At 40.8% G+C, this 286146-nt stretch overlaps 6 protein-coding genes and 4 long non-coding RNA genes across 11 annotated transcripts; 5 read left to right on the forward strand and 5 right to left on the reverse strand.

The window, feature by feature from the left end:
- Window positions 1-33953: 33953 nt before the first annotated feature.
- On the reverse strand, window positions 33954-46910 carry LOC134220764 (cationic amino acid transporter 2-like). Of its 2 annotated transcripts, none has more exons than XM_062699868.1 (4): window positions 46763-46910; window positions 35868-36228; window positions 34782-35807; window positions 33954-34609 (listed from the first exon to the last, which is right to left on the reverse strand). In XM_062699868.1, exons 2-4 carry the CDS (start codon window positions 36220-36222, stop codon window positions 34215-34217), a joined length of 1776 nt encoding a protein of 591 aa, XP_062555852.1. In that variant the 5' UTR covers window positions 36223-36228; window positions 46763-46910; the 3' UTR covers window positions 33954-34214. The 2 variants fall into 2 exon arrangements, with proteins under 2 accessions (XP_062555852.1, XP_062555853.1); XM_062699869.1 differs by having other exon boundaries at window positions 46740-46910.
- A 13498-nt stretch (window positions 46911-60408) lies between these two features.
- On the reverse strand, window positions 60409-201659 carry LOC134225275 (cationic amino acid transporter 3-like). Its single transcript, XM_062705216.1, has 5 exons — window positions 200931-201659; window positions 80027-80433; window positions 62327-62587; window positions 61503-62261; window positions 60409-61437 (listed from the first exon to the last, which is right to left on the reverse strand). The coding sequence occupies exons 2-5, from the start codon at window positions 80397-80399 to the stop codon at window positions 60950-60952; spliced, it is 1881 nt and encodes a 626-aa protein (XP_062561200.1). The 5' UTR covers window positions 80400-80433; window positions 200931-201659; the 3' UTR covers window positions 60409-60949.
- Window positions 136319-139450, forward strand: LOC134222645 (uncharacterized). Its single transcript, XM_062701804.1, has 3 exons — window positions 136319-136594; window positions 136684-139170; window positions 139334-139450. Exons 1-3 carry the CDS (start codon window positions 136319-136321, stop codon window positions 139448-139450), a joined length of 2880 nt encoding a protein of 959 aa, XP_062557788.1.
- On the forward strand, window positions 139818-141629 carry LOC134222646 (uncharacterized). The gene has a single exon (XM_062701805.1). It carries the CDS (start codon window positions 139818-139820, stop codon window positions 141627-141629), a length of 1812 nt encoding a protein of 603 aa, XP_062557789.1.
- Window positions 201660-256680: 55021 nt separating the features above from the next.
- LOC134220769 (general transcription factor IIH subunit 2) lies at window positions 256681-258476 on the reverse strand. Its single transcript, XM_062699875.1, has 3 exons — window positions 258264-258476; window positions 257479-258206; window positions 256681-257171 (listed from the first exon to the last, which is right to left on the reverse strand). Exons 1-3 carry the CDS (start codon window positions 258320-258322, stop codon window positions 256723-256725), a joined length of 1236 nt encoding a protein of 411 aa, XP_062555859.1. The 5' UTR covers window positions 258323-258476; the 3' UTR covers window positions 256681-256722.
- Window positions 258477-259758: 1282 nt separating this feature from the next.
- Window positions 259759-260639, forward strand: LOC134220770 (uncharacterized). The gene is made up of 3 exons (XR_009982048.1): window positions 259759-259999; window positions 260059-260256; window positions 260315-260639. It is a non-coding gene; the product is annotated as an uncharacterized LOC134220770 (long non-coding RNA).
- Window positions 260640-263339: 2700 nt separating this feature from the next.
- Window positions 263340-264144, reverse strand: LOC134220772 (uncharacterized). The gene is made up of 3 exons (XR_009982050.1): window positions 264049-264144; window positions 263807-263901; window positions 263340-263731 (listed from the first exon to the last, which is right to left on the reverse strand). It is a non-coding gene; the product is annotated as an uncharacterized LOC134220772 (long non-coding RNA).
- A 1087-nt stretch (window positions 264145-265231) lies between these two features.
- On the reverse strand, window positions 265232-266077 carry LOC134220773 (uncharacterized). Its single transcript, XR_009982051.1, has 3 exons — window positions 265893-266077; window positions 265509-265831; window positions 265232-265449 (listed from the first exon to the last, which is right to left on the reverse strand). It is a non-coding gene; the product is annotated as an uncharacterized LOC134220773 (long non-coding RNA).
- Window positions 266078-271862: 5785 nt separating this feature from the next.
- On the forward strand, window positions 271863-272438 carry LOC134222647 (uncharacterized). The gene has a single exon (XM_062701806.1). It carries the CDS (start codon window positions 271863-271865, stop codon window positions 272436-272438), a length of 576 nt encoding a protein of 191 aa, XP_062557790.1.
- Window positions 272439-276880: 4442 nt separating this feature from the next.
- Window positions 276881-283208, forward strand: LOC134220774 (uncharacterized). The gene is made up of 3 exons (XR_009982052.1): window positions 276881-277027; window positions 277121-277402; window positions 282586-283208. It is a non-coding gene; the product is annotated as an uncharacterized LOC134220774 (long non-coding RNA).
- Window positions 283209-286146: the final 2938 nt, after the last annotated feature.

The following is a 286146-nucleotide window of genomic DNA, read 5'->3' on the forward strand; positions in this document are numbered from 1 at the left end:
AGGCACACCGTGAAGATACGTTGTGAAGGGTGTAATCAGGAAACGGTAAGGAAAACAAATGAAAGATACAGAGAGCCAGTGGCGTAGCTACGGGGTGGTTTTGGACATACCCCCCCCCCCCCCAAAGACAACATTTTAATTTTTTTACAGAACCCCTCCCCCAGACCAATTTTCTGGCTACGCCACTGCAGGGAGCAAATACGAAAAAAAATATAACAGAAATTTCCTCGGTAGGCTCCCTGACGGAAGGGCAGAGGAGTAGGCCAGGTGACAAAAAAAGGCAAAAAGAAAGCAGCAAAAAAAAATTGGGAATGATAAAAGCTGGCGTCTCCGGTAGGCTCCCTGATGGAAGCGCAGAGGAGTATGCCGGGTGACAAAAAAATGCAAAAAAGATGGTATCCAAAACAAAACAAAAAATGCAATGACGAAATCTGGCGTCTCCTGTAGGCTCCCTGACGGAAGGGCAGTGGGCCGGGTGGCAAACAAAATGCAAAAGAGATGGCACAATAATAATATTAATAATAATAATAAAAGAACGAACAATTGGCAAAGGCCAGCGTCGCCGGTAGGCTCTCCGATGGAAGGGCAGAGGAGTTGGCCGGGCGACAAAACAAAGTGCAAAAAAAACAGAAGACGAGTTGAATTGTTTGTTTGATACAAATGTAAAAATTTAAAACGTAATTTCAAGATTGAATGAAAGGATTCGTTTTGGAATCAGGTTTCAAATATCATGTTTGCAAAGCTCTTATTTTAAAAAAGTTCCTACATTTGAATTACATTTGGATTCAACTAGTATTTGATTTGGATTGGATTTGTATTGGATTTAGACTTGACTTGAATTATATTTGGATTCGATTTGGACTGGATTTGGATTGGATTTTAATTGGATTTTGATAAGATTTAGATAGGATTTGGATTGCATTTGGATTACATTTGGATTGAATTTAGATCAGATTTGAACTTGACTGGGATTGTATTTGAATTGGATTTTGATTCCATTTGGGTTCGGATTCGGATTGAATTTGAATTAATTCGGAATGTTTTTGGACTTGACTTGGATTTGATTTGGATTGCATTTAGATTTGATTTGGATTGGATTTGCAATGGATTTGAATCTGATTTGGATTGAATTTGGATTGGATTAGATAAAGATTGGATTTGCAATGGATTTGGATTGGATTGGATTTATATTGTACTTAGACTTTACTTGAATTAGATTTGGACTGGATTTTAATTGAATTTGGATAAGATTGAGATAGTTTTGGATTGAATTTGCATTATATTTGGATTGGACTTCGATTAAATTTTTATTTGGATTGGATTTGGATATGATTTGGATTAGATTTAGATTAAATTTGAATTTAGATTGGATTGGATTTGGATTGAATTTGGATTAGATTTGGATTGAATTTAGATCAAATTTGACTTGGATTTGATTTGGATTGCATTTAAATTGGACTTATATCGCATTTGGATTGGATTTGGACTGAATTTAGACTGGATCTGGTATCTGACTGGATTTGAACTGATTTATATTGGACTGACTTGTGCCGCACTCAGACCTTACCTTGAACTAGATCTGGACCGACTTTGACTGGATTTGAACAAGACTCAGATAGGACTCTAAACCAAACCTGCATTAGGACTGACTTCGACAAAACCTTTATTAGACTGGATCTGGACTGAACTTTACTCAGACTGCACCTGGACTGACCTTGACTGACTGGACTGGACTGGACTGGACTGACTTGACTGGATCTGACCTGACTCTGATCTGACCTGGATCTGACTGATTGATCTGGACTGACCTGGACTGACTGACTGGATCTGACTGACCTGACTGGATCTTGACTGACTCTGACTGATCTTGACTGACCTGACCGACCTGGACTGGATCTGGACTGACCTGACTGATCTGGACTGACCTGACCGACCTGGACTGACCTGACTGACCTGGACTGGATCTGGACTGGATCTGACCGACCTGGACTGGATCTGACTGGATCTGGACTGGATCTGGACTGACCTGGATCTGGACTGACCTGGACTGACTTGGACTGACCTGGACTGACCTGGACTGACCTGACTGGATCTGGACTGGATCTGGACTGGATCTGACTGGATCTGGACTGACCTGGACTGGACTGACCTGACTGGATCTGGACTGACCTGGACTGGATCTGGATCTGACCTGACCTGGACTGGACTGACTGACTGGATCTGGACTGGATCTGGACTGGATCTGACTGGATCTGGACTGACCTGGACTGGATCTGGACTGACCTGGACTGACCTGGACTGACCTGGACTGACCTGACTGGATCTGGACTGGATCTGGACTGATCTGGACTGGACCTGGACTGGATCTGACTGACTTGGATCTGGACCGATCTGGACTGGATCTGGACTGACTTGACTGATTTGACTGATCTGGACTGGATCTTGGACTGGATCTGGACTGGATCTGGACTGACCTGACTGGACCTGACTGACCTGGACTGATCTGGACCGATCTGGACTGGATCTGGACTGGATCTGGACTGACTTGACTGGACTGGACCTGACTGACCTGACTGACTGGACTGATCTGGACTGGATCTTGACTGACCTGGACTGACTGGACTGACTGGACTGACCTGGACTGACTGGACTGATCTGGACTGACCGATCTGGATCTGGATCGATCTGGACTGGACTGGACTGGACTGACCTGACCGATCTGGACTGACCTGACTGACCTGGACTGACCTGGACTGGATCTGGACTGACCTGACTGACTGACCTGGATCTGACTGACTTGGACTGACCTGGACCGATCTGACCGACTGACCGACCTGGATCTGACCGATCTGGACTGGATCTGACCTGACTGGATCTGGACTGACCTGACTGACCTGGACCGGATCTGGACTGACCTGGACTGACCTGACTGACTGACTGGATCTGGACTGACCTGGACTGGATCTGGACCGACCTGGACTGACCTTGACTGATCTGGACTGGATCTGACTGACCTGACTGGATCTGGACTGGATCTGGACTGACCTGACTGACCTGGACTGACTGACCTGGACTGACCTGACTGACCGGACTGGATCTGGACTGACCTGGACTGACTGATCTGGACTGGATCTGACTGACTCTGGACTGGATCTGGACTGACCTGGACTGGATCTGGACTGGATCTGGACTGACCTGACTGACCTGGACTGACCTGGACTGACCTGGACTGACCTGGACCGGATCTGGACCGACTGATCTGGACTGGATCTGGACTGACCTGGACTGGATCTGACTGGATCTGGACTGGATCTGGACTGACCTGGACTGACCTGGACTGACCTGACTGACCTGACTGGATCTGACTGGATCTTGGACCGGACCTGGACCGATCTGGACTGACCTGACCTGACCTGGACTGACTGACTCTGACCTGGACCTGGACTGACCTGGACTGACCTGGACTGACCTGACTGGATCTGGACTGACCTGGACCGACCTGGACTGACCTGGACTGGATCTGGACTGGATCTGGACTGACCTGGACTGACCTGACTGACCTGGACTGACCTGGACTGACCTGGACTGATCTGGACTGGATCTGGACCGACCTGGACCGGATCTGGACTGGATCTGGACCGACTGACCTGACTGGATCTGGACTGACCTGGACTGGACCTGACTGGATCTGGACTGATCTGGACTGACCTGGACTGGATCTGGACCGATCTGGACTGACCTGACCGATCTGACTGGATCTGGACTGACCTGGACTGACTGGACTGACCTGGACTGGATCTTGACTGGATCTGACTGGATCTGGACTGGATCTGGACTGGACCTGGACTGGACCTGGACTGACCTGGACTGATCTGGACTGGACCTGACTGACTCTGACTGGATCTGGACTGACCTGGACTGGATCTGACTGACTGACCTGACTGACCTGACTGGATCTGGACTGACCTGACTGACTGGACTGATCTGGACTGATCTGGACTGATCTGACTGATCTGGACTGGATCTGGACTGGATCTGGACTGACCTGGACTGACCTGACTGGATCTGGACTGGATCTGGACTGATCGATCTGACCGACTGGACTGACCTGGACTGGATCTGACTGACTGACCTGACTGATCTGACTGGATCTGGACCGACCGACCTGGACTGACTGGACTGATCTGACTGATCTGACTGGATCTGGACTGACCTGGACTGACTGGATCTGGACCGACCTGGACCGACCTGGACTGACCTGGATCTGACCTTGACTGGGACCTGACCTGGATCTGGACCGATCTGGACTGATCTGGACCGGATCTGGACTGGACCTGACTGACCTGACCTGACTGACCTGGACTGACTTGACTGGATCTGGACTGACTGGACTGATCTGACTGACTGGACTGACTGGATCTGGACTGACCTGGACTGACTTGACTGACTGGACTGACCTGGACTGACCTGACCGATCTGGACTGACTGGACTGGATCTGGACTGATCTGACTGGATCTGACCTGGACTGATCTGGACTGACTCTGGACTGGATCTGGACTGGATCTGGACTGACCTGACTGGATCTGACCGGATCTGACTGACCTGGACTGGATCTGACCGATCTGACTGACTTGGACTGGACTTGACTGATCTGGACTGATCTGACTGATCTGGACTGGATCTTGGACTGGATCTGGACTTGACCTGACTGACCGATCGTGGACTGACCTGACTGATCTGGACTGGACGGACTGGATTTGACTGGACTGACTGGACTGACTGGACTGACCTGGACTGACTGACTTTGATCTGGATCGACCTTGATTGACTGACTGGACTGGACCGACCTTTGACTGACTGACTGGACTGATCTGACCGACTGACCTGGATCGGACTCTGACTGACCTGGACTGACCTGACTGGATCTTGGACTGACCTGACTGACCTGGACTGGATCTGGACTGACCTGACTGATCTGGACTGGATTTGACTGACTGGACTGGACCTGACCGACCTGGACTGGATCTGGACTGGATCTGACTGACCTGGACCGATCTGGACTGGATCTGGACTGATCTGACTGATCTGGATCGACCTGACCGACTGGACTCGACTGACCTGATCTGACCTGACTGACCTGGACTGACCTGACTGGATCTTGACCTGGACTGACCTGACTGATCTGACTGGATCTGGACTGGATCTGACTGACCTGACTGATCTGGACTGACTGGACTGGATCTGACTGATCTGGACTGGATCTGGACTGACCTGACTGGATCTGACTGACCTGGATCGACTGACCGACTGGACTGACCTGGACTGGATCTGACCGGATCTGGACTGACTTGACCTGACTGGACCGATCTGACTGACTTGACTGGATCGACTGGACCTGGACTGATCGACTGACCTGGACTCGACCTGACTGACCTGACTGACCTGGACTGACCTGACTGACTGACCTGACTGACTGGACTGGACCTGACCGGACCTGGACTGACCTGGACTGGACCTGACCGATCCTGACCGGACCTGGACTGGATCTGGACTGACCTGACCGGACTGACCGACCTGGACTGACCTGGACTGGATCTGGACTGACCTGGACTGACCTGGACTGATCTGACTGGATCTGGACTTGACTGGACTGACCTGACTGGATCTGGACTGGATCTGGACTGACCTGACTGACCTGACTGACCTGGACTGGATCTGACTGGATCTGGACTGGATCTGGACTGACCTGACTGGATCTGGACTGGATCTGGACTGGACTGACCTGACTGACCGGACTGGACTGGATCTGGACTGACTGACCTGACTGGATCTTGACTGACCTGGACTGGATCGGACTGACCTGGACTGATCTGACCGGATCTGACTGGATCTGGACTGATCTGACTCGATCTGGACTGGATCTGACCGACCTGACTGACTGGATCTGGACTGACCTGGACTGGATCTGGACTGACCTGACTGGATCTGGACTGGATCTGACTGACTGACCTGACTGACCTGGACTGATCTGACTGGATCTGGACTGGATCTGGACTGGATCTGGACTGACCTGACTGGACTGACCGATCTGGACTGATCTGGACTGACCTGGACTGGATCTGGACTGACCTGACTGGATCTGACTGGATCTGGACTGGATCTGGACTGACCTGACTGACCTGGACTGGATCTGACTGGATCTGGACTGACTGGACTGACCTGGACCGACCTGACCTGACCTGGACTGGACTGACCTGGACCGATCTGGACTGACCTGACTGGATCTGGACTGACTGGACTGACCTGGACTGACCTGACTGGACTGACCGGACTGGATCTGACCTGATCTGGATCGACCTGACTTGACTGGACTGGATTGACTGACTGACCTGGACTGACCTGGACTGACCTGGACTGGATCTGACTGACCTGACTGACCTGGACTGGATCTGGACCTGACCTGACCTGATCTGACTGGATCTGGACTGGATCTGACTGACCTGGACTGACCTGGATCTGATCTGGACTGGACCTGACTGGATCTGGACTGACCTTGGACTGGACTGGACCGATCTGGACTGGATCTGGACCGGATCTGACTGACCTGGACTGGACCTGGACTGATCTGGACTGGATCTGGACCGATCTGGACTGATTTGACTGACCTGACTGATTGGACTGGATCTGACTGACCTGATCTGACTGGATCTGGACTGGACCTGGACCGATCTGGACTGACCTGACTGATCGACTGGATCTGACTGGACTGGACCGATCTGACCGACTGGACTGACCTGGACTGGATCTGACTGGACCTGACCGACTGGACTGGACCTGACTGGACTTGGACTGGATCTGGACTGACCTGGACTGGATCTGACCTGACTGACTTGGACTGGATCTGGACTGATCTGACTGACCTGACTGGACTGGATCTGACTGACTGGACTGACCTGGACTGGATCTGGACTGACCTGACTGACCTGACCGACCTGGACTGACCTGACTGACTCTGGACTGACCTGGACTGGACCTGGATCTGGACTGGATCTGGACTGACCTGGACTGGATCTGGACTGGATCTGACTGGATCTGGACTGGATCTGGACTGACCTGACCGATTTGGACTGACCTGGACTGACCTGACTGGATCTGACTGGACCTGACTGGACTGGACTGGACCTGGACTGACCTGGACTGACCTGGACTGACCTGACCGATCTGGACTGACCTGGACTGGATCTGGACTGATCTGACTGACCTGGACTGACCTGACTGGATCTGGACTGACCTGGACTGATCTGGACTGGACTGGATCTGACTGACCTGGACTGACTGACTGACCTGGACTGGATCTGGATTGACTGGACTGACCTGACTGGATCTGACTGGATTTGGACTGACCTGACTGACTGGATCGACCTGACCGACCTTGACTGGACTTGACTGACCTGGACTGGATCTGGACTGACTGGACTGATCTGACTGACCTGGACTGGATCTGGACCGATCTGGACTTGACCTGGACTGGATCTGACCGATCTGGACCGACCTGGACTGATCTGACTGGATCTGGACTGGACTTGGACTGGATCTGGACTGACTTGGACTGACCTGACCGACCTGACTGGACTGGATCTGACCGACTGACTGACCTGGACTCGACTGACTGGATCTGACTGACCTGACTGGATCTGGACTGACTGACTGACTGACTGACCTGGACTGGACTTGACTGGATCTGGACTGACCTGACTGACTGATCTGGACCGACTGACTGGACGACTGGACCTGGACCGACCTGACTGATCTGGACTGACCTGACTGACCTGGACTGATCTGACTGATCGACTGGACTGATCTGGACTGGATCTGGACTGGATCTGGACTGACCTGACTGACCTGGACTGATCTGGACTGGATCTGGACTGACCTGGACTGACCTGGACTGGACTGACTGATCTGGACTGGATCTGGACTGGACTTGACCGATCTGACTGGATCTGGACTGACCTGGACTGATCTGGACCGATCTTGGACTGGACTCGGACTGACCTGACTGACTTGACTGACCTGGACTGACTTGACTGGGATCTGGACTGATCTGGACTGACCTGGACTGACCTGGACTGACCTGGACTGACTGACCTGGACCGACTGACTGGACTGACTGGATCGGACTGACTTGACTGACCTGGACTGACCTGACTGACTTGGACTGATCTGACCTGGACTGGACCTGACTGACTTGACCTGGACTGACCTGACTGGACTGGACTGGATCTGACTGATCTGGACTGACCTGGACTGACCTGGACTGGATCTGGACTCCGACCTGGACTGACTGGATCTGGACTGGATCTGGATCGACCTGGACTGGATCTGACTGATCTGACTGGATCTGGACTGACCTGGACTGGATCTGGACCGATCTGGACTGGATCTGACTGGACTGACTGGATCTGGACTGATCGACTGGATCTGGACTGGACCTGGACTGACCTGGACTTGACTAGACTGGACTGACCTGATCCTGACTGGATCGGACTGGATCTGGACTGACCTGGACTGGACCTGACTGGATCTGGACTGACCTGACTGATCTGACTGGACTGGACTGGATCTTGGACTGACCTGACTGGATCTGGACTGATCTGGACTGATCTGGACTGACTCTGACTGATCTGGACTGATCTGACTGACCTGGACTGACTGGATCTGGATCGACCTGGACTGACCTTGGACTGACCTGACTGGATCTGGACTGGATCTGACTGACTGGATCTGGACTGGATCTGGACTGACCTGGACTGACTGGACTGGATCTGGACTGACCTGGACTGATCTGGACTGGATCTGACTGGATCGACCTGGACTGATCTGGACTGACTTGACTGGATCTTGACTGATCTGGACTGACCGATCTGGACTGGATCTGGACTGACCTGACTGACCTGACTGGATCTGGACTGGATCTTGACTGGATCTGGATCGACTTGGACTGGATCTGGACTGACCTGGACTGGATTTGACTGGATCTGGACTGATTTGACTGACCTGGATCTGACTTGGACTGATCTGGATTGATCTGGACTGGATCTGGACTGGATTGGACTGATCTGGACTGACCTGACTGATTTGGACTGGATCTGGACTGATTTGGACTGATCTGGACTGACTGATTGATGGACTGGATTTGACTGACTTGGATTGACTCTGGATCGATTTGGACTGGATCTGGACTGGACCTGACTGGATCTGGACTGACCTGATTTGGATTGGATTTGACTGGACTGACTGGATTTGGATTGATTTGGATTGGATTTGATTGATTTGGATTGATTTGGATTGATTTGGATTGATTTGTATTGATTTGGATTGGATTTGGATTGATTTGGATTGGATTTGATTGGATTTGGATTGATTTGGATTGGATTTGGATTGATTGGATTGATTGATTTGATTGATTTGATTGATTGGATTGGATTTGACTTGGATTTGATTGACGGATTGATTTGATTGGATTTGGATTGGATTTGGATTGGATTTGGATTGGATTTGGATTTGGATTGGATTTGATTGGATTTGGATTGGATTTGGATTGGATTGGATTTGGATTGGATTTGGATTGGATTTGGATTGGAGCCTAGTAACCTCGTCTTGGTCACGACAGGGAGAACAGTCCAAAATGCTTTTTCGATGTCTTCACCAATAAAAACAAAAATACCGAACCATTTCATCGTGCAGATTTTATAGAAATTGAAGAAATTTACAAAACCAGCTACATTTCACAACGATCTCTAACAAGGTTTTTGTGACTTACTAACGAAATTATTATTTTTTTCTTCATCTTAGGGGTAAACAAATCTATCTAGGCATTTCACATAAATACTTAGGGGTCTGGTTCAACTCGAAAGGCACCTGGGGAATGCACATTAGACATCTGTATCAGAAATGCCAACAAAGAATCAACTGCATGCGGACAGTTACCGGTACGAGGTGGGGAGCCCAATCGGAAGATCTGATATAGCTATATTGTTCAACGATTTTGTCGGTTATCGAATACGGTAGTTTTTGTCTCCAAGCCGCAGCGAAAAATCATATATTGAAGCTCGAACGCATTCAATATCGTTGTCTCCGCATTGCATTAGGCCGTATGAACTCGACTCATACAATGAGTTTGGAGGTACTCGCAGGCATAGGCGTAACTAGAGTCTCGGTCTAGGGAGGGCCATGGCACCAGCTGGTGGGATGTAATTTGCAAAGGCAATTTAAAGCACTGTGCGCATGGATTGCAATAGAATTTGTTTGACTAAGTTTATCGCTCATTCGTCCTAGACCCAACATTAAAAAATCGCGAATAATACAATTGATTTCCGTGATTGCTTCAAAACGCTGTGTCTGTGTCAACTTGTCCTCTCCATGTTACTAAATTTGGATAAGTGTGTAATCTAAGATTCAAGAATCTTCTTTGAATTATCTATAAATGAAATTCTATATGAGTATATTTCTGAAAGTTTTCAAGCATTTCCATGATTACTTAATGTATAAAGATCTCGATTTTTTTTGAAACTTGAAATTTTTGAAACTCTTTAGATGTGGAATAAATTCCACGAAATTTTGTCATAATCAATATAAGTATTCATGCAATTCCAAAATGTATGCTATGTGCTGAAATAGTTATGTGCCGATGAATACAAATTTGGAATCCTAAAGTGTTCTTTATGAGTCATAAATTCCATGAGTCATAAATTAAATTCCAAAATAGGGTTTTTGAAGTTACTGACGTTAAGAAGAGGCTTTATCATGGTTTTCTGAATAGGTTAGAGATTTCTCTGCAAAAATCAAAAAGACTTGAGAAGCAACCAAATTGATCTGAATTGTGCTGCAAAAGAAATGTTTTCTGATACGAACTGGTTTCTAAATCTATTTTTTTATCCTGAAAAACAAATTCTAAGTAAAGCAGGCACAAAAGAGTTTTCCGATGATTTTTATGAAACCGCCAAAAAATTAAATGGAACAAGATCTTTTGAGGATTATAAAAATATTTCTTTAATGCAATCTCTGTTGTGAGTGCGAAGGTTGCCTAAGTTTTGTCCTAATACTTTCAATGGAATGCGTTGTTGATTTTTCTGTCATTGTAACAAAGATTCTTAAGTTTTATAATTTTATATCTTTCTGTGCCAGAATTATATAGCGAGAGCAACAGCTCCATAAGAATTTGATCAACTGTTTTGCGGCATACCTTGCGGTTAACTCGAAGATTTTCGAAAGAATGGTCGTTCGAAATTTCATTGACCGGATTTGTGTACATGCGCTCATTTTGATGTAGTTGCTTCAGTCTTTTTTGAAGCGGATGATAGTTTAATAGAACAGAAATATTTATATCTTAATACAATTATGTTTTTATGTTTCTGCGACCAGGATACTAGTCAAACAAATGCAGAACAAATTTATTATTTTAAGCTAGCAACTGAATTAGAAGCGGCATTGATTTTAGCTTAAAAATCGAAAAAATGTTCCCGGGGGTCCAACTTGAATATTTCGATGCTATGCTGAACAAATGGTAATAGATGTGATAACGCAACAAAAAATATTTTTTTTAGAATTCATAATCAAAATTAAGAAATATGTAGGAAATATGTAAATGAAATAAAAACTGACTAAGTTGGAATTACTTCTCAAAATTTTCTGGGGGGCTACAAGTAGGTCTGGAGGGGGCCAGGCCCCTCCCGGCCCTCCTTATTTACGTCAATGCTCGCAGGAGTACTTCCTTTATCTGATTGCATCGCGGAATTCCTAATTCGGTGTGAGGTTTGAAATCCAATGGTTGGTAATTGAGAATTTTGAGAAGCTAATCGAACGAAACTTCCAATCAAAATGTATGACACTGTACTACTGGTAGATTAGCTTGGAGATTGCCCCTTCTTAGAATGATCCTAATCGTGATTGCTTCTTAGACTCCTCCAGTTCTACTGTAGTTTTTGATCTGACCATGAGAGAAAAGATCCAAGGAATTCCAGACCCTCTCCAAATGAAGTGTGTACCACCAATTTTCACAAGTAATTACAGCCATGTCAGTCGCGTCAAAAAGTTTTTCACCGACGGGTCAAAAATAAATGAATCCACTAATTTTGAAAATCATGTTGATTTTTTATATGCATTCGATAGAACACCTTTTCCTGAGCCACAACATATTTTTTTCACACTCAAAGACCCTAAATTTGATGTTAAAAATCAATTTTATAAGTTTTTGAAAATTTGACTGCATGGCAGTTATCTCACAGCAGCCCATAGTAAAATCAAGTTAGGGGTGTTCAATATGCGAAATTATTAGGTTTTTCGAAATTGATTTAAAATAGTTCTCGTGCACCAAAATTCATGAAATTTTGGATTTAGGCTCAGTTTTTATAATAGATTCAAGATATGTAATAATATAATACAACAATACCACTAAAAATTCCAATTGCATAGCGTCGCTTGTAAACTTCAAAATCCTTGTTCCGTATATGTTGCAGAATTAGCAGCTATACACTACGCATTAGAGCGAATTGCCTCTCTTCCCACTGATCAATTCTTCATTTTTACGGATAGTCTCAGCTAAATAGAGGCTATACGTTCAATGAGGCCGGTACAGCACTCGCCGTATTTTCTGAGCGAAATACGATCCATATTGAGTACTCTATCGAATCACTTTCGCCCTATCACTTTGGTATGGGTCCCTTCACATTGCTCGATCCCGGGTAATGAGAGAGCGGACTCACTTTCCAAGGTGAACGCTATGGAAGGTGATATATACGAGCGTCAAATCACCTTTAATGTTTTTTTTCAATTTCTTGTCAGCAGTTCTTGCTCAGTTGGCAACGAAAATGGGATGAATGAGATTTCGGTAGGTGGTTACATTCCATTCTCCCGCAGGTATCGAAAAGACCCTGGTTCAAGGGGTTGGATCTTAGCCGAGGCTTTATTAAGAGACTCGCAGACAGCAATCGATGCGGATGTAAGGCAGGCTTTCAGGATATCAATCACGTTGTCTGGAACTGTCCCGATCACGATATTGCCAGGTCCGATTTATATGCATCCCTCGGGCCCCGAGAGAAACCAGACAATGAGGACGTTTTAGATGTGTTGGGAGCTTGATCTTGACATCATAGCCCTCGTTCACAATTTTTTGAAACGCATCAAAGTCATTGTTTGATTTCCTCTCCCCCATTCGTAGGGCCATGTCCACCTTGTTTTCTCCCATTCCGCTCGGTAGAAACGTTTTGCTTGTATCATTACACCAATCATCATGAAAAGACTTTCCCATCGCTACGGACAACAATCTAATCCCAACCCAAGGCCATATCCCATCCATTTTTTTTTGTATGTTCTTCTTAACCTCGACCAATCCGCGAGATTTTCGGCTTCTAAACACTAACATACGAAAATAAGAAGCAAAAGATGAAATTGTAATAAAATTTCAATTAACTATCAGCTCCGTTATGCCTTCGTGCGGTTGAGCCTTCAAATAAACGCCGATTGAAAAAAAAAAATATTTTCCAAAAAGTGAACGAAAAATGACTCAATTGCATGTGAAATGATGTTGAACGCATGGTTGCTTGTTTTGTCTTAAAGGAATGAAGAAAATCTTGGGGGGTGAGGTAAAAGAATTGCAAATCATAAAATTTAAATAGAAATGAATGGATTTTGTCAGTTATTCCATTTCAGCTCGATAATGAATAACTAATATTGAATTGTAATGGTACCCTGATCCCACATATATGGGTCACTTTGTAACAATAATTAGTCACCCCATTTTGCATATTTAATTTTTTATTTTTTTTACAAGGGAGAATGCATTTACACACTAACCCAGCATGTTGATCAAATGGAAATGACCCATATTAGTGTGTGACCCATGATTGTGGGGTCAGTATAACATTTGTTCAGAAAAGTCCTACAGAAAATTAAATGAGTGAATTTATGATTTAGGCCATGGGTGCACTTTGCACTGTTCTTCCCTATCATTATTTGGGTTATTTATGTCATCGCCTTTACAACATTTTCCCATCACACTTTTGACGGAAAAGGAGGTAAAAAAAAATGAAGGAATGTGGTTGGGAGGAAAAAGTAAGTTTTGGAAAGGGGCCTATGAAAAAGGCATATAGGTAACGCAAAAGAGTATAACGGCCAATAACTTGTTACCGAATCGAGATATGAACAGGTGTGTTCAGGTTTCTGAAAAGAATGTCGCATAATAAGTGTTTACTGTTTACCAAATGATCAGAAACGCAGTTGTACAAAAGACATATCAAATAATAAGAAGTTCCATGCTCGAACTCACAACTATCATAGACAGATGCTTCAACGGGTTGAATATTTGCCATTTGAGCTGAGTCGACAGTGACCGTCAAATGTTTGATTAAGACACTGCAGTTTTCTAACCTATTAATTAAAAGCATTCATCAATCGTGTATTATTTCGAAATATTAGAGACTTGCAGCTAATGGTTGTGCGATAAGTACTGATTTGCATTGTCAATATGTGCGTGGCTAGTACCTATTGTTGAAATATTAATTTATATGGATCGTATGATCGTTATATTACAGAATATTGTTCAAATCCCTAATGCATGCGGCTCTTTGTAGAATCTCACACAGAATGCATTATTGATAACTAGTGACCAACTGACATTGACACCAAAGAGCTGCGATAGGAACTATTCACCCATGCCGTTAATCAGAATCTGTAGCCAACAACTTTTTTCCGCACTGATTAGAACGGTACCACCATCAGCGCATCGGGTGCAGAAGATTAGTGCCGCGCTTGCTCAACCATCTCGGTGGCAGAGCGCTGATGCATTATCAGCATGGGGTTTTGTTTATATTCAACGCTGAGAATTTCTGAGAAAGTATGTTAAGTTCACGTGACACTATAATCGCTGCATCGCCACCAACTGAAAGGTACCTTCGATTGGACGATTGGAATGTTCGCGGATTTTTTAGAACAAGAAGCCAGATCAACCAAACTTATTTATAATTATTCTAGAGCTGTAATTCGCCGCACATTACTGCGATACATGTAAATAGAAGTAATTGTACAGTCGTATTTACATTGTAAAGGTGGAGTTAAATGGAATACTATACTAACCTCTACTAACCTAACCTTTACTAACTAATTAATTGCATATTATTTGGTAACTCTGTGGATATACAACAGTAAAGCACATGTGAAGATTGGACAAATCAAGCATCCGAAATATATTTAATTTGCAAAAAAGAACTAACCGCGGTGGATGTTGGTACTCGGATTCTGATTGCTTTTCCGCAAACATGACCTCTAAGTGGTCTTGTTGTCTAGGGTTATCACGCCTATCTAGAAAGTATAGGAGGTTGAGGGTTCGAGTCCCTCCAAGACACGTGGATTCTTTTTCGGAAATTTCATATCAATTTGTCCATTTCGAAACATGTGCTGTGCATATGCACAGCTATGATATTTAACAAAAAAAAACTTTACTAACTAGTTGTATGGCAAGTGAGATCGTCTTTGTTGCGAAACGATCTGTTTTCAAAAACCGAATTCAGCAGTAAAATGAAAGTATAAAAATTTGCTGTTCACAGAGATGCCGAAAACTGCCATATATTGCCAAAGTAGTACTTCCAACAGCCACGTTCAAGTCTGTTTTGGCCAAGGATGTTATCGATCATTTAGTAATCTGCCTTCGATCATTTAGTAGTTTGTCAATAACTCATTCCAGAGGCTAAATTTCAAAATGTGTTGTATGGTGGACTTCTAGTGCAAAGGTTTATCTACAACTCTGCTTAACAGTTCGTTGTTTGAATTTCACTAATAACGGAGCTATAGCGCTAGTAGCATTAACTTGTACTAAATGATTGCACATTTTGTTATCATTTAAAATAAGTATAGCAACTAGCACCGTAACTCCTTTAATAGTGGAATTCAAACATCGACCTGTTAAGGAGAGTTGTAGAAAAACCTTCGCACTAAAAGTCTACCATACAATACATTTTAAAATAAGGCCTCTGAAATGAGTTATTGACAAACTACTAAATGATCGAACGCAGATTACTATATGATCGATAACATCCTTGGTTTTGGCCAAAGTCTGTTCTGGAGCGAACCAATGCACAGTGTTTTCTAACCCAGGAATTCGTGATCGAAAATGTTTTGGCCATGAAAAGTTGATTTTAGAGGCTCAGTGACTTCGGAGAAAAGTTTCAGTATGTTAAGCTCCATATTTTGTAAAAAAAAAAATTCTTGACTGATCCCCCTAAAAGTGAGATGGAAATTCTCTTTCCTCCAATTATGAAGATACATGATTGGTGTCTTCGAGAAAGTTGTAGAAAAAGTTTCTACGAGAAATTTTGCTATATAAACTTTATTTCTATCTGCTATTGAAGTCGAGATATCGTTATTTATGAACGACCACCAAAAATCAGGTTTTTCACGATATTTTCGTTAATATATTTTAGATTTTTCAAATGTTCTACAAAGATCTCCATCGCAATTAAAAACATGAACCTTCCGAAGACAGTTTCTTTTTATTTTCAATATTGACGAAGTTATTTTTTGTTCAAAAATGAGCATTTTGACGTTAACTGCATACATTTAGGGGCAAAATGGGGCAGAATTTTAATTATGAGATTGAAAGTATAATTCAAGCACTAACGGTTGCATTGCAACATATATGTGACTTAACTTGCCGTATGTACCGTATGGATATGTTTTCTTCTTCTTCTTGTTATATATAAAAAATAAATTGGTCTGTATTCCGCATAACTAAGAAACGGCTGGGTTGAAATTTCTTCATCACAATTTCCGATGGGCTTACATAATATTTTCTTATGTAAAAGTCACGACTTAAACTGAAAAAATATGAAAAATTCAAATTAGAATGTGTATGGGTATTTTGTATAGGCATATCACAACACGCATTCTCACCTACTGTGCAAGACAACGTCTGCCGGGTCATCTAGTTCATGATAATAACACTTACGCCAGACCTATGTCTTGTTTTAATGTCTAAATTTTGAAAATGATTATCGAATCGACGGATATTTTACAGAGAAATACCAATATATCAGAATATTGGTATTTCCAGAGAATTCTAAATGAAAAGAAATAAACTAAAACTTTTGGAACACTTTTCTTTTCACTTTTCTGTTTGCAATATTGTGATGTTTTAGACGTAGCAAACCGGCTTTTTATTATTCCGGAATATTCCGAGAAGTAAATAGGTAAAACAATTATATTTAAACTTATGATGTTTGAGGCGTCGCTGACCATAGTTTTCATTCAAAAAAGATTATTGATTTACCCGATACTGCATTTCCTCTCATCAGCATTCCTGGCTGTATTGTGATTTCTAAAATAATACAATTTGCCCAAATACACTGGGGTCGCTTTTTACGTGACTTTTTGATGATTTTTTTTAATTACGCGTTGTTTCTTCCCGCGGAATTTGAAATTCATGTCAGTTCTGTAAAACATCCATCCATAATCATTTAGAAAATTTTGTATTTGGCTAAATCATAGGTCTGGCGTAAGTGTAAAGACTAAAGATGACCCTGCAGACGTTGTCCTGCACAGTAGGCGAGAACGCGATCTACCTTTTTAAAATTTCCATACAAATTTTATTTACAATTTTTCATATTTTTTCCAATTTTGGTCGAGATTCTTACATGAGAAAATATTCAGTAAATCCGTCGGACATGTTGATGAACAAATTTGCTGAAGAAATGAAGAAAATATATCCAGTCGTTTCTTAGTTATGCACAATACAGACCAATTTATTTTTATATATATAACAAGAAGAAGAAGAAAAAGATTTTCATACGGCACTTATGTCAAGCTATGTCACATATATGTTGCAATGCTACCATTAGAGCATGAGTTATACTTTCAATTACCTAAATAAAATTCTGCCCCATTTTGCCCCTACATGTATGCAGTTAATGTCAAAATGCTCATTTTTGAACCGAAAATCGTCAATAACTTCGTCAATATTGAAAATAAGAAGAAACTGTCTTCGAAAGGTTCATATTTTTTATCGCGACGGACATCTTTGTAGAACATTTGAAAAAACAAAAAAAAATATTGACGAAAGTATCGTGAAAAACCTGTTTTTTGGTGGTCGTTCATAAAAAACGACCCATATCTCGACTTCTATAGCAGATAAAAATAAAGTTTATATAGCAAAATTTTTCGTAGAAACTTTTTCTACAACTTTCTCGAAGATACCAATGATGTATCTTCATAATTGAAGGAAAGAGAATTTCTATCTCACTTTTATAGCCTATTCAGATTGGGCTATTTATGACTTTGTTAAGTGAGAGGGTATCCAATTATTACGAGGTGTTCAGACTGCAGCAAGATAATATATCTTGACGTTTCCATGTTTCCTCATTTGCACGCTAATACAGGGTTGAATTCAAGGAGAGTTTTAAAATTTAATTTGCGAAATCAAGCATTTGTGTGGTGACTATCGAACTTTTTTTTTTGAACAAAGTTTCCACGAAAAAAAAATATAAAAAAAATATGAAAAGGGATTTTCGAAGAATATTTGAAGCTCTCATTAAGGATAATGAGCGAAGCTACATTCATTAGTTGGGTGCGCCGTTCTTCGGGGAATCAGACTATTCCTCAATTTATTTTTAAGTTTAAAAAGTATTTTGATTCTGTACTATGATCGAACGGAGATTTGATAGAAAAATTTAGATACTTTTGGGAATTCTCACAAATAAATAAAAAAGGACGATTGGACCAATTTTCAAGAAATATTATCGAACTAAAATGTATTTCCACCAGTATCTCCATGTATGAAGGGCAACTCAGCAATTTTTTTTTTTCAAAAATGGAAACTGAACCATTGCGTTCTACTCGACAATCAATGATACAGCTTCTAACAAAATCGAATCGTGTGAATGTGATATAATTTAAACAGGATTTTTTTATGAATTAATGCATTACCAATCCATGTTTTATTTAAGGTTATTCTACTTTATATATACATCCCATTCAAATCGTACAGTTGTCCCACGTGAAAAATGTTTAAATCCAAAGTATATTAAGCCATTCAAGGAGCAGAATTGAAACATTTTATGAAATCATGTTTATTCATCAAATATATTCGTTTTACAACCATTCCTACGTTTTGAATTGTCTTCCGCATTGGCCCTTGAACTTTAAAAAAATATTCGACTTGTTCTATTAAATCTAGGTTTAAGTTAAATACTTCATGTTAATTCTAGAGAGCATCTGTTTTTTAAACAATTCATGTTGAATAAGTGGAGAATAAATAATTATCATCATTATTTTTCATCATATAAAATGCTTTCCACAAAACCATCACAATCCGAGTTATTCTTCAGCGCTCAGAAGATTTCCATCTAACATGCGTTCGACCCTGCTGCGACAGAAAGAGCATGACTGTCAACTACGAAACGAAATGAAAACAGAGAGAATTTTCTCTCTGGCAAAGAGAGCGTGACGCTCGTTAGTTTTGTTTTGTTGAATTTCACCCTGCATCCCAGTTAGAACGAAAGCTCTCTCGTAATAATTGTTCGTAATAAATTCTTTATGACTCTTTTTAGCGGGTATCTTTTGACAGCGCAAAATGTATGGAATATTACGTAAATAATGACATCATAAAGCGTATTTACCCTGAAACGCCAATTATTATGTCATTAATGGCGTAATCTGAATAGGCTATTAGGGGGATTAGTCAAAAAAATGTTTTTCCAGAATATGGAGCTTAACATACTGAAACTTTTCTCCGAAGTCACTGAGACTCTAAAATCAACTTTTCATGGCCAAAACATTTTCGATCACGGATTCCTGGGTTAGAAAACACTGTGCGCTGGTTCGAGCACTTCGAACAACTTTTTCAAGTGCCAGCCAGGCCATCACCACCTCGGCATGATCTGCCTAGGATCCGACGTATATCACGCGTCAATACCGAAGCTCTATCACTGCTAGAGATTCAAACAGCCATCCAAAGCATGAAATCGAATAAAGCTTCAGGAGTCGACCGCATATCAGCCGAGATGCTCAAAGCTGACCCCATGACATCCGCTCAACTACTACATCGTTTATTTCGTAATATCTGGGACACCGCAGCTTTCCCGGTAGACTGGATGCAAGGTATCTTGGTGAAGGTGCCCAAAAAGGGTGACCTGACTGTGTGCGATAACTGGCGAGCCATTATGTTGCTGTGTACCGTTCTCAAAGTTCTGGGCAAAATTATCCTAGCCCGGATTCAGGAGAAGATCGATGCGACTCTCCGGCGGCAGCATGCCGGATTCCTTGCCGGAAGATCATGTCTGGACCGTATTGTCACGCTCCGCATCATTCTGAACGATTCAACGAATTCCAAGAGTCCCTTTACTTGGTATTCATTGATTACGAAAAAGCTTTCGACCGTCTCAATCACGAGAATATCACGAGAATCATCGGCCTCATCGGCCCTTTGCACCACCGGAGGTGTACAGGATCCCTTCTGATGACTAAACCTGCCGAGGAGGGGCGCTCGGCAAGGTCGTTGAGCTTACTCTGCATATCAGAGCGCCGTTGCGCGAGGAGTGCAACGTCATCAGCCAATTCGAAGTCGTTTAGGTGCTCCATGGTTATAGGCTGCCATAACAGCCCGCGGTTTGGTTCACGGTCAATCGCACTTACCAGAATCTCGTCGATTACGATGAGGAACAGTAACGGTGATAGAATACATCCTTGCCTCACACCAGCTACGACCCGGATAGGGTCGGACAAGACCCCATTGTGCAGCACTCTACACGAAAAGGCCTCGTACTGTGCTTCGATGAGGCCGATGATTTTCTCAGGAACTCCCTTGCGTCTCAGGGCGCCCCACATATTCTCGTGATTGAGACGGTCGAAAGTTTTTCGTAGTCAATGAATACCAAGTAAAGGGACTCTTGAATTCGTTGACCTGCTCCAGAATGATGCGGAGCGTGACAATATGGTCCACAGGATCTTCCGGCACGGAATCCGGCTTGCTGCCGCCGGAGAGTCGCATCGATCTTCTCCTGAATCCGGGCTAGGATAATTTTGCACAGAACTTTGAGAACGGTACACAGCAACATAATGCCTCGCCAGTTATCGCATACAGTCAGGTCACCCTTTTTGGGCACCTTTACTAAGATACCTTGCATCCAGCAGTCGACCGGGAAAGTTGCGGTGTCCCAGATATTATGAAATAAACGATGCAGTAGTTGAGCGGATGTCATGGGGTCAGCTTTGAGCATCTCGGCTGATATGCGGTCGACCCCTGGGGCTTTATTCGATTTCATGCTTTGATGGCTGTTTGAATCTCTAGCAGTGATGGAGCTTCGGTATTGACGCGTGTTATACGTCGTATCCTAGGCATATCATGCCAAGGTGTTGATGGCCGGGCTGGCACTGAAAAGTTGTTCGAAGTGCTCGAACCAGCGTTTCAGCTGGTCAGTTGGGTCGGTCAATAACTGACCATTCGCGTCTTTCACAGGCATCGTTGCATTCATCTTCGCCCCGCTTAAGCGTCGTGAGATATCGTAGAGGAGGCGAATGTCTCCGGTTGCTGCGGCTCTCTCTCCTTCATCGGCAAGAGAGTCCGCCCACGCTCGCTTGTCCCGTCGACATGAGCGTTTTACTTCCTTTTCAAGAGCCGAGTATCGTTGACGGGCTAAAATTTTGGCTCCTTTGGTTTTTGTTTTGGTTTGGTTTCTCTTCGCTCCTCTATCTTCTTCCAGGTCTCATCAGTGATCCATTGTTTCGCCCAGATTGTTCTCGCTGGTGGCGATGAAGGCATTCTTGATGGCGGTCCATTGGTCTTCCACGCTGCCACCTTCCGGAATATCTGCAGCACGCGTCTCCAGTTCTTCAACGAAGGACCGTTTCACCGTGGCATCTTCCAGTCGGCGTGTGTTGAATCGTCGTCCAACTCTTTCCTCCTGCCGACGAATCCGCGCAATGCGCAGGCGTATTTCGCCGATGAGGAGGTGATGATCAGACGCGATATCGGCACTACGTTTATTCCGTACATCAAGAAGGCTCCGTTTCCATTTTCGGCTGATGCAGATGTGGTCGATTTGATTTTCTGTAAAGCCGTCACGGGAGACCCACGTGACCTTGTGAACCGGTCGATGAGGGAAGAGCGATCCCCGATCACCATGTCGTTATTACCACAAAATTCTGCGAACAGCTCTCCGTTTTCGCTCATTTCTCCGAGACCATGGCGTCCCATAATGCGCTCATGGTTCGAGTTGTCGGATCCGATCTTCGCATTGAAGTCGCCCAAACAGATCTTGATATCACCCTTCGGAATTCTATCTACGACGGCATTGAGTTGACTGTAAAGTTCTCTTTGTCTTGCAGATCGGCAGCATCGGTTGGCGCATAACATTGGATTATAGTAAGGTTTCGGACCCGTGTTCTAAATCTGGCAACGATTATCCTTTCACTTATAGGTTCCCACTTCATAAGCGCAGAGTGTGCCTGAGCGCTTAGTAGGAAGCCAACTCCGCGATGCCGGGGAGCGTGTTCACCTCGTAAACCAGAGTATAGCAGAACTTGTCCCAACGGCGTTCTGTGTTCTCCAAAGTTTGGCCAACGGACTTCACTCAGTCCCAGGATCTCAAGCTTCATGCGGCGTGCCTCATTGGCAAGTTGTGCCAATTTACCCTGCTGGGCTAGGGTTAAAACGTTCCATGTTCCTATTCGTGTCCGTTGTTTCGCGCTAAGAGTCGTCGCCGTAAAATCAGTCTGTATTCTTTCATTATCGGATTCTCGAACAAATTGATGTTTCGGGAACAGTAGGTTGTTGGCCCAAGGTTCCCTATCCACCGGGATGGGGCTGCCATCTTAGGTATAGCTTCCGGAGAATAGCATTTCATACTCAGCCGCTGGATGCCAGAACAGACGCTGTTGGAGCCGCACCTCCTTGGTGGACAGACGCTCGATCAGTCGGGTCAAAGTTGTTTAAAGTCCTACCCAACACCAGGACACCGCTTTGAGCGGCACACGCTCGCTTTGATAAGGCCTGCTAGCGGACACATGCAGCTTTTTATAGAAGTTCAACAGAGCCCACTGTCGAACCCCACCACATCCTAGGCAGACCCCACAGGACGCACCCTCTCACTCTAGCTGATGTCAGAAGGACAACAGTGCCCAGGCTGCACTACCAGCTAAGTACGCAACCCTTAGCTGGCGGTCAATTGTCATCGGAAGACCCGTGGAAGCGTGAGTATTGGAACTTGTGAGGACCAGAGCTATGTTAGGCGCCCCTTCCCGGATGTCAACTCACCATTTCGCAGCCCATTAGTCATCAACGTCAACAAAACCAAATCGTTGGATGTAAACACGGTGACTCCTTCCAGTTTCACAGTAGCCGGGCAACCCGTGGAGAGTGATGAAAGCTTCCAATATCTTGGTAGCCAAATGGCGTCAGACGGCGGTACTAAGATCGACATAGGCGCACGGATCAAGAAAGCAAGGGCTGCCTTTGTGAGTTTAAGAAATATCTGGAAAAACAGGCAGATAAGTGATCGCACCAAAATACGAATTTTCAACTCTAACGTGAAATCTGTGCTGTTATACGCTAGCGAAACATGGTGTGTATCAGTGGAGAACACTCAACGGCTGCAGGTGTTCATTAACAGATGCCTGCGATATATAATTCGGGCCTGGTGGCCTCACAACTGGATCTCAAACAACGAGCTCCATCGTCGTTGTCACCAGAGACCGATAGCAACAGAAATTCGGGATCGGAAGTGGGGCTGGGTCGGCCACACTTATTATCCGCTGGGACTCCCTTTGAGCTCCGCTACCAGCTGAGGCCTCTCAACACTAACTTCAGGGTCGGCTCGGAACACTGATCGGAAATACAAACACGGTCTATGCTTTTTACCAACTTTTATTGTGTACTTACAATGGTAGTGTGAGTGTGTAGTGTAAGGGTGGCGGCCGGCCGGCTTGGGGATCACTGCTGATGAGGAAGGGGACCTTGCGCTGGTGTATGTTACCATGCGGCGATCGGCTGATGAAGACGACGATAGAACGTTGGTGGCAGCTGTGGGGTCACCGATTATGGGGGGGACCATGCGCTGGTGTACGTTTCCACGCGAATGATCGGCTGATGCAACGACGATAAAACCTCGCCTCTCTTGAGTTCCCCAGCGGTTCTTGGACGGAGGAATCGAGGGCTACGGACGAAAGCTGGTCCTCATTGGTTCTCTCTCGGAGCACAAATTCAGTTTGCTGAGCCGATGTGGATGGGAAGGGGATGCGTCGCTATTACGGACTTCTCCGACGGTTCGTCCACACCTATGCAAACGATTCGTAGGTGTTCAGCTCTTCTGGTCGAATCTTCCGAAACCCTCGGATGCTCGGGGCTGACCACGAGGGCTTAGGTAATAAATACCTATGGGTCCTAATTAGGGGAATTGGGAAAGAGGATAATGTTCGAGCTAACCGGTCCACTCACATATTCTTATACCTGATTCTTGCTTGGTCTCTATGCAAGCAGACTTTCACCACTAGCCTATTTGGAGCACTATAACACGGCTTCACTCAAATTATTGTTTTAGGTTAATAAGAGATGATGCAACTATCTAGCTTGCTGGTTGGCTTGGGAAAGAAATCGCCTTTGTCTAGGACCGGTAGCTGACCCTCAATTTCCCTCCCTTTTCCAAACGTTCCTTGTATATACTCCGTCGTCTAAATTTCCTTTTAAATCCCAGATCCCAAATAATGCTTGTTTTTGTTTAGTGTATGTCAGATGTAACTTAATTTTAATATGACCGTTTCATCGGAGTGCTGTTTTATAACTTGTTTGATGTCCTAAGCTAATTGTTTATAGTTTAATCCTTGTATAGTTTTAAGACTTTAATATAAGATATTCATTATTCTCCTCTAGGCTTAATTAGTATTTAATAGTTATAGTTTAATTAGCAAACAATTAAAAATGACATATTTCAAAAGATAACTCATTCTCTTTATGACGAACAGTAGTATGCTGTTCGTCTCTGGCTCTTTTTTGTTGCTTCTCTCGCTCTGCTTCAACTTCTTCCCTAGGGTGGAGATACCTAAACGGTAACACTACCTTACCACCCCCCCAAAATAAATCGTTCGCGATTTATTTTTGTCTTAACATTATCCAATTTATTCCTACCAGGTTTGAGAAGCTTTCTTTGTCAAGCAGACTCGACTTTCCCAAAAGAATCCATCTAGTTCTTCAATAACCAAATTTTATAATTGCAGTTTAAATTGAAACTTATTGAACGATTTTAGACCCGAATCGATTACTTGATCTTATCCTCTCCCAATCATCTGAGTACACTTCCAGTACTCAGAGGAAGAAATTTGATCTCTTTTGCTTTGTGAGATACAACAAATGAAGCTGGCATTCAAACGTACATCGTCGTTGCTGGAAGATTGACGTGATTCCTGTTTTGGCTACCTACTTTTATTCGTAAAACTTATTGGGATTTTTGCGGCAATTGATATAGTGAATTTTGATTATTCCGGAGCTATGGCATGAGGACTTTGTGCTTCTTCGAGACGTAACGCAGAATGAACCGGTTCGAGAAAGTTCTGCTGTGCATCTAATTGAAAGTGGGCATTTATCAGTTTTACTCATTTGTCTGTGTTATTACAACGACGCGAATTACTCTCTACAAAACAAACGAAAACCTCTTATTGTACTATTTTTGTGAAAGTGACGGTACTATTGAAAACTACTACATGATCGTCGCACCAACTAGACGAGCTGTTCGTGCTTCATTTGCTCACATTACTGAAGGCTGTGACATTGACTCTGACCTCGACTGAATGTTGGACTAATTCTAAGACTACCTAATTGATCCTATTGAATATAAATTTGATTGAGTGAATTGACCTCTATTTTAGTGTATTGGAGTCCCTGGCTTTAAGTCAGCTGCTGAAAAGACTCCTAAATTTTTCCCAGACTCATCTTCGATCTCATATGAGCTTGTACCGCGCCTAGAAACTATCCTACAAGGAATGTAAGCGGGACCCAGCTTAGCATTAAAATTTTCACCAGCTACCGACTGGGTAAAACTTCTTCGGTAGACCTTTTGACCTACTGCATAGATTGGTGCCGGCGTATGGTACCGCAATTTGTAGTTATGTGCACTCTTGTCATGAGCTTTCTTCAAATTGTTCATAACCGAATCGTAAACTTTCTTGTTTACGTTCAGCCGATTTTCGTGTCTGTCGCTCTCTGTAATGTCTCTAGTGGTAGCATCTAGCCTGTGCTCATCGCCTCTGGCAACAATTTCGTGACCAAATAATATACGATAAGGCGAGAACCCTGTCGATGAATGTATAGTATTATTGAGAATATGTTCTACTTCTGATATTTTCGTATCCCATGTTTTCTGATCCCACTTTACATAAGTGCGGATACATGAATTGATTGTCCTATTTAATCGTTCTACAGGGTTGGCCTGGCTATGATGACGAGCATTAGCCCAGTGCACAACCCCATAGCGATCAAGAAATACCTTAAAGTCCTTGCTAATAAAGCAACTAGCATTATCGCTAATTATATTTTCTGGTACCGAGTATCTACGAAACCAATTCTCTTCAATCAGTTTTGTCACAATACTAGTACTGATCTTTTTCACGGGGAAAAGCAAAACCCATTTCGAAAACAAATCCATTAGCACTAGTAGGTGGCTATTGCCGGATTTGCTGCGCGGAAGGGATTGAATAAAATCGATGGCGAGGATTTGAAAGGGCTTTGTGCAAATTCTCTGTCTTCCCATCTCGGAATGTTGAGAAACGCACGCAGGCTTACACTCTTTGCATGTGTTGCATCTTTCGACGTACTTTCGGATAGTCGATGCCATCCGAGGCCAAAAGTATCGTCGACGGACTTTATCCAGCAATTTCTCATAACCAATATGAAATGCTTCGTCGTGTTCGGCAGCGAGAACTCTCTCACGAGATCCTTCCGGCACACAAAGCTTCCATTGAAAAACGTAGTCTAGTGCTTCAGTTTTTGATGGGACAAATTTGTATAGCTTATCATTTTCTAATTTATAATCTAGATTTCCATCAGGACTATCACGGACTTGTTCAAACAGACGGGAATACCATTCGTCTGTTACTTCTATTGCTTCCACCGCGCGTGACAAGGCATCGGGGATAATATTATCTCGACCGCGACGATGACGTATCTCCATATCATAGCTCTGGAGCTCAATGCTCCAGCGGCTCAGTCTTGAGGAAGTTCTCCATTTACCTTTCATGATATGTGTCAGGGCAGAGGCATCGGTCACGACCGTGAAGTGGGTTCCTTCAATATACGGTCGAAACTTTTCTATGGCGGATAGGACTGCAAGGCCCTCTTTTTCCGATGCAGCATATGATTGCTGAGCAGGAGAAAGCTTTTGCGAAAAGTACGCGATGATCGTTTCGCCACCTGCGTGCTCTTGTGTCAATATAGCCGCGATTGCGCAATCGCTTGCATCGGATTGGACAACAAACGGCAAGTCAAAGTTGGGATTACACAGTACTGGCGCCGTAATTAAACATTCCTTTATTTTGATGAAGCTTTGTTCAGCCACTTCGTTCCATCGAACGGTTTTCGGCTTGTTTCGAAGTAGATTGGTTAACGGGACTGTATACTCACTAAAAAGTGGTATGAAACGCCTGTAATAATTGGCCATACCCAAAAACCTACGCAGCGATCGAATTGAATTTGGCCTTTCATAATTAATGATTGCCTCTATCCTTTCGGGGTTCGGTCGGAGCCCTTCCGATGAGAGGATGTATCCTAAATATGGAAGTTCTTTTAAACAGAACTTCGATTTATCCATATTGACCGAAAGATTCGCTTTTACTTAAGCGTTTGGCCACCTCCGTAAACTTTGAATATGTGCTTGAATGTTTCGCTAGCAACGACAATGTCGTCGAGGTAGACAAAAACACCTGGCTCTAATTCCCCATAGCCGAGAACATCGTCCATCAGCCGTGACAAAGTAGCAGGGCTATTGGCAAGTCCAAAAGGTAAGCGGGTAAATTGAAATAGTCCCCTTCCCAACACCGAGAATGCAGTATACTTTCGCGAGTTCGGATCTAGTGGTATTTGTAGGAAAGCCTTAGTTAGATCAATCGTGGACAAATATTTACACGATCCCAACCTGCTGAGTATTCTGTCCTGGTGTGGGAGGATATGTCTCGTTTCGTCCGTTCGTTCAAACGCCTAGCATCCAAACACAGTCGGACCTCCCTGTTGGTTTAAGAACCGGCACGGTACTTAGGGCCCAATCGCTTTTAGCTTTTTCAATGACTCTGAGAAATCATTTTATCAATCTCCTTATTGATTTTAGTTTGCATTTCTGGCGATGTGGGGTACGGGTTAATACGAATCGGAGGTGCTTGCAAAAACTCTTCTTTTAATTCTATTTTGTGCGATCTCAACGAGGTGATATCAAGCATTCCCCCCTCTACCGATTCCTTGAATAACCCCTTCACCTCGCCTAGTCTCTGCATCTGTATTTCACTCAATTCGTCTTGTTCCCCTCGCTCTTCTTGGCACTCACTCTCGGTCGTGTCAAGTGCAAAAATCTCTGACGATTTGAGCACATTTAGTTGGAATCTGAAAGCTTTCCAAAAATCTTCGTAGCCCAGAATCAGCCTACGATTTAATTTGGGAGCAATCAAAGTGGGGATTATATGACACTCTTGATTGAACGATATAGGTAGGTTGACGTACCCTTCTATATCGATTCCAGTACCTGAAGCGGTCTTGATAGATACCTCTGAAGGATAAATTTTTAAACCGAGCTCCCTAACCAATTTTTTTGAACCTATGCCCAGTACAGTCCGTTGTGCTCCGGTATCTAGGAGACCCAGAATCTCTTTTCCGAGTACATTTATTTTGATAAACGGTCTCTCATCTCCTTCGACTCTAACGAAAATCTCTTCAACATTTCTGTCATTTTCGTATTGATCGGCAGCAACTTGCTCAAAGCCGCTTTGTCGCAACAGTGTATGGGTATCGTCGAGACTAGGAGGGTTTAATTGGATGGCTTCGGCTTCCTCCTCTAAGCCGAGCGCTGCTCGTTTTTTGGCAGCAGGGACATGTTTTGGTGAGAACATTGGGAAAGCCACATATACGACAAAATTTTCGTCGTTCTTGGGAACATTCCCCATAGTGGTGGCCTTGTTGTCGGCAATTATAACAAATGCCTATAGCTGGACGTTTATATTGCTCGACTGAGTCTGGCAAGTGGCTTTTAGAAGACCCTTCTTTCGGATCCCATTCAACCTCTTGTTTGCTGGGTCCTTTGACCACCACTTTGTGTTCTGTGTTGGGTTTAAATGCACTTTGTTCGCCTTTGTCTTTGCCTGGTTTAGGCTGAGATTGGGTGCTTTTGGTGAATTGCTTCGAACCGGTGATTTCATTCACCTGATTAGTTCGAGATCGTGGGAAATTGTCGACTGGTCTTTGGAAACTAGCCCAATTATTGTCGTCGACAATTCTACCGAAACGTTTAAGTTTTGATAGAGATTTAATGTGAGCACCTGTCATAGCATTCTTATAGTCGAAACGCATGTTTCGCCACACTATCTCGAATTTGCGTCTTTCATGAATAGGGCGCGTCATCGATTGGAAAATCTTGAGAATATCGTGGAAGTAATCCACGAACTTCTCTCCTCTAGCCTGTTTTCGATTTGTGGCTTGAATCTCCAATTGAAAATCTAGATCTGGAGGGAGAAACTCTCGCTTCAGGTCCGATTTCAATTGGGCCCACGTTCTGAAGTCTCTATTTTCCAGTCCTTCTATTAACCAATCTTTTGCTCTTCCTGAAAATAAATGAATGGCTCCTCTGAACAGTTCCCGATCCGAGATTTCTTCGGCTTTACTTCTCATTTTAACTTCTTTTAAAAATTCTCCTAACCTACGGCCATTATCCTTCCCATCGTACTTTAATCTCCAATCTGAGATTGGAACCCTTTTCAAAGGCTTTTTTGACCCTTTTCTATGCTTCTTTTTTCTACTGTCGCGCGAGCTTGAGCTTTCTGTCGAACTAGAGCTTTCCGAAACTGACGCTGATGTATTCTGCGCGGACGAGTCGTCTACCGAATCAGTAGAGAAACTGATTCTTCTTCCTTTTTTCTTATGAGAACTTGCGGACGGATTAACTCTCTTAGTGCTAGCATGTTTTTTTGGCTTGCTCTTCAGAGGTTTGCTTAGCTTCCCTTCTTTAATACTTTCAACTGAGCTTTCTGTACTACTTTCGATGTTAGAAAGTTTTGAATCAGAGTGTTGTTGAGCTTCATTTCCTTCCGGGTTTGAAAAATTGATAAAATTTTGCAAGTCCTGTTCGTCAGAATTTCTCACGTCTTCTTCTTGTTTTGGAAACTCCAGCTTAACCATTGCAGGTTCTGTTTTAATTTTTTCATTCAACGTTAGCAGAAGTTTTTCAAGTCGACGTTTTCTTTCGACATTCTGTGCTGTTTCTTCGATTCTTAATTTCTCTTGTTCAATTTTTTTTCTCTGCTACTTTTTTTTTGTTCCGTGGTTTGGATAACAAAACTTTTGAAGTGCTGAATCAAATCAGCAGCTTTTTTGCTGTCGCCTTTCTGATAATCTTATCAAAATAGCTTCCGATTTCTTCATAGATTTTTCTAGTTCTGATTCTTTAATACGCTTTCATTTAAATACTCCTCCACTTGCTTCGATTTCCTCTTTTCGGGTCAAGTTCCATAGCGCTCGTGGATTCATTCAAAACATCAATTTCATTCCTAATTTCTTTCAAAGCCATAGTCACGTCCTTTTCTAATTTCTCTGACTCTTCGCATAACTCTTCTCCTCTACCATTCGGTTTAGGGAAGTAATTCTCAAGTAAGTATGCAGAGCACTGACTCAATTCCAAAATTTCATTTCGGTATTTCTTAGATTGAGAAGCTCTTGAAAGTAGAAAGGATCTCACTCTATAATGTACGAAATGTGTTTTGAGTTTCTCTCGTTAGCGCGTGTCGGTTTTAGGGTTCTCTAACAAACCACCTATTACTTTCAATTTTGATTTAATAATAGAAATTTCTTCTACTATATTCCTCCACGTAGGAGAGTGGGACACTGCCACATTACCCATGTCCCTCTCAACTTTCATCCGATCTTTCAGTTTACGTCTCTTTATGCTCTCATGCTCATCTAACCCGAAAAATATATTACGGATTAGCAGCTCATGCTCTACTTCGTCTATCGAGAGATGCGAAACATCCATGTGTTTATACATCGGTTGCAAATCCATTGTTGCCAGTGCCAATCGTCGAACACTACCGATGAAAATTTGAAAAAGCTTCTAATACTGAGAATCTAATGCTGAGTAGAATCAAGACCCATTAATCGAAAAAAATACTAATACAAATTCGCGATTTTCGAAACAAAATTCCGTAATTTGGTAATTGATTATTCTAGGTGTATACTTTTGCGAGTGTTCGCGCACTAGTAAGTAGAAACGAATTGAATATTAGAGCCTAAAAAGAATTCCCGGTGAGTGATCACCCGCTTTCAGCACTCCACTTTCAGAAAAAACAGTCTTCGCAGATTGAGTTATCCTAGCTTGGACCCTACTTCACTCCAGATCACTCGTATTGTATTCCAGATCAGTTTAATCAGTTAGTTGGGCGCCATTTATTATCTGCTGGGACTCCCTTTGAGCTCCGCTACCAGCTGAGGCCTCTCAACACTAACTTCAGGGTCGGCTCGGAACACTGATCGGAAATACAAACACGGTCTATGCTTTTTACCAACTTTTATTGTGTACTTACAATGGTAGTGTGAGTGTGTAGTGTAAGGGTGGCGGCCGGCCGGCTTGGGGATCACTGCTGATGAGGAAGGGGACCATGCGCTGGTGTACGTTACCATGCGGCGATCGGCTGATGAAGACGACGATAGAACGTTGGTGGCAGCGGTGGGGTCACCGATTATGGGGGGGACCATGCGCTGGTGTACGTTTCCACGCGGATGATCGGCTGATGCAACGACGATAAAACCTCGCCTCTCTTGAGTTCCCCAGCGGTTCTTGGACGGAGGAATCGAGGGCTGCGGACGAAAGCTGGTCCTCATTGGTTCTCTCTCGGAGCACAAATTCAGTTTGCTGAGCCGATGTGGATGGGAAGGGAATGCGTCGCTATTACGGACTTCTCCGACGGTTCGTCCACACCTATGCAAACGATTCGTAGGTGTTCAGCTCTTCTGGTCGAATCTTCCGAAACCCTCGGATGCTCGGGGCTGACCACGAGGGCTTAGGTAATAAATACCTATGGGTCCTAATTAGGGGAATTGGGAAAGAGGATAATGTTCGAGCTAACCGGTCCACTCACATATTCTTATACCTGATTCTTGCTTGGTCTCTATGCAAGCAGACTTTCACCACTAGCCTATTTGGAGCACTATAACACGGCTTCACTCAAATTATTGTTTTAGGTTAATAAACTTCCAATGGTGCAACTATCTAGCTTGCTGGTTGGCTTGGGAAAGAAATCGCCTTTTGTCTAGGACCGGTAGCTGACCCTCAATTTCCCTCCCTTTTCCAAACGTTCCTTGTATATACTCCGTCGTCTAAACTTCCTTTTAAATCCCTGATCCCAAATAATGCTTGTATTTGTTTAGTGTATGTCAGATGTAACTTAATTTTAATATGACCGTTTCATCGGAGTGCTGTTTTATAACTTGTTTGATGTCCTAAGCTAATTGTTTATAGTTTAATCCTTGTATAGTTTTAAGACTTTAATATAAGATATTCATTATTCTCCTCTAGGCTTAATTAGTATTTAATAGTTATAGTTTAATTAGCAAACAATTAAAAATGACATATTTCAAAAGATAACTCATTCTCTTTATGACGAACAGTAGTATGCTGTTCGTCTCTGGCTCTTTTTTGTTGCTTCTCTCGCTCTGCTTCAACTTCTTCCCTAGGGTGGAGATACCTAAACGGTAACACACTCTACGTAGGGCGGAAACGAAATTTGTAAACAAGCATTAGACTGGAACCCAGCGGGACATCGCAGCAGAGGCAGACCCAAAGGTTCATGGCGACGAAGCCTCAATAAAGAAATAAAAGAAGTCGACCGAAATCTAACCTGGCGACAGGTTAAAGCAATAGCCGGGCAATGCTCGGGATGGAGATCTTTCAAGTCGGCCACCGGAGGTGTACAGGATCCCTAAGTAAGTAAGTTAATCGTCCGTCTCCCGCACAGTAGGAGTGTTCGTTCCACTACTGTTGCTAACTGTGAGTTTAAGTTTGAATGGTATCAGTAAGAACGTTTGTGATAACTTGTTGTAATTAGCTAATTACATTAATTACGTCGCCGCGAGCCCAGAGGTAGATTTTTGTTCAATTGTAGCCGAAGGAAAACTATATTGTAAATTGGTTTGTATAGTTTGTAAATAATTGTAATATTGTGAATATATTTCAGTTGAGTATCGTTTGGAGCAACATACTTTAAAATCGTTTTCATTCACTCCCGGAGGGCGTTAACAACCCTGTTTTCACCTTCCAATGTTTGTTGTGTATGAAAATAACCTAAATTAAAAATATCCTCGCATCCCCATGGCTTATTGCTTAGATTCTCGATATTTCAGTCACTGAAGGACATGTACTGCTGTAAGTTAATTGCTTTCGTGAACTTATCCAACTTTACTAGTTTTTGTTCCCAAAACTGAGGCATGCGATTATATTTACAAGTTAATTACAGTTGCACTTTCATTCGAGAGCACAATTACCGAAACATGCTTGAACCGGATTGTGCACATCGTATTGATGTTTATAAGCACGTTTATTTTTAATCAGCCCATTTCTATCTGCATGTTTATTTTGTAATGGATGCAGCGTTTTCTTCTGGCTATGCGTTGCGTTAGTAGTTCTTTGTTACCAGGGAATAGAAGGAATGGAATCAAAAACAAAGATGATCAATGTTTTCATTATTAATTATTTTGTTTATTCTCATGAGACCGAGATATGTCAAACGACTGATTTATTCGTATCAAGTGTTCTTGATGTAAAGATGCTAATGTGCATAATTTATTTTAATTTATCTCTTAATTTTGATGTCTACAATTACTGATCACAAACCGTTATTCACATTTTCTTGCAACTTTTACTAGCCTAAGCACGGAATGAAACTCATTGACTAACAAACCTTATTTGAAATAATCATTATACTATTTCTTACATAACTACACTTTTTCGAGCCCGATCATGGCAAATGGGTTCTCCAGCTGACTTTCAGACAGTGTCTGACTGCCTGGACCCAGAGCCGAATGTCGAATACCGTAGGTGAAATAAATCAGAAAGCCAACCATCAACCAAATGGAGAAACTGATCCACGTGTTGATGTCCAACTGGAACATGAGATAAATGTTGACCAGGACACTCAGCATCGGTACAAATGGGATCAGCGGGACTTTGAAGGTGAGCTTTGACTCCTCGGCGGGTTGGCACGCAATGACCAGAAAGAGAACTAAAATGGCCATGGCGAGAATGGTTAAGATCATCAGATTCAGCGGATACTGCGCGGTAAGGTAGTCTTGTCCATGGACAAGAAAGGCACTGATGATGCAGGTGACAAGCGCTAGAAAGAGTTTTTTCATTAGATCCCGATCTCAGGTGTCATACACAAATTACATAGCGCCGTACTCGTTTCGTGTTTCGTGTGAAAAATGTCGTTCAAATCGTTTGAGCGTAAATATCTTCAACAGCGCCAGGTAGTTTGTGTACGATGACTAAATATATATAATTCTTACCATAAAGTAATAAACTAATTTTGACGATCTTTGAAGAGAGCGAGTTTGGAGTCTTGGCAATGTTCAAATTGAAAAGCTGCTTCACAATCACCGACTTGTCTTGGATGGGAACACTGGTCCGGAAATTCGTATTCTCGTCATACCTCAAAACCAACACGCTTAAGGCGACGATCGTGTAAGCCAAAAGCGTGCCAATGGACATCATGTCGATCAGCTGGTGCAGGTCGAACAACAAAGCCATAGTTCCTGACAATATTCCAGATATCACCGTTGCCAGAATTGGCGTTCTTGTCACCGGGTTCACCGTCCGTAGCTTTTTGAACATAATTCCATCTGATGACATGGCGTACAGGACACGCGGTAGAGGGAACATAGCTCCCAAAGAGTTTGTGCACAGTGAAAAGATCGCCCCAATTGATACGATCCACTTGATCTCCTGCCATCCCAACCAGTCGAACAAATTCGGAAACGGAGCGATTGGATCTTGATTGTAATACGGTAGTGCCATTGTCAGAACAGTAGCCACTCCAAAGTAAGACAGAAAAATGATCAACAGCGAAAATATAATCGCCAATGGGATGTTCCTGGAAGGATTCTGGGCCTCTTCCCCGGTGGTTGCGATGCAATCGAATCCAACGTATCCGTAGAAGCACTTGGCCGCTCCTGCCATCACTCCAGCAACTCCGTATGGCATAAATCCTCCCACACCTCCTTTCACCCCTTCGGGAATATCTTCCGGTTTGATGTTCCAATTGTCTGGATTCACCTTTGTTCCAACGGAAACCAGCACAACAACGATCACTATCAGATTTACTCCAGTGAAGATGTTGTTCAAGACCGTCGATTCTTTAACGCCGTACGCCAAGAGAGCGGTAATCGATAGTACCACGCAGAATGAAAATAGGTCCGGGTATTTCCCTAGAAAACTAACTCTGAATTCCACGATGCTTTGCAGCGTATTCGCCATCCGGTAGTCGATGAGCGCATCAATATATCCGCTCAATCCGCGAGCCACACTGGCAGTTCCTACAAGAATCATAAACAATTCATCTGTCTGAAGTATGCATTCTGCCAAACTATACTCACCAATGATGTACTCCAACATCAGATTCCACCCGATGGTGAACGCAGCAAACTCTCCAATCGTGATGTACGTGTAGATGTAGGCCGATCCGGCCTTCGGGACCCGAGCCGCAAATTCTGCGTAGCAAAGTCCGGCAATGGCCGCCGCCAGCGCAGCTATCACAAACGATACCACCACACCGGGCCCGGCCTGTTCGTAGGCGACCGAGCCGGCCAGAACGTACGCGCCCAAACCCAGCGTGCTGCCAACGCCAAGCCCCGTCAGGTCCAGCAGGGTGAGGACCCGAGCCAGCTTCGAATGGCTACCGTCATCGTCGTTCGGTTTTTTGCGACTGATCGCTTTGAAGAATTTTTCCATTGGAAACTGCAAATAATAAAGTTGAATTTTTGTTTTTATTTTTCATTTTAACAAATTGAACAAAGTTCGACATTTCCTGTAAATTATTTAAATATGTTTTACTAATTAATAAAACTAAACTTATAAAATGCCGTAGTTGACGAAACAGCCTTTTACCCGTAGCACATACTTGCGTTAATTAACTGTCTCCCAACCACACGTTGGCGAATGTTGTCCCTATGAGCTATGACCTATGAAGCCAATTCCAAGCCCATTAGTAATGATACAGCTTTGGTAAGAAGTTGCCGTTCGATACCCGCTTTTCCACATTTTCGTCCCATCTTATTTTCGTTGACGTTAACTCATTTCCAGTTCCGTCTGTTTATCTGTGATGCAAGGATTTTAAAGAATAAATGTATAATAGCGGCAGGAATAAAGAGTTTGGCACCGTCCTCTTCTAATAACGCCAGCGCGTAGAAGCGTATTTTAATAGTCTCGAATGATTCTGTAGTATAATAATCAACGGTATGTTGCTAATAACATCGTTGAATAGGAATAACATAATCAGATAACAACTCTTTCAATACTACTTTCCTTTCATCTAATTTACGACATCCGCAATTAAGAGGTACAAGAGACCATGCATCTTCCGAAAACAACTCGTTGAGTCACTGCTCTACTATCTCTAATGCGATCCTTCTAATGAGCAAATCTTGACACCGAAACCTCGATTGCTATACTGATCAGTCAGCCAACCCTTGTTTACAGTGCAATAACCTCGCAGGGTCGAGAATGATCGCACGTTTCCGTGTCACGCCTCATTGCGCACGAGCTATGCACAATTTCATTCTTGACTATGTATTTTTAAAATGCATTGCAGCTATAAACATCGATGTAAAACGTCACCGAATTCCATCTCGTCCTTTATACTATATATAGTGGCCCTGCAAGGCGATAGAGAGATATAAAAAGGGTGGATCAAAAATTAACTATGTTAACTATGGCACCTACGGGCCTCGTACGATGTTTCGGATTTTGATGGCTTTTTCGCAAACGTGACCTTTAAGTGGTCTTGTTGTATAGGGGTTATCACGCCTATCTAAAGAGTAGGAGGTTGAGATTTCGAGTCCCTCCAAGACACGTGGATTCTTTTTCGAAAATTTCATATCATTTCGAAACATGTGCTGTGCATATGCACAGCCAAAATATTTAACAAAAAAAAAAACTCGTGCGATGTGTTTCTCGATCGTCTGCGGCGAGTGGTCAAACTAAAGGACGAACAAGTTGAACTTGGCATGTGAAATTTGAAAAGTGATTTATTTCCAAGTTAAATTGAAATAATTTGAAATAAAATGTTTTTGTTTTGATCTATTTAATTGTATGTATGTCCCAATGTAGCACTTCAATTGCCGGACCCTGTAGTTCCTACTGAATTTGCATCAAGAATCATAGAAATAATTATCCGCAATCGATCTCAAATCTTAGCGATCATAGAATAAATTGGCTTTTAGAAGTAAATGGGGCAAAACAGCCATTTTTAGTGACAGTCCAGGCTGGACTAGGGATCCTATATTAAGAGATGTGCGAATACTTTTCCAGACGATTTAGCAACGCTGTTACTTTCGTAAACAAACGCTGCCAGCACTTGCCATGGCGCAAAATGTTGGAGCTCGAACATGACTTTGCGTATAATGGCATTTTCTGATTTCGTTATCTAACATCCAACAGTGCATTATCACTAAAATAAAAGTGCAATACAAATGAACAAAGTACTATGCATAAACTAGACTACTTCAACTTGCCAATGTAAAACAAATTGTTTATTCGACAAAACTTTTCGTAAAATCTTTTTCATTACAATCGCAATACCTTTCAATCCGCAACAATAACAATGTTCTTTTGGCTCAGATTCTGACAGCTCTCAATGCTCGATTGGCTCAAGATGGCTGCTTTCGCATATCTCTGAATGTAGGATCCCTAGGCTGGACTATACACAATTTATACTATTCGTATTTTCTACTAATTAAGCATCAGAAAACACAGAAATCGTTAGCCGAAATCTATTTTAAATTGTAGCTGTCATAGAAAAACTACGATTTTCGTGGGTAAATGGGGCAAAATGGCCACTTCCAGTCATGATCCAAGGCCAGAATTTATAACATTGGTATTTTCTACTAAATTAGCATAAGAAAACATGGAAATAGTTAGCTGCAATCGATTTTATATTGTAACTGTCATAAAAATACAATTTTAAGGGGTCAATGGAGTAAAACGGTCAGTTCCAATAATTCCCGGTGAATGCAAAAAGCACCATTCGATTTGTCGTGGATTTTGCTTTTAGGAAAGGTATTTTCCGGTGTAGCAAGTAGCCGCAATAGATTGGGTCGGATTTACCCCATTGGTTGTCCGATGAGGAAGAAGCCTAGTCAGGGCCTGCTGTAGGCTGATCAAATGTCATGAAATCGTTCGTTTTGCAACCCTCACAGTAAATAATGGAACATACTTTGATACTTACCGCTCCTTGTAAACGGTTTCAGAAACTTTGGATCTTTATTCGATGAAAATAACAATAACATTGAGTGCGAGAAGATTGAGCAGCTATACTGTTCTCAAGAAACACGCAAGTTCTATCAGAAGCAGGACGCATTCCGCAAAACCTTAGTGTCGGGAGCCAAGATGCGCATGAACAACGCTTGAAGTCCGTAACGTTCGGATTCGTGATCGGAAAATTCCATTATCTCATGATAGGTGTTAAATGTTCAATCTGTACGACCTCTGGTCGAATACGATTTCCATGACTTTTTTTTAAATGATATCCCGGATTTATATCGACTCCGTTTATTACTTTATCGAGATTCCATTGCCACGGCATCCTTGGTTTGCCTCTGCTGCCAGTGGTACCAGATTCCAGCAGATTTCGTCTCCGCTCTTTCGTAAAGTGTCTGGCCGGCCACAGATCACGCATTGAAGTTGAGTATTTGAGGTTTGGTGCATTGACTGGACCGATTGGATCTTCGTGTTTCGTAGGCTCGCGAGAGCCTGGCCTTCTTGATCCGTGTTTCTATGATGATCTTGATTCCGCCGTCCGACGCTGGTTGGCTTCGAGGATGTTAAAAGTTTCCGACCTTCTCCACTGGTTGCCCGGCTACCATGGGGTTGAAGGATTGCTAGTGTTTACTTACATTCAATGATTTGAACTTGTTGACGTTTAAGACACTTTTTGATAGGGGGCTGTTGCGGTAGCAGACCAACTCGAGGTCGTTCGGCTGCTCCATGGTGATGTGCCGCCAAAGCGGGCCATAATTTCGTTGGTTACGATGGAGAACGCTAGCGGAAATAGATTTAACCATCCGTGCATCACTCCAGCGCTATCCGGATAAGGGTTGGACAGGGCTCTGTTGTGCAGGACGTTTGTACCCCGTTTGGCATAAAGTCATTTGGCATAATGGCCGTTTGGCATAACGGCCGTTTGGCATAATGGTCGTTTGGCATAAGGTCATTTGGCATAATTGTTATTTGAGCTGTGTAATGGATAAGTAAGATTTGTTGAGCCATTCAGTTACGTGATTTCCTTCATATGGGCAATAATTTGGAACGGAGTTGTACGGCGTGACAAATTGAGAATAAAGAAGCTTCCTGTCAAAACAGGACCATATGAAATGACGCACCTACCGGCAAGATAGATCAGCATTGAATTAAATTGACATTGGATTTTTTTCTGTAAGGGAAAGCCAGAGTACATGAGCAAACGGATTCTAAGAAAGGATCGTATCTCCCCTTGCATTGAACCGAGCGTACAAAATTCTTGAATTGAAAGAAGGAGTCATATTCTGTTTGGCTTCTGCTGAACAAATGCCTCCTTTGAAAGAAGGGATAATTATTTCCTTTTCCTTAAGCCGAGCAAATACCTCAATTGAAGGAAGAAATCATATCGTCTCTTGCCGTCTGCCGGGCAAATGCACCTTTTGAAAGAAGGGAAATATCTTCCCATGTCTTAAAACAAGCAAGTTCCTGAGTTGAAAGAAGGAACCATTTCGACTTTATGACATTACATATATCCATTACCCATAATGCCATTACCCCAAAGGCCACTACCACGAACGCCATTACCCGAATGAATGTCATCACCCATCACCCCGAGTGGGAAACTATCTCGAATGACCCAGTACTCCCCGTAGTCCTGATTTCAAGTTTAAAGTTTATTTCAGTGAAACAAATTTTAATCAATGAAAATTTATTTATAATTCATGTGATTGATTATTACTTGTTTTACGTCTTATTCAATAGCTTGTTGAGTAAATTACACAATTTTTACGAGAATTTTTATCGTGGATCCTTACTTATTTTTCAATCCTTTTACAAGTTTCACCGTTTTGGATTCACGATTTTTCATCAAACTCGAACTGTTTGAAAACAGTATAAAACGATTAGTTCTTGGTCCAAAAACTCCAATTACATATCATAAGCTACCTGTGAAGATTGTTTGAGCTAAGGTGAGATTTTCGAGAAAATTTCAGCTCACATCGACTGGGCTTGAAACGGCTCGCGAACATGTATTTAAACATAATAAAGAGGTAGGAAAAGTTGCTTTTGAAATTTGCCGGGGATAATTCTTACTGTGACAAGAAGGGCATGACGACAAGACTCTAGAATGAGAAAGTCTCTTCTGTTCTTCGAATATGCTTGTTCCTCTAACGGCATGGAAACCGAGCAGGTGCCTAATTTGGAATGCGATCCTGAAAGAAGCGATCATATCTTCCCCCGCATTAAACCGAGCAAATGCCTGATTTGGAAGAAGGAAGCATTACGTATTTCGTTAACTGCCGGGCAAATGTATCCTTTGAAAAATTGAGCCATATCTTCTCTGATGTAACTGTCGGGAAGATCCATCCTTTGAAAGAAGGCATCATATCCCTCTTTGCCTTTAACCGAGCAAATGCCTTAATTGAACAAATGAATCAAATCTCCTTTTGCCTTCGCCAAGAAAATGCATCATTTGAAAGAAGGAGCTATAGCTTCCCTTTTCTAAAACTGAATATTGCATACATTGAGAATAGGAACCATGCATATTCTCCCTTGTGATATGCCTAAAAAATGCATTACTTGAAAAAAAGAAGCATATACTTTTTAGACTTATGAACGACAAAGTATGCTTTTAAAGAAATGAATATTTGTCATGCAGAAATAACTTCATTTTCTTTCCATTGCACTTACAATTTTGCTGTTTGAATTTCCGTATATTGTAGTTTGTTTTAGTCAACGACGATCTTGCTGCTGACGCAGAGGTAAAAAGTTTTTAAGTGAAATAGGCAGATAATAAAAAGTCTAATTAAAGAACCTTCAAGCAGTGATTTGATAGAATCTGAACTTTAATTCGAAAAAATCTATTTAGAACATCTCTTTTATAATGTTAAAGTGACAATCATTATAAATAATTGAACATATTATGCATAAGTGTCGAAATTGATGATTACACAACTATTATGCCAAATGACCATCATGCCAAACGGCCATTATGCCAAACGGTCGTTATGCCAAATGACATTATGCCAAACGACCTTTATGCCAAACGGCCTTATGCCAAACGGCGTTATGCCAAACGAATTTATGCCAAATGACCTACCACCGTGCAGGACACTGTTGTGCAGAATGCTGCACTTCGAAAATTCGTCCTGCACTTCGGTGAGACCCACCGTTTTGTCCACAAATCCCTTGCGTCTAGGGGCGTCACACAGACGATCGAGGGCTTTTTCGAAGGATTTTCCTCATATGATATTCCGCGGTGGAATCCTCCATGCTATCGTAGGACAATCTTGTCTATCTTTCCAGTTACAGGGACTTGAAGAACTTGGAACGGGAAGTAGATGTTACATAATGTGACAGCGTAGAAGAACAATTAACCGCATTCAAGAATACCGTTATCGAAACCAGCTAGAACAATCTGGGTTGAGCTGCGCACTTAGCGAAAATAGTGAATTACTGATGCAACCCGACGGAAGGTTGAGGACCGTAGAACATCAAAGACTGTGATAGAACGAGAAGACGCAGGACATACGACTTCCGGCTCCGAATCTCCAGGAAATGCAGCAGAAGATCGGCCGGCAAAAAGGCAACAAAGCCCCTGGAGTTGACCAACTACCAGAAGAGCTGTTTAAAAACGGTAGAGAGGCACTAGCTAGAGCGCTGCACTGGGTAATTACCAAGGTTTGGGAGGATGATGTTTTGCCGCAGGAGTGGATGGAAGGTGTCGTGTCAAAAAGAGCTATAAGCTGGATTGTGGCAACTTCCGCGCAATCACAATACTAACGCCGCCAAAAGGTACTCTCCTGAATTTTATGCCGCCGACTAACACCAATTGCAAGAGAGTTCGTGGGGCAGTGCCTGGCGGGATTTATGGGTGAACATCGCATCGCAGGGATTGACACGATTTATTTTTTATTACCAGACTAATGCTAGAGTGGCCTGTGCAGTATACAAAAGTCTTCTCCATTCAGCTCGGTCCATGGCTGCACGTCGCCAACCACGCAGTCTGCGGAGGGTCCGCAAATCTTCCTCTACCTGATCGATTCACCTTGCCCGCTGTGCACCTCGTCTCCTTGTTCCCGTCGGATCGTTGTCGAGAACCGTTTTCACCGGATAACTGTTGGACAGTCTGGCTACGTGCCCGGCCCACCGTAGTCTGCCGGTTTTTGCGGTGTGAACGATGGATGCAACTCGTGGTTCATTCGCCTCCTCCACGTACCGTCCGTCATATGCACCCCACCATAGATGGTATACAGCACTTTCCGAAAACTCCCAGTGCGCGTTGGTCCTCCATTAGCATCGGCTAGATCTCGTGTCCGTAGAGAACTACCGGTCTTATAAGCGTTTTGTAGATATGTAGTCAGTTTGGTACGGCGGCGAACTCTTTTCTATCGGAGCGTCTCGTGGAGTCCAAAGTACGTACGATTTCCTGCCATGATGCGTCTTCGAATTTCTCTGCTGGTATCGTTATCGGAGGTCACCAGTGAGCCCAAGTACACGAGTTCTTCAACCACCTCGATTTCGTCACCACCAATACAAACTCGTGGTGGGTGGCTTACGTTGTCCTCTCTTGAGCGTTGTCCTCTTCCTATCATGTACTTCTTCTTCGACGTGTTGATAACTAGTCCAATTCGCTCAGCTCAAATTTGACTCTTGACAAAGCAAAAGTGCTGATCCCGGTAGACGAAGGATCATATCTGCAAGTTAGCGATAAAAAGGTCTACAGTGCCAGCTGAAATTATTTGCCCATCCTGCAATAAAAGAAATTTGCTTCAATCCAACACAATCCACTGCGTTCATTATTTTACGTGTTAGATAAAAGCTGAGAAAACGCAAAGAATCTGTATCTTTGAATTGGAGCGACGTGGGACAATAAGTCGGGCAGAATCAAAGTTGAATAAAATTCATAGCCAGTATCGAAAATGAAACATTGAAATTGCTTCATCAAACACAATTCAGAAAACCAACACCTAGCAATCAATAGAACTGGAAATGGGCTTTCATACCGTTTCCATCTTCTATCCCTATACCTACAACTTGATTAGTTCTAGCAGGTAACTGTTAGAATTCGAAATGAGCGAAAAAGCTCGTTTCGGCATCCAATTAGAATACATATACCACCCTTTCATTCCTATCACACTTGGCACCACGTTAACCAAGATAAACCTCTGCCATAGAACCTACACCCAACCAGAGATTGCAACATTTTATTGCAATCTCGCATTAGTTTCGCGTCCAGTTTGCCATAATTTGCGATAAATGCACAGGCACGTCAGGCCCTTGCATTAGGTTTCCGGTCACGAGAAAATAAGAACTGCTTATGTGTTAGTGTCTACACATTGAATCTAATCCCCATCGAGGAGTGAAATGCGATATACTTCGACAACCTCAGCAACCTTACAAAAAATTCCGTCGAAGACGGGTATTGAACCCGGACCCTCTACACTTAGCACATCTAGACTGACGCGCTAACCATCCAAGCTATTTACCAGATGAGGAACGATGCGACCAAAGGCAATCATAATCCACGTTTCATACTATGCGGATGTTACAAGTGGAAGGGTAATAGGGATACCAATGAGTGATACGAGTGGAATAAGTACCATGCATATTTGTTTCCTTTTCCCTCATCAAGCTAAATGGAATCGGGAAGATTGTGTGGGTAAAAGTTATATTGCTGTACACGATTCATATACTTGTTTTATGATGAGCCAACGAGATTCGTTTGGATGTATTGATCGAAACCAAATAAACTGACTTAATGCAATGAGCTGTATTAACAAGTATGGCATTCTCTGATCGGTTTGAATGCGAGATTTGATACAAAATGCTTAATACAAAGAATGTCACACATAATTGAACCGTTTGTTTGAGAAACTGCATATGTAACATTTTTGGCCAAAATGAGATTTTTATATATTCTGAATCCTCGTCCAAAAATACGTATTCTGGCAAAAAATACGAAAAAAAAAATTTTGTTCAGGAATATATGAAAAAAATTTCGTTTGTTTGAGAAACTACATATGTCCACGTACTTTGAAGAGCAATTGTGTAGTACTGCTTAGATTTTTTGCACTGAAAATGCCCCAGGGTGTTGAGTTTTGCCAAAAACTATTGATCTGTATCGAAGAAATCGAAAGATTCGGTGCAAATTTGTTCAAAACCAGTTTTTTGTTGTTTTCTCGAAATAGTGTAAAATGGACTTATGCAGTTTCTCAAACAAATGATTCAATTGTTTTGGGTGTATAACCCCCAGATTCCAATAAAATTCTTTAGGAACTCGTGGCGAGTGCAGAGGTGTACTCGGCTTGCAGTGGGCGAGTGATTGCATCATCAATTCCTTCCCATCCCCGATAGACCGTGAGGACGTGACCAGTGCCGTTATAGACCATTCAGAATATTGGAGTCCTCGAACTGTGCACAATTAGGTTGGAGATCAAATCCCATGCTTCAATCCATTGATTCTCTGTGCAGTTGTGATTGCTCTGGTAAATCACGGAGTAGCAGCTACGAAATGCACGGTCATTATGCTCATGCTCATGCTTATGTATTTTTAATACGTACAGACCCGAAAATCACTCGGTCATAAGAATAGGTGTTGCTACCCAGCAATACCAGAAAAACAACAATCAAAAATGATTCGATATCTGTCAAAAGTAATCTTGCTCTGCGAGCAGGGTTATTCGATAATTATTGAATCGTCACTTCTAAGTATAATTATCCAGAATTTTCCAAATAAGACAGACCCTAAATAGGGGGGATGACGGCTTTGGCAGATTTTGTTCTATTATTGTCAGGGGTTTTTTATGACTGATTATGCTCAAATTTGGCCTAAACATTATTTGCATATAAAAGAATATTGTGGCCAAATTTCATAGAATTCGGTCGACAAAAACCCCCCTGACAATAATAGAACAAAACCTGCCAAAGCCATCTGTTTCCCTAATTCTTTTATATAAATTTTTAATTTTCACAAATTTTGCCGTTGTATAAAATAGTAATATAGTTTGATTAAAAGGGTATTGAATAATGATGACTCGTACACACTTGAACCACTACTGTGAGAAATTATAGATCATCAGGTATGGAGCACCCATGCACCGTTGCAAAACTACCGGCGGTGGTAGCGTGGCGCACACCTGTAGGGGAAGAGGCCCCAAAACGCCCCCCCGATGCAAAACGCCTTTTGTGGTTTCCCTCATATTTACCGTCATTAAGATGTCCGTAACAAAACTAGATCTAAAATTATGTAGGATAGGCGAAGAAAGTTTCAAAATAGTGCATGGGAAGGTCGGAAAAACCGAAAATTTCCACATTTTGAAGAATCATCTAACATTTTGGCGAGGCAAAACGCCCTAGTGGCAATAACCTACAAAGTACTTGCGTCTCCACGGACTATCCATACTAGAATGCTGATTCGCCGACGCATGGTACTTTGTTCCCTAGGAGCTGCTAGCTAAAAGGCGTTTTGCCTCATGAGTTTTCCGGCAACAGAATATCACCACTTTTTTGAAATGTGAATATTATCAATATGATTGAGATTTTTGACAATTTTTGAATGGCATCAACTAGCTATCTTGTTTAACTGATGCATAATGTAAAAATACCCATGAATAGCGTTACAAATAAGACAATAGAGCAGTGTTTGCTTAGCTAGGGCATATTGCCCCCCTTCCCCTATTGTAATTGTCTTTCTATTCAACAACGGTAAATGGTGAAGTATTTGCGAATCACCCTAATTTATCTCTCGCTTTGCAGAATACTGTCACACTGTCACCATAAAGATGAACAGCCCTTTCAAGATGGTACGTCACGAGTCCAACTTTGAATCGCGTGATTTATTTTTGGCACATCGTCATAACAGCAGTACGAAACATCACCAATTCACAAAAATCTCGAATTTCCCGAAAAGTATCAAACAGATTGAACCCTTCACAACTATCGTTTGCCAGAATTTATGTAATCGTCTTTTTTCGCTACAAGCGCTTCAAGCCAACATTGTTTCGTACTCTCACCACCGTGACCGATCGTAACACACCTCTAATTATTGTACGCACCGTCGTCGTAACGCACCGAATACGTATCGGAAAACCGCGGGATACGCGTGAATATTATTCGACCGTGAATCACGTGCACACCTCCCGGCAGAAGCGTTCAGAACCTTTGAAACAACGACCGATCTTACAGCTGTGCAAAATTGGACTGACCGTGCACTATTTTTAAATCCAGTTGTCGCCAAATAGTAGTAAGTTGAAAGGTACCAATGTGATGGGTTAATGAAAACGAGCCATATACCTCGACCGCGTGTCGTCATTACGCTGCGAGTTCGCGCGCAACGGTAAGGCGGCCGACGCCGTCGGCGTCGTGTGCGATTGGTGGTTCGATTGAGCTTGTTGTATTTTAAGCCTCGTGTAATGTGGAATGCTTAATTTTAGGCGCTCTTCAACCCACGCGTGTGGTGAGTAATGTATTGTATTGCACAGCGGCAAATTTTCGATAAATTCGGAAAAATTTCTATGAAAATTTCGAAGAAATTTTTGAGATTTATTCATGGACGTTTCAGAATAGCTCGGTATTTTTGCGAGAAATTCTTTGAAATTTCCACGAAAAGTTCTTCTTAATTTCCACGGGATCTTCAGAATATGAGTTAGGAATGATACGGACAATCATACGCCGGGGAGGACCACAAAACAAAAAAATAATTAAAACTGAATCAAATTTAATCCTCTGTCCACAGCTACTGAAACCAAATCTCGAAGGCAATTAATTGAATTTCCATTGAATTCGATTTCTCTTAGGGGCCATCTAGAAACCACGAGGTTATATATGGGGGAAGGGATGTGGGTTGGAAAATGACCACGATACGCCACATGGGGGGAGGGAGGTTAGCTCACGAACCAAGTGTTTTTTATACACGAAAAGCTTTTGGTGAATAATAATAGCGGTGTAAAAAATACAAATCAATCAATCAATGAACGCAATGCACATCTTAGGGTAGATGCCCACGTAACTCAGCGTTAAAAAGACGCAGGTGTGCATCGAGAAAAAGCGGTAACGCAGCCTCGCCGTGCCGATGCATACTTGCGTCATTTGACCGCTGCGTGCACGTTGCGTTGAAAAGACGATACGTCGGCATCGGTCCTTAGATCCTATTTATACAGTTTTAATTTTCACAACAAATTTTGGAATGAAAATGGAAAAATATTTAAAAAAAAATTCGCCGCGCCACGCCACCGCACATTGGGGAAATCCGATTTCAAATGTGGAAAAAATTGATAACGTTCTTCAGAAGAGATCAAGTGCTTATTCGAAAGGGAATTTTGCAAAGAATCCAGTGAGTGCTGTTTCATGAACGTGGAACGCTTCTATATGTAGTTATTAAGCTCGTTTTGCTCTAATGCCCCATATATCGCGAGTTTCCAAACTATTTGTAATTTTATCTTTGAGACATTGTTCTGAAATGGTGTTTATCTCTTCACTGTGGATCCACAGAAGGGCACTAAATATATTTTGTTGGTAAAAGTTGGAAATTTAAGGGATTTCTGGGTCAAATAAGCATCAAAGTGCATTTTATGTGCAATTTTCATGTATTGTGTAAAAAATAGTAATATTTACAGATAAGTGTTGATATTATCGTCTCAAAGTGTTGAACAGATATTGACAAATGTTGCCGACCAAAAATTAATTAAATAAATCCTTTCACTAATGTTTTATTTGGTTATTTATTAAGTAAAAAACGATTTTTAAAAACTTTTGAATAGCACCGATGCCAAACATTTCCAAACCATACCCAATAGCACAACTAGACAAGAATAGTCATATGTTATGAGTCTTGATGTGATCATAGATAGGAGGTGATGGGAGCTCTTTTTCCTTACCTTTTTGCCCATATTCCCCTATAAAATAATATACATATAAATAATGTTAATTTAATTGATATTTGGGGCAGCAGGGACTATGTCCAAGGGCTTGACGATCCCTCCCCAGGCCATCTGCGAGTTGTGGCGCCTGCCTAGGATGTGGTGGGGTTTGACAGTGGGCCCTGTTAAACCTCTATAAAAAGCTGCATGAATCCGCAAGTAGGCTCCGCCAAAGCGACCGTGTGCCGCTCAAAGCGCACAAGCCCAAGTCCTGGTGTTAGGTGGGACGCTAAACAGCCCTGACACGACGGCCCTCCGACGAGACAGGAGGTTTGCGCAGGCCCAATAAGCCGCCTTTAAAACAACTATTACGAACGACATAGAAGATAATACGACTCGATACAATCGGCAACGACCTAGGCGACGAATAAAGGATCAAGATTGGAAGCTTGGAACATGGAACTGCAAGTCGCTAGGCTTCGCAGGTTGCGACAGGATAATCTACGATGAACTACATCCCCGCAACTTCGATGTCGTAGCGCTGCAGGAAATCTGCTGGACAGGACAGAAAGTGTGGAAAAGCGGGCATCGAGCGGCTACCTTCTACCAAAGCTGTGGCACCACCAACGAGCTGGGAACCGGTTTCATAGTGCTGGGAAAGATGCGCCAACGCGTGATTGGGTGGCAGCCAATCAACGCAAGGATGTGCAAGCTGAGGATAAAAGGCCGTTTCTTCAACTATAGCATCATCAACGTGCACTGCCCACACGAAGGGAGATCCGACGACGAGAAAGAAGCGTTCTATGCGCAGCTGGAGCAGACATACAATGGATGCCCACTGCGGGACGTCAAAATCGTCATCGGTGACATGAACGCTCAGGTAGGAAGGGAGGAAATGTATAGACGCGGAATGGTAGTCCGAAGCACTTTCTTCCCCCGCAAGAATATCCACAAGGCCACATGGAAATCACCTAATCAAGTAACGGAAAACCAAAGCGACCACGTTCTAATCGACGGTAAATTCTTCTCCGACATCACGAACGTACGCACATACCGCAGTGCGAATATTGAATCCGACCACTACCTCGTTGCAGTATGCCTGCGCTCAAAACTCTCGACGGTGATCTACACGCGTCGGAGTCGTCCGCCGCGGCTAAACATTGGCCGGCTACAAGACGGTAGACTAGCCCAAGACTACGCGCAGCAGCTGGAAGTGGCACTCCCGCAGCTAGGCGCAGCATCTCTTGAAGATGGTTGGAGAGATATTCGATCCGCCATTTGAAGCACCGCAACCGCTGCACTAGGCACGGTAGCTCCGGATCAGAGAAATGACTGGTATGACGCCGAATGTGAGCAGTTAGTTGAGGAGAAGAATGCAGCATGCGCGAGATTGCTGCAACACCGCACGAGGGCGAACGAGGCACGATACAAACGGGCGCGAAACAGACAAAACTCGATTTTCCGGAGGAAAAAGCGCCAGCAGGAAGATCGAGACCGTGAAGAGACGGAGGAACTGTACCGCGCTAATAACGCACGAAAGTTCTATGAGAAGTTGAACCGTTCACGTAAGGGTCACGTGCCACACCCCTATATGTGTAAGGACATAAACGGGAACCTTCTTACAAACGAGTGTGAGGTGATCCAAAGGTGGCGGCAGCACTACGAAGAGCACCTGAATGGCGAGATGGCAGACAACGGTGACGGTATGGTAATGAACCTAGGAGCACGCGCGCAGGACATGCGACTTCCGGCTCCGAATCTCCAGGAAATCCAGGAGGAGATCGGCCGGCTGAAAAACAACAAAGCCCCTGGAGTTGACCAACTACCAGGAGAGCTGTTTAAACACGGTGGTGAAGCACTGGCTAGAGCGCTGCACTGGGTGATTACCAAGATGAGAGGATGAGGTTCTGCCGCAGGAGTGGATGGAAGGTGTCGTATGTCCCATCTACAAAAAGGGCGATAAGCTGGATTGTAGCAACTACCGCGCAATCACATTGCTGAACGCCGCCTACAAGGTACTCTCCCAAATTTTATGCCGCCGACTAACACCAATTGCAAGAGAAATCGTGGGGCAGTACCAGGCGGGATTTATGGGTGAACGCTCTACCACAGATCAGGTGTTCGCCATACGTCAGGTATTGCAGAAATGCCGCGAATACAACGTGCCCACACATCATCTATTTATCGACTTCAAAGCCGCATATGATACAATCGATCGGGACCAGCTATGGCAGCTAATGCACGAAAACGGATTTCCGGATAAACTGATACGGTTGATCAAGGCGACGATGGATCGAGTGATGTGCGTAGTTCGAGTTTCAGGGGCATTCTCGAGTCCCTTTGAAACGCGTAGAGGGTTACGGCAAGGTGATGGTCTTTCGTGTCTGCTATTCAACACCGCTTTGGAGGGAGTAATACGAAGGGCAGGGATTGACACGAGTGGTACGATTTTCACGAAGTCCGTCCAGTTATTTGGTTTCGCCGACGACATTGATATCATGGCACGTAACTTTGAGAGGATGGAGGAAGCCTACATCAGACTGAAAAGCGAAGCTAAACGGATTGGACTAGTCATCAACACGTCGAAGACGAAGTACATGATAGGAAGAGGCTCAAGAGAGGTCAATGTGAGCCACCCACCACGAGTTTCTATCGGTGGTGACGAAATCGAGGTGGTAGAAGAATTCATGCACTTGGGCTCACTGGTGACCGCCGATAACAATACCAGCAGAGAAATTCGGAGACGCATAGTGGCTGGAAATCGTACGTACTTTGGACTCCGCAAGACGCTCCGATCGAATAGAGTTCGCCGCCGTACCAAACTGACTATCTACAAAACGCTTATAAGACCGGTAGTTCTCTACGGACACGAGACCTGGACGATGCTCGTGGAGGACCAACGCGCACTGAGAGTTTTTGAAAGGAAAGTGTTGCGTACCATCTATGGTGGGTGCAGATGGCGGACGGTACGTGGAGGAGGCGAATGAACCACGAGTTGCATCAGCTGTTGGGAGAACCATCACACCGCGAAATTCGGAAGACTGCGGTGGGCCGGGCACGTAGCCAGAATGTCGGACAGAAATCCGGTGAAAATGATTCTCGACAACGATCCGACGGGAACACGAAGGCGAGGTGCACAGGGGCAAGGTGGATCGATTAGGTGGAGGACGATTTGAGGACCTTCCGCAGACTACGTGGTTGGCGAAGTGCAGCCATGGACCGAGCCGAACGGAGAAGACTTTTATGTGCAGCACAGGCCACTCCGGCCTTAGTCTGATAAATGAATAAATAAATTAATTGATATTTTCCTATGATATAATGAAAATAACAAATAATCATATAATTCATTAAAAATATTTAATTATAGGGGGTTTAGGGGTCATACAGCTCATTTAATGTAACTTATTATACAAAATAGGATAATTTTTTTCACGAGCGACTCCTAGATAAGGTTAAGGGCTTATTCGAAAGCGAATTTTCCAAGAAATTCAGTGAGTGATGTTTTATAGACATAAGACACTTCTGTATGTAGTTATTGAGCTGGTTTTGCCCCAATTTCCCATACATAAAAAAATTTCATATTTTGGTACTTCTATCTTTCAAAAATTACATTAAAATTCTGTTTTCTTCTTCATTGTAGATCCATAGATAGCACTATACATATTTCGTTGGAAAAAGTTGGATATTTAAGGGATTTTGGGGTCAAATGATCATCATCGTGAATTTTTCATGTAAAAAATAATAATACCCAAGAAACCATCATTTACGGTTAATATAAGGTGACTAGTCGACCCGGCAGACGTTGTCCTGCATAGTAGGCGAAAATGTGCGTTGTAAACTGTTCTGCACAATTTCCATACGAATCTAACTTTTAGTTTTGCTCGATTTACTCATCTTAATTCGTAATTTTTGCATTAGGAAATATCATATAAACCCGTCGGAAACTATAACGAATGTTTCTGCTGAAGAAATGAAAAAATCTATCCAGCCGTTTTCGAGTTATGCGGATACGAACACAGACCATTTCATTTTTATTATATAGATTTAAAAACTTTTATGCATTGATGTAGCTCTACATATAATTAATTTTGGCGAAATCTACAGCCTATTGATTATTCAGATAATTACAGATAATAGTTGATATTATTGTCATAATTTTTTTAAACAGAAATTGATACCATAAAAAAATAAATATCCATATATCACATTAAAATGGATTTTTAAGGCATTTTGGGACAAATAAGTGAAAAAAATCATTAAATATGTATTTAAAGAAAAAAAGGTTCTGAGCCCTGAATCCTCGGATTTTTTTTTCTATGCAATCTGCGAATATTTGTTATTTTTGTAGTATCATTGACAAATTATAATTGAATCAATGTTACTCCATCATTTCTTAGGGGGTGAAACGTCGTGAGAAAAGAATATTCCCTATCTATTCCAATTTATTACCACATCGACTAATATATTAACTCTTGTTGTGCAAACGAGTATGGTTTGGGAATGACTGGCATCGGCACATTTCAGAAGCATTTAAAAAATCGGGTTTTACCCAATAAATAACAAAAAAAAACACTTGCGAAATGATTTACTTCATTAGTAATTGTTTCGCAAACATTTATCAATGTCTGTAGAACATTTTGGGAGAATAATAATATTTTTATTAATTTTTACAGAATACATGAAAAATTCACGTAAAGTGCAATTTAATACTTATTTGACCCCAAAATCCCTTAAATTTCCAACTTTTACCAACAAAGCATGTATAGTGCTTTTCTATGGATCTATAATGAAGAGGAGAACACATCTTCAGTACAATACTTGGAAGATAAAAGCACCAAAATATGATAAACTGTAATGTATGAGACAATGGGGCAAAACGAGCTTAATAATTACTTACAGAAGTGTCTCACGTCAATAAAACATCTCTCACTGATTTTCTTGGAAAACTCCCTTTCGAATAAGCCCGTCAACGTTTGGGCGGTGCTAAACTCGTTGGAAATTTATATAGAAATATTTATGCAGAAACATCCAAAAACAGTGATTTGCAGTTGGAAGGCACAATTTACGATCAAGAACCATGATACTCATTCAGTTCTGATCTTGTAGAATTAAAATATAGAATGTTATGCTAAAAACCACGAGAAGATTAGAGTTTATTACGCAAGTTATTAGCATTTTACTGGAGTGTTGTAGGGGTGAATTTATTTCTTTTCAAAGGTAAATTTGCTCAAACCCCACTTCAGAGAAATGCTAATAACTTAGCCGGGCAAACTCTAATCTTCTCGCAGTTTTCAGCATAACATTCTGTATTTAATTCTACAAGATCTGAATGAGTACCATAGTTCTTCATCGTAAGTTGTGTAGTCCAAATGCAATTTACTGTTTTTGGATGTTTCTGCATACATGTTTGCATATAAACTTCCAACGAGTTTAGCACCGCCCAAACGTTGGCTGATTTGAATAAAATTTTGTCCAGAGCATCAGGGCATCAAAAAGAACCGAATAAGAGGGCCCATCAAAAAAATTGAAAAAAGTTTTTCCCATACTAATTTGAGCCACCCTACCTCCTATCTATGATCACATCAAGACTCATAACATATGACTATTCTTGTCTAGTTGTGCTATCGGGTATGGTTTGGAAATGTTTGGCATCGGTGCTATTCAAAAGTTTTTAAAAATCGTTTTTTACTCAATAAATAATTAAATAAAACATTTGTGAAACGATTTATTTCATTAATTTTTGTTCGGCAAACATTTGTCAATATCTGTGCAACACTTTGAGACAATAATATCAACACTTATCTGTAAATATTACTATTTTTTACACAATACATGAAAATTGCACATAAAATGCACTTTGATGCTCATTTGACCCCAAAATCCCTTAAATTTCCAACTTTTACCAACAAAATATATTTATTGCCCTTCTGTGGATCCACAGTGAAGAGATAAACACAATTTTAGATAAAATGACAAATAGTTTGGAAACTCGCGATATATGGGGCATTAGGGCAAAACGAGCTCAATAACTACATACAGAAGCGTTCCACGTCCATGAAACAGCACTCACTGAATTCTTTGCAAAATTCCCTTTCGAATAAGCTCTTGATCTCTTCTGTAAGTTGTTCGTGCAGAAAGTTATCAATTTTTTCCACCTTTGAAATCGGATTTCCGCATTGTGCACCGCCGCAGATGGTTTTCGGCATCACGCCGCCGACACTTTTCCATCAGCGCACTGCTGCTGCCATTTTGAAAAAGAAATCATGTTTTTACAATAATCCAAGAAAAAATCTTTAGAAAAAAAATTCTAAAGAATTCCTTTATGGTATTCAGGTATTCAGGAATCCCGTAATGAAATTTTCTGCAAAAACTTTGACATTACTGTCGTTCGGGGTGACATTGGGCCTAAGGAGTAAGATTAGGCCAAAAACAAAAATGTTTCAACTTCTAATATCTCAGAAACTGTAACGAATTTTAATGAAAACTTCAAAAGGATCGAAATTGTATTAAAATTCACGTCTAGGAAATAACAAAACAAATTCCAATGATTAATTGTGCTCGTACCATAATGCTTGGGATTTGAATGTAAAACTATTGATCGAATGAACCCGTATTAAAATAGTGTCAGTAATGCCCCACAAATCTATTACATAACTAAATTTTAGATCGATGGATACCTGGTGATCATGTTTGTTGTTTTATCGAATTTTATGAATATTTATTTAGCGGTCTTGTTTTTTCGTAGCAACGAGCAATGCATGCTAAAAAGGGGTGAGATTGGGCCAAGCCTTTGGTTGATTTGCCATACATAGTTGGTAAAAGCCGTAATGTAGGCAATTATTTTGAATGAACGATTGAATCGTTGCATCGTCACCGGTGAACTTTATTGTATGTGGCCCAATGTCACCCCCTGTGAGGGGTGAGAATGGGCCAATTTTTAAAACCATATAACTTTGAAGAATATCTCTCATTTATTATTTTTTTCCCACACAGTGGTAAGTTTATTTTTCAAGCTTGGACCTCACTAAGTACAACTTGATTCCAATATTAACTACTAGAGCTTTGTAAAATTTGCTTGGAGCATACCACGTTTTGGTCCAATCACACCCCCGTAGACGGTACTTCATATAATCCTGATAAAGTGCTGAAATTCCGAATGATTTTAAAACTATTCTCGCGAAAATAATACAGAATCTCTGAAAAAAAATTGCTTGGAAATTTTACTACCAATTATTGTTCCGTGCGGAATGCAAATAATTTTCGGTGGAACATATTGTTCACATTTACTTATTTTTATTTGACATTCTAATAAATTTCATCAACAAATTCTTCTGAATCTTCATGAGAAATTCTTGATAACCAAGAAAAAATTACCAAAAATTTCAAGGAGAACACTTCTAAATTTTCAGCCTCCAGTTTTCTTATTTTTATTTGACACTAGCAGACCCGACGAACTTCGTTTCGCATATAGATTCTAATGAATTTCTTCGCCAAGTTCTTCTGAATCTTCATTTTCAGCCTCCAGTACCCTTGCGAGCATAGACGTAGGATTACCAATCCGAAGATGACGAGTTCGATTCTTGTTCCTGTCTAGGATGTTTTCGGGTGGGATACATTTTCGACACCCTAGGTATAGTGTATCCACTGTTCTGGCCACACAAGATACATAGTACATACTCATCCAATGCACAGTGGGGAAAATCCGACCCAAAAAGGTACCTATTTATTGCGGTTACTTGCTGCGCCGGAAAAATACCTTTCCTAAAGGGAAAATCCACGACAAATCGAATGGTGCTATTTTCATGCGCCGGAAATTATGGGAACTGGCCGTTTTGCCCCATTTACTTCTAAAAATCATATTTTTTCTATGACAGCTCCGATTTAAAATCAATTGCGGCTGTCTATTTCTATGTTTTCTGATGCTTAGTCAGTAGAAAATACGAATGGTATGAATTCCGGCCTTGAAAAATTACTGGAAGTAGCTATTTTGCCCCATTTACCCACGAAAATCGTAGTTTTTCTATGACAACTACAATTTAAAATCAATTTCGGCTAACAATTTCTATGTATTCTGATGCTTAGTCAGTAGAAAATACGAAGGGTATCTATTCCGACCTTATACCATGACTGGAAGTGGTCGTTTTGCCCCATTCACCCCATTCACGAAGTCGAGTCAAGTACGAGACACTGAAGACGGCCTTACTGTTGAGGTCGAAATACGTATTTGTCAAGATACAATTAAGTGGTGGAATTCAATGGGATTGTATAAACTCGTCTTATGACAGGTGAACACCTTCCACTAAAAAGCTCAAAATAATTTTCTTATAAATACTAGTCCTGAAAAATAAAACTTGGTCTGGGAAATAAGTCAAATGCTGCTGCCTGCGGTCATGAGAAGCGGGCGCAGAAGGACTCCCCGGCCGCCGATGGTAGGAAACCCGCAACAACCGGCGATATTCATTTCCTCTTCGATATTTCACGACGCCTGAATGGAGCAAGGACAAATCCGTGGATGATAGATAAAGACGCGACTTGTCGGTCGCTCATCGATCCAGCTGATCAGCTGAAACGTTGGCTCGACAACTTACAACAACTTCTTTAAGTTTTGACAACCTCTCCTAATTCAGATATAGAGAAAGGTTGACAATACTCCGACGGCAGCAGACAGGCTTCCGCCTCGGACGATCATCATACTGGAGCAGGTCATTCAATTTCAAGAGAGTGAGTACAAGTACAAGTACAAGAGTGAGATAAGGATGCATGTATTATACCTCTGTTGCTATTTCCCATCGTAGTCGATCAAATCATGGACCTCTCTAGCAGTCTACCTCCATAAAGCAATCGAACGAGATGATGATACTGCTCTACTAACTCCACAGCGCTCTACCAAGTAGAGTAAACTGAATGACCTGGTTGTATGCTCCCACTCAACAAACTCCAACTCCACGGTAGCCGGGCAAACAGTGGAGAAGGTCGAAACCAAAGCCAGCCAACGTCGGACGGTGGACCAAGATCAACATAGAACATGGAAATCCAATCTATCCAGGCAATGCACCAAACCTCGAATACTCAACTCTAACATGAAATCTGTGATGTTATACACCAATATCAACGGAAATTCCACAGTGTGAATGGGCGTAGGCCGGCCACAGTCAACGTAAGAGCAGAGACGAAATCTGCAAGCAAGCGCAGGAATCCGGCAGGACATCGCAGCAGAGGCAGACCCAGGATCGCCTGGTGGCAAAACCCTAACAGAGAAATAAACAAAGTCGATGGGAATCAGACTTGGGCTTAAGCCAACGATGGAGATCCTTTACGTTGTCCCCATGTACCCTGAAAGGTGCTCAGAACACAAGAGTAGGTGGGTGCAAATGGGATCCAATAAAGAAACCAATCCTAGTGCAGTATAGCCTATGAATTGTGTAACTTTGATTAGCTCAGTAATAGAGATTTATTTTAAAACTTGTTTGGAAGAATGTTTTATTTTTCATTAAACAAGTGGAGCTGTAACTCTCAAAAAGAGCAAGGTTGTTTTCAGTGTATCGTACCTTGGAGTAAGATAAACCAAAATCTGAAACCAGACACCTGATAAGACATCTCAGATCTTGTAAGGATTGGGAAGCGCCCAGGCAGCAATCGCCGTGCATGAACCGAAAAGGCCTCCTTACGACTATACAGAAACCCCCGCAGCTGATCCACGCATATCTCTTGCATGAGTAAGTTCAACGTTCATTGCATTCTATATACGAGTTTATCCGAGGCCATATCTATGCCGCTAACAAGTAGGATGGCATTTCAATAATTTTACGAACGTTAGCATGATATGACGTGCTTCACCGATTCTACTTCAAACTTCACCTGTCTATTCTGTATAGTCCGGGAAGTCTGCAATTCCGAACCTCCATAAAACATCCATGTTCAGACAACACGATTGATTTCAAAAGTAGACCTGACCATTGCCCCAGTACAACCAATTTGAGCTTCATACTTAACTTAAACCAAAGCTTATGATTCTAGCCGTACTTTAAAAATGTTGGTGTTATGGATTAAAACAGTTTAGAGTCCATCAGCAAAAACTTTCCCAAAAAGAAAAACTAAAATTTCTAAAATTATAAAGTTTGTGCTAAGTTCATTACTGCATAATGTGCATTACTGCATAATGAACGTGCCAAATGAAATCCAACAATCCACATGTATTCTACGAAGCCTATTCTACAAAATTCAAACTATATTCTATTCAGAGAAACCAAAATTTTTTGAAAATACGTACTTTTGTGAATTAAATTCCGTTTTTCACAACAAATGAACGTGCCAAATGAAATCCAACAACCCAAATACATTCTACAAGGCCCATTTTACAAAATTCAAACTTTATTCTAAAAGTGAGGAGCCGAAATTCAGCTTTGCAGAGGAGAGAAACCAAATTTCTATGAAAAGACGTACTTTTGGGAATTAAATTCCGTTTTTCACAACAAATGTACGTGTCAAATAACATCCAATAACCCACATACTTTCTACAAGGCCCATTGTACAAAATTCAAACTTTATTCTACAAGTGAGGAGTCGAAATTCAGCTTTGCAGAGAAGAGAAACCAAATTTCTATGGAAATACGTTCTTTCGTGAATTAAAATGCATTTATTTCAAAAACTGGACGTGTTACAGAAAATCTCAATACGTACCTGAATTCAGCGTAAAAAAATCTATTGAGCACATTGAAAATAGATGAAAGGAGCGAAAAAAAGTTCAATTTTGTTGGATAGTGATTTGTTTCCTTTTTAATTTCAAATAAAAATATTTTCAATTCTTTGCGTTGAAACTGCCATAGCATCATTCCATGAACGAATATGTACAAGATACAGTTATGACTCGATTTTCAGCATGTTCAAATTTTATCTTCCCCTTATTTCGGCTACACCCGATATTATGACAGCTTTGATATGATTTCTTCGCGATCCAGTTTTGCCACATTTTTGGAAGTCTTTATGGCAGTCAGAAACCATTAATTGCTTTATATTTGTTCTATTTGATCTCCCTAAAAATTGTCTAATGAGCGAGAAAGGCATCATCACCGTTAGGTGGATTAATCTGGGTTTTTTAATTAGAAGATCTCCATGTGACCTTGAGGATGTTATTCATATATGTAATTAAAATGCTCAAGCGATGAGCATGCCGCAGCCAAGTTATTATTGTACCTAATTGGATAACTTTATCAAACCATTTCATTATGTGATTAGGAGGAATCGGACGGCATGGTAAAATCCGCACTGGCAGTGATAAAAATGAAATTACTGTCCTGAAATACCATTTCTAATCGATGTTCAGTTCATTTCCTAGTACAACTGATACTAAGTGCAACTGACACTGATCCGGAATTGCGTTTCATTAAGATGCCTTACGTATAGAATAAAGTCCACATCCAATAAACTTGTCGACGAACATGATTGATATAACGAATCGTCAGTGTGAATTCATAAAAAAAAAGATTGGGAAAATCATTTTTTCCTTTTCAATTACCAGTCAATCATGGATAATTACAAACCTCTCCGAAAGTACGTCCGACTGATAAGCTCTATCCATGACCATCAGAGGTTTACCTTATCTAATCCGCAAGCGAGAATTCGAACCGCACTTACGAATCGGTATTGCTGCTCATAAAAGCGATAAACCATCACGGGGCAGCTGAAGTAATCGACGTCAAGTCTCAAATGTGGATTCATACAATTTTCTTTCGTGTGCATACCCCACGTCAATGAAAGGCGAATATCTTTCTAATCGTGCGCAAAGCTGTACCGAGGAGGGCGATAAGCGAAAACAATCACACAGTTACGTTAATCTTGATTTATTAGGTTTTGCTCAATTACAACTTAGGACACAATCTGGTTTTGAGGTGTCTAATGTACATTGGTTTTAAAATTAGGCATTACTTCTCTGCTGTCTTAAAATATTGTCGTGATTTATCGTTTAAATTGATAAAAAGTAAAAATCGTACCCTTAAATTCATTTATCACAAGCATTGTTTCTGTGTCGCCTCATAACTACTGCATAGGTACGTGCATCCCATTCGCGACACCAGACGGGAGCAGGAAAATACTTTTTTAAGACCACATTTAGTATCACTAAGCGTCTGGTTCTTATCTACTCTGGTAAAATTTCAACTATGCAAAAATACCACGACTTCTAATGTCTATAATACACTTGAAACATCCTGCTGGCCACTCGGCAACGGCAAGTGCCCTTTCATCAAAGTAAAATCGATTCGAGAGAGCTAATATATCCTAATATACTCTCTTGATTATTTGTACTTATCCACTAAACATCCTCAAGTGTACGGAAATGCCTCTTGCTGGAATGTCCTGCCACTTAGCTATTCGTTGTTGAGTGAGTAGGAGTTTTTCGAACTTCTTCGAGGGTTCTCGGCCGGCACGGTCGATACAAATTTGTCGTGACTTCCATCAAAAGCGTTGTTATCGATTCCATTCTTCAGCACAGTGACGCCATTTCCGTTCACTGGAATTTCTTTGGCCATCGCGCCTTCCACGGAATGTTTGATTCCATACGTGAAGTAGATGATGTAACCGATAATGACCCATATGGCAAATCGGACCCACGTCCCGGCATCCAGCTGGAACATCAGGTACAGGTTGAAGAATACACTCAACATGGGCAGTAGGGGAACCAGAGGAACTTTGAACGTTAGTTTGGTGCTTTCGGTTGGCTGGAGGGCAGTGATGATGATCAACAGAATCATGAAGGCACCCAGTACGCAAACGGCTGCTACTGTTCCCGGATATGCTTCGGCAAGCTCATCGGTTGCCACAATGAAGATCGTACACACGGCACACACGAGGATGGCTGCAATAGACAAAGTTTCGTTAATGTAAATACTAGTTGAATATGATATCAAATTTTAGGCCTACCGAAAACGCAAATGCCGAATTTCACTATGCTCGACGACAGCGTGGTTGGGTTCTGCAGCTTGTCCACGTTGAATAGTTGTCGGAACACGTTCGGTATCGTAACGTTTGTACTCTGTACAAGCGTTCGATCCTCATATCTCAACACAAGAACGCTTACTGCGACGATCGTGTAGGCCATCAATGTACCGATCGACATCATATCAATCAGCTGCTGCAGGTTAAACAACATAGCCATTGTAGCGGCCAGAAGTCCCGCCAAAATAGTGGAGAATACGGGAGTTTGCGTTTTCGGATGAACCGTGCGCAATTTCTTGTAGATGATTCCATCGGAAGACATGGCGTACAGAACACGAGGTAGGGGGAACATAGCGCCAAGCAAACTGGTGCACAAAGCGAAGATTGCACCGATCGACACGATCCACTTGATTGCGTGCCATTCGAGCTGATTGAACAGATGCGGAAATGGAGCATCCGGATTTTGTAGATAGTATGGCAATGCCATAGTTAACACAGTAGAAATACCGAAATAGGCCAGGAAAATGATGATCAAGGAGATCACGATAGCCAATGGAATGTTACGGCTGGGGTTCTTAGCTTCCTCTCCTGTAGTAGCAATACAATCGAATCCTACGAAGCCGTAGAAACACTTTGCCGCTCCAGCCATGATTCCTGCAAAGCCATATGGAGCAAATCCTCCCACGCCACCGTCGATGCCTTCGGGGATGTCCTCCGGCTTGATATTCCAGTTGGCCGGATCACCTAAAAAGAAACATCACATCAGTTAGATATGCTCCATAGTCTCCTTAATGGAAAAAACCACTCACAGTTCATGCCACCAGCGACCAGCACGACCCCAATAACACACAAGTTCACTCCGGTGAAGATGTTGTTCAACAGTGTGGATTCCTTGACGCCGTACGCGAGCAGTGCGGCCAGGATCAGCACCACTACGAAGGAGAAAAAGTCCGGATAATCTGAAAGGAAGCTCACGTTCATGCCCATGGTTTCCTTCAAGGCTGTGCTGATTTTGTTGCCGGACAGCTCATCGATGTAACCGCTCATGCCACGGGCCACGCTGGATGTGCCTGCAAAAAAAGGATGGGAATCAATATTCTGCATATTTTGTTGAAGAATATACATCGTGTAGGTCCTACAACATATTTTCATACGCTTTCCCGAGCAGGAGCGACGACCTCGATAACAGAAATTGGTATGAACTAGCCTTGCATATGAGGTAAAATACCAAAAAGTTAGGGTTTCTTACCCCATTCCCGGCCTAACATGCGTATGACTGCATTATTTAATTCATATTTATGACTAGGGGTTACTTTTACTGCATTTTGTGGGCCGTGTAGTATTGCGATGGGGTTCACCTCTGCTTAAAAAATAGTTATTCTTGCTAAAAACCGCTCGAAAAAGCTTTTATTTGATTTAAATTAACATGGTGCAGCACTCATTACAGTCATAGGCGATTACTTATCCGGCATACCCCAAGTCTCTTCGGCATACGCAATATTTTACTCTATCTCTCAACATCTTACAGGGTGTCTACTTATCTGCAAAAACAAAATTCCCTGATTTTTCCAGGTTTTTTTCCAGGTGTTTTACATTAATTTCCAGAAAAAACAAACTTGCCATATATATATATATATATATATATATATATATATATATATATATATATATATATATATATATAGATTTCAGCAGCAAAATAATCGATTCAAACAAGTAAATATCGCCGAAAATTTTTAGTCGCCTAACAAAAACAATGTTGTAAATTGCTTTAGAAATTCTTCCAGGAATTCCTTCGCAAGTTCGCCCAGAAATTACTTCAGCCATTCAATCAAAAATTCCTACAAGAATCGCAAAGGAAATTCCTCCAGGATTTCTTTGAAAATTTCTCCATAGATTTCATCAGAAAATCCTTCGGAAATGATTACAGAAATTCCTTCAAAGAGGGAACTTTAAGAATTGCTTCAGAATTTCCCCTAGAACTTCCTCCAGGGTTCCATTTAAAAATTTCTTTGCCAGAACTTTAGAAAACATCTCAAGGAATTGTTCCGGAAACTTCTTTAGAAATGCATTTGGCGATTCCTTTGCGATTTTTTAAAAATTCCTTCCTTGGAAATTTGGTTAAAAATTCTTTCGGAAATTTCTTTTATTTCAACTATTTTTTTAAATGAAACTTAAGAAATCCTCTTAACGAATTGTTCCGGAAATATTTTTGGGAATTTCTTCGGGAATTCCTTCAGAACTTCTGGCGAAAACTCCTTCAGGAAATGTTTTGATGCAAAAATATTAGATTGCTGGGTCCATGACTTTAGGCATAACGACTTAAGGCGTAATACTACCTTTTTTATGTCGTGGGCTTTTTTTGGGCATTTTATGCTTAACATCCTTTATGCCTAACGTACTCATGCCTAACAGCCTTATATCTGACACAGGGTATACCCGAGATTACTATTGTTGCTCTTGTTCGCGTGACCAACATTTAGTTTGTTTAGACATAGCAGCCAAGGTACCGGTACTATAAGTCATAAGTGTCAAGCGGTCAATTTATAGCCTATTCAGATAACGCCATTTATGATCAAAAATATCATGATATACAACAACCTGATGCCATCCTCATACATTCAATTCTCTTTTTCCACTTTAAGACGATATTTATAAGGATAAATAATCTAATCGTAATCTGAGTAGGTAAGTAGTAAGCTTATTGAAGCATATTTTGGCAGAATAATTTTAATGGTTACATTACTTATGGCTTTACTGCAAAAACCTTCGGAAAATGCTTCGGCTATTCTTTTGAATTTTTTTGGGAACTCATGCAGAAGTATCTTGAGCAAAACTTTAGGAAACATCTGGAGGAGTTTTCCGTATATTTTGCTTTTGAGAATTCTTTGGAAATTCGTCTAGAATACCAGCAGAAACTCCTTTGAAAAATCCTTTCGGGATTTCTTCGGCTTTTCTTTGAAGAATTCTTTGGCAAAAGTTCTTTACAAATCACTTACACTTTTTTTTCAAAAATCCCTTCAAGTGATTTCTTTGAAAAATCCTCCAGATATTCCTTGGAAAACTGATCCCGAAAATCCTTCGGAAGCTCCTCCAGGAATTGATTTGAGAAATCAGTACTAATTTAGTATTTTTTAATATACACCCAGGTTTTTTTACGCGGTTGGAATTCTTTAATTTCTCGGTTAACCCTAACTTTCACAGCTTTTTAAATACCACCTGAATTTTCTTTGATTATCTGTGATTTTTTTCGTGGGGTTAACTCCATGTTTCATTGACGCTAAAGGTCTTAAACGACGAAAACCAAACCGAGTAAAGAAAACCTGGGTGTATTCCTAAATAATTTCCGAGGGAATACTCAAAAGAATTTACAATGCAATCCCTAACTTATTTCCCGAATAAATTCCTAGATTTCACCAAGAATAGCTTCGGAAATTCGCAAGGATTTCTTTTGAAGATGGCAAAACGTTTTTTGCGGAACAACGATCTATTGATACTAAATTAATGATTTTGTGTGTGTTACTTCTACGAGAAGTTAAACGATTCACAATTATTTGGAAATGCTAATATCATCTTCCAAACTTAGACGTACATGTTCATGATAGAATTAGAGGCTAAAGTATAGAATTGATAGTTCCGTTAGGATACGGCAAGCATGAAGAATGTTTTTATAGAAGTCGATTTGAAAGCGAGCGGAGAGCAATATTTGTGATGGTCGGTGTGATATGTGCCATTTAGAGAATTATTCTATACTTTAGCCTCTAATTCTATCATGAACATGTACGTCTATGTTTGGAAGATGATATTAGCATTTCCATATCATTGATCTATTGATGTTCAATACATTTTTAATAGATTTGATTATTATATGAATTCAAATATTTGAAAGGATTTTTTTCATCTTTTGAGAGAATTGATCACCGGGTATTGAAATTTCCCTGATTATGTCAGGAATTCCCTGATGATTCCAGGTTTTTTCAAGGTGGGGAGAAATTCCCTAATAATTCCAGGTTTTCCAGGTAGTAGACACCCTGTCTTACTCTCATTCTCTCTCTCGGGACGGTAGAAAATGCGACGTACACAAAAATATGCACGTTCCACGATAACGTGATGCCAGATGGTATTATTCATAATAATTTTTATTTGGTTGAGAAGATATATGCACTCATCCAAATTCCTTCCAAATACATGAAAAAATATTATTTTTAGTCTTTGAAATTGAGATAATTATAAATAACATAAAAGCGTCAACGTTTTAGACAGTTTCCTTATTAACGATGAAGGATTATCTTCATACTAAAATAAGACTCATGGCCTTTTGGCAGCACTGTACAGCTAGAAGTTCTTGGGCCGAGGTGATTTTTTATTCGGTTTGTGGATACATTTTTAAACGTATTCTAATATATTTATATAAGATCTAGTGATAGGAACAATTAGAAAAGATTGAAGTGCGTGATTTTAGCATTATTGTGTGGTGATAAACAGCCCGAAGCAATGGTTGTATCGAGCACTGTGACGATTTTCAGGTAGGTGTTTATTTGATGATACCGTTTTGTAAAAGTGGAAGGAATCACTCCGGCTCAGTGGTGTTGCAACGAAGAGCTAAAGTTTGAAATCTACATTTTTATTTTCTATAATTGGATCGATTAGGAGTGAAATAAATGGTTGAAAAATATTGAGTATTGTGCGCGATAAATAGGAGACTTTTTTAAAACTATCAATCATAAACCTACGGCTACAAAACAGTATAAATCATTAGTTTTCTGTGCAGTGAGCCGGGAATGGGGTCCATAGGCCCAAGTAGTGATTCACCCTATATCAAAAACTTATATGCAGAATACTTCTAGAGTGCTTTGAAAATAGGTCGTATGTGCAAAAGAGAGTCTCTCTTTGGATCTATTCTCTTTCGATTATTACGAAACTATATAAAAATTTACTTCGATTTTTTTGGCATATATCCGTAGACAATATCTTTGTCTATCATGCTGAAGTGGAAATGTAGCAAAATATGCAAAACTTTCCGATATATTAGCGAAAGAGAGCGTGATCAAACAGAATCTATCGTTTGCACATACGACCTATTCTCAAAGCAATCTAGTCTTGAGGCATAACATGCTTAGTAGGGTGGCTCAAATTAGTATGGGAAAAACTTTTGTTTAATCTTTTTTTTTGATGGGCCGCCCTCTTATTCAGTTCTATTTGATGCCCCGATGCTCTGGACAAAATTTCAGCCAAATCGGTCAACGTTTGGGCGGTGCTAAACTCGTTAAAAGTTTATATGGAAAAATGTATGCAGAAACATCCAAAAACAGTGATTTGCAGTTGGGCGGCACAATTTACGATCAAGAACCATGATACTCATTCAGATCTTAAAGAATTTAATACAGAATGTTATGCAGAAAACCGCGAGAAGATTAGAGTTTGCCCGGCTACGTTATTAGCATTTCTCTGAAGTGGGGTTTGAGCAAATTTCGTTTCTTTTGCCTTTGAAAAGAGATAAATTCACCCCTACAACACTCCAGTGAAATGCTAATATCTTTGTCTAACAAACTCCAATCTTCTCGCGGTTTTCAGCATAACATTCTGTATTAAATTCTACAAGAACTGAATGAGTATCAAGGTTTTTGATCGTAAATTGTGCCGCCCAACGGCAAGTCACTATTTTTGGATGTTTCTGCATACATTTTTCCATATAAACTTTCAACGAGATTGGCACCGCCCAAACGTTGACCGATTTGGCTGAAATTTTGTCCAGAGCATCAGGGCATCAAATAGAACACAATAAGAGGCCCATCAAAAAATTTGAAAAAGTGTTTTTTGAGCCACCCTAATGCTTAGGTATTTCAATACCAAACGAATAATACTTGGTTATGCATTTGGTATTGAAGCTTCTTTTATAAAATTCTCAAACATTTTACCACCTCATTAAGTTATTTTAAGCCCTAAGCACACTGTTTGTCATGATGACAAATATTTTCCAAGTCAGCCATAAATCCATGTCGATTTCTAATTAGTTTGATAGATGTCCGGATAAACTTGATAAATATTTGCCATTATGACAAACGGCGGGTTTTACTGGTAATATGATCAATCCGGTCCAACCACCTAAGGCAATTGCGGATCAATCATACTCATCCATATTCTATTTTCTCAAGCAAGTGCTTTCTGTTATAGCCCACCGTATCGAAGTGTGTTTGTTATCCTGCCAATGATTGCTACGACTCAAATTGATAGCGTATGGCTATTGCGTCTATGTGTAATGCGCTCGGCATTGTCCCGCATTAAAAGGACAATATGTGATGGATCGCCATCAGCTCCCTCCGAGGCAGTGAATATTGTTGCATATTTCATAATAATCCTATCTATCTCAAATGAAAAACCCAGATTAATCCACCTAGCAGTGATGATGCCTTTCTCGTGCATTATAAAATATATTGAAAAAATCACTTTAAAAAGGTCAAAAAAGCTCTTTGGGTGAATAGATCACATTTTTTCGATCATTTTTAATATTTTTGAATTGCCACCATTCAAAAACAATTGTTTTTTGATTTTTTTCCAAGGGGGACCTGTGGGAAAAAACAATGATTTTTCAATAATTCCGAAAAGCAATGATCGGGCCCATTTTCAATAGCAAACAATTCCCTGTCGAATGCAACTTGTTGCGAGTATATCGGATAATTCTCGGGTACTTATTCAAAAGGACGTATGTGATTTTGTAAACAAAGATTCAAACGTCTATTTGTCCAATCTGATGGCACTCCCACGCAAACCAACACCACCAACAGCTAGCCGAAGGCTTAACCTACCTGTCTGTGGTGATGGTTTCCGTGGGAGTGCTATCGGATTGGACAAATCGACATTTGAATCTTTGTTTACAAAATCACATACGTCCTTTTGAATAAGTACCCGAGAATTCTAAGTTCTAAAACGTGTGTCTACAAAATTTGTACACATACACATACATACACAAAAAAAAACAGACGTCACCTCAATTTGTCGAGCTGAGTAGATCGGTATATAACACTATGGGTCTCCGGGCCTTCTATCAAAAGTTTTTTTGGAGCAATCATATAGCCTTTCGGTACAACTTTGTTGTACGAGAAAGGAAAAAATGCATATGTTACAAATATGCGATCGTGGGTAAATAGTACAATAATTAGCGCAGCGGCACGTTTTAAAAAATACATTATAAAATACAATATGGATTAACTGTCCAGACAGCGCGTCTACAATTGTTTTAGGGCCGATTCCCACGTAGTGTTTTTTCACCAATGTAATATTAAAGTTCAATAAAACTAGTTGTATGTCTTACATTGATTTTGCATGCCTTTGTGTAATAATTGTACAAGTACATTTGTGAAAATTAACAACACAATTCACATAAATATCAATGGAAAAAAGCCGCATAATATGGAAATAATGAGGTGTATGAAAACGAACGTTATGTTCAAATCACCCAAATGCCCAAACTACACCATCATTCCACCCAAACCACCCAACCCAATAAGCAGTTAGCCTTAATGACACGCCTCTTCTTTCCTTCCAAAGCAGGAAAAAATGGCAGCAAACGTAACGAGCGCACGAGAAAGCATGTACGAATGCGATTTTTATTTCCAACGATGAAATTTTTACAACTGTGTTGATGCGAGCGGATAAAGTCATCGGCTTCGGTCTCTATAGCGCGTGTGTTAGTTTTCGTGTTCCACATTTGAAGCTTTGGAAAGCTTTGCTTGAGAGGTTAGCATCATCAATAAAGCACGAAAGAAGCAACACAAACTTTAATGCTGTCAGTATACACGGTGCGAAATTTATTCATTGAATGTGGAAATGCTACACACTTAATTTGTTTTACTCAATATTGTGCGGTTACTTGCTGAGTTTTTTTACTTTATTAAACTGTTTTTTTAATCTACAGATTATATTCAACACCATACTTGCTAAATGGACACGGTCGGTTAAAGTGGCTGGTCCTTATTGCCTGATTTTCTCAAAATTGCACGCGGCGAACCTTTCATGAAAGGTACCGCCGCGCTTTCTGCACCCCGTTTACTTGATTCTTATGGATGAATAGCATTACGGCAAATATACTCTATTACCAATATAGTCCACTCTGGCTGATTTGAAGAGACAATGCAGTAGCGCCGCGGTATCACAAAAGGCAAGCAATGTAGTGCAGAGACATTCCGAGGGGTGCTTAAACGTATAATTCAATATGCAACATAACATTTCAAAATGATATGCTAGAAATCATCCCATGACCCCATTTTGATATCTGAGTTTAAAAATAAAATTTAAAAAAATGTAATTCAAATTTTCAAAAATTGTAAAATTAGTGTAATTTTCGCAATTATCGCACCCCTTGGCTATCGTTTTTAGGCGTTAGTTGCCTTTTGTGACGCAAGATGGTGTTAATGTGCTGTCTCTTGCCTAATATATGGGGATTTACGAAGTGGACTATATTGTTAATATACTATATTTGATTACGGTGTATCGTTTGTCGCGGCCGTACCTTTCGACAGTCATTCGCCGCGTGAAGTTTTGTGCAAGTACCCATTTGGGAACATTACAAACGCCGCGCAGTGTATCATATCCAGAAAATCTGACAATAAAGTGTTCGTGAAAGTAGTCGTTAGATTATTCGCTGTTGGTTTGAGCCAATCAACCAGCAACTTGCGGTGTTTGGTTCGAAATGAACGTTTGTCAGCAATGGAATAATCCATCTAGATTTTCTACTAGATGGCTTTTTGCTGTACTATAAATCTCGCATAACTTTTCAAAAGGGCCTAAGTAACATTTTTTTAATGAATTAATTTGAGTACTGCAATCAACAGAACAACATGAAAACTATTGATTGCAGTATTCAAATTAATTCATGAAAAAAATGTTACTTAGGTGCTTTTGAAAAGTTAAGCGAGAATTCATGAAAAAATGTTACTTAGGTCCTTTTGAAAAGTTATGCGAGAAATGTAATAGAAATGCATGAAGCCAAATAGGGAACTAGGGAACAATTTGGGAACTTGCAAGTGTTCTTATTGTTAAGTTGACTTTTTGTCAATTTATTGGTCAATACTTAAAAGGTGCTGTAAAAAGAAAAGTGCATACTTAGGTTTTCCAAATCTGATGCAGACTATCTTTTGAAAAGGGTCAAACTTGTTTTTACTGATTTTTTCAAATGGATATAATCGATAAACGACGCTTCCTACAAAAAAGTGTTGTATGGGTGACTGTCACAAAATCATTCAAACTTTCTAATAAAACTTTTTGAAAAACTCTAAATAGAACCCTACACTAAAAAAATCAATTTAAAAAAATATAAGTCAATTTTTAAAAAAAAAACGCTCTTTTTGATTTGGAAGAAATTTTGTCTCAAGATAGGTGATTATATTCCCTACCAACCGTCCATACATCGCAAGCCGGGCACTTTTAAGGGAAAAAGTTTTTCTAACAAAAACTTTTCTTGACGGAATTGATTTTTCAGTGTCTTTAAGGGTGGATTTAACATATGTATACATATATACTCATATTAATTATTCCTGTACAGTCAGACAGAGTACAATGTTTTGGTCGTAACTGGTCGCAACTAAAGAAGCTAATAATGGAATATAATATTTTTTTGAAGATATAAACCCCTTTTTAGTATTACTCTTAATTTAAAAACAAACTATATTTAGTGACTAAATTAGACAATGTATCATAAAAATAGATTTGCTTGGGGTTCTATAACGATGGCTTTCATTGGTTTAGTTTCAGATGAAAATACACTGAAAATAATTCCGACAAGAAAAAGTTTTGGTTAGAAAAACTCGTTTTCCTTAAAAGTGCCCAGCTTGCAATGTATGGACGGTTGGTAGGGAACATAATCACCTATCTTGAGACAAAACTTCATTTAAATAAAAAAGAACATTTTTCCGCAAATCGACTTTAAAATTTTTAAACTAATTTTTTTCAGTGTAGAACTCAATTTGGATTGTTTCCGATATTTTCACTAGAAATTTTGACTGATTTTGCGATGGTCACCCATACAACACTTTTTTGTGGGATGCGTCGTTTTTCTATTATATCCATTTGAAAATATTAGCAAAAAATATTTCAGCTCTTTTCAAAGGATAGTCTAGATTAAATTTGGAAAAACATTTTTGTTTTCATTTCGGATCATCTGGTGATTTTTCATTTCATTTTTCATTTCTTACTTCTTACTTTTCACTCCTCACTTCGCACTTCTCACGTCTCACTTTTCACTTTTCACTGCTCACATCGGCCCATAGGGAAAGAAATGGCAGAAATGACGCTTAACTTTTAAAAGAACATATGTCACCTTTTTCATGAATTAATTTATGTACCGCAATCAAAAGCTATCATATTGGTCTGTTGATCGCAATATTAAAATTCATTCATGAAAATATGTTTCTTAGGTCATTTTGAAAAAATAAACTAGAATTTTCAGTGTATACATGAAATCTTAAAATAGGTACTTTTTAACTCATTAATGGGTTTCTATATTTCTTTGTAAAGTTTTTTTTCTTCCGTGTAAGCTGTGTATTCTTTGCTGTCAATGTGCCGGTTTCGAATAAATTGTGTCTTGGGAGAACATAACCTAGAAAATCGATAGCTTATTTGTTACGAAATAATGATGTCTCATAACTCTTTGAATATTTACTATTTTTTGAAACGTGCCATCATTATGAAATTCAATAGCGAACAAGAAGAAAACATTCCCCATCGAATGCAACTTGTTGTAGCAAAATCGATTCAGGTTTAGTACTAGAAAAATTGTCTAATGTTTCAATGTGCACACACATACGCACACACACACACGGACACACACACGGACAGACAGACATTTGCTCAGTTTGTCGAGCTGAATCGAATGGTATATAATACTATGGGTCTACAAGCGCTCTATAAAAAGTACGTTTTGGGAGTGAAATGAAAGCCTTTCAGGTACAACTTTGTTGTACGAGAAAGGCAAAAAATAATGCAACATTACTCCAAAGATTTCGACGGTAACCCTCCAAGGATATCGAAGGGATTCTGAAGGCAATCCACCAGGGGTTCCAATAGGAATGTTCCAGAGAGTCCGACGGGAATATTCCAGGAATTGGATTGGAAATTTTTGCAGGGAAATCGACGGAACTATTTGAGGGATTCCAATGAGAATGTTCTAGAGATTCCGAATGGAATGAATGTCGAATGATGCCGAAGCAATTCGTCGAGAGATTCCGAAGCAAATCATTGAGGGATTGCGAGGTAAATCGTCGAGAGACTCCAAATTAAATCTTCCAAATCAAATGTATTCCGAAGCAAATCTTTGAATGATTTCGAAACAAATCTTCGAACGACTCCGGAGGAATTCCAAAGCAAATCAACGAGAGATTCTGGAGCAAATCTTCCATGGTTTCCCCCACAAATTCCCTTAACAATATCGAAAGGAATCCAGTGTGAATTCTTCTGGATTTCGGTTGGAATACTTTGATGATTCTGAGAAAAAAATTTTTAGAGATTCAAATGAGAATTCTGATAAAAGATTTCTTGAAGAGTACAGTATTGAAAATTATAATAAATATAATATAAATAATTTGCTTTTAGTAAATCCCTGTTTTCAATTAGATTTGAGGCTTATAAAATTAAATTCTTCTCCAAACCATTATCATATTAGCACAATCTTAATTTGAAAAGACAGAACATATTGGCTCTGGCAGGTTTAACTTTTCATTAACAGCTTATGCAAATCAACAATTTTGAAACCAGATTGTGCTGCGTAAAATGTTCAGACTATATTTGAATAAAGTGGTCTCAGAAAAAGCTCAAGCAATAATAAAAGAGAATCAGATCTAGTCTTTTTCACATATCCAGAAACAGTAGTTCTGCTCAGTAGATCTAGTGTGACTGAGTGGTATAGTGGACCTACAATAGATAAAGACGGACTCTCGACAGATTTCATTCACAAATTATCAAATTTACATATTTTTCAAAAGAAAGTTTGTTCAAAAACCATTTTGATTAGGTTTAGATGGATACAGATTTTTAATACAGATTTTTTGACTTGAGATATGAAGATACAGATATGAAGATTTTCTGAAGACAAATACAGATTTAAATGTGGCAACCCTGATAGTAAGCGCACTCAGTGACAGTCGAATGAATGAGTTGGTGAAGTAATCGTCTGACTATGTCATTCTATCAATGTTTTGAATATATTCATGCGATGTTTGTCAAAATTCGGACCGAAGTTGCTTCATGAAAATGTATATTTTAATGTATATATATTATATGTATAATTGATACAATCAATGAAAATTCCTTTGCCTGAAGAGTTTGATTGATTAATTGGAGAGAAATGATTGAATAATTGGTCCATATAATATTGACTTTCAATAAAAACATTTTCAGCTTAAACTGGCTACGCAGTCTTTAAAGATTGAAACAAAATTTTTATTTGTCCAATGTTTCGTCACGGTGTTGGACACATAAAAATCTTATTTCAATCTTTAAAGACGGCGTAGCCAGTTTAAGTTGAACTAACAATAAACAGTCGATCCTTCAATAGTATTTACATAAAAACACTGAATTAAATTTGTTTGAGGATATATTGGATACGGTGTAGGCTATAGTGACGATTTTTCAATCCCTTACGAATCGGGCTATAATTTCAGATGTGATCCCACACAACTAGAATGCATGTATGTATAAATGAATTATTTCCATTGTGCGAAGCCAATTTCATCGCTAATCAGACTCGTAAATAAGAAATTTCTATCCGATGTTGCACGGAAGTGTATGTGATGTTTACGATTTCGATTTTAAAACGAGTTGTTTTGCAATTCATTGCGATGCCATGTGTGATAATAAACTCTGTTTGACAGATAATACGATTTCATTCAAGTTTATATGCAGTGATAGCATGGTGATAGGCGATTTGAACAAATGTGGCTGTAATCAACTCACAAAATAGCCTACTATACGTGGGAAAATGTATAAACAAACTGATTAGCTTCGCACCACACTACGATTTTGATGAAAATTTTATCGATAAACGTGCATTCCTATGTGATGTGTTGGAGCCTGTGAAGTATCACTGTGTGCTCATGTATCAACAAAGTAAGTTATCTTTGAGAAAACTTTTGTTCTAGATTGTGCATACAAAAGACCTGAGAGGCCATTCACAAATAACATAACGCTTCGAGGGGTAGAAAAGTACTTGTGGTACAGCGGTACAGCCAAGGGTACATTCCATACAAATTCTTCAACCTTTCCTTACAATAAAAACCCAGATTAATCCACCTAGCGTTGGTGGTGCCTTTCTCGCATTTAGTTAAGACACCAACCTTATATAGGGTTTATATGGTTCGATGTACCATTTTCTTTATAACTTTAAAACGCAATGACCGATCGTTATAAAATTCAATAGTGATCAACAAGGCTTTGTCCCCTGTCGAATGAAACTTGTTGCGAGAAAATCGGTTAAGGATTTCTATACGAAAAGTTGTCTAATGTTTTTTATAGCTTTTGTGCACACACATACACACACACACATACACACGGACAGACAGACATGTGCTCAGCTCGTCGAGCTGAGTCGATTGGTATATAATACTATGGGTCTCAGAGGCTTCTATAAAAAGTTCGTTTTCGGAGTGAAATGATAGCCTTTCGGTACAACTTAGTTGTACGAGAAAGGCAAAACGTTACGAGGTGTGTTTGGGGGTCTATAAAACCAGTCAACACAAGATCGTATATAATGCCACATAAGATGCAAAAGTGGAGGCGATATACGAACTTCCTCTTACAATATGTGCATATATCACCTATACTTTGGCATCTTATGTTGCATCATAGGGGGAGACTTGATCACCACCTGTTTTATCGAGAACTAAAGTAGTTTTGTTCTAGCGAATTTTTTATTATAGATCCTATAGACAAATGACCTCTATGTGCTGAGTTATTTTATGGATTGACAACCTTGTTTATTCTGCAGTGCGGTTTGTATGTTTCGACCTTCCTAAAGATTTTTTTTATTGGCCACGCAAAATTTGAACAACTTTTCATAACAATGACCAAATGCTTTCGTTTTTTCACAGCACAAAGCCATAAATATGCTTAATGATCTGTACTGATAAAAATCTCATTCCATCAGAGTTTTAGGATATTTGGATTTAAAGTTATTGCCTCAATATGGGGACACTTGATCTCCCATTAGTCACCCATACAAAAATTGGGCGAAAAAATTTAAAAAATATAAATCTGTTTTTAGGCTTCTAATTTTTAGTAGATTTAACAGATTTGATTAAAGGCTGGCGAGAAAAATTATTTGTTGCGTAGATATCATAGAAAGAGAATCAAGTCTCCCCAAATTTTAAAGTAGCATGTGCTGTCAAATTCATTAACAAAAATCGTTCATGTATACGCATAGCATTTCAAAAATACCGCGTATTTCGAAGGAAAAATATTAAAAAATTCTGAGGCCACCTCTCTTATTCTATCAAAGCAAGTTCTAGGAGAAGGATCAATGTCCCCCGAATATTTTGAAAATCGATTTTTGACAGCACTCCAAAAAATCGATTGTGTATCAATAACAACAATTATTTAAGGACTGTCATATATCAGTAAAGCTAAATCCTATATTTCTTAGAGAGTCTGTGTGGAAATCACGTATGTTTATTTATTTTTAGCTGTGATACATCGGAAATCAGAAAAGGGGATCAAGTCTCCCCAGTCTATTTTGTCTTGACTGGGAAGGCCAATTTCGGTATTATGTTATGGAAGAACCCTAACCTATATTTTTATATTTCCCCTCAACATAGCGAAAGAGAATTTCATTGCTCTTATTCCCCACCGAGATGGCTAATAGACCAATTATTTCGGATGGTATTGATGGTGAGGTTTGTGCATGTTAATAAGCCTGTCCAATACCACACAATAGCTACGGGTTTCCCGGAGGCTAAACATAAGTTGGCAGCCCCATCCCGGTGGATAGGGAACCTTGGGCCAACAACCTACTGATCCCGAACGATCATTGGTACAACTTTCCTATGAGGCACGCCGCATGAAACATGAGATCCTGAGAGTGAAGTTCGTTGGCTAAACTTTGGAGAACACAGAATGCCGTCAAGCGTATTCTACTATACTCTGGTTTACGAGGTGAGCACTCTCCCCGGCACACTCTGCGCTTATGAAGTGGGAACCGATAAGTCAGAGGATAATCGTTGCCAGATGTAGAATATGGAACCTTACTATAATTGAACCTTACCTTACTAACCTGAAACCTTACTATAATTCAATGTTATGCGCCAACCGATGCTGCGATCTGCAAAACAGCTTACAGTGTCCGCGGGATTCTGTTCCGGGTTTTGTCAGGAAAAAATTTCCGCCGATAAGTCTCCATTGTCAAAAACATTTTCCGCGATTGGGTTTACACTTCAGGATTTTGCTTCGGGTTCTGAGAATCTGCGTATCCGCGCCCGTGCCTTTGTTTACACTTCTGGGTTTCGATTCGGATTTTTTTTTATACAAACACATACGAGCGACAAGAGGGAAAGAAAGCGAGAAGAGGGAGATATAGCGAGAGAAAGGGAGAGAGTGAGTGGGAGAGTGAGAAATAGAAAATGAGTGAGCGTGTGAGTGAGAGTGAGTAAGTGAGTGAGAGTGTATGCCTAAGTGAGTGAACAAGAGATTGAGTGAAAGTAAGCGAGTGGGTGAGAATTGGTGAGAGAGTGAGAATGAGTGTGTATGTGTGAGATTGAGTGAGTAAGTGAGAATGAGTGGGTGTGAGATTGAGTGAGTGAGCGAGAGTGTGTGAGTGAGAGTGAGTGAGTGAGAATGAGTGGGTGTGAGATTGAGTGAGTGAGAATGAGTGGGTGTGAGATTGAGTGAGTGAGCGAGAGTGTTTGAATGAGAGAGAGTGAGTAAGTAAGAGTGAGTGATTGAGTGGGAGTGAGTGAGTGAGAGTAAGTAAGAGTGAGTGAGTGAATGAGAATGAGTGAGTTAGATAGAGTAAGAGTGAGTTATTGAGTGGGAGTGAGTGAGTAAGAATTAGTGAGTTAATGAGAATGAGTATGTGTGAGATTGAGTAAGTGAGTGAAAATGAGTGGGTGTGAGATTGATGGAGTGAGTAAGAGTGCGTGAGTGAAAGAGAGTGAGAAAGAGTGACTGATTGAATGGGAGTAAATGATAGTGAGTGAGTGAGTGACTAGGAATGAGTGATTGAGAGAAAGTGAGTAAGAGTTAGTGATTGAGTGGCAGGGAGTGATTGAGTGAGTGAAAGTGAGTGAGTGAGTAAGTGAGTGAACGAGTGAATGAGAACGAGTGTGCGTGTGCGATTGAGTGATTGAGAGTTAGTGAATGAGCGAAAGTGAGTAAGGTGAGTGAGTGAGTGATAGTAAGTGAATGAGTGAGTAAGAGAGAGTGGGTAAGTGAGTGTGGGTGATAGCGGATTAGTGAGAGAAAGTGAGTGAGTGAGAGAGAGGTGGCCATCTCACTACTGACTATTTCTCACTTCTCGTTCAAACTTCTCAATTTTCACTGCTCACTTTTCACTTCTCACTTCTTCACTTCTCATTTCTCACTTTACTCTTCTTACTTCTCATTATGGATTCCCATTTCTCACTATTATTTTCTTCACTTCTCGCAACTCATTTCTTACTTCACATTTTTCACTTCTCATTAGTCACTTTTCACTTTTCTTTTCTCACTCCTCGTAACTCCCTTCACACTTTTCACTTCTCGCATTCTCACTACACTACTCATTTATCATTTTTCTCTTCTAATTTTACATTTCTTATTTCTTATTCTCACTACTCACTTCTCGCTACTCATTGCTCACTGCTCACTTCTCATTACTCAGTTTCCTCTTCACACTTCTTACATTTCTCATTTTTCACTGCTCACTTCACTAGGTTTTCTTTTAATAAATAATTTTCGTCCACGGACCAACGGACCGCCATCAAGAATTCCTCCATCGCCACCAGCGAGAATAATCTGCGTGAACTGCGCACCAAGAGAAAACAATGGATCACCGATAAGACCTAGAGGAAGATAGAGGAACGAAGAGAATCCAACGCCAAAGGCAATAGAGCGAACAAAAACCAGAGGAACCAAAGTCTTAGCCCGTCAACGATACTCGGCTCTGGAGAAGGAAGTGGAACGTTCATGTAGACGGGACAAGCAAGCGTGGGCGGACTTGGGAAAATCATTGAAAGTCCCACTGGTTTATCGGAATTTCTTCGGAAATTTCCGTGGATTTCTACAAATTTGAATTAGCGACTTGGCCGGTGGCGAGGTGCACCGACGGTACAGTTGGTCTGGGATTTGTCATGCCCGGTGATTTGGCAGATATTGGTTGGCTACAGACCGCTGTCCTCCAGAGCTTCCTTCAAGTCGCTACTTTGAGAGACTGCCAGGAACATCGTACGTGTAGTACTGGGACCACTTTGAGTGAGGCACTCCAGCACCTTGTGCCACGGGTACTCCGGCCTGGAACGTAGCCGAACATCACAAGCTAGAACGCACTAATAAACTCAAGCCAAAAACGCCGCCGTCCAATTAACGTGTACTGCAGCGATCCGTAATTGTTGATTGATTGAAGCCCACTCGTACCGTTTACAACTAAAGCGAGATGCAGTCTGCGTAATAGCGGCCATGATGCCTAACAACATAAGGGAGCCTTGGACCGGAGGACCTCCACGGCTTCATATATGTATATCCACAGATTTACCACACTTATATGAAAAAAATCATTTTTTGATACATATACCACCTGCTCCCAGAAGCTACTGTAAAACAACAAGCTTGAAGTTTGTATGGAAAAAAATGACTAAGTATATTTTCCTGCATACTTTCTACTGTATTACTTCTAGGTGGCGTTGTTGATATGTAATCCCACTCATAAGTGAAATTTACAATCTTTACATTATTACAAAAAGGCTCCCGAAAACCGCGAGTGATATCGATAAAAAAAAAACAAAAAGAAAGGGCTGAATACCATTGTTTTCATTTATCTGTGTGTCTATATCTACGTTTTATCCATGCTATGTTATAATGTTCTTTATCCCGATAAATATTATGAATAGGATATGTTCAGCGCATTTTTGAAGCCCATGAGACACAAAAATGAAATCACTTACTTACAAAGTTTTCAATTCTGCTTCTCAACTATTTTTATTGAATTGTTCTCATTGAACTTTTTTTGTGTGCTGAGGCGAACCAGTAAACAAACATGCCCTCCAGTGTGCCATAACTGAATATCTCACCCCCTCGCGCGGTCATCGCAATCAAAATAAAAACAGTTCCGATACAAACGAAAGACTTCAACGGCAAAAGCCGTGGCGAAACTTGTTTTCATTGTCAATGTCCACGGTGAACAACCGCGCGGCGCACAGTCGCACAGCTGTCCGTTTCCTCAATCATCATCGCCAATCGTCGCATCGAACATTTAGCACGTGTGTCACGCTCCGGCAAAATGCATATCTATTTTTATCTTTACATCTAGAAATGGCTTTCAGTGGTCAACTCACCTATGACATATTCCAAAATAAGGTTCCATCCGATCGTAAAGGCCGCAAATTCGCCGATACTGACGTAACTGTAGATGTAAGCGGATCCGGCCTTCGGTACCCGGGCGGCAAATTCTGCGTAGCAGAGGGCAGCAATGGCAGAGGCCACGGCCGCCACCAGGAACGAAATAACAACGGCGGGGCCAGCTTGCTCGTATGCCACCGATCCGGCCAGAACGTACACCCCCAAACCAAGGGTACTGCCCACCCCCAGACCGGTTAGATCCAGTAGCGAGAGGACACGGGCCAGCTGCGAGTCGCTTCCGTCATCTTCGTTGCGTTTCTTGCGCGTCAGTGCAATCCAGAATCGGTCCAGCCGACCACCTTGGCGCATGTTTTAGCGGTGAGTTACGTTGGACGGCTTCACGCTGTGAATTGAGGACGGCAGAGAGAAAAAAAAGATAATTGAATTTAATGTTAAGCGTAATAAAGAAAGAGAAAATTGAATTCGCAAATATTGACGGATGTGAGCGCTGGCTGGGTTTTAGTGAGGCGTAGTTGATGGCTGTGCTTTACCGTTTTAAAAACATGACTTTTGTATAGCTCTTCATTGTTCGTGAATAAATTCGTCGGAGATTAAACCAAACGTGAAACGATTATGAGCGCAATAAAGTGAATTATTCAGCGAGATTTTTAGCTGACGATTAAATAGTGTGTATGAATGTAAAAAATTAATTTGTCATCGTGTTTAAACTTGTTTCCGACGCCAAGCTTCTGAAAGACTCTTCCTAATAAATAATAATCTGAAGCAGTGGTTCCCAACTTTTTCAGGATCACAACCCCTTTTAAAATTATCCCTGGATATGTCATGCTGAAATTAAGAACAAACCTACAGTCACTCTCAAAATTGAGCGTACAGTATGGATTAGTTGACTACATTCGAAAATTTCAAAGGAAAATAAATGGTTGGCTCGGTTGTTTTTAATGCATTTCAATATTCATCCCTTCCTTCAATGTATGCGTACATAAAATTGTTGAAATTTTTTCTCTAAAGTTTATTTATTTGGAAATAATCTCAAAATACGCCTATTAGATGTGACAAAATTGAGCGATTTTTTTCTATTAAATTTCTTATTATAAACACGATCAATGTATTTTAATATTGTTTTTTCATGATTATATTTATAATAATAAACATCCGCTACGTAAACATTCAATTTTTTTCAAATTAAACCATGTTTTGGTCAAAATGGCGAACAAGTGAGAGGTAAAAACATTGCTATTTAACAATTCAATGCTGCTGGGCAAAATAGATACTTTAATTTGTATGTTTCACCGGCATCGTATCTTATATATGATAGATAATCGAAATCAAGCGAGACATACGATTAGTTTGGGAAAATTCAGTCGGTAAATGATGAAAACAGATGTAAACATACAGAGAAAACAACAAATGTTATGAATGACATAATTCAAATTTAGTATGTCTTTACCTTAAATTTGTTTTAAAGCTCGATTATTGTCTCAGGTCTATCATTAAGAGTTATATTATTGAATCCAATCATTCACAGTCAAATTCTAAAAGTACAAGGTGCATGTAAAGGTACCGAATATAAAAACAGCTTTTCAACCCCGTAGAGCACTTTCGATTGAATATTGAAAAGATAGCCTAAAATCGTAATTTCATAATTTAATTTGGATTAAACTCCACGATCTGTTACCATAAGGGATACAATTGGATGATTTTCATGTGGCGAGTAAAAATACACTTTTTTAAGAGTTCGGCAGCTTATTTAATGATATCTAGGTGAATTTAAATGATTCAACCAAATTTGTTCCTACGACTGAGTCTTCAAATATAAAATGACATCTTATAATGTATCCGTGTGCTGCTCTTTTATTAATATTATTAATTATGAGTGTCCTGAGCTTATAAGCTACCTATACATCGACTTTTTAATAAATTTACACTTAATTTGAAATATGCCATTCCCAACATTTGTCGTTTTCTATGTATGTTTACATCTGTTTTCATCATTTACCGACTGAATTTTCCCAAATTTATCGTATGTCTCGCTCGATTTCGATTATCTATCATCTATAAGCAGGGTGTCGACTACCTGGAAAAACCTGGAAAGTCAGGGAAAGTCAGGGAATTTCATTTTGGACCTGAAAAGTCAGGGAAAGTCAGGGAATTTTGATTGAGGTCAGGGAAAAAATCACAAACCCCAATATTGAAAATTTATAGTGATTTTTTTTTAAATTCGAGCAACATACTAAACCAAGGACACTTACGACAATGAAACTCTGAACCAATTCTAATCCATTTAAAAACGACCAATAGCGGTATTGAAATCTTGGATCAGAATTGATATAGCGTTCCATCTGGTCATCAGACTGCATAGCCGATAAACAATACTCCGAGGCAGCTACAGTCGACCACCACCTCCACTATCACTATTTTTTGTGTGGCCGTTGGCAGTCTAGACTAAAACTGTTCGCTGTTCTCGAAGAAATAACTGGGGTTCCAAAACCGCGTTGCTCAAATGGTCGCGATTGAGACCTGATCCAAATAGTTTTTTTTAAGTCCCCTTTAATATTTCAGATTATTTAGTTTGAGTGGTTTTGTGTCGGATTCGTTTTGAATTATTTGCAGTTTCCTTAGTAGTGTTTGAGTCATGCTCCCATCAAACAAAAGAAGTTCTGAAAGTTTGTTCAAATACTTAATCATCAATCGCGAGAGTCATTTCTTATACAATTATGTTGATGTACTTATGATATTGGAAAATTTTATTTAATGTGATCTATCTTGATAAATTTAAATTGCTACTAGTAACCAGCAATATATGTAGGTAATATTTAAACCCTTTTCCGCCTACGACTTTTTTGATGATTTCAATAGGAATAAGGAATCATCTTTGAAAAAAAAATGCTAGAACAAAAGTTATTTGGCATAGCTTAAATTAGTGGAAAACGAAAAAAAAAGTTTTTGATTGTAAATCAATAGTGAACTGATTGTTTTCAATAGTTCAACTATTTGTACTCAAAATTGATTATATTTGCAGTCTAATGAAACCATAAAGGTGTGCCAAATATTACTTTTTGTTGTTGAAACAATTAGTTGAAGGTTAGAAGGTGCAAAGTTTGATTGTGCTCCACAGACACTATGGACGGGAGAGGGTTAAAACATTTGATGATGGGCTTATAAAGTCGATCCTCACGTCCAGGTGGTCATGTAGAGAGAATGATAGTGGATAAAAGCATCATATGGTCTACCTCATGTACGTAGGTGGCAATGGTCTCAATTAAACGTTACTCGAGACTCCATAATCATGCTCGGGCGCAAGAGGAGGATAATGTTGTTGTCAATGGTAATGTGTCAGTATTATATTCGCTGCTTTAGATGCTTATAAAAGAATTTCATCAGGGAATATTCAGGTTGATCTTTGAGAATTTTGTCCATAAATTACAGAATTCTCACTGAAACATACAAAAATCCCAAAGGATTTAAAAAGCTGTCTCGATAGATTTTATCGTGGAGATCCTCGATGGATATTCATTAGACCTATTTTTTGGATATTTTTCCATGGGACCATTGCTTTTTATTTATTTAATGCCAAATTATTTAAAGTATTGCAGTGGTTAGAATGTTTAGCTGGGCTTACTGTAAGTGCTGCATAGATTCTTGATTATCTGGAAGATAGCAAGCAGTCCGTAACTATTTTAGAAGTCCATAAACACCACAGAAAAAAATAAGAATTTTTGCTCCATAAGTATACTTGAGAGCCGTGGAGGTTTCTCGATGTTCACGAAAATACCTTATCCGTAAGATTTTTTAACAGCATTAGAAGGATTTCTAGAAGCTTCCATAATTGTTTGGAAACAGTTCAAGAGTTGTGTCAAAAGATACAAGATTTCACACAAATTTCCAGAAAGATAATGAAAACTTCAACGATTTCAAGAAGTCCGTCTTTACTCTTGGTGTTCTATTGCGACTCCAGATAGTCCGTGAGAAATCCCAATGGTGGATGAAGGCACCAGAAAACTTATTACATTAATTGGAGCCAATTTTGGAACGATGTGAATTTTAAAAATCTTTCAGGAGTTCTGCGCATTTACTTGAATCTTTGCGAATTACCAGAATTACCTACGATATTCTACAAATCCTTAATGTTCTATTTCTAGAAGTTACAAGACTTCCAGTAGCTCAGGTACTCATATGGACTTCAAGGATTCACACATGCAGAGATTTTCATACGCTTTTAGAAAATAACAAAAACATTGTTCATACCTGGAATTTTTCGAGGAATGGTCTGGAAAGTCATGGAAAGTCAGGGAATTTTATTCTCTAATTTGAGTCGACATCCTGATAAGACACGATGCCGGTTAAATCCATATCTTAAAGCATCTATTGTGCCCAGCAGCATTGAATAGTTAAATAGCATTGTTTATACATCTTACTTGTTCGCCATTTTGAGTAAAACATGGTTTAATTTCAAAACATTGAATGTTTAAGTAGCGAATGTTTATTATTATAAATATAATCATGAAAAAACAATATTAAAATACATTAATCGTATACTATATTTAATAGCCCTGTTTGTCTGTCCGGTGACTAGCCAACTAGACGCAGCACGCGGGGAAATTCTCACAAAAAAATAAAATATTTGCTACTTCAATTTTTTTTTTACTATCAGATGCAGAAATCAAAACCAACAACCTTAGACAACCAGACACAGCATATGATGAAAAAAATCACAGACAACAGACGTTGTAATTTTTGATTTTTTTTAAATGTAGTTAATGAACCGTTTATATTAAAAAAAAAACACTTGCCCCAGGCACTACTGCGTCCACAAATAAACTAGTTTATAATAAGGAATTAAAAAAAAAAAATCGCTATACGCTCAATTTTGTCACATCTAATAGGCGTATTTTGAGATTATTTTTAAATAAATGAACTTTAGACGCATACATTGAAGGAAAGGATGAATATTGAAATGCATTAAAAACAACCGAGCCAACAATTATATTTCCTTTGGAATTTTCGAATATATTCATCTAATCCATGCTGTACGCTCAATTTTGAGAGTGACTGTATATGTATTTTCAAGTCATTTTATTTCGATATCTTTTATAATTCTAATTTGACATTCTTCAGCAGAAATTCATAAAGCGTGATTTTTGTACTTGAATTCGTGCTACCAGCTGCGGCTGCGGTGGGCCGGACACGTAGCCAGAATGTCGGACAGTAATCCGGTGAAAATGGTTCTCGACAACGATCCGACGGGAACAAGAAGACGAGGTGCACAGAAGGCAAGGTGGATCGTTCAGGTGGAGGACGATTTGCGGACCCTCCGCAGACTGCGTTGTTGGCGACGTGCAGCCATGGACCGAGCTGAATGGAGAAGACTTTTGTGTACTGCACAGGCCACTCCGGCCTTAGTGTGGTAATAAATAAATAAAGCTTCGGCAAACTAGTTTGCGTGTCTGATAAAGCCGATCTCAAATCGTAACCAATGTTCTGTTTCTCTGTTTCTGTTTCTCGCTTTTATCTTTATCTGAAGATCCACTCTAGCATAGGTAAGTACCAACAAACGGTATTAGAATCTCTAAAGCTTGGAACGCTGATAAGGAATATGTTTCGTTTATTGCACATCAAAACTAGCTCAAGCATTCTCCCAAATAACATATTAACTTTTACATGATAAAACTTGTTCAATAAGCTGAAAATGAGAGTGGCTCATATTGCCCCTACTGCCCCTATTCATTCTCGATTTCATCGGGAAGGCCATCCAAGTCCAATGTAAACAAAAACGGACAGTAGGGTGGCTCAAAAAACACTTTTTCAAATTTTTTGATGGGCCGCACTCTTGTTCGGTTCTATTTGATGCCCTGATGCTCTGGACAAAATTTCAGCCAAATCGGTCAACGTTTGGGCGGTGCTAAACTCGTTGAAAGTTTATATGGAAAAATGTATGCAGAAACATCGAAAAACAGTGATTTGCAGTTGGACGGCACAACTTACGATGAAGAACCATGATACTCATTCAGTTCTTGTAGAATTAAATACAGAATGTTATGCTGAAAACCGCGAGAAGATTAGAGTTTATTAGGCAAAGATATTAGCATTTTACTGGAGTGTTGTAGGGGTGAATTTATTTCTTTTCAAAGGTAAAAGAAACGAAATTTGCTCGAACCCCACTACAGAGAAATGCTAATAACTTAGCCGGGCAAACTTTAATCTTCTCGCGGTTTTCTGCATAACATTCTGTATTAAATTCTTCAAGATCTGAATGAGTATCATAGTCCTTTATCGTAAGTTGTGCCGTCCAACTGCAATTCACTGTTTTTGGATGTTTCTGCATACATTTTTGCATATAAACTTCCAACGAGTTTAGCACCGCCCAAACGTTGACCGATTTGGCTGAAATTTTGTCCAGAGCATCAAGGCATCAAATAGAACCGAATAAGAGGGCGGCCCATCAAAAAAAATTGTAAAAAGTTTTTCCCATACTAATTTGAGCCACCCTAACGGACAGTGAACTAAAGAAGTATCGTCTTAAGCCAGCTCAGTAAAATATCGATCAAACTGTTGCTCCAGTGAGTTAAGAAAAGCCATGATTTCCAATTTGAGATCAGCATCCAATTTAGTTGATCCTTTCTCAATAAAAACGCACAATTTATCAAACATTGTAATATTTCAGACATTTACTTTTTGTTGGTTTTTAATCTTGGTTCGCGAATTCCCTCTAAACTCCCCCGTAACGCTGGGTAGACATCCTTGCGTGGTGTGTTATGGTGTGAGATCTACCATGGTTACATTGTCAGCTAGAAGCAAATCCTGACCCAACGAATACCTTCCCCAATATGCAACTCCGTTGTACTTATGAGGGTGTCGCTGAGTCGGGGGCCTCTAATTAAGTAAGTGCTACATCAACACTTTCTTCCCTTCCCTAGTTACGGTGAAGATGGGCGTGGCCAGGAGTAGTAGTCCTCATTCTTTTATGATTTTTATCCTACATTGAAATCAAGGACCACACCCACCTTGATTTTTGATAGCAATCTAAATAAGAATTTCAAAAGAAAAACATGAGTATCACGAGTGTCCAATCTACGAAGTACACCGTAACTATGCTATGCTAAATAATCCGTGTAAAAAATAATCGGGTGTATTACAGTGCCTCAAAACTACAGACAGACATCTGGACCATCAAACAATCCATTTCAAAGTTGGATTGCTTCATATGAAATTTGTTTAAAATTTGTCGCGATTTTCAAATCCCTCTTACCTGTAATGTACTTTCTAGTATGCCACTTCTTTCAATTGAGTCAAGGATGCTATGAACAGAATGAGCTGAAATGATTTTTAAAAAAAGGACTTTCAGCAATTTTATTGATCTTTCAGCCCATTCTGGTTGCATTTTTATAGATTTCATACGAATATCCAGAAATGTCTACGACTCAGCAAAGCTTCATACATATTTTACCATATTTTGCAAATACTGAAAACAAGTAAAAAAATAATTTTCTTTTTAGGTGGAAAACCGCTTGCTATTTGAAGCATCTTTATTCAACTAAACTGTTTAACCTTACTTTTAGATGAAATTTAGAATATTTGGATGTAGAATATTGCACATATTTTTCCTTAGTGAAAAAAGAACGCCCAAAAAAGACTTCACCAAAGGCGCCGGGAATTCACGCTTCGACTCTGACCCTTTGTTGTCAACAAATATTGATACTGACAAACGCACTTCGCAACAAGACTTTATCAGAACCCGAAAACAATATGACAAGTTAGGTTTTCAAATATTCCCATTGGCAGAGCAGAAACTAGGATACGATAGCATAAAACCAAAGTTTGCTGATAAAATAAAACTCCGTTCGTTGCCCAACGAGGAAAGAGGCAAAATCATGGCCTGCTATTCACTATGAAATGTCGGCAACTGAACAGTTATACGGATGATACTTGCATATCTGTTGTCAATGCACGCTGGCAGTGGATTGCCCATTTTGTAATATATCTCACCCTCACATTCCCCTTCTTCTCTCGCCAAAAAAGAGAAAAAAAAACATTGACTTGGGATTTTCATGAACTACTATTTACATAGCATTTTTTTAAATTACAACCGAGTCTAATGTTACAATCCAGTATTCAATATCCGTACTCAATTCACATATATTAAAAATCATTCTAATTCAAATATTTCAATCCTACGTTTAATACGATTTTCCAACCCGATACTCAAATCCAATGTATGAACCCGAAAAGCAAATCCAATATTCCTGTTTTATGAACAAAGTTTTCAACCCGAACCACCATTAGAATGGGTTCAATCAAATGTAATTGCCTATTTCCGGGGATTAAACCACCCGACTTGGACGTTAATTTACAATGTTATGAAAACTCATATGTGAATATGTACGTTATGTGGAAGATATTGATTTGGAAAATGTATTGGAGGTAACCACTTTCCCTTCGATGGGACTCGAACCCAAGACCCTACAGTACGCTAGACTGGTGCTTTAACCAACTAAGCTACGAAGGACCTCCGTCGGCCTTCGCACCCTAGCGGCTACTGAACGAGCTCGAGATTCCCAAATTGGACGCATAGTCAAATCACTCGCAATCCATTTCTCAAGCCAATACTTCCACATGTGTATTGTACACGTCCACATTAGAGGAGCGTGAGTATTTAGAATGTCTGGCGGCTATACACATTCTTCATCAGCAACGGTACTGATCAAGTGAGGTTGTGTAAGCTATTTGCCAGTCGGTCGTCAAGCTCAGACCCGACCGCATTGCGTAGGCAAGAGCACGCAACTCACGTTCACGTAGAAGTAACACACACGAAATCATTAATTTAGTGTACTACCCTTGGTGGGGGCATCCATCAACTCAGCTGTTATTGGTCGACGGTACAGCAGCAGTGCCTTTCTCTGCTTTGTTCTCTCCGAGGCAGCCAAGTTGGTTGCGACGAGACGGACGCAATGAGAAAATAGAACTGTGCAATAAAAATCCTATTCGACTAAATGCTGATGTCATATTAGAAATTTGGAGACAGTACTCGTCGATAGCAAATCCTTCCGCACGCGATGGCATATGAGCAAGTCAAACCACCTTCCTTTTGCCAGTGGAGATATATCAGTTTCCACACTGATATTCTTCCCTCCCCCTTCATACGGGAGCTTGGCAGAAGGAAGGTCGTGTGATATATGCCATCATAAATATTGCCCTCCGCTCGCTTTCAAATCGACTTCTATAAAAACATTCTTCATGCCTGCCGTATCCTAACGGGAACTATCAATTCTATACCTTCGCCTCTAATGCTATCATGAACATGTACGTCCAAGTTTGGAAGATGATATTAGCATTTCCATATCAAGTATAAATCTGTTCTTAGGCTTCTATTTTTTGTAAGCACCGTTGTAAGCACGCTCAAAGTAGGCGATTCATTCCAAGAATTTTGATGATTCTTCTAAAAGAGTTTGTAGCCACTTTAGGCCCCACGGAAACCTGTTCCAAGATGACCGTTCCGGTTGTCATCCATCCTATGGTCTCAACTACTTGGAAATTATGCTTCCAAAACAATTCCAAGAATTTTGATACCCATATTGCCAGGGTTTTTTCTAAATGAATTTGTGGCCACTATAGGGCCCACAAGATCCTATTCCAGGATGTCCGTTCCGAGACCAAATGATCACGTGGTTCTAATTCGTTGTGAAGTCACAATTCTCGAATTTTCTCAGTAACTCAGGAAAAAGAAATCATCATTTGATTTCTATAGCATCAACTTTTCATTTTAGAGACATGGTCTAGCAAATCCGGAATTCCGGTAAACAGCTAATCCGAAACGGTTATATAGGGCATGGATCTATATGGATAAAGGATGAATTTCTGAATCCATAGCAAATGAAACCGTTCAAATCGATTGAAAACTGACGAAGTTATGGTCATACCAAAAACGTGGGTACCCGGGTACCCTGTCGATATGGTATGGGGTAAAAATATTCAGAAGCTCCTCCCCAAGCCCCCCTTACTTAGGGTGACCATATGAAAATTTTACAAAGGAGGACAATTCTTTCAAATCGTGCCAAAAAGGAGGACATTTGTTTGAAAAAGGAGGACATGTGGAAGAAATTACCAAACCGAAAATTTCCTTTATTTGATAGGGGGAAAGACGGCTTTGGCAGGTTTTGTTCTATTATTGGCAGGGGGGTTTTTGTCGACCAAATTATATGAAATTTGGCCACAATATTCTTTGATATGCAAAGAATGTTTATGCCAAATTTCAGCATAGTCAGTCATAAAAAAACCCCCTGCCAATAATAGAACAAAACCTGCCAAAGCCGTCATTCCCCCTATTAAATTTACTGATTTTTCGGGGCGTCAAGTGAAATACGACATACAAATTTATTAAAAAAAAAAGAACGAACTCACCATCTTTATAGTGAGATTCTATCAAACAAGTTTCAACCTATCTGAATAATGGTACACAAATGTTTGGTGTATCAATATTTATGCTGAGCATTTATTTTAGGCAGCAATGCACAGAATTATAATAGGAAAATCTGAAATATTATTATTTTTCGAATGACTTAACCATCGCATACATCGCAACGTTGAGCAATAAACAACTGATTGTATATTATTTAAGGCACCCAAATAACCAGCGGAGATTATTCCTTGAATACCAACAAGTTCATGACATGCGAATGCACCTAAGCACGGCGTACACCATGACCACGATGCTTTCAATAGTTGTTCGTAGAAATTCAAAAATGTTTTTAAGCTGGATACAACTACGAAGATTTTCATGACGATTTTGAAGATTTGCGGGGTATTGGAACTTTATGTTTGATTAGAGAACATCGTTGACTTGCATCCATCTTTGCAATGGGGTCATAAGTTTGAGTCCCATGTTTCCTCCAACACATTTTATCAAGCTCTTTTAGTGGAATGTATTTACCTGTTATGGGACCGTTGCGGTGGAATTAAATGGAATAGTATTCAACTCGACTTATGACAGGTGACCATTTTAAGATTTCTTTAGACTTATTTTGAGGACACGTACCATGTGTTTCGATCGAAATAAGATTTAATCATTCAATGTATGCTTTCTCGCACCACACCTTGAGAAGCATTTGAATCAATTTATTCATAGCCCATTATTCACAATTTCATGAAATTATCAAACTATTATTTCAAAACATTTCAAAACATCTTCAAATACACTTATCTAATGTTTGGTTTATTAACATTGATTTGGAAAGGGTTGCAAGTAGGAAAGGAATCAAACGCAAGTGTATATTTACAACCGTATGATTTACTTACGAATGGATCCTTGTTGTAATATTTTCTTCAGCGATAACTAGAAGAAAAAAAACTCTCCAGAAATTAATGTCTAGCACTGTTGATTGTTTCCTCAAAATGTACAAAAAGGAGGACATTTCAGCCCAAAAGGAGGACATCCGATTTTTATCGCAAAAGGAGGACATGTCCTCCTTTAGGATACCATATGGTCACCCTACCCTTACTGGGTTTTTCATATTGATACCACCCAAACCTAAATGTTATAAACAGTTATAAACTGCGAGGTTTCTATGCCAAGACAATTTCCAACCGGAAAATTGTCTAGACCGGCACCGGGATTCGAACCCAGCCACCCAGGTCTTGCTTTGAAGACACGCATTTTGCCGCACGACTAAGAAGATCCGCTTAGATTCTTGATAATACTTGTATTATTTTCCTATTCTTATAATTGATCTGACATTCAAATATTAAAAATTATTTAAAAGATGATAATAGTTTAGCCAGCAATCGCTACATAACTGATGCCATTATTGAACAATATTCCATTCCTACCCAACGATGGTAAAAAACGTTTTTTTTTTTCAAAAATTCTTTGTTCTGTTGAAAAGTTATGACATGCGCAGGGTTTGCAGAAATCGCTCTCAATAGATAAAGAACAACGATAAAAGAGAGGCAAAAACTGTTCCGAAACATAACAAGCCATGATAGGGGAGAACGGTCCAAAATGCACCCCTTAAGCTTTTTCGATGTTTTCGCCCATATAAACAAAAATACCCAACCATTTCAACGTATAGGTGCAAAATTTACAAACCCAGCTACATTTCACAATGATCTCCTATTCAAAACAATAAGGTTTTCATGACTTTCTAACGCATTTAAAAAATGTTTTAAATATAGGCCTGGGGCAAAACACCCGAATGGTGGTCTAAAATGAGTCAATTGCATGTAAAATGATGGTGAACGCATGGTTGTTTGTTTTTTCTTATTGGATTGAACTACAATCTTACGGATGTGGTGGAAGAATAGCAAATCGTTCAATTTGAGTGTATATGAAGGGATTTTGCTAATTTTTTCCAATGGAGCTCAATGATGGATAACTAATTATGAATTGTAATGGTAATATTAGTTCATAAATGTACTACAACAGATTATATGAGTGATTTTATGAGTGAGGCCATTTTGCCCCAGGGGTGCATTTTGGACCGTTCTCCCCTAGTAAAGTTTATCAAACTTGTATACAAGTGCGAAAAAACAAAATCGGATAGGCAGCCCCCACAGAAAAAGGGTGATTCTCGCTTTGTTTTCGCCCATTTCCTGTTGGTTACTGCACAGCTGTGTAGAACAAGTGAAAATACATCATCAGAGCCAGTGCTCTCCGCATTTAGAGCTTTCTAAAAGAAATTTATCATGGGGTATAGCCTCCTGAATCAGTTCTCTATCATGACAACTTGCGAAAATGCTGTATATCGTATATGTATACAGAGATGATAAGTGAGAAACTTGTTCATTCTCTTTAGGATTCAATGCGACAACTTGCTTACTTTTCATATCTAAAAAATGTTCTAATGAAAGTACAAATCATTTTCACCTGAAAATGATACTGCACAACACTATCTCTACCTAGCGTAAAAAGCTGAATAAAACAATTTAATCAGTTTGACAAAAAGTCGTTCCAAACGAGAATATTTTACGACGCCTATTAATTATCCTTACGTTGATACAAATCCAGAGAAAACGTGTACTGTCCCAGGTCTGGACGTGGGTTTCGTTAGTGTTGTTTGATCAACATTTTCACGGATTCTCTTACTAGATAATGATTTTTATGTTATTAGTTAAAATCCTGCATAATAATTATTTCCACCCATCGTTCCAATTCAGCTCTGCATAATGCAACATTTGTGTAACGCTTCACCAGTAAAATGCAACTCGCTAATCAACTAGCCAAATATTTACCTGCTAATAGATGTTGGCTTATCTACAGTGATATTTTGATTTATTATTGCGGAGTGGACAGTGTCAACATGTGCTCATAGACCATAAAAGTGAATGATGATACATTTGAACTACCAACCAGACGCCAGGTGTTAATATCACACTTTTAATCAAGCTAAATATTTGGTTTGTGAATCTTGTGACAAACTGTAAACTGGAGCCAAATTGTTCGGTGGCAAAAATACTTCTTATCTGTAAATCTTAATACTTGTATGCTGGGTGGTGCGGATAGAATCGATTTGGTTGTCAAACTGAAGCCAAAATTTTCTATTGTGCCGGAGCCAAACATTGAAGATTGTGGTTATGTTCGTTTCTGATCTAATATTGAGAAGTATTGTTATTATTTTGGGAAAAAATAAAAATAAACTTTGTTTGAGTTTTGTATTCTTTGTAACAAATATTCTCATATTATATTTCGAGTGGAAAATTAGTGGGAATGCAACTAAAAAGCACTCGTTACGAAATTTCACGAGATTCAGCAGCTGATTGGAGCATGAATGTATGTAAACAATCGTAAAGTCATGTAGAGTCTAGCGCATTTGTGCGCCCTCATGCAGCGTGGAAAGAGAAATTCGAAGAGCGGGAAATGTTTGACAGCCAAGTAACTGCAAAATAATTTTGTTTATGTGAGTGATTTCAAAATATCCCTCTGCTCGCTTGATCGCAGAAAAGCGGCTCTATCCGCAGCACCCAGCTTGTATGTATTCTTTATTTGATCATTTAGAAATGTGAAATTGAAAAATAGTACATATATTCATCATGCAAACCGGAAGAGATCTTAGAGGTACTGTTTTTATTTAGTAGTTAAGTAGTTTTGTAATATTTTGCATTTGCATTTACTGTGATCAATTTGCCCCCAAATTACGGTGCTCCATTTTTATCTACGTCGTTTTGGTTCTCATTCTCCGTATTTCGCAACAGACTGGCATGTGTTGAATTGATAATGACGTAATGCAATTTTCTTCTAATTTAATTTATTTAAAAAAATGCATACCTGATCTACTTATAATGTCCAAAATTTATGTTCGCATATAAAATCGCTGTAGTTATAATTCGATCAAGATACGTTCGCATTCGATCCACGTTTACCACCGACCTTGGCATTGCTTCATCACTCACCCCCATTAGATATTTAATCAACTGAACCTACATTTCAAACGCTATTCACACGAGCACAGAGCACAATGAACTTGGTTGCCCCTTCTCACTGTGAATGCAAAATACGATTCAATCACTCGAATCATCTTCAGTAAAATGATAAAAAGTGATGATAACCAATGATGCGGTTCAACCAAATGGGATTAAAGGCTACCTTACACCTCGGGAAAATTTTCCGCCGGATTTTGGTCCCCGTGCATTTTAAATGGGGCCGGGATTTTGATTTTCCGTGCCCAAATCCCGAAAACATCGCATATGCAAAAATACATGGGGAAAAAATCCGCGGATCAAATTCCCGAGGTGTGAGGCTACCTTAACAAAGAGAAAAATAGCAAAAGCGTGGCACAGCTGACTTAATTTGATTATGCATTCAGAAATGATCAGAGCAACAACAATACATTGCATGGTTGATCGTATTTTTAAGAAATAATCCGTAATATATAAATTTGAATACATATGCACTTAATAATTGCAATGCAATTTAGACTGACTCTGACATTTTTAAGCTAGTAACGTAGAACACTTTGAATTGCTACTATCACGAAAAAGGTCATTAAAATAAATTAAATCTGAATTGTCACATATTTTCTGGCTTCGAAATGTATTACATATCATTTATCATTTCAGACTATTTACGGAAAAACTGCCATTTGTACCCTTTTTGAGTACTCGGTGCACCGTCTCGCGGTAAGTGCAATGTTTCGCTGTCTACCATTGATAACTATCAATGGCACCAAACCAAAGCGATTCGCACCGGCTTGACCGTCGCGTCGCGTCGTCGTCGTCATGATGAGCGCACAATGCAGTGTCGTCACATTTCCGCGTCTTCCGCTTTTGTCGCGTGGTTTCATCATCTGTTTCGTCTGTGGTCGTCTGGACAATGAACTAACCGCCAACGCCGCGCCGCGACCGTGAATCGAATACCGCAAATATTTATGTTATTTTTCACTTTCAAAGCGGCTCTAAACCGGTTCAGGATAGTGGAAGTGACTACGGTAAACGTATTTACCGTGGACAATAGAATGAAAGCGCGGTAGTGCGCGGATAAAAAGTGGATTTCAAGGTTATCAGGCTAAAGCATCCTGGTGGAGCTGTCGCTAGTCGATGGTCGAAGGGAAAAAACCGCAACAGACTTCCTTGCATGGGTGATGGGCTGATGACCACGATCGTTGATTAGGGCTGTTAGCCCTAAGCGCTGTAGCCATATGTGATGATTTGTGTATCAGCTAGTAATACAAAAAATATTTTCTTCATTGTGGATATCGTTTAGTAAATGGCCACATCATTGCCGTTAAAGGCTAATTTAAACCTCGAGAAAATTTCCCGCCGCATTTTGAATGGGGCCGGGATTTTGATTTTCCGTGCCCAAATCCCGAAAACATCGCATATGCAAAAATGCATGGGCATAAATTCCGCGGACCAAATTCCCGACATGTGAGGCTACCTTAAGGTAGCCTCACACCTCGGGAATTTGGTTCGCGGATTTTTTCCCCATGCATTTTTGCATATGCGATGTTATCGGAATTTGGACACGGAAAATCAAAATCCCGGCCCCATTTAAAATACACGGGGCTCAAAATCCGCTGGAAAATTTTCCGCCGGAATTTGGTCCCCGTGTATTTTAAAGGGGGCTGGGATTTTGATTTTCCGTGTTCAAATCCCGAAAACATCGCATATGCAAAAATGCATGGGGAAAAAATCCGCGGATCAAATTCCCGAGGTGTACGGCTACCTTAAGGCAGTCTTTGATACACATTTAAAATTGAATGATAGTTGGACATTCGGGCATTCACAAACATCATTCATATAAAGTTTTTTTTGTTCGGGATGAACTACTCCATTTCATTGAACTTTTGTAGTATACCCGTGTCATTTGTTTAGTGCATGTCTTTCTGCTCCATTTCTTTTGAGAAGAAATGAAGTAGTCATTTTTTATTCATATATTTCTCAAGCTTAATGTAAGGCCTCTTTAGATTAAGGTACCGCTATTTATACCCTTCGACTGGCTTATACCAACTCTCAAAGGCGCGCCCCTCAATCAGTTTCGGCTCAACAATAAGTGGGACAATACTGATTTTGGCCATGCATCGGTACTGAAGTTCAAACATATTTTTGGTTCTTCTTATGAGTTCCGAATTCGTTTTTGTATAGAGATCTTATTTCATTGCGTTTGGCATTTCCGAATCTCACCTTTACACAGAGCTCTAATCTCGGAGACGAGCCAGCCTAGGGCTGAAAGTCTCCTTAATAAAGACAAAAAAAAAAAGCTCTAATCAATCAGAGGGTTCAGCAGATCCACCAAATTCGTATCCGCTTCTTTCCTAATTAATCAGCGCTTTAGAGCTTGGATATTCATGTCATCAGCTTCGAGAACCAGCCTAAGATTGAGTTACGTTTTTAGAATTTACTCCATTGCACAGTGGCTAAAACCGTGTTTTAAGCGCGTTTAATTAATATCACCTTTATAATGCAAGTTAGCTTAATGGTCTCTTCGAGACATTTGATCAGTAAGTAAATGCGCTTCTTTGAAGGTATTTAGCTTACTGATCAATCCCCCTAAAAGTGAGATAAAAATTTTCTTTTTTCTGCTTTACAATGGACAAGGTTAATGTCTTCACAAAAGTTGTAGTAAAAGTTCTCCTGAAAAACTTTGTCGAAGACACCGAGTTCGTAATTTCATTACTTTTGAAGATTTGTTACGTTTTATTCCGACAACCTCCTTAAAGTGGTTTTTCCATCATAGCTTTTTTATTTTCAATTCTACATTTTTTGCATGTTCTAGAAGGTTATAGATAATAACAAAATACGTCGTTTGGTGGTAATTGCACCTTAAAAATAAAAAATTTATAACAGTTTTAATGGATTTTTTAGTCATATTTGATGTAGTTGTAACTAAGTATGGGGCAAATTGTGGCAAACAATATCATACGCATATCAAAGTACAAGTAATGGACTTTAATTTGATACCTAAACTCTCGAGTTGTAAGCGAATGTAAAACATGTTTGAACAAATAACTTTTATTGCTATATTAGAAGTGTATTAATTGTATTATACTACACAAAATAATTTTAAAGCATTAAATTCGCTAATCGCTGTAGCTATTTTCACTGTCACTATTGTCTTTGTTTATGCTGCTATATGAAAAGTTCTCCTTTTCAGAAGAGTTTTTGCGTCCTCTGAAAACGAATATATCGCTTTTTATGGGCCATCCACGAGTTCTATTTATAAACGGTTCAGATGAAACGAGTAGCATATCCAAAACATCACGGTCCATTGCTTGTCTTGAAATTTTTCCGGTGCTGAGTTCTCGATATCTGCTTGGTGCCGATTGGTCAACTGTCTGTGCAGGAAGCCAGAAACAAAGATTGGAAAAGGTAATTTTCTTACTATTTCTTCGATATGAGCATATTATTTACATAGTTTATCCGGTAAGCAGATATCGAGAACTCAACAAGCAATAGACAAGCAACAAACCATCATGTTTTGAATATGCTACTCGTTTCATCTGATCCGTTAATAAGTAGTATTCGCGGATGGCCCAAAAAAGCGAAATATTCGTTTTCGGAGGACGCAAAAACTCTTCTTAAGAACTTTTCAAATAGCAGCATAAACACAGACAATAGTGGCAGTGGAAATAGCGACAGCAATTAGCGAATTGAATGCTTTAAAATGATTTTGTGCAGTATCTTAAATAAGCAAAGCAACTTCTTGAATGCATTTTCATTAATACACTTCTAATATTGCAATAAAAATTATTTGTTCAAACATGTCTTACATTCGCTTACAACTCGACAATTTAAGTATTAAATTAAAGTCCATTACTTGTACTTTGATATGCGTATGAGATTGTTTGCCACAATTTGCCCTATACTTAGTTACAACTACATCAAATATGACTAAAAAATCCATTAAAACTGTTATAACTTTTTTATTTTTCAAGTTTTTAAGGTGCAATTACCACCAAACGACGTATTTTGTTATTATCTTTAACTTTCTAGAACATGCAAAAAATGTAGAATTGAAAATAAAAAAGCTATGATGGAAAAACCATTTTTAGGGGGTTGTCGGAATAAAACGTAACAAATCTTCAAAAGTAATGAAATTACGAACTCGGTGTCTTCGACAAAGTTTTTCAGGAGAACTTTTACTACAACTTTTGTGAAAACATTAACCTTGTCCATTGTAAAGCAGAAAAAACAAAATTTTTATCTCACTTATAGGGGGATTGATCAGTAAGCTAAATACCTTCAAAGAAGCGCATTTACTTACTGATCAAATGTCTCGAAGAGACCGTTACGCTAAATTGCATAATAAAGGTGATATTAATTAAACGCGCTTAAAACACGGTTTTAGCCACTGTGCATTGACTCCATCCAAATGGGTCATCTAAAAGCAAATTATAGTCGTTCCATACTCTTCCGACCATCACTCATAATTATTAACAAGAATAGTAAGAACTAGAGAACAGTGTGGTAGATCTTACTCCGTAATGCAACACGAAAAGTGTCTACCCAGCATTACATGCTCCGTTAACTGCCTGGCTAATTGTTTCACCCACCAGGACATTCATCCCCTCAGCACGGGTCGCCTGACACCTTGGGATTCGGGGTTAGGAACGTCATATTGTCAGCTTCAGTGTTATACCAAGCCTGGCGATATGACCGGATTTACACCGTTACGCACTACTTCAGAGTATCCATATCCCAGCGTAACGGGACATTCATATAAAGTTACTGATTACACTGCTTTTAAGCTTTACTCATGATAACATTTAAGTAATTTTCAGTCTTGGACCAAATCATTATTGTTTAATGAAATGTTCATTTGTATAGTTTCAGTCTGCAGAAGCTATTAAACAGTTTTTCGCCGATGAAACGACGTCCCGATCCAGTTGAAGTTCATATGAGTAATCCACCCCACTCTTCCATCTCCTTGGCGTTTCCAGATGAACATCCGAAGAGCTTTCTCAAGTGTTCTAACCCAGGAATTTGTGATCGAAAATGTTTTGGCCTTGAAAAGTTGATTTTAGAGGCTCAGTGACTTCGGAGAAAAGTTTCAGTATGTTAAGCTCCATATTCAGGAAAAAAAAATTTTTTCTTATTGATCCCCCTGAAAGTCAGATGGTAATTCTTATTCCTCCAATTTTGAAGATACATCATTGGTGTCTTCGAGAAAATTGTAGAAAAAGTTTATTTAAAAATTATTGCTATATAAATTTTATTTCTATCTGCTATAGAAGTCGAGATATGGGTCGTTATTTATGAACGACCACCAAAAATCAGGATTTTCGATACTTTCGTCAATATATTTTTAAGAATTTTCAAATGTTCTACAAAGATCTCCGTCACGATAAAAAAACATGAACCTTTCGAAAACAGTTTCTTCTTTATTGACGAAGTTATTTACGATTTTTTGTTTAAAAAATGAACATTTTGACATTAACTGCATACATTATTGGTAGAATGGGGCAGAGTTTCAATTAGGTGAATGAAAGTATAACTCTAGCACTAAAGGTTGCATTGCAACATATATGTGACGTAGATTGCCGTATGTACCGTATGGATATTTTTTTCGTCTTCTTCTTGTTATATATAAAAATTAATTAGTCTGTATCCCGCATAACTAAGAAACGGTTGAATAGATTTTCTTCATTCCTTCAACAGATAAACAACAAATGCCCGACGGATTTACAGATTTTTTTCTCATGTAAAAATCTCGACTAAACTTGGAAAAAAATATAACTATTGAACCGAAAATCGTCAATACCTTCGTCTGTATTCACTGAAAATATTATACACGCTCATACTACTGGTTCCACACGTGAATCTTCACTAGTTGAGTTTCATACTAAATTAACGTGTAATTCCAGTTGCAAATGTCAAAATCCAAAACGATTGATTCATTTGAACTACTAGAAGAATAAACATGAAAAACACGTTAAATCATTATGGATTGCTTTTGGGGGGGAGACGTCAAAAATGGGTACCGTGCCTTTTTCATCCACTTCTAAATGCAAACTATCTACAAACATTAATTAAACGCCTTTTAGAATTTACTTTATAAAATAATTTATTATTGCATCGAGAACTAAATATCCGACTAGTGTGCACAAAGTAATCCAATGGTGGCATTTATAGGCATTTATATGGAATGTCGTCTACATCCTGCTGCCAAAAACCTGTTCCATGCGGCTGGAACATACGAACAGCTGGTCGCTTGTAGCTATAAATTTAATTATTAAGTATTAAGTATTAAGAAAAGACTAGGCCTTGAACTTACCTTTTGTGAAATTCATCTCCGTTGCCGTTCTAACCGTTTGAACCACGCTGAACTGTGTTGTAAATATGACAGCACAAAGTTTTTCTCACCATGCTTGACAAGGGGTTCAGTATAATGAACCTAAAGAAATCGATGTTTAAAACACGTTAAAATGAACAGGATTGGCAAGTGGTATCGATTCTGAACTATTTCCGATGAATTTAACGTGGATTGTTAGTCAAAATGAAAAATAATGAAACACGTTAGACGCACATGGGAAGAAGCATTCAAACTAACGTGGTTTACTAGTGAAACTAGTAGGTAATAAAACACGTTAGATCTACGTGTAAAAGAACATTGGATGAGCGTGTTGATTATTTTCAGTGTAGAAATAAAAAGAAACTGTCCTGGAAAGTGTAGAGAATATGATGTTCAATAATTGATATGTAAATGTTTTATGATAAATAATCTTAAAAAACATGCTAAGTAAACAATCATGATTTTAGTTTTTAAAAAATCAGAGTATGCTGTGAATTACTGAAAAACACAAAATGTTTGGAACAACGATCATTCTTCAGACTAATTTTGCGACAGATAGTCGTGTTTACTTCGTTGTCAAGAAATACTCAATACTTCTAATTCAGCACAGAAAGGTTCATGTTTTTTATCGCGACGGACATCTTTGTACACACTAAGTTTTTCTTTTTCGAGCTCGGCAAAATCGGGCACCGCTGTAGCTCATTTCAGAACTGAACTTCAGCAGAAAATTTTGTTTATTACAGATTCTCAGCAAAATATTTACTGTATCTTACCAACCGAAACGTCACTTTTACTGAGGTCTCGGCAAAAATCATGTTTACTGAAACTCAGCGGTGCCCACCTCGGGTAAACAAACAAAAAATGCTGAGATCTTGGAGAATAAAATTAAGTGTGTAGAACATTTGAAAAATCTAAAAAATATATTGACGAAAGTATCGTGAAAAACCTGATTTTTGGTGGTCGTTCATAAATAACGACCCATATCTCGACTTCTATAGCAGATAGAAATAAAGTTTATATAGCAATATTTTTCGTAGAAACTTTTTCTACAACTTCCTCGAGGACACCAATGATGTATCTTTATAATTGGAGGAAAGAGAATTTCCATCTCACTTTTAGGGGGGATTAACCAAAAAAAAAACTAAAATATGGAGCTTAGCATACTGAAACTTTTCTCCGAAGTCATTTAGCCTTTAAAATCAGCTTTTCAAGGTCAAAACATTTTCGATCACGAATTCCTGGGTAAGAAAACACTGTCGATCGGTTGAAAGCCGAGGTCAGTCCAGAGATTCTGGACGGGGTAAAGCGAAGGTACGACGATCCGACAACGGTACTTCAATGCGTCGTGATCTACGTAGTCCGCAACGATGGATCAGGCCTACACGGATAGAAAGAAGTTCGGAAGTTCCTCCAGGAATTCCTCTGGAAGTTTCTCCAGGAGTTCCTCAGGAAGTTTCTCTAGGAATTCCTGCGGAAGTTCCCCCAGAAATTCCTGTAGACGTTCCTCCAGGAATTCCTGTGGAAGTTCCTCCAGGAATTCTTGCAGAAGTTTCTCCTGGAATTCTAGCGGAAGTTCCTCCAGGAATTCCTGCGGAAGTTCCTCCATGAATTCCTGCGGAAGTTCCTCCAGAAATTCCTACTAAAGTTCCTCCAGGAATTCCTGCGGTAGTTCCTCCAGGAATTCCTGTAGAAGTTCATCCAGGAATTCCTGCGGAAGTTCCTCTAGAAATTCCTGCGGAAGTTCCTGCAGAAAGTCCTCCGGAAGTTCCTCCAGGAATTCCTCCGGAACTTCCTCCAGGAATTCCTGCGGAATTTCATCCAGGAATACCTGCGGAAGATCCTCCATTAATTTCTGCGGAAGTTCATTCAGGAATTCCTCCTGAAGTTCCTCCAAGAATTTCTCCGGAAGTTTTTCCAGCAATTCCTTCGGTAGTTCCTTTAGGAATTCCTCCGGAAGTTTCTCCAGGAATTCCTCCGGAAGTTTCTCCAGGAATTCCTCCGCAAGTTGCTCCAGGAATTCCTGCGGAAGTTTCTCCACGAATTCCTGCGAAAGTTCCTCCAAGAATTCCTGCGGAAGTTCCTCCAAGAATTCTTGCCGAAATTCCTCCGGAAGTTCCTCCAGGGATTCCTCCGGAAGTTCCTCCAGGAATTCCTGCAGAAGTTCCTCTAGGAATTCCTGCGGAAAATCCTCTAGGTATTCCTGCGAAAGTTTCTCCTGGAATTCCTGTGGATGTTCCTTCAGAAATTCCTACGGAAGTTCCCCCAGGAATTCCTGCGGAAGTTCCCACAGGAATTCCTGCGGAAGTTCCCACAGGAATTCCTCCGAAAGTTCCCACAGGAATTCCTGCGGAAGGTCCCCCAGGAATTCCTGCGGAAGGTCCTCCAGGAATTTCTCCGGAAGCTCCTACAGGAATTCTTCCGGAAGTTCCTCCAAGAATTCCTCCAGAAGTTTCTCCAAGATTTTCTACAGAAGTTCTTGCAAAAATTCCTTCATGATTTCTTCGGAAAGTTTCTTCAAGAATTCTTTCAAAAGTACTAGCAAATTCTTCAAAAAATTGTCCAAGAATGCGGAGGTTTCTCCAGGGATTAGTATGGAAGTTCCTCCAAACTATTCCTCAGCCTGTCTTGGTACAGTCTTGGTACAGCCTGTCTTGGTACAGTGATCACCACGTCACTATCCAAGCCGTTCCAGGGTGGACGTTAGGCAGAATAACAGCGATTTCAACAATGTTTGTTCTCTCATATGGCCCTCTGCTAATCTTCAGTTTCTATTCATTTCACACTTGCCGCTCGCTTGCGGTGTCAATCGAATCTGTATCTTCATTACTTTCATCTACTCCCTTTCGCTTTGAGTAGTATAATTATCACCAAAAAAAAAGCCAATAAATTAATTTTCGATTTAGAAGTTCTTGCAAATATTTTTCGGAAGTTTCCCAGGAATTCATCCGTAGGTTCCACCAGGAGTTAGTTGGGAAGCTTCTCCAGGAATTCCACGGAAAATTTCTCCAAGAATTATTCCCGGAATTCCTACAAAAGTTCCATCAGGATTCTTTAGGATATTTTTTAGGAATTTCTTCAGAAGTTCCTCAGGAAGTTCTTCCAGAAGTCCCTCAAGTAATTCAGGTAATTTCGTGCAGACAATGTCATTGACTGCGGGACGTCGAAGTTCATTAGGAAATACAGGTTCATTCAAATCCAGTTCCCTCCATGCTATTTCGAGAAAACTTCTGGTGAAGAATGGAACCGCATGTAAAAAAATATGGTTGAATGAGATTTCATCCCCTGCGTTCATCGATATTTCAGCTAATTAGCTGATACAGCTTTTTTACATTTCCATTGGTTATGTTTTCACAGTTTTCTGTGAATTAATAAAAAATCACCAAATTCAGATTCCAAGTAACTTGCAAAAAATTACTGAAGCATCCGTAATTTTTCAGAGCACAGATCTTTTCAGTAAAATTAATAACCGAATTTTGAGTCTCTATTTGAGTATGTAAAGTTGAAATACTCCCGGAAGTACTCCCCCAATTTTTTTCCAGGAACTGCAACCAAATTTTGCCCCTGGAAATTCTTCTACTCCTAAAGTTTCTCCAGGAGTTTCTGCGTTTTACTTCAAGAACTCTTCTATAAGGATTATTCTTCTTCTTCTTATTGACATTGCATCCCCACACTGGAACAGAGCCGCCTCACAGCTTAGTGTTCATTAAGCACTTCCACAGTTATTAACTGCGAGGTTTCTAAGCCAAGTTACCATTTTTGCATTCGTATATCATGAGGCTAACACGATGATACTTTTATGCCCAGGGAAGTCGAGACAATTTCCAATCCGAAAATTGCCTAGACCGGCACCGGGAATCGAACCCAGCCACCCTCAGCATGGTCTTGCTTTGTAGCTGCGCGTCTTACCGCACGGCTAAGGAGGGCCCATAAGGTTTATAGATTCACCAAAAAAAAATTTTTGGGAATTGCTTTGAAAGTTTATTTTGAATTATTTGAATTATTATTTTGAAATTTTTACATAAGTTAATAGATTTATTGACAGATAGAGCAATTCAATTCGAGTGCCCACTGAGATCGGTTTTTGAATATGGTAGCTGTATCGGAATTGTGCCCTGCTTAGTGTTAGGCTATTTGATCGAATGCCGCTTTTCTTAATATGTACTTCAAATATGTTTAAAATTGCAATTATCGGGTGAATGAACTCTTTATTTCGCTTTCCTTTTTTCTTTTTTACATATTTTTTTTTACATATCTTCCACTTTACAATCAATTTTTTTGTTTCTTCTATCTTCCATGTTTCTATTTTTAAATTCTTCCTTCTCTGTTCTTTCTACTCCGTTCGCCTTTTTCTTTTATCTTCATTCTTCTTTTTTATTTCTTCCTCTTTCCTTTTTCTTCCCGCTTCTCTTGTTTTCTCTGTCATTTTCCTTCCACAAAATGCTTTCTTCACCAACTTTCTACTATATTCTTTTACTTCTTTTTTTGCCTTCAACATTCTTCCTTTTTGCTTTCTTTTTTCATTCTTTCTTAATATTCACTTTATTTTAGGATTACCGGCTTTTCAGTGTTACAAAAAAAAACATGTTTACTATTTATTATCTTTCTTTCTTTTTGTTTTTTCCCTCGATAGTCTGCTCCTTTTATTTATTTTGTCTTTTATCTATCTTCTGTCTATAGCCTTCTTCCTTTATTTCTTTTCTTTCTTAAAATGTTTACTTAATTAATCTAGGGTAGGTGTACTGGTTTTGGCTATAGTTAGACCCCAGTCAAAACAAAATCGTATATGTTGTAACATAATAAGCTAAAGTTTAGGCGATAAACATACATGTTGCCTCGCATGTTGCATAGGAAAGTACCTATTTATCCTCCACTTTCGCATCTTATGTGACATTATATACGATCTTGTGTTGATTGGGCCATCATAAAACGATAAAATCGATTTCCCCGAAAATTTTCTCAATAAACTGCTGATGTTGGATGGTATCTTGAGTAATCGAAAAACAAATAAAACTCTTTTTTTAATAAAAACACCCCTGTCTTTTCTTAATGATACTTCCACTCCAGGTAATCGTCTACATGGTTTGATATTTTTTTTTTCAAATTTGGTTGAAATCGGTCGAGAAGATTAGAAGTTACATTGAATAGCTTATTTTCTAAACAATACCACTCCCCCCAATGTTGTCTCACACTCAGAGCAAAAAAAATCTGCTCTTTGATTTTACTCCATCTAAACGATTTTATAATCTTACCTAAGGATATTTGCAGGGTTTGCAGAAATCGCTCTCAATAGATAACGAACAACGATAAAAGAAAGGTAAAAACTGTTCCGAATCATAACAAGCCATGATAACAAATTTATCAAACTTGTATACAAGTGCGGAAAAACAGAATCGGATAGGCAGCCCCCACAGAAAAATGGTGATTCTCGCTTTGTTTTCACTCCTTTCGTGTTGGTTACTGCACAGCTGTGCAGAACAAGTTGAAATGCATCATCAGAGCCAGTACTCCCCGCATTTTGAGCTTTCTAAAAGAAATTTATCATGGGGTATGGTATCCCGAATCAGTTCTCTATCATAACAGCTTGAAGAAAAAGTTTCTCGCGGTATGCTACATATCGTATATGAATACAGAGATGATAAGTGAGAGACTTGTTTTTTCTCTTTGGGATTCAATCCCTGGATATTTGTATTTTCAAAATGTCATGTCAAACTGTCAAAAATTTGCACGCCAGAGCCACAGGAGTGTGCGCGCTGAAAATACACTCCAGTGGCGGCAGATGGTAAAAGACGATATGGTTCCCTGGTTCCTTCTTCTAATTCAGGAATTTGCTTGGTATAAGGCGAGTAAATATATGGCGAAGAGTCAACCCACGATCGCTTGTACCATCTGCAGCAGCGTTTAACTTCCTTTTCTAGAACCGAATACAACCCGGATAAAAATTTACAGTACCTTTTATGGTTAAAACCATTAGAATACTATAGATTGTATGTCAAACAAAACACTCTACTGTACATTTATTGTAGTTTGCTAACGGTGGAAATACACATATATTGTACTTACCTTAAAACCACAATGAACCCTAATGTCAACAATGCATTCTATAATATTTTTATTGTTCGCAATTGTTGATGAAAAATCTGATCAAAATTAAAAATTATTCTATTTCGTTGATCAGAAAATCATTTTTGATGATAAAAATAATATGGTTTTTAAAATACTAGTATACTATATTGAAGCATCCAAAGGGTTGGAATCTTCTTGTGGCGACACCCACTTTTGCACCACATCGTCACTGAATCACTTCTGATTTTACGACGACGGAAACGGAAAATTTGACAGTAGGCCCATATAATATATAAGAATAGATTCCAATCTATCTGGTAGTAACGTTGGTTAAACGAAATGTGCTGAATTGAGAGAATATTAACCGTTTCAAATTTCAAGGTCAAATACAGTTACGGCTATGTGAAAAAAAGTTCGTAGATATTTTCTGTTAAATTTGCCGTTTCCGTCGCCGTTCCGTTGTATTGCGTTTGGGGCTTTAAGAGCAAGATTAAAGTAAAATCAGAAGTGATTCAGTGACGATGTGATGCAAAAGTGGGTGTCGCCACAAGAAGATTCCAACCCTTTGGATGCTTCAATATAGTATACTAGTATTTTAAAAACCATATTATTTTTATCATCAAAAATGATTTTCTGATCAACGAAATAGAATAATTTTTAATTTTGATCAGATTTTTCATCAACAATTGCGAACAATAAAAATATTAGTCAAATAATAAAGTCAAATCAGAAGTGATTCCGGATTCCGTTTCATTGCTAATTTTCGAAAACTATTCTAGCTTGAATCTGCGGCAAAATAGAACAAGGTCGCTGGTTTTCCCAGAAGTCTCGCTTAACTTTTCAAAAGGACCTAAGTAACATTTTTTTCATGAGTTAATTTGAGTACTGCAATCAAAAGCTTTTATAATTTTCTGTTGATTGCGCTATTTAATTCATGAAAAAAATGTTACTTAGGTCCTTTTGAAAAGTTAAGCGAGAAGTGTTGTTTTCATATTTGAAAGATTTTCAATAAAATGAAATCATTATGTTGCTGCAAAGGGAGGCACCGTAGTTGCAAAGTGGATTGATCCGCAGATAAAATATCGCATTCATACACCAAAACAATTGGAGAAAATAGAACTGATTTCTCTCTTAAATAAATATATTTCATTCAGAGAAATTAAAATCATTCTAGCAACACTGTCGTTTTTTTATCTCGTTTATGTTTATTAGATATTATTGCCAATCAGAGTGTCGTGATCGTCGTAATTGATCCTTTGGTACGATCATGTCCGGCGACTAGGCAGCTTGTGTATCCCGAGGTAGTTTGATGGCAGATCTGCAGCGGCTCAATCCAAAATGCTGGAATCGATCCCTTCGAACACCAAAACCGGAGCTAAGGTTACTGTCACGTCGGTTTTTTGTGTTGGTCGTCAACAAGAGCGGATCCTTTCTGAAGAAGCTCCCACTCGGAAAGGTAAGATTATTTACTTGTTCGTTGCGAAAGAAATCAGTGACAAGTGTAAACAATCATCAATTAATATTTGAAACATATTTCAGTTAATTGAAAGATTTATTATAGGTTTCTGTCGTCGACACTACTGATGGCGAATTTCTGACCGAAAGAATCGCGAAGGTGCAGTGCGTGGCAAGACCGATCTCGAGAAGGCCAAAGTACTGTCGTTCCTGTCCCTAGCCGACAATGAGCAGCTACCGGCAGTGTCCTCCTGGGTATTTTCCATCATACGGACCGGAGGAGCTGGGCAGCAGTATGAAAAGAAAGAGCAGGAGCCAAAGCCGACTTTTGCCAAAAAGGGGAATGAATTTAAGTCGGTTGAAGAGTTAGATGTCGCCAAGGTGGTTCTCGCTGAGAAACTCAACTAAAAGCAGCTGTTCGATGTCCTACCAAAGGGAACATACAACCAGGTACAACTTTGACGACTTCAAGTATTGCTACTCGAACGAAGATGAGCCAAGTCTATTCGTTACTTCTGGCAGAAGTTGAACTAGGAAAATACTCCAGCTGGTACGGTGCTAACAACAACAACAACAGCACAATTTCTGGCGTTTGGTTCTCGCGCGAGAGGGAACTGTAGATTACAAAGTGTATACAAGTGGAAGAAACTGGATGCCAGCTCAGACGAAACCAAAGAAGTGGTGAAACAATACTTCAGCTGGTCCGGTGATGATAAGGGAAGCCGCAAGATTAAGAGGAAATATTGAAATATGCTTGCTGGCACTCGACCATAACAGCGGGCACAGTTTTTTTGTCTTTATTAAAGAGGGTTTCAGCCCGAGGCTGGCTCATCTCTTAAACTTAATCAGGTTAATTTCTCGAGCGATCGGGTGGAAGTCAAACGTGTGACACCGTATCATTGCTGCCATATCTTTAGGCTTGCTGGTAATGAATAAGAAGATGAGTAACTTGTATTCTCGCCTCTTATCTTTCTTTTTATGCTGAATCAAACAGAAAAGCGCGAAAATCAAATAAGAATATTAAATAAGATCCGAAAAACTTAGTTAATAAAATAATACAAACACTCAGTATATCAACACATTGAAGTTAATTTTTGATTGACTAAAATTGAATCAGAATAATTTTTAATTAAACTTAAATGAAATTTACAATATGATTTTTTGTTTTACAATTAACTTTATTAACACGGAAAAATCGACATTTCTTGTGAGACGCATAAAATGATTTACAGCATTACAAAATAACATTACACTTTGCAATATTAATTCAATATTACAAAGTGCAATAATGGTTTGTAAAGATGTGAATCATTTTTTGAACTTCACCAGAAATGTGGATTTTTTTCTCTGTTAGTAAAATAAATTGTAAACCATTAAATTGTATTGTATTTTTATTGCAATACTGGAATAAATTAATTCTAAAATTTATTGTACTTCTATAGCAAAACAATAAAAAAAAGTAAGGAAAAACATTAAAATCACATCGTTTTCTATTGTTTCGTCCAAAGAAATCATCCAATTGAAGAACCGTAAAGTCAATTGTTTTGCTCTGAATTTTGTATGGAAATTTTTCGAAATTTTTATTGTAAAGATACATAACAACCCCTATTTTTTATTGTAAAAGTCCCATTTACCATTCATTTTATCGTGAAAAACCATAAATTCTAATGCAATTTTACTGTAACATTTCCATTACATTTAATGGTAATTATTATGTAATAAATGGTGATGTAACAGTAAAACGTATGGTTTTTCAATTATATTTTTTATCCGGGAACTGACCAGATTCGGTCTGGTTCTTTCTCGCTCAATCACGGCTCTTCTCAATGCTCCTCATTCTTCTGCCAGTAATTCACTACTTTCACTGAGTGCGCAGCTCACCCAGTCACTTGTTTCGATTGAGACATTCTTGATGGGTGTACCGTTGTACAAAAGAAGGAATGCCATTTTGAAATCAAAACTCTGAAAGGTAAATGATCTTATATCGAAATAAAATCAAAATAGAAAACAAAAATGTAATAACATTCCCATAAAAATTGTCATAAACTATTCATCAAGAAATACTTCTCACATATACTAAGCTGGAAACCATTCAGGGTTTAATGACCACCGTTCAGCATCACTATCTTACATCACACTGTTTAGGCACTGTGAACGGATGAATCAAAACAAAACTGATGAATGGGAGCATACTGTAATCCATTCGTTATTTTTTATTTCGCCGTTTGTTTTCTCCGCGCTTCTCCCGATGCACCGTTGCACAAACAGCCAATTCATATTGAAACATTGCCTCTGAATGATGTGAAAATAAGCCGGTTTGAAGTCGCGAAAATTTTGCTCATCGAATGTCGATAACCGTCCTTGAATGAAGCAAAGCTGGCCGAAGAGTGTTTACCACGCACTTTTTGATCATATTGCGTTGGGTAACGGACAAACAGTCGAACAGTGACTTATTGTAGTAGAAAATAAGTCAAGATCTTGCAGAAAGAAGCGATCAAGCTTATCGCATTTGGCAAAACATTTCGTTCGAATCAGGTCGATTTGAATTTTTTTAAAGAATGTTGAGTTCGCATTTGAACACAGCATGTCTAAGGTCAAATCCGCCACCTCTGGCTTGCAATCCCTTTACCATTGGGGCCAATAAGTAAAGCATTCCATTATAAGGCTATTTTAAGGAACAACAGAGAATCTTAATTTGTTAAGAAGCTAGTCAACCTTGGCACAACTGTATTATTATTATTCAGAGCGAGTTGAAATAGCAGACCACTATACAGACAGGATTGATTCAATTAACTTTTTCTTAACGTCCACCAACAATGTCTTTCACCTCAGCGGCACCGACAAGCCTGTACTTATTATTATTCACTAATCTGCTGTTTCGGAAAAAAGTATGGCGTTCAGTGGATGTCTTAGTCAGTGGAACGAAATGTGAATATTTGATTGAAACGAACGACTTTGCACCCACTTTTACCTGCCTCCCCCCGAGTGATAATGAACCATTAGCAGTGGACGGACGCAGCACGGTATTGAATCAAATAACTTCCACTTTATAGCTATCCGTAAGCGAAATTCTACGCCTTCTTGGCATACCTCTAGCCCTAAAAGGGCCCATAGCATAGCTTACATCAACCGAGACTACGAAGCTAATCCCCGATGGAAGTTTTGACCATGGCCACCACAATAGCAGTATCAGAGCGTTATGACCATTACTGGATTTCAACATGTGCCCTCAACATAAACAGGTACCCATAAGAGCTCAATTAGCTGTGACTGATTGCACGTATTGAGTGCGTTGATGTCTCCGCGCCGGGTGGATGTTTACTGCCTTTTATGAAGGTTCAAATTGGACATACTTTATTTTTGAGTGTGTTCGATATGTAACCGAACATGCTATGCGTGCTATGCATAAAATAAATGCCATTTCCAAAATTGGCATTTAGAGGTGCGGAAACCAATTCACATATTTCTTGAAGGTCGCCAGTTCATAATAAGCTCTTTGTTTGTTGTTTGCTGAGTGTTTTAAGACTAAATTGCAAAAGTGCGGTGATTGATATAATTCAACATTACAAGTTGCTCTAATTGAACGAAAGTTGAGTAAAGTATCTATTGTTTAATGTCAAAGACTTTAATCAAAGATAGTCTTACACCTAGGGAAAACTTCTGAGCTGATCTCGATCCCAAGGTATTTGAAATGGTGCGTGAGTTTTTTATTCCCCAAGCTGATAACTTGTGAAAATACGCGCAAAAGATTCCCGGTGTGTAAGGCTCCCATAAGTTTTAGTTTTGGGCCTCAATCTCGTATCATGTTGACCATATCATTACTTTAAATACCACCAGAAAAATTTAATCGTTTAAAATTCATATTTTACCAAAAATTATTATTAATGTTCACATTTTGAAAACTTTTCTTACTCTAAATTTTAGGAACTAACGAGTAACCTAGTCAACATAAATTTGTATACACCTCCGGAAATAATTGTAACACATTCGTTGATTTTCATACAAAATGGCCATGTTTGAGGATCAAAATAGCGATTTCTAGCTATTATTTAGATTGGGGACATTTTTTGCATATCACACAATAGGAAAAAAGGAGGTATTTTTGGCCAAAATTATGAATCCTGCAATAAATGGTAGTATTCATCATAAAAACATAGATAGAAAAGAAAAATATTTTTTCTGAGCCTTCAATGGGGTATGGGACCAATTTTCGGCATAGTATCGATTTTTGTCATATTCTACAAAACCAACGGAATCTTGTCATTTTTTTTTTAGCTTGCAATAAGCCCGTTTGATGCTGGATAAAATACTAATGGTCATATAAAGGGTTTAACTGTATATTCGTGTCACAGATAAATGAACGCAAAACAGTTTTCCTAAAATGATCAAAAAAGCACTATTAGGTTCTTGGGTTGAAAATTCACTAGATAGAACTTATTAAACCAGCAAAGGAGGATAGAACATCAACGAAATGGAATTTCATTTATTTGATATTTCATAAGGATTTCTTTCACAAATATAAAAACGTATTGTGACAAGGAGTTATTTAACACACTACTCATCCACCACGTTATGACACGTCATGGTTAAATCTATAATTCGCTTCTATAATGTAGTAATTTCAAAATTGTAAATTTTGAACCTCTTCTCTTCTCACTGCGTGACGCTTTTTATATGATAGTTGATTTTTTCTTGAATTAGGCGCAACGTTAAGACATAACTTTCCCCCTTAAAATGTTATGTAAATTGTATTCGTCACCAATTTCAATTAAAGTGGCATTATTGAGTAACTCAGATGAAAATTGAAAAATAAGAAGTTTACCAAAACACCTAATTAATCCCCCTAGCGGTAATGTAAATCGCTTAAGAGTAAAGGCCTAAAAAATAGTTGAGAAAATTTTTGCTCACACACATACATTCACACACACGTACACACAGACATCACCTCAATTCGTCGAACTGAGTCGATCGGTATACAACACTGTGAGTGTTTGGGCTTTCTTTTAAATGCATTTGGAGCGATAATATAGCTTCTACGTATACTTAGTACATGGGAAAGGCAAAAATAGGCATTTTTTTTAAATTCATGTATCTTACAAAATGGTGAATTTGGGCAGAATTTTATTAATGGTCCTTGAAGCTTGAGAGTGCAACAGTGTAGTGCATGATGTTATACTGCGGGGTATTGCGGGGTACCAAACTGTTTTGTTCGTTAAATACTACGTAAAATAAGTAAGTTCACAGTGTATTTTTTCGTGAACAACAGCCACGGATTCGGGAACACAGTCACGTTTTCTGGAACGTTCTGGAAAACGTGACTGGTATTCCCGAATCCATGAATTAAATCACGGTGTATTTTTGCCTGTTCACGAATTTGGGAACGCTTTTTTTGCGTAATACTTGCAAGGAATATAGAATTCTTATGTTGTAAACTTTATACAAAATTTGAATTTTGCTCAAAATTTTGATGTTTCGCTTTACTTAAGAAAGTTTAATCAATTAAATAAAATCAAATAAATTGTAGTATTTACTGCTTTAGTCATACCATCTACCGAGCAAGTTCCACAACAGTAGTATGTTCGAAAATTGTAGTAAAGTAAACGTGCTTTTATTTCATACCATTTCGCTACATAAGTAGGCAAAACTACATTTTTGTTTTGTAAAATTATTTACGGATTTTCGATTTCATGTAATTACTATAAAATCGTAACTGCTGCATTTCTCAGCCGACACCTTAAAACAATTACTCAAATTTCTAGTTTCTGGATATAGAATAAATTTTTTTATTGGCCACTTGTCTACGGCGATATACTAGGATATGCTTTGGCACTTGTCGGGGGACAGTTATTTAGCACTTCTGTAAGTGTTGTTAGGCTTCATGATATTACAAAACAAGTTCAATTGAGAGTATTTAGACCAGTTGTTGGAAAAGTTGGACATGTCCGGGAATATTCCTCAATGATGGTTCTCCGGATACAATAGCAATTTTTATTAGTCATAATCCCATTTGGACATGTCAAACTTCTAACTTTTGTCGTGATATGAAATACTTTGGCTCGTTAACACTGACGTACCGACGAACACTTCCATTTTGTGTTCACAAATCACTCACTAGAATGCTCGTGAATTAATGCAAAGTTTAGTTTGCATGAGCAGCACAACCTGGCACGCAAACGATAATACGCATCAACAGTTCAATGAAAAGTACGAGAGTTATTAACAGTCGAAGGTGAAATTTCCGTTGATGAGTGTCCAAAAAAACATGTTCATCTTCTCCACCATGTTCAACTTATCAAAAAACCTCCCAAAATTTGCTACATTGATCTTGTTTCACAAATTCTTGGGCACTGATTGCAAGTTCTCCTGCAAAACTGAACAAAAATGTCTACAGGCTGAAAAATTCAAAAATTGTTGTTGTGCCGTCGTCGATCGTAGGCTCGGCCAAACACCTATCGATTAAATTCTTGCACACGCCAAATAGCAAACGATCCATTCGCCTTGTACCCTTATCCAAGTTTTAAGTGTTGAGCTGAAAACAAATATATTTTAGTTATAAGGATGATCAAAATTATTTCATGAACGTCCAAAAGCCATAGGAAAATAAATAATAAATAAACAGCCAGGTTGATAACCTTGGCAGCAGAAGAAAATTAGTATAATTGCTAAAGCGTTGCTTCGGTTCACTGGGTACCGAAATCTTAGTACATGGAACCATAAAATGAGTACTAATTTGCTCTGACCCCAACATCTTGATTATTATATCTATGGTAGGACATTATATAAATTAAATATTTGTAACGTCCTTATAAAAGAAAAATTTTCCATAAAGAAATCAAAATGTTCCACGGAAAAAAATACAAAATTTCCATAAATAAATCAATTCTAGCCATTAACAATTACAAAATGTTCGAAAAATCAAAAAAGAACAATGAAAAATATGAAAATTTCCATAAAGAAATATAAAAAGCAATAAAACTGAACATTTTTCTAAGATGACATTTTCTTTAAAAGCTATTAAAGTTCATGGGAAATTTTATCAATTTTATTGCAATTTTCTTGCATTTTTTATGGAAATTTTTTTTATTTTTTATTGCTCTTCATTGGTTATTTTGTGGAAACATTTATATTTTTTATGAAAAATAATATTTATTTTGTGGAAAATTTTGTAATTGTTTATTGCTAAAATTTATTTATTTATGGACATTTTTTCCATTTTGATATCTTCATGAAAATTCTTCTTTTATTTTTGCTTTTAAAAGTGCTAATTTATTTTTGTTTTGTGGAAAATTCTCAATTGTTTATGAAAATTTTGCATTATTTGTGGAAGTTTTATATTTATTTATTGCTCATACCCTGATTTCTTTATTGCCAACTTCATATTTTTATGGAAATTTTTTATTTTTTATGGAACTTTTATTTTTCTGCCTATAAAAGTGGTGGCTTTATAATTATTTACAACTGATAGGTGCCTTTTCAATAAACATGCATACAAATAACAATCATTAAATGAAAATTGTGGTCAATTTAGACTAAGGTGCAAAAAATGTCCTCAATCAAATAGCTAGAAATCGCGATTTTGTTTCTCAAGCAGAAACATTTTGGATAAAATTTTACATCAAAAAGATTGTTCAGCCACTGGGAGTCATTTTATCCTGTTAAAGGTACAGCAACAGTTCGCTAACTGGGCGCTTTTAAACTGGACTGTTTTTTTAAATTAGTTTTCCATCAAAAAAGAACAACAAAGACTCGGCGACGAGTCCAGTTAAAAAGCGGCGTTCGTTGACCGGGCTGGTGTTTTAGCCAAGTTAGCGAATGGTTGCTGTAGTCTCAAAGCTTTCTTCTACCGGATTTGTGTCTGTGCGTTTAGCCGTGGAAAGCTCCATTAGGGTAAAAGTTCCGATAGTCGTGGCTGTTCCTATATAGGGTATCTGTTCCATTAAGGACTGTATCGAAAATAAGTTATCCACATTACTTTATTCGAATAAAATCGGATGAATTTAAAAAAATTATTAAAAATTGTCTAGCAATATATGTTAATTCTGTTTGTTAAGTTTTATGAAAAAATATAATACTGAATAAATATTGCCATATTCCAACATTTATTCAAGCATTTTTCTTCCTGGTCACAAATCGGCATAAAATTGCCTCGTTTTAAAACATGATTACTTTCTGGTCCAAATTCCGGTCACTTGATTTTGATTTTCTTCCTCTTTCCGACATGTTAGCGAACGTGTAGTTCCCCAAGCTTGTTGACCATGAATTTTTACCTTTGGGGGTGGATAGCGAAACGCTTGGTCAAATTATCCATCTCGATACCCTTCCTTATGTGTCCAAAACTCAAATTTACATATCACTTTCAATTTGAGATACATCGGAAACAACAAGTTTTCAACAAAAAAACAAATTCTGATTTGAAACTTAACATATGAATACGTCGAATGCAGGGTAAAACAAAACAATGCCTTCATGAGTTTCTGAGAAGCAACACTTTGAAAGTGGATAACTTATTCTCGATACAGTCCTTATTAATAACATGCTCCTATATCAATAACATTCGCAAAACAGGCAATTTAGGCTTAATTTGTGTCGTGTTTTGTTGTTTTCCGACGTGCTCACTGCTGAAAAAAATCTCAAAAGTTAGAAACAAAACAATTAGCGCACTAATTCTTTGTTTTCGAATGGTATTGATTTGGGTACATGGTATGAATTCAAGGAGCAGTTGCCCTAGTTGCGGCAGTACGGTTTGCAGGGAATTAACAAATTAAACGCAGTAACCCACATCACCGGTCAATTAGTTGACCTGTCATAACATGATAGAAACAAAAATAACATTGGAATTTCATTCAAACTGGTAAAGTATCTTTAAAATACCTTTCCCTTGCACCAATAGTTGCGGTAGTGTTCCAATAGTATAAAACCTATGGGATTCGCAGATACCGTCTACAAAAGATCGGAGCAATCCAAACCTCAAATTGCCGCTTCTGTGACGAGGAGAGAGAAACATCAGAACACATCCTCTGCTATTGCAGTGCACTCACCCAACGTAGGTTCAAAGTTCTCAGCAAGCCCTTTTTAGGGCCTGCTGACATATGGATCTTATCCCCCAAGGACGTGGTTGGCTTCATAAAGCTAGTCTCGCCAGAATGGGGGAGTCACATACTGTAACTCAGGATCTCTATTCATCAATAATAGATGGTCTTGAGTTCAGTCGATACCAAGGTATCTCAGTGACAAACATGTTACTGAGATAACTTGCGTATTTCACAGCAAAAGGGTATATCACAATAGTCCTAAAATCTGGACGCAGTGATCTTCACCCGACAAAAAAAAAAAATGGGATTCGCAACTATAGGAACACGAATAATGAAATACCGCGACTATTGGATCACTGTACCAATAATTGGATGAATGATTTCAGGTAACAATCAAGGATTTTGATGTGATTATGGCTAGGGTGACCATATGCAATTTTTCTAAAGGAGGACAATTCACCCAAATCGTAGTGAAAAAGGAGGACATTTGATCGAAAAGGAGGACATAAAAAATATCGATCGATTTTTAGTTTTTCATATGATTAAGATTATTATACTTATTTGTTAGAATTTTGCACACTAAAGTGTATTGGAAGAAGTTTTTGTAAGTCGAGGCAAATTCGGCATCTTTTTCTACTTCATTAATATTACATCACATTTCCGACTCTCATTATAGTCAACATAAAGCACTTTTCAATTAAAAGCTACAAGAACCATCTTTATAATGGGAAGATTTTTGCTTCAACTAATTTTAAAATCAACAGTAAACATATGTTGAATAGTATTATGCTGACATTTTCGGTGATATTCTACAGAATTTGGATAAGAAAAGCTCATCGTATACAATTCTGTACATTTTGCAATAGATATCTGAACGAACATTAGGTTATATTAGAATCGAACACAAGATGCTTAGTAGACCAGTAGACCATTGAAAATCACAATTTAAGGCATGTGAATGAGAATGATATGGCAAGTCTACAAAGTTCTCAACCGAAGAAATAAAAAAGGACTAAAAAACTGATTTGATTAGTTCAGATTTCTATTCCATTGTATTCATTGCATAGCGGCTGCTCTTTGCCACACATATCCAGCGAAACATACCGGACGATGCTTTCAAAAAGCAATTCGATGGGTGTTTACTCGTAGAAAATCTTGAGAAGTATTTGTATGTTTTCCCAATCAATTTCTCACAATTCCGATTCATTTTGATATCTTCGATAACTTAGAGGAAAATATTTCTGTTTAGAAAGCAAAAGAAAAACACAAACGTGTGCAACGTTTTATTTGCGATTGAATCTCTTTTGTAGTATTGTTTATGAATTAAACAAAATTAAAAATTAAATAATAATATGAAATTAGAATTTTTCCAGAAAAGGTTATTCATGCAACTGTTTTCTCAAAATATCTTAAAAGGAGGACATTTTAGCGCAAAAGGAGGACATCTGATTTTTAATGAAAAAGGAGGACATGTCCTCCTTTAGGATACCATATGGTCACCCTAATTATGGCACGCTTCGAATAAAATAGAGATTATAGACCAATGCAAGATCTTGACTTAACCTCACTTATTTGACAGTTCACAGAGCTTTAGGGGCAGCAGGGACTATGTCCAAGGGCTTGACGATCCCTCCCAATGGCCACTGCGAGTTAGGGGGCCTGCCTAGGATGTGGTGGGGTTTGACAGTGGGCTCTGTTAAACCTCTACAAAAAGCTGCATGTGTTCATAAGCAGACCCTATCAAACCCAGTTAACACATGAACGTATATGGTGTCGTGTAGGATGCTGAAGTGCAGGCGATAGAGGTACTTTTCCACACAACATGTATGTATATCGTCTCCAATTTAGCATCTTGTATTGCACCATGTGCGATTTTATGTAGACTGGGAAGCGACCGTGTGCCGCTCAAAGCGCACAAGCCCAACACGAGTGCCAACCGGCACATCAGGATTAATACCAGTGAGATCCTGATTACGGTATACTGGTCAAGGCAAGTGACACACACACGCGCGCGAAAGTAATGCAAAATAAACGACATGTAAAATGAACGTAAATTTACATTCTTACTTAACGTCAAATAGAGATAAAATAAGGGTTGCTGAATAACATTAGCTTTCCGATTACTATCAATTATTTTCAATTTTAATCCCGTTTCTTTTTTTTTCTTACGTTAATGAAATGATAAAGTGGGCGCCTAATCCGAAATTCAAATGAACAATCGCTCACTGTGAGCGATTGATTGTTTATTCTCGCGAAGAATGAACAATTGAACAAATTAAGGAAATGCTAATACTGCTGTGAAGAAGTTTCATAGGTCACATCACTTTCCATGGTGAATCCCGATCTATGTTACTGATAACCCCACCCAACTAACACTACTTCCTTCCCGTGGTAAATGTGGAGATGCAGAGGTATTCTCGGTCTCTAGTAGCAACAATTACCACACACTCACATTCCCTCCCTTTCCCAACTGACTGTAAGGACTTGGCCGGCGCCGTTATTGATCAACATTTGCGAGCTGCTGAAACGTGCACTTCGAGAATAGTTGGTAAATCCCAACCACTATTCAATTGGATCGTAGTGCAATTTGCACCAGTTCTGATCAATCACGGAGTAGCAGCCATTGATATGTACAGTCAGTCTAAGCTAAGCTAAGCTAAGCTTATTTGACAGTTCACAGAGCTTGTTTACAGGGTGTTAGAATTAAAATCGATCAGCCGGAAATAAAAATCCGTAATTTTCGCTCAAAATCATTTTGATCCGAATATTCTAGTGATATTCTTTAATTCCTACCATAAATCAATCACGAAAGACATCAATATTCTTAATTAATCGCAAAGCAGTTTTTCCGGAAGCTGCTCCAGAGACTAAGTCCCGGTAAACAAGCTCTGTGAACTGTCAACCTACGTCATCTTGCACTGGTCTATAAGCTTTCGGATGCACTCTCAAGGTGCGGGTTGTCCGATGAGGAAGAGGGTTAGTCATGGCCTGCTGTTGGCTGATCAAATGTCATGTAATCGTTCGTTATACGGGAGATGTTTGCATCTGTCAACTGAACACACACAGCAGTTGAACTGTGTTATCTTACAATTAGAATAGAGCAAAAATCTATGAATCACTATTGAAAATTTGTAGATTCCGTCCGTTGAGAAATTATTGAGTTATTTGCTTCCAAAACCATAAATTTTTTGTGACAGTTTCGTTTTCCAAAATTTTGAAATGAACGCAATCCTACGGCAATAATATTTGTTTTCAACTATAATTCTGAAACACAAATATTATAATATTATAGCCTTTCGGTACAACTTTGCTGTACGAAAAAGGCAAAAATACTTCCTGTAGCAACTATGAAGATGCATTAGTGATCATCAATGACGGCCGTATTAAAAACGGAGAAGCATTTTGAAGTCAGTGAATTTTTTTACTGAAATTCATGATTAGATGATATTTTCTGCGCAAAAAACACATGTTTGGTAATTGATTTGGATACAAAATATATTTGGGAGGGAAATCAATTTATGATATTGCTGTTATAATCATTTTAAATTTATTGGCCAGAACTATACAATTTTGCGGGCTGTTTAAAACGGATTTCAATATACTCTTATAGTGGTAATCAAGAGAGGCCATTTAGCCATATCTTATTCTTAAAGTGGTCATAAGAATATTGTCCTGTAGTAGTGGGTTTTATTATAGTTCTTGTAATCCGATCTTGAAAACCATTCCTAGAGCGGAATAAAACTTGACATTTTACTCGAAGTCGCAAACCATCGCAATTGGGTCCTAAAGCTCTACCTCGTTTATGGTTGCAAACGATAGTGCATCGGTCAATAATACATGAACCGTTGTTATAAAAATTCTGGTAAAATTCTAAATCAGTAAAAATAATATTTTTGCGTTTAAGACATTTTAAGGCAAAGTTTGGGCTGTGCATCATTGCAGAACGAATGAACCATCATCCCAAAACGTCAGCCCAATATATTAACTGTCAAAGGTTGAGTCAAGTGCCCTTTGGTGTTTTGCTTGTGCGTTTGAATCCGTACGTCAAACAAGACCGAAAATGTCGAGGAAGCATTTTTCATCTATTTTTCAATTTCAAATTAAACAATGTTCTTTTCGATTTTTGAGCCGAAAGAAAAACTGGCACGTTCAGGATGATTATCTTCATCGTTCTCTGAAAGAAAATCGAATATCGATTCTTCATTTTAGGACCCAATTCAACGAACTTTCACATAGCTGGATCGTCGTCGACATCACAAGCCGAAACCAGGTAAAAACAAAGCATCAATCCGGCGCTCTTCCGGAGCGCCTTCGACATTCAAGTCAAAACCGATGAAAACCAAAAACAATCTATCAATTGACTAGAATATAATTTCTTCTGTCTGTATTGTAGACGAATACCATCGCTTAGGACATATCCATATATTTCGGAAAGTCTCAAATATCTTGTACACGTGACACTGAATGTTTTCAAATTGATCAACTCTATGTGTCCTGGTTACGAATGAAAAACGCTAAAATAATTCCCCAAGCTCTCATTGTACCACCTGTCTGTCATGTACGATGATGACCTGCATAAATTTCCGCATCCAACCAACTCTTTTGTTCAAATTGAATTTATCCTAAAAATAACTAAATTGTCGTCAATTTAGTTTAAAACGCAGTTTTTAAGATTCGCCACACTTATCAAAGTTCCAACATCAGCTGCGAATTGACGATAATGGTTTAATCGCCTACGCCGCAACGACGTCAGCTCTGTTCTACGTTAGATCATCTGATATTCTAACGCAGCTGTCAGCTGTTTCATTCCGGTTTTGACCTACGGTATCCTTCCAAAGATGAGACTACGACCAACGGACGTTTTACATACGAAACATACGAGATAATAGGTTTGAGCTGATATGTTTAAGCTTGTTCTGGTGCTCGTTCTCGCCGGTTGTGCTAATTTTAAGAGCTGTGTCACGCGTGTCAAAAAAGCGACAGCAAAAAAATGCAAACTGTTTTGTACCAAACGAACGAAAAACAAGTTCTATTCAATTGGTCCACGTTTGGATTTTTTTTGTGTTCGTGGTGCGGAAGATAATCACTCGGACACGATCCGCTAGTTGTTTGGCGTTTTCCTAGCATGATGGTGATTGAACAGTAAAGCAATAAAGTGGGCTCCAATAGACATAAATGCACAACTGTAAAGTAGCATACCTAAATCTGGGGAAAATTGATCAGCTAGCGGAGGAAAATTGCAACCTCCGACAATACTTGTTTTTAATAATTTTGATACTATAGACATTCAAAGGTATCGTATTCGTAATTTGAATACCAATCTGTACACTACCAAAGTTATAGATAAAAGTAAGTTAAATTCTCAATTGTCTCGTAAGGCAATCAAACCCAAACAATGTACTTGAACCATTCTACATTAGAATTTTATGAAGAACTTGCTTACTTGAGCTTTGAATACGTCTTTCGCATAAGTGACTAATAAGGCCCTCCTTAACCTAACGGTAAGATGCGCGGCTACAAAGCAAGACCACGCTGAGGGTGGCTGGGTTTGATTCCCGGTGCCTGTCTATGCAATTTTCGATTTGGAAATTGTATCGACTTCCCTGGGCATAAAAGTATCATCGTGTTAGACTCATGATATACGAATGTAGAAATGATAACTTGGCTTCGAAACCTCGCGGTTTAAAACTGTAGAAGTGCTGAAGCAGCGAGGCAGCAATGTCCTAATGGGGGATGGAATGCCAATAAGAAGAACAAGAAGATATGTGACTAATAACTAGCAGCTTTCATTGATTGACTTCCATATCCAGTATGTAACCGGTTCCCATAATTTTCGATCAGCTCAAGAGGTCAAGTAGATTGGCTTTTGATAATGGGTTTCCCAGCCAGCGTTTATCAATTCTCCAATATTTGGGGAGAACTTATCTAACGACAATTAGTGCGATTTAAACGTCCCGCCACTAGGAGAACAGCATGATAAACTGAATATTGTGCCACGATAGCTTATCGTATAAACTGAGGTGCAAATTAATCAACGGAAATCAGTTCCTGAAAACTGACACCTTATGATTGCCTTTATCTTTTCAATTGTATTTACCTATGATTCACTCATGTAAAATATTGCATAACCTTTTTTTATCGCCGAATCGAATCAATACCTATCCTTCATTTAATCAATATTTAACTCATTATATCTTGTAGATCTCAATATCCGAAACGTTTCAAATCAAATTTGGTTTGTTTCATAAACTCTGTGAAGCCCTTGAATCAAGTTACAACAGAGAAAAAAAATCCAGCCGTTCAGCACGGACTTGCTCAGAGAGGTAACCTTCTCCGACCGAACGACGGCGATGATGATAATGATCATTAGACGCAGTTCATCGTCAATTATTTCTGAATAGCTGTGGCTTTTATTACCCACCATGTGTAAACCACTTAACGTTCAGCTTGATTTTCATGAAACCCCTCTTAGTAGCGTGTCAATGCTTAGTATTGGTGAGGAAAATCGTATTGATCGTAAGTCCGGAATTGAACTAAGCTGCCAAAACTTTAGCATGTTTCACTTAATTTTGCCAAACTGCAGAGAGTCAACAGATAAGTCCAATCGAGACAGTTCAAGTGCGTTAAGCAATTCAGATAACTTCAACGCAAATTAAACAACTTGTTAAAACCACAAATCAAATATCTGGATTTTCCATAAAGAACTTCATAGTCAATTTGTCAATTTGATTGAAAACTTTAGAAATTTTTATACTAAGAACACTAAGGCCAAGTTTTAGTTAGAATGTAGAGTTATTAAAGAAGCTGAAGAAGCCTTCATAGTCAACCTCCAACAAGTCAATTGGATTCACAGTTGACAAATCACACTTGTCCAAGAATTTGATATAATAGACAACGTGATCGATCGACTGTTTCACCTTTCTTATTATTCGTCTTTGGCATCACATCCCCCATTGGACCATTGCCGCCTCGCCACTTTTCGTATATTAATTATTTCCTCAGTTAACAAATGCTTGGTTTCTAAGACTATTTATAATGTTTACGTTCCTGTAGTCGAAAAAAATAGTTCTGGACCGAACCAGAAATCTTACCGCTACATAAGCTAAGAGAGGCTCCGACTGTCTCACCTAAACGTTACTTATATATAATATAAAATATATTCCCAGAATATTATCCTTCAGTGTAGACATTTCGAAACTACAGTTTTAGGACAGTTTAAAGTATGGGAAGGAAATAAAACTCAGTAATGCGTTTAACAACCGATGCAACCGATTTATCGTTGTGTCAATTCGTGTTTAATGTGTGTACAGCAAACTTAGTCTTCAATGAGGGTGGTCTATAAAACGTTATCTGACGGTATTTTGACCGTATTTTGATGGGCTGTAATCTACATTCTGAATATAGAGCTTATCTGGGTTCGACTGACAGAGGTAGAGCGATAAAGCTTGTATGCATCTAAATATTTTCTTTGCGTTCGTTGAATTGCGTGAAAAACCAGAGCAACTTTGATAAATCTGTTTGGTAAACATGAACAACCCAAATGCGAATATCTAACCTAGAAAGACGGAATTGTATTACGAATATGCCATTTTAAAAATTTAGCAAATATTACTTTATAGAGTTTTGGCACTTCCTAAGCAAAAGTGCTGTGAATTTTCACCTACCCCGGGCAATCTAAATGCCAGAGTCGCAGTGTGCTGTGAATCAAAATAGACGTCAAAAATTTTCACTGCAAGTGTTAGAAAAATGAATTTAGTTTGCCAATTAACTTATCAAGCACATCAATTTTGGAAAATAGATGCACTTAGGATATCGATGTTTTTCTTACGATGGATAAAAAGACCACAATAGGACAGCAGCTGATGATCAAGAAGCCAATAAATCAGGCGAAGGGACGATAACGATACGATTAGTTAAGGCAGTATTACGGTTTGTTCCAAACTTTTGATTATATATCAAACGTTACGGTTCATAAAAATAATTTCAATCCATGCAAAAGTGTTACTAGGTAAGAGGTCTAAAATAACCCAAATTTATGTTTAGACGCTTCGTTTATTTAATATACCTTGTATGTTTTACATCATCATCTTCTTCTTTTTATTCTTCTTCTTATTGGCATTGCATCCCCCACTGGGACATTGCCGCCTCGCTGCTTAGTGTTCATTCAGCACTTCCACAGTTTTTAACCGCGAGATTTCTAAGCCAAGTTACCATTTTTACATTCGTTTTACATGAGGCTAACACGATGATACTTTTATGCCCAAGAAAGTCGAGCCAATTTCCAAACCGAAAATTCCCTAAACCAGAACCGGGAATCGAACCCAGCCATCCTCAGCGTGGTCTTGCTTTATAGCCGCGCATCTTACCTCTAGGTTACTAGATCATCCAAACTGTCCTTGAGTCCAGAACTTGCGATCTACAAGTTACCATGCGACCTTTTTGGTCAATCCAAGCTTGGATATGGATTCAGTCATATCCATATTATATTCCTAAAGATTAAGAGACTTGATCAGATGGGTTTGGGATTAAGCATATGCGGTATTTCGAAAAATTTCGTTTCAGGTGGTTCAAAACGAAATTCCGCGGAATTTCGCGGAATTTTAGCATGGCGAAATCGCATTTCTTGATTTCGTTTCGTTTCGTAAAATTACAAAAATTTCGCTAGAAAAAACTAGCTTCTAACGAAATTTAACGGAATTCCGCGGAATTTCGAAACAAATTTAAACTTAAACCATTCTTTATATTATCAAAAAATTTGGCTGCGCCGCTGAACAAAATCGTTAAGTTGTTTTCAAAACTATAGGTTATACATTTTTTTTCCATTAACGCTTTCTACATAACCCCATTCTTAGTAGACAAATACATATTCTATAAAACGTCTTCGGTGCTTCCAAGTTTCAAATTTATATTTTGTGATATTTTTTACTATTTGTACAATATTAATGCGGAATCGATCGTATTGCTGCTGGTCATGGGACGGCAGCTAGTCCGGGAGAACGCGAAGTGAAAAAAATCTACCTCGCGTAGCAGAAATTTGTTTAACCAGTGTACAATCGATCTTGTAGATGCTGATCACGCCAGCTAGTGTGGGAGAACGCGAAGTGATAAAACTAATGTCTGAAGAGCACAGAATTATTTAGTGCGGAATCGATCGTATTGTAGAAGCTTATTAAACGAAGCACATTGAATTCTGTTGGATTGATTTGAAACACAGTTTTCGTCTTCTTGTTTTCAAAATAACTTTGTTTACAATAAATAATCAGTCGCTTACCCAGGGGCTTCACATAAATTACCTTCTCTACTAACCAACGATTCCTTTCCCGTAGCGCTCACGGAGATGCAGAGCATTCCTCGGTCTTTTATAACAGCGGTTCTCAACCTGGGGTACATGTAACCCTGGGAGTACTTTCGCCGGGCCCAGGGGGTACCTCGGACGAAATGCTTAATGGCGGATGAATAACAATTTTAATCCAAACTTATTGATAAATTTTTGCACTCAGTGGTCCAAAATATGAGCCGTCGAACTGGTGGTCCAAAATGCCTCCCTTATCCTATGCATGGCGATCAGTAAATCATGGCCTATTGAATCCTGTCCTCCACAACCAGTACAATGGATGACACACAGTACAATGGATATCCCGGGTCATCAAAAGGGCAAAACCTCGAATGAACAAATTTAAAAAATCTTCTATGCAATATACCGGGACAAAACAGATTGTTGAATAATATGTTAAGAATATAATTCTACAGATTCGAAAGCCTCTATTTGAAAGACATGAAGACTTTTTTCCGAAAAGCTCAGTTGCTTCGTTCCAAGAGAATTGAAAGCATCCTTCTACGCTTCTCGGAAGCCTCCTTCCAAGCAGCTCGCAAGCCACCTTGCTAGTGACCCGGAAACATCATTTTAAGATGTTCAAAAACATTCTTCTAAGAAGCCCGGAAGCCAAGCTGTTTTTCTAGAAATTTCCTTTTATTTCTGCTTCTTTTAAAAGCCTCGGATCTTTTCAAGGGACTCGGAAGGAATTTTTAAACAGGCTCGACAGCCTCATTTTAAAAGGCTCGGAAGCCTACTCTCAAGAGGGTTGGAAGCCTCCTTTCTACAGGCCCGGAAATCTTCTTTCAAGCTTTCTTTTTTGAACTTTCTTTTTTTTTCTTTTCTCCTTCTTTTGAAAGACTCGGAAAGCTCTTTTCAAAAGGCTCAGAAGGCCTCTTTCAAGAGGGTCGAAGCCCTCCCTTAAAGAGGATCGGAGTTCTTCTTTCAAGATGCTTGGAACCGTAGTCTCAAAAGCCTCGGAAGAACCCTTTCAAGAGGCTCGGAAGCCTCCTTTCAAGAGGCTCGGAAGCCTCCTTTCAAGAGGCTCGGAAGCCTCCTTTCAAGAGTGTTGGTAGCCTGCTTTCAAAAGGGTTGGAAGCCTCCTTTCAAGAGGCTCGGAAGCCTTCAATAGTCAAAACATTTCCTACAGCCAGTCTCTTGATGTAAGAACTTAATTTTAATTGGGAAGTTCAAAAGAATGAAAGTTTCAGAAAAGTTTATGGAGAGCCATATATTCCGTTAGATTTCAGGTCCATTTTTTATATACTTTAAGAGCTACGATTATTTTCATTGACAGCAAAAAAATCATAGGGGGTATTAATTAATTAATGCAAAAGTTCGTAGGGTACCTCTCAAGAAAAAGGTTGAGAACCGCTGTTTTATAACAATGAGTGTTAAACTAATTTTTCTCTCCTAATCCTAAATTGACTGTAAGGATGTGACCAGCATCGTTATTGGTCATTATTTGGAAACTCGAAGCAAGTATACAATAGCAAGTATAAATCCAGAACGGGTTGAAAGATCATTAAAATTGCTGAAAGTTCTTTACTTATGATTGCTTTTAGCTCATATTGACCATAACAGCTGTTCTCGTATGCCAAGGACACACAGACAATAACTCAGTTCGTCGAGCTGATTGTATATAAGACTATGAGTCTGTGAAATTCAATCTGAAGTACATATCTTTGTGCATTTTAGAAAGGTGCACAGGATTCTTCTAGTAAGCAAATGTATGCTATGTATATGTAGACGAATAATAAGAAGGAATAAGTTTTGGCTGTTGCGCCCTTTTCAAATATCAATTCTCTGTCTGTGTATGCGCCTGGCAGATGTGGATACATAATTGAGTATCCCACTAAATAAAAAATAAATTTAAGCATTAATTTTCTAATTTTGAATTACCTCAATACTATAAAACTACGCTGACAAAACAATATGAAGTATGCTTCAGCATAATTACATTATTCTTAAGTGAACTAAGGTTTCAAACGAAATTTGAATCCGTATATGAAAAATCCCACAATTTCTATATTTTTTGATACTTGCTGAAATGAAAGCAACATAAATGCTGGGTTATTGCCTTATCGCCAATGGTATATGCGGCGAGAATGCAGTGATTTATAACAGACTGCTTCTTCTGTTATTATAACTCTATTGGTCGTAAAACAGTTATTTGACTTCGAAAAAGTGAAATCCGAATTGCGTACATAATGTAAAACCAATTTAATCAAAATTCCGCGAAAAAAAATGAAATTTCGTTTCGTTTCGAAAAATTTCGAATCGAAAGAACCTTGATTTCGTTTCGTTTCGAAGTTTCGAAAGTAAATCCATATTCCGTTTCGTTTCGTTCTGAATCAACATAGACATTTTACATTTCGTTCCGTTTCGTTTCGTTAGGAAAAAGTGTGTTATCGCATACCCTTATTTGGGATATCCTGAGTCATCCAAACTGTCCTTGACTCCAGAATTACGATCTACAATCATGACTCTAGCTTTTTTCATTATTCCAAGCTAGAAAATGTATTCAAATATGTTTATAACATATTAGTGCAGACCGAGAGACATGGTAAGATGACTTTAAGATATCCTGGGTTATCCAAGCTGTCTTTCAGTTCAGAACTTGCAATCTACAACCACCACTCTAACTTTTTTCGTCGCTCCAACCTTGGATATGTATTCAACCATATCCATAACATATTCATAAAGATCAGGAGACATAGTAAGATAGTTTTGGGATATCCTTGGTCATTTAAACTGTCCTTGAGTTCAGAACATGCGATCTACAGCCACGAAACAACCTTTTTTCGGCAATAGAAACTTGGATATGTATTAAAGCATGTCCATAACATATTTCAGAAGACCAGGTGACATGATAAGTTGGTTTTGGGACATCCTGGTTCATCCAAACCATCCTTGAGCTCAGATCTTGTGATCTACAGGCACCACTCTAGCTTTTCCCGTCACTTCAATCTTAGACAAGCCAACCAATTCAGGCCTGTTACAGGTGCCTTGGCTACGATCATAAATTCTACGACTGCAAGGGGCCTTACCTCAGAATGCTATGTCGTAGGCGTGGTGCTGAAAATCACCAAGCTCGCACTATCCCCAGGGCACAGACTACAGGCATTTTACTGGTGCTCAGGCCTGTCCGGCCCAGGTATTGAAAAAAATCAGATCATGAGTAAAAATCGGCTAAATTTTTGCAAACTTGATGCTCTACTGCGGCCTAATCGCTGATGCTTTCTAGATCGTTGAAATTTGGCGTTTGTTGATTCAATTTTTAAAATCTTCATCGCTCACCAATGGGAGACAACTGAGCGAGGCAAATCACTTGGTAACCTAACAATGAGTGTTGTTACCACACGCTGTTAGAAAAATCTTTTCAGATATTAGGAAAATTAAGTCCGCTATGAGTATGAAACTCTGATACACTGCATGGGAGGCTTTAATACTTTCTCTCCTCCATCCCAGCAACTTGAAAGCAGAGTAAATAAAGCAGAACCCCAGATGTGTTTTGGTTTTATTCTAGTAGAGCAAGCGTAACAAAAATGCTCCAGTCGTAGCTTTCCTTGATACTATTCCAAGTTTGGCTTGGCGAACTCTGTTGCTCGTTGTTTACGCAACAACGATCGCTCATAATCGTTGTTTGGTATCCATCTCAGCAAGGCTGTTCACTCACTGGCATAGGTTGCTATGATTGAATTAGATCAATCCTCGTCCGCTTCACTCACGCTTTCAACGCCTGATCAGGCCTCTAGAAGAGTCCAGACATGCAAGTAACGCAGCTAAACTTAAACCACTGCAAGGCAGCTCAACTGCTACTACAGTCGGTTATTGAGTGCAAAGCTGATGTTGCCTTGCTGTCCGACCCATACCGCATCACTGCTGAAATCAGTAGCTGGATAGTGGACAAGTCCGATGTGGTGGGAATCTGAACTTGTGGGCGATACCCCATCCAGGAGATATCATCTCCTGACGATGAGGGTTTGGTCATCGCAAAGGTAAACGGACTTTACTTTTGTAGCTGCTACTGTCCTCCTAGATGGAGTATAGAGCAATACCCAAGGGTAGTCGATATTCTTGCCAGTAGTTATAGCAGGTTTTTTCAATGCGTGGGCAGTGGACTGGGGTTCCCGGTTCCCTAACGCAAGAAATCATATCCTTCTAGAGCTAAGGTCTCTAGCAGTATTAAACGTAGTCCTGTTGAGCGAAGGCCAAGTGACAACGTTCAGAGGACTGAACGGTGATTCATGTTTCGATGTGACCTTCTGCAGCACGGAATGCTCGGTGGAGCCATACTGGAAGGTTCATGAGGGGCATACTTCCAGTGACCATCAGGAAGTACGTTTTATGGTTGGTTATACTCACAAAGGAACCACAAGCTTGGTCGGTGCAACTGATCCAGGATGGCGTACCTCACAGTTAAACCCAGAACCACAAAGAAACAGACGTCTCACTCAACACATGTTCCATCGTTCACCTTTTTAACGGTTGATTTATGTTTTTGTAGGTGGTCAATCGACCACTGAAGGCGCTTCCATCGATTTTGCTTGAGTTAGACATATGCGCACTACTGCCATCTGGTTGCCGCTTGGCCACACACAGTGAATTTAGCATTGGGCGACAATGTTTTCGTGACGATGATTTTGATCGCATGTTGTTCTAAGTGAGACGTCCGTTTCTCTGTGCCAGAACTGTAAGAGGAGGCACTACAGGACTACAGGACTAAACGGCGAAGAATTAACCGAAGTATTAACACGTGTCTGCGACATATCGATGCCAAGAATGACCAAACCTCCCGGTAATTGACAACCAGTGTACTGGTGGTCGAATACGATCGCAGATCTCCGTAAAACCTGTCTTGGAACTAAAAGAAGGTTGCGACGCGCTGAAAGGGTCGATAGACGCAGGGTATTCCAGTCAGCGAGCAGAGCTCTGAACTACGAGATAAAATGTAGCAAGAGAGCCTGCTTTGAGCAGCTATGCAGGGGTGTCAATGACACTCCATGGGGGATGCATATAGGATAGTGATGACTAGGATCAACATCACGCCTCCTGAGAAGTCCCCAGAGATATTACCCAGAATAGTAGAAGGGTTATTTCCGAAACATGAATCATTGAACTGGCACGCTACACTGTACGAGTCAGTCGATGTGGTACCGCTGCGCGACTAACGAGGAGCTTATCGTAGCTGCAAGAAAACTTAAGCTCAATAAGGCACCAGGCCCGGATGGTATTCCAAACCTGGTCCTCAAACACGCCATTCTCGCTGCCTCCAACGATGCCTCGATGAAGGAAACTTCTCAGACCGTTGAAAACGGCAGAAATTTATGCTATTGCCGAAGCCCGGCAATCCTTCGGGAGATCCTTCGGCATACAGACCAATTTGCCTACTTGACACAGCTGGGAAGTTGCTAGACGGGATGATCTTGGATAGATTGTCGGACTACACGGAGTGTGCTGGTGGCTTATCTAGCAACCAGTATGGTTTCCGTAAAGGCCGTTCTATGTAGCTAACTCTCTGCATCGCTTGAGGGTTCCAAATAATCTGTGCAACAAATTGAAAAGTTATTGTCAGAATAGGGTGTTGATATATGACACCGACGTTGGTCAGCAGTCGATAGAAGTGTCATCCGGTGTTCCACAGGGATCGACCATCGGACCAGTTCTGTGGAATATCATGTACGACGGAGTATTACGGTGTACAAATAAAAGGCTTCGCGGAGTCGAACTGAAGGCTTCGTATGCGATTGGCAGAATCGAGGAATGGCTCAACTCGAGGAGGATATCCCTTGCACATCACAAGACCGAGGTCGTTGTAGTGCATAGCCGCCATGGGTTGCAGCAAGCGAGGATAAGAGTAGGGACCTGCACAGTTAACTCCGGGAGGTCATTAAAGCATCTGGGTGTGATGATCGACGATAAGATCAAATTCACGAGCCACGTCAATTATGCATGTCAAAGGCATCATGTAGCATTAGGCATTAGCATTAGCATTGCATTAAAAAAAAAGCTTGGAATGCGTGGGTGGGCTAAAATTAGTCCATCAGCGACGTGAGAAGCTCTTGTTTTCATAAGCAGTTTCGCATCAGATGTGATGAACAAGTTTGACTATATTTCGAGACATTGGAACACAAGAAACGCTGCTAAAAGGCAGTTTGAATGACCTAGAATATCCAAAACTGTGTCTGTTAACCATCCAGGAAATATTATACTCATGGTTGAATAAATATAGAAAATATATGTAACGAAAAGGTCCCGAACTCAATGACAGTTATGGTGACCTACAGTATATTCAATCGATCAGTCGATATATATATACAAGGATAATAACTTCGAAGAGATGTAATGAAAATAGTTTAACAGTAACACGTATCGAAACTATGAGTAGCGGAAATCGCTACAATCACAACTGTCGATTGTAAGTCCCGAACTCAAGAAAAGTTTAGACAATTCCGAATATTTAAAAACTGTCTTACAATGTCCTTTGGTCTTACTGGAGTAACTCACATAGTTGGATACTATGGAGTAATAAATAAGATTGAATGCATATTGAGGCTTTGAATACTGAAAAGAGCTTCTAAGAAGCGGTACATTAAGTCCCTAACTCAAGAACAGTTAGGATTGCCCAGGATATCTTAAATCTATCCTACAATATCAATTTACCTCCCGGGAGGTGTAATGGATATAACTGAATGCATATTGAAGCTTTGAGTACTGAAAAACGATGTTCTCGCAGCTGTAGATCTCAAATCCCGAACTCAAGAACAGTTTGGATTGCGCAGAATATCTCATAACTATCTTTCCATATTCGTTGACCTCCTGGTAGGTGTAATGGGTATAATTGAACAGATATTGAAGCTTTCAGTACCGAAAAGAGCTTCTTAGCAGCTGTAGATCTCAAATTCCAAACTCAAGGACAGTTTGGGTTGCCTTCAATATCTTAAAACTATCTTACGATATCCTTTGTCCTTCTGGGAGGTATAATGGATATAATTGAATGCATATTGAAGCATTGAGTATTGAAAAACGGTTTTCTTGCAGCTATAGATCTCAAGTTCCGAACTCAAGGACAATTTGGATGACGCAGAATATCCCAAAACGATCTTACGATATCTGTTGATCTCTCAGGAAATGTAATGGATATAATTGAATGCATATCGAAGCTTTGAGTACCGAAAAGAGCTTCAAAGCAGCTGTTCATCTCAAGTCCCGAACTCAAGAATAGTTTGGATAACTCAGAATATTCCAGAACCTTGCAGTGCTTTTAACACCTTCTATAAAATGTAATGAACACGGTTGAATAGTCAAATAAACTTTGAGTTACGAAATAAAAAGCTTTTTGCAGCTGTAAATTTTAGGTCCTGAACTCAATGATAGTTTGGATGGCCTAGGACGTCCAAGGAAGTTAAAAAAATTGTACATCACAGTAACTCTACGGATGTGTTTGAATAAAAATTTTATTTTGAAACAGTACAATCCGCTGCCAATATACCTAATATTTTCTCTTTCCTAACTTCACCGTGTTCATGACGTTCTAGGTTGTCGCAGGAACTTGATCGCCCATGCCTGCTTTTTTTTCTGATAGGGGAGGTTATTTCAAGCAATGTTGCTGAATATAGTGTTCAGTTTTATTCATCGTACGATTTTGTATATCAATTTTTCTGTTAGTGTTTAAAATGGCGCTGTTCGCAACAAACTAGGTCTACCCGCCCAGACTACATCCTTGGTTCAACCTCTGATATCTGCAGTGATTATATCATCACCATCGCCAAACAACAATCGATCTGCAGCCTCACGAATGTTCTACGAATCGCCATCCGTAGAACATCATCACCATCCACGCATGTATTGCATAGGCACCAGCAACTGGATAGGTAACCGATAGAGGCGATAGAGAGTGAGTCCCTCACTCTCCGGTCAGCATTTATCGGCTCTTTACAACCGAACCTTGACCTCGACTGAAGGATGCTCGATCGACAGTTGGATTTGGTTCCCCGAAAAGAACACTGGGCAACGAGCCCATACGCAGTTTTTTTTAATTCGTTAGTTTTTTAAGTCCAAATACAGAGTAGTAAAGTGCACGTTGTTTGTGTCTCCTCTATAAAGTGTATTTTAATAAATGTGTTAAGCTATTCCAACGATGAGATGTGCTTACTTTATTTTGGAATAACCGTGCATGTGATCCTGGTGGATGCTCCCGGATTAGAGGATTTATACCCAAGAGCTTCGGAGTTGAACTAGACTGATGCCTCAGTCTCCTCTGGATCCCCACTTCCCTCTCCATCCAACGGTCGATGTCGAACCATACTAAAGGGCTCATTCCACTCAATCGAAGATAAGGTAATCAGAAAGGTTCGCACATTGTGGTCCTTCGAACCGGATGGCACCAGGGAAGATCAACGGAAGCTCGAATAGGACGCTGTCGGTGCAGGTGTGCAGATACGGAAAAACGGCGCAAATCGGTGCCATCTTAGCCGCCAAGTGTTGAACAAAGGGGTTGTTCTTGTGCAATCGACACGATAAAGGATTAACGCGACAAAGGATCAGTTTTTCAATGGAAGAAAGGATATCCACCATTACGCTTTGAGGACATCACGGATTTGCTTGGACATCCATTGCGCGACTTTTGGTCAGGTTAGTGAAGACTGCTTACTATATGTCCAGCCGATCCTAGGGAACTACAAAATTCTAACACCTGCAATCTTCCATAAAACGCATGCACACACTCGTCGAGATTTGGATTTCGGATTTTTGGAGGCTTGATTTCATCGTAAATGAACTGATTTCGTCGCTAGTTGGACTGCATGGTGCTGGAACTGGAGGCACCCAGAAAGACATTCGCTGGACTAGTGCTGAAACTTGTCTCACAGGTAAATGTTAAAGAACAAGTATATGTCCAGTCGAAGCATACCATACATAATACTAACATTCGATTTTCGAAAACTTTCTGGATTTGAACAACCAATGGAGCCACGCCGGATATAACCATCTGGTATACCGATTACCGGAATTAAGGACGTTTTTCCATCTGAAGGCGCTACGTGTCGTCGCCCCGAGTTTTCTTCAACAACTGAACATTGCCGGTCGACGACATCTACGGTACGTGGGCAAACACAATCGTCATCTTGTGGAAGATATCACGTTCGAATGCGAAGAGGCAGCGCCGATAATCATTTGTCCAGGTAAATACATTTTTTGGTATATGTCGCCGAGGCAAGGCGCACAGTAAATACACCTGTTGATTTAAAATTCTATCCTCTTCGACACATTCGTAACGCTTTGAGCATTGTGGACCAAGTTGGGTCTGTTGGTTGAATCTGATCACTGGGATTTGAATTGTTTGAACATTGCGAAATTAGTGCCTGTCGATCGCTGGATTGGTGCAGCTGTTGGTTGCCTAGGTAAGCCACCACAGTATATGTCCAGCCGTGGCATTTATTTTGATTACTACATCGCCTATTCCTCCTCTTCACTCCCTACTGCTTACAAACTGCTGAGACGACTGGCTGACGTGCGAGATATTTGGATTATTAGTGCTCTGTGATTGAAACGTTTTGTTAGGCACAACAGCCTGTTTCGCCAGGTTAGTGAACACGATAGTATATGCCAGCCGAGCTAGGCGTATACGCGGAATATTACACCTCCATCTCTCTCGTTCTGTTACCGGTGCACTGTGACGTCAGCCATGCCGCCAGCCGGATCGTCCGCCAAGAAACCGTCGTTGAAGCAGCTTATAGCTAGGCTTATGGAGTCACAGTCTTTGCTGCAGGACATTTGGGAATTCATCGAGAACTTCAAGGAGGATACGAAGCTTTCTCAGGTGGAAGTCCGACTTGAGAAGTTGGAGAACATTTGGGATAAATTTTCGGAAACGTTAGTCGAGATCAAGTCCCATGACGACTACAAGGAAGACGAGACTTATGACAAGGAAAGGCGGGAGTTCAACAACCGGTTTTATGAGGCTAAGTCTTTCTCGTTGATCAAGCGAAGGAAAGAAAGGAACCTTTGCTGCTAGACCAGAGTGTGCGGACACATGACACTTCTGTGCAGGGTGCGCTGGACAACGTTCGCTTGCCCCAAATCAAGCTACAAAGTTTCAACATCGACGAATGGTTGAGTTTCCGAGACCTCTTCACCTCGCTCATCCATTGGAAGCCGGACCTGCCAGAAGTGGAAAAGTTCCATTACTTAAAAGGATGCCTTCAAGGGGAACCACGGAGCCTGATCGATCCGCTACAGGTAACCAAGGCAAACTATCAAGTAGCATGGGATATGCTACTGAAACGTTACAACAACAGCAAGCAGTTGAAGAAACGGCAGATTCAATCGCTGCTATCATTGCCATCGCTTTCCAAGGAATCCATTGGGGAACTACATTCGCTGTTGGAAGGTTTTGAGCGAATTGTTCGAACTCTCGACCAGGTTGTCCAGCCAGCGGAGTACAAGGACTTACTGCTGGTGAATATTCTTACGTCACGCTTGGATCCAGTGACACGGAGGGGATGGGAAGAGTTTTCATCGTCCAAAGAAACCGATTCTCTAGATGAACTGAGAGAGTTTCTCAACCGGCGAGTACACGTTCTGGAGTCAATGACAGCCAAATCGCTGGACACTAAGGGTGTTCAGCAACCACCAGCGAAACAGAAGCCATCCGTTTCACGAACAAGTTTTACTTCGGCTCAAGCGTCCGGGGGGCGCTGCGTAGCTTGTTCGGGAAATCATCCGCTGTTCCAGTGCAATTCTTTCCAACGGTTATCGGTCTCAGACAGGGACGGCCTGCTGAGAACTTACTCCCTCTGCCGAAACTGCTTCAGGCCGGGGCATTTGGCGCGGGAATGCCAATCCAAGTACTTGTGCAGGAACTGCAAGGGTCGTCATCACACCTTGGTTTGCTTTAAGCCAGAAAGGGGTGGTGAAGGCAAGGTCACAGCGGTTGCAAAGGGCAACATTCCATCTTCCAACAAGGAAGGGCAAGGGGCTCCAAATCTAAATTCGTCTCAAATGGCTAATACGGCAGCCACGAATACAACGGTTTCAAATGCGGCACAGCAATACTCCTCTCAAGTCTTGCTGGCTACAGCAATCATCGTTATGGTGGACAACAATGGTAACCAGCACCTGGCACGTGCTCTTCTGGATTCCGGCTCCGAGAGCAATTTTTTAACAGAACGGTTGTGCCAGCGTATGAAAGTGACTCGAAATAAGGTGGATATTTCGGTCCTTGGCATCGGACAAGCTTCAACAAGGGTTAAGCAACGGGTTCGAGCTATGGTGCGCTCGCGAGTCTCCCCATTCTCGCGAGAGCTGGACTTCCTTATCTTACCAAAGGTAACAGTAAACCTTCCGACGATTTCGGTCAAAATTGATGGCTGGTCAATTCCAAGTGGGATCGAATTGGCGGATCCTGCCTTTTTTGAGTCTAAGGAAGTGGACATCGTGCTCGGGATTGAGTCGTTCTTCGACTTCTTTGAGACAGGCAGACGGATTTCATTAGGGGAACAGCTACCAACACTCAACGACTCGGTATTTGGATGGGTCGTTTGTGGAGGCACGTCAATTGCTTCAAATTCTCTACAACTAAGCTGCAATATTTCAACCTCCGAAGGTCTGGACTTGCTTTTGGAGCGTTTTTGGCAATGTGAAGAACTTGGTTCGGAAAAGGCATATTCTATGGAGGAGCGATACTGTGAGGAGCAATACCAGCACACAGTTCATCGTGAGCAGGACGGTCGGTACACCGTTACACTGCCAAAGAACGAAGATATTCATCCGAGCTTGGGCGAATCGTGGGCCATCGCCAACCGACGGCTTCAGGGAACAGAGCGCAGATTGGCACGAGATTCCAATTTACGAGAACAATACATCGCATTCATGAATGAATATCTCGCCATGGGTCATATGAGGAAAATTGACCAGGCTACTCAGGCAACGGTCCAACGATGCTATTTGCCGCATCATTCGGTGGTTAAAGAGGCATCAACCACCACCAAGGTACGAGTAGTGTTTGACGCTTCCTGCAAGACGGCGTCGGGAGTCTCACTGAATGATGTTTTGCTGGTGGGGCCAGTGATTCAAGAGGACTTGAGGTCCATAATTTTGCGAAGCCGTACTCGACAAATTATGTTGGTGTCTGATGTGGAAAAAATGTTCCGTCAAATCAATATTTGCGAAGCAGATAGACCACTCCAATGTATTCTGTGGAGATCTTCACCGATTGAGGAAGTTGGGGCATATGAGCTCAACACCGTGACGTATGGAACTAAGCCAGCTCCTTTTCTAGCCACACGTACGGTCAAGCAACTGGCCCAAGATGAGAAAACCCGGTTCCCATTAGCAGCACGGGCTGCTGAAGAAGATGTGTACATGGACGATATCATCACGGGAGCGGACGACGTTGCTACGGCTGCTATTCTCCAAAGGCAACTTAACGAAATGATGGCTAGTGGCGGATTCCGGCTTAGAAAATGGGCTTCTAACAATACTAAGATACTGGAAGGTGTTGCTCCTGAGGATCTGGCAATCCCACTGTCTGTTGAGGTCAATCTTGGTTTCGATTCCTCAGTGAAAACCCTAGGGCTGACCTGGGTTCCAGAGACAGATGTCTTAAGATTCCAATTTAAAATCCCCCCAGAGGACGAATATAAAGAATATACAAAACGCCAAGTTTTGTCAATAATCGCTACACTGTTCGATCCATTAGGGCTACTGGGAGCCGCGATTACAACTGCAAAAGATATTTATGCAGTATCTGTGGTCAGTTCAGGACAAAATGATCAAAACTCGACTGGGATCAACCACTCCCTTCCACGGTGGGTGAGGCTTGGAAGAAGCTTCACCGGCAATTGCCGACGTTCAATCTGATCACAATAGATCGCTGCGTCATCATTCCTGGAGCGAAATCTGTCGAAATACATTGCTTCTCGGACGCGTCAGAGAAAGCTTTCGGAGCATGTGTTTATGTAAGGAGTGAGAATGTCGATGGAGCGGTATTAGTCCGGCTTCTAACCTCAAAGTCACGTGTAGCACCCTTGAAATGTCAATCGATTCCGCGGCTAGAACTGTGTGGAGCACTACTAGCAGCTCAGCTCTACGAGAAGGTTCAATCTTCCCTAAAATCTACGATGACCATCTACTTTTGGACCGATTCGACTTGCGTACTACGTTGGATTGGAGCTACTCCCACGATGTGGACTACATACGTGGCAAACCGAGTGGCGAAGATACAAACTATCACCGAAAAGGGTCACTGGAGGCACGTACCAGGTGTGGACAATCCGGCTGATCTCATATCCAGGGGAATTCCGCCAGCAGAAATCGTGGAAAACCGATTCTGGTGGCAGGGTCCAACGTGGTTGGAACTACGATCAGAATTTTGGCCAAAAGCACCTACAAGTTTTGGAGAGGAAGGAGAGGAAGAAAAACGTCGGATGGTAGTTGCAAGCTCAGCGTCACCATATTCGGAGTTCAATGACCAATATATTGCAAGGTTTGCATCATACACCGACATGATCCGTCGGACTGCATATTGGCTGCGTTTGATGAAATTACTTCGCAAACCAAGGGAAGAGAGGAAGGATGGGTCGTTCTTGTCCACCGCAGAACTGCGACAAGCGGAAAACGTATTGGTTAGAAGAGTTCAAAATGAGGTCTTCGGTAGAGAATGGAAGGCGATCATCAATAAAACCGTTTTACCATCTAATTCACCTCTACGGTGGTATAATCCGCTTCTTTCAAAGGATGGAATCATGAGAGTCGGTGGTCGTTTGAATAAATCCCAAGAAGCTGAAGAGAGCAAACATCCCATTCCATTACCAGCTCGACACTCTTTTACTCGTTTGATGTTAAAGCATTACCACGAAAGGCTTCTACATGCTGGTTCACAGCTTATGCTGGCTGTAGTCAGACTACGATTCTTGCCGCTAGGAGGGAGAAGTGTTACCAGGCAAATTGTTCACGAATGCTTGAAATGCTACCGTTCAAAACCAACTGCCATTCAGCAGTTCATGGGCGATCTACCAGCGTCTCGAGTGACGGTTGCAAGGCCATTTTCCCGGACAGGCGTGGATTTTTTTGGACCCGTCTACATCCGTCCAGCCCTACGACGACCCACAGTAAAAGCCTACGTCGCCCTCTTCATTTGCAAGGAGGTGCACCTGGAGTTGGTCACAGATTTGTCCACTGGACGTTTCCTCCAAGCTCTACGTCGGTTTGTGTCAAGGAGAGGAGAATGCAGCGATATTTATTCCGACAACGGCATCAACTTTGTAGGAGCCAGAAATAAGTTGCAGGAGTTTTTTAAACTGTTGAAGGATCCAACTCACAGGGAAATCCTATCCAAAGAGTGTTCGGAGCAAGGGATACAGTGGCACTTTAATCCGCCCAGTGCACCACACTTCGGAGGCCTCTGGGAGGCCGCAGTTCGTTCAGCGAAGAAGCATCTCTTGAAGGTTGTCGGCGAAAATCCCGTTTCAGCTGAAGATTTTACAACACTTCTTGTACAGGTGGAAGGGTGTTTAAATTCACGGCCACTCACCCCTATGTCGGAGGATCCCGAAGACTTGGAACCGTTGACTCCCTCGCATTTCCTTGTTGGAACGTCACTTCAAGCAATACCCGAGCCCAATCTTGAAGACATTCCTCTCAATCGGCTTGATAAATATCAGCTTATGCAACGAAAGCTCCAAGACTTCTGGCGCAGATGGCGCCGGGAATATTTATGCCAACTCCAAGCTAGAACCAAGCGTTGGAAACCACCAGTTCCGGTGGAAGTAGGAAAATTGGTCGTAATTCAAAATGATAATGTTCCCCCGATGCGGTGGAGAATGGGACGAATACAATCTCTTCATCCTGGCAACGACAATGTGGTTCGAGTAGTGACCGTGAAGACGTCGTCCGGCATGTTGACTCGTCCAGTAGAAAAACTATGCTTCTTGCCATTACCGGATTGCAACGAAGAACCAAAAACTCAAATCGCCTCGTCCAACATTGAAACGTAATCATCGTTCCATTCCCCTACCCTGTCGAAGAGGATATTCCTGTGTTTTTTTCTTTTCAGAAATTTATCATTTCTGGGTGGGTGAGGATGTTCGCAACAAACTAGGTCTACCCGCCCAGACTACATCCCTGGTTCAACCTCTGATATCTGCAGTGATTATATCATCACCATCGCCAAACAACAATCGATCTGCAGCCTCACGAATGTTCTACGAATCGCCATCCGTAGAACATCATCACCATCCACGCATGTATTGCATAGGCACCAGCAACTGGATAGGTAACCGATAGAGGCGATAGAGAGTGAGTCCCTCACTCTCCGGTCAGCATTTATCGGCTCTTTACAACCGAACCTTGACCTCGACTGAAGGATGCTCGATCGACAGTTGGATTTGGTTCTGAAAAGAACACTGGGCAACGAGCCCATACGCAGTTTTTTTAATTCGTTAGTTTTTTAAGTCCAAATACAGAGTAGTAAAGTGCACGTTGTTTGTGTCTCCTCTATAAAGTGTATTTTAATAAATGTGTTAAGCTATTCCAACGATGAGATGTGCTTACTTTATTTTGGAATAACCGTGCATGTGATCCTGGTGGATGCTCCCGGATTAGAGGATTTATACCCAAGAGCTTCGGAGTTGAACTAGACTGATGCCTCAGTCTCCTCTGGATCCCCACTTCCCTCTCCATCCAACGGTCGATGTCGAACCATACTAAAGGGCTCATTCCACTCAATCGAAGATAAGGTAATCAGAAAGGTTCGCACAGGCGCCAAACATCGATTCCCGACTTCTACTCAATACTCATCAAGCCCATGGGTTTCCGGTCGTTTGATCGAATCGGAATCTGAAATGGCGCCAAACGTCGACTTTAGGCTTCTACTCATCGAGCCCATTCCGGCAATACCCATATTGCATGAGTTTCCTATTATCAAATATCTTGAATTCCAAAATGGCGCCAAACATCGATTTCCAGTTTCTACTAATCGAGCCTATTCCGGTAATACCCATATTGTATGCCATTTTAGCAAACGGAAGTCGGCCAACTTGAATTCCTTAGTGGTGCCAAACATCGATTCTGGCTATAGTACCTTGTGGTACCTTCAGCAATGTGATTGGGATTATAGATTATAGAACATTCATGCGTTATTGCTCTGTCTTTTCACGATCTTCCTGCTGGCTTTTTGACTAACTTGTGATATTTTGTTCGTAAAAGGAAAACGGAAATCATTTCATAGCAATTCATACGTACACTTGTTGGAGGATATCTTCAGCTAAGGAGTTGAGGGATATCCGATTCGATTGAATCTGTTGAACGAAATCTTGGGCAGAAAAATGGGAAATTATTTGCTGGCGCTTGGTGCGATTTAGCAGAACTCCGGCCAATTGGTATTTGTTGATTTTTAATGACATCAATAAAATTTTTGTTAGCAAATTCATTAGTTTATCTATTGGATATCCCACAATTATCAGTTTTTAAAAAATATTTTCTTTTGTAGATCTACTAATACCTCCACTATTGGTACCCCTACTCTATATACAAATGACCGATCGAATATTTCTGCAGCCATCTTCAAGAGAAGCTGTGGCGCCTAGTTGCTCTTTTCTTAGAAGTGCCACTTCCAGCTACACCCAGGTTTTTTTATACGGTTGGAGTTCATTAATTTCTAACCTGAACTTTGATTTTTTGTGATTTTTTTTCGTAGGGTTAACTAATTGCTTCATCGACGCTAAAGGTCTTAAACGACAAAAACCAAACCGTGTAAAAAACCTGGGTGTACTGCGCGTAGTCTTGGGCTAATCTACCGTTTTGTAGCCGCAAAATGTTTAGCAGCGACGAAAGAAAGTTCTTATACAGTTCTGTACAAAGTTCTTATACAGAACTGTACAAAAATTGCATTCGGTGGTTTGCTGTTGTTGGCTTAGAAACTTCTTAGTTAATAACTGTGGAAGATCTCAATGAACACTAAGCTGCGAGGCAGCAATGTGCCAGTAGAGAAATCCCAAGAAATAAAAAGAAGCGGGTTAATCTAGCCATTAACGCAACTTCTAGGCACATTGCATGATAGGAAGAGGCGCGATTGACGAAAGCGTGAGCTAACCAACAACTGGGAGGGAGAAACAGATACGAAAAATGTGTGTGTCAAGCCGAGCGGAAATCTAGCTGTCAGATCAACAAGACTATTGACGAAATCAAGGTGATCAATAAAATCATGAACTGAAACTTATTGGTGGCCCCAGAAAACATTGATATTAGCTTAAAAACTACAAGCCGCATCGTGGTAGGAAATCCGCACTTATTTTGGAGTCCTTAAGACACTTTGGCAACGATTTTACCATGATAAGTCCTAAAATACCATTTGTGGTAGCGGACAGAAATGATGCATCTCTCCAACGATGGTCTAACAGGCTTGTACCACCTGCGGAATTGTTGCGAATCGCTCAATAATGCTAATATTTGTTAAGCCATGATTGAATAACAGTTGCGAAGCATGTAGCCCATTGATTCTCGTATCCAATTAAACAAACTGAAACATTTTAACTGGATCGGATCAAGCAATTCGGCGAATCTCCGCTCCGGCTGCTGTCGATAGGAGTCAGTCAGTCGGTTAATCGAACATTAAATCGTTGTGAAAGTTTTGCGTCATACGCCATTTCTGCAAGGCCGGCGAAAAAAGCACCAATTCAATGGGACAAAACAACAACACAAACACACCTTGTGTGCCTGGCGCCGATCCGACTATTCACCTGCCGCTGGCTGGCCAGCCAGATCAACCAGTTCCACAAAAAATAGTTCCGACTGCACCCTACCGCCAATACAGTCCTAGTCCGGCGTATTTTAGTTGATGGTTCACTTGTGAATTTCTATTTCGTTTTCCATCCAACTCGTAATAAGCCACATTTTATTTTCCTAATATATATGTTACATTAGGCAACCATCACGACGACGTAGATGGGAAGCCATCAGCGCGCAATCGATGACGGTTTATAAAAATCGCGGGTTTTTTGCAGCTACGGTGGTTTTTAAGTATAGGGGAAGAAGCAAACCAGCACAGTTTATGGACGAGTATGCAACCAGAGAGGGTAATTTAAAATCTAACACCACCCATTACACTTACCTCATCGTGTCTTAGTGTAGCGGTTTGAGACCACCCAACCTTTCTTTTGTTTTGGAAATTTATTATGATCATCCATCGATGACGGGCGACTTGTAACCGATAACACATGGGCCCGTGGTACAAGACTCTCATTTTCGGTACCAGAGGACCCACATTTGATGCGTGGTGAAACATTCAAAAGTAGAGGAACGTAACACGTTCATACTTCAGATTTTATAGAAAGAAAATTTCGCTTACAGAGCTTTACTTCCCTTTTCTGTTAAGTAAAAACACACTAGTGTACACTTGTACCCGGAACTCACGGGGGCGTGGTCACGACACGCGCAACTTCAAGAGCCGAAGACTTCTTTACCAAATGGAACAGATCCCCTATTTCATCTCAAAATAAAATCAATCAAAAATTGCCCATCTGTTTTGGTGCTACCCACCTACCAAACCAATTGGATAGAGTCTAGCGAGTCAACATTCCTTATACCTACATAGAATGAAACCTACTCCACTCGTATTTGCCCTTCAATAGAACTAGTTACGCGCGACCGACACTGTGGGACCGAGTGTTAGGTAAAAGAAATAGATACGTACGCAAAGCAATAAGTCGGTCATACGAAGTTGATTGGCAGAAAAACTTGACCCTCTGGTGAATATGTTGAAAACTTGTTTTGAGAATAAAATTATAAGCAAAAAATCGCCATTTCCTTAACTGCCCATGATCGCATATTTGTAACATTTGCATTTTGGTTGATTTTATAAATCGTTTGTCAATCCTCCCCACAAGCTCAATCTATTAAAAAACTATTTCATGTTATCACAATTACTTATTGTGAGTTAGGTATCTTAATATTGACTACATTTGCTGCTGAATGATATAACCTTTGGATGAATTTGCATTTATTTTTCGCCAAAATATGAACAATAGAATCAACAATAATTTTTGAACCCACAGCAAACTGCCAAAAAAGCACTCAAAACAAGTCTACGTTAGTCTACTAAGGGGGACGCGGGGGGTTTTCCAAAAGTCCACGTAGACTTTTTTTTTAGATAACAATTTATGCAGCAGCTTTGTGGGAAGTTCACTTATTTGATTTTTAAGGATTTTTGGCTGAACTACGGCTTTAAACTATCATGGATTTCACTTGGAAATTCTTCTATGTTGAGCAGGAAAATTCTCCGAAGTGTTCAATAAAAACTTTCGATTTTTCTTTTAATTTCCACTCGGATTTTATTACAAATTGTACTAGATTATCTTTTGATTTTCGACAGGAACTTATATGGAAACGACAGATGATTCTTGAGAATTTACACGGGAAATTATTTCGTACTTCAACGGAAAATTCTTTGGAATTTACAAAGGAAGCATTTTGGAATATCAAAGAAAAGGTCATTTGAATTTCCAAAAGACATTCTTTAAAACTTGTAAAGGAAATTTTCCGAAATTTTCGCGGGAAACCCTTCAGAATTTGAACTGGAGATTTTCTAGGAAGTCTCTGGAAAACTTTTCTTAGTTTCGGTAATTCGGTAATTCTTCGGAACTTTCGCCAGGAATTCTTTAGATATATAAGCGAAACTTTTCAGAATGTCCATGGGAAATTATAATAAAACTGACGGCCATTTATTCGGGAGTTCAAATGCAAATTCTTTGGAATTATTGATGGAAAATCTTTGGCATTGCTATAGGGGGAATGACTGCTTTGGCAGGTTTTGTTCTATTATTGTCAGGGGGGTTTTTATTACTGATTATGCTCAAATTTGGCCTAAACATTCTATGCATATTAAGGCTGTGAACCATTCCACGGATTCGTTTAACTTTTAGTTAAAATTTGACAGTTCGATGGTTATTTCGCTGTGGTTAATAATAACCCTGCTCCGGAGCATGGTTAGATTTGACAGTTCGATAGTTAAACTTTGTTCGCGAGAAAATTGGCGCCAAATCCATTTCGTTCCAAATAACTATCAATCTGTCAAAACTCAAATGGGTCGGCTTCGGAGTACAATTTTAACCACGATGAGAAAATAACCATCGGAATGTCAAATTTTAAATAAAAGTTAAACGAATCGGTGGAATGGTTCACAGCCTAAAGAATATTATGGCCAAATTTCAGAAAATTTGGTCGACAAAAACCCCTCTGACAATAATAGAACAAAACCTGCCAAAGCCGTCTTTTCCCCTAGAAATTGTTAAAAAAAATCCACGAGAAATTATAATTTCCCACTCTTTGAGTTTCCGCAAATAAAATATTTGCAATTTTTGTAAGAAAACCTTTTTTTACGAAAATTTATTCGAAATTTTTACGAGAAATTCACCAAAATTTTAACTGAAAATTCTTCATAATTTCCATCGAAAATTATTCGGAAAATTCTTTGGAATGTGGAAATTGCTCCAAATTTGATTACAGAAATTTAAAAATATCGTAGGAAGCCATTCTAAAATTCCACGGGAAATATTTCGAAATGTTCGTTTAAACTTAAAATTACCTCGGGAATAAAGTTTAAATTTTCACTGAAAATTACTAATTACGGAAAAACTTTTGGATTTTAGAAGGAAATTCCTAGAATTTTTAAGAAATGCATCGATTTTTTGACGGAAAGTTCTTTGAAGTTTATCGGGAAACTTGAAAGGTTATCAATCAGGAATTTCTACAAAATTTCAAAGAAAAACTTATTGGAATGTTGACTCGGCATTCTCGAAATTTTTCGAAGTTCTGAAAATTGTTCTACAAATTTGAACTTGCGTGGAGAATTATAGTTCAGATGCGTTACAGATTAGAGGCAATGGCGCGTTTGCAAAAGTGATGGCGGCGGTGGCGCACACCTCTATGAGGAATCGAGTTCAACAAAAATTAAATTGGCTTTGAGATTCGGTTTCAGGAGCTATGTACAAAAAATTAAATTTTATTACGTTTTAAATTGATTTTTGTTTTGTTGGGTTTTGTTCAGTTTAACTTTGTTATGTTAGAAATTCGAATTTTTTTGTAATGTTTACATACTACAATGGATTTTAATAGGTGAATTGCTTAAAACATGGTTGAACTCCATATTTTTAAAATCGCACATGATATTTTGTAAAATTTAGAAAAGTCTACGTAGACTTCAAATGGGGGAGGGGTTTCGGAAAAGTCTACGAAAGTCTACTAGGGGAGACGGGGGGTTTGAAAATGTGAAATTTCGGTCTACGTGGTTTGTGGACAGCCCCAAAGTTACCCCAAATTGGAAAATCAAAAAACTCGACAAAAAGCATTTTAAAACAAGTTTAAAACAACATTTTTAAAACAAACAACAAAATACTAAATGATTGAACGCAAATTACTGAATCTATAACATATAACTATATGTAGCAGTACTCGTTTTAAAAATATGAAAAAAGTTTTGATTTCACTTACGGGGGAAATATTTACAAAACAATTAAAAAAATGATCAATGTTACCCCGGATTACGGTAATCTAAGCGAAAATTTATTTTCAGTCCTCTCTATTAGTTGGTTTGAGTATATTTGAGCCTTTGTGCTGAAAACAAGTGATTGTATTCGATTTCAAGAAGAGTTAATCAATCATTTCATGGCAAATGGCAACTAAAAAGATCTCCAGAAGGTATCCAAAAACACAAACCGCCCTATAAAACTGTCAATCCAAAAAATAAGTTATTCCATAATGATAATTTATCTATAGGATCCATACCAGAAAATACGCTTGAACGAAACTACACTCAACCCTCTTTTTACGGCAGTTTTTTTTTTACGTCACTTCGTTTTAGGGCCTCCTTTTTACGGCACGTGAAGTAAAAAGAATTTCATTGACATCCAAAAGTAAGCCTATAAGAAGGCACTCTTAGAAACCCAAAGAACAAAGTAGATGCTTTGTATATTCATCATTGGCCTTCAACTATTGTTCCATTCCAGGTCATTCAAGAAATTTCTGGAGTCTACACGCGTAACCAGTCTTGCAAAATGTCGTGACCATCACCAGATGATCAGATATGAAAACAAAAACCACCACGCTTTTAAACGATGTTCTTTACTGACAATCACTGCAAGCGCATCGTGACATGTAGAAGCTGACACGTGAGTACCTTCGGTAAACGTGACACCCAGATTGACAACCACAAGCTGAGAGCCATAAAGAGCATCAGGTCGGTCAGCTGTCAAAAGTGCAGGTGTTCGAGAGTACGCCTGCCTTATCCGTGTAAACCCATCTTACGCACTAATATACTCCAGCCGATGAAGAGGGCAACCTTCTACACAGCGACTGTGGTATATATAAAGATAAGGATAAGGACACAGAAAAACGACAACAAAAACAACAATCTAAAATCTAAAACATTGAACACGCGGTTGAATTATAAAATATTATTTACTTAAAATCAGCTAAAATTATGTAAGTACATATTATGAAACCTTCCTTAATTGAAATGATTAAATTATACTATGTGAACTAACTTTAATAATTGAAATTATACAGACGAGAACAAAGTAAACAGACAGTTGCGGACAGTAGACAGACAGACTAAAATTAGGACTATTAACGTGAGTAGTAAATTATGTACCCTAGTGCTAAAATAACGAAAAATTAAAATCCGCAGCTTAAAGCATTCTCCCATAAAAACGGGTTTGCTACAGAGGCGTCCGAAATCCTTCTGTCGTATCCGTCGCAACAAACTTTAAGGTTAATACCTCGAAGTGAGTGCTACTAGCAGTCGGAATGTCGGACTCGAATAGAGTGCCAGACAAGCGTCGCGGTGTCATCCGACAGCTGACGGACGAAGAAAGCTACGTCGCCGGCCGTTGCCCCTCCTGCGACCGCCCAGATGTAGCTGATAGATGGATGGTCCAATGTGATCTATGCCAACGGTGGTTTCACTTCTCATGCGCGAGAGTCGATGAGAGTGTTAGAGACCGTAGTTTTGCGTGTGGCACTTGTGCACTGCAACATGGTTTAGAATCAACCCGATCAACCACGTCCAGCACCAATTCAGCGAGAAGACGGCTCGAGCTTTTAAGATTAGAAGAAGAAAAGGAAGTACAGGAGAAATTGCTGGCGGAACAAGTTGAAGAGGAGGCCGTGCTACAGAAGAAGTTAGCGGAAGAGGAAAAGGAGCGTCGGAAGAGGATCATGCAGGAGAAGTTGGACATTGCCAAGCGGTATATTACCAAGAAGTACGAAGTGCTACAGGAGGAAGAATTATCGAATAAAGGTGGGAGCCGGAAAAGTCATGCCAGCACTAGAAGCAAACTGAGCGATGTTGAAAGGTGGATAAATAATCAAAATTTGGCCATGGCCACTGGATCCGGGACAAACCAAGTCCCCATCGGTGCCACGGCGAATGCCGAAATTAACCCCAAATCAACCGCTGGTAGATCATGTGTGGGTACTATTCCGAAGAAGTGGGTTGATAAACAAGCTTTGGCCATGGCCACTGGATCCGGGACAAGCCAAGTCCCTATCGGTGCCACGCCGAATGCCGTAATTAACCCCAAAGCAACCGCTGGTAGTTCGGGTGGTGGTACACTTCCGACCGTTTCGACACAGGCTGATGTCCCCTATACGTCTATAGCAGCTGCTGGTTCGTACGACTTCAACAACATTGCGTCGTGGGGAATACTCGTACCTCGTTCTGTTCAAGGCCCAGTGAATTCAGCTTCGATTCTTCATTCATCGCAACCAACAACGTCCAGTGCTCCAGTGGAAAAAGGGCAGATTTCTCACACCGCCAATCATGAAGCAGCTAACAGTTATCCCTCAGTGGGAACGAAGCCAGTTGGCCCACCTGTGTTCGTCATGGACATATCTCCACCTCACGTCGGTGAAATGTCTAGAGCGGATCTAGAACGAGAGCTGCTGGAACTGCAGCAACAGTTAGCCAACCTCAAGCGAAGTTCATCCGATCAATGCCCAGCCCCCGGCAACACTAACAACGTTTCATTTCCGGTAACTAGCCAAAGTGATACGATAGGAACAGGTACGTCAAACTTGCATGTTCCCATTCGAGTGGCCCAAGAAGTAGGTAGACACACGCAGTTTCCGCGCAGTAACTCAATAGGGACTCAGGCAAATGTTAGTTTTGCTACACAATGTACCACACAAGACACTGTTTCGAACGCTAGTTTTCTTCCTCGCTGGAACTCGATAGTATCGTCAAGCAATTTGGCATCGGACCGGTCAGGGGTTCCCAATCCGAACAATTATAAAAATCCCATCGTTCCTGCTGGAAACTTGTCCCAACAGTACCGATCAAACCTGTCAAATCTCATCAATCGACCCGTTTTTTCGGTTGAAGCACATCCTTATCCTTGCGTCACGAGTGAAAGAAATGTTTCGAATCCAATTAACCCGCAAATCGCCTTTCCTGTTGATGTTTCCTCCCGTCCGTTCGTCGCGAGTGTACCGAGTGTTCCAAATCCAATTGTTACGCCGGTAGTGTCACAAAGAGCGATTCCTGATCCATCGGCCAGTTATTGCGGACCGAATTCGCAGCAAATCGCCGCAAGGCACGTGGTACCCAAAGAGCTTCCGGAGTTCACCGGTGATCCCATAGACTGGCCTTTGTTTGTGAGCAGCTACAACAATTCGATATGTATGCGTGGATGTACTGACGTCGAAATCCTTATGCGGCTGCGAAGAAAGCAGTTCGGGGCATCTTTATCACCCATCAAACGTACTGTAGATTATGGCCAACTTGGAACACTCTATGGGCGTCAGAAGCTAATAGTGAAGTGCTTGATGAACAAAGTGTATTCTACTCCGGCACCGAAAGCAGACAGATTGGAAAGCCTCATCAGCTTCGGACTCGTCGTGCAGAACCTTTGCAGCCAGCTACAGTCGATGGGTATGGAAACCCATTTGTCCAACCCCTCTCTACTCCAGGAACTCGTAGACAAGTTGCCGGCTAACATCAAGCTGGACTGGGCTATGTATCAGCGACAAGTTCAAGTGGTAGATTTGCGTGCTTTCGGCACTTACATGACAACAATCGTGTCTGCAGCAAGCAATGTCACACTTTACGTAGAACCAATGAGGAAGCCAGATAAGCCTAAGGGGAAGGAAAAGGGTTTTGTCAACGCTCATTCAACGGAAGCCCACAGGAAAACTGAACGCAACGCTAAAAAGGAGGAAGTCAACGTAAGTGTAGATCACCAACCAAAACCGTGTCTGCTGTGTAAGAGGGATGGACATAAAGTGAAAGACTGCAACGGTTTCAAGCAGTTGATGTTGGAAAATCGTTGGAAAATCGCTCAGCAGTTGAGCCTTTGTCGTCGCTGCCTGATCCCGCACGGAAAGTGGCCATGCAAGGCCACGGTTTGTGGTGTTGGAGGCTGCGAAGGACGTCATCATAAGCTGTTACATCCTGGAGATCCCCAATCGTCAGCTGCAGGCGCAGTAAACCCAATAAGAAGTCAACCTACACCATCAGCCACCTTAAATATCTATCGACAGCTTCCGTGTCCGGCACTTTTCCGGATACTTCCTGTAACACTCTACGGAAAAGATTCGTCAGTCAACACATTAGCATTTCTTGATGATGGATATTCGCACACGAGATCGCACACTGATCGAGAAGGACTGGGCATTTACGGCAAAGTGGAACCCTTGTGCCTTCAATGGACCGGAAACATCCGACGAACAGAGAAAGATTCTCAGAACGTTCAGCTCGAAGTATCAGCGATTGGTAAACATCGGAAGCACTCGTTGGATTATGTGCGTACGATCGACAACTTGGATCTACCTCCGCATTCGTTGCATTACGCCGAAATGACGCGTAGATTCGACTATCTCAAGGGACTTCCTGTGGACAGTTATCCTAGCGCAGCACCTCGTATCTTGATCGGCGCCGACAATGCTAAACTGTTGTTGACACTGAAGAAGCGAGAAGGGAAGTATTGCGAACCAGTCGCGGCGAAAACGAGGTTGGGTTGGACCATCTACGGCAAAGCAGAAGGTCTTACTGGCTTACCGGAACATCGTCTCCTCCATATTTGTACCCGGTCATCCGATCAACAACTGCACGATGCTGTGAAGAATTTCTTTTCAACTGAAAGCATGGGCGTAGCTTTGGTTCCGCAAGTTGAAGCCGAAGAAGATCGCAGGGCACGCGCAATTCTGGAAAAAAACAACCGTTCGTCTGGCGACTGGGAGATTTCAAACTGGCCTGTTGTGGAAGTATGACTGTGTTGAATTTCCTAAAAACCGATTCATGGCGGAGAGACGATTGAAGTGTTTGGAATGTAGCTTGTCAAAGAAACCGGAGTTGTACGCGAACGTTCGTCAGCAGATGCTTGACTATCAAGCGAAAGGTTACGCGCACAAGCTAACCGATGAAGAAGCTGTCAGCAGTGATCAAAGGAAATTGTGGTATTTGCCGTTAGGAATCGTGCAGAATCCCAATAAACCCGGAAAAGTTCGGGTCGTATGGGACGCTGCTGCAAAAACTGGTGGTGTTTCCTTGAATTCGATGCTCTTGGCGGGCCCGGACCTTCTCACATCGCTATCGTCGGTGTTGTTTCGTTTTCGTCAACGAGAAGTTGCTATTACAGGCGACATTAAGGAAATGTTCCACCAGATCGTTATTCGGCCAGAAGACCGGCAAGCTCAGCGCTTCGTGTGGCGGAACCATCCAGAAGAACCAGTGCAGGAATACGTTATGGACGTAGCAACGTTTGGGTCAACATGTTCACCATGCTCTGCCCAATACGTAAAGAATAAAAACGCTGAGGAATGGAAACACATATATCCCGAAGCATCAGCAGCCATAATGGAGAACACCTACGTAGATGATTACGCGAACAGTTCGGATACGATTGAAGAAGCAGCTCGTGTAGCACTCGAAGTGAAGGAGATTCATGCAAGCGCGGGATTCGAAATTCGGAACTGGCTCTCGAATTCCGTACAAGTTCTTCAACGGGTCGGGGAGCAAAGTTTGGATACTGCGAAAAGCTTCTCTGTGGGAAAGTCCGCCGATGCGGAACGAGTCCTGGGTATAACGTGGCTTCCAGAAAGCGACAACCTCACATTTGCCGTCAAGTTTCGACCTGACATTCAACAGCTGCTGAGAGGAGAAATAATCCAACAAAACGTCAAGTCCTCAGAGTCGTGATGAGTATTTTTGACCCCCTTGGACTTGTGGCGGCATTTGTTATTCATGGCAAGTGCTTGATCCTGGACATTTGGAGAGCAGGAGTGGACTGGGATGAACAGATTCCAGCGGAGTTGGTTAATCGATGGCGGCGCTGGGTGGAAGTACTCCATAATCTCAACCACGTAAGGATTCCGCGCTGTTACTTCCCTGGATATGAACTCCAAAGTCTTCACAACAGGGACTTCATGTGTTCATCGACGCGAGTGAGCGTACGCCTGCGTTGCTTATTTCCGGATTGTCGACCGCGGCCAAGTCCGCTGTGCACTTGTTCCTGCCAATACAAAAGTCGCCCATCTAAAATCAATGTCGGTAGCCTGACTAGAATTGCAGGCTGCAGTTATCGGAGTACGGTTAATGATATCGGTACAGGAAAATCACACTTTGCCAATCACTGTGATCTGAGATGATTATAGGCCAGTGCAGTCCTGGATTCATTCAGACCCACGGAAATACCGACAGTTTGTGGCATTTAGAGTTGACGAAATAAGTCCGCATTGATGGCGATGGGTTCCGACGTGGCTCAACGTTGCAGATAAGGCTACGAAATGGGGCAAAGGACCTTGCTTCCAAACTAACAATCGGTGGTTTATAGGGCCTGAATTTCTTTACAAGGACGAATCTGAATGGCCATTTCAAGAGTCATCACCACCGAATACTCCGGAAGAAATGCAAACGACTCAAGCTCACCATTGAGTTGCTGCGGAATCTCTAATTCAATATAGCCGATTCTCCAAATATCAACGGCTGTTGCGGACTGTGGGTTATGTTTTACGCTTTATCGATCGTTGCCGGAGAAGAGCTGATTCGAACGTTGTGATGACAGAATACTATCGAGAGAAGAACTTTTCAATGCAGAAAATGCAATGTGGCGGTTGGTTCAAGCCGAAGAGTACTCAAATGAGCTGTCAACAGTGCGAAAAATCAACAGTTGCTACCAGAGCAAGCGAATCGGCTGGAGAAGAGCAGCCCACTGCGCAAGCTGTCCGTGTTCCTGGATGAAAAAGGGTCCTGCGTATTGAAGGGCGAATTGGTGCTGCTAAATTTGTTCCATACGGACCCAAGTTTCCCGTAATTCTTCCGAAAAAACACCGCTTTACCGACTTAGTCATTGAATTCTTCCATCAACGTTACGCACACGGGTATGGGGAAACAGTAACGAATGAGCTTCGACAGATTTATTATATTCCCAGTTTAAGGACTCTTGTACGAAAAATAGCCAGGAAATGTGCTTGGTGCGCAGTGTATCGTGCTGTTCCCAAAATCCCACGGATGGCACCGCTTCCAGCTGCTAGAGTAACCCCGTACGTTCGACCGTTCAGCTTCATCGGTATTGATTACTGCGGACCCTTTTTAATTCGTGTTGGAAGGAGCAATGTTAAACGATGGATTGTCGTAATAACTTGTTTGACTGTGCGAGCCGTGCATCTAGAGGTGGCCTATAGTTTGTCCAGCGAGTCTTGCAAGATGGCTATCCGGAGATTCATAGCTAGAAGAGGAGCCCCGCAGGAAATATACAGCGATCAGGGCACCAACTTCGTCGGTGCGAGCCGGGAATTACGTGCCGAAGTTTCGGCAGTAAATCGTGAATTAGCTGGAACCTTCACCAATCATGATACCCAGTGGCGTTTTAATCCTCCAGCGGCACCACACATGGGTGGAGCATGGGAACGCTTGGTACGAACGGTGAAGTCTACGTTGGAAACAATATCCGTCAGCAGGACACCTAATGAAGAAACCTTTCAGACACTTCTGACCGAAGTTGAAGGAATCATTAACTCCAGGCCCTTAACCTTTGTACCGTTAGAAACGGAAGATGACGAAGCGCTCACACCCAACCATTTCCTTATGTTGAGCTCTAGCGGTATAGTTCAGCCAACGCAGTTGATGTTGGATTACAGCGGACGTAAACTCAGGACCAACTGGGACCAAATACGGAGTCAACTGGATGAATTTTGGACAAAGTGGATCAAAGGTTATCTGCCGATGATCTGCCGTCGTACGAAATGGTTCGACGATGTCAAACCGGTCAGCGTTGGAGACTTGGTTGTCGTTGTCGATGAAGGTGTGCGGAACAGCTGGACTCGTGGGAAGATTATCAAGGCGTTTCCTGGCAAAGACGGTCGGGTACGTAAAGTAGAGGTACAGACTTCAAATGGAGTGTTCCAGCGACCGGTTGCCAAAGTGGCAGTTCTTGATGTGGCTACTAGTGGTATGGCTGAGGATGACTAGCAGCAATACGGGTCGGGGAATGTTCGAGAGTACGCCTGCCTTATCCGTGTAAACCCATCTTACGCACTAATATACTCCAGCCGATGAAGAGGGCAACCTTCTACACAGCGACTGTGGTATATATAAAGATAAGGATAAGGACACAGAAAACGACAACAAAACAACAATCAAAAATCTAAAACATTGAACACGCGGTTGAATTGTAAAATATTATTTACTTAAAATCAGCTAAAATTATGTAAGTACATATTATGAAACCTTCCTTAATTGAAATGATTAAATTATACTATGTGAACTAACTTTAATAATTGAAATTATACAGACGAGAACAAAGTAAACAGACAGTTGCGGACAGTAGACAGACAGACTAAAATTAGGACTATTAACGTGAGTAGTAAATTATGTACCCTAGTGCTAAAATAACGAAAAATTAAAATCCGCAGCTTAAAGCATTCTCCCATAAAAACGGGTTTGCTACAAAGGCGTCCGAAATCCTTCTGTCGTATCCGTCGCAACAGCAGGTGAGCACCGTTATTGATTGATTTTGTTGTCGTTTGATTGGACTGACGTCGATTTTAATTGATAAATTGGATAAATCAATAGTTAAATTAAGGGTTCATTCACAAATTACATAACGCTAATATGGACCTGGGGGCTGAAAGCCCCCACCCACCCTCTCGTAACGTATTTTGTATGGGAGGGTTCTGAAATTTGTATGGGCCGTATTTGTGAATGGCTCTAACTAAGTTTTTACCAATTTGATCCAAACTATCTTTTGAAAAAGGCCAAATTTTTTTATTGATTTTTCAAATGGATACAATCAAAAACGACGCATCCTACAAAAAATGTTATATGGGTGACTATCGCAAAATCAGTCAAAGTTTCTAATAAAGATATCGGAAACAATTCAAATTGAGCCCTACACTGAAAAAAATCAGTTTCAACAGTTTCAAAAATTATAACTCGATTTGCGAAAAAACGCTTTTTGATTTGTATGAAATTGTGTCTCAAGATAGGTGATTATGTTCCTACCAACCGTCCATACATCGCAAGCTGGGCACTTTGAAGGAAAAAAGTTTTCTAACAAAAACTTTTCTTGTCGAAATTATTTTCAGTGTATTTTTATCCGTTGCGATTAGTTACGACCTAAATATTGTACTCTGCTTGACTGTACAGGAATATTTAAATATATGTATGTATATGTTAAATCCACTGGCACTCCTTGACACTGAAAAAAGTCAATTCGGACAAGAAAAAGTTTTTGTTAGAATAACTTTTTTCCTTAAAAGTACCCAGTTTGCAATGTATGGACGGTTGGTTGGAAGCATACTAATCTATATTGAGACAAAATTTCGTCCAAATCAAAAAAGCGTTTTTTTGCAAATCGACTTTTAATTTTTTTAAATCGATTTTTTTTAGTGTAGGGCTCAATTTGAATTGTTTCCGATATCTTTATTAGAAACTTTGACTGATTTTGCGATAGTCACCCATACAACATTTTTCGTAGGATGCGTCGTTTTTTAATTGTATCCATTTGAAAAAATCAATAAAAAAAATTTGGCCTTTTTCAAAAGATAGTCTGGATCAAATTTGGAAAAACTATGTATGTATGTACTTTTCTTTTAATAGCACCTCTTAAAATATTGCACAAAAAGTCAATATAAACAATAAGAACACTTAAATGTTCCCAAAAATTCTATTTTGGCTTCATGCATTTTTATCACAGCAAAAATCCATTAATTCCGCTAAGTGGATTATTCCATTGCTGTCGAGCGTTGATTTCGAACCAAACACCGCATAGGTCAAGTGATCATCACGATAGTCAAGATGACATGGATATGACAACCACAACATCAGGAAAGTTTCCTATCATTCATGCTGGTGATCACAGGCAGAAGAAGTGAAGACATGGTGAGTGACCAAGCGCTAGTTGCTAAAATGTCACTTTCATGGTGATCGTTACACCAAGCATGTGAGATCCACATTGAGCATCACAATTGAGTACTTGACACATGACCTGGATTTTGTTATTGTCACGCTTTGCGTGACTTGTACGGTGACACTTTGCAGCACTGCGCGTAACCAAGGACCTAAGGTCTACAAGCGGAACGAAAGAGCTGTTATCTCTTTTTAAAAACGGTTCATGCCCTACTTGATATATTAAACCAAATACTGTTCCAGGTCATCCGAGAATTCCCTGGAGTATCAAATCCAGGCATATGAGTTGTTCTAAGATCTCCAAATTGCCCTTGAGTTTGAATCAAATGGTCTGCCGAATCAACCAAGGCTTCCATGATGTACCCAGCCGCGGTAACAACCCAATTATGTCCTTCGAGTATTTGTCGTTCACTCGCGTCTCAAATGTAGACATGTGAGTTGTTCTAAGACCTCCAAATTATCCTGGGGTTTGTATCAAATGGTCTGCCGAATCAACCAAAGCTTTCATGATGTCCCCAGCCGCGGTATCAACCCAATTATGTCCTCCGAGTATTTTACTCCCACTTGCGTCTCAAATCCTGACATATGAAATGAAGTAAGATCTCCAAATCGTCCTGGAATTTGAATCAAATGGTCTGCCGAATCAAACAAGGCTTCCATGATGCACCCAGCCGTGGTAGCAACCCAATTATGTCCTTCGAGTATTTGTCGTTCACTCGCGTCTCAAATGTAGACATGTGAGTTGTTCTAAGATCTCCAAATTATCATGGAGTTTGTATCAAATGGTCTGCCGAAGCAACCAAGGCTTCCATGATGTCCCCAGCCGCGGTACCAACCCAATTATGCCCTCCGAGTATTTTTCTTTCACTTGCGTCTCAAATCCAGACATATGAGATGTAGTAAGATCTCCAAATCGTCCTGGAGTTTGTATCAAATGGTCTGCCGAATCAACCAAGGCTTCCATGATGTCCCCAGCCGCGGTAACAACCCAATTATGTCCTCCGAGTATTTGTCGTTCACTCGCGTCTCAAATGTAGGCATATGAGTTGTTCTAAGATCTCCAAATTATCCTGGAGTTTGTATCAAATGGTCTGCCGAATCAACCAAGGCTTCCATGATGTCCCCAGCTGCGGTACCAACCTAATTATGTCCTCCGAGTAATTTTCTTTCACTTGCGTCTCAAATCCAGACATATGAGATAAGATCTCCAAATCGTCCTGGAGTTGGAGTCAAATGGTCTTCCGAATCAACCAAGGCTTCCATGATGTCCCCAGCCGCGGTAACAACCCAATTATGTCCTCCGAGTATTTGTTATTCACTCGCGCCTCAAATGTAGGCATATGAGTTGTTCTAAGATCTCCAAATCGTCCTGGAGTTGGAGTCAAATGGTCTTCCGAATCAACCAAGGCTTCCATGATGTCCCCAGCCGCGGTAACAACCCAATTATGTCCTCCGAGTATTTGTCATTCACTCGCGCATCAAATGTAGGCATATGAATTGTTCTAAGACCTCCAAATTATCCTGGAGTTTGTATAAAATGGTCTGCCGAATCAACCAAGGCTTCCATGATGTCCCTAGCCGCGGTAACAACCCAAATATGTTTTCCGAGTATTTGTCGTTCACTCGCGTCTCAAATCCAGACATATGAGATGCAGTAATATCACCGACAAACCGACGGGCCTCTCTGATTCCAAAATTGGCAAAAAAATTACAATCGTTTTACTCCGAGTGTAGTAACTCGTTCTGTCATTACTGACAATAACGTTCATTTGATAGAAAAAGTCAAGAAAAAGAAAAAGCAAAATGCGCGCAATCCACCAGCTGGTTGACGTAAACATTATTTGCACGTTTCAAACAATCTACACAGCGATGAAGAAAAAAATTACTTGGTAATTTATTTTTACTTGGAAAATCTTTTTCGATGCTTAAATCAACAATTAAGTCCTTAGCATCATTACACACATTTTTGAAAGTCGAATGTTTTTCATTTGGCTAACAAATCCTATCATAAAACTCTTGATATTTAGATTATCGAAAATTGATTATTATGTGGAAGCTGATGAAATAAATTAAAGAGTGCATGACCAAGTTTGCCCGCACATTTGTGAGAGCTGTTGTGTAAACCATCGCACAGATGGAGCTAGGTAATGAAAGGAGAGTAATTGCCAAGAAATTTGAAGAACTTTATATGGAAAGGCACGTCGGTTTGTCGGTGGTAATATCTCCAAATCGTCCTGAAATTTGAATCAAATGGTCTACCGAATCAACCAAGGCTTCCATGATGTCATCAGCCGCGGCAACAACCCAATTATGTCTTCCGAGTATTTGTCGTTCACTCGCGTCTCAAATGTAGGCATGTGAGTTGTTCTAAGACCTCCAAATTATCCTGGAGTTTGAATCAAATGGTCTGCCGAATCAACCAAGTCTCTCATGATATCTCTAGCCACGGTATCAACCCAATTATGTCCTCCGAGTGTTTTTCTTTCACTTGCGTCTCAAATCCTGACATATGAAATGTAGTAAGATCTCCAAATCGTCCTGGAGTTTGAATCAAATGATCTACCGAATCAACCAAGGCTTCCATGATGTCCCCAGCCGCGGTATCAATTATGTCCTCCGAGTATTTGTTGTTCACTCGCGTCTCAAATGTAGAATATGAGTTGTTGTAAGATCTCCAAAATTATCCTGGAGTTTGTATCAAATAGTCTACCGGATCAACCAAGGTTTCCATGATGTCCCCAGCCGCGGTATCAATCCATTTATGTCCTTCGAGTATTTTTCTTTCACTTGCGTCTCAAATCCAGGCATATACAAAACATGTGCATGGGCTCTGAGGACGCGGACTAGAGGACTGAGGACTATTTGTCCACACTCCAGGTCAATTTGGAAGGCCTAGAATATCGCATCTCATGTACAAAAAATGTGCTTGGAGGACGCGATTGGTTGCATAACTGTGCTGGGGACATAGGGCAGTTTGGAGAACCTGAATCATGTCGCTTATAAAGATGAAAAAAATAGGAACAAATCTTCATTGGGGACATATTTCCAGGCGAGGTTGATTTGGTAGACTATTTGATTCCTACTCTAGGGCAATTTGGAGGATCGCAAGTAAACTATAAATACTAGGAGAACACAATTGGGGGTTGCTAAAAGGACATCATGCAGATCGTTGTTCATTTGGTAAGAAATCTAAATACACTTAGTGGACATAATGGCGTTGATATCGTGGCTGGGGGCATGATGCAAGCCTTGTTTGATTCAGTAGACCATTTGATTCAATCTCTAGAACAATTTGGAGATCTTACAACATCTTACATGGCAGAATTTGAGACGCAATTCGCAAGCTATCCAAATTCCAGGGCAACTTTGAGATCTTACAACAGCTCATATGCCTTGATTTGAGACAAGTGAAAGACAAATACTCGGGGATTATAATTGAGTTGATACCGCGACTGAAGATATCATGGAAGCCTTGGATGATTTAGTAGACCACTAGATTCAAACTCCAGGATAATTTGGAGATCTTAAAGCATCTCATATGCCTGTATTTGAGACGTTAGTGCGAGACTAATACTCAGAAGAGAAAATTAGGTTGACATCGCAGCTGGGGACATCAGGGAAGCCTTGGTTGATTCGGTAGACCATTCGGTTCAAACTCCAGGACAATATGGAGACCTTAAAACATCTCATATACTTGGACTTGGGACTCGAGTGAAAGACAAATACTCGGAGGGCATGATTTTGATGATACGGTGCTGAGGACATCATGGAAGCCTTGGTTGATTCATTAGACAATTTGATTCAAACTCCAGGAAAATTTGGAAGTCTTATAACACCTCATATGTCTTGTTTTGAAACGCAAGTGAAAGACAAATACTCGGAGAACATAATTGAGTTGATACCGCGACTGAAGACATCATGGAAGCCTTGGTTGATTCATTAGATCATTTGATTCAAACTCCAGGACAATTTGGAGATCTTACAACACCTCATATGTCTTGTTTTGAGGCGCAAATGAAAGGCAAATTTTCAGAGAACATATTGAGTTGATTCCACGCCTTATGACATCATGAGGGCTTTGGTTGATTCGATAGACCATTTGATTTCAACTCCAGGACCGCGGCTGGGGACATCGTGGAAGCCTTGGTTGATTCGGTAGAGCATTTGATTCGAACTCTAGGACAATTTGGAGATCGTATAACATCTCATATGCCTGAATTTGGAGAGATCTTACAATACCTCATGTCCATGTGAGACACAAGTGAATGTATTTAAAAGTATCCAACAATCAATAAATTAAGTGTAATACTAGAAACAAAAAGCAAAAACTATTTTTACGTCACATTCGGTTTACGTCCCCCCAATAAGTGGCGTAAAAACAGGGTTGAGTGTATAGTATTTTGGTTCTCGATAAAACGGGGGAATTAACTTTCCCCATCTACCCTACAGTTATCTTGCCAGATATTTTCTTGAAGGAAATTATGAAAATTATTTTCAAACCACCCTGAATTCGGGGGTTACGCAAAACAAATTAAAAAAAAACTAATAAAAAATATGTCACCTTATGGTTGGGTGTTTATCTAATGTTCACAATAGAATATATTACGAGTGGTTCTGATGGGGTAGAGGAAGCTAAAATAAGCGTTACCCTTTTTGTGAAGCGGTCCTTCAATCATTATGTGAATAATGTGGGGCCCTCCTTAGCCATGCGGTAAGACGCACGGCTACAAAGCAAGACTGGGTGGCTGGTGGCTGGTGGCTTGGTTCCATTCCAATGTGCCGGTCTAGGCAATTTTCGGATTGGAAATTGTCTCGATCTTTCTGGGCATAAAAGTATCATCGTGTTAGCCTCATGATATACGAATGCAAAAATGGTAACCTGGCTTAGAAACGCAGTTAATAACTGTGGAAGTGCTGAAATCCAATCGCCTAGGTTAGGCATGATGATGTGATGTGTGAATTGTGATTATCAATAAAATACAGCTCACATTGCATCACGTAGGTTGTCTTTCTCTATCAATTAACAAACGTCATCGAAAGCCTTATTACATTTCTTAGATTAAAAACAGTCATAAAACACATTTCATGCGTTGTTGGTGAGTACTCGAAATGAGCATTGTCGGACGTTTACTGTTTTCTTCAACTTGACTCTAGTCGCGGTTCGACTCACGTGTTGCGGATATTTTTGCGCATCCACTTCGGCGAGACCCATTAAGTAGGTATCCACGACTAGGTACGTCGTCGTTGTCTAATCGTCGATGACGAGGAGGGGAGAAAGTCAATTCGTTCGGTCCCACTGTTGGTGACTACCGGTGAGTGGGTGTGACGGAGCTACTTGCGGTGAACGTCCATTGTTATTGTAAACAATGTAGAATGTAGTAAAACTCGTGTTTCGATTGACTTTATCTAGGTGTTTGCCAGGGTGTAAAGTGGTTATTTATGGAAAAGATAGAATGAGGTCTTATCATAGTTGGAACAGGGATTAGTTCCAAGAAATACTGAATGAGTGATAATTCGACCTCATAGATAAAGTTCACAAATCAGTAAAGTGTGTACAAGAGGAAAGCTCGAGTATGGAAAAATAGCTTCAAAATACTTGTCTGGAGCAAACAATACCTAGTACTGTTTATCATATATTAAATAGTCCTATAATAGTGATTATACAAACAGTTGCAAAAAGATGATGTTTTCATCACGAGTTGCACTACGAGTGCTGAGCAAATCGTGTTTTGCAACGAATTACACACACTATTTTTATTTATTTTTTTTTTCAATTACGTAATGTGGACTTAATATGAAAAACCGGGACCAAACTGGTCCAGTCTGATTCATTTCACAGGATTTTTTTGCGTTGCAGCAACTCCGGAAAAAACAAATTTCAATTTTTATTTTCCAAGGGAGGGCTTTTGGCAGAAAACTGTATGGCATTGGACAGTCCTATTAAGGTCACTCCTGACGGAATCCAATTTTCAAAGTACTCGTGTTTTCAAGACCACACCATTCGATACGGAAGCAACGCACAACTGTCATTTTTATTTTTTCAGCTTTGCTTGGATTTGAAAATTGGATTTCGTCAGGAGTGACCTTAACATGAACAAGTTTAACATAACTCTGTTCCTCTGTGACGTGACAGATCATAGCAGCCAGTCAATCCAAGCCTTGGATTCCAAGGTTCCTCGCGAGGTTGAGTTGCGACTGCAAGCAATGCTAACATGATGAGTGATTGATATGCGTGATGTTGAATTGCACATTTAGCGATCCTGCCAGGAGTGTGTTCCAACGTTTCTCGTAAACTCATCATGTTGTGTAACTTCTGGTCGAGCAACGGAAGTCGTCTGGGGTGGGCTACACCCGCCTCTTTTCCCAGGGTCGTCTAAGATAAAGTGTGTGCTGAGGTTGATCAAAGAACAAACGTATCACTCTCGGTCTTTTATAATTTTTATTACTCACTCTACTGACACTGAGTGTGTCATGTGTGTGTGTGATGTGTTGCGTTGGCCGACCGGCATGCGAGGTTAGAAACCTCTGGATCGAGATACAACGGTTAGGATATCGCGTCTAGGGCTCACTGATGGCATTCGCGTGCTCGTTGGTGGGCTTTACAAAGCGGGAGGACTAGTAGGACTGCTGCATCGATAGGGCTGTCTTCCGACAGGGCCGATAGACGACCGTTTGCTCGACGCTCTAAGGCGGAGACTGAAACTCAATGGGTCGTAATCGAGGAAAATAAGGCAAACTGAGCAATCTCATGTAAAAAGAGGAGCACACTATATTTCACCTGATTCCCAAGGTAAACAACTTATCTTATTATAAACTTTTTCACTTTTTAAACTTTTGAATAAATTTTCCATCGAATATTAATTTTTGGATAACTTCCGTGCTTCTGACTTGTAATGAAGTCTGCGTGGAAAAGAATTGCTATTTCATGCCTAACTATTAGATAGCCTCAATTTTCTCTTATAGTGCCATGCCCTTACCCGAGCAGGAGAAACTGGCTAAATAATACCTAATTTTGTTATTGATACCATTATCTGTTATTAACTAGCCTTGCATAAGAGATAAAATACCAAAGTTATACCAAAAATTAATATGCACAATACTTGAGCCATAACATAGCCTTAAATTCTATTTCAATACCAAATGCATAACCAATTATTATTCGTTTGGTATTGAAATACCTAAGCATGTTATGCCTCAAGTATTCTGCATATAAGTTTTTGGTATTATTTTTTGGTATTTTACCTCTTATGCAAGGCTAGTTCATACCAATTTCTGTTATCGAGGTCGTCGCTCCTGCTCGGGTATCGTCATTCCCGATTAATCGATTTCATTCGATCCAGCTGGTAATATTTCTATATGTAGAGTGTGCCTAGTATTTAACGAACTGTGTTTTGTGTAATTCAACATGACCGACAACATGAGTTTATTTTAAATACATGCCTAGTTTCTAATTATTAAATCTAGACTAACATTTGAAAAGGGCGTAACAGCCAAAATTTATTCCTTCTGATTCCTCGTCTACGTATATAGCTATAAATGTAGACGAGGAATCAGAAGAAATAAATTTTGGCTGTTACGCCCTTTTCAAATGTTGGTCTAGAAATTAAGTTGAGATAAATTCGAATGTCCAAGCAACGTATTCGGTCATACCGAATGATAAATTTGCCTCAAATCCGGCGAGTTGAAAGGCCTTGTCTTTTTGTTCAAAAATCCTGGATAAAGAATCCACAAAAACTAATACAGTCCCTTCCCGATTTTGGCAACACGACCGGATATTAATGTTGCCAAAATGGGGATGTTGCCAAAAACGGGAAAAAAATTTCATACAAAAATTCAATTTTTTTTTTATTTGCTTGATTGAAGCTAAATACTTAGAAATATGTACTACAAAGTATGTGGAGTGTGTTTAAGTGATGCACGTGCATAATATTTGACATTTTTGCGGTATTATTCATAACTCGGAGAATGTAGTTAAACAGATTTGAAAAAAAAAACTTCAAGAATGGTAATCAAACGATAATGTGAATAATTAGCCAATTTCATATTACAAATTTAATAATAATTAATATTAGACATTAACAATAGCGCCGGCCACGTCCTTACTAAAATTTTTGGCGATAAAAAACGTAGTTGTAGAGAAAATTCTTTTGAGCTTTTTAGTGGAATGTCTTCACTTGTTATAAGACGAGTTTGTACAATCCCATTGAATTCCACCACTTAATTATATCTTGACAGATACGTATTTCGACCTCAATAGTAAGGCCGTCTTCAAGCATAATCAGTGAGAATGCCAAAAAATACGACATTCTACGATGGGCTGGTTAGATAAGGGTAACGTGAATAAAAAGAGCAGACAAGTTTCAATAGAAATTGTTTGCAATGAGCGGTGATACGAGTGTGATTCATTATTTCATTGAAAGTGCCCACTATTCGTACATAGCCCATAATATGCATATAAACCTTATTGACATTCACTTTTGGTTTTGTTTATCCTATTACATATTAATAAGAAGGTTTTAGCTCTAAAAAGTAAAAAAAACCATGTTTTCGAGGTTGTTGCCAAAATCGGGAAGAAAATGTTGCCAAAAACGGGTGTTGCCAAAATCGGGGGTAGACAAAAACGGGTGTTGCCAAAATCGGGATGGGACTGTAGTCCTTATTGCCTATAAGCTGACACCCAGTAATGCCAGAAAAAAACATTTGTTATAACTTACTGAGCTGTAAAACCCACAGCACTACTGAGTACTGAGTGAGTCAATTATTATCTATTTTTGCTTTGTAGAAGGAAACTGCCACAATCTGTACGGATAATTTGCAGACACCCTATATAATGAGGACATGTTGTTTCAAAATTATCTTACAAGTTTGAGTTTCATTTTCAAAACTTTGTGTTCTAATTTCTTGCGTTGTCGTTTCCAAGTGTTTCTTCCTCTGCGTTGGTGGGACGCCCGTGTTATTGTAGATCGAAATATTCACAATTTTGCGTGGTGGGACGCCCGCATTCAATTGGGTCCTAAAGCCCTACATCGTTGATGGTTGCAAACGATAATGCATCGGTCAAGAATACATGAACCGATGTTATATAAATTCTGATAATAGTCTAAATCTCTAAAAATTATATTTTTGTGTTTGAAACTTCTTAAGACATGTTTTGGGCTGAGCAATGTCTGTTGCTGAAAAGGCAACATATCAGAATGAATGAACCATCAGCCCAAAACGTCAGACCCATATATTAATTGTCAAAGGTTGAGTAAAGTGCCTTACGGTGTTTTGCTAGTGCATTCAAATCATATTATTCCGTACGTCAAACAAAACCGAAAATGTCGAGAAAGCAATTTCCATCTATTTTTAAATTTCAAATTAAACAATTTTTGAGTCGGAATAAAAACTGACGCGTCCAGGAAGATTAGCTTAGAATAGTCGTTCCCTGAAAAAAAAAATCGTATATCGATTCTTCATTTTAGGACCCAATTGTTTGTTCCTCTGCGTTAGTGGGACGCCCACAAGAAGAAAAGTGTTATCGTGGATCGCAATGGTCACCATTTTGCGCGATGGGACGCCCACATTCAAGTGTTTCTTCCTCTGCGTTGGTGGGATGCCCACAAGAAGAAAAGTGTCATTGTGGATTGGAATGGTCACAATTCCGCGTGGTGGGGCGCCCCAATCCAAATGTTTCTTCCTCAATGTTGGTATGACGTCCGCAAGAAGAGTGTTATTGTGGATAGTCATGATCACAATTCCGAACTTGAGATTTTCTTCCTCTGCATTGGTGGAACGCCCCCAAGAAGAATAGTGTTTTTGTGGATCACGAAAGTCAATCCGAAAAGTCAAACTTGCACGAGAAGCTTGGTTGTGAATATATATCCGCCTATGTTTAAAAGCAGTTTGTCGATACTTTTCCGGTTACGGTTTCTAGTTTTTATTTATTATTTATATTTTAAAACTGTGAATATTCAGTTAAATCGACGTGTGTTTGAAGAGAGTTGAGATAGTAGTAGTAGTAGGTATGATTTGTAATACAAGTGAAATAGGGTTATTAGAAAATAAAACTTTATTGCAAGGCGAGACGTCACTGCACTTGAGTATCTGAGAGTGATTTTTATATATAGGTTTTGCACCCACAATGATGTATCCAAAGTGTTCATTAATCACAAAATGAATCGCTCGTAGTACATTAATATGCCGTAAGTAAACGTTTGCTGCAAGATGCCCTCGTATCACAGTGAGATTGTAACCCCATTATACATAATATGTCGGAAGTGTTATTTTTTCCTTACAGAAGTACAAGGTTCTAGCCATTTTTTTTTAGAAAAGAGGGAAGATGTTTGGCATTGGACAGGCCTATTAACATGAACAAGCCTAACATAATTCTGTTCCTCAGTAACATGACAGAACATAGCAACCATCGTGCAAGCTACACATTCGCGATCAGTCAATCCAAGTGATTCAGTTTCATTCAAAATTTTCGACCACTATTCTAGTTTTAATCTGAAGCAAAAAAGAACAAACTCGCTGGTTTCCCCAGCAGTGTTCCATTCATGTGCTTGGGTGCTTTCTTAGATATTGAAGGTGCTTTCGACAACGTGTCTTTTGATGCAATATTGGAAGACGCACGTTGTCATGGGCTACCTAATATAATAAACAAATAGATTCACCAGATGCCGACATCTCTACTCGACATTATGTCAAGCAGCGATTAGGAAATTAAGTATGTGGGTCTAATTTTGGATTCAAAGCTTTCCTATACTCCAAACATTGTGTTCAGAATCAAAAAAGGCGTGTATGGCTTTCGGACAATGCCGACGAACCTTTGGTAAAACTTGGGGTCTTAAACCCAAATATATCAAATGGATTTGCACAACAGTTGTACGACCATTTTTGCCTTATGGATGTCTTGCGAGATGGCAAAAGGGGGAAGTGAAGACAATTCAGTCTAAATTAGGCCATCCTCAAAGGATGTGTCTAATGGCAATGACTGGTGCGTTCTTTTCAACTCCCATGGCTGCTCTTGAAGTTCTCTTCGACGTGGGCCCACTACACATACATCTCAAACAAGAAGCATTTTCTTGTACTTACCGACTCTGGGTACTCGGTTTTATGAGAATCCTGTAAACCGCAGTTCTACACACACTTCGTTGTTACCGCTTATGGTTAATTGGAACAAATTTTTCCTTGCTCCAAGTGATCTCACACACGTTAGTAGTTTTCCTTATAGGACATTTTCAACACAATTCCTCTTGCGGGATGAGTGGATATCTGGCTATTTGGAGAGAAATATGTCGGACAGCATTGTTTGTTACACTGACGGCTCCCTCCTCGAAGGTAGAGCAGATGCAGGCGTCTATTCGCGTGAGCTGAGATTGGAGCAGCCACACTCATTGGGTAAACACTGCATTGTCTTTCAAGCGGAAATATTTGCCATCATGTGTGGAGTGAAATCTGCACTGCAGCAACGCATTATGGGCAAAGTAATATACTTCTGTTCAGATAGCCAAGCAGCTATTAAAGATCTCGCTTCGGTCAACTTAAGGTCGAAGTTAGTAATCGTATGTCGAACTCAAATTGAGCAACTGAATTCAGTTAATACTTATATGAGTACCTGTCCAGTCCATTATCACATAGCTGAGAACGAATTGGCTGATGAGTTAGCTCGTAATGGAGCATCACATGATTTTATTGGTCCTGAGCCAGCTATTCCAATATCCAATGCGCAATTGCGCTTCCAAATATTAGGTAAACACTTACTTAGTGAAATTGACTTCTGAAACCTGAACCTTCACAGTATTTTGTTGTTCATAACCCGTTGTGTTAAGGAGCTATAAGCTCTTGTACGCTTATGCGTTGAATACCCTCTTCAAGAGCTCTTTTCCAAACTTTCCCTTTGTTCTCCCATCCACATTTCACATTCCTTTCCTTTTTGTTCACTTCATTTTCCGTCAGGTGTGTGATGAAAAAGACTGTGAAGGCGATGACACAAATCTCCCAAATTGAGGTGAACGTGTCCCTGGAGCCGACGTTCTGATACCTGATACCTGATCCATTAATGTTTTTAAAAACTCCAATTCAATAAAATAATTATGTTGCTGCTAAGAAAGACGCCCTAATTGAAGATTGGTGTGAGGATGAGATATATTAGAAATTGGCCAATCCACTTCCAGCGTGCATTGATGACAGATATGCCAATATCATCCGTATAACGCTTCGGTTGCCAACATTGATTAATGAATAGCAGGCCATGAATTTGCCTCTTCTTTCGTCGGGCAACCAAAGGAGCCGCACACTCGATAAGACAGCACACCAGCGATCAAAACAACGGATATCTCGTTTGGCGGAATTGGGCTGCACATTTGGCAGGTTGTTCCTGATTGGAAATTATTGTTTTGTAAGTATCCTGTGGGCGTGATTGGAACATTTTTTTCTTTGGTTTGGGAAGAGAAGATCGCCGGAATAAATGATTTGTTTTCTCATCGGTTTCGACTTGTAATGTCGAAGACGCTCTGGAAGAGCGTCGGATTATTGAATGGTTTGCTTATCGGTTTAGACTTGTAGGGTAACGGTACCAATAGTGGAGGTATTAGTAGATCCACAAAAGAAAATATTTTTTAAAAATTGATAATTATGGGAAATTTACAGCTTCAATATCTCAGCCAATAAATAAAATAATAAATTTGCTAACAAAAATGAGATTGATGTCATTTAACATCAACAACTACCACATATTCCTTGCACCACTAATGGGTACACTGTTCCTTTAGTGGCGGTAAAAATTAACTTTGGTTCCCATAGTGGTGCTATTCATTGATTTCTTATGAGATTCGCCACTATTAGTACAGTTGCACCACTATAGGTGCAAGGGAGTCAATTTTATTAAGGAAATTCATTGTTTTCAATAGTTTTCCAAGCGAAACCATCGTAAAGTCTATAATTATGAGAAATCTCGTTAAAACCCTACTACCTCCACTATTGGTTCTACCTCCACTAAGGGTACGGTTACCCTAGTGTCGAAGGCGCTCTAGAAGAGCGCCGGATTGAATGATTTGTCCATCGGTTTCGACTTGCGATGTCGAAGACGCTCTGAAAGAGAGTCGGATTAAATTATTTGCTCATCGGTTTCGACTTCTAATGTCGAAGACGCTCTGGAAGAGCATCGGATTGAATGATTTGCTCATCAGTTTCGACTTATAGTGTCGAAGACGCTCTGCAAGAGCGCCGGATTGAATGATTTGTTAATCGGTTTCGACTTGTGATGTCGAAGACGCTCTGGGAAAGTGTTGGAATGAATAATTTGTCCATCGGTTTCGACTTGAAATGTCGAAGACGCTCTGGAAGAGCGTCGGATTGAATGATTTGCTCATCGGTTTTGGTTTGTGATGTTGAACTCTGCTACTTCAGATGCAAATGATTCGTTTTCTCATCGGTTTCCACTTGTAGTGTCCAAGATACCAGATTGAATGATTTGTTGTTCATATCGGTTTCGACTTAACATGATTTATTTTCGGAATAAATTATTTGTTTTCTCATCGGTTTTCTGCTTGTGTTGTCGAAGGTGCTTTGAAAGCGTTTCGGATTGTTGCAGCTTTTGCTGGTTAAGGTATAGTAGAAGTTGGGCGGATTATTCGCGTCAAAGAAACGTTAATGCAGTACGCAATGGTTCAAATATGAATTATGTAGGTGTTGTGTGAGTGTGCCGGACTTATTGGTTTAAGCTTGAATACAGAGAGTTTGGAGAGCCACCGATATTGTTCTGGCTATCCCGTTGGAAGGCCATCAAATTGTATTGGATATGGTCTGCCGGATCAAGTTCTATTGGTTTCAGATTGCAATGCTGGCTATATTTGCAAAAAAAAGAAGGAATACAGGTCTAGGATCATGACCATGAAATAATTTACAGTTCAGAAGGCTCAGAAAAAAACTGGATTAATTTGTTTAGTAAATAATGCATTTGCGTATTTGTATGTGGATTTTGTATTGAAAAATGTAATATGGATTGTTTTTGATATTGGTTTTAAATGAAACATTTGATTTTGATAATGGGTGAGGCTACATGATTTTTAGATTTAAAAATTTGAATTGGCTTGGTTGCAAATATTGAAATTAATATTATATAAGAATCAATTTTTGGTTATAAGCTAGAGACTGTATTTGAAAGATGGATTTGGATTAGAATATTTGTTGTGATAGTTGGATATGAGTATAAAAAATCAGAAGGGTTATGTACAAGACACAACCGCCCAACGTAAACTACGTAAGGCAGTTTTGTTCATTAAGGATTGTAGTGCCACCATGCATGAATATTTTTAGAAAATTTATTTGATTACTTATGTCACTGGTTTCGAACAAAACTAGCGTATCTTAAGATATGAAAATTGTTGGATACGACAATTGTTTTAAAAATTTGCTATGAAAACCCAAATTTATTCCTCAGTGGTAATAATGCCTTTCTTGGATCCGAATTGCCTACATTTGGGTTTTGAAGCATTTGATGAAATATTTCAATAGAAGAAGCTCTAGGGGAGCATCCTCTTTTCCGTTTGCAACATTTGTTATTCAGAAATATTCCAATCATTGGCATATCTTGTTTTTCGTGCATCACTAGAAATCATAAAATGTCAATCATGTACCAAAACCAAATTAATTTGGTTGTGATGCGCGCGAGTAGTAAACGTTGCGGACAGGAAAAGAGGGTGTGTGTTATTACAATCTAACTCCCACTGTCTGGCAGTGTCACCAGTGTTGGTAAAATCTCAAAATCTCAAATCGCATCGGCGATTCAAACCGTGCGTGAGTCAAATTCCATCGAATCATGGCCCAGAGATTTCCTCATGATTCGAATCGCAATTTGCATCATTGCATGATATTTACGTGTTCTTCATTGTTGAATGCATTGAATTGACTGTTTTTCGTCTAAAACAATGGCTAATAATTGCATATATAAACAAAACATACGCCTCGATTGCGTTTTGACGCTTTTTACGAAATAATTTTTCGTGGAGTAAGCGAAGCGATGCGATTCTGGCCGAGAAACTCAAGCGCGATGCTCCCCTACAGAATCGCAGGCGAGTTAGCTCGTGCATGAAACCTCGATGATTCAGATTTGAGTACGAATCTACCAACACTGAATGTCACCATGGATAAAATATTCGTGCAACCATTGCAAGACTTGTGTACAATAAGTACCGCATGTTTGCACCCACGTATTATAAAAATATCTTAAGTGCATTCATACTTCCTGAATCAAAGTTAAATCTTTCTGATTCAGGCACGCATTTAATCGGACAAAATATTATTAGGCCGATATAAATATTTTTTTTAAATATGTCTCCCCTCCCCTTCGGATTGTTTTGCTCAAAAATACCAATTTGAGGGGCAACAAAAAAAAATTCTGAGAACTTTCAAAACATTCTTTAACAATTCCGAGAAGTTTTTTCAATTTTTTTTTTTTCAGTTTTAATATTTATTTTTTACTAGCAGACCCGACGAACTTTGTTTCGCCTAAAATTGATTTATTCTCTAATTATTTCTCGAGTTTTGCAGAAATGTTTGGTTCATTTGTATGGAAGCCCATCTTTCCAGAAGGGGGAGGCGTTGCAAACCACCACAGAAACATATCTTCCCCTCCAAAACCTCCACACGCCAGATTTGTTTCCATTTGCTTGATCTCGAGTTATGATGAAATTGGTGTTTCATTTGTATAGGAGCCAGGTTTCAAAAAGAAGAGGGGTCTCGAATCATCTTAAGAACCTTCCCCGGGCCCAAAAACCTCTGCATTCAAATTTTCACGCCGCTCGATTCAGTAGAAGAAGAAGAAGATTACCCCTCCCCCCTTGACTTTGCGGAGACCAGTAGACCTTGACCTTGCGTTGACCATAATTTTTAATAAATGTGTGTAACGGCCTTATTAGTTTTCAGTTTGTAAAAAAAAGCTCAACATTTTTGTCGTCGTTTTTTTGTTTTGCCGTTTTGTCGTTTTTTAATATAAACATGTTTGTGCAATTACATTGCGATAATTGCATTACTAGCAAGGGCATTGGCATTGATAACAATTGATCGTCTCATGCCTGCACAAACATGCCCCTATCTGCATCACTTTTTATACACCATGCACTACATTACGCATTTTTGTTACATTAAATTTTGTTTCGACCGCAGTCACTGCTCCGGCTCCATTGTTCTACTTTTTGTGCGAAACACCGCACAAAAAGCAGAGTCCAAAAGCCAACCACACTGAACGGCGACGGCCGAAACGAGACTCTAGCGGACAAGAAAAGAGGGTGCTGCCAAAATGATCCGATACCCTATTTTAATGTCCATGACCCAAAGTTTCAATACAACTGACAAATTGGTAGAGAATTTTCGAGTCGATTGATATATAAATCTCAAAAATCCATCGGAAGTTAAAGGCACTATTAAAGTTCAAAATCTTACATGATTTCGTGACGGTCTCGAATTTAGAAATTTTCATTTGTCACCCTGTATCCGAGGCTTCCCCTTAGACGTAGTTTACGTCAAAAAATAAATGCTGATACAAGATACATAATCATGCAATGGCCGGCATAAATAAAACATTTAATTATTTACTGTGGAAGCTATAGAACACGTAAATAGTAAACTAAGAATCAGTTGTAAAGCCGAGCCATTGAAGATGAAGAGATTGACGAAAAAACGAATATTTCATATGAATGTTTGATTTTGGTATTTCATTATGAAAATGTTCTAATGTTGGTTTGTGATTAAAACTTTGTTCATAAAATAGGAATGTTGGATTTTGGGTATATACATTGGATGCATTTTGGGTTTATACATTTGGATTTGCGTATCAGAATGAAAAATCGTATTAAACGTAGGGTAGAAATATTTCAATTCAAATTTGAATTAGGGTGATTTTGAATATGGGATTTGAGTAGAGATATTGGATACTGGATTGTAAAATTAGACTTGGCTGTAATTTAAAAAAATGCGATGTAAATAGTTGTTTATGAAAATCCCAAGTCAATGGTTTTTTTTTCTTTTTTTAGTGAGAGAAGAAGGGGAATGTGAGAATGAGATATATTAGAAATTAGGCAATCCACTTCCAGCGTGCATTGATGACAGATATGCCAACATCATCCGAATAACGCTTCGATGCCAACATTGATTAGTGAATAGCAGGCCATGACTTTGCCTTTTCCCTCGTTGGGCAACCAACGGAACCGCACACTCGATAAGACAGCACACCAGCGATCAAAACAACGGATATCTCGTTCGGCGGAATTAGGCCGCACAAGTGGATTGATCCGTAGAGAAAATAAAGCATCCATATACCAAAACAATTGAAAAATATTTGAATAATTCGTGATTTATTCGTGGTACAAATCTGCAAAAAATAAAGCTGAGCGTTATACCAGTTTTAAGTTTCTGTCATTTGACTGGTATAAAAAATGAATGTAGAACAGCTGCTGGGAGAATAAATGTTTCAGAATCATATTCAATCTGACAGACCCGAACAATTTGAATCACTGCTGATTTTACTCTAAATATTGGTGTAAATAGGTTAATTCTAATACGAAAAAATCTAGGGTTATTATCAACAAAAATTTGTCTTTATTAAAGAGATTTTTAGCCCGAAGCTGGCTCATCTCATGAAATTAAAACCATCATCTTTGAAAAATCTAAATAATAACTACAAAGTTGAAAAAGCAAGAGGTTAAGCACCTAAAATGTATTCTAAAAAACTATGTGAAACACAAAACTGTTCGAAACAAATGAATTTAACAACAACAACGTCGGTTTGTCCTCACTGTGGCAATATTGTGAATTCCAAACTCCGCCTTTTTGGAAAATGTTGGCATTGTATACCAGTCATTGGCACCACCTATTCATCAACTGACACAAAAAAAAACTTGTTGAACAATAATAAGCAAGAGCTTACTACAAATCTGTTTTGTTTTGTGTTTTGAGAAAGGTTTTTTTTCTAATACTTATTGTTCAAAACAATTGTATTTTTTTTATCAATATCCCGATATAACCGATTATTTATGAAAAATAGATTAGTAAGAGATTTAGACATACAATAAGAGTTTTTGAAGATAAAAGCATTTCCACTTAGAAGTCCTACGGCCTACGACATAAACCCATTGGTCTTTTTAAATAAATTTTGTTTCGTGTCACACCCATATTTCGGAATGTGGCCGCGCCATGCGCCAAATAATAATCACTTATTGAATTAGTTTAATGAACCTAATTATCCCCCTTTCGGCTCAATCCACGATCTTGAGCTGACTTACGCTGCTATTTTCTTCTACCCGGATTAAGCGGAATAGTTGCTTTTTCTTAATTGTACACGATGATGTCACAGTATTATTTGTTTCGTAGCACCTACCATCCTATCATAAACTAGGAACAGTGTGATGTTTCAAAAAATCCCTTTCACGATATTGAACAAAAATAATCTATGCCTTATTGCTCCTTTCTATGAAAAATCATCATTCGATACAACAACAATCCAAATAAGATAAATTTACACACACCACGAAATAAAGTTTTCAATTATCTGAAAATAAACATTGAAAAACAACAACAATGAAATTCAGAATACCAGTGCTGCATCCACGCTGGTATATTTTCCGAAAGCAATATTGTGAGCCATGCCGTCACTTGACTATTCTAACGTGTTAATCAATGTCGACTAACAGGTTCGCACACGGGTAATTATTGCTGAATTATTTCATCGGCACCCGGCGTCTTCGTCTTCATAGTCAGAGCCATTCGATATCTATGCAGTTGCAAGTCACAATGCGGCTAACTTATGGAGTGCACTTGGATCTTAACATGGTGACACTACACCGTTTGAAGGCACTTATCCACCGCACGACCTACCTAGTAGCAAGCACTCTAATGTAGTAGCAACGTAAGCTGGTAAGTTGAGTTTTGTCTCAATCCACTTGAAACTTGCTAGAGGATCAAGTTTACAGCTTTGCTAAGACAAGTCAGATGACGTGCTCAATGAAAAATGCTTCGATCGCACGGAATGCTGTCCACAAGAAGGCACTTTACTGTAGATTAGACGAACCACTTTACAAAGTGTTTAATTTCAATCATAAGTAGCAGAGAAATTATGACATGAGATCTAAAATTGGAACCCGTTTTTGCTAAGGCGCGTCTAGGTTTCAGAATACCTGGGGGAGATAAGTGCATTGTACTTCGACCATGAAAACTTGTGATGCAAACCGATAAAGATAATATTCAGACCAAAATAGCTTTTGCGAACATAAAAATAAAATTAATTTACATAACGTCCATAACAAACTACCAAGATTTTAAGACTGAATAAATTGTTCCAATTGATTATCTTGTCTCCATTTCCCCTTATTCAAATTCAGTCACATCCACGTCGGTCACGCGCATCTTCCTCTGATATGAGCGAGATAATTATCTAGTATGTAGGAAGGTATACAAATGGAATTGCTTGCGACAATTTAAATTCTGACACGGGTGATGGCGCGTTCGTACGCAGAGCGCGCGACTTCCGAGGACGTGGGAGGACTCTGCTGGCATTTCGCGACTGTGATGACGACGACGGCTTCGGACAAGGATGAATGCGTTTGTTGTCTCCAGGGAAACTCCTTCAATTCGAGTGATGGGGTCGACATGAATTGAGCGATGACAACGCAATTGCTAAATCTGTGTGGGGCAAACAGATGATAACCGAAGGATTTCTCTCTATAATGGATGAGTCGCGTGAATGGTTCGAAGACTTACATATCATGTAATGACCCTACATGCATTGTATTCAACAATGTGCTATCGGACGTCGCTGTCTCATCAGTCATCGGCGAAAATAGATAATGGGTGAAATAACTGAGATAAGTCATCGTTATTGTTCGGGGAATTCTATTCAGAAACATAGTCTTGGTCAGAGAAGTAATTCGAAGCAATTGCTACTATGGTGAGAGATTATTTTGCAATGAAACGATATTTTAAATTGAAATTGATTAAAAAGTTGGTACATACTGTGGAGCAATACACAAAACTTACATAGGCGTAACGAGTCCCGATCTATGAAGAACGCATGGCCCAGCTGGAATGATGTATTTTTTAGCCAAAAGAAGACACTGCAGTCATGAGTGACACTGGAAATTGTTTGCGGTGATTGCATCAACACGTTGTATCAACTCGGAAACCTCTTTTCAAGAGGCTCGGAAACCTCCTTTAAAAAGGATCGGAAGCCTCCTTTCAAGTGTCTCGGAAACCTCTTTTCAATAGGCTCGGAAGCCTTCTTTCAAGAGGCTCGGCAGTCTTCTTTCATGATGCTCTGAAGCCACCTCTCAAGATGCTCAGAAGCCTCCTTTCAAGAGGCTCGGAGGCCTCCTTTCAAGAGGCTCGGAAGCCTCCTTTCAAGAGGCTCGGAAGCCTCCTTTCAAGAGGCTCGGAAGCCTCCTTTCAAGAGGCTCGGAAACCTCCTTTCAAGAGGCACGGAAACCTCCTTTCAAGAGGCTCGGAAGCCTCCTTTCAAGAGGCTCGGAAGCCTCCTTTCAAGAGGCTCGGAAGCCTCCTTTCAAGAGGCTCGGAAGCCTCCTTTCAAGAGGCTCGGAAGCCTCCTTTCAAGAGGCTCTGGAGCCTCCTTTCAAGAGACTCGGAAGCTTCTTTTCAAGAGGCTCGGAAGCTTCCTTTCAAGAGGCTCGGGAGCCTTCGTTCAAGAGGCTCGGAAGCCTTCTTTCAAAAGGATCAGAACCCTCCTTTCAAGATGCTCGGAAGCCTCCTTTCAAGAGGCTCAGAAGCCTCCTTTCAAGAGGCTCGGAAGCCTCCTTTCAAGAGGCTCGGAAGCCTCCTTTCAAGAGGCTCGGAAGCCTCCTTTCAAGAGGCTCGGAAGCCTCCTTTAAAGAGGCTCGGAAGCCTCCTTTCAAGAGGCACGGAAACCTCCTTTCAAGAGGCTCGGAAACCTCCTTTCAAGAGGCACGGAAACCTCCTTTCAAGAGGCTCGGAAGCCTCCGTTCAAGAGGCTCGGAAGCCTCCTTTCAAGAGGCTCGGAAGCCTCCTTTCAAGAGACTTGGCAGCTTACTTTCAATACGCCTGGAAGCCTCCTTTCTAGAAACAAGGACGCCTCCTGTCAATAGGGGCTGAAGCTTGCTCTCAAGAGGCTCGGAAGCCCCCTTCCAAGGGGTTGGCTCGGAGCCCTCTTTCAAGAGCCACGGAAGCCCCCTTCCAAGGGGCTTGGAAGCCTCTTTTTTAGAGACTCGGAAGTCTCATTCCAAGTGCCTCGGAAGTTTGCTTTCAGAAGGCTGGGAAGGCTTCCAAAAGTCCTCAAAATGTTATAGGAAGTGTGGTGTATAAAATTAATTGGCAGACAACTTTTTTGATTGCCTATATCGCGTTAGTTTTCTGGTCTGGTCTGGTCTCTCAAGAAAAACATCAAGAACCACTGTACTAGGTCAACTCGCCGAATGTTGTTCAACAATTGGTGAGATATTTAGTCGTTCAACACTTCGTGGTTTCCCTTAATTCTAGAAAGATTCCAGGAATTCGTAAGAGGAACAGCTATGACTATGAGATGAGCTTGAGCGCAATGAGCGAAATGTGAGAAGAAACGTTGCAACACCCCAAGTTCTCTTTTTATCAGCTTATTTTGGTTTGATTCGTTCTGCATTTCTTACTGATTGTAGGCTTGTATTTAGGCTGCAGTTGGTGCCTTTTCTTATCATAGTGATTAAGCGACAGATGGCGATAATAAAGTCCACAAAATAATACTATCGGTAGCGCTCCTCCTGATGTTGATCGATCACCAATACACAATAATGTGGCGTAATTAAACCACCATGATTAAATGGTCAATGAAACAGAACTTGAAGGCCAAAAAAGGAACATCAGGGATCTTAAAAGTTATTGATTTACTTCCGGGTAGTACAATGGATGTGCCTTCATCGGGGGTGACTCTAGGTCTAGTAAGTTAGAATAGGTCAAACTCTTATGGAATGTCTATAACCCATAAAAAAGTATTTAAAAATTCTGTTTTCTCATCTCAGTGTTCCAGTTTATCACCAAATACAGTAAGCCAGTTCAAAATTCTAGATCAAAGAACGCATTTATATGATTAAAAGAAAATATATATTAAAGGTATTCGAAAATCAAGAATAAGTGGCAAGACGGAAAATACCTATTTTTCTCGAACACATTATAAACTTGATAGGAATTGTTTAAATACTTAGACAACAATTTTAAAATATAAATATAATTTATTATAAATTTTACATGCGGAGACACGTGCATCGTATTCCTTCAAGTTTGACATTTCTCACTAGCGCCGTCTATTGACAATGTCTTACTAAATTTTGTTTCGTACAACATGCACGCGAAATGGTGACAGAAGTAGTAAGCAGAGAATTTTATAGGGAAATGTCCTATTTTCGGTTTGTATATGTGCTACTACATTGGCCATACTGGAAGTTCTGACCAGTTTTGACCGGCAACATCTAGTTCACTAAGTCAGTTATTCAAGAAATAGTGTCAGGAGAACAGTTTTTTTGGGATTCATATCTCCGTGTTTGATTCTACGTGTATGCCGGAGCCTCCGAGCCTCGAACTCACGGTGCACAGGACCAAGAAGCGAGTACGCCGGAGTGATCTGATTTGAAAGCCTAACGGCTTTCTCAAAAGAACGAGTGACCTGGAATACGACATTACATTCGGTTTAGCTCCGGACAACACGGAGTATACAACCATCATAGGTATAGTTAGGAACGGCTTTTCCAATAGCCCATGTCGAACAGGCGGCAATCATCGTCGACACTGATACCACGATGTTCGCTGTATCAGTATAGTGAAGCTATCTAGACCTGTTGGCCAATTAAAGTATTGTCGACGGCGATGTGATAATTCATTTCTAATCAGTGGCGGTGTGGTGGCGTCAGGCCGTTAGTAATCGGCGGCAGTGGCACATCGGCGTGGGTCGGCGAGATTATTTAGAAATTCCTCTCGAATTCCTCTGGTAATTTACCCGACAATGTGTTCTGAAGTTCCCAGAAAGTCCCCCCGACCTTGTTTCGTAAATTCTTCCTCGCTCAGTATGCTAGACTGGTGCTTGAAACCAACTAAGCTACGTAGGACCTCCGCCGCCCTTCGCAACTAAGCGGCTACTGAATGAGCCCGAAATTCTCAAATCAGACGCATAGTCGAAACACCTATTACACAAAATAATATTATTAACCGACTCGAGACGGATTTTTTTCACATCAATTCAATTTTGGACATACTGCTTCGAAAACGGATGCAAACCATGAAAAAGTAGAAATATGATGAAAAACTTTTTTTTAGATCTTCTTGGGCTTCCAAACCTTCTATTAGTTCAGATCTTGATGATCAACATAAACAACAAAGCATTTTATGAGGCCTCAATCCTAATTTAAAGTTGGAAATGCTACTTGTATATTTTATACATATTCTCTATATGCTCAATTAGAACTGCAATTGTTAAAACTCAATTTTTTAGGGTTCTATATGGTCACGTACGATGTACGACCACGACCACTTCTATAAGTATTGAAAGCACCAAGGGGCAGGGTTGTGTTGAATCATTCTCACACGATAATGATTGGAGTTATCATTTGATAACATCTCAGGTGTGAAAAGTAGGCGAGTTTTCCTTGGCGATAACTTTTCAAATTTTGGAATCAATTGATAATAAACACAAAATTATCAATTAAATTTAAACCTTTCCAATACAAATTTAATGTCAACAATGGAGGTCATTCTGATGCTTGGCATTGTGTTTTATTGTTAGGTAGAGAAATAAGTTCAAAAAGTAACGGTAAGTGCTTAAATCGAGATACAATTGTCGAACGATTCTCACTCGCTAGCGAGTTTTTATCAATTGATAATTTGGATTTGTGATCGCATGAGAGTGTTGCTCATCCTCGATTATTTGAAAATTTGATTTTTCCCATGCCTGCCAAGGGGTATCATGATAGTTAACCAATAAATGAGGATTGCGTACTTAGAACTAAATTATGCGTGTAACACATTCAATCGACAATATATTTGGTTCAAGAGGTTCAAAACAAAAAGTATGAGGAAGGGGGGTGGGGAGGTTGAAATGATATTTTTTGCGTAACGTACTTTACGGATATGAATGGATGACGTACTTGATAGATTTGTGGGTCTGCAGTTAGCCTTGTGTGCAAAGGCGTAGAATTGCCAATCCGGAGATGGCGAGTTAGATTCTCGGTTTGGTGTAGGATGTTTTCGGGTGGGAAACATTCTCGACTCCCTGGGCATAGTCTGTTCATTGTACTTGCCACACAAGTTACATACTCCTGCAATGGCAGGCATAGAAAATTTTGCAATTAATAACTGAGGAAATGCTAATGGAATACGTTGAAGTGTTTTAACAAGTTGAAGAGTAGGCCAAGTTCCAGTGGGAACGTAGTACCACAGAAGAAGAAGAAGAAGAAGTCATGATGGATCTTTCCTAGATGTCTTTTGCCATACAAAATTTTGTGGCGGTAAATTCATGCTAGATCATCGTTGATCTGCCTGTTGATCGATTTAAATATTAGGATCTGTACTCAAGGACAGTTTGAAGCAGGGATGCCAGATGTACAGACATGTCTGTATTTATACAGACTTTTGGTCTTGCATACAGACATCATGCAGATTACAGACATTATACAGACTTTTGATTGATGTTACAGACTTTTACAGACATTTGTTATCTTTGGAGGAAAAACGAAGCAGAGAAAATCATGAAAACCTGAGAATCTCCGATGATGATTCCAGTATAAATTAAAACCTATAATGTTGCTTCTGAAAACATTACGTAGGGAATCCTGAGAGAACAACACCAAAGAAAATCGAATCAATTTTTCTGAGGACCTAATAATATGCCTAAATGTAAATTCTTTGGAATAATTGTACAAACTTCATAAAGATTTTATAAGTAATTCGAAGGTGGACTTGGACATTTGAATGGAAGAATTTGATTTTAAAAGCATCCACTGACAAAATGCTCCACAGAGTTGCTAACGTCACAGGCATTGCAGATAGTACAGAAAGGGCTTCTGCCAAAATTATGCATGGGCCGCCTGTGTCCGATTCGGAGCCGGGAGATGATCTGCTGTTATTTAAAATAGGGAACCTATGTCCACGCCGATGTAGTCCCTTTAATTTTCCGGATGTAAACGGATGTAGTTGTCCAGTTATTCCCAGTTTTCTCAAATGATTTTCTTCATGCAGGTTTTGACATCACCAAACGGGACGACATCCTGAAATGTTGGCCCTGATGTGCGACTCGGCAAGGAGATCCGCCTTGTTGTTGCCAGGCACTCCGCAGTGCCTCATGATCCAAGTGTTCGAGAGCATGTTCGCTAAGATGCTTTGGATTCTGTTGTGCTTAGGCTTATCACTCTGGAATGTGGAGATGGCGCTGGCAGAAACTAAAAGTACGGGGATGGGTTCCCTGGACGGGTAGATGACGGCGCCGTGGCTGCTTCAGGCGAAAAAATGCAGCACACATCTGGGAGGCGGTCCGAGATAGTGAAACCGGTCCCACTGACCCCAATGCCAACTCCACCCATCCGTAAACCTGTGTTCATAGTTGTGGAAATATCTGTAGCTCAACCACCGACCTTCTAATAGACACGGAATTGTCACCCCTGCGGAAATTGCAAACTATTTATATTCGCCGCAGGCCGTAGTGCGTCGATTCCGGCCCCCTTCAGCAAGGAGAGGGATCTTGTATTCTCCAGCAGTGGCTGCGGCGAACGAGCCGGATAGCGGCAGATGACCGCCAGCGCACGGTGGCAAAAAGGCAGAATACCAACCTCGGCACAGGCAGACTCGGTTGGTGTTGCGAGTAACAATTCTGAGGCGGCTCGAACGTAGGAATTGAAGGACCTCCTGTTGTTGGTTCGATGAGGATGAGACAAGGTCCGAACCACGTTTTGTCTGGTCCGACAATTTAATTTGAGTTCGCGGGAGTGCGAAAGGAACGAGAGTCTCCGATGAATGGAGACTCCGAGAACTTCCACAATCTTTTTGTTGGAGATGGGTTAGTCACCCAACCAGCGGAATGAGAACGTGTCCTCGAACGCATTTGCTGGTTATCAGCCCTAGTAACATTTTGGTTTTATGCTGGTTTTATAACACTCTTGAGGAGTAAATTATGGTCTTCAAGAGCGTAATAAAACTTAAAATATTACTTGGGAGAGTCTACCAAGTTTCGGACAAAAGAAAGGAGGTTGCCGGAAAATCCCCATTCTTGCCACTGTTAGAAGTCCTGATGAAGGCCTTGGAAATGTTCTAGATCCGCGTGCTTGGCGTCGTTGTACGCGTTGTGCAGTACATCTTTCAGATATGCGAAGTATGCGCCCGTGCCGTATTCCGGGAGGAACGCTTGTTAGCGAAAGCCGAACCTAGTCCTGGTGTTGGGTGGGACTTTAAACAAATTTGACCCGACTGATCGAGCGTCTGTCCACCAAGGAGGTGCGGCTCAAACAGCGTCTGTTCTGGCATCCAGCGGCTGAGTATGAAATGCTATTCCCCGGAAGCTATACCTAAGATGGCAGCCCCATCCCGGTGGATAGGGAACCTTGGGCCAACAACCTACTGTTCCCGAAACATCAATTTGTTCGAGAATCCGATAATGAAAGAATACGGACTGATTTTACGGCGACGACTCTTAGCGCGAAACAACGGACACGAATAGGAACATGGAACGTTTTAACCCTAGCCCAGCAGGGTAAATTGGCACAACTTGCCAATGAGGCACGCCGCATGAAGCTTGAGATCCTGGGACTGAGTGAAGTCCGTTGGCCAAACTTTGGAGAACACAGAACGCCGTCGGGACAAGTTCTGCTATACTCTGGTTTACGAGGTGAACACGCTCCCCGGCATCGCGGAGTTGGCTTCCTACTAAGCGCTCAGGCACACTCTGCGCTTATGAGGTGGGAACCTATAAGTGAAAGGATAATCGTTGCCAGATTTAGAACACGGGTCCGAAACCTTACTATAATCCAATGTTATGCGCCAACCGATGCTGCCGATCTGCAAGACAAAGAGAACTTCTACAGTCAACTCAATGCCGTCGTAGATAGAATTCCGAAGGGTAATATCAAGATCTGTTTGGGCGACTTCAATGCGAAGATCGGATCCGACAACTCGAACCATGAGCGCATTATGGGACGCCATGGTCTCGGAGAAATGAGCGAAAACGGAGAGCTGTTCGCAGAATTTTGTGGTAATAACAACATGGTGAGCGGGTATCGCTCTTCCCTCATCGACCGGCTCACAAGGTCCGTGACGGCTTTACAGAAAATCAAATCGACCACATCTGCATCAGCCGAAAATGGAAACGGAGCCTTCTTGATGTACGGAATAAACGTAGTGCCGATATCGCGTCTGATCATCACCTCCTCATCGGCGAAATACGCCTGCGCATTGCGCGGATTCGTCGGCAGGAGGAAAGAGTTGGACGACGATTCAACACACGCCGACTGGAAGATGCCACGGTGAAACGGTCCTTCGTTGAAGAACTGGAGACGCGTGCTGCAGATATTCCGGAAGGTGGCAGCGTGGAAGACCAATGGACCGCCATCAAGAATGCCTTCATCGCCACCAGCGAGAACAATCTGGGTGAACTACGCACCCAGAGAAAACAATGGATCACCGATGAGACCTGGAGGAAGATAGAGGAGCGAAAAGAAGCCAAAGCCGCGATAGAGCGATCGAAAACCAGAGGAGCCAAAGTCTTAGCCCGTCAACGATACACGGCTCTTGAGAAGGAAGTAAAACGCTCATGTCGACGAGACAAGCGAGCGTGGGCAGACTCTCTGGCCGACGAAGGAGAGAGAGCCGCCGCAACCGGGGACATTCGCCTCCTCTACGATATCTCACGACGCTTAAGCGGGGCGAAGATGAATGCAACGATGCCTGTGAAAGACGCGAATGATCAGTTATTGACCGACCCAACTGACCAGCTGAAACGCTGGTTCGAGCACTTCGAACAACTTTTTCAAGTGCCAACCAGGCCATCACCACCTCGGCATGATCTGCCTAGGATCCGACGTATAACACGTGTCAATACCGAAGCTCCATCACTGCTAGAGATTCAAACAGCCATCCAAAGCATGAAATCGAATAAAGCCCCAGGGGTCGACCGCATATCAGCCGAGATGCTCAAAGCTGACCCCATGACATCCGCTCAACTGCTGCATCGTTTATTTCGTAATATCTGGGACACCGCAACTTTCCCGGTCGACTGGATGCAAGGTATCTTAGTGAAGGTGCCCAAAAAGGGTGACCTGACTGTATGCGATAACTGGCGAGGCATTATGTTGCTGTGTACCGTTCTCAAAGTTCTGTGCAAAATTATCCTAGCCCGGATTCAGGAGAAGATCGATGCGACTCTCCGGCGGCAGCAAGCCGGATTCCGTGCCGGAAGATCCTGTGTGGACCATATTGTCACGCTCCGCATCATTCTGGAGCAGGTCAACGAATTCCAAGAGTCCCTTTACTTGGTATTCATTGACTATGAAAAAGCTTTCGACCGTCTCAATCACGAGAATATGTGGGGCGCCCTGAGACGCAAGGGGTTTCCTGAGAAAATTCACGGCCTCATCGAAGCACAGTACGAGGCCTTTTCGTGTAGAGTGCTGCACAATGGGGTCCTGTCCGACCCTATCCGGGTCGTAGCTGGTGTGAGGCAAGGATGTATTCTATCACCGTTACTGTTCCTCATCGTAATCGATGAGATTCTGGTAGATGCGATTGACCGTGAACCAAACCGCGGGCTGTTATGGCAGCCTATAACCATGGAGCACCTAAACGACTTCGAATTGGCGGATGACGTTTCACTACTCGCGCAACGGCGCTCTGATATGCAGAGTAAGCTCAACGACCTTGCCGATCGCTCCTCCTCGGCAGGTTTAGTCATCAACGTCAACAAAACCAAATCGTTGGATGTAAACACGGTGACTCCTTCCAGTTTCACAGTAGCCGGGCAACCAGTGGAGAATGTTGAAAGCTTCCAATATCTTGGTAGCCAAATGGCGTCAGACGGCGGTACCAAGATCGACATAGGCGCACGGATCAAGAAAGCAAGGGCTGCCTTTGCGAGTTTAAGAAATATCTGGAAAAACAGGCAGATAAGTGAACGCACCAAAATACGAATTTTCAACTCTAACGTGAAATCTGTGCTGTTATACGCTAGCGAAACATGGTGTGTATCAGTGGAGAACACTCAACGGCTGCAGGTGTTCATTAACAGATGCCTGCGGTATATAATTCGGGCCTGGTGGCCTCACAACTGGATCTCAAACAACGAGCTCCATCGTCGTTGTCACCAGAGGCCGATAGCAACAGAAATTCAGGATCGGAAGTGGGGCTGGGTCGGCCACACTCTACGTAGGGGCGGAAACGAAATCTGTAAGCAAGCATTAGACTGGAACCCAGCGGGACATCGCAGCAGAGGCAGACCCAGAGGCTCATGGCGGCGAAGCCTCAATAAAGAAATAAAAGAAGTCGACCGAAATCTAACCTGGCAACAGGTTAAAGCGATAGCCGGGCATCGCTCAGGATGGAGATCTTTCAAGTCGGCCCTTTGCACCACAGGAGGTGCACAGGATCCATAAGTAAGTAAGTAAGAACCTATAATCGACTTCTAATTTACAGCCGCTGATTTACAAACCGTTATACGGCTTTGAAGACACATCTTGTCAGAGGAATAGGCCGGTACATCTCGAGAAACAATGTTGTTTTTGTGGATGGGCACAACGAGGCTTTTTTGCCATTCATCTGGAAAGATTCGATCAGACCATGATCAACCCCAGCACCAGATTTTGGCGGAGTTGGGTACGTTTTTGATGATAAAATAACCAACCATATCGAGACCTGATGATTTTCCATTACTCATTGAGAGGGCGGAGGCAGCTCTGAGGCGAAAAACGCAGAATAGAAATTGGCGTTTTGTGAATCCGGGGGGACTCGAAAGATGGGGAGTGGCCGCTGAATCTCAGCTGGATAATCGCTAACGGAGATTGAATGAATTACAATTATTTTTATTATACTTTATTAATTGTTTCATGGAACGAAAACTTATTTCGAATTTCAGATTATTGAAGCCTTGATATGATATCAAAAATGTATGGTTTTGAGTGATTCTCTATTTCCAGTATACCACTGAAGCCCCATACAGACAAATACAGACATTTTACTGAGATTAACACAGACATTTAAAAATTGTATCTGGCATCCCTGGTTTGAAGTGTCGTAGATAATGAACGAACTCTGTATTGTGTCTAGGATGGTGTAACGAAGTGCCGTGGAGCTATTCTAACTCATAAAAGTAGTGATGACATCGTAGATCTTCTTGTTGATCGATTTGAATATTGATATCTGACTTCTAGGACTGTTTGGAGCGTCGTAGATATTGAAATAGATCTTTTTTATCGCTGGACAGGCGAAGGATTTTATCATAACGCATTTCGGATTCGAATATTTAACCAGAATATGGTAAAGTATGGTGTTCATTCCTCAGATAATCAAAATCACAATTCAAGGATAGTTTGGATAGGATAGATACTTTAGATCATCCCTAGTAGCACACATGTAGGTTTTTTTTTTTTCCTGTTCGGGTGTGCCACTGCGACCAGTTATTAGATCTATTGTAGCGTTACCCGTATCCTTAGTGTTTAAGTGCATGTCGAATTACTCCATTACTATTGATAAGCAATGCAGTATCGGTTTCGATACAGTTGTTGTTTTGTTTTCTCAAGAGCACCATGACAAGGTCCCGCTATTTAGACCCTTCACAGAGAGCAATCCCATTGAAGGCGCGCCCCTTATCAATAGGAAATCAATCCTGTCTTGAGAAAACAGAACAGTAATACTGTTTTGGCCATGCATCGGAGCCCTAGCCACATCCTTGTCTTGCTTCTAGAATATCACCAGTAAAACTCTTAAAACCAGGATTTATTTCTGTCTACAAAAACATTTCAAGCAAGAGAATTTGTTCAGCAATAAGAACTTCCGTGTGTTCCTCTCACTACCATTGTTCACCAGTTCAAGAAGAGTTAGTACGTATTTAAACCCCTAACTCGATTTTTCCAGCAGTCAGTTCAGCCTAGGGACGGGTACCGAGGTTTTTTTTAACTAATTGCTTGAAAAGTTGTTTCCACTGCATACAGTTTAGCCTCAAACCAGAGGAATTCGAGTCTTTCAACTGTCTGCAAGGTAACATTAATTATGTTTTATTTCTGAGACTGCTGTTGGTAGCGGGGACTAAATACGATGAATCCTTAATTACCACAACTTATTGCACTAGCTAGGAAAATGGATTAAGCTAGGGCTTTGTTTGGTAGATCTTACACCGCAATACACTACGTCAAAGTGATCTACCGTGTTACGGGATCACACACATGTAGGTTACTGCAACTCATATGTGACCAAATTTAGTCACAATCAAGTTGCTGCAGCCATTTTTGTCTGAATTGTGTTTCTCGGGATCCCAGTGCCCATATCTTCTTCTTCTTCTTCTTCTTATTGGCATTACATCCCCACACTGGGACAGAGCCGCCTCGCAGCTTAGTGTTCATTAAGCACTTCCACAGTTATTAACTGCGAGGTTTCTAAGCCAGGTTACCATTTTTGCATTCGTATATCATGAGGCTAGCACGATGATACTTTTATGCCCAGGGACGTCGAGACAATTTCCAATCCGAAAATTGCCTTGACCGGCACCGGGAATCGAACCCAGCCACCCTCAGCATGGTCTTGCTTTGTAGTCGCGCGTCTTACCGCACGGCTAAGGAGGGCCCATATCCAGACCTGTTCAATATTTTTCCTGGATGGAACAGTCAATTTTAAACATTTTTGCTGAAGAAAACTAGGCTCTATCCCGTAGAATCGATTTTTGACAGATGATTTTCGTCTTGGGTCATATATGACCCATCCGTATTGAATAATAAATGTTTCATAAATCACTTTACGGATATTTTTTGGCACAGTGTTTGTATCACAAAAGCCATTTCAGTCATAGTCTCAGTAAATAAATCGGGACTGATTTGCGATTTGGGCGTAACTTATTTTGTAAACAAACATTGATTTATCGATTTCACAGAATGCAAGGATTTTACTCTAGAACTAATCTCCTCATCTGTTAGAGGAAAGCCTATTCTGTCGGATACATACGGTGGTTTTCTCAGACTTTTTTTGATTTGGCAGGAATTTGCCTTCCAATGTTTGTTTACAAAATAAGTTACGCCAAAATCGCAAATCAGTTCCGAAATAGATTTGTAATATTTGCAAAATTATCCAAATTAAGAGCCTTGATCAAAACCTGTACAGTCAGCCTGTTTGGAAGAAAGCAATAATTTGAGGTAATGCTTTTGGTTGAGGTAAGCAATCAAACCATTTTCAGCGCAGAGTAAAGTTTATCAGTTTTCCTAAAAAACACTCTCAAGAAAAGCGAATTATTGTATCGATTTGGGGCAAGATAACAAATCCCGAGTACCACACTTGTCATATACCAGTCACTGCAACTCATATGCGACAAAATATAGTCACATAGGAGTTGCTGCAACAAAATTGTTCTGAACTGTGCTACTAGGGACAGTTACCGAGAGCGCTTATCCAGTATCCAGTGGTCTATCCAACCCGAATTACCTTAGCTTAGCTTAACTTTGTTGCCTGTACACATCGTATTTGCTAGTCGTGATTGGCCGAGAAATAACAAATAATGCAGGGCTCACCAATTGAATAGTTTTCTCGGGACTAGAAATCTATTCTCACTGTACATGCCATACCAAAAATAGCATTGATAACAATTGACGAGATGAGTTATCTAAAATGTTGGTATCGGTGTAATCCATCGCTGATCCATAATTGAACATCATTTTGTATATGTTGTGGAAAATAGTTAACTTTTTTAATTATAAACGTTCTTAAGAATACCTCGGGAATTAGCTCCTGATTTTTTTTCGTAAATATCTTTGATAATTCTTTAGGAAATACCTTCTCGATTTTCCAAAAAAATATAAGAATGATTCCAAGAACTCTTTGGAAAATTATTTTAGGAATTCCTTCGAATACCATCGGAAATCCATTCCCTCGGGAATTGATCCAGTAATTCCTCGGAGATTTTCTGAAAATATTCCTTCCACAATTCATGGACAAAATTTAGGGAACTTTTTTAACGATTTCCGAGTGAATTCGAAACGGATTTTTTAAAGGAACTCCTGAACAAATTTCCGACATTCTTAAGTTTCTCCAAGAATTTCTTTGGAATTTCCTCCAAGATTTTTTTCGGAATTTCCTCCAGAGGTTTCTCCAGAAAATCCTCAAAAAATTACTCCGGAGATAAAACCAGACATTCCTTTGGAAATCCATAGAAGGAATTCTATAAAAATTTGAAAAAAATAGGAGATTCTTCTACGAATTCTTTGATTATTTTTTCGGAAATTCTTTTTGAAATTCCTTTGGAAATTCCTTCAGGAATTCCTTTGAAATTCCTTCGAAGTTCCTTCGGAAATACCTAAGGAAAATCCTTCTCATTTCCCTCAGGAATAGATACAGAAGTTGTTTTAGAAATACCTTCCGAAATTTCTTTAGGAGAAATCCTTTTAGGAATTTCTTCGGAAATTGAGCTAGGATTTTTGTCGGTATATGTTTTAGTAAATCCTGCAGAAATTCTTTTGAAAACTCCTCCAGGAATTCACTGCAGTGAAATTACACCAGGAATTCTTTTTGACATTCGTCGATTGATTTCTTGGGAAAATTCTCTGTAGAGGCCTTAGTATATTTCTCCAGAAATTCCTTAGAAACTTCTCCAGGGCAAGGATGTTAACGATCATTCAGTAATTTGCGTTCGATCATATAATAGTTTGTCAATAACACATTCCAGAAGCTGAATTTCAAAATATGTTGTATGGTGGACTTCTAGTGCAAAGGTTTTTCTACAAGTTTGCCTAATGGTTCGTTATTAGAATTCAACTAATAACGAAGTTAGAGCGCTAGTTACAGTAACTCAAACTAAATGATTGGAATTTTGTTATCCGTAAGTCTAAGTTACTGAAACTATAGCTATAACTCCGTTACTAGTGGAATTCAAACAACGAACCATTAGGCAGAGTTGTAGAAAAACCTTCGCACTAAAAGTCCACCATATAACACATTTTAAAATTCAGCTTCTGGAATGTGTTATTGATAAACTACTAAATGATCGAACGCAAATTACTGAATGATCGTTAACAACCTTGCTCCAGGGAATCCTTTAAGTAAATACAAATTTCTTTCAAAATTCCTGCAGGGATTATTTTGAAAAATTGTTGGAAGATTTTTTCCGAAAATTCTCTAAAGAATGAAACAGGTATACAGGGGTTAGGCAAAATGATTGAGATAGGCAAAATTTGGCCCAAATTCAAATCCTTATAACTTTTTGAAAAATTGATGAAATTGGACAAAACCGGAAGCATTCGACGGCAAATTTAATCAAGATTTAGGAACATGTGCGGTCACGAATACTGGCCACCGGACACCGGAGATGTTCCGGATTTTCGGAGGCCATGTCAAAAACACATTTTTTCTGCCGCTCGTATTTTTGTGTGGTTTGAAATTACATCGATAAACATTATTTTCCTAGAAACTAGATCTTATTGAAAATTGAATGCGGGCTGTTGCGCTAAGATCCGTTGAAAAACATCCGAGATATGGCCATTTCAGTAAACCTGGTTCCGGATACTATGGTCAATTATGTGCCTCCTTCCAATCACGTATATTTTATCCGGTACCATATCAATATTGGTATCAAACTTCAAGATTTTTCATGGAGATGCTTCAGGAAGCATATGCAGGACGATCAGTTGCCCTGACCACTCTGTAGTAGGTTCCAGGTGCCCCGGGGGAAGTGGCCAATTTGAAAAACGTTCAGAACCCTATCAATATGAGTATCAAACTTCAAGATTTTTCATGGAGATGCTTCAGGAAGCATATTCAGGACGATCAGTTGCCCTGACCACTCTGTGGTAGGTTCCAGGTGCCCCGGGGGAAGTGGCCAATTTGAAAAACGTTCAGAGCCCTATCAATATGGGTATCAAACTTCAAGATTTTTCATGAAGATGCTTCAGGAAGCATATTCAGGATGGTCAGTTCCTCTGACCACTCTGTAGTAGGTTCCAGGTGCCCCGGGGGAAGTGGCCAATTTGAAAAACGTTCAGAAACCCTATCAATATGGGTATCAAACTTCAAGAATTTTCATGGAGATGCTTCAGGAAGCATATGCAGGACGATCAGTTGCCCTGACCACTCTGTAGTAGGTTCCAGGTGCCCCGGGGGAAGTGGCCAATTTGAAAAACGTTCAGAACCCTATCAATATGGGTATCAAACTTCAAGATTTTTCATGAAGATGCTTCAGGAAGCATATTCAGGATGGTCAGTTCCTCTGACCACTCTGTAGTAGGTTCCAGGTGCCCCGGGGGAAGTGGCCAATTTGAAAAACGTTCAGAACCCTATCAATATGGGTATCAAACTTCAAGATTTTTCATGGAGATGCTTCAGGAAGCATATTCAGGACGATCAGTTGCCCTGACCACTCTGTGGTAGGTTCCAGGTGCCCCGGGGGAAGTGGCCAATTTGAAAAACGTTCAGAACCCTATCAATATGGGTATCAAACTTCAAGATTTTTCATGAAGATGCTTCAGGGAGAACGTTCAGAACCCTATCAATATGGGTATCAAACTTCAAGATTTTTCATGAAGATGCTTCAGGAAGCATATTCAGGATAATCAAATGCTCTGACCACTCTGTAGTGGGTTCCAGGTGCCCCGGGGGAAGTGACCAATTTGAAAAACGTTCACAACCCTATCAATATGGGTATCAAACTTCAAGATTTTTCATGGAGATGCTTCAGGAAGCATATTCAGGACGATCAGTTGCCCTGACCACTCTGTGGTAGGTTCCAGGTGCCCCGGGGGAAGTGGCCAATTTGAAAAACGTTCAGAACCCAATCGATATGGGTATCAAACTTAAAGATTTTTCGAGGTGATACTTTTAAATGCATTTTAGAACCAGCAGCTGTCATGACCACTCTGTAGTAGGTTCCAGATGTCCTGGGGAAGTGGCCAATTTGCAAAATGTTCGAAACCATATCAAAATGAGCATCAAAGTTCAAGGTTTTTCATGGAGATGCTTTTGGACTCTCCTGTCGAATAGAGTTCGCCGCAGCACGAAGTTGACCATCTACAAAACGCTCATTAGACTGGTCTGCCTCTATGGCCACGAAAGTTGGATGTTGCTGGCGAAGGACCAACGCGCCCTTGGAGTTTCCGAATGGAAGGTGTTTCGGACTGTTTATGGTGGGGTGCAGATGGAAGCCAATGGAGGTGGTGGTGGAGGCCAATGAACCACGAGTTTTAACTGTTAGGAGAACTACCACATGGTACAATTTTGGCGGTTACGGTGGGCCGAGCATGTAGCGAGAATGTCAGACGACAACCCGATTGAGATGGTGCTCGACTATGATCCGACCGGTACAAGAATAAGAGGCGCGATGCGGTCACGGGGGATCGACCAAGTGTAAGATAGTCTGCCATCAATGGCAGCAGGTCGCAAGCATGACTTAGCAATTGTGTGGGGTGCTATATCTTGGCATGGCCATGGTCCTATTATGGCACTTAAGGGCAAAGTGAAGCCTGCCGATTATCAAATTATTTTGGAAGACAATGTATTTGTTGATATGATGAAAAATCCTGAATATGACGTCTGTTTTTCATTTTTGCGAAAGATCCGCAGGTCGCGTTCCACTTGGTCGATCCACCGTGACCGCTGCATGCCTCTTCTTCTTGTACCGGTCGGATTATTATCGAAGCATCATCTCAATCGGGTTATCGTCTGACATTCTGGCTACATGCCCGGCCCACCGTAACCGCCAAAATTGTACCATGTGGTAGTTCTCCTAACAGTTACAACTCGTGGTTCATTGACCTCCACCACCACCTCCATTGTCTTCCATCTGCACCCAACCATAGATGGTCCGCAACACCTTCCATTCGGAAACTCCAAGGGCGCGTTGGTCCTTCGCCAGCAACATCCAACTTTCGTGGCCATAGAGGCAGACCAGTCTAATGAGCGTTTTGTAGATGGTCAACTTCGTGCTGCGACGTACTCTATTCGACAGGAGAGTCCAAAAGCATCTCCATGAAAAACCTTGAACTTTGATGCTTTTTTTTTTTTTTTTTTTGTCTTTATTAAGGAGACTTTCAGCCCTAGGCTGGCTCGTCTCCGGCGAACTTTGATGCTCATTTTGATATGGCTTCGAAAATTTTGCAAATTGGCCACTTCCCCAGGATACCTGGAACCTACTACAGAGTGGTCATGACAGCTGCTGGTTCTAAAATGCATTTAAAAGTATCACCTCGAAAAATCTTGAAGTTTGGTACCCATATTGATAGGGTTCTGAACGTTTTTCAAATTGGCCACTTCCCCGGGGCACCTGGAACCTACTACAGAATGGTCAGGGAAACTGATCGTCCTGAATATGCTTCCTGAAGCATCTCCATGAAAAATCTTGAAGTTTGATACCCATATTGATAGGGTTCTGAACGTTTTTCAAATTGGCCACTTCCCCCGGGGCACCTTGAACCTACTACAGAATGGTCAGGGCAACTGATCATCCTGAATATGCTTCCTGAAGCATCTTCATGAAAAATCTTGAAGTTTGATACCCATATTTATAGGGTTCTGAACGTTTTTCAAATTGGCCACTTCCCCCGGGGCACCTTGAACCTACTACAGAATGGTCAGGGCAACTGATCATCCTGAATATGCTTCCTGAAGCATCTTCATGAAAAATCTTGAAGTTTGATACCCATATTGATAGGGTTCTGAACGTTTTTCAAATTGGCCACTTCCCCCGGGGCACCTTGAACCTACTATAGAATGGTCAGGGCAACTGATCATCCTGAATATGCTTCCTGAAGCATCTTCATGAAAAATCTTGAAGTTTGATACCCATATTGATAGGGTTCTGAACGTTTTTCAAATTGGCCACTTCCCCCGGGGCACCTGGAACCTACTACAGAGTGGTCAGGGCAACTGATCGTCCTGCATATGCTTCCTGAAGCATCTCCATGAAAAATCTTGAAGTTTGATACCAATATTGATATGGTACCGGATAAAATATACGTGATTGGAAGGAGGCACATAATTGACCAAAGTATCCGGAACCAGGTTTACTGAAATGGCCATATCTCGGATGTTTTTCAACGGATCTTAGCGCAACAGCCCGCATTCAATTTTCAATAAGATCTAGTTTCTAGGAAAATAATGTTTATCGATGTAACTTCAAACCACACAAAAATACGAGCGGCAGAAAAAATGTGTTTTTGACATGGCCTCCGAAAATCCGGAACATCTCCGGTGTCCGGTGGCCAGTATTCGTGACCGCACATGTTCCTAAATCTTGATTAAATTTGCCGTCGAATGCTTCCGGTTTTGTCCAATTTCATCAATTTTTCAAAAAGTTATAAGGATTTGAATTTGGGCCAAATTTTGCCTATCTCAATCATTTTGCCTAACCCCTGTATATCGAAGGTATTTTCGGAAGAGTTTCTTACGGAAATTTCAAAGGAATTTTCAGATGAAATTTCCGAAAGAACTCTTAAAGTAATTTCCATATGATCCCTAAAAGAATTTTCGAAGTGAAAGTAAAGGAATATCCGAAAAAATCTATTTAAATAAAAATGAGTTGAAATTTCCTTCTTGACGATTTAACTCACGAACAAGGTGAACCGATTTGCAAGATATTTTCTCTTAGCGATTCGTTTGGGGGCCACAATGTTAGTATATACAAGAAGTGGCTGAATTTTACTGGGAGAGGTGATAAATCATTGAAATACAATTTTGGGTTAGCTTTGATTGAATTGATTTAGAGTGCGGTGCTGCAAATAGTTCCGTACCTATGTGACATTTGCAACATATACACCCGGGCAAAGCTGGGTATTTTTCGCTAGTTTCTAATAAAATATCCGGAGAAATGTCCGAAGTAATTCCTAAAAAATCGAAAGAAATCCTGAAGTTTCAGAAGTTTTTAAGTTTCCGAAGAGATTTCTTAAGGAAATTCTTAAAAAAGTTCAAAGGAATTCCTAAACCAATTCCCGGAATTTCGAAAATAATTCCCGAAGGATTTCTCCAGAAAGAATTTCGGAAGGTTTTCTCAAAACGGTTTCCCTGGGTATTTCCGTTCCTTAGGAATTCCGATCAAATATCCAAAGGAATTTTCAAAGAAAATTCAAAATTCAAATTCAAAAGAATTCGATAAGGAATCTTTGAAGGAATCCCTAGAAAAATTTCCGAATGAATTTCTGAAGAAATAAAAATTTCGAAGAAACTTTTGAAAATATTTCCTAAGAAATGTTTAAGACGCTAGGATTCCTTAAGCCTTAAAAATCTTTCTTAGGGTTTTTCTAGGATTCCTTAAGGACTTTTCAAGGGTTTCCCTAACAAAAAAAATGAAGGGATTCCTTAGGGAAATTCTAAAGAAATTTTTAGAATTTCTGCTTTTAATTTTCGATGAAATATCTTCCTTTTCCAAAAGAATTTTTAGATCTATCTGCGAAGTAATTTCCTGGGAATTTTCCGAAAGAATCTCTGGAGGAAATTCCGGAAGAATTCTTTGCGGAATTCCCATAAAAGTTCAAGAATGTCGCAAATTCCTTTAAGATTTGCTGCGAAAATTCCTTTAGAAATTCGTTCGGAAATTCCGGAGGAAATACGGGAACCGAAAGAAATTTCTGATGCAATACCTGGAAGAATTTCTGAAAATATTTCTACAGGTATTCTTGAAGAAAATCTCGGAGAAGTTTGCAAAAGAAATATTATTAAAAAAAATTGTTTTAGAATTTTCGAAAGTTCCTTAAGGAAGAAAAAATTCCGAAGCAAACCCTGAAATAAGTTCCCAAGGAGTACTTGAGAATATCCGAATTTAAGAGATAAACCGCAATTTAAGAGATCAAGGGCCGAAAATAAAGATATAAAAAAGAGAATATACGAATTTTCAGGAACCCAGAATTCGAAAGAATTCCCGGAGAGATTCCTGGAAGAATTGTTAAGCAAACGGACAATTTAGTTTAACTTCTGAACTCCTGAACCGATTTAAACCAAATTTTGACTAAAGACACAATAGAAATGGAAGTAGAAAAAGAAGAAAGTTGAATAGAAAAGGAAGAAAAAAGAAATAAGGGATAATGGAAAAGTGAAACGGAAAAAGGAAGAGACAGAAAGAAAGAAAAAATGAGGAAGAAGAAAGGAAGAAGGTGGAAAGAAAAATAATGGGAAACGAAAACGAAAGCAGAGAAAGAAAAAAAGCACTAAAACGGGAAAAATAAGGAAAAGGAGAAAGATATAACAAAGAAGAAAGAATGTAAAAAAAGCAAAGAAGAAGAGAGAAAAAAACGATAAGTGAAGAAGTTAGTAAACGATAGCAATAAAGAAGAGAGGAAAGAGGTATGAATATTCAGTCCGAGAGATGCAATTAGTAGCCTATTGTAGTACTAGGTCAAACGGCATTCGGCTAAATGGCTTAACACCAAGTAGAACACAAAGACAAACCAAAACATCCTCTCTATTCGTCTATTCGGTACACATCGATTTGCATATATGTATCGATCTATCTTTCTGTGAAACTTGGTGCCACAATAAGATATTTCAATAACATAATTTACTTTTCAATCCCAAGCAAAGCCGGGTACATAAAGCTAGTAGTTTATAAAATTCCCTTAATAAAACACTATAAAATTCCTTCCAAATTTGTCAAGGGATTTCCAAATAAATTTTGGGAGAGATTTTCGAAAGAATGCTTCAAGAAAATTTCAAAAGGAATCTCCCAAGGTCTAAAGAAAATTCCTAAAGAGTTGGTAAGAAAAATTCCTGAGGAAAATTTCGAAAGAATTCCAGGAATATCTTCTTAGTTTACGAAGGAAATTCTTGAGAAATTACTGGAAGAATTTCTAGAATATATTCCAAAAAAATACCTGAAGCAGTTTCCGAACAAATTCCTAAAGGAATTTTTAAAAGCAATAAATTTCGGGAGGATTTCTCCTAAAGAAATCCCCGAAGGTATTCCTAGAAAAATCCATAGGTGTTCATGAAGGAACTTCCGATGGATATTCTAAAAGTAATTTCTGAAGAAAATCGTAGAAAAACTTTGAGTCCTTCTTGGAATTTTGAAAGTAATATCTTAACGAACTTTCAAAGCATTTCTGATTTATCTCCGAAGTAATTTCCGGTGGATTTTCTAAAGAAATCTCTGGAGAAAATTCTATAAAAATTTAACGAGGAATGTCCAAAAAATAATCTTGCAAACATTTTTAAATGTTGAAAATTCCTTGACTAATCCTTTTAGGAATTCCTTTCAAAATTTCTCTGGAGATACCGGAGAAATACCTACGGAAATTGATTAAGGAATAAATTCGGAAATTCCTTCCCATTTTTTTATTGCTTTAACAGTCCATTTTTTTGGAAATCTCTTTCGGTTTTTTTTTCGAAATTCCTTTGGAAATCCTGAAAATCTCTTTATGAATTCCTTTGGAAATTATTGTGGGAATTCCTGCGGAAATTGAATTAGAAATTCCTTCAGTTTTTTTTAATCGCTTCAGCAATTATTCGGCAATTTTCTCTAAGAAGTTCTTCCAGCAGTTTCTCAGGAAATCCCTTCCGAAACTCTAGGAAGAAATTTTTGGAATTCCTTCGAGAAGTAATTTACGGATGCATTGCCAAAGACCTTTGAATATCAAAAATAATTACTGACGTTACTTTCTAAGTTATTCATGGAGGTAATTCCTGGATAGGAAAGAATTTCTGAAGAATTTTCAGAAGTAATTTTCAAAGAAATTCCTGTAGAAATTTCAGAAAGAATCCTCGAAGAAATTTCCAAGCGAAAATCTAAAACAATTTCAAAAATATTTTGCAAAGGAATGTCTAAAGAAATTGCTAAATAATTTTTTAATATAAATTCCGAGGAAATACCTAGATTTCTAGAAAACCAGTTCTTTTCTCAAAAATCAGCTTAACTCCGACAGTGTTTATAAAAATTGGCGAAAAATCTGTTTGATTCAGAATATGTGATTGGCGTATGTGATTAAATTCCAGGGAAAATATTCGATTTGGTAAGTCGCGTGCCCTATCGTGCCCCAGCTTAACTCCGCAAGTGTTACTCATTAGACACCAATGGTGACAAGTGTACGTTTTTCAATGTAAGTAGGTGAAGAGAAAATTGTAAATAATTGATAATATAATGGAAAATAAGCAAATAAAATTCTTAAATCCTCCATCAAATATTCCCAAAATGTTTTTAAAAACGGAAATTGTGTATGTCTTTTTTATCACCGAGTAAAATAAACAAGTCACAAATATATCACTTCAAAACAAAACTTTTGTCATTAGAAAAAAAGGAATCTAGCGAACGCGACAATCTTCAGATTTAGTTATTCATCATATGCCACCAATTATTCCTCTAAATTATGTGTATTATGCGTATTGTGTCACTTATATATAATTATCCAATGCATGACACTATTATTATTCTTTCAAATCATCAGTTATTCACAAATGTCATCAAATTTACACTTTTCAGTGAGATTTAAGCAAAATCTCACTAATACTGTACTGTTTCTAATTTCAATAACACGCTCAGAATTTCAGTAAACCATATCTGCTCAGTCATTTCGTTCCAATTATATAGGTAGGTATTTGCATGCGCTTCGCTGTTCAGTCAAACCTTGCATGAACCTCAAGTTCAGTTCCAGTTCGGATGTTGTGTCATCTGGCCTCACACGCTGTACATCTCACCCGCCCGCGCTGCAGATGATTTCATATCAACCACCCATCATCTACACCTCACTTCGTATGGGAAAATTATTCTAATTAATTGTAATGAACTCACTTTTTTTATCAGCAACCCTTATTAAATTTGCCCTTCACACAAAGCGCACTGATCCAAACAGATTAAGCTGCTGTATAAACGCTAACCACTTGAAGCAAAAACCCGCGAACCACTTCAAATCAACACTCGAGCACGAACTATTTTTTTCCACCCGCAACCGTCTTCAGCTTCAATTATTCCAACAATCGAACCAGATTCGAAAGCAACCAATCACATAAACAGGTGGGCAAAATCCGATCCAAAATTGGCGAACAAAAAAACAACCAAACCGCACTAGACCGAGTCTAGATCTAAACTGAGCTGAGCGCGCCCGATTTGAAAAGTTTGGGCTCCTCAAGCTCCAGTCCGTCCGGCCGGTGAAGTAGCAAATGATGATGATGACGACGACGACGACTGTATACGACAAGAGACCGACGGGACGACCGAGACTCGTGCGCGCTAGCCTGATAAATCCGCACCCGCAAACCGCAATATCGTAATCTGTAGAGTGCACCACAATCAAACGCGCCTCTGCTGGTTCAGGTATGGGTTCAACACTAATGATGAGTAGATATCTGCTATACGCTTCTTGAGAGTTCCGCAGAGTGCAAAGCAATGGTGAACCACCCGTCACCCCCTCCCGTGGGGTTAGTGAAGACACTGACTGGTGTGGTCCGGTAGTCACCTGTGCTGAAGTTAGTAGTCGCCTCACCTCACCCATCTTTCACTACACCCAGGTGGTTGCATTTAATTAGTAGACAAACGAGTCCTATCGTCTATGCGTCTACACTGCCGACATATTGTAATGCATATCGCTGTGCGTGCGTGGGCTGCAAACAGTTGACGATCTGCTACTATATCGCTGCTAAGCTATAATCAACAACGCCGGCATACCGGCTGTTACCGGCTTTTCGCAGATTCAACGATGATGACGATGATGGTGATCATCGTACGATTCCATCTCGGCAATCGTTGGAGTTGATCGACGGTCGGGGATTGTCACTACCTACCTAAGCTCGAAGGTATTTGGCTTAAGCGACTATGTGAAAGAGAATGTTTGTGGATGTGAATGTGACGATTCACTTCTCGGAATTTCGTACTAAAACTTTTCGGGATTTTTGGGAACTCTGAGAATTCTGCAGAAAAATCATAGGAATTATCTAATGGTACAAAGGCAGGAAGAAGATCTATTTGATTGGGATTCCTATTTCCGTTCCATCGTTTACTCGATCGCAACGAAGCCGCATTACATTACATTGTGTTTAGTTAGTATCTCTAAGATTTCTATTTCAAGCTATTTTGTTGAAATGCAACTAAAGAAATAAACGGTGGTGTGGTAGAACAAGTGGGAGCAATGCTTGATAGGCCCCTCCCCCCTAAGGTGTTGGTTAATTAATGGCCAAGAGGGGAGAAGAATATATTGAAGAGATTTGGTTCTAATGTATCGTGTATCGTCCGGAAGTCGGTAGTGCTCCGTCGCCACCGTATGGGCTGCGGATCCGGCGACAGACGAGGGTTTGGTGCAGGGGTTGAGAATCGAACCCATTACCATCCGCTTGTAAGGCGAACGTGTAGCCAACTACGTCAAGGTTTTAAAGCGCACCACAAATGGAGGCGAGGGAAACCCCTCCATGGATATTCTGCCACTTGACGACGTCGGCAATCCGTCAGAGAAACGTAAAAAGCAGCAATCGCAGCTGCCGCAGATGCAGCCATAGCGGAAGGGAAAGTGCCCACCAGTTTTCATCTTGACTGAGCTGATTAAGTGAAAAATGTACTTTTAAAGGAACTTTTTGATACTTGGATTGGGAACCTGCCAGACCTTTGCCAGAAGCTCCGCCAACTGATTGCCAGGGGCCTAAACTGCACATTCCGACTTTGCAGTAAAAGTGGTGCCATCAAACAAGGATCACCAAAAGTCTGTCGTGGAGTTCCTTCAGGTCCAGGAGTATGATTACTAAACTCGTTGGGGACTCAAGCCTGTCGCCATCGACAAAATCGCTCGCCACGACAAGACGAGAAAGTATCGGGATCAGCTGTACCAAGTCCACCTCGAGCACGATTCCATCGCTTGGAAGGACTTCGCTCATTGACTCTGAGCGAAACTGGTCCGTGCACCCCTACGTGATACAACATGTGCGGTGCACAAAGTATGGTCCTTCGAACCGAATTTTTTTCAGGGAGTCATAGAACGTAATAGTTAGTGGCGAGCATTATCGAGTCTACCTCTACTCTCAACAGGCCATACTGGATCTAACGCAGCGAAATGACGACTAGGTTTTCTAGCAGAGATCAAACTGATTTCATCGGCCATTTCAAGGCGTTCGGTCAATCCAATTATGGTTATCATCGATTTACTTAACCCTTATGTGAGTGACGGGGTACCCGGGTACCCATTCTGATATTGAAAGTTAAATAACTTTTTGTAGATAAGTTCAAATACTATGAAACTTTCTGACATCTCGTAGAATGTTGAGACGAAGCGATGGGCAAAGTTTGAGGTCCAGGTTGCGATTAGAGCGCTTATTAGGGGTCGAAAACTATTTATACCCCTTAAACGGGTGACGGGGTACCCGGTTACCCAATCATATAACAGAGGGCCTGTATATTTATATGAGTGTTTGATTATATGAATCTTTGCGTATGTCACTGGGACAAAGGCTGCTCAAGTGCATGTACATATTTTTGGAGGTGTGTGTGTTTTAGAGGCCACCGGGTGGCCACCTGGAATATCCGGAACATCCGTAAAAATGGTCAATTCGTAAATTCCATCGTACAGCGAAGGGACTTTTTTTAAATTATTTTTTGCTAAACCCTGAGAATGGAATTAATGCTTCGACCTACATACAGACCATTGTGTCCACTGGGTGGTCCCCTGTTAGATCCGGAACATCCGTAAAAATGGCCAATTCGTTAATTCCATCGTACAGCGACGAGATTTTTTAGAACCATTTTCTGGCGAACCCTGAGTAGGGAATTGATGCTTTGACCAACTTCCGGCCTTTGTGTCCACTGGGTGGTCCCCTGGAAGATCCGGAACATCCGTAAAAATTATCAATTCGTAAATTCCATCGTACAGCGACGGGACTTTTTTAGAATTATTTTTTGTTGGACCCTGAGTATGGAATTGATGCTTCGACCTAAATACGGACCATTGTGTTCACTGGGTGGTCCCCTGTTAGATCCGGAACATCCGTAAAAATGGTCAATTCGTAAATTCCATCGTACACCGAAGGGACTTTTTTTTAATTATTTTTTTGCTAAACCCTGAGAATGAAATTAATGCTTCGACCTACATACAGACCATTGTGTCCACTGGGTGGTCCCCTGTTAGATCCGGAACATCCGTAAAAATGATCAATTCCTTAATTCCATCGTACAGCGACGAGATTTTTTAGAACCATTTTCTGCCGAACCCTGAGTAGGGAATTGATGCTTTGACCCACTTCCGGCCTTTGTGTCCACTGGGTGGTCCCCTGGAAGATCCGGAACATCCGTAAAAATTATCAATTCGTAAATTGCATCGAACAGCAACGGGACTTTTTTAGAATTATTTTTTGTTGGACCCTGAGTATGGAATTGATGCTTCGACCTACATACGCACCATTGTGCCCACTGGGTGGTCCCCTGGAAGATCCGGAACATACGTAAAAATGGTCGATTCGTAAATTCCATCGTACAGCGACGGGACTTTTTTAGAATTATTTTTTGCTGAACCCTGAGTATGGAATTAATGCTTCGACCTACATACAGACCATTGTGTCCACTGGGTGGTCCCCTGTTAGATCCGGAACATCCGTAAAAATGGTCAATTCGTTAATTCCATCGTACAGCGACGGGATTTTTTTAGAACCATTTTCTGCCGAACCCTGAGTAGGGAATTGATGCTTTGACCCACTTCCGGCCTTTGTGTCCACTGGGTGGTCTCCTGGAAGATCCGGAACATCCGTCAAAAAGGGTCAATTCGTAAATTCCATCGTACAGCGACGGGACTTATTTAGAATTATTTTTTGCTGAACCCTGAGTATGGAATTGATGCTTCGACCTAAATACGGATCATCGTACCCACTGGGTTGTCCCCTGGAAGATTCGGAACAAACGTAAAAATGGTCAATTCAAAAATTCCATCGTACAGCGACGGGAATTTTTTAGAATTATTTTCTGCCGAGTCCTGAGTATGGAATGAATGCTTTGACCTACACACGGACCATTTTGTCCACTGGGTGGTTCCCTGGAAGAACCGGAACATCCGTAAAAATTATTTATTCGTAAATTCCATCGTACAGCGACGGGACTTTTTTCGAATTATTTTTTGCTGAACCTTGAGTATGGAATTGATGTTTCGACCTATATACGGACCATTGTGTCCACCGGGTGGTCCTCTGGAAGATCCGGAACATCCGTAAAAATGGTCAATTCGTAAATTCTATCATACAGCAACGGGATTTTTTTAGAATTAATTTTTGCCCAACCCTGAGTATGGAATAGATGCTTCGACCTACATACAGACCATTGTGTCCACTGGGTGGTCCCCTGGAAGATCCTGAACATACGTAAAAATGGTCAATTCGTAATTACATCGTAAAGCGACGCAATTTTTTTAGAAGCATTTTCTGCCGAAACCTGAGTATGGAATTGATGCTATGAGCCACATGCGGACCATTGTGTCCACTGGGTGGTCATCTGGAAGATCCGGAACATCCGTAGAAATGGTCAATTAGTAAATTTCATCGTGATGCGTCAGGTTTTTATTTTAAACAATTTGTTGCCAAACCCTGAGCATGAAATTAATTCTTTGACCCAAAAACGGACCGTTGTGCCCTTTAGGAGATCCCCTCAAAAATCCGGAATTCCCGTAAAAGTGGTCAATTCGCAAACTGAAGCGACGTCATTTTTATCAAACAAATTTTTGCAGAACCATGTGGAACAAAGTACAATCCCATACTTCGGGTTCGGCACAAAATGGTTATTTAAAAAATCCTACCGCTTCAGAGATGGAATATTTGAAATGATTATTTTACGAATTTCCAGGATCATTCAAAGGACCACACAGTGGACACAATGGTCCGTGTGTAGGTCATAGCATCGTTTCCATGCTCAGGGTTCGGCAGAAAATGGTTCGTAAAATTCCCGTCGATTACGATTACGGAATATTCGAATTGACCATTTATACGGATTTTCCGGATCAACTAACGATGGAATATTCGAATTTACCATTTCTACGGATGTTCCGGATCTTCCAGGGGACCACCCAGTGGACACAATGGTCAGTACGTGGGTCATAGCATCGTTTCCATGCTCAGGGTTCGGCAGAAAATGGTTCTTATAAAAAACCCGTCTCTTCACGATGGAATTTACGAATTGACCATTTTTACGGATGTTCCGGATCTTCCAGGGCACCACTCAGGGTTCAGCCAAAAATAATTCTAAAAAAAAATACCGTCGCTGTACGATGGAATTTACGAATTGACCATTTTTACGGATGTTCCGGATCTTCCAGGGGACCACCCAGTGGACACAATGGTCCGTATGCAGGTCGAAGCATCAATTCCATACTCAGGGTTGGGCAAAAAATAATTCTAAAAAAATCCCGTTGCTGTACGATGGAATTTACTAATTGACCATTTTTACGGATGTTCCGGATCTTCCAGGGGACCACCCAGTGGACACAATGGTCCGTATGTAGGTCGAAGCATCAATTCCATACTCAGGGTTCAGCGAAAAAAACTTCTAAAAAGTCCCGTCGCTGTACGATGGAATTTACGAATTGACCATTTTTACGGATGTTCCGGATCTTCCAGGGGACCACCCGGTGGACACAAAGGCCGGAAGTGGGTCAAAGCATCAATTCCCTACTCATGGTTCAGCAGAAAATGGTGCCAAAAAAATCTCGTCGCTCTACGATGGAATTTACGAATTGACCATTTTTACGGATGTTCCGGATCTTCCAGGGGACCACCCAGTGGACACAATGGTCCGTATGTAGGCCAAAGCATCGATTCCATACTCAGGGTTCGGCAGAAAATGGTTCTAAAAAAATCCCGTCGCTTTACGATGGAATTTACGAATTGACCATTTTTACGGATGTTCCGGATCTTCCAGGGGACCACCCAGTGAACACAATGGTCCGTATGCAGGTCGAAGCATCCATTCCATACTCAGGGTTGAGCATAAAATAATTCTAAAAAAATCCCGTTGCTGTACGATGGAATTTACTAATTGACAATTTTTACGGATGTTCCGGATCTTCCAGGGGACCACCCAGTGGACACAATGGTCCGTATGTAGGTCGAATCATCAATTCCATACTCAGGGTTCAGCGAAAAAACCTTCTAAAAAAGTCCCGTCGCTGTACGATGGAATTTACGAATTGACCATTTTTGCGGATGTTCCGGATCTTCCAGGGGACCACCCAGTGGACACAAAGGCCGGAAGTGAGTCAAAGTATCAATTCCCTACTCATGGTTCAGCAGAAAATGGTGCCAAAAAATCCCGTCGCTGTACGATGGAATTTACGAATTGACTAGTTTTACGGATGTTCCGGATCTTCCAGGGGACCACCCAGTGGACACAATGGTCCGTATAAAGGTCGAAGCATTAATTCCATACTCAGGGTTGGGCAAAAAATAATTCTAAAAAAATCTCGTCGCTCTACGATGAAATTTACGAATTGACCATTTTTACGGATGTTCCGGATCTTCCAGGGGACCACCCAGTGGACACAATGGTCCGTATGTAAGCCAAAGCATCGATTCCATACTCAGGGTTCGGCAAAAAATGGTTCTAAAAAAATCCCGTCGCTGTATGATGGAATTTACGAATTGACCATTTTTACGGGTGTTCCGGATCTTCCAGAGGACCACCAGGTGGCCTCTGAATTCACACAGTTCTCTGAAACCACACTCACACACAAGCGCATACATAGACACAGCGATACACACCAACATACACACATACAAACACCCACAGACACATAAATGCCCATTGTAAGGCGGTTGGGTACCCGGGTACACCGTCACCCGTTTACGGTGGGAAAAATCGTCACTCACATAAGGGTTAATTCAGAGACTGTCAAGCCCTTTGTCGATTGTCGATACACGATCTTAACGATTCGATCGGCAGTTGGTTGCAAAGCATGTTACGGTTAATTTTGGTTTGTACAGTTCGTAAATTTAAAGTGAGACTGTACCATTATTTGTGACACTGTGAATGTTCTACGTCTGAAATCGAAGTCGAAAGTAGACAATTGAATTTTGTATGTAATGAAAGGATCCAGGCACAGACATTGAATTATTGATGCCTCATGGCATCGATTCTAACGGGGTGCCCAAATAGGATCGGAATCCTACACAAAAATCAGACAAAAATTGCTGTAGACAAAAAGCAATGCACAAATCAAATACATTTGCGGGATTTCACTGATGGACAAAAACTTTTAATGAAACCTCGTCATATTTCCCAATGGGCAACATATTGGACGATTCTCTCTGGACACAGAGAGATCGTCAGTTATTTTAATTCGCTGATTGTTGTGTTAATTGTTTATATTTTGTATATTTGTGTAATAACATGGCTCCCCAACGGGGAATTTAACTCCGGTTTCCCTTTTATAATTGCAGTTTTTGCTTTTAAAAATAGAGATGTGCGCCTCCGCGCCACGTTGTTGCTGCCGCCGACATTTTTGCATCGGCGCACCGCCGTTTAAAATTTGACACGCCGCTGATCTATAATTTTCCACGCCGATTCAAATTTGAAGACGCCCACAGAATTATCCGTGGTAATTCCGTAGATACAGTTGAATTTCCAGACAACATCACGTTGGAATTCCACATAATTTCCCGAGAAAATATCAATAACTTTCTAGAAAATACCATACTATTTCCCGTTGAAATATCGTAAAGCTCTCCGTAAAGATTAAGAAAAACTTCGAGTGGAAATTTTTGAACGGAAAAGAATGGTTTGGCAAAAAGTCATTTGGCAGAAGGCCACTAGGACGAAAGTTGCTTTGCTGATTATGTTGTTTGACCGAACATACCATTTGGCCGAAGCCAATCTAGCCTAAAGGACGAAAATGTCATTTGATTGAACAGTTCCTTTGGCTGAAAAAAAAAAATGGTTTGCTGAAAGTTCCCACTGATTGGTAGTAAGGGCCAGTTTGGCCGAAAGTTTCTTTTGGCTGAATGATTATCCTGCAAAAAAATCGTTTAACCGAATAGGTCATTTGTCAGTCAATGCAGTTTGGTCGAAATGGTTGTTTTCTAGAAAAGACAGTTTCGGATCATAAGACTCTTTCAGTCTAAAAACACCATTTCTTCCAAATGGCATTTTCAGTCAAATGACCCGTTAGAGCAAAACACTTTCCGGTCAAATTACCAATTCTGCCGAATATTCCTTTTGGTTGTTTGTGGCTTTCCGCTAAATAGCATTTTCGGCCTAATAACCGTTTGGGACAAACGTTCAACTCGTCCAAATGGATTTAGGTCAGGCGACTTTCGGCTTTATGTGTTATTCGACCAAGTGGCATTCGAATAAATGGCTTTTGCCGTGTGACTTTCGGCCAAATGACGGGAAAGGCCATTTGATCGAGGGCCACAATACCAAAAAGTGTTTGGCCGAACAAACCATTGGGCCAAAACCCATATGGCCGAAAATGTTATTAATCCGAAATGGACATACGGCTGAACTGGTCATTTGGCCGAAAAGGTTGTTTGTCCAAATAGGACATTTGACCGAAAATACCTTTTGCCGAAATGGTCCTTTGGTCGAAAAGGGTCATTTGGCCGCAATGGTCGTTTGCCAAATGCCCTTTTCTTTCAAACGACCTTGTCGGCCAAACGGCATATCGGTCCTTATGATTCTGCCAAACGATCTGTTAGAGCAAACGGATTTTCGACCAAATTATCAGTTCTGTAATGTCCCGAAAAATGCAGAATTTTGTTTTAATGTTCGTAATAAAAAAATGTAACGCCGATTCAAGCCGCTACAATATCTCATGACACTTAAGCTTGGCGAAGATGAATGCAACGATGCCCATGAAAGCGTCGCATCGAATGGTCAGTCATTGACCGACCCAACTGACCAGCTGAAACGCTGGTTCGAGCACTTCGAACCTGCCTAGGATCCGACGTATAACACGCGTCAATACAAAAGATATTTTAGTTACAAGATACAGATTGTCGCTTCGGTTCCCTTTGTTCTGCTGTCCGAAACATGTTGAGTACAGAACTGTCAAATCGTATGGATTTTTCCTTTATTGAAATTTAGCGCCCTATCCTCGCCAGCGAAAGATGTTCTGGACAGCGTCGACAGCGACAATCTTTATCTTGTAACTAATATATCTTTTGTCATTACCGAAGCTCCATCACTGGTAGAGATTCAAACAGCCATACAAAGCATGAAATCGAATAAAGCCCCAGGGGTCGATTTCATATCAGTAGAGATGCTCAAAGCTGACCCCATGACATCTGCTCAACTACTGCATCGTTTATTTCATAATATCTGGGACACCGCAACTTTCCCGATCGACTGGATGCAAGGTATCTTAGTGAAGGTTCCCAAAAAGGGTGACCTGACTGTATGCGATAACTAGCGAGGCATTATGTTGCCATGTACCGTTCTCAAAGTTCTATGCAAAGTTATCCTTGCCCGGATTCAGGAGAAGATCGATGCCACTCTCCGGCGGCAGCAGGCCGGATTCCGTTCCGGAAGATCCTGTGTGGACCATATTGTCACGCTCCGTATCATTCTGGAGCAGGTAAACGAATTCCAAGAGTCCCTTCACTTGGTTTTCATTGACTACGAAAACGCTATCGACCGTCTCAATCACGATAATATGTGGGGCGCCCTGAGACGCAAGGGGTTTGCTGAGAAAATCATTGGCCCCATCGAGGCACAGTACGAGGCCTTCTCGTGTAGAGTACTGCACAATGGGGTCTTGTCCGACCCTATCCGGATCGTAGCTGGTGTGAGGCAAGGATATATTCTATCACCGTTACTGTTCCTCATCGTAATCGACAAAATTCTGGTAGGTGCGATTGACCGTGAACCAAACCGCGGGCTGCTATGGCAGCCTATAACCATGGATCACCTAAACTGCCGCTAACCGCAAGTCAGACTTATCTGTATATGGCGCCCATATACAGATAAGACTGACTTGCGGTTAGCGGCAGTAAACGACTTCGAATTGGCTGATGACGTTGCACTTCTCGCTCAACGGCGCTCTGATATGCAGAGTAAGCTCAACGACCTTGACGAGCGCTTCTCTTCGGTAGGTTTAGTCATCAACGTCAACAAGATCAAATCGTTGGATGTACACACGGTGACCCCTTCAAGTTTCACAGTAGAAAGAAAGCAAGTACTTCCTTTGCGACTTTAAGAAATATCTGGAAAAACGTGCCGCCGCCGGCTAAAATGGCTTTCGACGTGACGCCGAAAACGCCGCAGCCGCCGACCAAAATTTTGACAAACGCCGCCGCCGATTTTTGGACCGGCGCACACCTCTATTTAAAAGTGCTAATTTATTTTTGTTTTGTCCTATTTTTTTTATGGAAAATTTCTAATTCTTCGTGGAAATTTTATTTTGCTGCCCCTTGCCTATTCGAATCGCCAAACTAACTTTCTCTGAATTCCCTGGTCTTTTACCGCAGCAATGCAATGTGCGATCAATAATGCCGCCTTCCAAAAATTCAATGTTCTAAAGCTGATTACCAGCGTTCTGATATCGAAAATTAGTTTGAGCTTTTTAGTAGAATGTCTTCACTTGTCATAAGACGAGTTTATTCAATCCCATTTAATTCCACCACTTAAGTGTACCTTCAGATACGTATTTCGACCCCAACAGTCAAGTACAAGACACGACCTTACTGGTGGTGGTGGTGGTGGAATTAAATGGGATTGTACAAACTCGTCTTATGACAAGTTCTGATATCATTTTTATCGATGATTCAAAGCTGAACAATCATGTTGGAGCAGGCGTGATAGGACCAGGGACAAATATTTCGAATATTATGCTTATGCCAACATTACAGGCATTCAAATATTTGCATAATGTCTGGCAGTCAATCCGCATTGAATGCTTTGAAATCAGCAACATAGTCCATAGATGATACGTAGCACTTTCCTTTCGAAAACTCCCAGTGCGCGTTGGTCCTCCACGAGCATCGTCCAGGTCTCGTGTCCGTAGAGGACTACCGGTCTAATGAGCGTTTTGTAGATTGTCAGTTTGGTACGGCGCGGGCGGTGAACTCTATTCGATCGGAGCGTTTTGCGGAGTCCAATGTACGTGCGATTTCCTGCCATGGTGCGTCTCCTAGTTTCTTTGCTGGTATCGTTATCGGAGGTCACAAGTGAGCCCAAGTACACTAATTCTTCAACCACCTCGATTTTGTCACCACCGATAGAAGCTCGTGGTGGATGGCTTACATTGTCCTCTCTTGACCTCTTCCTATCATGTACTTCGTCTTCGACGTGTTGATGACTAGTCCAATCCATGTAGCTTCGCTTTTCAGTCTGATGTAGGGTTCCTCCATCCTCTCAAAGTTATGTGCCATAATATCAATGTAGTCGGCGAAACCAAATAACTGGACGGACTTCGTGAAAATCGTACCACTCGTGTCAATCTGACTTTAGTATTACTCCCTCCAAAGCGATGTTGAATATCAAACACGAAAGACCATCACCTTGCCGTAACCCTCTGCCCGTTTCGAAAGGACTCGAGAATGCCCCGAAACTCGAACTACGCACATCACCCGATCCATACGTTCTACACTTTTCGGATCATTTTTTTTTACGTTTGTGTTTGGGAATATGCGTGAAAACTTTACAGCCGAAACTCGAAGCCCTGACAGATCAGGCTTTACGCCAAACCATTCTTCCGCTGGAGTAATATCACCTTCTAATGCCTTCGTCGTACTGCGGTTAGTAACATATACAGCAGTCATTATGGCTTCGCCCCACATATTTTTTGGCAGGCCGCTCTCGTAGATCATTGCTCTGGCCTTTTCTACAAGCGTTCGGTTCATCCTTACGGCTGTAACGTTTTGTTCTGGAGTGTATGCCATCGTGTACTCCAGGACGACGCCGCTCTTCCGACAATACTCCCGCATCTCTGTCGAAACATATTCGCCTCGTTGTCGCTAAGCAGTCTGGCCAGTATGATGTTGAATCCTGCTTCTACCATGGCTTTGTAATCTTGAAATCGTTGAACGACTTCATCCTTGGAAGCGATCAAGTAAGCAACCGTGAAATGGGTGCAATCGTCGATAAAAGTCACTAAATACCTTTTCTCGTCTCATGTTGTAGGGGTAATCGGCCCACAAACATCTGTATACACCCTCCCTAACGGACGGTTTGAACGATATTTACGAGGTTGGAATTTTGGTCTACATTGTTTTCCCATGATACAAGGTTCACAGAGCCCTATCGTGTCTGTAATAAAAAAAATCAATGTCCTTAGCCATATTCATTTTTGCCAAGTCATGAACACTTACATACCGAGATGGTCAAGCCGTTTATGCCAGAGCAGATTCCTGTCAATAGCTGCTACACGATTCAGCGATAACGACATTTCGTATAAATCATGCGAGCGTTTTCCGTTTTTTTTTTCGATCATTGTGTAATTTGATCAAACTTCAACGTGTCCTTCTCGAAAAACGACCACAAATCCGGCTTTCTCTAGACGGCTGACTGACAATAAGTTATGCCGCAATCCAGGAACGTACAAAACATCAGAAATTTCGCATTGAAACTCCATGTCGTCTACAATACTTGTACAGGAAATGAATCCAACTTTCGTAGCACTAATCGCTTGACCTTCCTCTGTGAGCGAAATGGGATAAGGGGTAACGAGACTTTTCTCAGCCGAAAAGAAAGAGTCGTCACTAATCATGTGGTCTGTGTATCCCGAATCTACGATCCACCGCAGCGTAGTGAAACATGAGCAGTTGCTCTGCACGTTCGAATTGCAACTCGATAGAAACGCAAATGCTCATCCTGCCGGATCATGCTGCCTAGATTTGTCAGTGCGCTTGACTTGAAAAACTTTCTTCTGTCTCTGTGAACTCAGCACGTCTGCACCAGATTCTTCTTCTGTTATACATTGGCTAGCTCTGCACCTACGGGAGAACTTTCGCATCCTTCCCATGAATGCCGCCTGATTCGAACTTTCATAACTAGAGTTCACACGTTCATTCCGTTTTAGCTCTTCGTTCAATAGTCGAGATTTCACTTTCACTAATGTCAAATTATCTACATCCAATGTTTCTAATGCGGTCACCAAATTGTCATATAATTGTGACAGAGATAACAACAAATGGCTCACTGCTTCTGGATCACGCACCTCCGCGCCGGCTCCTCACAGTTCATTTATGGCAGAATCAAACAACGATAAATGCCGCTCCATGGACTCATCTTCTTTGTATTTTAATGCCAATAACCGCTTTCTTAAAAACATCTCCGTCACTGCTCCTTTCTTCTCAAATGTGTTGCACAATTCCTCCCACATTGCATGAGCAGTTGTGTGCAACCGAACATATTCCAAGAATGAATCATTTAAACACTTCACGATAAGACTGCGAGCTTTCACATCTAATTTCTTCCATTCCGTATCCGATACATTTTCCGCCGTCGGCTCGTTCAACACACTTCTCCTCAAGCAATAACATAACCCGAAACTTCCAGCTTGCAAGCTTTTACCGTCGAACTGTGGAAACGTTACTTTTTCGTCCTCCATCGCGCTAGGCCCATAACCTGGTTACGAAAAGATCACTATGCTCTGGGGTGGACTTTTGGAATTGGCCACTTTCACGGATGTCCCGTATCTTTTTCCCGTAGATTTTCATTTTCAGAGGGCTTTAGCTATTTTTTTAAACATTATTAAAGTGATTTTTAAGTTGTATACAAAGTTCATCACTTCTTTAACTATTGATTGCACCAACAATTTGCCAGAATGAATGGTTTTAAAAAAAATCGCGAGGCTCTGGCTGGCCAATTTTACGGAAGTTTCGGATCTTCCAGAGGACTTTCCGATGACCGCTAGACGGATAGATTTCCCCAGAAATGGCATATACAAGATAGCAAATACAATTGGGATCAACAGAGCACATATTTGCAAGCAATTTTATGTTTCATAACACGAAACTCGAAAATTTGGTGTCAAATTGAGAAGCTCAAACAGAACCTTTTTAGTACAGGTTCCCCGAAGACTAGAGAGGTCAATTTGGGTGAATCACCCCATGAACTTGTTCTAGGAACCTACAGCTTTCGTTTGGTGCCTAAAGATCGAAAATCGGTTGAAATTTGAGTTTTTGTGATCGTGATGAAATTTTGAGTCCAAATGGACCCCAGTGCACAATGTGTAACTTTTTTTGTGGCGCCTTTCCTAGATGCAGCGATGCCAGATCTACGGAAATTTCCGTTGATCTACGGAATTGAGTGCTTACTACGGATCTACGGATCCGTAGATAAAAACTACGGAAATTTGAAAATTTCTGCGGAAATCTACGGATTTTTTACTAGCACACTTTTAGTTTCAATTGATCTAGTTTCAAATTTAGATCAAGTTGAGTAAACGATATATAAGTTCCTGATATAGGTATGGGTTTCTATTTAGAAGGAAAGACCGTTACAAATATTTATTGAAAGTTATGTCCAATTAGTCTCCGAAAGGTCAAAGGGAGATAATAGTAATTATTCGAACTTCTGTCTTGCTTCCATTTGAAGAGAAAGGGAAGAGTATCAGAACTGAAGAGAGATAAATTTCCACGCTGATACCGTAGATGATGAAAGCAATCTTGAATTTTCTGGTCGATCATTGACCGAGATTACCACTGCCTAAAATCCAGAAAATAATCACATTAAAAATAATTCTTGTGTAGGATCCATGAAGCTTGTTGCAAATAACTAATTCATTCAGTGAAATCGAACATCCTATTTAAATTCTTGAATAACACTCTTGCTCTTGTGTTATAATCCTAAAGATAAGTTTAAACAGCCGTGCGTGCATTGTGCAATCTTTGTGGAGTTTAGGATCCACCTTCGACCAGTTGAAAGTCAGTAAAGGAAGGTGGAGTTGGAAGTCAGCGAAGGTAAGACGACTACCCAACATTTGATCCTTCGAACCGTATAGTTTCCCAATAATCCGGCTCGAAGGACCATTATATTGAACTACCGGAACCTTTTCAACATATAGAGGGATAATTAGAGTACGCTGCCATAAACGTAATTAATTTCAAGGTTCAAGCAAACCCAGTCACCGGGATTGTTGACTGCACAATTCATAACACAGCTCAAACATTTATTAAACGTTATATTACATATATACAATTGCTTAAAAAAACGAACAGTGGGTAATGTCTGTGACATAACCGCTAAGTGGACGTAGGACTTGACTTGACCATGCCTTTAAGATACATAATATGTCCAAATTTCTCACATCAACTATTTTGGATAAATAATCGGCGTTGCATACCATTCCTTGGCAAAATCTTCTCATCAAACCGACACAGAAATCAAATCTACCTCGAACAAGAATCATCAAAAACAATTCAGGAAGTATCTGTCCGGTCACGGAATATTAGCCTCGACAGTGGCAACCTTCCCACTGAAGGACTGCCTGAAATAAGCCACAAGTTGGCCCAGCAGGGGATGTAGCGCCTCCTAATCCGTGCGATAGCACTGAAGGAGAACATTATTTTTAACTCTTAGAGCCTTGAAAAAGGCTGTTTGCTTCGGCTAAGTGCAAAAAGTAAGAAAACGATCTTTTCAGATAACCGCGAATTTCTAGTGGTGGTATAAAAAAGACTGAATGCTGTGCGAGCGAATGCACTTTTCTTTTATACCTTATTTTGAATCTTCTCTGCTTCCCAATTGGTGGGCCAATCAGCCAGTGTCTTGTATCCCGCTTCTTTCTCAGCCAAAGCGTCATTATCATCAACGCGTTCGAGAAGGGCTTCTTCTTTTTTACGCTTGTTGCTCGCTGCTGGCGTCTATTTCCTAACGGGACTTTTCGCTTGATACAGGCCAATAAGCCGGGCAAGCGAGCTTAGAATTGCAGTTCAGGTGGGAAGTAGGGTGTTCTTTTCTGAGACAACATTGTTAGTAGTAGATGGAAGGAAACACCCGGACATGGGATTTCGGGTGATAAGATTTAGAATTGGTAACCAGGCTTGCCAAAAACTCCTCGCCGAGTAGAAAATGAGCAAGAGCAAGAGTTTTTTTGAGGAGCAGAAATAAGCATCAAAACTCACAACATTGTGCTTGTGCATCGCAAAACAAGAGCGAGTCTATCTGTTCATCTTTTTCTTGTGGTGCGTCACTCACTTACACTCACACTCAAAACAGCCTCCAAGATTTTTTCACATACAAAGCGTCGCTCCGGAGGCTCACTGAGTGCTCTTTCGCCCGACGCCTCACTCGCATGTGTTTTTATTTTGCTTTTCCTCACTCTGTTTTTTGTACCTCTGCTTTTTTACGCTTCCACTCAATTGTGAGGATGCGAAGGCAGCATTTTGCTGATGATGATTTTATTTGACTCTAGCGAAGGTGATGAGTTTTGTCAAGCCTGGGTAACATGGGACGATCATTCAGTCACGTTAGCTTTGGGTGCGGTCAGTATCAAACAATGTTTATCTAGATATTTCTTGATCAATGCCAAAAAATCCAACATTTGATGAAAAATCGATTGATGTTTGAGCTGTTATCGATGTTTTTTGTAATCCAAATATCCAAATATTATGTGATAGATTTGGACATCTTATGTTTTTTTAGGCTTGGTCAAGCGAAGTCCTTCGTCCACTGAAAATCACGCATAAAATTTTATCACTAGAATATTGGATTTGGCACCCAAGTACAATTTCTATCCCGAAGGGTATTGAAAGCTTTGATATTGATATCTATTATTGGCTCTCTGAAGAACCGTTTGTTTTTTGGACATACATGCTGCATCATGTGGCTTTTCTTCAGCCTGTCTCGGCTCATCACCGATGCCGGCCGGTCTCGGCTCGACTCTGCTGCTGCTGCCGGTATCTGCTCAGCATTGCTGCTTTGTCGGGTCTGTTGGGTGGACTGCTGCTGTACTGGCTAGGTTTCGGCTGATGATGGTGGCTTCGATGACTTCATTCCCTGCTAAAAAGTGTGAGTGCTGTTCACTCGATGATGCGGTTGCTTCGCTTGTCCCGGTCAGAATGAAAGGAAAAAATCACGTTGCGCTATTTTATGGCTTCTCGGCAGACCCAGCGGCTGCTCATTCGCTGGTGTCTGCACCAATCAGAACGTGGTAATGGAATGATGCAAGAATTATGCGGTACCCATATTTATAGGTTCCCTTGATCTCAATGTTTTTCATTGAAAACAGTTTCATGCCTATTGAAACAAGTTTTTCGGGTCTTATCAAGCATGGACATGAATGGCATACTTGAAATCTGTCGATTGAGGGGCTTACCGCAGAAATTCGTCCATTGAGATGAACGCTATTTACGTTTAAAATCTTTCAACACAGCGTAACGCGGTCGATTTGAATATTTTGGAATGACACCCGGTATAGTAAAGAGAGACGTAAGTCCTACGTCAAAAATTATACTGGCGGAGTTCAACTGGGATACAATGGTGAACGCGACCCACTAAACTGAATATTTTTTCCTCAAATTTGTTTGCTTACGCTAAAACTGTTCTGATTTTTTGCTAATTTTTATAAATCCTGGAGGATATTCCCATTTGACTGTTCAATGTAAATTCCTTCAAAAAACTCTTCAGGGATTCATCCGGAAGTTCCCTAAGAAATTATTTTAGAAACTCCTTCGGAAACTCCTTTAGCAATTCTCCAAGAATTTCTTTTGGGAATACTTTTCGAAAATCCACTCAAGTTATAATTCGGAAAATCCTTCAATAATTCATTTGAAAATTCCTCTAAAAATACTTTCGGGAGCTCCTCTAGGAGTCCCAATTTTTTTTTCAAAAAGTCCGCCGGTAATTGCACATTTTTTAAGGAGTTCCTTCGGAAAAGCTCGAAGTTAATTTCTCCAGAAGTTTCTTCGAAAGTTGCTACAGGAAATCCTCTGAAAATTCTTCTTAAGACTTTTGAATGTCGAACATTCTTCTACATACTTTGGAAATTCCTTTTGTAACTCGTTCGGATACTTCTAGAGCTTTATCCTAGAATTTTACAGATGAAATTCCGAATAAACTACTGGATAAACTTCTGAATAAATGGAATTTTTCGTGTGGCGATTTCCATAAAAAATAATAAAATAATTTCTGAATTAATTCCTGTTGATATTTCTGAAAATATTACTAAAGGAATTTTTGGAGGAATTCCCTTAATAATCATTAGAAGAATTTCTGAACAAATCTCCGGAAGAATTCTTTACGGAACTTACTAAAGTTGTCCTATAGAAATTTCCGAAGGAATTTGTGGGAAGTTAGTGGGATTCGAAAGCAACTCCTTTGGGAGGTTCCGAAGAAGTTTCTGAATTTATTTGCGAAGGATTTTCCAAAGGAAACTTGTTGGAATTAAAAATAAGTTCCTTGAATAGGTTTTGATGGAATATTTAGAGGATTTCTGATAGAATTCCAAAAAAATGGAGGTATGCCTGAAGAATGTTTTGGATGACTTACAGAATTAATTCCTGGAGGTTTGTTTCATAGAATTGTGTAAAGTATTTACAGAAAAATGTTTAGAAGACTTTCCAAAGAATTTCTGGATAAATTTATGAAATAACACCAGAATGATTATTTCAAGAATATTTTCGAGGGTTTTCTGGAGGAACTCTGGGATTAAATAGAAGTTTGGTAATGGATGGATTGTAATCCTGATATTTTGAAGATTTTCTTCGTTTGCAATCTCAATTTCAGTGTCAAAATAGGATTTTGTTTCACTTCTATACTGAATTAGTTATATACTGAATTAGTTATAGTTCTTATGCTGGCGCCACATTACCACAACTATGGCACCGCCAGCGCTAAAGATCAATAATAAGAAGTCCATAATATTAAACTGATTCTATGTTAAAATTTCCAACAGAGTTTAATAAATAAAATGTTGGTAGTATCAGCGTTGGAAACAGTTACTGTCAAAAATATGTATAGCAACTGCCATTACGGCGAATGTGGAAATGTGTGTAGAGGGCACTATGCCTTGAATCTATTTCTGTTTAGTTTTTAATGAAAGCTAGGACACAGACAAACCGACGTAACACTGATGAGATTCCTATCGACCATGTGCTCAACGGTCGTTTCAAATTCAACTGATGACGAATTTCACAACCAGAAGTGCACGCATCGTATATCTTTGTATTTGACATCTCATACTAGCGCCTTCTGTTGACATTGTTGTACTAAACTTCATTTTGTGCAGCATGCACGTAAGGTGGTTGTAAAGTAATTGTGCGATGTTTGTCTGTGGTTATAATATAACAATACCAGTAACTATAAATTTTGGACGGTTAGTTGTTATTTCTATGCATTGAGAAAAATTAGAGATCTGTCCTGTGGTGTTTTGTATAAGGTACCCCGGGGCAAGTGGGACCTAAAAAAACGCTAGTTCAGAAAAAATGTTAACGCATTCTTAGAAAACAGGGTATTTCAGGACATTAACCACGGATACATCATTATATGCTTCCGTTGTTGAAGTGTGGACGTGTTGTAAGCCATTTATTCAGTTATAAAAAATATTGGTAGTGACAGAAATAAATTTACCTGTGGGACCCACTTACCCCTTCAAACGGGGCAAGTGGGACCTATTCTGCTTTATACTGTCGAACGAAACTAATATGAAGAATGTAGATAAAATGTTCATGTAGTTTCTGAGTCGTAGTATTTCAGATCATGGATGGAGGTTTATTGCTTGTCAGACTTTTGTTTTTGCAAAAAGAAAGGGTTTACAATGTTAGCAGATATAAAAAAAGTCGGTTCACTGTTTAATTGGCTATTGACTGGCTTTCCATTAGCTATTAGCTTACTTTCTTACCAAATGTGTTAGATGGAAAAGATAAGCAAATCTTTGTTCACCTTTCGAATGAATGTTTATCTGTTTAGAACACAAATTATTACATAAATTAGAACCTCGAAAGAAACGTTTTTATTCAGGCGATGCGCAGTGTTGTAAATTTGTAATAGAACAAAATGGCCAATTTATGTCCTAAGCACTTTATTTATCTGAAAATCTGATGCGAAGTTTAAAAATAACAAAACACAAGACAAAACCTGTTGATCTATTGTAAAATAAATAGATTATTTGCACTGTAAACGGAAAATTTCACATAGTTATAAGCATTGCTCTTTTCCATGAGGGAGATAATTTTCAGAAAGTAAAATACACATTTGGTAAATCAACTGTACACTACTTCTTAACAACGAAAATAAATATATCCACTGCATTTGATTCAGATCCACATGATATATGAGTGTCGAAGTTATTTTTAACTAGACAACAATCTAAAAACAGGTAAAATGGCTCTATCGAGAATGTTGTTCAAATATGTCCCACTTGCCCCATCTATGTTAAAACTCAAGGGCAAGTGAAAATAGCAGATTCTGGCTTTGATCAAAACTTTTAAATCGTTTTCGATATCACACAATTATTCAATTGCTCAAAATATTCTCTTTCCACATCAATGATGAATTTAGAAACGATTTTTTTTTTTAAATCCATTGAATTAAAATAAGAGTAATAGCTTTTGCCTGTAGTTTAAACTCATGATAAAACAATACCATTTGTATGGTGCCGCTAAGGGTCTTTATTCCAAATATTTTTGTGTCAGGTGAATTCGTTGATAGTTCTGCTTCATCTTTCTAGAACATAGTTACCATTAAAAACGTTCACGGAATAATCGGCAGCCATAGTACCCACTTACCCCGTATTTTCACTTGCCCCGGGGTACCTTAATAGGATTGTGGAGGAGCGCCGAAATTGGCGCTTTGATGTTGCATGAAGAAGCAGAAGCAGAAAGGTCATAATCGAAAAAATCTTCACGGGAAAGCATACGAAAAGTTTTTAAAACTCTTCTCAAAAATTCTAAAAGCAATTTAATTAAAAACGGTAAGCAGTACGAAGTTGGACTTTACTTCTACTGTATAATAAACACAATATTTCTGAATTTTATTTTGTGATATTACACTTAATACACAGTATGAGAAAAGTCCAAACCCGTACTGCTTACCGTTTTTAATTAAATTGCTTTTAGAATTTTTGAGAAGAGTTTTAAAAACTTTTCGTATGCTTTCCCGTGAAGATTTTTTCGATTATCATCTTTCTGCTTCTTCTTCTTCATGCAACATCAAAGCGCCAATAGCGACAGCCAAAATTTTCGAGCGAATCTACGGAATTGATGTTGAAGCAATCTGGCATCGCTGCCTAGATGTCACTGGAAGCTGATTTTCTTAGAGTATCTTAGTTTTCAAAAGTTAGGAAGTCAGAATTTTTTAGATTTTTATCTCGTTGCGTTACAAAGTTACAGCGGTGTCTTGGGTTTGCTTGGGTCGAAATGGACCCCAATGCACTAGGAAGATTGAACTGAAAGTTGACAAACACGAGATGGATCGGCCTAGGGCCAAAAATCTCGCAAATAAAGATTATTTTTTTATTATTTCATTATAGCTGATCTTTTACTGTAATTATTTTTTCGCGGAGTTGGACTGGGGCACTAGAATAAAAAAAAAAGAATAATTACCTTGCTATTAATTTACATCGATATTTTTGTGAAAAAGAAAAACAAATTTTCTGCATATTTTTTATCAACACCAAAGTGACGTTTCACAAAATAACAACCCTGTATGGAAATTTAGCAACCCAGTATGGGGCGCTAAATTTGGAAACTCACGGCTAATTTTGAGTTCCGTTCTCGTTTTACATTCCCGTTTAGATACCTCCGGTGTAAAAAAGAGTCCCTATTAAGGGCCCGGAAATAGCAATAGGAACCCAGATGGGGACTCCCGTGGGGGTGCTCTTACTAGGTGTATGGCTAGCGTAAAAAGCTGGATAGAAAAACCGAAAAACTAAGACACGTTGGTTTTCCAGAAAAGATTACGGACTGGCTCTTGTCGTATCTGTCAGACAGGAAAACCTTCGTTAGATTGAATTCTGCACGCTCTAACATTTTAGTTAATCGCTATATCACAGATAAGCTATAGGGCTCTGCACGGACTGCTTTGTCTCTTTCTCGCTGCAAAGAAATTAGAAAACAACAAGGCCAGTAAACGTCAAAATTTATGAGGAACGAAAGAGAAAGAGATGGTTCCATGCAGTGCCCTATACCTTCCGGCGTTCCTCAAGGCAGTGTCCTGCTACATCACATCACTATTATCACTGCCATAGCTTTCTTTTCCGTGCTCGGATTCGTTTGCCGTAACGCTGAGCAGCTAACCGACGTGTACGCGCTTAAGTCATTGTTGTGTGCTTTAGTCCACAGTATTTTAGAATACGCATCACCTGTTTGGACTCCGTATCACACCACGCAAACTATTCATATTAAACGAGTACAAAAACTGTTCCTGTGCATCGCACTTCGTAACCTTCCGTGGAACGACCCTATACACCTTCCCGACTATAGAGAACGCTTCCGTTTGATTGGCCTGGAGCTGCTTTCCGACAGGCGAGAAGGCCTGGAGCAACTATTTATCTTTGGCGTACTGCAGAACAATATAGATTGCGCCCAGGGGGAGAAGGCGGAGCACTGAATCCCTACCCCAACATGTGCGACATCTGGATTTGGTTCTAAACTGTAAGCAACAGTGTTAATTCTCTACCACCTTTTTGTTATGGCGAGGCAATTTTTATGCACACTTTTGTTTTCGATATTTTATCAAAATTAAACACTCAATCATGCAGCAATATAACGATGTGGGATGCTTGAGATGCCTGCTTGATTATAGGGACTCGGAAAATAATTTATTTGCAGTAACTAACCGAATATAAAAATGTTCACATTAACGATTGCGCCCTAACACCGGTTCTAAGCTTCGATGCAGAGTACACTCAGATAATAATTTAGTACCAAATAACTACTTTTTATGCAAAATGACGGTTTGGCTGGGTTCATGCATAACATGAATAAAACGTAGATGGATCAAGTTGAACTAAACGTTATATAGTTACCAAATGCATATTTTTTAGTTATTTTTTAACTAAAACTGTGCATTTGACAGTTGAATGAAATAGCTAGTTTTTATGCATTTTATGACTTTTTATTAGTATCAATATTTGCTTCATTCTTTATAAATTTATAATTATTTTTCAAAATATAAAGTTGCTGTTATATACACAACGGTAATTTTACTACCATTCATAAACTCTCGTTTTATTAATTCCCAATAGATACAGTCAAGTGCCAAATATCATAAAAAAAATCATTTTCTATTATAAAACTGCAAACTGCAAAACTGATCGATCTGCAACTATTTTTTTCGTCAGAAATATTCTGCGATGCCCCGTCTTCTAGCGTCTATGCTGAGTATATTGTGGGATAGTTGCAGGAACGTACGCTGCGTTATCTGATGCTGTAAATTAAAATTGGAAACAAAACAAATCGGATCATTTTTTACCTATATCCAAGCCAATATCATGGTTGTCTTGTTGGAATTCAGCTCCCATGTTCATGAAGAGTGAAGAGCATGGAAAATCAATTCAAAATTTCTGCCCAATTAAGAGCGTGGGAACTAAAATCCGGAATGTCGGTCTGTAGAGAAAATATTCTTTTACTTACCATTATGCTTCAACAATAGCTCGTCTTGAAGTATGGCTATTTATCTAATAAAAGAATAAATGAAGTACAGTAAATTTGATCACTTCGACTGCTGTACCTAACAATGAAACTAGCAAGAACAGCTCTCGGCATGCTGTTCAAAAAAGTACTAGACAACCACTAATATCAAGTTATTCTTAATGATACTAAAATATATGCATTGGAAGTATAAATTTAAGAATTTGTCATGCATAAATTCAATTTAGTTAATTTATGACTTAAATAAAGTTCCCAAGTGAATTCATTATTTTCTAAGTGTACACGAGCTTTGTTCGCCAGTGACAGGCGTATGAGGCCCTTGATTGCGCCGCCTTGCTGCAGGACATCTCGCTAAGCGTGCCACAGCGTCAACTGCGACAGTCGGAATTTGTTATCATCCCAATGCGATGTGCTCCTGTTTAAAGGCTACCTTACACCTCGGGAAAATTTTCCGCCGGATTTTGATCCCTGTGCATTTTAAATGGGGCCGAGATTTTGATTTTCCGTGCCCAAATTCCGAAAACATCGCATATGCAAAAATGCATGGGGAAAAAATCCGCGGACCAAATTCCCGAGGTGTGAGGCTACCTTAAGGGCTGATTTTACTATGTCTAAACAATGTTTCAAACATAGATTAAGGTATTAGAATAAGCCAGTATGTGCGATCCTCTTGAAGACCAAATGACCAATATACAGGGAGACTGGAGATTGGCGGTCCAACAAGGAGTGACCTGGAATATGACATTACTTTCAGTTTGGCTACGGGCCACACGGAGTGTATTACCATCATAGATATAGGTAGGTAGGCAATTCTGTTCGTCGATAACGATGTTTTATTCAGTTTGTTCCCAAAGCGGTGGAATATAGATCTTCGGCAGGAAAACGAAAAATACTGCCCCATCATTAGAAATAAATGGAGTTCAAAATCTGGCGGAAAATAAGACTATCCTTTTGAGGAAGTACTACGACGGACGGACTACGATGATTGATACAAAGGATACAATTTTCATAAGCTCCGTGTAGCCGATTTTCTTTGCTGTAACATTGATTTATGGCACGTGTGTATCTTTTACTTGTGACACATATATGATACCAATATCACTGTACAGTATAAAATCATATGTCTGTCACCCAGAATCACGCTGGTATCACGATAGCACGATGATTTCCGTACCCTGGCATGCGACCGTTGTATTGTACGAAACAGAACATAATTTGTTGTTTTGAAATGTCAAATACGCCGTTTGACATATGAGATAAAAACAAACATTTGCAAGCAGACTGAGTAAAATTCGTTTTTCTGAAATTCCGGATGATATTTTTCACAACATTGGCAAAATAATTATTCGTAAGCCCATTATTTTCTAGAATTACGCTCTGAAGATGTCTTCCTATTGATTTTGCCAGTTCTTGGGTTGTTCCCGGGGAAGATCTACCGTCACTTTTGCATGATATTCAATGGTTTGATTTCTTTATCGTGTGATTTCGAAAATTTTGTGCAAGGATCTCATTGGTTTTAATTTGGAATGAGGTCTGATGGGGATTGGGAAGGATGCGGGCTCTTTGATTTGCGATTAGTCCGCATCAACTTTTTTAGATGGGAAGAATTTTTTGTACCGTTGTTTTGGACAAATTCAAAATTGGATCTGTAGTGTTTGGAGAGGGAGGGAGGAGAGGAGAGGAGGATCTCGTGGAGGCAAAAGTGGGGTGCAGAAATAAACGGTAGTCAGCGCGAAGTAAATAAGTGTTTGAAAAACCCAGAGTTCCGTGTCCTGAACTTGTTACAGGAAATTGGATCTATGACCCAATTGAACGGTGCTGGCTTTATCTTTCAAAATGTCCAAATGAATTAAACGATCAGTACCGTTTGCACTGAAATCAACCCAAACCATAGAATAGAGTGATTAACGTCCGCAGAAATAATTGCCCTAAGGATTATTTGCAAGAACTCGCATATTTCTGTAAAAATACCTATATTGGAATAGAAGAATTGGAAAATTATGACGTTTTCATATAGATGAATGAACTGCTGACGCGAATTCACAATTTATTCAAAAAATATGAATAAATATTGTGTATTACTCATAAAAACTATAGTAACAGTTTATGATTTCTATACATTTTGATGAAAAATATAGTTTTGCAAAGTGGTAGACCCGCATAATTGAAAACGTTTTGCATTACGGTTACTACCATTAATATGAATTATCCATTATGGTTACTATTCATATCACAATCAATTTAAAGTATGATTGTATATCTATCTAGAATTAAAATTGTACAACATTTTTAATCTACAATGCCATATATAATAATTTTATGATTTATTGATATTTTACAATTTTTTATGCTCCGTGTTTGATTGTATTTTGAAATAAAATGATAAAAAATTATATATGACTGATAACAGATTCAGCAACATTGTGATTCCACGAATACATTAACCAATCATATCGTTCAATGATAAACATACGATAGGTGTTTGTTTTCTGGGTTTAGTGTGCGTATATTTCGAAATACGGCAGAGTTGTTTTTCCGTGGAGCAGCCATGTTTGTAGTTTCGATCGAAACAGCGTCATGTATTATTTTACGATCAGTTTTTCATCGGTTTATTCAATTGCTTTTTGCTCCAAAAATTCCAAGGAAGGTAAGTAATGACCTTGGTAATGATATTATAGTAATTTAAATTTTGATCAATGATGAATACAATATAATTTCCTCGATAATTTTCTTGATTTTAGACCTCGTTCGAGACAATGGAAATTCAAATTGATATTTGTGTAAAAACTGTTTATGGGTAAGTTCTTTTTGAATACATTACACTCTGCAATGTTTTTCATAAGCATATTTCTTTTCTTCGTTTTTTGCAGTCAACGTTGTAAGATGAGGATGGCGGTTTTCCAGGCTCCCTGCAGAAAAAAACAGTATGAAGTGCTATTTGATTGCTGTATAAAATAAAGTATAAAGTGCTATTGTTTTCTCGTACTTCATGAATACATCGGATTTACTTTAATAAAACATATATAAATTATGAAAATATGGTGTATTTTAATTAAACAAGGGGAATTTATTTAATACTTTCACTACTAATAAAAAATAAGAGATATGGTGCGCGTATTTTTTAAATTTTTATCATTCTACCATGTACAGATTACATCCCATATTGTTTTATCTGTGAAAAAGAGATTGTAAATGAACCAAACCATGTATTGTGCATCGAAAAATATGTACTGAAAAATGAACGTTTTTATATGGTAATTATACTTAACCGCCCATTACCCATATACTTGATTCGCCAAACACAATATAACATACTGTGAAGACCATTTATGAGATGGTTAGTTTATCATATGTTTAGACAGCAATCAGAACAATTGGGATATCATTATATACAGTCATAAATGATCTGAGGAATCATCCAATTATGGTTCACAATTATGCGGGGAATCAGTTTCAAAACAATCTGTCAAATAGATACAACGGTGGAAAGAAAAGATGTGTGTCATCTTGTCACTGTACGCGTACAGCGTGATACGAAAATCATTGTGCGGAAATCATATGTCTGTCGATAGTATTTGAGTAGATGCGGACGAAGCCGACTGAAAAGGGAAGCTAGGCGGATCAGACTACTCATCAACACTCCTTTTAGTCAGAGACCTGTAAATTAAGTTTTATTTTCATTCGTCACATTTCCATACATATTCATGTTAGATAGTAGATACAAAGAGCATAGCAGTTAAAAATAATTAAATGTGCTGTGGTAAAATAAAATCAAAAAAGTAAAAAACTAGGCACCCATTTTCAAAATTTACCAACCTTTATGTTGTGGTAGAGTAGAGTCAATAGAATGCCTTTTTCATTGCCTTTGCATTGAGGCCGAGGACGGAAATAACTACTATAACCCTGAAACAAGAACTACTACAGTGTCTCAGACTACAATAATTAGAAAAGACACTCACCGAAAACTCTTATACAGTAGACTCTGCTTTCTCTTCTAATATACTTTTCCTTTGGAAAGGCAGAGCATATATCTAGGCAGAGGGGATTTTTCGCACCCACGTCCCACAGTGCCTTCAACCAAAAGCATTGTCGCAACGTTATGCAAACAGCGACAAACTGTCAGCAGAAGCCATCAAATTTTACGTAAAAGTATTGATATCACGCATAAAATAGTTTGAATGTCTTTCGTTTTTCCATAAAAAAAATTACCTTGCAAAAATCCTAAAATAACAAGACTATTTAAAATGAATGTCTGTTGTATTGTCGGTATAGAAATCATTATAACACTTATTTTACTTTTTCAAAAATTATAAAAACTTTTATTGTGCTTAAGAAGAGTCCTTGCTCGGCTTGAGTGATTCAAAATCAAAAGAGAAGAGTCGCCTATACAGGTGTCGTCCCAGGTATGCCGTGGTCTCAGGTAAGCAGGTAACTCATTACGTTATGTATGAGCCCTGATTTTCCATAGCAACGAACAAACAATTAACAAACCGCTGATTTTTTTTATGAGTAACGCAGAAAAAGTTCAGTTGAATGGGGCCGAACCAGAACGGAAGTGAAACTAGAATCAAAATTTGGAAACGCATTTCGAACCGGATGTGATGGACACAAAGCTATGGGGTTTGTTCTGTTTTCGGCGGAAGCATATCACTATACCGATGATGAAGTGAGTGCGCGGGCGCGAGAATTGCCGCCTTCATGGGCTTTTGCAACCAATATGATATTGAAGGTCATTAAGATGTATCGGAACGCGAAAGAGCAAATTCATACCGTGGATATTCGTAAAAATTTCTGGACACTATTTACCTGAGTATAGAGCCAATGCACTATTGTCTGGTCTGGTTCATAGTGGCAATATAGCAAAAGTAGCATTGACGGAGTTGAAAAATGTTATCGTATGTTATCGTCGATAAACTGACGGAAATGGGTTCCATATTGATGACACGAATGCCCGTAGACTGGAATTCCTTTATTTGATTGTAAAACTCAATAATAACATCAATTCCATTTTCAGTATATTTGGCACTTAATTTCATATTTCAGGATGCTTTTAACACTCTTAGTTTTTCCAACGTTTCAAGAACGCACATTTTTTTACGTAGGACGACGTCTGTCTTTTCTATATATTGGGGTACACTTTGCGATAGTTATTGCGGAGACTGTCACGAAAATCTAATAGACTTTGAACGTTTATATCTCAGCCGTTTCTCGATGGATTTCCAAATTTTTGGACCATTCGATCGAGAAAGAGTCAACGCTTCTTTGTATTTATCTGAAAATTTATCTATTTATTATCGATAATTAGTAAAAAAAAAGAAATAGTTAAACCAATCAATCACGTACATGCATCGCAAGCATAGACATCAAAATCAAGAAACTTTCGGTTTCGGATCTAACCCTCAGTTCGAACAAGGTTTCAAGCAGAGTGGACTCCGATCAACCTTCTTTTGTATAATAATTATTATTATTATTTATTCAGACTAAGGCCGAAGTGGCCTGTGCGATATATAAGAGTCTTCTCCACTCGGCTCGGTCCATGGCTACGTCGCCAACCACGCAGTCTACGAAGGATCCGCAAGTCATCTTCCACGTGATCGATCCACCTTGCCCGCTGCGCACCTCGCCTTCTTGTGCCCGTCGGATCGTTGTCGAGAACCATTTTCACCGGGTTACTGTCCGACATTCTGGCTACGTGCCCGGCCCACCGCAGTCGTCCGATTTTCGCGGTGTGAACGATGGTTCTCCCAGCAACTCATGCATCTCGTGGATCATTCGCCTCCTCCACGTACCGTCCGCCATTTGCACCCCACCATAGATGGTACGCAGCACTTTCCTTTCGAATACTCCAAGTGCGCGTTGGTCCTCCACGAGCATCGTCTAGGTCTCGTGTCCGTAGAGGACTACCGGTCTAATGAGCGTTTTGTAAATTGTCAGTTTGGTACGGCGGCGAACTCTATTCGATCGGAGCGTCTTGCGGAGTCCAGAGTACGTACGATTTCCAGCCAGATCGATTGTATCATATGCGGCTTTGAAGTCTATGAACAGATGATGTGTGGGCACGTTGTATTCGCGGCATTTCTGCAGTACTTGGCGAATGGCGAACACCTGGTCCGTAGGGGGTGATCGCCCATAAAACCCGCCTGGTACTGTAGCAGTCAGGAATATTGTGTATAAATTTGGACATAGTTTTTGTAAATAAGGTAGATTGTAAGCAGTTACATCTTTCAATCGCCAATTAATGTGCATAATATTGTCTCTTGAAGTAGGCAAACGGGCATCATAATTAGCCAAGCTCTCCAAGGTCGAGGCCATTTGTTTTTCGGATAAGGTGGGAGAGGGAAAGCAGCACAACTTTCGTGTCAATTATCCATCGTGCCAATAAGGTCACGATCGTATACGAAGGGGGTCGGGAAATGACGTGTTTCCGGTTGTGTCCGAGCCCACCATCCTTGAGCTGAGGATTGACGGACTCGATCATTTCGTCCGTGATCAGCTAATGAGTTGGAAGTGTTCGCGTTTGCTAGTAATTATTTCAATTGTTCGGAAGTATGTGTTACTGTGACTTTAAATGTAATTATTCGTTCTAAATAGCAAGTAGGCAGAAAGTGTGCGTTTATATTTTGTGTGCGACAGTAGGCAGAGGCAACCTATAGCAAAGGAAAAGTTTCACTCTAAATGTGATAATGTGCTTGTGCTCAAGTGTTTGTTCGGCCAGATTGGCTTGATATTTCCCACCCGCAGCAATCTATCGAACACAAGCGCGACGCCAAAAGCACCACCGAGAATTATCGTCGAGTAACAGGAGCGCAGGCTAGTTAAAAGCTACGCTGCGCAGAAAAATGACGTCACTGTAAACATAAAGCACAGAGCACACAGTCAGAATATAGAGAGAGCTAGGAAAGAGAAAACGCGCACAAAATAGGAGAGGGAGCGTCCACAAATTACGTAACGCTTAGAGGGGGGAGGGGGGGTTGAGCGAAGTGTGACGATCCATACAAAATTTTCAGATATTTTATACAAAAAGTGTGACATAGGGGGGAGGGGGGGTTGAAAATGCCCAATTTTTGCGTTACGTAATTAATGGATCTTCCCAGATAGACATGAATGGAACGAACACAAATATTAAACGAACAAAACACAAACCCCGAACCAATATGTGCTCCTGTTAGTATTAAGCTAATAAATATGCTATGTGTTTGCCTCAATGTAGTCCCCTTAGCCATTTGATTAATTGGTTGTGTTTAACGTCACAACGCGAATTGTTTGTAGTTTCGAGTCCCGTCCTCCAATGTTGAGTTTGACTGTGGGTTGTTTATGTTTCTACCAGCTTATTAACGGTTGTTGGTGAGAGGAGAGAGTCTGCCGATGATGAGAGGCGCACTCCCACTTAGAGTGTATTAGCACAGACAAACAGACGTAACAGCTTGAACATTTTTCCGAAAAATCCTTCGCCCAACTCCTCTACCACCATCTTGCGAGTGAAATGTCAAACTCGAAGGATTTCGACGCTAGCGCCTCTAATTGTGAAACACCCAATCAATCAAATTCAAATTGGTCGTTGAAGTCATGGTTGATGGCAATTTCTCTAGTTTTACGTCTGTTTGTCTGTGGTATAAAAATTGGGAGAGTACCTTGTAGGCGGCGTTCAGCAATGTGATTGCGCGGTAGTTGCTACAATCCAGCTCATCGCCCTTTTTGTAGATGGGACACACGACACCTTCCATCCACTCCTGCGGCAAAACTTCCTCCTCCCAAATCCTGGTAATGACCCAGTGCAGCGCTCTAGCCAGTGCCTCACCACCGTGTTTAAATAGCTCTCCTGGTAGTTGGTCAACCCCAGGGACTTTGTTGCTCTTCAGCTGGCCAATCTACTCCTGGATTTCCTGGAGATCCGGAGCCGGTAAAATTATGTCCTGCGCGCGTTCTCCCAGGTCCATCACCATACCGCCATCTTCGTCTGCCATATCGGCATTCAGGTGTTCTTCGTAGTGCTGCCGCCACCTTTGGATCACCTCACGCTTGTTCGTAAGAAGGTTCCCGTTTATGTCATGACACATATCAGGCTGTGGCACGTGGCCCTTACGTGAACGGTTTAACTTCTCATATAACTTCCGTGCGTTATTAGCACGGTACAGTTGCTCCGTCTCTTCACGGTCTGGCGCTTTTTCCTCCGGAAAATCGAGTTTTGTCTGTTCCGCGCCCGTTTATATCGTGCCTCGTTCGCCCTCGTGTGGTGTTGCAGCAATCTCGTCCATGCTGCATTCTTCTCTTCTACTAACTGCCTTCTACTACCGTCATACCAGTTGTTTCTCTGATCCGGGGGCACCGTGCCAAGTGCAGCGGTTGCGGTGCTACCAATGGCGGATCGAATATCTTTCCAGCCATCTTCAAGAGACGCTGCGCCTAGCTGCTCTTCTGTTGGGAGTGCCACTTCTGGCTGCTGCGTGTATCCTTGGGCTAGTCTACCGTCTTGTAGCCGCCCAATGTTAAGCCGCGGCGTTCGACTTCGACGCGTGCTGTACACCGTCGAGTGTTTTGAGCGCAGGCATACTGCAACGAGGTAGTGGTCGGATTCAATATTCGCACTGCGGTAAGTGCGGACGTTCGTGATGTCGGAGAAGAATTTACCGTCGATTAGAACGTGGTCGATTTGGTTTTCCGTTTCTTGGTTAGGTGATCTCCATGTGGCCTTGTGGATATTTTTGCGAGGAAAGAAGGTGCTTCGGACTACCATTCCACGGGAGGCTGCGAAGTTTATGCATCGTTGGCCGTTGTCACTCGATACGGTGTGCAGACTATCCGGTCCGATGACCGGTCTATATATTTCCTCCCTTCCTACCTGTGCGTTCATGTCTCCGATGACGAGTTTGTCGGGTCTCCCTTCGTGTGGGCAGTGCACGTTGATGATGCTATAGTTGAAGAAACGGCCTTTAATCCTCAGCAATCACACGTTGGCGCATCTTACCCAGCACTATGAAGCCGGTTCCCAGCTCGTTGGTGGTGCCACAGCTTTGGTAGAAGGTAGCCGCTCGATGCCCGCCTTTCCGCACTTTCTGTTCTGTCCAGCAAATCTCCTGCAGCGCCACGACGTCGAAGTTGCGGGGATGTAATTCATCGTAGATCATCCTGTCGCAACCTGCGAAACCTAGCGACTTGAAGTTCCATGTTCCTGTGGAGAATGCGAGTGGAAAGTTTGCTGTGTCGCGATGATTTGTGAGATGTTGTGAATAATACTCCCGACGACGACGATCTCGAAGATGATGACTGGAAAACCGCCAATCGGAAGGCGAAGGCGACGTTGGTGCTGCTTTTGGAAGACAAGCAACTCGCGATAGTGAAGAAGTGTGTGTACGCTCGTGACGTGTTCAATGCGTTGAAACTGTAACACGAGAAAAGTACTCGTTCGGTGCGCGTGTCCTTGCTGAAGAGACTATGTGCGATCAACCTCTCGGAGCGCGGTGATTTAGAACAACATCTTCTCGATATCGATGATTTGTTCGACCGGCTCGACGCTGCCGGAACGACTCTCGACGGGGATACGAAAATTTGTTTATTGTTGAGGAGTCTTCCACCCTCTTTCGACGGCTTAGTCACTGCTCTCGATTCGCGATCGGAGAACGATATTACACTGGAAGTGGTTAAGTCAAAATTAGTTGACGAATACCAACGCAGATTGGAACGTGACGGTAATTCAGTGAAAAGGGAGAAAGCAATGAAGTCGGCCATGTCGAAACCGGGCAATAGTGAAACGCGCGTTTGTCATTGTTGTAAAAAGCCTAGCCACTTGCGGCGGAACTGTCGTAAACTCGCAGAAGCGAAGAAAGAAGAAAGTTGTGTTTCGTCGGCTTTTACTCCAGCCGAAGAAAAGCGAAGAAATGAAAGCGAAAGCTGAACACAGTGACACCCGGGGAATCGCGTTTGTTGTGAACAACGAAAACAATCAATCCTGGATCATTGATAGTGGTGCCAGTGCGCACATGACGTGTAATAAATCGTTTTACACTACATTCGAGGAATCGCGCGGTGGATGGATCACTCTTGCCGATGGCAATAAAACGCAGATCCTCGGTGAAGGTGCCGGTGTTCTTGAATGCATTGACGGTGACGGAAAAGTGATCAGGATTGACATTAGCGGTGTAAAGTACGTTCCGGGACTGTCGCAAACCTAATATCCGTCGAAAAACTAACACAGAAGAAGTTGGATGTGTGCTTTGATAGTGAAGGATGCCGAATAATCGATTCGAAAGGAAGTGTCGTTGCAGGTACACGTTGCGGCGTCCTGTATCACCTGTGTCAGGTGGAGTCTTCACTACAAGCTGCAAATCGGCAGCACAAGGAAAACTGCCAACACGTGTGGCATCGCCGGCTAGGCCATCGCGACTGGTCGGCTGTGGAGCGCATCAACAAGGAGGAACTAGCGACGGGAATGAAGGTGAGTGATTGCGGTCTTAGACTTGTTTGTGAATGTTGTTTAGAAGGCAAAGCAGCCAGGGCCCCATTCCCGAGCGTCACCGAAAGGAAGTCTACCAGGGTACTTGATATTATTCATACCGACCTCTGTGGACCCATGAAGACGACTACACCGAGCGGGAATAGATACGTCATGCACCTAATTGACGATTATAGTCGTTTTACAATAACGTATGTTAAAGCACAAGTCTGAAGCGTACCAGAACATTGTCGATTTCGTACAATGGACAGAAACCCTTTTCGGCCGCAGACCTTGCGTTATCCGGTCTGATGGCGGCGGGGAGTTCGGCAACACGCAGTTACGGGACTTCTATAAGGAGAAGGGCATTCGACCGCAATTCACGACCCCGTATTCTCCCCAATCCAACGGTGTAGCGGAGCGGAAAAATAGGTCCATTACGGAAATGGCGACCTGTATGCTATTGGATTCCGGATTGGCTAAACGCTACTGGGGCGAAGCTGTTTTGACCGCTACCTACATACAGAATTGCATCCCGTCCAGATCAGTTCCAAAGACTCCTTTTGAGATGTGGTGGGGACGAAAACCGGATCTCAGCCACATGAAGGTGTTTGGCAGCGAGGCGTATGTGCACGTGCCCGACGTGAAACGTACCAAAATGGAGCCGAAAGCGAAGCGCCTAACATTCGTGGGATACTCGATGGAGCACAAAGGCTACAGATTTGTAGATCAGGAAACTGACTCCATTGTGATCAGCAGGGATGCTCGTTTCATTGAATGCCAAAATGGGACATCGTCTGTTGAATTCCCAATTGCGGAAACAACGAAGAGTAAGGAGCAAGTAATGTAACCTGTGGTTTCATTTTTTGTATTTGCTGGCTCCACCACAAGTAATATTTTCCCTCCACCAAGCCCACTGTACATCTCACCTTTCAATCGGTAATGGGTGTCACCTTGCCGATGAGAAAAGTGAATACCAATTTGTCACTCACACCACCGACACGAATGTGTTTACAGCGGTTTGAGTGCAAGGAAAAAACAGTAAAACTTGCCAGACGTTAAATGCTTGCCCACAGGGACCGCCAGTTGGAAGGGTTGCCAAACTGAATAGGAACCATTAGGGTTCGGTTATTGTCGGGTTGGTCGGATTCCAGATAAAATAGCTTAGCTACACGATCAAGCGGTTTATTCGTTTCTTGATTTCACCAAGAATAGAAGTGCGCGACGGAATAAAGTTAAGGTTAACTGTAACCAAAAATTTGTACATTAAAATAGTGAAAGTGACTAGTTGATTTATCTAGATCGAGAGGTGCACCAAGTAGAAGAAGTTGCCCTAAAAATCCATTGTGTAAGTGTAACAAGCATCTCGAGGAACAAAGAAACAATTGTAGTTCATTAAGAAGAACAAGAAGAAAAAAAGGTCCAGCAAGTGGGCCTTTTTTCTGTGTTTTTTTGCTTTTCTCGAATAGCAGAGCCAGGGCAAGGTAGTACGGTGGTGCGTAAGGCAGATTCCCAGTGGTTCCCGAACTAGTTACAGTCCGGCATCAACTCGTTTGTCGAGCAGTGCTTTTGGTGAATGCCAGCGTAATCGGTGGATATTATTTGGAGTCAGGGATCGCCCCGCATTCCCGACGAAATCGTCAAGCCATCTGACGTCTTTCGGCCATCGCCATCGTCGCCGGAGGCGCGAAGTTAAGCACGCCATCGCCATCGTCGCCGAAGACGCGTTTGCAAACCACGCCATCGCCACGCCATCGCACACCTATCGGCCATCGCCATCGTCGCCGAAGACGCGTTTGCAAATCACGCCATCGCCCACCTTTCTGCCATCGCCATCGTCGCCGAAGACGCGTTTGCAAACCACGCCATCGCCCACCTTTCTGCCACCACCATCGTCGCCGAAGACGCTATCGCGAGCAAGCACGTCACCGGTCGAGCCCTAGAACAGCCATCGCCACCACACCACCATCTATCGCTAACATCGCATGTACCGAGATCGCACCCGTGTCAACGTCTAGAACCTCGAGTGGCCATCGCCGACATCGCCAAGTGGGTTCACGATTCCGCCAGTGCCGGCGGTTAGCTTTCAGCAGTCATCGTGGGTCAAGTCTACGCAACGTCGATCATCGCACGCTCATCAAGAACCGGTGGCGAACGGTGGTTCTCAACTACCATCAGACGGCCCACGACGAACCGCACGGTAGGACCTCCGTCGATGCATCGTGGCACTGAGAGAAAATCATCCGGACCGAGAGAGAATGTCAAGAAAAACCGCAAGTACCCTACCCCTAAATGACGTCACTATGAAAACTTTAAATAAATTAGCATGCTAAGATGAAGTACGGTGTCGAGTACATTAATTGAGAGCTAGGCCTTGATTGATTAGTCTTTTTCACTGTATTTTGTATTTTCACCTCGTTTTCGGGCTCACAAAGGAGCCGCCAGTCCTCGCTTGTTGGGATCCAGGGTGAATACACTGCTTGATCAGCTTTTGAGCATATTGAATACGACCCAGTTTGCCGATCGTCCCACCATAGCACGCCGGTGGGCACGTGTCGTGATACACACGTGCGTGTATAACTCCTGCTGCAGGTAAGTTCGGTTGTGGGTGTGTAGTGGCAAGAGAAGGTAAACGACCCTGTTTTTGTCTCCCCATCCTAGCTTCAGTGTAGCTAGCGGGTAACAAATTGGCGCCCAGCTAAAATTTAAAGTAATTACATTACCACCCCCTCCAGTAGGAGTAATTAAACAGCAACCTGTTTAAATTTTTTATCTTCGTCCTCCAAACGAAGTAATTCATTTACTGGTTTAGAACTGTCTTATCGATCAGAACTCAAAATGGATGTCGAATTTGATATATTGTATCAAAATATATCAGTTCATCACCTTGAGCGTGATGAAATAGAATACGAACTCGCGATCCGTGGTCTTCCATATACGGAAACTGAAACGCGCGCGGCTCTAATGAGACGATTGAAAGACCATACTAAAGTCGATTCGAACGCCAATATTGAGATCACGCGGTATGACGTCTCAGCCGAAGAAGAAATTAGGAATATAACGGTGAAGGTCAAGGAAATCCGGAGTTTCCTTGCACCAAGAAACAAATTCGATGGAATACGCGAAAGTTTGAAAACTCGGTTAGCACATTATTTCAAACGAACTAAACGCTTAACGGATATCACGGATAATGACGACGATCTCGCGAAAATTGACGGATTAATGAGTTGTATTCGCGAAACGTTTAACAATTATTTTTCAATGTTTGCATCCGATGGGCAACTTGGAAGAATCGAACAATTAAATCAATCTATTTCGAATCTTTTGATTTCGAATTCGTCGAATCAAAACGCGGCGAATAACGGGCCACAAAAAAATACTTCAACCCCCAGCGATGAAGAAGAGCCTCTCGAAGAAGCTTCTCACGCGAAAACGCGGAAAGGTCAATCAATGATTGAGCCTCCAAATCAGAACAACGTGTTCAGTTTGGGACCAAATGCCATTCCATTGATGTTTCAACAGTGGTTAATGAACGACCCTCAAATTCAGAAGTGTGTTAAGCAGATGGTAAGAGATCAAGCTACGGAGTATTTTGGAAATACCCTTCGCATAAATTCGCAAAATGTGCAACAAAACCCCGGTCCACCAGAGGACATTCGGTCCAAATCGTCGCGTCGGTCAAAATACTATTCCCAGCGGTCGAGTTCAGAGTCGAGAAAATCTTCCAGTACGGAAGAGGGTTGGTCATCAGACGAACCACGAAATTCGTTACGCGAGAAGAAACGTTTCCATAAATCGGGGAAACGGCGACCAGTGTCAGACTGGAAGCTTAAGTATGACGGTTCGGACAACGGATTAACTCTCATGAAATTCCTTCGCGAAGTGGAATTTTACGCGAAATCAGAGAAAATGTCGAGTAAAGATTTGTTTCGATCCGCGATTCACCTGTTTAACGGTGCCGCGAAAACCTGGTTCATGGCCGGTTTTGACAACGAAGACTTTGCGTCGTGGAACGAGCTTAAAGAAGAGCTCAAGAAGGAATTCTTGAGCCCTGACCACGATCATTCGACCGAGGTACGTGCGATTGCTAGAAGACAAGGTCCACGCGAAACGTTTCACGACTACTTTTTCGAATTACAAAAAATCTTCAACTCGTTAACCAAACCTATGACCGAGCGTCGTAAGTTTGAGATCGTTTTTCGAAACATGCGCGCGGATTACAAAGGACATGCGGTTTCGTCGAAAATAGATAATTTGGCTGACCTGAAAAAATTCGGCAGACGGTTGGATGCAACATATTGGTTCAAATACCAAACGCAGTCCAACGATTCGTCAAATCCACGTGGAAAAACGGCTCAAGTGAATGAGTTTGATGCGAGCGAAAAACGTAAACCAAAACCGAAAAGAGAGCACGACAGTCAAAAATCGCGGACGTTCCACAATTCGTCGGTCTACCATCGCGGGTCAGATGATGACAATAAACCGTCGCGAAATCGATACGAGAGCGGGGCTCAACCGAAACAAAAGACTGCTCAATCATCTCATTCCCAATACAACCAACCAACTCCCAAATACTGCCTTAATTGCCATTCTAAAGGTCATCACACCAGACACTGTGACCAAATAGAACAAAAATGCTGCCAGAAGTGTGGGCTCAGAAATGTTGAAACAGCTTCATGTCCAAACTGCACAAAAAACGGGTTGAAAACTGTCGCAGAGGGCCGACAGTTCAACAGGAACTAAAGTCCCTTAATATGTTTAATAACATCCCGGATACTCTACAGAACCAAGGGTTCGAAAAAGTATCCAACTCTGATTATGTCCATACACACAAGTACTACATAAATGAAGCCATTGTAAGTTTAGACAACGACGATAGGCCGTTCGTGAATCTAACTGTTCTAGAAATACCCTTAGTTGGATTACTAGATAGTGGAGCTCATCTAAGTATTCTTGGATTTGGAGCCACTAATTTAATACGAAAATGCGGACTTCAGACGTTCCCCTCCGATGTCAGTTTACGGACTGCAAGTGGACAGGAATTGGAAGTCACTGGGCTAGTTAATTTACCAGTCACCTTCAACGGTGTGACTAAAATAATTGATGCGCTTGTAGTTCCCTCGCTCAAAAGAAGAATTCTCTTAGGAATGAACTTTTGGCGAGCCTTCGAAATTCGACCCACTGTTGGCCAATCTTTGGTCGAAGAGATGGGAATCGACACAACAAATCGTCCACCCACTTCTAACGATTCTGAAAAGGAATTAACGGAGGAACAGCTGGCTCGTCTGAACCAGGTGAAGACCCTATTTAAAGTGGCAGAGGACGGTATACTCAATACGACAGATTGGATAAGTCACCGTATAGAGCTTTCAGAAGAGGCCAAGAAGCTTCCACCCGCAAGAGTGAATCCATTTCCAACTTCTCCTAAGAAACAGGAGCAAATAAATCAAGCACTTGATAAAATGCTTGAGTGCAAAATCATAGAGAAGTCCTATAGTGACTGGGCTTTGCGCTTAGTACCTGTGGACAAATCTGATGGCACGGTACGCTTGTGCCTGGATGCACGTAAACTTAATGAACGTACGGTCAGGGACTCCTATCCCCTCCCACATGCAGACCGTATACTTAGCAGACTAGGGCATGCGAATTACATTACAACAATAGACCTGTCCAAGGCATTCTTGCAGGTTCCCCTGCACCCTAGATCTCGCAAATATACGGCGTTTTCTGTCTTGGGACGGGGATTGTTCCAGTTCACCCGGATGCCTTTCGGTCTCGTAAATAGCCCAGCCACACTTTCGCGGCTGATGGACCGAGTATTGGGCGGGGGTGAGCTGGAACCAAACGTATTCGTCTATCTTGATGATATAATCATCATTAGCGAAACGTTTGAGGAGCACCTGACCATACTACAGGAAGTGGCATCCAGACTTGGAGCGGCAAACCTGTCCATAAACTTAGAAAAGTCACACTTCTGTGTGGCTGAGGTGACCTATCTAGGCTATATTCTAGACCGCAACGGACTGAGGCCCAACCCAGACCGTGTGGCCGCAATCGTCAATTTTGAACGTCCGTCTTCGTTGCGAGCTCTAAGGAGATTCTTAGGCATGTGTAACTACTACCGTAGATTTTTGTCTAACTATAGTAGTTACACACAACCGTTGACAGATCTTCTTAGAAATAAACCGAAGACGATCTGTTGGAACGACCAGGCTGAAGAGTCGTTTAAGAAAATTAAAGAGTTTTTGATTAGCGCCCCTCTATTAACAAATCCGGATTTTAACCGGCCCTTTGTGATTCACTGTGACGCCAGCGATTCAGCCATCGCCGGCGTGCTTACGCAGACGCACGAGGGTATTGAGAAGCCCATCGCATATTTCTCCCAGAAACTAACCACCACCCAACAACGATACTGTGCAACGGAAAAAGAGGGCCTGGCGGTCCTGAATTCCATTGAGAAGTTCCGTTGCTACGTGGAGGGCAGCAAATTTACGGTCTACACCGATGCATCAGCGCTTACATATATTATGCGAAGCAATTGGCGGACCTCTTCTAGGCTATGCCGATGGAGCATTGAATTGCAAAAATTTGAAATGGACATTTTACATCGCCGAGGGATCGATAACATTGTTGCCGATGCCCTGTCGCGTTCCGTGGAGGAGTTACAGAGTTCCGAGGACAATGGGTGGTACGCTGACCTTAAAAGGAAAGTAAAAGCTGACCCAGAAAAATACAAAGATTTTCGAATCGACAATGGTGTCCTAAAGAAACTTGTTTCATCACAAGATGACTTATTAGATTATCGGTTCTCGTGGAAAACCTGCGTTCCAGAATCCTTACGAGAATCTATTCTAGTTGAAGAGCACGACGACAAATTGCATTTAGGAGCTGAGAAGACCGTGGCTTTAGTAAAGAAGAAATACTTCTGGCCAAAAATGGTTGAAGATATTCGGAAACATGTTAGGAAATGCTCTTTATGTCACCAAAATAAGCCAGCCAACAGGTCACAAATTCCCGAGCCTGGCCGACAAAGGCTAACTAATAAGCCGTTTCAAATCATCGCGTTAGATTTCATTCAATCGCTTCCCCGCAGCCCGAAGGGCAATACTCACCTCTTGGTAATCATGGACCTGTTTTCCAAATGGTGCATACTTACCCCGGTAAGGAAAATCTCTGCGCCGATAGTCACCAAGATTCTAGAGGAATCCTGGTTTAGAAGGTATTCAGTGCCCGAATTTATAATAACGGACAATGCGTCAACCTTTTTGTCTCATGAGTTCAAAGCTTTCCTGACCAAATACCAGGTTCAGCACTGGAAAAAATTCAAGACATCATAGTCAGTCCAATCCCGTAGAACGGTTGAACCGTACTATAAACGCGTGTATCAGGTCCTACGTAAAGAGCAACCAGAAACTCTGGGACACGCGTGTGTCCGAAATCGAACACTGCCTAAACATCACCCCTCACATGTCTACCGGTTTTTCGCCCTATCGGGTGCTTTTCGGACATGAAGCAATCGGATCAGGAGAGGAACATAAAATGGATAGGGAACAGGAAGAGGTATCTGAGGAAGGAAGGTTGGAAAGGAAGGGAAAATCGACGAGCAACTTTATTCATTGGTCACTAAAAATCTGAAAAAGTGTCATGACAATAACATCAAAACCTACAATCTTCGGTCCAAACAATTTGCGCCGGTATACTCCGTCGGTCAGAGGGTTTTTAAACGGAACTTCCGTCAGTCTTCCGCCGCGGACGGGTACAATGCCAAGCTAGACGCGTTATATGTCCCGTGTATCATCCTAGCGCGAGTCGGTACTAGTTCATATGAACTGGCCGATGAAGCAGGAAAGCCTATTGGCGTATTTTCAGTATGCGACTTGAAGCCTGAAAATTAAAATAAAATCGCCTTAAGTACAATCTTCAAGTGAGCCGTTTTGATTAGGAAACACTCACCGTAACAGAGTCGTCCGGACGACCATCGAGTTTTGCTCAATCCTTGATTCGTCGGTAATATTTCAGTCAACGTTTTAGTCAGCCAAATCTCGTTCGAACCAAACAAAACATATCTGGTGCGGTGAATTTCCTCCTCTGAAAGCATCGTCTCTCCATCAGCAGATCACACAACAGTCCAATGGCAACATAACCGGCTAGAGCTATTCCGATCGCTGATATAAGCGCGCCTTGAGATCCTGCTATCAGATGACACTAATTTGCCCAATTCACCGGAAAACTCGCGGAAAACCGTAAACAACGCGAAATTATAGACTGCCCGCATGCACGGTCGCCGATATTCGCGTCGAGAGATAAACAGAAGCAGACGGTTTGACAGTTCTCAACACAGTAGTGTTGGTATTACTTTTTGAGTTCCCTTTTTCTTCATCGTGAGAGCGATGAAGATAAACAGGCATTTCAAGGAGGACCTAAAGTAGGTTAAATTTAACATAAATCAAGATTAGATTAATGTTGTAATTTAAACAACCGAAATACAGATAAATCATTTGATACTATCGCGGATTCGAATGCATACTTGTTTTGCATTTCGTGGAGGGGGACGGTAGGGTAATGTAACCTGTGGTTTCATTTTTTGTATTTGCTGGCTCCACCACAAGTAATATTTTCCCTCCACCAAGCCCACTGTACATCTCACCTTTCAATCGGTAATGGGTGTCACCTTGCCGATGAGAAAAGTGAATACCAATTTGTCACTCACACCACCGACACGAATGTGTTTACAGCGGTTTGAGTGCAAGGAAAAAACAGTAAAACTTGCCAGACGTTAAATGCTTGCCCACAGGGACCGCCAGTTGGAAGGGTTGCCAAACTGAATAGGAACCATTAGGGTTCGGTTATTGTCGGGTTGGTCGGATTCCAGATAAAATAGCTTAGCTACACGATCAAGCGGTTTATTCGTTTCTTGATTTCACCAAGAATAGAAGTGCGCGACGGAATAAAGTTAAGGTTAACTGTAACCAAAAATTTGTACATTAAAATAGTGAAAGTGACTAGTTGATTTATCTAGATCGAGAGGTGCACCAAGTAGAAGAAGTTGCCCTAAAAATCCATTGTGTAAGTGTAACAAGCATCTCGAGGAACAAAGAAACAATTGTAGTTCATTAAGAAGAACAAGAAGAAAAAAAGGTCCAGCAAGTGGGCCTTTTTTCTGTGTTTTTTTGCTTTTCTCGAATAGCAGAGCCAGGGCAAGGTAGTACGGTGGTGCGTAAGGCAGATTCCCAGTGGTTCCCGAACTAGTTACAGTCCGGCATCAACTCGTTTGTCGAGCAGTGCTTTTGGTGAATGCCAGCGTAATCGGTGGATATTATTTGGAGTCAGGGATCGCCCCGCATTCCCGACGAAATCGTCAAGCCATCTGACGTCTTTCGGCCATCGCCATCGTCGCCGGAGGCGCGAAGTTAAGCACGCCATCGCCATCGCCATCGTCGCCGAAGACGCGTTTGCAAACCACGCCATCGCCACGCCATCGCACACCTATCGGCCATCGCCATCGTCGCCGAAGACGCGTTTGCAAATCACGCCATCGCCCACCTTTCTGCCATCGCCATCGTCGCCGAAGACGCGTTTGCAAACCACGCCATCGCCCACCTTTCTGCCACCACCATCGTCGCCGAAGACGCTATCGCGAGCAAGCACGTCACCGGTCGAGCCCTAGAACAGCCATCGCCACCACACCACCATCTATCGCTAACATCGCATGTACCGAGATCGCACCCGTGTCAACGTCTAGAACCTCGAGTGGCCATCGCCGACATCGCCAAGTGGGTTCACGATTCCGCCAGTGCCGGCGGTTAGCTTTCAGCAGTCATCGTGGGTCAAGTCTACGCAACGTCGATCATCGCACGCTCATCAAGAACCGGTGGCGAACGGTGGTTCTCAACTACCATCAGACGGCCCACGACGAACCGCACGGTAGGACCTCCGTCGATGCATCGTGGCACTGAGAGAAAATCATCCGGACCGAGAGAGAATGTCAAGAAAAACCGCAAGTACCCTACCCCTAAATGACGTCACTATGAAAACTTTAAATAAATTAGCATGCTAAGATGAAGTACGGTGTCGAGTACATTAATTGAGAGCTAGGCCTTGATTGATTAGTCTTTTTCACTGTATTTTGTATTTTCACCTCGTTTTCGGGCTCACAAAGGAGCCGCCAGTCCTCGCTTGTTGGGATCCAGGGTGAATACACTGCTTGATCAGCTTTTGAGCATATTGAATACGACCCAGTTTGCCGATCGTCCCACCATAGCACGCCGGTGGGCACGTGTCGTGATACACACGTGCGTGTATAACTCCTGCTGCAGGTAAGTTCGGTTGTGGGTGTGTAGTGGCAAGAGAAGGTAAACGACCCTGTTTTTGTCTCCCCATCCTAGCTTCAGTGTAGCTAGCGGGTAACAGTAAAGGAAGACATTCAGCTAATCCCGTTCCAGGAGAAGGGCGTTTCCGAGGAAAAACAAGAAACAGAGGAGGAGGATGAGTTCAGTACTCCAGCCCGAGAGCCAAGCGAAGTACCGGGTACGATTCGGCGATCAGCACGGCGGAATCGAACGATTCCGAAGCATCTTGAGGACTACCTACTGGAATACGCAGTTGGTATAGCGGCATGTGCAGTTGAGGAACCGGACAACTATAAAGAGGCTCTTAAGATTCCCAAATGGTACAACGCAATGGAAGATGAGATGTATTCATTACAGCGGAACGGTACTTGGGAGTTAGTAGAGTTACCTCCAGGGCGAAAATCTATCGGGTCAAGATGGGTGTTTAAGATAAAACGAAACCAAGAAGACAAAGTAGTGAAGTTTAAAACTAGGGTTGTAGCTCAGGGCTACAGTCAGAAGGAAGGCATCGATTTCGAGGAAGTGTTTGCGCCTGTTACTCGACAAACTACCATACGAACACTTCTCTCTGTTGCAGCTAAAAAAAACCTAGTCGTACAACACCTCGATATTAAGACGGCATACCTCAATGGGATTCTTGAGGAAGAAGTTTTTATGCGACAACCACCTGGCTTCGCAGTCCAGGGCAAGGAAAGGTTCGTCTGCCGACTCAGGAGGAGCATATACGGTCTTCGGCAGTCTGCTCGCTGTTGGTATAAAAAGTTAGACGAAGTTCTGACTAAATATGGATTTAAACATTCTGTCGCTGACCAGTGTTTGTACACAAAAGCTACGGGTATAGACAAAGTGTTCCTGATAATCCACGTAGATGACATCTTGCTCGCAGCAGCAGCGGAAGATACTCTGAAGCTTGTTTACGACAACTTGAGCGAAGAATTCGAATTGACATGCTTGGGTGAAATTCAACATTTTCTGGGACTTGAAGTGCAACGAGGCGCAGGAACGTTCAAGATTCAAGTTAAGCAGTATATTGATAGAATGATCAGCAAATTCGGAATTGAGGAGGCTAAAACAGCAAGGACTCCGATGGATGTTGGATTCTTGAAAGCGAATGAGAAAAGTGAACCTTTAGAAGATGCGTCCTTGTATCGCAGCTTGGTAGGTGGTATGTTGTACCTTTCAGTAGTTGCCCGACCAGACATTGCTGCCAGTACGGCGATTTTGGGAAGAAATTTTTGCGAACCAACTCGAGCGGACTGGACCGCTGCGAAACGGCTCTTACGGTACCTCAAAGCAACTCGTGACCATTATCTTCGTTTGGGTGGGGCAGAAAAAGAACCATTACTCGGCTACTGTGATGCAGACTGGGCAGGAGACCCGGTTAGTCGTCGATCAACTTCTGGGTATGTATTTCTGTTTGCGGGTGGTGTAATTTCCTGGTCAAGCCGTCGTCAAACTTGCGTAACGCTCTCTTCCATGGAAGCGGAGTATGTCGCACTCTCCGAAGCCTGTCAAGAGACCATCTGGTTGAGACAGCTTCTGCTTGATTTTGATGAACCCCAACAAACAACCACAATAAGAGAGGATAACCAGGGATGTATTGCATTCGTCAACACCGAGAGATCAAACCGACGGTCCAAGCACATCGATACTAGAGAAAGATTTGTGCGTGAACTATGTGAGAAGAATGAGATAGTGCTTGAGTACTGTTGTACAGAGAACATGATAGCGGATATAAGGGCCATTAGGCCACAGAAACATAAATATTTCGTCGAACAGTTAGGACTACTGAATCCACGATGAAGCGGGCAATCGCTGAGGAGGAGTGTGGAGAATGCATCGATTTACCCATTCTTTATTCACCGTGTATTCTATTCCCACATTCCTGGTAACCCTGTATACTTCGTGCAGGGGAAAGAGTAAAACACATTTTTCTGTATTGTTAGTTACCGATCGCTTCTCGCGCTATAAACACGTTTGTTAATCGTTCAGTATAATAAGAGACATAGTTTGTGCATTCCGCGTGTGTTCTGTATTTATTCCACTGGCCACTCCGAATCCCCGGTGTCCATCTTATTCTGCTGCATGTTCGATTTCTGCCATCAAGTCGGAGTCGATATCCTCGGAGCAGCGCCGTAGCGTGGGGTTGGCCGGGTTGGCCCCCGCCAAGGGGCGTACTCGTAAAGGAACTTTTGGTTACTTGGGAAAGCTCTCAAAGCAACTATTGATTTCATAAAGGATGTAAAACTGCAAAAAATGCTCTAACCAAACCAGAACCAGCAGCTCTAGAAAAAACCCTACACCCCAATCATCAGTAGAACCAACAGCATTAAGTTGAATCCAATGGAATGCTCCACATCAAAGAACTCAAAAGGAAAAACTCGAAACGAAGACCAGGACGTCCCAATCGCAAGAAGTACACACCAGCTTTAACGAATCATGCTTAATAATATCATCGTTGAGATACAACCCTACACCACCATGATGAACAAAACCAAGAAGCAGATGAAGAAATCGGTAACAGTGATAAAATGAATTAATAACTCTGTAATCCTATTCCTTTTTCTTTTGTTTTTAACGGACCCGAATAACCAATACGGTTCAAAGGTATATAATAAATAACCAAACCAAACTTCATGCTTGCATGCACAGCAAATATACAACAACATTGCAATTTAATACTTATGCTTGATTTTCATAATATTTGTGAAAGGTATTGTTGTCATTGTATTTTGCACTTTGAAAGGATTCACAAATTTAATCCAAGATTTTTTATGCAGATCACAGATTTTTAAGATTTTTTGGCCCAAAAACACAGCTGGTTTTCAAAAAATATGTGGCAACACTGCTAGGAGCACGCGCACAGGACATGCGACTTCCGGCTCCGAATCTCCAGGAAATCCGTGTCCCATCTACAAAAAGGGCGATAAGCTGGATTGTAGCAACTACCGCGCAATCACATTGCTGAGCGCCGTCTACAAAGCTATTTACTCTCCCAAATTGTATGCCGCCAACTAACACCAATTGCAAGAGAGTTCATGGGGAAGTACCAGACGGGATTTATGGGTGAACGCTCTACCATAGACCAGGTGTTCGCCGTACGTCAGGTATTGCAGAAATGCCGCGAATACAACGTGCCCACACATCATCGATTTATCGACTATAAAGCCGCATATGATACAATCGATCGGGACCAGTTATGGCAGCTAATGCACGAAAACGGATTTCCGGGTAAACTGATACGGTTGATCAAGGCGACGATGGATCGGGTGATGTGCGTAGTTCGAGTTTCAGGGGCATTCTCGAATCCCTTCGAAACGCGCAGAGGGTTACGGCAAGGTGATGGGCTTTCGTGTCTGCTATTCAACATCGCTTTGGAGGGAGTAATACGAAGGGCAGGGATTGACACGAATGGTACGATTTTCACGAAGTCCGTCCAGTTATTTGGTTTCACCGACGACATTGATATCATGGCACGTAATTTTGAGAGGATGGAGGAAGCCTACACATCAGACTGAAAAGCGAAGCTAAACGGATTGGACTAGTCATCAACACGTCGAACACGAAGTACATGATAGGAAGAGGCTCAAGAGAGGTCAATGTAAGCCACCCACCACGAGTTTCTTTCGAAGGTAACGAAATCGAGGTGGTTGAAGAATTCGTGTACTTGGGTTCACTGGTGATCGCCGATAACGATACCAGCAGAGAAATTCGGAGATGCATCATGGCAGGAAATCGTACGTACTTTGGACTCCGCAAAACGCTCCGATCGAATAGAGTTCGTCGCCGTACCAAACTGACTAGTGTTTTCCAATGAGCAGCTCGAAGTAGCTCGAAGTTGTTCCCGTCCTGCTCGTTCTTTTTTGGCAACAAATGGGCATGAGCAGGACAGGGAGAAACTTCGAGCTACTTAAAGCTCTCATTGGACAGCACTACTATCTACAAAACGCTTATTAGACCGGTAGTTCTCTACGGACACGAGACATGGACGATGCACAGGGAGGGCCAGCGCGCACTGGGAGTTTTCGAAAGGAAAGTGCTACGTACCATCTGGTGGGGTGCAGATGGCGGACGGTTTGGAAGACCCGATTTGCGGACCCTCCGCAGACTGCGTGGTTGGCGAAGTGCAGCCATGGACCGAGCTGAATGAAGAAGATTTTTATGTATTGCACAGGCCACTCCGGCCTTGATCTGGTAATAAATAAATAAACAGAACATTTTATGCAACACCCAGGCATTTATGATCTGAATGATGGTTGTCCTTTGTCCGTTTGGGATTCTGGATCCGACCACTTTAAATAGTTACAGAGGCGCTTTTCGATTAACTTTCGAAGAGTATCGGCATGGAGAACAAATCCCAGAGTGCGGTCCAGGTGGACACCAAGGATTTTGAGGAATGTTTGGGATTTTATGAGACAGTTTTTCATGGGGATGTCGGGTAACTTTAATGTGGCCAGCAAGCGTCCTGCGAAACGCGGGACGCCTATTTGGATTGCGTCACTATCTTGAAAGTGGATCCTCCATAAGTGCATTTCGAATAGATTTTGGCCCAAAAAAAATTGGAAAACTATTTGTAAGCCTGTATGAATTGTAATAAGTTTGTAAAACGAAGTTGAAAAATGCAGCGTCCCGCGAAACGCGGGACGTCTGATCACAGTAGGTAACTTGCTAACTCCTTTTCTGTTCTTGCTGATGTGGAGGAGTTGGAATTTTTCGGGGGATATTGTGAAGCCATGCATCAGCATAGTTAGAGATAGTGCTAACGGCCAAGCTGATATCCTACGTCATCGGGGCCAGCAGATGACCCACTGACTTTCTGTGTCCACTCTATCTCTTTGTCTTTGTGATTATTGTCAGTTTAAAAGCAAGGAGGAAGAATAGTTGGAAAGCTTTTAGTGAAAAAAAAAATGATTGGAATAGTCGGCCAATGATGTGAGAGGGAGAAGTGTTCAGCAAGGTGTTCGGAAATAAGGGATGGGTTGTCGATGATTTGGTTATTAATTCGGATTTTAATGGGTTGTTGTTTTTCTTTCAGTATCTTCTTTAAGGAGACTTTCAGCCCTAGGCTGGCTCGTCTCCGGATTGTTTTTTTTTTTTATTTAATTTAGGCCGATACAAATATTAAATTTATTTTATGTCCGACGGCTCTTGGAAGGTACGAGGGGGGGGGAATAAACAAAAAATAACAAGGAAACGAAAAAAAAAGTCCTAAATGCAATTATTCCGTGCAAAATTTGAAATATTAATGAAAAATGATAGCAAAGAACGTTTAGAGAAAACAAAGAATATGAATATTTGTAACATATTTTTATCCAGTAGTGAATTTAACACAAAATTTTAAATAATTAAAAAAATACTGAAACTTATTTCTGAAAAAATGGTTTTTCTTTTTTGAAAAGTGCAAGTTCTTGCATAGGTTCGGATTTGCAGACTTCCCGGGCTACATGTACGGAATACATAGGTGAAGTCTGAAGTAGAATCGATGGAGCACGTTATATCAGCATGCCCACGTTCCTAAAATTATTGGAATGCCATGCTTGTTAGCGACCTCGGACAAACCCATTCACCCATGCAAGAAACATGAACGGGTGTGCTACGGGATCATTGTGGCACATCTGAGGCACGATCTGAGATGTCTTCTCAGGTGTCAAGTACCTTACTCCAAGCAAAGGTACGATACACTGAAAACAACCTTGCTTTTTGAGAGTCAAAGTTCCACCTGAAAAACTAGCAGACCCGACAAGCTTCGTTTCGCCTAAAATTAATTAGTTCTCGAGTTATGCAGAAATGTATGCTTCATTTGTATGGGAGCTCCTCTTTCCAGAAGGGGGAGGAGTTTCGAACCACCACTGAAACATATTTTCCCTTCCAAAACCTCCACATGCCAGTTCGGTTCCATTTTCATGATTCATTCTCGAGCTATGAAGAAATTGGTGTTCCATTTGTATGCGAGCCACCCCCTTCTATACTGGCGAGGGGTCTCGAATCATCTTAAGAACCTTCCCCGGCCCCAAAAACCTCTGCATACAAATTTTCACCTTAATCTGTTCAGTAGTTTCCCTGTCTATAAGGTGCCGACAAACAGAAATTCATTTTTATGCATATATGTAGATAGATAGAACATTCTTCCAAACAAGTTCAAAAATAAACTCTATTACTCTGTAAACATAGCGATGGCTATTGTTACATTGTTACATAGGCTATACGGCACTGGGATTGGGTTCTCTCTCCATCCTTGACTTGGGCCCAAGTCTGATTCTTAACGACTTCGTTTATTTCTCTGTTAGGTTTCTGTCGCCAGGATATCTCAGGTCTGTCTCTGCTGAGATGTCCTGCCAGATTCCTGTCCAGCGCTTGCTTGCAGATTTCGTCTACGCTCTGTGGAGTTGCTGTTGATATTGGATTTCGATGGGGCTCAGTATTCGGGATCCAGTTGTGAGGCTACCAGGCCCGAGCTGTAAAACGTAGACATCGACAGGTGCATACTTGCAAATCTATCTCATTGGCGTATAACATCACAGATTTCACGTTAGAGTTTAGTATTCGAGGTTTGTTGCATTGCCTGGGCCAATTGGATCTTGATGTTCTATGTTGACGTTGGTCCGCCACCCGACGTTGGCTGGCTTTGGTTTTCGACCTTCTCTACTGTTTGCCCGGCTACCGTAGAGTTGGAGTTGTTCATATACAGCGATTTGGTCTTGCTGAGGTTTATGAGTGGGAGTGTACGACCAGGTCATTAGGTTTACTCTACATGGTAGAGCGCTCTTACGTTGGTAGAGCAGTATCATCTTCTGAGTCGAGGTCATTCGATTGCTCTATGGTGGTGGGCTGCTAGAGTGGCCCTTGATTTCGTCGATTACGATGAGCAACAACAACAGAGATACAATACATCTATCCTTGCCTCACTTTAGCGACTCCATTGCACAGGACTCTCGATTTTGTCTAGACCTCCCTGTTACGCCCACAGTTTTTTTCGTGATTAAGACGATCGAAGGCTTCTCCGTGGATAATCAGTTTCAAATGGAGGGGCTCTTGAATTTCATTGACCTGCTCCAGGATAATGCGAAGCATGACAGTATGATTCTCACATAATCATCCGGGCCGGAATCCTGCAGGCTGTCGTCAGAGAATTGTCAACCTTTCCCTTTATACGAATTAGGATAAGTCGTCAGAACTTGAAGAAGTTGTTCTAAGTGGTCGAGCCAATGTTTAAGCTGATCAGTTGGATCGGTGAGTATCTGACATGTCGCGTCTTTCTCTGCCATCCACCAATTTGTCCTTGCTCCAATCAAACTTCGTGAAATATCTAGAGGAGGCGATTATCGCCGGTTATTGCGGCTTTACTCCCCTTGCATTGTCGACTGAGGAGTCCACCCGCACCCGCTCCTCCCGTCTGCAGCAAGTAGCGTTTGATTTACTTCTCAGCAGCTGCTTTTAGTTGACAGGAGCAAGATTAATACATTACTAGGTTTCCAATCTGCCAAATTCATGGAAAAGAAGGTGGAAAATTCAGTTCTAGTGCAAACAAACTCGCTGGCTCTGCCATACTTAAATCCAAGATGGCTGAATCATGAATCTGGCAGATTGGAAAACCTAGTATTGAGCAGGACTAGTATTTGGATTCTATAGAAATGGTTCAGCTGAAAACGGAGACGGTGCCTTCTTGAGTCCGTAATAAACGCAGAGCTAGCATCGAGTTTGACTATCATCTTCTAATTGACGAGATCCGACAACGCAGCGATTCAGCGACTGGAGGAGAGGCTCGGGCAACGAAGCAACATAGACCGACTATAATATCCAACTTAGATCGTTCGTTGAAGAACTTGGAACTCGGGTAGTGCATGTTCTGGAAGGTAGCAGTGTAGAAGAGATGTGAGCGGCGAATACTGCTTTTATCGAAACCGTCGATAACAACTTGGGTGAGCTGCACATCAAACGAAAAGAATAGATTACGTGGCGGAAGATTTAGGAGCGTAGAGTAGCAAAGGCTGAGAAACAGGAAGAACCAGAGGAGTAAATTACGAGTCAACGGTATGTTTATCTGTAAGTGACAGTCGAGCGCTGCTGCAAACAGGACAGTCAGGCATAGGTGGACATCCTGACCGATAAAGAAAGGATGGCTCAGCATCCGGAGATTATTGTCTCAATTACTCACTGACTTGGACAGCTGAAATGTTGGTTCGAGCACTTTGAACACCTTCTTCAAGTCTCAGCCATCCCACGCGTGAAATCTAAAGAGGCCCTCAAGGTCGATCGGCTTTCGGCGGAGGTGTTCAGGGCTGACCCTATTCTGTCTGTGCGAATGTTGAAGCAACTATTATGCAATATCCGCTCCGCATCATTCTGGAGCAGGTCAAACAGGTGGAAGTGTCCCTTTATTTGCTAAATATTCATTGACTACGGAAGGGATTCATATTGTCTGAATTACGAAAATATGTGTGACCCCATTGATGCAAGCGATTTACAGATAGGGTCGTAGCTTCACCGACCCCATTCAATATCCGCTCCGCATCATTCTGGAGCAGGTCAAACAGGTGGAAGTGTCCCTTTATTTGCTAAATATTCATTGACTACGGAAGGGATTCATATTGTCTAAATTACGAAAATATGTGTGACCCCATTAATGCAAGCGATTTACAGATAGGGTCGTAGCTTCACCGACCCCATTCACATAGTCGCTGATGTGAAATAAGGACGCATTTCATCTCCACGGTTACTTCTCATCGTAATCGATGAGATCTTGGTAGGTAAGATTGACCGTGTTCCATACCTTGAGCTGTTTGACAGTTTATTTTTGTGAAACACCTAGACGCTCTTTTCTGCGGAGTGGGCTCAACGAGCTGACCGTATGCTTCCTTGGGACGTCTTACCGTCAACGTCAGCAGGACCATGTGGTTGAGTATTATCGAGAACAGCCCCTCAAACATTGAATTAGTCGAACGATCGAAAGATTTCAATATCTTGACAACCTGATATCATCAGATTGCAAAATTGGGATCGGCATGGAAGCATTAGTCAGAATGACTACCTTCGCGAGTTTTCGAAATATTTGAAGACCCAACCAGATTGGATTGATACACGCACCAAAATTCGAATGTTCTACTCTATCGTGAAACGCAGATGATGTCTAAAAATTTATATTTTCGACGATAACAGTTGTATAATGTGTGCAGAGCAACCGATAAATACTGAATACCGATAACAATAGATGTTCGAAAGCGTGGATGGAAATGGGTCGGTCACATATTGCAAGGGATCTTAGACGAATATAGAATATTTATGCCGTGAATACCAGGTCCCAACGCACCATCTGTTCGTTGATTTCAAGGCGGCATATGACAGTATAGACCGCGTAGAGCTATGGAAAATTATGGACGAGAACAGCTTCCCTGGAAAGCTTACCAGACTGATCAAAGCAACGATGGATGGTGTGCAAAACTGTGTGAAGATCTCGGGCGAACACTCCAGTTCGTTCGAATCGCGCCGGGGACTAAGACAAGGTGATGGACTTTCGTGCCTGTTGTTCAACATTGCGCTAGAAGGTGTCATGCGGAGAGCCGGGTGTAACAGCCGGGGTACGATTTTCAACAGATCCAGTCAATTTATTTGCTTCGCGGATGACATGGACATTGTCGGCCGAACATTTGCAAAGGTGGCAGAACTGTACACCCGCCTGAAACGTGAAGCAACAAAAGTTGGACTGGTGGTGAATGCGTCAAAGACAAAGTACATGCTTGTGGGTGGAACCGAGCGCGACAGGGTCCGCCTGGGAAGCAGTGTTACGATAGACGGGGATACCTTCGAGGTGGTCGAAGAATTCGTCTACCTCGGATCCTTGCTAACGGCTGACAACAACGTTAGTCGTGAAATACGAAGGCGCATCATCTGTGGAAGTCGGGCCTACTACGGGCTCCAGAAGAAACTGCGGTCGAAAAAGATTCGCCACCGCACCAAATGTGTCATGTACAAGACGTTAATAAGACCGGTAGTCCTCTACGGACATGAAACATGGACAATGCTCGAGGAGGACTTGCAAGCACTCGGAGTATTCGAGAGACGGGTGCTTAGGACCATCTTTGGCGGTGTACAAGAAGACGGTGTGTGGCGGCGAAGAATGAACCATGAGCTCGCCCAGCTCTACGGCGAACCCAGTATCCAGAAGGTAGCTAAAGCCGGAAGGGTACGATGGGCAGGGCATGTTGCAAGAATGCCGGACAGCAACCCTGCAAAGATGGTGTTCGCTTCCGATCCGGCAGGTACGAGACGACGTGGAGCGCAGCGAGCGAGATGGGCAGACCAGGTGCAGAACGACTTGGCGAGCGTGGGGCGTATTCGAGGATGGAGAGATGCGGCCTCGAACCGAGTATTGTGGCGTCAAATTGTTGATTCAGTGTTATCTGTATAGATGTAGACTAAATAAATGAATGAAAATGAATGAATGTCGATACAGATATATACTCATATTTTCACTTTAAATACTCTTGGTGACAAATGTATGGTCTGTAAATGATATCTTTCGTGTCAAAATAAAAACAGTGATACATAATGCTCAAAATTAAAAAAAAAACAAAATACCCCAAAAAAAATTTTTTTTTTCGCCCCCTCGATATTTTTGGAAAAATGAAGGGGGGGGTGACATAAAATAAATTTAATATTTGTATCGGCCTTATTGACTTTATCCCACAGTTCTTTGTTTTTACCGTGGATTAAGAAAAGCTTACAAAAATCTATGAGCATATGCACAGTTACTGTACTACTTGACTAAACTGCAAACATCTCTTTTGGTTCTGCGCGGTATAACTATTAATCAAACATTTTGAGCGTTCGCATCAATCGTGGTGAACTGAACACACTAATCTAGGGCGTCTTTTCAATAATACATATCAACGAGAAATTGCACAATACGTGAGCAATAATAGTGATAAAAATTATTGACTCTATTAATAAGCAATCATTGCTAATCATACTATGACGATTCGCTTTTTAATAGCTACAGTAAAAGATAGACAATACAGCGCAAAGATAGTCAAGAAGTTCTCAGGGTATTGAAAACTGGCTTATGTTGACGTCGATGTTTGATAGATAGTTTTTTAATATGACGGTATTGATGATAAAATTGATAAGCTTCATAATTATGAAGCCATAGACAAACAAGATAAACAGTTTCGGGATTTTTTTATTCGATCAATCTTTTAAATGGGATCATAATCCATATTATCAGTTCTTCGCACACTTGTAGATGGTGGGCAAGCATGGGACTTATAATAAATTATTGGCCATACTGTCAATGTGATTGTTTCAGAACCTTTATTTTGAAAACATCTTTACAATATCGATAACGAATGCGGTGGAGCAACCGGTTTCCTTGCATGCAATGCCTGCACAGAAGCCGGTATCGTCGTACACCCCACGCATGAATGCATAGTTTCGTGTATAAAAATGTCACAATCGATGCAAAATATTTGCTGACAGGTCCCGCACTGGTAAACCGTTTTGTCTGTCCCCTCGGCAAATGTTTTCTGGCAGCTATAACAGGTACTGGCCTGATGCTCGAAAGGCATCTCCTGGAAGTGAGGCACCGGAAACAAATGATGATAAGATCGAGCCAAATGCGGAGCGGATGCCAAGGTCAAACCGCATGCTGCACATTCTACCGGCAGGTCACAGTACTTGCTAAGACACTGGGGACAGTGATATCCGCCGGATGTCAACTTGGCCGGCTCATCGGTGCTATCGATGTGACACATGCACATCGTCAACGGGGGATCTTTTCCTGTTGAAGTAGTAGAAAAAATAATAAATATGATAAACTATTATTAGTAGATACTTCAAAAAATATATAAAAACAAATGAGAAAGATATCACATCCTGAGTTGAAAATCTACAAATGAAAGGAATAAGTATGAAACAAAAGTAATTGAAAAAGAAAGTTTAAAAAATATTAAAGCAAAAAAAATAGACAGCAATGTATATTGGGAAATTAGATAAGAAATAGAGGAATCAACTTAGCCGATTAGTCCCAGATCCGGACACTCATACTGTTAACCTTCGTGATGTATAACACTGTCAGTAATACTCACCTCCTTCCGTTTTTCCATGGGGAAATCCCATCTTTATCAGTGAAAATTCCTGCTGATTTCCGGCCTGAGGTGGGTCGATATGTTGCAACAACTGGTCCTTAAAATGTGCATCATCCAATACGGCCCCATACACTCCGCCCGTTTCTGTGCATAGAAACTTGCACACGCGAATCTCCGCCGACAGACTGACCACCGAGCAGCGAATTCCCTCCGCTTTGAGTGTGTCGATCGTGATGTGAATATCCGTCGGGTCACACGTGGTCAGGCTTCCCATCACCACCAGCACTTCCCGGCTTGCATGTGACGGGACCATTTTCAACGTCTTCAGGGCCAGTTCCAGCCCATTCTGCAGCGACGGTTCGCCGGTTAAATTGAGCTTATTCAAACCGCCCACGGCTTTTACGTGCTTCCGACAGCTTCCGCCAAGTTCGGTTATCTTCTCCGCTCGTTTTGCCTTCATGGCAATCACTCCCAACTGCGAGATGGGATTTTGATCGAAGAACTCTTCGATAAATATTTCCAGCAGCTTCAACGAGCACAGAAATCTCGTTGGTTTTAGGTCCGGAACGCTCATCGCTTCCGAGCAGTCGAGGAGCACGTACAGATGTCGCATCATGCCCAATTTACTGTAACCTTTTTTCATCGCTTGCCGCTTGCGTTTGGCTTTCAGGATTATATCGGCCACCGATCCTTCCACCAAGCCATCATCATCTTCCTTGATTGCTTCCCTAGAGGAACGACATTAAATAAATATTTTCTGGCGCCATCAATCAACATTTTCTTACCAGGTCTTTTCGTAGCCTGTTTCCCACCGATACTCCTTCACTTCTTCTTCATCAGCCATTGTAATGGAGTGAATTGCAATCGAACACAGTTGATTTAGAAGATATTTATACTGATTATACTATTTTTAATGATTTCTGATAAAATTTTTCCGATAAATACAAAGAGTTTATTTTCCAACGATGGATCGTGAAATTGCGTGTTTTTGTTTTGATCAATTTTTATTATGACATTTGGCCCATGTGGCAAAAATCATACACGAGAGCGAGTTGATGGATTCTGCATGCAAAGTAAAAAGGCTGATGAAGGCCCAAATGTATTTTGATTTGCAACTAAAATAGGCCTTTTCACGAGACGTTTAAAATCAGCAAAATCCACACTCCAAAATTTGTTTAATAATCTAAACGTTGTTTCCACTAGAGGCCTGAATAAGAGAAACGCGGATAGGTATGTGCCGCCAATCGAATCGCCAAAAAACAGCAGCCAATCGAGCAGGAGACCTGTCAAGCAGCCAAAATGTTGGCTCAAATACTGAAAACGGCCAAATTAGATTTTATGCCATTTTTAAATAAACAAAATTGAATGTATTTTACATTAGTTTGCAATAATATATGCAAGTCATTTATGGATTATGAAATGAAATTCCATTGTTTATTGGATTCTATTGTTATGTGATGTGGACACATAAAATAGCGGATTGTGAGATTTTATCTACATAAACCATTTCTTCCTTTCCATGCGTTGTTCTTTGATGAAGAAGACTAAATGCAGTGTTGGCAGAGACATATATTCTATCCGCGTTTCTCTTATTCAGGCCTCTAGTTTCCACCTGAATTTTCAGGTACATTTCACATGCACACGTAGCTGCAAATGCTTCAGGAAATTAAGGTGAAACTTACGTGTCCGGTGAATTCTATCCAAAACTCAGGTAGAACTTACCTGATTTTCACGTAGAATGAAAATTCTATCGACAAATCAGGTAAAAGTTACGTGAATTTCAGGTGGAAAAAATCTACGTACTTTTTCAGGTGAAAACAACGTGGATTTTTTTTGGGTGCAGGGGAGTGAAGAGAAGGCTAAGAAGGCAATCCATAAGACAGCTGCGATCAGCTGACGATTTTTGTTTACCTTGATTTTTTGACAGATTCTGACCGGACTGACAGAACAATACAAAGGAAAATGTTAAGCGCGGTTTACACCAGAAGTGCGTTCCGTTCAACTGCATACACACTTTGCTTTGATTTCGATTGTCAGTCCCATCGCTGAGTGTCCTCATGGATAGCCTAATTCAATAAGCGTACAATGTTTTTGTTTTAATTTCGTTTTGATTCATGATAACAAAACTTCGGAAGTACACACAAAAAAAAAATCGTTGGTAAAACTAAGAAAACGTTGGTAAAATTAAGAAAATTAGTTAGTGATTTTCAGTACACAGAGATAAAAAAGTTGGGATTCCAACATGTTTTTAATTTTATTTTGAAAGTATGAGAAATTTGGTACTTTTAAGAGCTAAAACTTTCCAGCCAAATGATAAATTGATTGATTTGAAAGTTTTTTCCTAGTTCAAAGCTCTGATTTCCACAGTCAAACCTCTCAGAACCAAATTATTAAAATAATCAAATCAACCAAAACATTTCACAGTTTTGGCAACACTTGCGGAAAAAAACAATGTAACTGGCAGCTTACGACTATCTGTCAGTGACAGTTGGAAAAAAGAAAAGATTCTTTCACAATCATGGTAATTTGAAATTTATTCATTAATTTTTTGATATAATATTATTAAAAACTATTTTGCAGGTCTCGGAAGGAATTAACATCGTCACTTTCAAGATCGGGCCCGTATTTCAATATGTTCCGTTTGGCCAGAACCTGTGTCGAAGACGTGTTCCCCGAACATTACATCTGGTTTGTGCCAACTGCCAGCCTCGCTTGGGGTGCTAATCTGTCCGCTCAAAGCATTTATAGCACCGTTGGTCCGCAAAAGCAATAGCGAAGGTAATGGAATTCAGATTTTTAACCACAATGAGCTTCAGTATACCATCTTTCCCTACAGAACCAACATCGCTGAGCTGCCCTTCAATGGTTTCTTCCGGCGAGTACACACCATCATTGTATCGCTGCGTCACCGTCATTGTATGTAAAAAAAACTAGCAACAAAAAACTGCGCGCCGACAACCCCAATAATTAATGAAAATAAATTATAATTAGGGATAATAAAAAGGAATTTAAACAAAATTTGTGGAACCTTATTATGACATGAACTAACAATTCCCATGTAAAATTGAGAATGAACACAACTTGTTGTGTTAAAAGTATTACTAGTTGATTCTAGAGTAAAATGCACATATCGATTTGAGAGGAAAATGTTATTTTGAAAAGTTAACTCTTGTCAAAGCTTTTGCTGAGGTGACATTTTCACAGTTGTAGATTTAACAATCCTACACTGAAAATATTCCGCACGGTTATGCTACTGGTTTTACACATGATTTTTCACTAGTTACAAAACATATTTGAATAACGTGTATTTCCATTCACAAGTGACAAAAACCATAACGTCCGATACAGTGGAATTTCATTAAGAATGAAAATGAAAAACACGTTAGAATATCATGGGACGCTTTGTGACATGAATGGCGTTCTAATGGCTTTAATTGTTTTTTGTTTGCTTCCAATGTATGAATGATGAAAATCATATTACTAAGAAAGAATTCCACTCAATTTTCTATTTCAAAAGGGTTATTTATTATTAGATTCAAGACTTCCATAGCATAAATAATTTTACAATCACTGTTTAGGTCATTCGGCTAAGTGTTCCACCATTATCCTGTCGATGATAACCCGGTAGTGGTGTCGATTCTAGAACACAAAGCTGCCCGATAGCTGTCTTAAATCGATAATGCGCAAAAGGGCACTTTTCATTGGTTGTACATCTTCCACTTGCGTATTTGATCGATTAACGATTAACGTTACCAGATTGACGATTCTCCATTGCTTTGTTGCATGTATCAATCTGAAAATTTGTTCATGCTTTACAGAGATTTTTTCATTGATTCCATAGTATGAACTTACTTTTTTTTATGCTTCCGCATAACTCTTGCCACTGGTAAAATTTTCATTTTATTCACTTTTACGTGTTTACGTTAAATTCAATGCATCTATTGCCGATTTCACCAATTTGAAGAGTTATGTGTAGATTGTGATTTGCCCGCTTCTTTTTCTCACACTCACTCTCATTTCGGGTTGATCGATTTTTGTTACTGAAATTTACCCAATTATAACCCATTACTCGTTAGTCACATGTAAGTGTGTACACTAAATCGATTCCCGCCATGATTTGACGTCTATTTGTTTTCAGATTGAGCACTCACACACAAATATTATACACGGAAAATCAAACTTTTTTGAGTGCATTGAGTGTGAGAAAAAGATGACTGTGAGAAAAAAAATCTCGCAATACTCTTATACAGTGCAAAAAGCGCAATAAATAAATATATTTTTTTCCTCGACAGTTGTTTTCTTTTATCGACATGTTTTTATTACTTCAATTGGAGGGTATAGAGAACTGATGTTCAAAACACGTTAAAGTGCATAGTTTCCCCTGTAGTATTAATTCAATGTTTTCTTCTAATCAGTTTCACGTGGAAAGTTAGTGATAATCTAACTGGATGAAACACGCTGGATTCTCGTGAAATAGAACATTACATGGACGTGTATAATATTTTCAGTGTATCCAGTTTTCCGCGAGCGGTAATGGCCGCCAGCTTGCCTGCGGGTCAGTCTCTGATTTGACGTTTCTGGAGGTCAACTGCACCCACCATTCGATCATTTTGATCAATGTGGTATATAAGAAGGCTTGAATTCACTGAATCAGCACCTTCTTATATGCAACATTGGTCAAAATGCTCGAACAGTGGGTGCAGTTGTTCTCAAAACGTCAAATCAGACTGAAACAATCGCGGAAAACTGGATACTTTCTACTGAAAATCACTAACTAATTTTCTTAACTTTACCAACGTTTTCTTGGTTTTACCAACGATATTTTTTTGTGTGTAGAAAGTATCCAGCTTTCCACGCTCGGTAATGGCGGCTTGCTGCTGTGTAAAAATCAATCGGTCACTGTACTGTTTGACACTAGCTGCCCGGATAAAAAATATAATTAAAATATCATAAATTTTACTGTAACAACACCATGTAAAACCTGGGTGGTGCGAATAGAATCGATTTGGTTGTCAAACTGAAGCCAAACTTTTCTATTGTGCCGGAGCCAAACATTGAAGATTGTGGTTATGTTCGTTTCAGATCCTATATTGAGAAGTATTGTTATTTTTTGGGAAAAAAATAAAAATAAACTTAGATTGAGTTTTGTATTCTTTGTAACAAATATTTTCACATTATATTTCGAGTTGAAAATTAGTAGGAATGCAATTAAAAAGCACTCGTTACGAAATTTCACGAGATTCAACAGCTGATTGGAGCAGGAATGTATGCAAACCATCGTAAAGTCATGTAGAGTCTCGCGCATTTGTGCGCCTTCATGCAGCATGGAAAAAGAAATTCGAAGAGCGGGAAGTGTTTGACAGCCAAGTAACTGCGAAATAATTTTGCTTATGGGATTGATTTCAAAATATCCCTCTACTCGCTTGAGAGTAGAAAAGCGGCTCTATCCGCAGCACCCAGTGTAAAACAGAGGATTTACCATTTAATATAATGGAATTTTAACAATTAAATCACATAGGAAATAATGGTTTTCCACGATAAAATAAATGGTAAATGGGACTTTTACAATAAAAAAGGGGGGTTGTTATGTATCTTTACAATAAAAAAATCGAAAATTTTCCATACATTTTTCAGAGCAAAACAATTGATTCAACGGTTCTCCAATGGGACGATTTAGAGAGACAAAACAATAGAAAATAATGTATGTTAAATGTTTGCTCTCACTTTTTTTATTGTTTTACAGTAGAAATATAATAAAATTTAGAATACTTTTTACTCTAATATTACAATAAAAATACAATACAACTTTATGTCCTACAATTTATTTCAATTCAATTTAATTTTATTTTAGTATAGGCTTAATTTTACTTTAATTTCAATTCAATGTGATTCAACAATAATTTTAATTTGAATTTAATTCCAATTTACTTTAATTATATTTGAATTTCATTTGAATTAAATTTAAATTTTGTTTTGATCCAGTTTTTGTTCGATTTCAAATTAGTTTTCATTCAATCCAAAATTTAATGTGTTAGTATTGTTGTTTGGCGCTTTGCTTTTACTTAGTCACTGATGCATTGACGTTAAAATCAAATGCGCCGATCATGCACCTCGCTATACTCGCTGAGCACGGTGTAATTTCAGCCACCAGGAAAGAGAGCTTGATGTCTCCTATAGGACTTACATACGACTTGTTTTTTCTTGAGTTGGTGAAGTTAGTCGTTTTCTCTAACACATCAGGTTATGTGTGAACCTGTAAAAAAATGTAAATTATAAAGGCATGTCAGTTTTCTTACATAAAGTATTTCGAGAAAAAAGGAAAAGTTACCTGTATCAGTTATTATTGTATCTAATTGGTAAGATAGGCCAATAATAGCTGCCGAACGATATTCAGTCTTACGTGGTTTTACCATAAACTTCCTTCTGAAAAGGAACAAGGATACATGTTAACACAAATGTTCCGAACTGCTTCGGCGGTGGAAATTAAGAACCCCTTCCTAAAGGTACTTTTAAAAGTTCTCCCGCATCAAAATCATCCGGTATTATGATGTTAACATTATAGATACTCACCACGACACAGCAGCCTATGATCCGCCGCTTGCCCACTCCCAGAATCCGTATAATGAAGGGACACTTCCTGCACCACAACATCAGTTTCATTTTTTCCGACCCGGTGACAAGCGCGGTGTCATCATCATCAATAGACATAGCCCGCTGTCATCATTGAAACGCAGTATGAAAAAAATTTATAGCCCGGGACATCCTGGCTACGATCTGGCGATGGGCTAAACAATAGGATGTCAATAGCCTGATTTTTTCATTCCACTAATCATAAACAAAAAGTACACGCTCAAATAAATCCAGCCAATATCCGAGTAAAATGTTATGCAAAAGTTTTCGTTCCTATTTATATTTTTAATTCAACCTGGTCATAACATGAATATTTCAAGACCTGAAATAAAAAGTATTTATTTAAAAATCGATAAAACTTTTTTTTTCATTTAATAATTAAACCTTTTGTTACTCTATTGTATTCATTTGTTATTTCATTAATACAGTAAACAAATTAAATGTTTAAAAATTATATAATTTTTTCTTCAAGGTGGATTTTCTGATCACCCAGTTAGAATACTTGTATAATATATATATTTAGTTTTGGGATGAGCAATACAAAACATAAGCGAACAATAAAAACAAGATAGAATGTATTGGTAACAGCTAAATTTATTGTGCATTTAAAGTTAGCACAATAAAAGATTTTTATGACCGTGAAAAAACTACAATAAACGTACAATAGATTATTTTGTTTACCATACAATCTATTGCACTTCAATGGATTATGCCATACGAAGTACTGTAAATTTTTATCCGGGTGGAGGAAAGCTCACTGGCGTTCCTGGGTGAGGGGAAGAGAAAAAAGGCCTTTTCGCCAGTGAGTTTTCCTCCAGCTAGTGTCAAACAGTACAGTGACTGATTGATTTTTACACACCGACAAGCCGCCATTACCGAGCGTTGAAAGCTGGATAGGATTGTTAAATCTACAATTGAAAAAATGTCACTCGGCAAGAATTTTGACAAGAGCTAACTTTTCAAGATAACATTTTCCTCTCAAATCGAAATGACATTTTTCAATAGAATCAACTAATTATACTTTCAAAATAACAAGTTGTTTTCATTCTTAATTCCACATGTACATTTTCAATTCAAATTTGTCAAAAATAAAAATATACAGATTTGATTATTATTTTGTTTCCATTTTATTTTCTATACTTTTATTTATCTTTAAAGCGTTCGATGAATCTGAACAATAAGCTGGCATGCATCGCTCCATATCTGCCCGCTGTGTTGATGTTCTTGAGTAGTTTTTCCGAATGTCGCAGCAATACAACAAGAGTGTGCCTTCGATATTGGAAGGCATTCTCCCGACTCCAGAAGGCACCACCGGTGCCAAACAATTCAGCGATGTTGTTTCTGTTAAGGAAAAGATAGTACTAAAGCTCGCTGTATATTAATATTCGAAATTTTATTACCTTCGGTATCGATTGAACATGTAAAAGACGTCCAACACACTTAATTCGACCCAACAATCCTTTTCGGGATTATTAATTTGACTGATAATGACAGTGAGCGGACAGGTTAGCACTTTGAGCAAGTTTTGCAGTTGACGCTAGCAGTTGAAAACGGTGCATCTGCTTCGACCAAGCAGAGGCAGCTTCTTCGGTATTTTGACCTGCTGACTGCTGTACTCCAAACTCCCATAAGCCAATCCATCTCAGTAAAAACTTTCTCCAGACTCATGCTTCTTATGAGTTTTCTGTCCATGGTCAGCAGACTGGCACCTTTATGCTGTCTTCTGAAAGAAAGTATCCCCCTTAAAATTCAATGAAAAATCTCAACAACAAATAAAAACTTACTTGTCCTGTAGCGCAAACTTTTGAAATAAGAATATGTTGCAGTTTTTATTTTCAGTTTCGACAGATCGTTACGTGCTGCCAGTTGAATTATTTTTCGTTGTCAATGTTGCCAGAAACACGATGTATAAAAGTTATTTCGAATATTTTACAAGTGTTGTTATGAGTGCTGTCACTGTTATTATGCATCTCGAGATAAAATAGAATACTGCGATTTCCTGCTGGTTGCTTCTCAGGTAATCGCAACGGTCACTAAACACAACAGAGTCAATGAAAATCTCACCCACCGTATGCACTTGTCATGATAAACACTCTCCATGTACTCAGTGACTCCGGTTGCCTCTCACTAATACAATCGAACACTGCTGTCATTTCGCGAAAAGCACGTGGTTTTGTTTTGAGCGGGAAAATTCTGCCTATCTTTTAACACGGCGGCTATCTTGACGTTTATCTTCGCAGTCGAGCCTGCGAGTGTAAGACCGCCGCAGCATTCTAGAAAAAGATAAGCGCGACAATAAAATAACAATTTCAACCTGAGTAAAAAACTGTCAAATCACGCATTTTACATTTGAATTCAAGCTCTATCTGGAATAAGGGCGAATGTCGCAAGAGAGGATTCTCTTCGTCGACTTCCCCTCTTTTAAATAAAAGTGACAAGCAGCTGATTTGTTTGAGGTTCATCACCTCAGAACGGTAGAAAATAATGCGAACAAGAAAATCCAACTCTGAAGTGGATCGATCGATGATCGAAATCGCCATCGAATTTAGGAACAAGAATGGATGGATATGGATGTTGGGTCAATAACATCCAACTTTGAAGTACACCCAGGTTTTTTTTTTCAAGTTCGATTATTTGGTAGGCTCAGGCGTGTATAACACTTTACGGAGCCATGGTTCATTATGATATACTAGTTTATTTATGGACGCAGAAGCGCCCAAGGCAAGTGTTTTTTTTAATAAAAATGGTTTATTAATTAATGCATTAAAAAATCAAAATTTTCAACGTCTGTTGTCTGTGATTTTTTTCATCAAATGCTTTGTCTGATTGTTTAAGTTTGTCACTGGTTTTGTTTTCTGTATCTGATAGTAAAAAACAATTGAAGAGCCAAATATTTTATTTTTTGTGAGAATTTCCTCGCGTGCTGCGTCTGGTTGGCTAGTCACCGGACAGACAAACAGGGCTATTATATATAGTATACAATCAATATCATTTAATTTGTCAGTTAGTAAGAGAGAGGTAGAAGCCAGCGTACTCGTGGTGACTCGAGGTTAGTTTACAATGTTTAAGGATGGACGGGGCTAAGGATTTGGGATCAGGGAATTTCAGCTTCTCATCCGGGTATTTGGCGTCAGGGACGATGTGGCGTGTCGTCGTGCTCGAGGACTGGTTCGACTGGGAGCATCTTCCGGATGGCAAGAGCTATGGTGCTCTATGGAACAGAAAGCAGAGACTAAACACACAAAAAAAACTTTGAGAAAGAAAAAAAAACTATTAGATTTTGATATCAGAAGCACAAAGAAAACTATAAATGGCCTGCATATAGACCACATCACGATCTCCCAAAACACCTCGAACTTCCCTGAAGGGTTGTTTACCTCGGGCCACTAGGGTATCCAATAATTGCTCTCTGGAGGCGTCATTTTCCAAGCAGGACCAAACTACGTGATCGATGTCATCATAACCGGCTCCGCACCTACATAAGTTGCTATCGACAAGGTTTATCCTGTACAGATGTGCGTTTAGTGAATAGTGATTAGACATAATTCTGGACATCACGCGAATGAAGCCTCGACTTAAGTCCTCACCTCTGAACCACGCTCGCCCAGAAACTTTTGGAACTATAGAAAATAGCCACCGTCCAAGTTCGTTGTGTGTCCAATTTCTTTGCCAACTTTGAAGAGTACTCTGACGGACTAATGGGAAAAACTCGTTGCTCGAGAATTGTCTATCATAAACCTCACCTTCCTGTGCGCCCACCTTTGCCAGCGAGTCTGCCTTCTCATTGCCGTAGATTGAGCAGTGAGAAGGGACCCAAACAAAGGTAATCTTGAATGATCTTTCGACCAAAACACGCATCTGCTCTCTTATGTTTGTAAGAAAGTAAGATGCGTGCTTAACAGGTTTCATCGACCGGAGTGCCTCGATAGAACTAAGACTATCCGAGAAGATGAAATAATGGTCTACGGCTGATTTGAAATTATTCCCAAAGCGAAGTTAATTGCTGCCAGCTCAGCAACATAAACCGAACACGGTTCCTGAAGTTTTCGGAAGGTGGTTGAAGTTACATTGAAAACACCGAAGCCAGTGGATCCGTTAATGCGAGAACCATCAGTTAAATATCTGATATTGCAATTGACATGTTCATATTTTTCAGAAAAAATGGAAGGGATAGATATTTGTCGAAGATGATCTGGTATTCCTTGAATAGCGTGTTTCATGGACAGATCGTATTCAATTGAGGAACTGTCGTTGACGAAGTGAACTCGAGGTGGATTATAACATGGAAGACAGAGATCTGACGATATGTAGTTGAGATAGACTCGCAGGTATCTTGAACGATGAGCCATAGTTCAAGCATATTATCGAAGTTTTCTAATACAAGTGTGTTACTATTGTTCCACATTTGATCAGTATTCTAAGTGAGAGCTCCCAGTAACGGTGCTTTAAAGGAGTGACTCCAGCAAGCACCTACACTCAACCCTTAAGGTAGCCTCACACCTCGGGAATTTGATCCGCGGATTTTTTCCCCATACATTTTTGCATATGCGATGTTTTCGGGATTTGGACACGGAAAATCAAAATCCCGGCCCCTTTAAAATACACGGGGACCAAATTCCGGCGGAAAATTTTCCCGAGGTGTAAGGGCCGATCCTCACGTAGCGTTTTTTCAAAGACGCTATGGGGGCATCGAGGCTAAGGAAGCCTTTACAGCGATTCTACGGCGGTTTTCCAAAAACTTCCTAAGGTCGCACTATCCATTGTTCAATGCAAAAAGTAAACAACATTGACGCTTGTCAAAACGCCTCAATTAGCGAACGGCATTCGCTACACACTTAATTCTAATTGCCGGGCTCGGTAAACCAATTACCGATTTCTCAACAGCTGAGCTCTCGGTAGCTACCTCGGTAATCGAATTCATTTACCGAGACCTCGGTTCAGCATTAACGATAGTGACTTGTCAAAAATTGCCGAGCAGATTTGTAATAGTAACTGATCACTCGGTAAAAAAATACGTATGGATCTGTAAAAATATTACCGAGTTCTGTAATTAAAAGAACCGATTCAAATGTAATTAATTTTTCGCCTTCCTTTTTAATAATAATGAAACACATGCAATCTCATCTTTAAATCTTTATTAGGGTTCATTTTTAAGTCAGATTGTAAACAATAAGTGTTAAAATATGTTGCGGGTTCTGTATTTCCAAACAGCACTAGCGCTATGCCCTCACGCTCTGGAAAGCTGCCACGAAAATAGCGATGCCTCCGAGGCATGCCCAGCAATTGTCTGAAAATTTCATTTAAATTTGTAAAATAGACTTTATTAGGAAAAAGTTTACTGGAAAATAGTAGCCATATAGTATATACATACCTACAGTTATCGAGCCAGATCCAAATAAATTGCCACAAATGTTACTGCGAGCGTTAAAGGAAAACTTTTCGATTTGAAAATGGAAGAAGTACATGATCTATAAACTAACAAATATGGCGCCACATCAAGCGTCACGTCAGATGGGCGGTAACTGAGCGATCGGTATTTATTTTACCGTACACCCAGTTTATTATATTACTTTTACTGAGTGATCGGTATGATTTCATGTCAAATGGCAAACATTTTCAGAGAACCGAATTGATCGGTAAATTATAATACCGATGTTCAGTTCTTTATTTTATTCTACTGAGACATCGTTAAAAATTTTACGGATATCAATAGATTATTTACAATTAACCGATCTCTCGGTTTGAAATCGAATTTACCGAACAATATCAGTAAAAATTATTACCGAGGTGCAATTTCGCATTTAAGTGTGTACACACTTAATTTTATTTACCGGTCTCGGTACCCGAATTACCGATTTCTCAACAGCTGAGCTCTCGGTAGTCACCTCGGTAATCGATTTCAACTACCGAGATCTCGGTTCTGTTTGCATGCTAGTGAAATGTCAAAAATTACCGAGTAGAACTGTAAAGATTACTGAGTGCTCGGTAAAAAAAAATACGGGAAGATCTGTAAAAAAAAATGCAGACTTTTGTACCCCAAACTACCGAATAAAATGTAATTTGTAATAAAATTTCTTGTTTTTAAAATAAAAGACTAACAAGTTCAGGAATAATGAGTCAGTTTTATTTATTTCAAATAATTTATTTTGGTTGTTTGAATCTTCAACACAGGGAGGTATCTATGGTGGACTGTTGTATAAGGAAAGTGATCCGATGGGCACAAGAAAATGAGGAGCGCAGCGAGTGAGGTGTATCAATCAGGTGGTAGGCGACAGAGAGCATTGATCTGAGCAAATTCAAGTCACTTGAAAATCTTTTATGTATTTCAGAGACCACTGTTAATTAAAGCTTTATTTTGTATGTGTTCATGAAATTTTTCGACCACTCTATTCACTTTACTACTCCCGGTACACTCAATTCACTAGCGTTATGCCACCAAAAAACGGAAATTTCATCATCATAGAACCAGGAACTAATAACCGGGACGAGACACTAGGATTTTTTTCGTGTTGCGCACGCTTAGTTCAGTTCACCCAAATATGGGTGAAGAATACCTATAATTGATGGAAATTACAATGTTTGACCCTCACTATAAGTTCCGCTAGTTTTACAATATGGATTCCTACCCCTAAATGTAATTTGGCCCTTCTGGCAACACGGTTGATGTTTATGTTTATTTCATGTACTTTGTTTTTATTTACTTGACCATCAACATTATGTGTAAATACGTTCAGCTATGTTATTTCAATAAATCGTCCATTCTGTCCGTGAATGTCCGCTGTGTTCCGCGATAATTTTCAGCTTCCGAAGTCGGTACGCGAGTGTCCACTAGTGCCAAGTGAGAACTCTGCACAACAACCAACAGGTTATTGGCCCAGAACGAAGATTGGAAGGTGAAAATTGTGAGAAAAAGTTATCCCGCGGTTCGTTTCGATTTTCCGTCGCGAGTGCACATCTTGTTTTGTGAGAAGATGGCGGATTTGGGAAAACTCTCGTTTGCAAAGCTCAATAACAATAATTGGGCAAGCTGGAAATACCGCATGGAAATGTTGCTCATGCGAGAAGAACTCTGGTATGTGGTATCCGATACGATACCAGAGCCGGTGACTGCGCGGTGGAACAAAGATGAGCAGAAAGCCCGGGCTACAATCGGTTTGTGTGTGGAAGACAACCAATTAAAAGTCCAAAAACCGCGAAAGATTTTTGGGATCAGCTGAGCGCCTACCACGAAAAGTCAACGTTCCTTTGCTGAAGAAATTGTGTTCGTTGAACTTGAGTGAGGGAGGTGATGTGGAGAAGCACCTCCTAGAGCTCGAAGTACGGCCGGTTGTCGGCAGCTGGACAAAATTTGGAAGAGCCGCTGCGAATCGCCATGATTCTCCGGAGTTTGCCGGACTCTTATGGCGGGTTAGTGACGGCCTTAGAGGGTCGGCCGGACACGGACCTAACAATGCAGCTAGTGAAGTCGAAGCTGCTTGACGAATATGAGCGAAGACATGAGAAGAATGGCGGTTCAGTGAATGCGATGAAGAGTTCGACGATGCGGGGGAAGAAAAGTGGTGTTGCACACGAGCGGAAGTGTTTCCATTGTGGAAAGCCGGGTCACATGCAGCGAGATTGCCGTTTGCTAGCGCGGCAGAAGAAAAGTGACGAAGAACGGAAGAGGTCCGAAGAAAAACAGCAGTGGTGTGTGCTTTATGGCCGGAAGTGCTCCACGCGGGTCGTGGTTCATAGACAGTGGGGCTAGTTGTCACATGACGTGTGATGAAAGTTTTTTCTCGACGCTGGAGAAGAAGAACGGCCCGAAAGTTTTCCTGGCTGATGGGAAAATAGCGAAAACAGCCGGCCATGGTGAAGGGACAGTGCTCGGTGTTAACGGTAACGGTGATGCGGTCGATGTGAAGCTTGTTGACGTTTTGTATGTTCCTTCGTTGACGAGTGGGCTCATTTCGGTGGACAAGCTGACCGCAAATGGTTTCACGGCCGTTTTTAGTGCTAACGGATGTGAGATCCGTGATGCTACCGGCTCATTGACGGTAGTAGGAGAGCGCTCTGGCTGTCTGTACCGGCTGAAGCTAGCGGAATCATCAAAGAAAGCTCAAGGTAAGACACACACTACTAATTGTCAGCATCAATGGCACCGACGTTTCGGACATAGGCATCCGGATGTGATTAGAATTCGCGAGGAGAAGTTAGGCACCGGTATGATCGTTACCGACTACGGCACCCGTGAATGCTGCGAGCCGTGCCTGGAGGAAGTCGACGCAAGTGCTAGATCTGGTCCACACGGATCTGTGCGGGCCAATGCGGACGACGACACCCGGTGGTAAGCGGTTCCTCATTACGATGATCGACGACTACAGCCGCTTCACCATCGTTTATCTTCTGGCGAAAAGTCAGAAGCGCCGGAGAAAGTAAAGGAGTACGTCCGGTATGTGGAGAACCTTTTCAACAGAAGGCCGCGTATAATCCGCTCGGATGGCGGAGGCGAATACGTGAATGAGGAGTTGGGCGACTTCTTTGTCAAGGAGGGAATCAAGGCGCAGTATACGACAGCATACACACCACAGCAAAACGGTGTAGCTGAGCGGAAGAATCGGTCGCTACAGGAAATGGCGACGACGATGCTCCTGGATGCCGGTCTCCACAAACGGTACTGGGGCGAGGCCGTGTCAACGGCCGCTTATTTGCAGAACCGTCTTCCGTCGCGATCGGTGGACAAGACTCCATACGAAAAGTGGTACGGGCGGCAACCAGTACTTTGCCATTTAAAAGTATACGGTTGTCCGGCCTTTGTACATATTCCTGCCGTTAAGCGCGGGAAGTTTGAGAGCAAGGCGAGGAAGCTGCGGTTCATCGGGTACTCTGACGCCCATAAAGGTTACCGATTCGTTGATACGTCTACGGACAAGGTCACGATCAGCCGCGACGCAAGGTTTTTGGAGCTGGACAACGGGTCGTCTCACGGGGCGGAGTTGAATCCAGCTGCCATCGGAAGTTCGTCGCTTAGTGACAAGGAGTGGCCTCTTCCGGTAGTGCAATCGAAGCAGCAAACAAGAGAAGAAGAAAATGCAGAAGATGAAACAGCCCCCTGCGGCGAAGAAACAGTGAGTGAAGAAAGCGAAAAAGAGGACTATTTTGATGTAGAAGATGCTGAGTCGGACGAAGATCCCCTCGCTGTGAAGCAGGAGGAAGATGACGAAGAAGTTGAGAACGGTGCACGGAGATTAGGGCGTCGCACCCGTGGAATGCTACCCAGCCGAATGTCGGATTATGTGGTAGGCGTCGTCAGGCAGCAGCAGGAGGAACCAACGACATTTCATCAAGCAGTATCCAGTCAAGAGCGAGATTCGTGGAAGGCGGCGATGGACAGCGAAATTCAGTCGCACAAGAAAAACGGGACGTGGGAGTTAGTGCCGCTTCCGAAGGGCAAGAAAGTGGTAGGCAGCCGTTGGGTGTATAAAATCAAAAGGAACGAATCCAACGAAGTGGTCCGTTACAAGGCGCGGATCGTTGCCCAGGGGTTCACGCAATGCTACGGAGTCGATTACGACGAAGTGTTTGCCCCTGTGACCAAGCATGCCACACTACGGGTACTGCTGTCTATGGCGGCGAAGAAGAGGATGGTGCTGAAGCATTTAGATGTGCGCACCGCGTATCTCTACGGAGACATAGAGGAAGAGCTCTATATGCGCCAACCACCCGGCTACGAAGTTGGCGGCAAGGAGGAGATCGTTTGTCGGCTTCGTAGAAGTATTTACGGACTGAAACAGTCCGCTCGATGTTGGAACCGGAAGCTAACCGGTGTTCTGACGGAAATGGGATTCCAAGCAAGTTCGGCGGATCCGTGCTTATTCGTGGCAACCAGGGATGGCCTCAGAGTATACCTGATCGTTTATGTCGATGATTTCCTCATCGGATCAGAGAGCGAGGCGGAGATTATCCGCGTTCAGAAGCAGCTGAGTCGGCATTTCGAGATTGTCGATCTTGGCGATGTGAAGCACTTCCTAGGTCTGGAAGTACAGAAGGAGGATGACACGTTCTGTGTCAGTCTGGCCAACTTCATCGATAAGCTGGTTGCACGAGTAGGCCTAAGCGAAGCGAAGGAGGCAAAAACGCCCATGGATCAGGGCTATCTGAGGAACGAGGTTGAGAGCAAACCGTTCGAAGATGGTACGAAGTATCGAAGCGTGGTTGGTGCTCTTCTCTATGTAGCGGTGTGTGCGCGGCCGGATATAGCTACCAGTGTGGGAATCCTTGGCCGGAAGTTTAGTGCCCCCATGGAAGCGGACTGGACAGCTGCAAAGCGTGTGGTACGGTACCTTAAAGGTACCAAAGAATGGAAGTTGAGGCTTGGAATCAAGAAAGCAGAAGAGTTGGTGGCATTTTCGGATTCTGATTGGGCAGGAGATGCGAGCACACGGAAGTCGACAACCGGTTACGTGGTGTTCTACGCAGGAGGAGCAGTTTGCTGGGTCAGTCGTCGGCAAAGTTGTGTGACCCTTTCGACGATGGAAGCGGAGTACGTCGCCCTGGCCGAAGCGTGCCAGGAAGTAGTGTGGCTTAGGCGACTTTTAAAAGACTTTGGTGAAGAACAAGTGGAAGCAACAGTGGTAAACGAAGATAATCAGGGATGCCTGAGCTTCGCCCGTTCCGAGAGGTCCAGCAAGCGCTCAAAGCATATCGAAACCAAGCACCATTTTGTTCGAGATCTTTGCGACAACGGTGAGGTAGTGCTGCAGTACTGTCCAACGGATCAGATGCCAGCTGATGTACTGACGAAGCCGTTGGGATTCGTTAAGCATCGGCAATTTGCTGAACAGTTGGGGTTGGTCGGTAAGCGACCATAGCAAGGTGAGGTGACTAACCATTGAGGAGGAGTGATGGAAATTACAATGTTTGACCCTCACTATAAGTTCCGCTAGTTTTACAATATGGATTCCTACCCCTAAATGTAATTTGGCCCTTCTGGCAACACGGTTGATGTTTATGTTTATTTCATGTACTTTGTTTTTATTTACTTGACCATCAACATTATGTGTAAATACGTTCAGCTATGTTATTTCAATAAATCGTCCATTCTGTCCGTGAATGTCCGCTGTGTTCCGCGATAATTTTCAGCTTCCGAAGTCGGTACGCGAGTGTCCACTAGTGCCAAGTGAGAACTCTGCACAACAACCAACAATAATCGCCAAAAAGTGCACATACGTATTTATGGGTAAAGTAGCGTTTACCTATATTTGGGTAATTGTGATTTACTCAAATATGAGTACTTTTACAAGGGAGAAATATTGGTAAATTTCACCCATATTTGGGTGATTTTTTTTAATTTAACCGTGGGAATTGTTACAAATCAAATTGAAATAACTTTTTAATTATTTTGTTTTGGAAAGAAAAGGAGTTTTTTTAAGAAGGGGCTTATGCATCATTTTATTTGTTTTCTTATCTCAGGTTTTCATTACCAATCTATTATTCTGATAAACACGATTTCAGCTATAGCTTATTACTTTGGGATAAACTGGGATCATCATTCATTCACCTACTGACACTATTTCTTAACTGTTCCTAATACGCTATATGGCCATACATACTAATTGGTAGTTTAAACACATTAGATAGAAACACATATTGAATTTTGAATCGTTGACGTCTTTGAATACTATAAAATCGACGGCTCGGTGTCAATCACTGCCAACGAGATTTGTGTTTTGCTTTCCAAAACAAGTCCCAGTTCCTGCTTCCGACACAAAGCAAATTCCATCAAGGCTCCGCGGCTATCACAAATGTGGACCATAGTGAATTGTCCATGGAATCGGCTTGATATTTGAGGTGTAACAATAATCCACGAACCATCAATCGGTGTCTTAACGATGGCTTAGTTTCGGGGAGGAATTTAATTTTTCGGGTAGCATTATCACTAATGGGAACGTCACTTTCTGCCCGGAGACCAATGGGCTTTATCATTCAATCCAACGTCATATCAAGAGCACTTTCGTTTAGTTGATGACCCCGGAGGTAATTCCTATCCGACGGATAGAAATTGCAACGAAAAAATGCAACTGCAATTCAAATAGAAAAAAGACCTTGCGTTAAAAAATCAATCTTGCGGTTATAACTTCCGGAATAAATACTCACCGATCAATCCGATTGTTCCAGTCGAGATTTCAGTCCTATAGTCCTATACTTTTGAAATATACTGATCGGGACATGTTGACATTTTAATTGGTCAGAGGCTGGAAGAATCAAGCTATATAAAAACGCAAACAAATGTGAATTCAAGCGCAAATAAAATATTTTGAATTAATCATGCATTCAAGTTAGAAATACTTACGTATATAATGATGCACTCATCAAAATTAAGACAACATTAATTGTTCTGAACATAAATACTTCTTTGAATTGCACTTATAGATATTATGCATGGGGGCGATGATGGACAGTGGTTTGAAATTTTTATTTTTCATCCAAATATGGGTAAAATGAAATCACTCATATATAGGTAATATTGCTTCCCTCACAATTTGAGTGAATTTTACCAACTTTCTTGGTAAATTTTACCAATAATATAGGTGATGTATCAGATACCCAAATATGGGTGAATGAAGTACCTACATTTGGGTAATCTGATCTAAGCGTGCGCTTGAAGTCTCCATCGGTGTGTAGAGTTCTAGGTATACACATGAAAAGACACCAAGTCACACGCCATAATCTGTCAACTTTTGAGCATATATTTTTCACCGTGCATAATTGACACATGAATTTGTTTTTGTTTTTCTCGACCATCATGTTTTGTTTTTCTTCCCCGGTGTTGTGTGAGCTTGCATTATAATAAGGAAGTATGTAAGTCTCAAAAAACTTGTCTACAAACACTCTGTATAGTTCGGAACCCGACTGCTGTTCCTCCAAGGAAGATGAATAAGTAAGTATCCTAATGAGTGACTGTTCGAAATCTCGGTTTTAACAGCATTGCCGAATATAATTCTCACGCAATATTTATTTGTATTTTCTTCAGGAATTCAATCTGATTAGCTTGACATCTGCAGGCCTGAAATTCCGTGATACAGATATTTCGCTATTATGAACAGCACAGTGGGCAGAAACAAAATTGTAGGTCGGTCGGCCGGTGCCACCTCCAACAAAACACGGCAGCTTGTGGATCCGATTATGTTGTTCCTTCCAAGGGAAAGTATGGAAGGAGAGGTAATAGACTTGGTAGATTCATCGATCATTTCCTCCTGACAGTTTCTGCTAAGGAACTGCAATAATAGATATCGTATTGGGATTTGGGAGTGAGGTAGGTAAAAAGCATATACCGTAAGTCAGTAAGATTTTTAGTTAAAAACTAAAGTTAACACTGGCGGAAATCGAGTTTTTTTTAGAAAGAAGCTTTAATGGACTGCGATTATGGGATATTTCGAGGATTTCGAAGAGAATGCTACAGGAATTCCAACGGGAATCCTTCAATAACACCGATAAGAATCGTTTTAGGGATTATAGAGGGAATCTAGGCAAGAATATTGGAAGGATTCCGATATGAATACTTCAGGGATTGCGACGTCTATCCTTCAGGGATTCTGATATTATTACTTTGATAGCAATCTTTTATGGTTTCCGACGGGAATCCTCCGTGGATTCAGACGTCAATACTTCAGCGTTTCCGATAAAAAAATTTATGATTTACTAGGGGAAACCAGTAGAGATTCCGACGATCCGATGATTTCCGAGGAGAATCACTCAGATGTTACAATAGGACTCTGACGAGAATAATTCAGGTATTCCGACGGTAATTCTTCATTGATTCCGACATGAATCCTTTAGGCTGTGAACCATTCCACCGATTCGTTTAACTTTTAGTTAAAATTTGACACTTCGGTGTTTATTTTCCCATTGTGGTTAAAATTTAACTCCGAAGTCGACCCATTTGAGTTTCGACAGATTGATAGTTATTCGGAACGAAATGGATTTGGCGCCAATTTTCTCGCGAACAAAGTTTAACTATTGAACTGTCAAATCTAACCATGCTCCGGAGCAGGGTTATTTTTAACCACGGCGAAATAACCATCGAACTGTCAAACTTTAACTAAAAGTTAAACGAATCGGTGGAATGGTTCACAGCCTTAGTGATTCAGATAAGAATACTTCATGGATTTTGACGCGACTAATTCGGGGATTTTAACAGGTATCCTTTAGAGATTTTAACAAGGTTCTTTCAGGTATTTCGACATAACATTTTAAGGGACATCGACGGGAATTCTTTCGGGCCGACTGGAATCCTTCCGATGGGAATCTTTCTGAAATTTCGAAGGAAATCTTTAAAAGATCCTTCAATAACACCGATAAGAATCGTTTAGGGATTATAGAGGGAATCTAGGCAAGAATATTGGAAGGATTCCGATATGAATACTTCAGGGATTGCGACGTCTATCCTTCAGGGATTCTGATATTATTACTTTGATAGCAATCTTTTAGGGTTTCCGACGGGAATCCTCCGTGGATTCAGACGTCAATACTTCAGCGATTCCGATAAAAAAAATAATGGTTTCCTAGGGGAAACCAGTAGAGATTCCGACGATCCGATGATTTCCAAGGAGAATCACTCAGATGTTACAATAGGACTCTGACGAGAATAATTCAGGTATTCCGACGATAATTCTTCATTGATTCCGACATGAATCTTTTAGTGATTCAGATAAGAATACTTCATGGATTTTGACGGGACTAATTCGGGGATTTTAACAGGTATCCTTTAGAGATTTTAACAGGCTTCTTTCAGGTATTTCGGCATAACCTCGACGGGAATTTTTCCGGGCCGACTGGAATCCTTCCGATGGGAATCTTTCTAGAATTTCGACGGAAATCTTTAAGAGATTCCGGCGAGAATCCTTCAAATTCCCCGGATTTGGATTCGAAGGGAATCCTTCAGAGATTCTGAGGGACATCCTTCAGGGATTCTGATGGAAATCCTTCTGAGATTCCGACGGGAATGAGTCAAGCATTCCGACGTGAATCCTTCTGGGACTCCATATGGGATTCCGACGGAAATCCTTATGAGATTTCGACGGAAATCTTTATGGGATTTCGACAAGAATCCATCAGAGATTCGGACAGGAAATCCATCAGAGATTCCGACAGGAAATCTTCAGAATTTCCAACGATAATCCTTCTGGCATTCCAACGGGAATCTCTCTGGGATTCCGACGGGAATCTTTCAGAGATTTCGGCAGGCATCTTTCAGGGATTCCGGCGGAAATTCTCCAGAGATTCCGATGGGAATCTTTCAGAGACTTCGACAGAGATCCTTCAGAGATTTCAACAGGGATCCTTTATCGATTTCGATGAGAATTTTCCAGGGATTTTAATCCTTCAGAGATTCGGACGGGCATCCTTCAGGGACTCTGACGGGAATCCTTCAGGGACTTCGAAAGGAATCCTCCATAAATGTGGACAGGGATTCTTCAGAGAACGGGTATCCTTCTGGAATTTCGACGAGAATTCTTCTGGGATTCCGACGGGAATCTTCTTCTTCTTCTTCTTGGCATTACATCCCCACACTGGGACAGAGCCGCCTCGCAGCTTAGTGTTCATTAAGCACTTCCACAGTTGTTAACTGCGAGATTTCTAAGCCAGGCTACCATTTTTGCATTCGTATGTCATGAGGTTAGTACGATGATACATATTACTTTTATGCCCAGGGAAGTCGAGACAATTTCCAATCCGAAAATTGCCTAGACCGACAACGGGAATCGAACCCAGCCACCCTCAGCATGGTCTTGCTTTGTAGCCGCGCGTCTTACCGCATGGCTAAGGAGAGCCCCTGTCTGTGTGTTCGAAGTTCGAAATCCCTGGAGGATTCTTGTTGGAATCCCTGACGGATGCCCGTCGGATTCCTTGAAGAATTCCCGTCGGAACCTCTGAAGGATGCCCGTCGGAATAACTCAAAGATTTTCGTCAGAATTTCTGGAGGATTTCCGTAGGATTTCCGCGGAATCTCTGAAGCATGCCTGTCGGAATCCATAAAGGATTCCTGTCGGAGTTCCTAAAAGATTCTTGTCGAGATTCCTTCGAAATTCGAAGAGAATCCTTTAGGGACTCCGACGAGAGTCCTTTAGGGATTACCAAGGGAAATTTTCAAGGATTCCGAAGGGAATTCTTCAGAGATTCCAACGGGAATCCTTCAGAAACTCCAAACTCCAATCTTCTGGGATACCAACGGGAATCTTCCTGGGATTCCGACAGGAAACTTTCAGAAATTCAGACGGGAATTCTCCAGAGATTTTGACAGGCATCTTTCAGTGATTCCGATGGGAATATTCAGAGACTCCGCCGTGAATCCCTCAGGGACTCCGACGGGAATCCCTCAGGGACTTCGACAGAGATCCTTCAGAGATTTCAACAGGAGTCCTTTAGAGATTTCGATGAGAATTTTCCAGGGATTTTGACGAGAATCCTTCAGAGATTCGGACGGGCATCCTTTAGGGACTCCAACGGGAATCCTTCAGAGATTCCGAGGGGTATCCTGCAGGGATTCCTTCGGGAATCCTTCAGGGATTTAACGGGAATCCTTCAGGGACTTCGAAAGGAATCCTTCATAGATTTAGACAGGGATCCTACAGGGATTTCAACGGGAATCCTTCAGAGACTCCGATGGGAATTCTCAGGAAATTCCAACGGGAATCCAAAAGGATGCAACGGGAATCTTTCAATGATTCCGCAAGGAGATTTTTATAGTCGGTGGGGTTCCGACGGGAATCCGTAAATAAAAATATTCCAGCGGAAACTATTCAGGGTTTCCAACGGTAATCCTTCAGAAATTCTGACTAAAATCTTCAAAGGATTTCAACGGGAATTCTTCAGCGATTACGAAGCAAATCCTTCTGAGACTCCGATGGAAATCCTTTTGATGTCACAGCAGGAATACTTGAGATTCTGGCGGGTCTTCTTCGAAATTCAGAAGGATTCCCGTCGTAAACTTTGTAGGATTTCCGCAGGAATTCCTAATGAACTCCCGCCCTGAAAGATTTTCTTCGGAATCCTTGATATCGATATCGACGCGACGATTCCGAAGAGAATCCTTCATACTCCAACGGGATTTCTTCAATGATTTCGACGATAATTCTTCTAAAATCCTGACGATGATCCTGAAGGATTTTCTTTAAGAATCCTAAAAGCAATCGCTTCGAATCTCTAAAGAATTATCGTCAAAATCCCTGAAGGATCTCTGTCGAAGTCCATGAACCTCTGAACAATTCCCATCGGAATCTCTGAAGAATTCCCGTCGGAATCCCTGAAGGATGCCTGTCGAAATCTCTGGAGGATTCCCGTCTGAATCTCTGAAAGTCTCTCGTCGGAATCTTAGGAGGATTCCCGTCGGAATCGTTGAAGAAATACCGTCAGAATTTCTTAGGATTTTTTGTCAGAATCCCGTCAGGATATGAAGGATTTTCTTCGGAATCGCTGAGAGATTTCCGACGGAATCCCTGAGAGAATTCAAAAAGGATTCGCTTCTGACTTCCAGAAGGATTTCCGTCGGAATCCCCGAAAGATTTGCGTCGGAATCCCTGGAAAATTCCCGTCAAAATCCCTGAACTGTTTCCTCCAAAATACTAGAATAAGAATTCCCTTCACAATCTCTGAAGGATTCCCGTTGAAATCTTTTCAAAATCTCTGTCGAAATCTCTTTAGAATTTCTGGTCGGAATCTTTTGAGGATTCCCGTCGGAATCTCTTAAAAATTTCCGTCGTTTTTTTTGTGTTCCCGTCGGAATCATTGAAGGATTACCGTTAAGCATAAAAAAAATCCCGTCTGAATCACTGAAGAATTTCCATTGAAATCTCTGAAAGATTTCCTCCAGGACTCCTCAAGAAGTTGCGACAGAAATCATAATTCCAGAAAAATTACCCTCTGAAGAAATCCTGTCGGAATATAAAAGATGGTAATCTTAATCGGAATCGCTTAAGGATTCGCATCGGTATCTCAAAAGTATTCGCTTTGAAATCTCTAAAGAATTTCCGATGTAATACTTTCCGATGAAAGCCCTAAAGTAATTCCGAGAGAATCTTTGAAGGAATCCCTGAGGAATTTTTGTCGTTATCTCTGAAGGATTTCCATAAGAATCCTTGAAGGATTTCCATAAGAATCCTTGATGGATTCCCGTTGGATTCCTGTCAATGTAGGAATCCTGTCAGAATGTCTGAAAGAATTAAGTCGGAAATCCTGAAGGATTCTCATTTCCATCGTTATTCCTTAGCTCGGTCTACAGAAATTGCGTCGGTATTTCTTCAGGAATTCCGAAGTAAATCTTCCAGGGATTTCGGGAAATCCTTGTGGGATCTCCCATATGTTGTATATTCCTGGACATTGTCGTAAAGCAGACGCCCATTTAAAATTAAGTTAACATCACCCAGGTTTTAGTTTAAAACAAAAATTTAGATATTTATTTATTAATTTTTCATCAATCGTAACCATTCTTTTTTTCAGATTTCTTTTTTCTGCTCTGATCTCATAAAAGTAAGTGAGCTACAAGATATCCAGGACGTCTTGCAGGAAATCGATTATGTGTATACCGCTGCATAGAGGAGAACTTAACGATCGGCCGGGAGTGTTATAATTATTCACGCTACAGCGGCCTTCTGGTAATATTCACCTAGATGAACTCAAATTAGAAAACGTAGGCCACATCTTTGATGACATGGTTCGTCAACTGTTTCAATTATTAAATGTTTAGATCGTTAAAATACATGAAATTAATGAATGTAATCAAATGAAATAAACGATGAAAAAATCTCTAGACAAATATGTAAATAGCTTATCATAATTAAAATTATAGTCGTCATTCTTAATTATATTTTATGTTGAAAGCCTATTTAGATTACGGAATTTATTATGATTATTGTGTCAAATATAAGAAAGAAAATTGAATATATGTGGATTGACATCTAGTTACTCTTTATCATATTCATTATCATAAATGGCGTAATTAACGGTGTGGCCTATTGTAATACTAAAATTATAGTTCGCCAGAGAGCATCTCCCGTTTGATAAGAACTTCATGGTACACAACAGAACAAAACAGAGATTAGAAATAAAAACAGAAAAAAACATGTTTTAGACTTTAATGTCGTATAAGCAAAGAGACCACCTGAACATTTTTTTCCCTCGGGCCACAATGGCATTAATCAGATGCGTCATGTTCCGTACAGTACCAAATTGAGTCAACATCGTTTACTGGTTCAGCACTTAAATACATATTGTGTCTATTCTGCGACTCGTATAAAGTGAGGCGTTTCGAAAGATGTTAAAATTTTTGTATCTCCCAGACGACCGTAAGTAACATATAGAAAGAGTATACGAATCGTCGACATTGATATAATATGCAGAAACTTGCTTCATAAGGCATATGGTCGATTAAAAACTAAGTGCGTACTCTTGCCCCACTCTACTCTATACGTCTCACGTAGTTGGATTTGAACTAGATTTGGATATGAATTAAATTTGGATTTAAATGGGGTTCCGATTTGATTTGGATTAGTTCTGGATTGGATTTTGACTAGATGTGGATTGTATTGAACTTCATTCTATTTGCCCAAATATCGCACAACAAAATAAGGCCACTGACCTCATCAAGTTTTATGTTCTTAAATCATCGAATAATTGCTAAGATTGTAATTTAAAAGCTGGTAAGTGGGACAAAATAGTAACAAAGGTACGAATTAAGATTTGTCTTTTGCGATCCACCATTGATTATTCTACTATTCTATTCAATTGGAATCCCCAAAGGATTCCCGTTAGAGTCTCCAAAGGGTCCCCGTCAGTATCCCACAACAATCTTTAACAAGTACGTCCCCAACCCCCATTTTACGACAAAACTTGAAATTCAAAACCACGCAGCTCAGCTAATCTCTAACGGATTTTCAAGCAACCTTCTGGAATCGATCACAAAATTCCTATAGTTTTTGGAACTGAGGTCAATTTTTTTTGCAATGGCCATGGTTCCAGATATATTCCGGGGAGTACTGGGGTTACCTCCCTCCAGGAAAAAGTGGTCACTGGCAGATCGGCTTCGAAATCCATCTTGCGACATGTCAAACTTCATGATTTTGCAAAACAAGTACACTGGAGTACATATCGGCGATTTTCGAAGTTTCTCCAAGAATTCCTCCGGAAGTTTCTTCATGAAATCTTCCGGAAGTTCCTCCAGGAATTCCTCCGGAAATTGGAATTGGCCACCTAGAATTCCGGGCATTTCTGGAGGAACTTCCGGGGGAATTCCTGGTGGAATTTACTGGATAAATCCTGAAGGAACTTCTGGACGAATTCCCGGAGGAACTTCGGTAGGAATTCCTGGAGGAAATTCGGCAGGAATTCCTGGAGGAACTTCCGGAGGAATTCCTGAAGGAATTTCCGGGGGAATTCCGTGTGGAACATACTGGATAAATCCTGAAGGAACTTCCAAACGAATTCCCGGAGGAACTTCAGCATGAATTCCTAGAGGAACTTCCAAAAGAATTCCGGTAGGAATTTCCGGAGGAACTTCCGGAGGAATTACTGGAAGAACTTCCGGAAGAATTACTAGAAAAACTTCTGGAGGAAGTACTGGAGGAACTTCCGGAGGAATTACTGGGGGAACTTCCGGAGGAATAACTGTAGGAACTGCCGGAGAAATTACTGGAGGAACTTCCAGAGGAATTACTGGAGGAACTTCCGGAGGAATTACTGGAGGAACTTGCGGAGGAATTACTGGAGAAACTTCCGGAGGAATTACTATAGGAACTTCCAGATGAATAATTGGAGAAACTTCCGAAGGAATTACTGGAGGAACTTCCTGGAGGAACTTCCTGAGGAACTCCTGGAGGAACTTCCTGAGGAACTCCTGGAGGAACTTCCTGAGGAACTCCTGGAGGAACTTCCTGAGGAACTCCTGGAGGAACTTCCAAAGGAACTCCTGGAGGAACTTCCGGAGGAATTCTTGGAGGAACTTCCGGAGGAATTCCTGGAGGAACTTCCGGAGGAATTCCTGGAGGAACTTCCGGAGGAATTCCTGGAGGAACTTCCGGAGGAATTCCTGGAGGAACTTCCGGAGGAATTCCTGGAGGAACTTCCGGAGGAATTCCTGGAGGAACTTCCGGAGGAATTCCTGGAGGAACTCCCGGAGGAATTCCTGGAGGAACTTCCGGAGGAATTCCTGGAGGAACTTCCTGGAGGAACTTCCGGAGGAATTCCTGGAGGAACTTCCGGAGGAATTCCTGGAGGAACTTCCGGAGGAATTCCTGGAGGAACTTCCGGAGGAATTCCTGGAGGAACTTCCGGAGGAATTCCTGGAGGAACTTCCGGAGGAATTCCTGGAGGAACTTCCGGAGGAATTTCTGGAGGAACTTCCGGAGGAATTCCTGGAGGAACTTCCGGAGGAATTCCTGGAGGAACTTCGGAGGAATTCCTGGAGGAACTTCCGGAGGAATTCCTGGAGGAACTTCCGGAGGAATTCCTGGAGGAACTTCCGGAGGAATTCCTGGAGGAACTTCCGGAGGAATTCCTGGAGGAACTTCCGGAGGAATTCCTGGAGGAACTTCCGGAGGAATTCCTGGAGGAACTTCCGGAGGAATTCCTGGAGGAACTTCCGGAGGAATTCCTGGAGGAACTTCCGGAGGAATTCCTGGAGGAACTTCCGGAGGAATTCCTGGAGGAACTTCCGGAGGAATTCCTGGAGGAACTTCCGGAGGAATTCCTGGAGGAACTTCCGGAGGAATTCCTGGAGGAACTTCCGGAGGAATTCCTGGAGGAACTTCCGGAGGAATTCCTGGAGGAACTTCGGAGGAATTCCTGGAGGAACTTCCGGAGGAATTCCTGGAGGAACTTCCGGAGGAATTCCTGGAGGAACTTCCGGAGGAATTCCTGGAGGAACTTCCGGAGGAATTCCCGGAGGAACTTCCGGAGGAATTCCTGGAGGAACTTCCGGAGGAATTCCTGGAGGAACTTCCGGAGGAATTCCTGGAGGAATTTCCGGAGGAATTCCTGGAGGAACTTCCGGAGGAATTCCTGGAA

Source organism: Armigeres subalbatus, chromosome 3 (genome assembly GCF_024139115.2).
Source record: "Armigeres subalbatus isolate Guangzhou_Male chromosome 3, GZ_Asu_2, whole genome shotgun sequence".
NCBI classification, from domain to species: domain Eukaryota; kingdom Metazoa; phylum Arthropoda; class Insecta; order Diptera; family Culicidae; genus Armigeres; species Armigeres subalbatus.

Coding starts and splice junctions, on each gene's coding strand:
- LOC134220769 (XM_062699875.1), bottom strand. CDS start 258,322: ATGGCTGATGAAGAAGAAGTGAAGGAGTATCGGTGGGAAACAGGCTAC. Junction 258,207..258,263: donor ACAGGCTACGAAAAGACCTG/GTAAGAAAATGT, acceptor TCGTTCCTCTAG/GGAAGCAATCAAGGAAGATG. Junction 257,172..257,478: donor CCATGGAAAAACGGAAGGAG/GTGAGTATTACT, acceptor CTACTTCAACAG/GAAAAGATCCCCCGTTGACG.
- LOC134222645 (XM_062701804.1), top strand. CDS start 136,319: ATGCCGCCAGCCGGATCGTCCGCCAAGAAACCGTCGTTGAAGCAGCTT. Junction 136,595..136,683: donor TCAACAACCGGTTTTATGAG/GCTAAGTCTTTC, acceptor ACTTCTGTGCAG/GGTGCGCTGGACAACGTTCG. Junction 139,171..139,333: donor CAATCCCACTGTCTGTTGAG/GTCAATCTTGGT, acceptor TCGATCCATTAG/GGCTACTGGGAGCCGCGATT.
- LOC134225275 (XM_062705216.1), bottom strand. CDS start 80,399: ATGCGCCAAGGTGGTCGGCTGGACCGATTCTGGATTGCACTGACGCGC. Junction 62,588..80,026: donor TATTTTGGAATATGTCATAG/GTGAGTTGACCA, acceptor CTTTTTTTGCAG/GCACATCCAGCGTGGCCCGT. Junction 62,262..62,326: donor GGTCGCTGGTGGCATGAACT/GTGAGTGGTTTT, acceptor GTTTCTTTTTAG/GTGATCCGGCCAACTGGAAT.
- LOC134220764 (XM_062699868.1), bottom strand. CDS start 36,222: ATGGAAAAATTCTTCAAAGCGATCAGTCGCAAAAAACCGAACGACGAT. Junction 35,808..35,867: donor GATGTTGGAGTACATCATTG/GTGAGTATAGTT, acceptor TGATTCTTGTAG/GAACTGCCAGTGTGGCTCGC. Junction 34,610..34,781: donor AATTAGTTTATTACTTTATG/GTAAGAATTATA, acceptor AACTCTTTCTAG/CGCTTGTCACCTGCATCATC.
- LOC134222646 (XM_062701805.1), top strand. CDS start 139,818: ATGTGGACTACATACGTGGCAAACCGAGTGGCGAAGATACAAACTATC.
- LOC134222647 (XM_062701806.1), top strand. CDS start 271,863: ATGACGTGTGATGAAAGTTTTTTCTCGACGCTGGAGAAGAAGAACGGC.